Consider the following 264,884-nt stretch of genomic DNA (forward strand, 5'->3'; position numbering starts at 1 on the left):
CAGAGGTATCATAATCATCATTGGCTCCCATACATAACATTTCCTTGGCACTGATCAATTTGTTAATCTTTACTTATAACTCAGATTTTATACTTTGGTTTATTTTCAACAGTTCATTTGAACTTTGTGTGGTAGCAGTATAGTTTCTTAAATCTTGTACTTTTATTTTTTGCGAAGTGTTATATTTAAATCAAAATAAAAGAGGAAAGAAAATAACTTTATGCTCTTATAACTTAAATCAAAATTCACATTGAAGAGGGCGTGATTTTTTTCAGTGGATGAAGATTTTTAAAGAAAGTTGTAATTTCGTTCTAGCCTATACCAATCTAAGTAAAGATTTTTATCAACCGGGCAGTTCTGTTAAAAGCAGACTGTTCTTCCATTCTGAGACTAAAAACATGCTTTACGAGATTACCCTGAAAATTAATGCACTTCTCATTTAGGGTTCTATCCTCCTCCCTCTGTTTTGTATATGTCTGTCTGTCTCTCTCTCTGTCTGTCTCTCTCTCTCTCTCTCTTTCTCTCTCTCTCTCTCGAAATAGTAAAAAAAAAACCAACTATGGTATATGACAAGTCATAACTTGTCATGTATCATATAATGTTACATCTAACGGCAGTGAACAGGAACTATTGGGTTCACAAGTAGACCTTAAAATATTATTAGTAGATACACCTTCTTTACATTGAAAATGAATGGCTTATACTAATACAGTCCTCAAAATTGATACGAAACGGTCTTGTGAAAAAAAAAGTGAAATATAGGTAGTGGATTTTTAGAATTTGAGCCGTGTCGTACGTCATGATGTAAAATTTGTGATGCGGAAATGTTCCCACGGGTTATTTTTGCGCAAAATAAATAATGAAATCAGCACGAATGGTGTTTCGACACTGGAGCAGTATCTGATTATCATGGGGGGGGGGGGGAGAGCGGGAGGGGATAAGGGTAGAGATAGATAGGGGATGATCATTCAAATGCTTCAGAGATGATTCGTGTAGCTTGGACCCTTTTCAACCTGTGCAGTTTGGAGTGAGATAGAAATTGATTACTATTGTACAGAAGTTCAGTCCGGCCCAGCAAATTCCTTGAACCGTACTTATCTCCATTTCCTTCGGTTATATACGTCAATTCTCCTTATAAAGGAGATCGGAAGCAAGTTCCTGCCATAGACACGTAGACCACATCCCAATGTGCCACATGGAATACCTAACGATTTGCAATAAACTGGGGGAGAAAAGACGGTTCCCTTGGATTGATACAGTCGGGAGTCCATATCACAATTGTATATTATTCAATGAAAATGCTGCAGAGAACAAGAGAACTAAATGGACAGCATGCATGGTAACAGCCGACAGAGAGTCAGTTGAGAATCCTTGATAATAAACTTTATGGTTTAAAAAATAATAATAAAATTCACTATATATAATTTCCCTCCCTCGCCCTCCCCCCCCCCCCTCTCTCTCTCTCTCTCTCTCTCTCTCTTCTCTCGTATACATTGACTATACTTTTTTGCCTTGTTTTATCAGTTTTGTAACTATATTTTTTTTAATGAGGGGACTGCAGACTACAAATTCAACTTTTCAGCAGTCCCCTCCATTTCCAACTTTTTTTGTGGGGGGAGGGTATTTGTCATGAAATTTACAAAGTTTTCAACTGTTCATCGTTTGTTTTACATTGCGTTGTTGTGCTATTATGTGTATTCAAATGTTGTAATCAAATGTTTAGGAAATGGAATAAAACGAAATGAAATGAAATTAATATGTGCACAGTATATATTTATATGTTTATACGTATATCGGTTGATTTTCGTTTCGAGTATACTTTGTGAATGCTTCACCCCATATGCCACATTTAAAACGATTATTAGGGACAGTTAAAACTCTTTAAATAATTAATGTTGCAAAACTTTTTATCTGAATATAGAGCGGATTCCTGATATCAGTATATAGGAAATGTGTTATTTATTTTGCAAACATCTCATGGCTTAAATCCTTCATTACTAAACACAATCAATTAACTTGAATAGATATGTTACAGGTAATCATCAACATGTTCCAGAAAGATCAACGGGGACGTTCAACAAGGAATTAGTTCCCCCGGTCATATTCGCGGATTCAGCTAACGCAGATTGCAAGTAAAGCACTCGATGAAAGTTTGAGGAAATTTGGACACTCCTTCAGAAGAGCTAGGACTCTTTTGTCTGCCTGTGTGTGGATGTGTGCTTTCTGTGTGCTTCTATTACTTTTGAAAGTCCGATTCATTAGGTGGCCCACATCTCTATACAAACTTTTCTTTTGCGTGAGTCTCCCTTTTCCAATAAACACAATGATTTCAACAAAAAAAAAAAACAGTGGTAGGTATCAACTTTCTCTTTTTTTTTTCAAGTTCATGCGAGCAAACTGGATTTGAAGTGTCGATATACATTAAGAATAGATAAATAGCTTATTAACTAATAGGTCCACAGAGGAAAGTATCCATGTAATTGAAGATGATAACAAGGAATCTATCATATTCTACCCTGCACAAGGTGACCACTGCACACAGGTCAGGGTCACTAAGACGGGGGGGGGGGGGGGGGAGGGGCGGTGATAACGGTGTCAAGACATGTCTCTACTCATAGCCTTCAACGTAGGTGTGTGGATTATACCTTCTGTTGAACCATTACACCGTGAGAAAACACAAAAATGAGAATCTTCCTCACGACACTGCTATCCTGTAACCAGCAACCTTATCTTTCTGACCTATCGAGACTTAAGCTCATTTCTTGTGGAGATTGTACAGTTTCGATCGGGGCAAATACCGGATTGATGCTGATAACATAGAGGGAGAGAATAATACGGCGGAATAAGCATGGAAACTTGACTTTACAGCCCCATACCGAGACGGAAACTTGCAGAAAGAAAGGGAAGAACTGTTTTTTCCGCCTCCTCTCATCCAGGGATGTCGCACTGAATTGCCCGGTGACTCTTACATGCATGCATGCAGGGCAGAAACGAAATCTCGAATATTCGATTTCTATATAGGTTTGGGGATAATGACCATGTGATTGGTAAGTCCCATGCGCTATTCGTAATGCTTGCCTTTGTCCGCATGTTTGCTTTTTCGCAACATCTTCATCAAAGGGCATTTTCCATCTGTTTTGTTGCTTAATGAGAGACTTGCTGCAGACATTATAGTAGACACATCAATATGCCCCTTTCGTTTGATAATCAACTTGCAGTTGTTAATTATAGACTATGAACAAAATGTTCTGCTTGTTTAGTTTGTGTTCGTTCGTTTTTTTGTTTGTCTAAAATGGCTGAAGTATTTCTATGAAACGCTACTTGATTATCAGCATGAGAATGAAACATTGCGTTCTATTTTAAATCTTTCAGTATGTTTGCATGTTTGCATAATGCCCTTTGAAAGCCATAAAAGGCTGATCTATTTCTACGAACATTGACCTGTACAGCTAAACACGATTGTTGTCAGGTTAAAAAAAGAGTTATCAAACGCATATACATCACAAACTATCTCTCTCCTGCACCCTCTCTCTCTCCCTCTCTCTCTCTCTCTGTTTATCTATCAATCTACCTATCACCCCATTGCAGCATCCGTTTATGAAGGATATTTTCAGGCATGACTTTATGTAGTTGGATCAACACATTTAAAACAAAAGATCAATAAACCATAGGTCACCTTTCATAAAATAATAAGCCTCACTCCGGGGGGGGGGGGGGGGGGGGGATGACAGTTTGGACAGGGAAACATGCGGCAAAGAAGAATGCTTAGCAACACTTTCGTCCAATAGGATAACAGGGAGAGTTGGCAACGGAACCCAGGTCTTCGGACTCTTTGCACCCACAGACCTTCGCAGTGTTGATGCGTATCGCCAATCACGAACGAAGCCGAGCCCAGTGGGGCGCCGCGGGGGCTCGCTTTGGCCTGTCTCTCGCTGGTGGCATAATAGGCCCTAACCCCAGTTTCTCATGATAATGACTCTTTATACTCGCTTCTGATTCTCTTGCAAGTATTTCTATAAATACAGAAAAATGGGTCTTTGACCAATGCTAAACCTATCACTCAACCTTCACGGTCCGGTAACCAATTTATTCAATTTTTCACTTACAGAGTGTATTATGGACTATTTATCAGCCAGAGAACTATCATTCTACCCATTTGAATTAATGCATTCCTGTTCTGGGTGTGCAGTTGATGCCCTGTGCCCATAGCTGTTGCTATGTCCAACATCCCTCGAGTATGTAACTGGTTGCCAGGCATGCCATTATTGTGATAGAGACATAAACAAAATTGAATTCATAAATGTTTAATAATTGATATAGCATACTGTATTGTTCCCTAAATATCACCTGAAAGAATAGACCTCTTAATTTCACATAACTGAAATTCCATATTATTTTACTATGCACAATAATTATTATTTGATCCGATTTGATTCGATTTGATTTCATTTTATTTATCGGTTGCTCCATTATCGTTGTACATACACATACATGATTATGTATTAATCATCAATATAAAGAATGGCATAAATCAAGAATCGTGACAATGTAAAGCTTCGATTAGATTTCCATAGTGATTATGATCATGATTGTTCTCAGATATATAGCTTCCGTGTGCTTAATCATTCGCGTTTGATATATACCGAATTGTCATTCGTCAACAGACGCACGAATAGTTCAGCCTTGAAGCCTTGACGATGAAGATTACCAAACAACTCAAGATTAATGATAAAGAGACAAGGGTATTCTTTCTTTGACTTTTTTCATTTTATTTATTCAAGCACATTCAATGGCAATTCACTGGATGGGTCATGGAGTATAATTGTATGGATGTGTTTAAATCCTTGACGAGCCCCATATTGTTTGATATTTCTACGTCGTATTGTGATATTATATTCAAAATGACTTTGACCCCATATGAAGGACTTTTCAGTTTTGATCTAACATCAGTCAATTTCTGCCATTATCGAAGTTTTCCGAGTTTAATTTCGCCATGGTGTCATTAACCGCTTAGTTATATACCTTGATTCGAAAGCCTTTATATATTAACAAAAACAACAATCACAACAATCGTAGTGCACGTACTATAAAGTGTATACGAGTTTGACATTGTGAAATTTCGGCATGTCAAAAGTCTCTATCTGCCATGCAGTTTGTAGCCTTGCTCCGGTTTTGATGTCAACAAAGGAAATGGAAACTAACCTGTACAAGCACAAAAACAGGAAAAGCCTTGCAGCGGACCTTTCGGGAGATCTGGAAACTGGGCAAATTTCGGATGTATTTCCTTGCTCCTATTTGGCGGGTTACCGGAGGCAACGAGAGGTTGTGGAGTCCAACAAAGGCTGAATAACATCGTTGCGATGATTGCCTGGTTGATCACAAAACCCCCGGGGATTTGTATCCAGGTGGGTAGGTCAAACATTAGCCGCTGCACCCATGTCCTCTCAGTTAAACACAAAGGTTAAAATAGGTTTATGAAAATCAGCTGTCCACGTTGCACTAATCTCATATTCATAATCCTATACATCTTGATTATCCGTTTGACAAGTTAACTCCATCTCTCGCTCAGCTCAGATTCGTATGACATACATATAAGTTCCCAAAAATTACAATCGGATTTCTGCACTGATAACTCTCATTATGATTAAACTGTTTGAATGATATTTCAGGGTCTAAAAATAAAACATCTTAGCTATATCTTGCAGAAAATCCAATTCAATATGGTTGGGTGGTCACAGGTAGATCGTTGTAAAGCATGTCATGGGTCTGTTTTTTCCAAGTTTAGCACTTCAGTGCTCCTGGAATTGCATATCAATGTGTAAACAATGGACAGAACTTGGAGGGAAGGGATTCCTGATATGCATGCTCTACAAAGATCCTTATTTCTCTTTGACCACTGAAGTTTTCTGTAAGATGTAGGTAATAAGTTATAGCTTCATACCCTGAAATTGTATTTGGATTGATTCCCTATTTTTAAAGTTATCGTTGCTGATAGTTCTGGTAGGATTATATATATATATATATTTATATATATATATATTTTTTTTTTTTTGGGGGGGGGGCATACGTTATAGCTTAATTCGAGTGTGATATAGATAATGTTACTCTGTGTCATCTCAATATATTTGACAGAATCATGTGATATCACACTGTGTGATATGGTATTTCTATCAAGGCTCTTCATGCCGTGTGGATTCTATAGACTATCATCGTATTATGTATGTTCTCTTGGTAGGTCCTGATGAAGGCAATGACACGACAGGCCGAAAGCTTGAATGATTAAAAAGAGGAACGTTTGAGAGCACCGTTCGTCTCAAACCTATATTTCTTCAACATATTATAATTCAGTTCAATTCGATTCCGGTTTTATTATGAAAACACGAAATAAAAGTCCGAAGACTAACAGTACTTTGTTTACATCAAATTTGACTACAAAATAAATAATTCAACTTTACACAGCAGGAAGACTGCAGAGCGAAAAAAAAAATACACCAAACTCTCACTTTACACATCAAAATGATTCAGTATTTCTTAATACACACATTTATCACATAATGTATACACATTATCTTCCTATATAGTCATGTTTGATGTGTATGCCTATATATTCGTTTTAGTAATCGTTGCAGTACTCAAGACACAAAGAGTAAACCCTATAGAGAACATTTTCGACCTTTTGGTTTTTAAGTCACATGATGACTACAAAATATAAAGCCATGGGCACAGAATGACCAAGACGTTTGAATTCAAATTATATCAGCCAAGGAACAAAGAAGTGCATGACGCGTGGTTGACATTATGATGCACTATTATATGTATAGTAACTGTTGTACAATTTCGTTCACGTTGTCACTTTCATATCCAACATGTCCAAGGTAAGCCTATACGCCTTTGTAGACCTCCTGTCCATTAAGATTATACATTGTTTCCCTGCAGAGTATTGACATGGTAATAAACATTAATGTCACCCGTAAATGAGGACAGGTTTTTTTTTTTCATTATTCTCAGGCGTCATTTGGAAACAGGTTTTAATTGTAGATGTTTTGTGTCTCTGATGATACTAAAGAAAAGAACTTTCTCTCGGGATTAACTAATATTTTCTCCTGTCGTTTATGCCCTTACTGTCAGGTATTACGTGACGTGAGAAGTGTATGCTGTACAGGTGATGACAAAGTTTCAGCAACAGATCAATTCATTCCCTGTCATCCTGTCACGGAGATATTACCTTTTTCATTTCCATTCAATGATAACCTCTTAACCCTCATTTTGTCACGTACGCATCGATTTTCCGGTAAAATCACAATACAATTTTGGCGGACTTCCGGCCAGATCCGCTGGCTGCGGTCTTTGGAGACGAACTCGTCGGAGGCGAGTGCGTTTTCCTGCTCATTGAAAGTACGTTCTGGGACATCCGGGTACCTTATGCCCTTTGCGTGCGGTCACGACAGTGATAGCGACAATGCCACCGTTCAATTAAGTTGCACTGTCATGGAGATTGTGAAAAAAAAGAAGACAATTACTAATGAAATAGGCCATGAATCAGTTTCCAGAATCAACCATTTACGGCATGACTTGGAATCTGATGCCGAATCGGAGATTTATACGGTCTTCTGATGGAAAAATAAAATCCTTGACATTCTGTAAATGACATCTACATGGAATGACATGAACATTGAGACATTGTGCATTTTGATGTTTTCATGAGCCATCATTTGTCTTTCCGAAGAGGCTTTTTTTTAGAGAGAGAGAGGGAGAGAGGTGGAGATGTGGCGGTTCCTCCTCCACCTCCCCTCCCATATTGTGAGACACATACCCCCAGACACTCGCATTATACACCCCCACATACATACACATTAGACCCAAATTTGATATTATGAAATACACACTATTCCTGGACAGAACCGTGAGTGACACGTCCGATGCGTTTTCCCTTTTTGTGACCCCACAACAACAACAACAAGACAACAACAACAAAACAACAAAAAAATTACGTCCTACACTCCCTCTATACCAGACACGTAACCTTATCCTACTACAGGCTCCATCTAAATAGATTACTAGTCATCCATTTCACAAATAATATTTCACCCCGGTTTTGTACCTTTATTATTCAATTTTGATTTTCTGCGAGAAAAGAAATGTGAAAATATCTTTCCTATAGACGAAAAAGTCCAACAGATAACCGTGAATTTTCCCAAATGCATCATCATCAAAAACTAAGGGACAGAGATAGAGATACGACTATTTTTAGTCTGCAATCTTTCGTGTTTGTCACTTTGTTGAATAAAGTAGGGAAAATTTAGCTTGCAATATACGATCTTTATGTCACACGTCCAAACAATATTATACTTGCTAAACATTATATGCCAAATTTCACTGCAGTGGCGTATACAAAATCAAATGCAAAACAAAGAAGGACTAGACGCAAGTCAAACAACACGGAACCGATTTTGGATTCTCTGTATGCTTGTGTATATTCTTATCTGACAATGTATACAATTCCTCTTCAACACCTGGGCAAAATATTACAACAGAAAGATAGACGTCTACGACCTAACCATGGAGGTAGGCCTAATCGTCACACCTCCGTGATTTAACTATAATGCATCCTCGTTCCAAACCTGAAATTTCAGGGGCGGGGTGACTGTTTCACTCCCTATACCGTCCTTCGCAATGTAAAAACTATAGCATAACCGAGAGTTAATGAATATGATATAAAATAGTGCATAATCACGCAGTCTCGCAATACTCAGAAACCGGTGAATGACGTAGTTTTGAAATTTACACCTGCCGAAAGCATTACCCCTTTTTGATTTGTACCGCAATATGACCTGAATGAGAGTCAAAGATCAATACATTTCGCAGAAATTGGCATGGCGCCATCACTTGTTTGCCGGGTTGTAGGAAGAAACTTAGTCTTGCAACCCCAGACTCAATTATAATGGCAAAATAATGTACGATTTTAATCTCAGTAATTAAAGCAGAATAACAATTGCATGTTTAAAATACTCCGTTAGCAGTTTGAGTTAAAGACGATTTATGTACAGATTCTACTTGGCATATTCTACAATGGCATCATGTTCAAATTGTCACCCTATCCAGGATGAGGTAGATGGGAGATGTGAGCATTTTGCCCCCCCCCCCCATCAAAATGAAAATGAATATACACGCGTACTCCAGCCTTGAAGAATAATTTATCATTACCTTATCATAATAAACGTACACCTCTAATGGCCTCATCCTTTATAGAAAAGGTTCTGCTCTCCCAATCGTAAATAAAGTTAGACAATTGACCAGGCTGAAAAAAAAGAGGAATATCAGAGAGGAAAAACTTCAAAATCATTGTTGTTGTTGTTGTTGTTGTTGTTTTTAAATTCGATACGAGATGTATTGTTTTCGGGTATTTTTTTTTTTCTGTTCACGAAATGAAAACTGCACTTCAGTCACGAGAAACTTGAACATCGGCCCTTTCTCTTATAGAATAATGAACAGTTTGCAACAACAGAAAAAGCGGAAGGATATAAGGAGGAAAACAAAGGAGAAGGGTCAATCAACTACTTTTATTTTGTTGTTATTATTGTTGTTGTTCTTGTTGTTGAAAGGAACAGGAAATATTCTCCGCCATGCCCTGTATTCGCACTTCCGGTCAATCCTGGTTGTTCGCGGACCGGTTCCGTCTCATCGCGGGAGCGGCACCGTATAACCCGCAGTCATAATAATGATGAGCGGTAACCGACCGGTAAAATGGCAGATAAAATGACTTGTAAAATGACTGGTAAAATAGCAGGTAAAAAGACAGCTCGTTGCTAGAGTGCAAAGGCACGAGCCCTAATCAGCTCTTCCTCCTCCACACTAGGCCTACATCCACTCTTCATCACCGCATTAATTAATTTTGATGCATTTTGAATCCTATCCCGCATAGCAGCATGACTTTTGTCCATAACAATGAGTTTGATTTCCACTCTCGTTCTCTATTTTTCATGTGAAATCAAAGAATCGGCGAAACAGATACGCCAGGGATACACAAAAACAGACTAATCACTGAGCAGAGTGACAACCCTGCCATTAATTTTACCCAACATTAATGACAACAAAAGTCCTGATGCGATGTAACCTAGGGATAATCCTAATTTCTCTTTGCATATATATTATATATAGGAGAGATAATTCTTTAAGATCAAGTGGATCTACAAAACAATAATGTATCCGAGAAGATTTTACACTTTATTTGTATTCAATTTGCAGTCTGAGGATGACAGACTAGGGCTATATAGACCTTGGAGAGGGCGCCCAAAAGATACGATTGCGGAGATGGAACAATCGCAGAACGATATATTTAGGGTAGAGGAATCGATACATGTGGACAGTGCTAAATGACAATAATACATGTAATGTCTGACGCGGTGACAGACAATACACAATGTCTGTCGACGAACGATACTTTCGGCTTTGGTTTCTCTTTCCTTGAGAGGTCATAGCCCCATAATCTTGCTCCGAATTCTCAGAACCAACAATAGACCTTCGTGACGCAAGGTTTGCCTTTTTAGGTGATTTTGTTCCGTCCGACTGCACAGACGCGCACTGCTCATTGTCCCATATAACAATGCAAGAGGCTGATTGTCCCATTGGCTTTCGCTCCACGGAGTAAACACGTCCGCACTAAATCATAGCCACAGCGGTACCTGTGTGCTTTCTACACAACACATAAAGGCCGCGCAAACAGAAACAACAACGGAGCAACAATAACAATTAAACAACAAATTACTAGGAAGGGAACTTGGTATCCTCCGGAAGTTACCTGTAACAATGTAACGGATCAGCATTTTTTTTTTTCTCACTACCATGCATGCCAGTCCGTGCTTGGGATGAACTTGATATCTACTCGAGCAATTGTTTCATTTTTTTAAGAGTGTCACGCCAATTGTATATAGATTGACTATAATAAAACAAGAATAAGTTATTAATAATGGAGTGTAAGCAAAGGAATCAATGTATTTGGAAGTAAGACAAGAAATTAAGTTGTTGAATGAACGTGAGAAAATAAAATTCCTTAACCTCATAATGCTGATAATCTCTCTGACATTGATATAGAACTTAGCACTTTTATCTGCTTGATTTTCCTATTTTGGTAAAAGTCAACTTGAACACGAGGTGGAAGGGATTGCGGACTTTATCATGATACACCCGCCATTTTGCACAATATCCCACCAAGCAGGCATAACATCAATATCACTGACAAAATAACCTCTTACCATTCATGAACACTGTTTTCTACGATATTTTGCATTTAATTCTAATCATGAAATACGGCAATAACACTATAATGCATCAATCGGCGAGTGAGAAATAGTGCATTCGCACATCCCAACAACATAGTTGTCATGGTTACGACCAGCATACAATCTACACTTTCACCTCCCGCTCTCTCTCCCTCTCTCTCCTTTGTGAATGCCACTGTCACTGCCACTGTGCACAATGAGTGCTTTGCCCTCCAATGTTACACGGTACAAAGGCTGCTGTTCAGGGACCAACCAAAATTGTTTACTGTATTGTGGTTGCCATGCCGCCCGTGCACCATCAGCTCGTTTGCTTTCAAAAATATCACTGTTGCTGGCAGTTGCATGGTCACTAGTCAAGGTAATTTGTAACCAGGGCTTAAAAATGAATGCGTTTTAAAAATTTAGTAGCGATAAAACAACAAAATCATTGTGCATCCATTATCTAATGTGTGTACATAAAATACGTATGTATCTGCTTGTTATTCTAAACAGATAACCAAGTTTTTTTTCAGTTTTTTTTAAATGAACATGCGTTATTTGAAAAATATCATGATTTACTTCATTTACAACTGACTCTAATTCATTTACAGGGCTGCCAACTCTCACGCATTGAGCGTGAGACTCACACAGTTTGGTCCTTTCTCACTCTAAAACTTCATTTGCATCATTTACATGCATTTCTATTGATCTCACTCATTTTGACTCCTAAATTATAGCATTGGCCTATTGGAGTCTCACTCTCAACTAGTTTCCAATGTTGGCAGTCCTGCATTGAATACTCCATACATCACCTCAGAATATCTAAGACACCATGTAAATAATGAATACTGTCATTATAGGACTCCTTCACAAAAACCCAAACAAATCACAAAAACAATAACAACAAAAGAAAAATAGAATGTGTGATTCCGTGTGTTAGCCCTCATCTGGTACTTAAAGGGAAGGTAAACCCAAAGAGCAATGTGGATTGAGTGAAAGCAGCAAAATTAGTAGAACACATCCGTGAAAGTTTGAGGAAAATCGGACAATCGATGCAAAAGTTATGAATATTTAAAGTTTTGGTGTGGGAACCGCTGGATGAGGAGACTACTAGAGGATATGACGTATGAGTGGACAACAATACAAAGAAAATATAAAGGAAATTCAACAAAAATTCACTTTTCTAGAATTATGAAAGAGCAATGGACCAACCGCTTTCAGAAAGCAGGGGGAATAATTGCTACCCTTAACATATGTAAATATCAAGTTGATGGAATTTGTAATTTTCATGAAAAATGGATTTTTGTAGTATTTTCTTTATATTTTCTTGGTATTGTTGTCCACTCATACGTCATAACCTCTAGTAGTCTCCTCATCCAGCGGTTCCAACACCATAACTTTAAAAATTCATAACTTTTGCATCGATTGTCCGATTTTGTTCAAACTTTCACTAATGTGTTCTACTAATGCTGCTGCTTTCACTCAATCCACATTGCTCTTTGGGTTTATCTTCCCTTTAAGTTATCAAGGTTTGATACAACATTCACTATAGAGCAAAGTGAGTTTTTCCACACTTTGATAATAACAATCGAAGAGAATGATATGACTTTCACTGAAATCGGTCCTATCGAAATATCAAATTTGTAATGGAATCTTGACGTACCATTTTTAAAAATACAAAATAATGTCAATATCCATCACAATCAATAATGAGGAAAATGTATGATGAGATGATGCCGTTTATTGTCATAATCATAAATAGGCCAGATTTATTTTGAATGTGCGTTCCGAAGAAAACGATAATGTCAACACAACCATGTGCTGCACTTTAAAAAAAAAATCACTGTAACTATTTACTATGCAGGTTCGCAGTTCGTTATTCCGAAGTTTCGTAATTCCGAAAATAAAGTAAGGTTGATTATTTCGAAGGCTTGCCTATCATAATGATATCTTATAGCATATCTTATAGCATATACAAACCTATATACGCCGTGTGTTTCATTTCTTCGTTCTTTCTTCTTTTCGGACTGACGAACTTTTGGAATAGCGCCACAATTTAATATTCGGATTAATGAACCCTATATATATTTCATGGAAATTTCATGAAAGTATTCTCGGCGTATAAAGCATATTCTCAGGATGATTCTGCCCTGCATAATCAGCACAGGAAGGCTGCTGTAATTCCATCATCAAAAAGAGAGAAAGTCACTTTTTCAGACGACATGCAGAATTCTCTAGCGCGCGTCGCGCACACACACACACACACACACACACACACACACACACACACACACACACTACGATTTGGAATCTAAAGGTACACTTTTTTACCATTGGGAGAAGTGATTTAAAAAAATGTTCGATTGATGCATATGAATATATAGGTCAGTTGTATCACAAAACTTCGCAATAAAGCCTAAAAGGAGATATCAATTCAATTCATTTCAATTAAAAATAGTTTGTTTATTTCCATCATAAAAAAAGAATCACTATTTTCTCAATAAATCAATATCACTCTCAATATCCAGACTATTTTTCTCAATAAACCATGTAGACGGTTTATTCTAAAAACAATGTTATTATAGCTACTGTTCACATAATTTTTTGTACGTTTAACAATATACCTATAACAGACAGTAACATTGACTATACTGATTAACTGATTTACACAATGGTTGTTTCTATCCTCCCTAACTCACATAAAATAGAATTATCTTGAAGCACTGAAAGCTGGGATTTTGTTTCATCTATGTTTATGGTATAAATTGCCTTTAAGATTCGTATCAGTATACAAGCAGCAGCAAAGAATGCGACATAATAGTGACAGCTGAGATTGCATTCTACCAAGACAAATATAAATCATATGAGGATATGAAATATATCCTCGTTTACACAACATAAAATAACATTTCGGCCTGTAAGAGAGGCTAATTCAATTGATTGCCCGAGAGTCCTTCATAACAATAGGAGAGGCGTATAACCAGTCGTGTGCAATATGATTATAGCACCCAATAAACCACACCTACCGCCAAATATCCCTTTCCCCCACTCCTTCGCGGAAAATGAAGCAAACAATTTTAAATCAATACTGTATGCATTGCTAGCGTTGGTATGCGAGATAATACATGACGTTGTGTCTATTTATACCTCAAGAATTTATTTGCGGTCATGGGCATATTTTCCCGCGCTCTTGGGAATTAAGGAATGTGACACGAAGGTTATCCCGCCAAGTTAACCTCTCGACACTCGGAGTGGTTTCGTTATTGCGCATGCTGGATATAAAAAGCTGGTTTGGCTACCACGAAAAAAAAAGAAGAAAAAAAAAATCAACAGAATTAGTTTCGACATGTCAACAAATCGTAACATGTTTATTTCGTGTGTGTGTGTGTGTGTGTGTGTGTGTATGCAATAATGTCACAAGCATTTGCAACCTTGGTCCTTCCGAAGCTATTCACCACGGCTGCTGTTTTCAGCAAGCCTCATTCTTGACAAAAACGATTTTCACTGAACCGGAAGTTGTATTGCTAAACACCTTTGTCCTGCATTATATATATATATTTTTTCTCGCTCTCTCTGTATTTGGGCCTACAGGTGCAACTTTTACATAAACGCCGGCCACTACATGGGCATTTTTTCATGAACATTACGTATCAGTATCACTAGTGTAGATACGTGTATCTCTTTCCCTCTCTCCCCCTCTCCTCTTTTCTGTATACCAGTCGATATAATTATTGGGCCTGTTATATATATATATATATATATATATATATATATATATATATATATATGAATATGTATATATAACATATACATAGAGAGAGAGAGAGAGAGAGAGAGAGAGAGAGAGAGAAGTTGATATATTAAGTAATGATATGCCCTATAGGCGTAGTGTACTGCATGGCTGTGCGTGTATATGAATATGTACAATATCATGGGGACCTGATAGGCCTACATAACATATAGTGTGTATGTGCATTAATGTATACTGGGTGGCCTACATTATAAATTTGCAGTGGGAAATGCATTTCATTGATCCAAGCAGCATGCACATGCCCTACGTAAGCCCTGCTCGTAATAATCGTGCTAATATTCAGTGAAGAAATATATTAATAAGCCTAGAAACATATAGACCTATAGTAGTACTAGTAGTACTAGTATACGGAAATACTTCTCAGTAGTGACGCGGCTTTTTCTCATGTTTCATTCCATTCCGTACTCCATACACTGATTGATTGCTAAGAAAACTATCAGTTGGGGATTTTCCATCTTAAGTTTTAGAAAATAAGTCACCAAACAAAACACAACAATAACACAGAAGGACTCGTACACGCCCATGCAACACTATGCGCAGACGATGTTGTTTTCAAATTCTTGAGGGTGGGGCCCGGTTTTAGTTTAGTCATGCATTTATATTCAACATCAATAACATCTACAGTGGTCATCAATACTTGACTAGCCGAGGCCTGGTAACACGGTGATGACTCATACCACGTTCTAAAAGCCACATCGCCGCAAAGGAAAAGCCCTTGCCAGCTATTTATAAATGCTGACACATGCCCGCCATGATTACTCATCGCTATACAACAATACACGGAGCTAGCTAGCTAGCTGGGGATAGCTGGCTTCATAACTGTGTAGTATAACATCGTGTACAGTGCATAGAGGAATAGAGTGCATTCGAACACGTACAACCACACACACACACAGAAGTCCAAGGTACTGTACTCGTACAATGTATTGTGATGATCTCACCACACTGTTCGAGTCTATGCATACACCCATACGTTCACAAAATACCGCTGTTCAGAATGTATAGCCACGATGCACACAACACACACACAATTATTTTCTCCCAAGACCCTTTTCATCCTTCGCATACCAGGCAGCATTACCTCCACGGAGGTAGGTAAACACAGGAGGAGTGTGTGTGTGTAGTGTTATGTAGAAATCTATTGTTCATAATATGGAAAATCGCATTCCCAAAAAGCAAGGAGGGGGGGGGGGGGAACTCTGTTGCAATAATACAATCAAATCAAACGGGGTACATTTTGTCCTATAATTCGTGTGGTACGTTAGCCAGACGTTAAGTTAGACGTATCCACGTACAATATTGATCACAAGACTCAGACTGCTGTATATAGCATTTAGCAATGTTGGTGCATTATTCTGTACATTCGGAATATAGCAATATATCTCTTCTATTCTAGCACCGTATAGGCCATTGTGTCAAAGCATCGCTGGAAGCCACAAGCCAGCGTGGCACACACGTTGTGCTACGTCAGTACGTGCTTGTTGAGCTGACAAACCGCAGTTTCGCCCTGCTCAGTAATACTAATGTCATTCATACATATAAAATGACATTAAATTATAGAAAGGGAGAAAGGGACAAGAGAGATTAATCAATCATTCAGTTAATGCCAGTAAAAACTTGGCCTATTTCATTTGATGGCGAATAAGTGATGCATGGGAAAAATTCGCATCCCAAACACATAGGTCTACATCCAAAAACAGACGAGATATAGACCGCCATACATAAAATAATATCATGCATACGTGTACACATCCATTATCGCATTACTATAAGTCCCATACGTGTGTGTGTATGTGTGTGTTTTCATTCCCACTTACCATACCTATGATTTGGAATATGACACTAATTTCCACTAAACATAAAATGTAAAACATGACAGATTGTCATAAAGAATCAAAGAAATTCGGCCATCGTGATTAGAGCATTATTGATATCATATTATAGACGCATATGTATTTCTCTCCCCCCCCCCCTTCCCCATTGTCTATATTATATCTCGGATATTATTTCATGCAGGTTGAGGCCCCGCCGCTCAGGATGTACAGTGTACCTTATTGTTTAGCTGTTGAACCCAAGTCATACGTATGTGCCTACAATACAATACAAAAGGCACCAACATGCATGTGTCTGCCGTCATTATTAATCATGTACAATTCATGTAGCCTATATGGTATTATATAATTATATGATAGTATATATCACAGTATATATCACAATATACATGTATTATGTTTCCACACTTTTTTTTATCTTAAAGTGAACGATTCTATAACATTTCTCTCCATAGTTAAGAGCAAAATCAAACTCGAAGTAATGTTATCACATTTCAATTCACTAGGTGTCTGCCCTCCCCCCCCCCCCCCCCCCCCCCGTGTTATCCAAGCGAACTGACACCTGCCCGCCGTGCGGAGTTGTATGATATGCGGCACCGTGTCATTAGCTTCCTCGGGTATGCCCTGACTCAATTTTATGTAGTTCGCATATGATTATGGCTTGGACGTGACTGTGGCGGGTTAAAGGACGCCACGCATACTAGACGCGGCATGCCATGTCTCTCTCTTACGATTTATTACGTCGACCCGGGAAAACCGCCAGACTTACGGCATAGTCTTTTGTATTTCAGACTCGGCTACAAAACAAAATATAATCGGACCAAAAATAATTGAAACTATATACTAGTGAATGGAATTTTCTTTGTGTTAACAACGATTTCAGAAAAAGGAGGTCATTTTCATTCTGAAGCGTGGTATTTCGGCCTTGTCGCATTGACAGTACATTTTAGATCACTAGTTAGTTTTCAGATTCGATTACGAGTAGGAGAAGCAACTGGATTTCGTGGCTGCAAGAAAGCCTATGGGCCAAGGCGCTCGCCTTGAATTCTCGATTACATGGTGTAGTGCGTTGCACGTTGGTTGCACGCTCCTATACACTACCCTTCTGCCACTGACGATAAAATTCTGCACACGGTGCCTGTTTTGAGTAAAGCGGCAGACAAGCGAGCTTGCATGGTGTTGAGAGCACACTGTAACGAGAATTGCATTGAACGCCCAGTGCCACAGATTGTGACCCCGCCGTAGAACCAAAAAACATAAAATCACCACCAGACTGTATAGATACCGACTTCACGAAAGGAAGTGTCATACTGATACAAACGTATTCATACCCAACATGTCTAGGCTCATGTGTTCGAGGATTATCAATACGCCTAGAGGGAACGCGACCATTGTCATGATTTGAGGGAAAAAAAGACAAACGCTAAGCGATTCATTATATACATAGGCCTATAATAATAATGATAATAATAATAATAATAATAGTAATAATAATAATAATAATAATAATAATAACAATAATAATAATAATAATGATAATAATAATGATAATAATAATAATAATAATAACAATGATTATAATAACAACAACAACAATAATAATAATACAGGCCTAAATTCCCAAGTAATGGGTCAACAGCTGATGTAAAAATGCAATTTGGTATTAACTGATTATCTGAACCTTATGAACTAAAAGGCAGACCTGTTACGTTTATTCAGTTTGCGCTTGGAATTGTGTTATCAGAGCTGTGCGAAACTCCCACAAAAAGCTACCTCCATCGTGAAGCATCAGTAGGGCCTATGCGTATATTGACTGTGTATACATTAAATGTAGAGACGAAGAGTCTAATTATAGATAATATATGTTATAATTATGCTCTCTATCTGTCTACATAATTATATATCTATCTATTAGTATACATCATCTATCTATAGATAAATTCATATCGTCACAAATATGCATGCCTGTCTCTGTGGGATAATGTATGTGGGTGTCTGGGAATATCTTGCCAGGTATTGACACTATCGTAATATTAGGCCTATATTATGTTATGTTATAATCGATGTTCAATAAAGCCTCTTTTTTGTATCATGGAGGCCTGAGGATGGTCAAGATCGAAAAATGGGAATCATTTAGAAGAAACTAGTTGATGTGATGATACTACTCCATGCACGTTGTACATAATACATTGTAATATGTACACAAAACATGTTGATAAAAAGGAACGACTGATTCGAGGCTACCCTGGCGGTTTTTCAGCATAGCTTCCGGTGGTACGCAGTGAACGTCCAATGCAGAACTGAATGCGGGAATACAAAAATGAAAGTGAAAGTACAGGGACTTTGGCGCGGAGACGCGATAGGTATGTGAACTCATTTCAACTGCTGACATATTTATTACAAGCCATGACAGACGTTCAATGTCAGACAAGGAACAGAAGAGTCGAATAACAGAGGGAGAGACCGAGAGAGATGGGCATTATGACTCTGTGGGGTTCACTATCAATCTGAAGCAATAAGGCGTATACTAAAACGAGATTTTTGTTGTCAGCGAATAATCAAGGAGCTACTACACAGTACATCCTAACGGGGTAGGTTGCCCTTTGACTCAGATGTACTCCAACAAGCTAAGTATTCAATCGCATTCAATTTGTATTTGATTGAATGGGGAAATAAATCAAATCAAATCGAATCAAAATCAATTACTGAAGGGCAGAATGCCGATTCGAAATTTTTCACACGTATAATAAATACGTCTCACTTTTATTCCTCTTATACATACAAAAGTATGTACTAGATCTATGGACATTGTACTGAAAATACAATGACAGCATTCAAGAACTTGAACTTGTTTGTTCTGTATAGTGCATCGCTGCGTCTGACTCAATACAACTGGGGAGACTACTAGTATACATCCCAGCGCAGGTATACGATTGGATGACTCATCGCTAAAAGGGAAAACACCCGCATATTCATCCCGCTTCATCAGACCATCGGCCGAAGCGAGGGAATCCCTCGAGGACAGACAACGTGCACTCAAATATTATTGATCATGTATACTCGTCCAGTGCACCTCTCGTTCCGTTGCTATGACGGAACGAGGTTAAGATTAGCCTTGTTTCAGTGTCTCCGAGATTTTTCTGAATAAATAACCATTTCTTCTTCTTCTTCCTGAATTGTGCATAACCTCCGGACCCGGAAAGCAAACTCCCACATTTTTTGTTATGTAGGGCTTTCATGCGTAACTTACGCAGACATGAAACTCGAGGAATGCATAAACTACTTATACGGTGCATTTTGAACATAAGTATTATATAATACAATATGTTTCTTTAAAAAAAAAATGTGTACAAGTTAAAATCATTCTGTGTAACACGTTACCTCAGGTCACGTATAGTATACTCATCTCGATATACAGTATGAATTGTATACAAGTATACTGAAGGGAAGTTCAAGAATTTAAAAGACCTTTACTATTTTTGCCAACTTCACCTTTCATATATTGACGAACTTGCCACTCCCTATAGCAGGGCTCAGAAAGTAAACACATTTCTGTGATAAGCCCTCCTCGTTATTTCTAGGAATTCCTCCAGGAAAAAAAAAGGAGGGAAGGTGATGTTCAATATTCTAGCCTGATAAATGTACATCTACATGTATTTGCATAGGCCTATCTGTACGGCTGGCACACTCTGCAGATATAAATGTATGTTTGGTTTTTTTTTTAATCATGTAATGTTGAAACGAGTATTTATTATGACAATAATGCTGACAAACAAAAGCAATTATTTAGCTTTGATTGTCCGTGTCCCATTCATCAATATACTCTGATTACAGCAAAAGAAAATAAAGCAAAAATATTATAGTGATATACTTATCACTTTCTATTGATTTTCAAACACCACGCAGATTGTGTATGATACGGTTGAGCCACAGATGTATGTAATCAATATGTATACAACTTGAAATACATTATGTGTTTGTGTGTATGTTTCCCCATCAGGTTTTCCTGTTCAAGTATAATTTCCGTCACGGGGCACGTATATAAGTCCACAATCTCGCAGTTTTGCACGAAATTAACTGCCTGAGACAAATATCCCCTCGGCGAGAGGAAAATCCGGCGTATAAACTTTCCCTGACCTTGCCAAAATCCAAGGTCAGCCGTAAGAATATACAGCCCTCGATGCTTTATCTCTTCAAGTCTATACGCCAGAAAATCTTATCAATAACTGCATGCTGATGTGCCAAAATGTCAACGGACCGTCCAAGGGTTTCTCGTAATTCCAGTCATGATATTCAACATAATCATATCTCTGTCTGTCTGTCCGTCTCCCTCACACACACAGACAGACAGACACAGACAGACAGACAGACAGACAGACAGACAGACACACACACACACAGACACACACACACACACACACAGACACACACACACACACACACACACACACACACACACACACACATAGCGGACAGGAAATGACGAGGGCATTTTCGAACAGAATCTTTATTGCCAATTATCATAGAATATGAAACTCTCATATGATATGGCGACACGATTTTTATTGCGCGCATAATCTTATTAGCGGAAAGGATTTGAAAACTGCCCAAATGTAATTCATGAAGCTCTCTTTGTATTTAAGTATACCTCACCACATGAACTCAGACGTTCGTTGAATATACTTTAAAAAAATCAGAATATAATCTAACCAAGAATATGAAAAGGGAATTGAAAAAAAAATGTTATAAGGCTATTTTTTAACTCAGTTTAACGTTTTATCAGTATGACGAAATAATCTTAGATTATGTGCTTGTCGCAATCATCACATTATACTATAGACAAGGAGGGCATACAAAGCTAGGGCAAGCATGCAGCAGGACTTGTAAGTAAATCTTGTCTGGATTGTTCATGGATGTTCCAAGAGTCAAACCATTTAGGTATAAAGAGATATAGGCCTACTCTGCAAATAGCACAGAAGTAGCGAAAGTCGTCCAGAGTCACGCAGAGTATAATGTACATTTTTCCCCTTTGCCTTCGAGAGCTTCTTGTTTGCCGGCGGCTATCCACATATTGTAGATGACGAAAAGGAATGCCAAGAATGCGATTTACCTGAAAGCACGTGGTCACGTGGTTAATGAATGTATTCTTGCTGCGTTGCGACACCACTTGGTGGAAATGTACGGCGTCTGCCATGTCTGCTGCTTGATCGAGGGGTGAAAGCCAATGACCCTTCGGTTCCCTGGCAAAGTACCAACTAACCAGCTGATCGTGCAATTATTTCGACACTGAAATTTGCCCTTTGTCAAAAAGTTATCACGTGTTTGGCGATTGTTGAGTTTTTGGGGTTTTTTTAACCGAGCGATTGTGGAAAAATTGTGAAACATAGGTCTGTTGACTAAATGCCTTGAGGCGGCGAGCAAATGCAGGTTGCGAATTTCGACATCGAAATTTGCCCTTTGTCAAAAAGTTATCACGTGTTTGGCGATTGTGGAGTTTTCTTTTTTTTTAACCGTGGAAAACTTGTGAAACATAGGTCTGTTTACTAATGCCGTGAGGCGGTGAGCACATGCAGTTTTTTTTTTCAGATTTTGGATTGGTGACTGCAAAGTGTTTTTACACGTTGCCATTAATTCCTCATTTTGAGTTCGAAGAAGACCCTTATGGGCGTTATGATCGTTAAGATTATCTAATAAAATTAAAGTTAATTAAGTTAAATTTAAAGAGATGTTATTTAACGGATTGTTTAAACGTCCACCCTCCGGCACCTCCAATCAAAACTCCAGTGGGAGTATTAAAGTACCAAGTACCAAGTAATAGGCCCACACTGCAACAGGTGTATTATTAATCTGTCTCAAATGCTGACGGTTTGAGATACAAAATATTGGCGTCGCAAAAATCTTTACATTTGGATGCTTATTGATATAATTAACATAATGTTCTCGAAATACAATGTAATAAACTACTTGTATGTGCATTACAGAATAACCGTAAAACATTGAATTGTGTCGAGTCACGGAAGAAGAAAAATAATAAGAAAACGGTCAAAAGAAGATAGAAATGAAGGCCATCTTTAATCCAACAAAAAACACTTTGAACGGAAGGAAGGAGGCAGGAAACCTGCTCCAACTTGTTGGTGACAGCCAGGATCGAGGCGGGCGACAGGAAGCAGTAAAGGTGTAGGATTCGGACTGGGGCCCACACGATCAGCAAAACACAACACTCGGTCTAAGCAGGATTCCTGTTTGTTTAACGGGGGCCTATGACTTTAGCGGCGCCAGATTTTGAGATTGTGAAAGCGTGGCGTGTTCGACGGAAACATAATACTGTACATGCAACATGTACAGTACAGTATGCACAAACAACACACACCCATGCACACACACACACACACACACACACACACACACACACACACACATACACATGTACACACCGAGTCAATAGACTGTACCCAAAGGGGAAAATTACTGTACTGACATGTATGTTGCAATATTCAATGAAATCTCCCATTTCCACACTGAATCGAAATACTGTACATACCAGCATACATACTGGTACCCGTGTACACTGCAGAGATATATAAATTTATATCTCAATAGATGTTCCACAACACACACACGCACTCCACACATGTCTACCGGCCAGGTTTCATGTACATGTACATGTATAATGTATAGATAAAAGCATTATCCGACGAGCATTGGGGGACATAATTTACATACCAATCTGAAACATCCTGTTTTGAAGTTCTGACCCCTCCCCAAAGAGAAATGTCGGCAATAATAGGCCTATATTCTCTTGAAAATATGGGTAATTGACGACAGTGTTTCAAACAAACTTACAAACCCACACTTACTTTCTTTAATTTAAGACAACCAATCAAGCCATCAAACAATGTGCTAAATGAATATATCAAAGATTGCATGAAATTCAAATGGACATCAGCAGTAGTGTATATTTCAGGCTCTTGTTTGTTATCAATGATCTGCACGGAAGAGGAAATACATGTGGTGTAAAAAGCTTATGTGAACTTAATACAGGCACATATTGGGGAATCCCCATTCCAGAAGAAAAACTGTCTCTCCATTCATTTGGGCCATTTAAACCTTCTTTCTACAGTCATCATCACTGACGCTTTACATTCATGATTTTGAATTGAAAACGTACATAATGACAGACCTGCATGACTAATTGGTTGACTCTTCCATGCTTATGACTGTAATGAGTATTTGGTGCAGTGTATGTCATCAAATTACTTTTTGAAGGTGCACCAAGTACAAGTAACGAAGAAGCTTGTGACTGACATCAACTTAGCTGCTGCTTGGTAATTACTCAATTAATGTCAATGTGTAGAAAGGTGCAATTTTGGTTAGTACAGTGTATGCATCATGCAATGATTCCAGAATATGCCTCTCCTCCCCACCTCCATGAAAATCTGACATGTAGGCCTATATGACATATCATGCACTGAGGCATCACCAGCTTGTGTAATTGCTCGGTCATGCAAATAGGAAAAATTATTGCGCAATCTTTTTTCTTCTCATATTTGTATTACACTGATATTTGCCCGATACAATTGTAAACTGACTGAGGGTAAATGTGTTGAAATGTAGTGCAGTTTTTCTTCTTCTCTACCAGAAAAGTTTACAAAAACGGTTGAAAGTTAAATGGGGATGCTTCTTTTCTTTTCTGTCAGAAGCTGAAATCACCAATCTTCCATTTGATGTTTAATTCACAGAAATTTATTAACCAACCTTGCATCACATATGACAATTGCATCATGTTGCCCAGTTGTTTCATTATCAGACCTGTTGTAACACTTGCAGGGACAAACCCTCTTCACATACACACATTTTCACATACAAGTGTAGTAGACAATCTCACATCAGGGCTCGACACTAACTTTATTTTTCGGTGGCCCGATGGGGCCACCAAAATCATCAATTTCAAATTTTGGGTGGCCCGAGAGAAAAATTTGGTGCCCCTCCCCCCCCCCCCAAAAAAAAATATTGATAAAAGTCCATCCTTTTTTTTGATAAGTCGCACACTAACTGCATGCATTTATGCATTTCCGGCGCAAAAAGTTACGAATTTATTGACACACTTTTCAATAAATTTTGGTGGCCCGAGGTGGTCCACCAAATTTGCCCTTTTCTGAAATTTGGTGGCCCGACTTTCATTTTTGGTGGCCCCGGGCCACCGGGCCACCGTTAGTGTCGAGCCCTGTCACATGATGACTCGCATCACAGCCAACTAGTAGTACTATATATGCACTACATTTAGGACATAGTACACTCACGCATATTGTACACTCGCACTTATCACACACCACCAAACAAATCATGCACAGTAATATACAATGTACCAGTACATACAAGTGCAAGCAAGAAGTTCATGTTTCTTATTTTTTTTATTATCCAGCTGTGATGAAGCTGTAGTTTTCATATTGTTTTTTTTTTACAATGCATGGCAACTTGTGAAAAAATGACAATGGCAGAAGTAAATCATGCACTCTTGTACATGGAATATACAATGCTTTCTGTTATAAAAAAACAAAACAAAACAAACTCAATCACTGGAAGAAAGGAATTTCTATGTCACATTTCGAAGTTATTGCAAAAAGTAGAAAGTTAAGACAAATTCTGATATCCACTCCTTGAAAAGAAACATTCTGCAGCTAATCAACTGTTAAGATTCCATGTAGTAGTAGTACCATCAAACTCACAAGGTACTGAATATACATGTTAACCTCCAGTCTAGCAGTGCATTTGCATTATCTGCCTGCATTTGAACCAGCAACTAAAAGTAATACTGAATGAAAAGTCCATGCAGACATGTTACAGTCTGAAGAAATGTGCAAGATACACAGTACTCATTATGTGACACTCGTGAAAACAATATTGTTTGCGTTTTTCTTTTTCAAATTTTTAGCAGTCACTCATGTACATCTCTTTCAAAATTTTAAGCAAAAATCCTGTTCAGAGCAAAAACAGGTCAAAGTTTCGAGTCTTAAGCTTGTAAAAAATTGCAAGAAAGGGCATTGTGTCAAACATTGTGAGACAAGATTTGACCTCTGACCTGGGGCCAGACTAGGTTAAAAACATGTGCAGAACTAAATCCTGAAGAAACAGACAGGAACAGACATGATTGAACCATGGCAAAAGAAGTGTCGCAGGATTTAGCAATATATTCACAACAGACATAACTCAAACATCTCAAGCATCTTATTCCCTGCTTGCCTCTTGTAAAGTATCACAAACTGAGTAGTAATTTCTGGCAAATATACAATTTGCATGTCATAGACCTTATCACAAAATAAAAGATTTGGAAAATTCTGACACAAGAGATCACAACAGATATATAAAAACAAAAACGGAACAAATAATTTTGAAAGACAATTTCTCCATCATAAATCATATATTGATTAGAACTCCTCTTAATATCTTTCTGCGAACTATGTGCAGTATGCTATACAATTTGATATCTTCTTGGTGTGTCATACACAATCATCTTTCTTTCCATACTCTTTTTTCACTTCTTTCTCCTGTTTGGGCCAAACCAATACAAAACTGGACTGCTAAGTACATGCACACTCTGGGTTCATTTGTTACACAAAAACAGTTGTTCCTTTTTCTTTTCTCTTTTTACCAAAGTACTGAATTGAAACGTATGGGCAAGTTTAAGTAGACGGTACGTTTAGTCGTCCATTCATTGGGACATGGTTGGGTCATTTACTGGGCGGAATACAATCATTTACAATCAAGCATCGGAGCAGTGTCTCTGCTCTGTACTGCAAAATTTCCAGTCTGCCTACAGGTACATTTGACACATATATTCTACTGGAGAGCTTACATTACTCTTATTTTCCTGATCTACAGCTTAGGAATACTTGTGGGTTCCTGCCCCAGCTTTTCCACATAATAAACCTGCTCTGTCATCTTAGAAGTGAATATGATATGGACTGTAAACCAGTACAGTACACAGAATATGACATTCATTCTAGGTGTGTAAAACTTTTGAACATGTTTAAAAAAACAACAAAACAAAACAGATAACCATACATGCATTAAATCAGCAGATGATAAATCACCACTGAACATGTAAAGTTAATTTCTCTGTGCATCGAGTCCATAGGCAATATCTTGTGATATATTCCAGTTTAGAATGCCAGTTGTTGCGCAAGCATGACCTGGCATCCACTTTTCACATGTTCCATGACGTTTTGCTTCAGCTGGCACACCTGCTCTCGCAGCTTCGTCGCAGTGCTCGACAAGTCCGAATTCTGAGCTTTAAGTTCCTTGACCTTGTCTTCCAACCTGGCGATGCGTTCCAGCTTACGCTTGCGGCACTTACTTGCGGCGATTCGATTCCGTAGTCGCTTACGTTCGGCTTTGATGCGTTCTTGCGTCTCCATGTCGATGGGCGACATCGGCGGGTTACTGGCGTGAAACACGGGAACTGTCTGCGGTTCCTCGCCCACTGGCTCCTGCTTGATGGCAGCGACTCTCGACCAGCCACCTGTCAGTGAGTCCGCCGTGACTGGAGGCATGGAATTGTGAGTGGCTAGGCTGGCGGTTGAACCAGGTAGAGTTGTCGTTGTAGGCATAGCAGGGTTGAAGATAGATGTGGGGGCACTTGTCATGCTCGTGACAGTCGTCTGTGGTGGGATAATTTGCTGAAACGTCGTAACAATAGCCGCGTCTTGGTCGCAGATAGACCCATCATCACTCACAGACTCGGTGTCGCCTGCGGAGGGGTCGTTCCGCTGATGAAGGCTCTGCAATGCCTCGACGAACCCCTGAGCGAAGGCGGCTTGCTCCTCGGTTACGTTTTTCGGGCAGATAAACTGAGTTGGGGTTGGCGTAGTACACACTGTTCCCTGCTGGGAAATTATCATTTTTTCGAGTTCAGGAGAGGCAAGTTTCAGCATCTGAACATCGGGCGTCGATAGCACAGCCGCCGTGAGTTTGCGCTTGCCCGTGTCCAGATCCAGAGTCATGCATTTCTTCTTGCTCAGCCACGGATTGTGAGAATCTTCGTAGAACTGCGTCTCCATTTTTTTGCGACCGCTTTCACCTGACATACAAATAGTTGTGAGCCTTCGGTAGTGTTGTGTGAAGCAAAGTCTGAGTCACTCTAGGTCTGACTGAGGCGGGATTCCAGCAGTAAGAAATACGTTTACGATAGAGCGAACATGTCCTGCCTCGAGATCACTGATCGTAGCATACGTTTCCGACCCAACGCTGACTCACGTTTTATACACTGACTAACGTTTCCGAAAATAGATAGAAGAGCAGTGACATCAATTCTTTGGTCTGTGATTGGTCACTGATGATGTAACACGTGAGTTTGGCCCATGCTTGGTGCTGTCTGATTGGCTGACGTGAAATGTCAATCTCAACGGGGAACGCGTGCTAGAAGCTTGCTGAGTGCCCTTAGACTCGCCCATTTTTTCACTGGGGATTGCTTCTCACATACCGTTCAGATTTTTCGATATTGACGGGGAATTAAATTATAGACAGAATTGGCAATATGGTCTTCACACTACAGTAAAAAAGTAGATTAGCAACTATTAGGAGTTTCAAATGGATGGAAAATTAATGATTCAGCGATGCACTTTGCTGAGTGATGAATGATATTTGTACGTACGCAATTATTTTTTCTTTCCTACTATCAAAATGAACTCTTCCGTTCTACGTCAGGGTCTTTTCCGGGTAACCCGGAAGAAGAGCGATTTCCATAACAAAAACTCGTATTAACCTTGGGTTACTACGTCATACGTAGTTGACCATATATGGCATTTTAGTTGACTTGAAAGATCTATCAGGTGACGCGCTGACAGGTGAGAAGAACTTGTGTCGTTTGTAAACAATGCGATTTATTGGATTTATTGTTGTGGATGGTTACGGCTCCGGCTCTTTGCAATCTCGTAATGTTAGAGCCGTCGTTCAGTGTTACAACACATGATATACATTACAATGTAGGATGGATCGTAGTAGAAACCAAGGTGTTCTGTATCGGTACATATCTCATGCATGTTTTTCGTGTTCATCAGCAAGTAGACTGTCGGCACACACCACAACGACTGTTCCTTGACCGTGTGTACATACGATTTGCTGTTGTATCTTCCATAGAGTCTATTTAATAACACCATAATGTTGATACCGTCTGCGCTGTCTGCTACCACCATCATTCAACCAATGTGTTCAGAGATTCACGAGCGACATGCTGCTACTACTACTAGTTTACTGTAGTGGGTAGGCCTATCACCAGGGCCCCATTTCATAAAGAGTTGATATGAATATGATATTGATAGCAACTCTTGCTGGAATGGCAATTGTTATGGTAACGACAAGAATCCAGCTTCCTGCTGATTGGCTGTTGCTATTGAAAGTTGCCATTCCAGCAAGAGTTGCTATCATAACATCTTTTTATGAAATGGGGCCCAGGACCAGGTCTACTCACTAACCATTTAACGTTAGGCCTAACTTGTTGGAGTTTCTACTGACTAAAGTTAGTTAGACGGTACTTCTAACACTATAACACTACAGTTAGACGAGGTAGTACTAGTAGAACACTAACTGTTAGACGTCTACATGAGTACAAAGTACCTGGTCAACAACATTTACTAGGGGGAACCCCCGTGCTAACCAGCAAGATCTAACAGTTGGGCTTTATCTTGCTATCATTTATACCTTTGCATATTTGGATTTTCGTAACCTTTGATACAGTTGGGTTGGAACTCGATCACAATACAGTGTCAATTCACACCTACACACTGTTATAACACAAAACAAAATTCAAATTTCAGAAGTAGATCTAACCATTGTTACAGGGCGATCCTGTTTATGATGACTATGAGTTTGTTGGGTCTACCGTTAGCTTATTTGCTTTATAATACATGTTTAATCTGTACCCTTGCATCAATACACTTGGAACAGTCACAAATGTTCAGTCACTGATCATGTTCTGCTAATAGGATTCATTCACATTGCAGTTCAGTGCAGCATTGATGTACAGGAAAACAGGTATTCCTATGGGGAAAAAAAAGTTGGGCTGCTCATCAAAAGTACTACATCAGACAATCATATTTAGATCTGCCTTTTGTTACATTCTCAATCAAAAGTACTACATCAGACAATCATATTTAGACCTGCCTTTTGTTACATTCTCATTCACAAAACCAATTGGAGCTCAGATTATATGGAGCACACATTTATGATGATATGCTGATGCAACTACTGACAGCTTTCTAAATAAATATAAACAGAGGGAAACTGACCAGAAATGAAATTCTTCGCATTACATTTACCCAGATGTCTGTGTCTGTTTTGTGAATAATGATCACACTTTTGAAACTTGATATTGTCAGACTGCCACCACACTTAACGTGTAACGTTAATAATCTGTTATTCATTTTTCCATTATCCAACATATAGCACAAGCTGCATTCTCATAGAAATAGATAACAGACAATGTTTATTCAACAACATCAACAATAATAATAACAATAACAACAACAAAAATGCACAAGTGGCCAGGGCCCCGTTGCTAGAAACTTTGCGTTTAAACGCAACTTGCAACTGATTGTCACTGGCCAATCAATATCATTGTTGCATGCATGTCTCCTTGATAGGGCAGACCCTGAGCCAATCAGAATGGTTGTTTCAAAATTAGCAATTATTTGCAATTGATTGCAACTTTCTTGCAACGGGGCCCAGAAGAGATAATTCATGCAGTGTTAAGAATCATACAAAAATTACAAGTGGGTGGCTGCTTTCAACAAACGGCCCCTCATATACCTTTGATTGTTGGTGTATGGTACTGTTAAAATGAGAATTAGGTGTGAAATTTGTTCAGCAATCTTTTCCTTCAATCTGCTGTAGAGATAAGCATTTAATCTTGACAAAATGATAGTTTATACCATTTTACAACAGATACAACAGCATTCATAACCTTGTCACGAACAAATAAGCATCCAATAAGGCTCTGAATGTTCCAGTGATAACAGAGCCCTTGTGAATAGGAATGTGTTCCTGAATTGTGAGGCAGCGACAGGCTGTCTAGATCACCTCTTCCTGTTTTCCTGTGTTTGACCTTGTTTGATGAGGATAAAATTAACAATACATGTATTTGTCACACCACTGATATGTGTTTTCTTCAACCACAAGTAGCTTTTATTCCTATGTGGGTAACTGAGGTGATCCATTTACCACCTGGATCTGTTTCCTTTAAATTAGACGTGACCAATCTGCTCAAAACTCAATGAACTTTTTAATAATCTCAGAGCTGTTTGCGTCCATGCAGCTCAGACAGCTTTCCATTTTGCAGCTTCATCTGTGAGTGCTAAACAAGGAGTTGTCTATATAGAGGATTTATAAGCTCCTTATCTCCTTTATCCCTGCAAAAAGAACTGGAGAGATTATCCAGTGGATCAGAACAACATTAGAAAGGGTCTGATGCAAATAATCTTGTTCCAGAGAACATCAGAAAACAGAGTATCTGCCTGTTTGCCATAAAGTTAATCCACTAGTGTGGAAATAGGCCTAGTGACAGTTAAATGCAAGTAGGAAAATAGGGAATGCTGCTCTGGATATTGTGTTGCAGAAGAAAAGACTCTGTGTTTGATGTAATCTGCAATTGTCTCAATTACTGACAAAAATCAACTTTCTTGGCAGAAATTTTGGGATAAACAGAGTTCTTGTATTCACCAGCCACAGAGATGCCCTATGTGATTTCTATTATCAAGGCATCTTTAGAGCAAAGAAAATCAAAACTTGGATTCCGTTTTTTTTTTCCTAATTTCTTGTTTTTTTTTTTTTGTTTTTTTTAATAAATGTTTTTCCTACATGTAATTTCTGTTATCAAGACATCTTTAGAGCAAAGAAAATTAAAACATGGATTACTGTTGTTGTTTTTTTTCTAATTTCTTGTTGTTCTTTGTTTTAATAAATGTTTTTCCTGCATTGTAATATGATGTTGAGTCTCGTGAAACAGACACAGACACACACACACACAGACACAGACACACACACACACACACACACTCAGACAAAACACAACTATCAAGATGTGTGAGAGACTGTAATGCCAAAGTTATTGACAGAAAAAAAAGTACCTGTATATTGAGTGAGATGAGCAAGATCTTTTACTGTGAAAACATTCCTTTCACGAGATAGGAAAATCCATGTCATACAGCATTTTTTTTTTGTAATTTTGTGTAGATATTCATTTAGTGTATTTCTCATTTTGTTGTCATTTTTCAAATAGTGTAATCAGTTTGTAGAAAAAACAAACAAACAAATGACCTGACTAGGCATAAATGACCGACTTGACCACTCAACGGGTCATTTTCCCCCTATTCATTATGCTCACAAACCTCTTGAACATTCCGTGTCTACTTGTCCGAATGGGCCAGTAGAAATGTGCAACCATGTGGCGCCCAGTTTCAGGGAGAGCGAGAGGTCAGGGGAAGTTCAAACGGAAAGACCGCGTTAGGTTGACCATAGAGAGATTAAGGGGCAGACCTTACCTGTCTCAATTCGGTCACAACGCTGCGAAGCGCTCACAGCCCTGCACCTTTCTCTGTCAATAGAAGAAAGTAGAAAGGGGGGGGGGGGGGGGGGAGGGAGAGGGGTTGGTTGCTCGGGAGGATGCGGTTGTGGGGAATCCTACGTGCAAGGTGAGTGTGGTGTTGTCGGAGACGGAGAGGAAGGAGAAGATGAGGAAGAGAGGGAGCGAGAGAAAAGCCCCCTTCAGCCAGGGATGGAGTCAGGCTAGCGTGACTCAGCTCCCCCAGCACTACCCTGGGAACGCTTGCTCCGAGCTACCGGGGTAAGCAGCCGCATAACAGCAGAATGCCAGCATTGTGGATTATTCCCTCGCCCCCTCACTCCATCCCCCCCCCCCCCCCCCCCCAATGCAAAAGAAGAAAATAAAAGAGAGTGAGAGAAAGTAGCTAAGACAAAAGGAGGGGAGGGGTTGATTCACTGTGGGACACAGCAGGAAATCGATGTATCCTGCTCACAGAATCAAGGAGAGAAAAGATCCATCACCGTCGGAGCCTAATTGAAGAGAAAACCCATCCATTTTCTAGTTTCTTTCCTCTCGATTGGAACAAGCTGTTGGTGAAAAGATACATCTACTATTACCTGCTGCATATTTCATATCGCACAATAAAAACATGTATTTTGTAGACTGATCCCAGAGACTTTAGAAAAGGAGGGCCCACCTGTATACCACTTTATAAGTTTCTAATGTGAATCCAGTATCAATGATGAACTAATGGGACCATCATTTATTTATTTTTATTTTCCACAATGATAAGAAGTTTGCCGGTGTCTGGTCATTATTCTTATCCAATGACATATCACAGTTTTTGTTTCTCTTTGAGCAGTTGGCCCTGGGCAGCAACATACCTGTATATGAAACTGTTAGGAACATTGTGCGTATGTCACAACATCTCAACATGAAAACGTCTTGACGTCAAAAAAAATCATTAATCCCCAAAGCTATAGGCAAGTCATTGCATAACTATTTCCATAATATATTATAAAACAAATGATGCACACCATCCAAAGTGCCATTAGTTGATGTGATCTGTTTTTCACAAAATGATCAGTCCAGAATGCACTTTTCTTTGCAGTATATGTTTGCCAAGGATAGCATAGAAGAAAAGCTCTTCCAGAATTTGTACTGATGCGCTTGATTTGTGTAATTGGTCTACCCCCTGCCCCATTTTTCGTGATCAGTTTCAGTGTGATTATACAATGTATGGGGTATCTCATAATGATATGTTTTTACTTGTTATATACTTGTGTGCATAATCACAAGATCTTTTCCTAGCAACTGCTCTCTATTGAAAAGAAATATTAGATTTTTTTTCTTTTAATGACTAAGCATAATGGTACTTAGTCATTGAAATTGTTTTTCTTTTGTATTAATGGGTATAGGTATGCAAAGATTCTCAGTTTTGTGTGTGTGTTGTTTTTTTTTTTTCATTGTGACAATAACAACCTACTACAACCTGCTGATTGTTATCAGGATTAGACCAAAACTTTTCCTTTTGTTTTTTTTTAATACTAAGGTAAATATTTGTTTTAAAGATAAGACCAGAGCAGAATGTCAGAACTGATGAAATGAAATAAAAAGAGATTTTTGTTTGTTCAATAAGTGCATATGAAATGTGTGTCATGGCAACACGTAATTGATTGGGAAAATGTCTGTCCATCAAAGATAAAAAGGCAATGCACTGGGAAAAAAGTTTATCTATTATGAGAGTTAAGTGGGTTATGCAGCCACTTTCTTGGGGAAAAAATCTTAAGTGCAAGCAATGTTGAATTTGGATAGACATTAATGATGGATAATATTGTGGTGATATACTGTTTCATACAGAAACGGTTTTATTTTTTGTTAAGATTAAAGTTGAAGGCTAAAATAATTTTAAATCAGATGGTTGCGCACTCTTTACTTAATGTAAGTTTGATATTATTTAGTGATTTTTTTAAAGGATTCATCCACCCTCTTATAAAAAAAAAGTAATACAGGTGTATTGAATAATTGAATACTACAGTGCAGTCTAACAGCAGTCCAGTCAGAAATCCACATTTCTATCAATTGTAGTATGATGTTCCATCCTGTGTCATGCACTTTGGAAGAGCATGTTTTGATGAATGCCCCAACCACTGCATTCATTCTTACTTAAGACAACCCAAGTCTGCAACTTATCAAAATTTCGTCCAGAGTTAGCACCTCATTTCCCATCCTAATGTAAAAAAAGAAAGATATGAAGATGAATTATATCATGACAACTGTCAAATAGGTGTGTTTGTTTATTCATTTTTTTTTTTCAAATTGACATCAGTTACATGTATACGTGGGTACTTTTCATATGAATAAGAAGATTTGTTATATGACCATAGCTGTCAAGCGGCTGTTTTTCTAAATCGACATCAGTCATGCAGAAAAATGGCTACTTTTGTTTTTCTGGATACGTTAAAGTCGATTTCATGTGGAACATTCTATTCATTTTTTTTTTTCATGTGTATGTTTGTCTGGGATTTCTGTTGGAGGCGAGGGGATTGGCGTGATGTTGCTAACGAGCAGCGAAGCACCGAGGGAGCAGTGATTAAGGGGGTCCAGGTCTTCAGGTCGGCGAGGCCGTCATTGGAAGTGGCATCCCATTGTTAGGGCTGACACGCAAGGCCCCCGGCCCTGCCGCTGTCTGGCACCGCCGCGAGGATTGGGAGGAAATCGCATCAAATGCGGGCCAGGCAGAGGCAATTAGCCACTTTTGTCTGATCTGACCCAGGGCGGCAGCCTCCGTAGTACGAATCGATACGCGCGCAGGTCCGTCAGTTTGTTCTGAACTTCATGCTCATCACATTCTAAGAAAAAGAAAGAAAAAAATTTGAGTTTGGCTGCTCTCACTCCACACTACTCTCCTATGGTAGCAGTCATCTTCATACTGTTAAATGGAAACATTTCAACGACCTCAAATATTATTTTCTCCTTTGTCTCACCCTCTCTCTCTCCCTTTCTATCTCTCCACCACTTACTTTCCTTCCTTTCCCCCCCTTTTTGCCATCTCTCCCCCTTCCCTCCCTCTCTGCCAACACTGCCTTCAATGAGTATCTGGGTTATGTGGCATGATTTTACGACGCGGAACACCGACATCTGTTGCTTTTGCTGAAATTGCGTTATTCCAAAATAGACGCAACTTGTCAATTTGAATAGGAAGGATGGACCCCTCAAGAGAGTTGTTTTGGTATCAGAATATACCGTAAGATGTTTGCAATGGGCCAAGAAGTGCATTACACCAGACACCAATCTTTGCGACTATTTTAGCTCGCTCTGGGTAGAGATGCCAAAAGTGCGTGGCCCTATTGTACTTCTGACTCTAAAATGTTAGCTTGACTGTCCTGTGTGGGTTTTTTTCCATTCTTATTTTAATGATCATTACTTTGGGTCCAAGATGTATGTGTATGTGTGTATGTGTGTTTGTATGTGCATGCGTGTATGTGTGTTTGTATGTGCATGCATGCATACATACCACAGTACATATTATGTATTTGTTTTGCTAATCCTAGATACACCTGTTTTTAGTGGTTCAATGGCCAAAGCTTGGGGGGTGTCTGTGGTGTGTAAACCTTTCTTGTGTGACAGGTGCAAAATCCCATATAAATGTACATTCACATTGGAATTACCATGGTAATAGATACCACTTTAATTTGTTGTCAGTGTTCATGTTGGTTTGATACCATGGTAACCTGTAAAATTGCAGTATTTCAGTTGCTGTCATTCTCAATCATGAATATCATAATGGTATTTCTAGCCTGGAAGTACATCTCTCAGAGGGAAGCCCTATGCATACGCAATATATCTCGTACATTGTGAAGACAGTCTTGAGTTTTACACACCGCTGACCAAAGAGTGTTACATTGTATTTTGTGACAGGATTCACACTCATGTCCCATCTGCATAATTCGCGCAAACCTAGAATTGCCACCCGTAAATACAGCGGTACTGTAAAAGTGGAAATTTTTCGCGGTGTTAAAATGTTTGTGCATTTCGCACAACGAGAAACTAGCGCGAAAATAAAAGCACACAAATATTTTTGCTTGCCATATCTTCTAGTAGTAGTTGATGTCTTGATTCCGCGGAAGTAAAAACGCACGAAACTCTTCTAACCGGGCCGAGCGCGAAAAATTAGTCGCACAAAAATAGCCACTTTTACAGTATTACACAAGGTCTTTGTGTTCACATTCTATATCTATTATTCTTACATCATTGTTATTATTGTACTTTCGCGCAAATTTAGAATTGCCACCCTAAATGTAGCATTAATTCGCAAGTCTTGCGCTCACATTGCGGAATATTGTGCGAATTACCATGGTAATTTGCCTAAGTGTGAATGACCCTCCTAACGATAAAGTTGGCTTCAAAGTGTATGTCCCCTTGTCCATGTGCTTATCATCTTTCTTTTTTTTTTTCATTCTTTTGTACAACATAAGATTGATCCCACTAATTTTATTCTTTGATGCAATGGGCATTGCCAAGCCTGCATTTGTTGGAGGGGATTTCTGGATTGAGGGGGATATTAGGGGAAATTTTAACAGCTGGAACTCGGGATTACAGACGTGTTTCACTCCAGAGTTGAAAGACCGCACACTCGTAAGATTCAGTATAATGTCTTGGAAATGATTGTTTAGAGAAATTAAATACCAGAGAAAAAAGAAAAAAAAGTAAAAGAAATATTTTTTATTAGGCATTGAAATAATGTTACGTGTGGGACAAATGTGTTACGTATGGGACATCCTCATACATATTGCATGTGAATGCATACATGTACATTGTAGCTAGCTGGGAAGGTCTCTCAGTACACAAATGGTCAATCATCCTGAAGAAAGCATCCCAACATTGTAGCTACTTTTTGAGTTATAGACACTTGAAACAATACATGAACTTGACTGAACAATTTTCAGAAAGGGGGAGGGGAAAATGGCAAAATACACAATGAAAAATCAGCATTAAAGGGATGGTATAGTTTTTTGTAGAAATGGGGATTCAGTTTTCAACATTTAAAGAGATGATTGGAAACCAATTATATGAATGACTTAAGAGCATAAAATCCTAACACTAGAGGAATTCAAAGTTTATGTGATGGAGATCCAATTTGAAATGGTTGTGATATATAGAAGAAAAAAAAAGTAAAATGATTTTTTTTTTATTGCAAGTGATACACAAATTGTCCCTATTCAGTTTTCAGTAGTAGCCACAACAAAATTCATGGGTATACATACTGAGTTGTGACTCGAATCAATGACCTGACTGCTAGACAGACATCATATATCTACTCGATCACTGGGGTTCTACGCAGCAGGTATTGCTTATTTATTAAACTTGATATTCTTGTGTCAAGTTGTTTTTTATTGAAACTAAATGGCAAACTGCCCTTCATCAATGCAAGTAAACACTTTAAACTATTCAATTTTTCAGTAGTAACTATCTTGATAAAAATAGGGCATACTTGTACATACTCAGGTTGGTCATAAAAAATATAGAATATGATTGAATGTGATTATGATGGTAAATATCTGGGGAATATTGTTCCCTTGAAATTACTCAAATACTGATCCAGATTGACAACTTGTCAATCTGGATCAGTATTTGAGCAATTTCAACTGATTCCACCTCAATAATTATGCAAAAATTTGTTTAAATGGGTATTTTGCAAAATTATTTTGCAAAATACCCATAAACATGGTTCTCCACACACTAAACGAATGGGGGACAAAGGGCATGCATACCCAGGTTGGTCATAAAAATATAAGAATATGATTGAATATGATTATGATGGTGAATATTTGGGAAATATTGTTTCCTTGACAATCTGGATCAGTATTTGAGTAGTTTCAACTGATTTTACTTCAATAATTATGCAAAATACCCATAAACGTGGTTCTTCACACACTAAATGAATGGGGGACAATCTGTCCCATACGTAACTGTCCCATACGTAACACGTCATGTCTGTCTTCAATTAGAACCTGTAATTAGAGCTTTTTGCCTAATGACATGAAACTTACCTGTGATAATCTTGAGTGTTGTGACTTTCATCACAGTGAGTTACAAGTTGTAGAATGATATACTTTCAGAGAGTTTTGAGGTTGAAAAAAATGTTCAAAAAAACAAAATTTTTCCTAATGCGAATCCAGTCATGTAAAGTTGTTGCGGAGTCCAGACCACTGATGGGGCTACCCTGGGTAAAGAATACTGAGTGAATAAACAAATAAAAGCACTTTATACATTGTAGGTTGGCAAGGGAACCAGCAGAGGCACTATTATGTATACATATGAATAAAGCTGTCATCATCGTTAATATGATTCTTATACATATCACATATATGTGCATATGAGCAGTATTGTTACAATGTTTATAGAACCACTGAGATGGAAAAAAACATGAAAATTTACAGGGAAAAAAAATTGATTTTGCCAAAAAAAGGGGACGTTCAAATTTTAATGAGTAACTCAGTTTAATGAGTAACTAAATAACCTTTAAATAACTTAAGTAAAAAGAATTGCTATGGTTACGCTAAAATGGTGGTGGTTGAGGGGGGGGGGGCGTAGGAGATGAAGCAATAGACTTTTTCCGCTTGTGAGTGTTTGTTGGATTAGTCGATGGTGGAACCAAGGAAGCGAGTCTGGTGGAAGTGGATCCAAAAGCTATCACTAATCCCATAATCCTCCTTGTTGCCCCTAATGCAGTTAATTCCTGTGATAAAGAGGGAGATGACACGGTTGTGATATTCTGATATTTGCCCTGCTGCGGCACAAATAATTCTACAGGCGAGCATCACAAACTCGCTTAGGAGGGGGTCAAGATCAACATTCATTGCAATTAATTCTAAAGGATTAGAAATGGGGGGAATTGCCAAAATTATGGGCATTTCAAATCATGGAATTGGATTTTTAGCAATTTGCTGAAATGTTGTTCTTACAGATTGAAAATGTACTTTTGCAGACAGATGAGAAATTCAAAGTTTTCTGATTTGACGGTGAATTCCTTCACAACAAAAGTTTATTCATTGCATTTTAGTTTTGTAGCAATACATATTTTTTTTTTCATGTTTTGTATTGTAATGTGATAATTTTGTTGTCTTTTTTTTGTCCAGTGATATGTTGTATTATATTTGGTTTTCTTGTAAAATATGTCAATAAGTTCAATTCAATTCAATTTAGTTTCAGTTCAGTTCAATAACATTATTTCCAGCAAACTGTATATTAGTAGAAACATCCTTACAATGCCTGCTAAATGCTTTCCTGGCCTGGCATATGATCACAAGAACTGTAGGGAACTGTATTTTTTTTTTAAAAATCTGACTTTGTTATACATAGGGCCTACATTTGTACAAAGTTTCATGAGCTAATGGTACTGTTTGATTTGGAATGATTGTGCAGAAAATGCTGAATCTTGGGACCTAATTCTGAGCAAACAATGTAAATTAAAAAGCTTGATTGGTATTCATTGCTCAAGTATTATTCTTCTCAAGCATCATCATTTACTGAACATTAGGTTATCTTTTTTTTTCACAGTTCAGTTCAGTGCTAATATTATATATATACATGTAATACGAAGCAAACCAATGATATGTAGTTACAGAGAAGGAAGAGTTGATATCGTGTCACAATATGAATGTTTGAGGCACAGGTCCTGGGAGTTGAGAGCTTTCTGCAAGAGTGACTTTCGGTATAGAATTTTAAATCTAATTCTTTTGTAATATTGAATGTGAACTTGACCAGGTACGGTTGTACTGTGCGGGACAGCTAACGGGGTAGGATCAATACAACCATGGCACTCAACCCTGGGCAGTCCTGGACAGGACGCAGCACAGCCACGATGATGACGGGGTCAAGTAGGATGACCTCCGCCGCCTCCACTCCCATGACCCTCGCCTCCCAGGTCACCTCCACCCTGGACGACACCTCGGAGATTACAGAGGGCAGTGTTCGCCACGTGAGGGGCAGCCAGGCCACGGGAGTAGGAACAGCTGGGCTGGAGATGGACGGAGACCGTTCACAGGTGAGCCGCTTGTCGGTGGGGTCAGGTTCAGTGCACTTTGGGGAAAGTTGTCAGATTCTTCCTGTCATTGTACACATCTGACCAGACAGAGTTTTCAAACATACTTGTAGGCCTATTTGCTTGCCAGTATATTAAAAGAGAAATTTGACTACATTGCAGATTGGTCATCATTTTGAGCTAATGTTGATTAGCCATTATATTGTGCCTGAGCCAGCTGTGATACCCTAGAAAGTATAGATTTGATGAGATGTATGCCTAAATCACATCTTGGGGATACATGTCTGAAAAGCTTGATTCCTGATTTTTAATGCAATTCATGGGAAAACATTACACAAAATGCAAATGACAGATTCTGCCCTGAATACAATTTCATTCAAACCAAACAGCTCCTCTGTGGCTCTATAACAGTGCTTTATTCCTTTATGTAAAATAGTTCTCTTGTTGGATACAGAAAATCATATTTCTCTATTCTAAAGTTTGAATTAAATCTCTGTTTCAAGTTTTTTCCCCCTTTTTTTATGCCAAGGGAGGTGAGTCTTACAAGGAATTGCAGCCAAAGTGAGACTCTTTTTTTTCTTCAAAGGTCATGTAGAAACAATTCAAGAAATATTGTGTTCATGTAATTTCTATCTGTGGCATTTTCTAACTCCTGTCATACTAGGGATATCCCTTCAGTGTGTGTGTGTGTGTGTGTGTATGTGTGTGATGGCATATTGTGTGGTCCTGCTTTTTTTTTCAAAGTTTCCCTTCATTCTATGTGTTTAAGTGCTATCTAATTTGTATGTCTGTGTTATTCTTTAAAGTTAACAGTTGAAGAAAAGTGAAAGAGTGAATGAATGAGTTTTTATGGCATTATCTGACATCTTGTGGGAGGGTTAGGGAGATTTCTTCAGTGATGCTCTATAAGGGTAATGTTTAATGTGTTGTGCATAGCTGACATCAAGCACGTAAAGGCGAAATATGATACAACCCTGGGAGGGTTGTGTCTTCTCACTGTGACATCCACCCACGACCCCCCCCCCCCCCCCCACGACCCGCGACCCTTAATCCCATTTTGGACAGCGTGCTCTGTTGGGGCCCAACCCCTCAGTCCACATCTAACCTGGATGGTGCTGAAGAACCAGGGTGGCGTTGGCTTCTGCGATGCAAAAGCATGGATTGGAACCTATGGCCACATGCCATTTTTGGATGCTGTCACAAATGTTTTTATTTGTTTTTGTTTTGTCACGCATATGACATGTGAATCTTGTGCCAATCTTGGAGTGATTTCTGTGTGCAACTGGTGCTCGCTCACAGTTATGCTCACCCTCGGACCAGAGCTCTCGGCACTTTTGGCAGGGTTGTTGATATTTTTTTCCTCTTTTTTTTTTGTGTGTGTGCATAAATTCGCTTTGAAACAGATGGAGTCCATGTAAACCAAAGTTGGCTCCGTGATGTAGGGGGCCTGATTAAGTGATAAGTTTTGGCAGCTTATACCTGCACAACATTACTAGTAATACTACCAACTTTCACTGCAACTGATGTAGTGAAAATAGCTGTTTGATTGCGTCATGCTCAATTGTTTGGAGACGTTGGTATTCCCTTGGTTACAAAACACTGGCATTTAGAGTCCTTTCATGTGTTTTTCCCACTTTTTAAAACAAATTTATCATCAGTGTGAGTGATTAACTGTGAACATCTGATATGGCTGATAGTACAAGAATTTTGTCTTGGCTAAGATTATGAAAGGCAGAATTGATTTGGCAACAACTGTGAAGACTGTGTACAGTGGGATCCTTGACTGGAAGCCAGGTCAGAACTTTATCATCTGTACCAAGATGAATTCCCCAAACCAACAGCCCCTTTTCCCCCTTCCCCCAACCCCTGTTCCCAAACACCCATATTCCCATAGGAATTTCCTCAGCTTGCTATTATTCACGACGAGATAGGTGCAGAAGGCCACGTTTGCTTGCAGGAATGCCGCGACTTCGGTCTACGCTTTGTGACTCACACCGGCAAGGTTCCACTTTATGAATGAAAGCGGCCCAGCGGTCGGCGGAGGAATATACCAAACTTCCTCCCCACAATCTGGAAGATAATGTGGTGTCTTAGTCAGAGTCCACTTGTGTCCGTGTCTTCACCTTCTATCTTAATTCCCTGACCCTTGTTTCAGTAGATCCTCTCAGAGAAACGTGCAGCAAGACCACAGGATCTAGAGCATGCATCATGCGATATCTTCATCTTGCTGGTGCTTAGAAAAAAAAAGATGATCAACCTATTTAATCCCGTATATATTGTATAAAGATTTCTTCCATTGGTTTCCTAATCCTGCAGCAGCAATGACAGATGTTCAGTTAAAATTTTCCACTCTATTTGAACAAACCATAGATTCTTCAGCAAAACACATTTACTCCAAGCATCAGTTCTGTTCTTAAATTGATTTGATTTTTCACCTGTTCTGCAGAAAAAAACCAAAAGTTGTAAACTTTTTTTGTGGAGGAGTTGGACAATGAACAGAAATTATGTACTACTCCCTTTGCATTGTTGCTAGTATGTGGTTCTATGGAGTGGTGATGTAGTTGATCTATCCTTGACTTTCTCTATAGAAGAACTGCCAGGCATAGGAGGTCCATGCATGCATGTACTGGTACTTATGCTGCACATAAAGATGCTCACATTTGTTTTTAAATGCCAGTGTGATTTATTGGTGCATCGTTAAAACAGACATTGTTACGCAAGCAAATAGTGTCTTAGCTGATTCAAAGGTCATTCATTGCTCTGTCTTCAGGAACAATTGCTTATTCCTGAGGTCTTGAACAGACCCTGTCAAGAGCAGCTTTTCAAAACTTTAAAATTTTAACAACTGAAGCAGGAAAAAAATAGATACATGTAAAAGAGAAAAGAAAGACAGAGACCAAAAGAAGTCTTCTGCCGAAGCTACAACAATTACTGCCCGGAAGACATGTGTTTTCACTTATGCACCAGCTGACCCTTGTGCTATTCTTTGGTGACAGAAGGCATGTTTTGTTTTGCACGTTTTTCGCCGAGCCCAGGGGCTGCCCGATCAGGTCCAATTTCCTGTGCGGCCATTGAGGTAGCAGCAGCACCCCCCCTCGGCTCATCGTGATGTCCCCCAAACCAGGCGGATTAAGCTCTTCCCCTTCCCCTTAATTTGCCAAGCCACGTCAAGCTGACTCATATCCCGTCCGTTAACCCAGCAAGCAGGAGGTTTGGGGTGCAACAATGCCTGCCAACCCGTCCCCCCTCCCTCAAAGTTTGCCCCCATCCTCTCCCCCAACACCCTGTCTTCCAAAGCCTCCCAGGAAACTCTACCTCAATCTCCTCGCCTGGTCCCCTGAACCAAATGACATCCCATGCACTCTATCAATCTGCATCTGTAGAGAGATCAAGAATGATAAACTGATCAAGTTACTAGATTCCTCATGCACCCTGGTACATCAGGTGATGCTAATTACATAACCACTAGACAATCTCATGTGAGAGCTCTTTCCTTGATGGAATTTGGGTCTGTCGGATGACAGACTACTACTACTGAGACACCCCTCGTCAAGTTTCTTGTGTTCCTCACACCGACTTGCTGGTCAAGTGAACTGGAGACGTGAGGAATTAGTGGGAGGAACAGGTGTCTTGTTATTAACCATGAAGCCACTTGTTGTGGCAGGCCACATTTTCCATTGTGCTCATCTTGCGGGGAACGGGAGAGATGCTCTGTCTTCCCTTCCATCTCCTGTTTTCCTCACCCAAGAAATTTGTAGCAAGAAGTGTCTGTGGGCGTGAAATTTCCCTGTAATTATCCACCTTGTAAGCATCTTCCAAGAAGAATGATGATAAAAACGTACAATGATAATGCAGGAACCAGTAAATCAAATCAGTTATGATGATAAGACAATATCCTCATTGGTGGGCACTGCGGCTTTAATAGTGGATAAGACTCTTGACTTTCAGTCAGACGTCCCAAGTTGGAATCCCGTCAAGTGCCTATGTCTTTGAACGAGATGTTTTTACCCACCAAGTCCCTCTCGACCCAGGTGTATAAATGGGAACCTGGCAATTGGTAGTAGGGTAATGATAGTAGCGGCAGGCCTTCTTGTAGAACAGTGGCAACGCCAAAGAGGCTAACCCCTTTATGAAGAGACCCTATCATATTATCTGTGAGATAAGAAATCTTCAAATGTTGTGCCAAGAGGTGTTTTATGTATGTTGATAGTCAGATGCATCTGTTGCATTAGTTTTTGAATAGTCCATTGACTAAATATAAACCATGGGTCTGTTTTAAGCAACATTAGTGACTTTAGGCCATAACATTTGTCCCCCACAGTTCTTCCCTGATGACGGTTTCCCTAAAGACTGCTCCTAGAATCATTCTTGAAAGCACAAAGTTTGATGCTGGCTGTAGTAATAGTACTCTACACTGCCTGATATATTGTCTTGGGGTCTGTTTCCACTAACCCACTTATGTTTACTGGGCCAAGGTCAATTTCGTGTGTTACATTTCTCATCTATCCTAGGCAGAATTCCATTCTTTTACATTTCCATTAACCCATTTGTACTTGGCCAAGGCACATTTCTGTTAAAGGCATTATTTACCATTTGTAGATGAAACAAAAACCCAGCTTTAGTGCTTCAAAATAGTTCTTAAATGTGAGTTTGGGATAGAAACAACCAGTGTAAAAATCTTAATCTTTACAATCAATGTTAAACTTTGTTAGATATGCAAAATGTGAGCAATAGTTATAATAAAATTGTTTCTAGACTAAACCGTCTACAGTTATGGTTTAGTATTAAAAGAAAAATAGTGATATCTCCTTATATTTAAGGCTTTATTGCAAAATTTTGTATGGTAGGATGTTTTGTGATACAACTGATCTACACATACAACATGTATGGATCAAATGTGATAACCCAAACATTTTTAAAATCACTGCTCCCAATGGTAAACACTACCTTTAAGCCACTTTGGATCATGTCAAAGTGATCATGCATGGAGTATAAACAGAAGAACTGGCAATGTAGTCAGATCAGTTCAACTAATATTGGGAATATTTTTTATCTAGGTGGTTTCAGGGGCAATTTTAGCCAACATGAGATTCATATTTTAGGTACTGCTAGTAACTTTTTATATCTCTATTTTTTTAAATTCCCAGTACACATTTCACTGTACAACTTACAAAGTTAAGTTGTTTCTGTGTCGAGTTTACCTGGAGCAAACACTTTTGTCATAAACAAGGCAGTATTTCCTCTTTTTTATTCATAAGATATGATGGCATTCTCATGCTTTATGCCACAACAAACTTTATGTCACAAGGTTTAGTCCATCATTGTAAAAGAGGGCAACATTTGTAATGGGGTTTTTAAATCAGTTCAATTCAGTTTTTATTTTTCCATCCACCAAGGAGTGAAACAAAATACAATATAAAATAATATACAACTTGTAATATTTATAAAGCATGCGTAAAACAATCACTTTGTGTGAGTAATTTCCATCAAGGAGAAAAGAAATACAAAATGAAAGGTGAATCGCATAGTACATAATAAGATATAATATAAGTAGTATAACTAAGGACACCTAGATGTACATTATGCTTTGAAGAATAAAAATAAAGAAGGTATGGAAAAACAGTGGTCCACTCAAAAGCTAGGCTTGTAATACATGGATCACTCAAAACATCAAGTATACATCATCATTATTTAAACTATAATTATTATGAAGTACAGAAAATACAATTTCAAGTAACATTGTGCCATGTGTACCCAAGAGAAGAATAGTGGAAAAAACAAACCAAAATAAACAAACAAACAAACAAACAAACAAACAAGGGTTGACAAGATAGTTAATCTCCTCTCCCCCTTCCCCCCCCCCCAAAAAAAAAGATGAATAAAAGGAGAAAATTCATTCACTTCTATGGTATATCATCTACATTTGAGCTCTGCTCTTTACATTGTAAAGTCTGTAGATGATGACCATAGAGACAGTAGACATGGAATGTCCACTGGAGGTATATTTGTTTTGTTTTGATTTTCCAATTTGGAGACAAAATGTACTACAATGCAGATCTTTCACACATGATGCCATTTGCAATAATGAAAATCTTTATGCAATGGCCATTCAAAGTGTTGAGGGCCTTTTCCATAAAGCCTATATCCCTGTGATATGGACACATATATGTAAAATCACAGTTTGTGTGGTTTCTTGATGTGATAATAGCTGTGATTTTTAATTGCGGAAGTAAATCATTAAAAGAGGTCAGTTTGATACTGTATGCGCTGAAATTTTCGCGGTGGTGTTTATTTTCGCAAATTTCGCGAATCGCCTTTGAACCGCGAAAATAACAACACGCAAATAAGTAAGTTTAGTTAGACACTCGCAACCGCGAAATAAACAACACGCGAAAATGTCCTCCAAGTAGCTATTCGCGAAAATACATTCTGTACGCGAAAATTTCAGCTCGTACAGTAGGAGATCATGCATCTGCACAAATGCCTGAATGCATTTAACCATCCCTTAGGGATGGGGTCTACGTTTTGGTAAATGCTCTTTTTTTTTATTGCACATACAATGTAAATACATGTTTGTTTGTTTTTTTAAATACATCCTTGGATGATCTACACCATATGAATTATTAGGGTATGTCCAATATGCTCAGCTTTGATAATGTTACTTTGTCTTTTTTTTTCCTTTTTTCCCAAGTATTGGATCGTATTTTGTCTTGTCTCAACTGCGCAGTGCTGATGTAATCGCTTTCGAGGTCAGCTGCTAATCAGCTGCTAATCAGCTGTAGCTTGCAGAACTTTTCGTAAAACATCAGAAATCCCATGGAGTTTAAAACATGTTAAATGTGCACACTCACTGCATGACTTGGGCAACACTAGCCTATGTGCCCATAGTACAAGGCATACTTTGATACATGTACCCTGGAAAACATTCAGATAGCTATGACTGGAATACAAGCAATTAAGTGTGAAGAAATGGGTGAAGTCCTGATAACAGTGTGAATTATTTGATCTATAGATAGTTCTTACAGGATATCAGATGATCTGATTGCTTTAAATGTGAGAAAATGTAGCACTTGGTGACAGGGCAACGTACATGTGCATGTATTGTGCAAAGTGGCGGGAGCTTGAACAATATTTTCTGGTACCCTTATTCAGTTCTATTCAATATACCGGCAGTGCAAGTTATAAATGCAAAAGTTCTTTGAATATCTGTCTTCCACAAGATCTATCTGTTTCATAATCACTTTTAAAAGCAAGCAGACAAAACAAATAAACAAAACAATAGCAACAACCAATAAAATACATTCCAAACTTGTCTGGATGATTACAGGGCAGTAAATATTCATATTTTTTGCATGTGATTGGATAATATTGGACAAATTATCCAATTTGAAGTGAAATATCTCCTGGACTGCAGCCTTTATGGGGTCAAAATGGTTGCCTTTCTTTCATTTTCTTTTTTCTTTTGAGAGAGAGAGAGAGATAGAGAGAGTAAAAGAAATAGAAAAGCCTATTGCACAGTCAACCAGTGCTAAGAGTCATTCAGGTTCAAAAGCTCATGAGGAATAAGTGTGAAACTTTCTCTTGAAGTTTTCTCTGAAAGTATTGCTCATTGCCTCAAAAAGGTTATAGAAGAAAAGTACATGCTAAAACAAGCCACTTCTTCATATCATCTTCCTGATAACCCCACTTAAATCGAAATTTGATGCTGTACTAACATCATAATGGCCCGAAAATTGCAAAGTTGCAACTTTCAAAACCAGGAATTAAAATCTGATTAGATTGTGGCCCTAGCCGAGATGATAATGTGGTCGGTATCAAGTTTAATGTGAGTGTAAGTGCGCATAATCATCGAGGGGGTGAAGTCGTAAATTGCACTTCATTTATGTGAGTGATCTTGTTGTGTCTGGTCGCGGGCCAGGCGTCTGCTGTAATTAGATGCCGACACTTGCTCTGTTTAATCGAACTGCCATAATGGGGTTGGATGGCTGGCTGATGAATTAATCTGCCCCCAAATTGGGCATGTGTCTGCCTGGGACATGGGGGGCCAAAGGGGGCGGCTCTTTAAGCCCTTTGACTGATGGTTGTCTTACCATGACTAAGATTGTGGTTACCCTCTAAAGAGGAGCTGATGTCCGAGATCTCGAGACCCCCTCAAAGTTTGCCAAGAAGAAGTTCTCTTCGTAACCCGTTCTGTATGGGAACCTAGTGGTCTGCGTATTAAGTCTATGGCATTTCAGAATTCAGTATGGAACGGGTTAGAGAACCTGGAATGAAAGGCAAGTAATAGAGGGAAAATGAGGTACAATGTAATTTTCAATTTTGCATTCATTAGCTTATCAGCTGCCAGATTTCATTAGTGATGTTAACCAAATAGGACATCAGTTGCTGTGACGTTTACCAGTGTTGCTTCCTCGTTTTCTTGGTTTTCTTGTGAGTCACCATTCTCTGAAATTGTTGCATGAAAAAGTCTTGTTGAGGATTCTCAAAACTGTAGGTTTTCTCTAAGATTTGGAATTGGAACACCAAATTTAACTCTTAAGGATGTAAGAAAAGTCATGAAAAGATGAGACTTTGGTGTTTCCCCAACAAACTAGCTGGTGATGCAGCTTTCTCCTCAACTGCTCCCAGGCTGTTGAATAAGCTCCCTCCTGAAAATGAAATCATCACTAACACCAGATCACTTCAAACAAAATTTGAAAACCTACTTATTTTGATATCCCTATATGCACTGGACTTGTACTGTCAATGCCTGGTAATATGTTCATCTCCCATGGCGACCAGAGATGACATCTCATAGCGCTTTGTATCCAGTGGAAAAGGCCCTCTAAAAATATAAACTGTTAAAAGAATTACTCTCTAAAAAAAAATCGAGTGAAAATATTCACTCCTAAAAGAGTGAATACAAAAAAGAGTGAATTTAGAGTGAAATTAGAGTGAATTTTGAGAGAAAATTTTCATTTTCACTCGTTTTAGAGTGACCTCAAGGATCACTCCAAAATCTTCGAGTGATCCCTGAGGTCACTCCAAAATGAGTGAAAATGAACATTTTCACTCAAAATTCACTCCAATTTCACTCTAAATTCACTCTTTTTTGTATTCACTCTTTTAAGAGTGAATATTTTCACTCGATTTTTTTTTAGAGAGTAATAAATAAATGCTGTCCCATTCAAGGAATCACACGGTATGGAAAATAATGCAGCATCTGCATTGGCAAGGTTGAGTGGCTACCTGATCAAAAGGAGATGCTGAAAAGAGTCCAACTTGACCCTGTGGAAGACCGGCTGGTGCAGCCTAATGTAGGCTATCCAGATGTATCTTCTCAGCTTTGGAAAATGAAACAAACAAAACAAAAGAAATCCTATATTCAAAGCCCATTTCCTCTCAAACTCATGTCATCCCAAATTTCTCACAGGGCACTTATCTCTTTTGTAACAGGACATTTTCATTGTGATTGTTCAACCACAACACCAACAGCCACAGTAATGACAGCAGCAGCAGCAACAACAACAACAACAACAACAACAACAACAACAACAACAACAAAAGAGGAAGAAGAAGAGCAACAACAACAATTACAACAAAAATCAGTGTGCATGATTTGTACAGCTGATCAATCATGAAAGAAGCATTTATAGGGCCTACAGGGGTTATAGTCACTACGTAATCATTCATTCACAGTCTAACTCAAGTTTCATTTCAAGACTATTTTCAGGATTAAAATTAGAAGTTTGGAACAACAATGCTGATCACATAATATATGTTACATCATTTCATAACATGGGTGAGATAATGAATGAATCACATTTCTTTTATTAGCAGGTTTGACTCATTCCATTGTACATCCTGTAAGAAAACACAAAACTAAAATGCAACAAAGGCCAAACAATTCATTGGAATTCCCCCCTCAAATAAAACAAAAAAGTAGTAAAGAGCTATGTTGTTATAATACCCATGTCAAATGCTGTCCCTAATACAACATGTTGTGATCAAATCAAAGCAAACAGAAAAGTCTATTCCAGATTAATCCATCTTGTTGAAGCATGTTGTGAAAGTGGTTCATACTTCATCACTTCTTCTTTTATCCTTATTTCAGAGTATTATCTCTTCAACTCTATACTTCCTTGTCACAGTCATCTGTAACTAGTTCCAAAGATAGTGTAGATATGTTATGAGACAGACCACTCCCCCAGCGTGACAGCTTATGATACTGATGTGAATCTTTCATCACTCCTGTCACACACTTCCATCATTTTTCTTTCAGCTTCTTAAATATTTACAGGACAAGTTCACCTTCAGAGACGTGTGGATTGAATGAATGCAGCAATATTAATAGAACACATTAGCAATAGTTTGAGGAAAATCGGACAATCCGTTTAAAAGTTATGAATTCTTGAAGTTTCTGCTCAGTCACTGTTGGATGAGAAGACTACTACTATAGTAATACAGCTTGTGGTGTCACATGTGTACAACGATATAAAGAAAGTATAAGGAAAATTCAAGATATTTTCACTTTTCTCGCATAATAAAAGAACGCTTGACTTCCCTCTTTCAGAAGGCAAGGGTAATAACATTACCCTTAACATACGTCAGTGACAAGTCGGGGAAATGTGCACCTTTTTTAAAAAGTAGAATTTTGTGAAATTCTCTCTATATTTTCCTTATATTGTTGTACACATGTGACATCATACACTCTAGTAGTCTTCTCATCCAGCAGTGACTGTGCAGATACTTTAAAAATTCATAACTTTTGAACGGATTGACCGATTTCCCCAAACTTTCACTGATGTGCTCTACAAATATTGCTGCACTCACTCAATCCACATGTATATGAAGGTGGACTTGTCCTTTAAGATTTCATTTGATAAGGAAATGCACATGTCAAAAAATGTATTGTTACTATGCACAGCACCTCACATATGTCCCTTTGGCCTGTACAATAATCTCTACTAAAATTTCCTTAGTCTTGTAGTCAAAGTCAACAAGAACAAAGCTGTTTTCTTTGCATAAAAGTAGTGTATAAATGTGATAACGTAGCAGTGATGGCTTTTGAGAAGGAGGGGTTGTAGTAGCTCACACTTGCCATCAACAGCAACAACAGCAACAAATATATAAATATATGAATATGTATATGATGAACATTTTTTTTTTTTTTGCACATACTGAAAAGAGTGTTGTGATACAATGGCACCATCTACTCAGCATTGGATGAGTTTGACTAATTTTGTTTTAAGAAAACAAAGATAACTATGTGAGCCTTCAACTATTCAAATGTATTTATAAAAATCTATTTATTTTTTTTTTTTTGTTTCACTTCATTGGTTTCATAAAGTTTACCTGAACCTGGGGGATAGGCATGCCACTATATGACTTCCGATCATCCTTGCATTGGGCTCATTATTTCAGGTACAAATAGTGACCTGCAACTGACATTTTTTTAAATTTAACAAAATTCCGATTTGCAGGTGGGCTCACCGTTCGGGGTAAAGTGTACTTTTTTGCGACATTGATCTATTTCATCATCATTTTATGCTCATCTTGCATAAAAATGGTTTCAAAAGTTCAGTCTACCTTGTGTTGTTGCTGTTGTTGTGTTCCTTTTAAACTATTGTTACATTTGACAGACCACAGTACGTGGAAACCGTGTAGGTGTCATATCACATGGTTTTGGTGTTTGTCAACACATGTCCTGTTTGCTCCCACTTGTTTCCTTCCATTTTTTTTTTTTTACCATTTTTTTTCCAACGGTATTTGGCTCGTGAAGGTGAATTTGCAATGATTGAATGTTAAGTGCGGAGGTTGCATGATGGAAATATTGTGAAAATTCCAAGTTTTGTGTTTCTGGGCAAATTGTGTCATTCTTAATCTAAAGGTAGACTCTCAAGGGAAACCGCTGTCATAATTGCAGAATCATTTTCCCAGTTGATAATTATGAATGCAATAAGTTTGGCAAGATGAGAATGACAAAAAAAAGGGGGTAAGTAGAAAAGAGAATCTTCATTTTCAAATGAAGCATCTAGGGTATTGTTACATCAACAGTAATTGAAAAATTCAGAATGCTAATTTATTAGGATGCTGGGTAGTTGAAGAGAACCTTGTTGTTCTTGGGATCCTGGTTTATAATTCAAGTTATAATACTTGTTTGCAACGTGCATCAACTGCAGTCTTCATGGTTGCAACTGTGCAATACATGTACGTATACATCCAATTAGCTGCAAGCATAATCGATGACATAACTGCAGGTATTACAATGATGATATATTGATGTAGGAAAGTTCCCCTGATAAGATTTAAGCAGCAAGTCAGTTACTTCTTGTGCAGAAAAAAAAAAAAAAAAAACGGGGAAAAATCCCAAACAAATGTTGAAATGCCCAGATGAATTGGATTTAAATGTTGCCCTCCTTTGCAAGGGATTTGGACTGTATTATAAGTACACACTTTTAAATATTGAGATAATTTAGATACAGGCCTTCAAAGTGGGGTGGGGTGTAGCCAGGTCGAACATGTCACTTTTTTTTTTATTTTGATATTAAAATGGAATCAATTCTAGCTGTTATTTGCATCTATATGACTTGTGGTCATTGTCAGGGTTCCAGCGATGTCTTAATTATTACCATTGTAATCGAGGTGCCCCATGCACTGTAGGAGAGAATTGAAATGTCATGAGTGCCGGAGTGCCGTTCATGGTGAGCCATGACTTATTGACCCTCTAGGGGATAGCCTTGAGTGTTTATGATGCCGAAAACGAGGTGACTCATGTGATAGGATGTGATGATGCATGCAACAAATGTCAAAAAATTTCTGGCAGAAAGCAGACAAACAGGGACATTCTTCAATTTAGATGAACATGAATCATTATCACATTCCACAGGTATGATGATGTAGACCAGACCTTGAGAGTGCTGTTTTCTCTACACCCGTTCAGATACTGTACATTTTGTGCCTCATCATGCAGCAACAAGTGCGTTAAAGTTCCATGATCGTAGAATGTGATGGTTATTGTTGAATCTAACCCGTATTACAATTGTACCCCCCCCCTTTTTGTCAATTTTCTTGTATGTTCCTCTTAGACACTCAACCCTACCTTCTCATTTCCCATCATCCCGTACTACCAAGTACAAAGAGTTTTGACAATTTTGGGGCGTCCTCTTGGCTGCTTCCTCATCTCCAGACCCGAGCCTCCCCCATCCACCCCCCATCCCACCCCCTCGGTCTCGTGTGCGCGTTTCCCCTCACACGCTTTGTTCTTTTCTGTTTTTCCCCTGGCTTTTTGTTTTCCCCCAGCTTTTGTTTTTCCCCTGGTCGTGGCACGTGGATGACAACCCCAATTAGTCGTGATGGCTTTTGTGCCAAGCGCGGCCTGTGCGCTGCCCATCAGGCTTCGTTTAGCGCTGCACGAACGTGAATGAGACTTGGCCTGTTATCAAGCCCTTCTCTTAATTCTCATCAGACGCTGCATATCAATGCCATTTGTGGCATGTAATGCCCAAGGGGGGGGGGGGGGGGGGGGGGGGATGGTAGGGGTATGGAGAGAGGGGAGGGGGACAGGAATACTTTGTAGTATTGACTTACTGTAATAAACATATTTTACCAATTTGAGCATCCTCACTCTAAATCTCGTCAGTATGTGGAAAATAGCCCCATGCTGTATATCATAAAGTCAGGTTTGTGATTTATGTGTTTTCTTCCGAATGCCATCCCAACAATAACACTAATTGAGTCTTTGTGTGGTACAGTTCATACAACAGATTGTATAATACATACAATTTAAAAGAACAGTCAGCAAGCAGTCTCATGCGTCAATGATGTGTTACTTTCTGACATTGCTTTAGATGATTTGATGTGTGTGTGTAACTAAAATCGAATCAGGTAAAGCCTAAAATTATCACGATGTTCATCACATACATTTTGAAATTTCTGATTCCAATGTAATTGTAAATTCATCCAATGTAATTGTAATTCGTCCAAGTCTCATTGAATAAATATTCATTCCATGGAACAAATTTCACAAATTTAACAGACCCCAATGTGGCTGTTGGTGATAACAGTTAGTTTGATGAAAGTTAGCCGTGTTTTTGAAAGATATGTATCACAATTGATAGGTAGTGCTGACTATCAAAACAGAGATTATTGGAACTGATTGTAGTTCTTGTGCTTACAATGATGCTAAGAAAGAAACGTACGAGCAGTAAGGCTATTTTTCATGGATGAAAAATATATGGACTGAAATGTGAGTCTCAGTAAAGGTCTATCAGCCATGTTGTTGTCTACATATTACTTGTATTCATGCTACAAAAGATTGTGGAAGAACCGCAATGTGACAAGGCATCTTTTTTTTTTCTTCTGTTAATTTCCCTGCAGTATAATTTATGCGGGCTTCATTGAGTTGAAAACTTTTGGCCAATCAGAGGCTTTGCTTAGAAGCAGGTGTTGACCCTGTGTCGTGCATGCTCCATGGAATCTGACGTACATCAGCAGTCTAACTCATTGTTACTCAACTACCAATTGGCTCTTACTGCCTTGAGTCATGGATTGAAACAGATCACCCCTTCATTACAGGCTAAATGAATATAAATTCACTGAACCATTAGTGATCCCTCATCCACATCTGATCAACCCTAAACTCTCTTTACCTTGAATTTCAGCCAACCAGAGTTTAAAAATCTTCAAAACTTTCAGATCTTGCGTTATGTTTATAGTAATTAGCATTCTGACATTTGTGTGTGCTCTGTGTAGTGCCTGTGCTATCCCTGTCAACTTGAGTAAATCATACAAGTTGACAAAGATAGTTTGTTAGTATTCTTCTAATTTTACAAGCATCCACCTTATTCCAATCATATTTCATCTTTGTGACTCCCATATGTAGCAGTTTCATGTCATGTCATGACATGTTGTATTATGAAGAGAATTATGCCTCTATGAGATGGAGGGCGCTTCAGAAGTGAAATTTATGATAGTAATACCCAACATAATGCACAGTGTTGTTTTCAAAAGTTACACTTGTAAGGTGGCAAAAGATACATGTATGTAGTAGAGTTGCTAAATACAAGATGATCAAGGACATTAAGGCATGAAACTTGTATTGTACAATCTCTTTCAAAACAAAGTTGTTTGATTAGCCATCGATCATCATTTAAACTTATTTTTCCCCTACTTCTCCACCGCAGAGAGAGCTGACATTACGATTATTATCTAAATGAGGTCCCCTTCTTTCGTTCATTCCGTGCTGCTTAGCTGGCAAATCAAATTGAAGCGTGCAACATCGTTGTTGATGTTTCTAGATTTTTCTAGAGACTATCCCATGTCCCATGCCAAAGGCCGTGCAATTCTGGCTGATGTCCAGAGAAGATCAAATTCGTGATCGGAATCAACCCAGCAGCTCTGAAAATCAGCCGCTGTTTCACAGGAAATGGGTGTCCGTATAATAATGCAGTTCCTCACATTTCGAGCCGATGTCAAACAAAGTATTATCTGGATTGATTTCTGGTTTTCCTTCTTTCCTGAGTGCAGTATGTGGAAAGTGTTTTAAGAGATATTGTTCATGGATTTCCCTAATTAATTGATTGATTGTGTGAACTCCCTTTCCAGTTTTTTGACCACCCAAAATATATTTAACACATTAACAAAATTTGCTCGAAACCATGTACGCCAGAAACCGCCACATTTATATATTCCATATGTTGGCCAAAATATTTAAGACATCCATGAATATTCTTAAAACGGACACATATACTCACACAAGATGCACACATGCTTTTGTCATTTGAAAGTCTAGAAAGCAATTTTGCTGGTTATATCTTCTTAATTTGCATTTATATTTCTTTTTGATAAGATAGTTGTGTAATAGTGGCAAAAATCTGCAATATATATTTCTCTTGTTGTTGTCAAAATGTTTCTTTCCAAATTTGACATCAGCTTTTTTACGGAGTAAACTTGTTGAGAAACTTGTTTATAGTTCATTCATCTTTTAATTGCATGGCTCTGTTTCTAGGATCTCCTTTTATCTCCTTTACTGCCTTCCTAAGGTGTTTCTTTTTTTTCAGGGCAGAATTTTGCTTTTAAAAATACAGGTATGAGACTATTGGAGCACGCAGAAGCTGTTCTGCCACCCATCAACACTGCACATGTGTAATCAGTAAGAACTGCTTGCTCGTTTCATCGCGCAAATTGGCAATCCCAGGGATTTGTAAGTGCGTCTCTATCCAGAGCCATGAGAGAGTCCTAATCAGGCGCATATCATGTATGCGCCCTTGACTTAAAAGTGGGCATTAATTATGCTGCCGATGCTTTACTAGGACTTCATAGGGGAGCGCGCATGCCCCCTCTTTTTTGATGTGCTAGTCGAGTAGATTTATGCATGAATGAGGAAAGTTGTCTTCAAGAATAATCCTTAAAAGAGATGGTTAATGATAAGAGCAGCTGATACGGAGAGACAGGAAGTTGTGAAGAAACCTGTGGATGAAAGATTTTTTCTTTACTCTCATTCCTCGAGGCAGCTTTATAAAATGTCATATCCAGCTCTACAATCCAGCCCAGGGAGGTTCGAACCATCAGATTTCAAAAGGCGGGCGCACGTCCAGAAAATATCTTGGGATACTTTGTCAAAATAGGACATCTCGCATAGCCTGATACACTTTGAATGAGGAAAACATATCTGATTATTGGGAATAAAAATCGGCAAGTCTTTCCTCCTCATATAATCACTTCTTATCAATATTGACTTTCTGCCCCCTTTTCTATTTCTGCCTCTTTTCTTGGTCTTCCAAATTGCCACAAACTTCTGCATGACAAGATTATGGCTCAGCATTATGATGGAACAGCAGATTTTGAATAATTGTAAGTGTTAAAACCTTTCTTTGTTCCTATTGGACTCATCTGTCATTTTCTAATCCAATTGCAAACTTGCCCAGTTGAATGTCCTAAATGTGATATCATATCTGATTGATTGTTGCATATATGTATAGCTTGTGAATTTCATATCAAGTTTCAATAATGAATTTGAACAGAAAAATTTACATTGTATATTCAGTCCAAAACTTTCCAGGATGGTGTGCAAATGAGGTATTGCTATTTGGGAAGGAATATTGACAGAGTATGCATGTCGAAAGTAACATATTCACTTCTTACCTTGTCATCTTAATTGGGGAACATTCATGGAGTGTTTATGTTTGCATAATCATATAATTTGAAAGTTCTTCAAGGTGTTAAGATTTGGGGCACATAGGCATATATGGTGGTGTGCAATGTTTGTTGATATTGTTGCAGCCTCAGTTCAAAATATACAAAAGAGGTACAATAGTAAATTTCTAGGTAGTTTCATGCTTGTATTCATGCAGTTGTGCAATGCATTCATCTGTGAGGTGCCTTGGAAATGTTTCCCCTAAATTGACCTGACAACAAGTAGAGATTTTGGCACGCCGATATCGCACCTGTATCTCAAGATATTGAACGCATCACACTTGAGCACTGACGGAATAGTGTTTGAACATTACCAGGAACTCCGGGGGTGTGTGGTGACACCGTCAATTTGTTGCATGCTTGCAGAATGACGAGAAGGAACAAATGTATCAACTTCTATGTGCACGGTGGTTCTCATGTTTGCAAGTTTTCTATGGAGTTCTACTCCCATGAGAGTGAGTGATCACTTCTAATTGTTATCTTTAATGGCTCCCTGCCCCCCCCCCCCCCAATTCTTGTATCAAAATTACATCTTTTCTGATCTATTGCTAGTGGAATATCTTGGAATATTATGCAATTTTAGTCCATGTGGACAGGTACTCGTTTGTTTTTTTAATCATTTTAAAACTTATAGGTGTAGATCCATTGCAAACAATCACTTTTAAACTCTACCTTTTTCATTTTCACAAAAAAAAAATCAGCAAAAAGCACAGTTTCAGATAAGTTGGGTATGAAAAATAACATCGGCATACTGATATGCCTGAAATGGCAAGTATTTTGTGATTTGCTATTTAAGGCAAGTGCTGGACCCTGTAGGAAATAACTACTTCAAAGCAGGAGATGTATCATTATGGCGAATAGGACGTGTTTGCTCTACACCGCCCTTGTCACATTATTTCAATGTTGCTTGTAAATTGCAAAGGTCATTTCATTGATTTGAGGAGACTAGCTATTCTTCTCTATACGCACATGACCGCGGAACTTGGGATTGTGACCGCGTGTCCAGTATGCGGATCTTGCTCTTCAAAACTTGTACTAAAAACTCCTCATCAAATCAGTGATATGTGGAGGATTTAGAAGGGTATTTCCAATTAGTTTTTTGGGAGATAATGCTAAAAGGAAATTTGACTGGATTGATTGCATAAGACAGGTGCTCAAATACCAGGCAATTTTTAGCCATCAAAACTTAACCGCACGATCACGGCTCTCCCGTCATAAAATATGTTTAATTTTGTCCATCCCGTCGATTATTTGCTAAATGTTTCCAGCCCCTGGCGGGCAGCGACAGGTAGAGTTTTGACGGAGTCCCGCTGAATCATTTCCATCGGAGCTTAGAGGACACCATAGTCTCTGGTGGCCGAGTTTGATGGAGTGAATAAGACGCTGGCCAATCAGAGGGCAGACAGTGAGGAAACCACAAACATCAAAACACCAACTGAAATATACGCTAGAATTGAGAGTGAGAGAGAGAAGAAAAATATATGCAGCAAGGTTCTTAGCCTTTCCCCCTCAGAGGAATATTACTTCATACATTTTTTCTTTTCCTGTCATCATTCAGTACTTTGTATGGTTTGAAAAAAATTGATATTGTGATGAAATGTTACATATATGTTTGTGTAACATTTGTCTGACCTTTACCTGACGTTGTGCAAAGGTCCGCTCATCACCAGCTGCATTTGTTTTTTTGTTAGACGTCCTTGTTGCGCTAAAGCGCATCCCCTGTCAATGTTCATATCCACAGAGTGGCAAGGACAGGTGTCCAAATCAATTTGGAATTGGGTGTCATTACACTTTCAGACAATCGCCTCTGACGCAGGCAGAGACTCCAACTCTCCCGCTTTCGACGGGAGATCTCCCGGCGGAAGCCCATTTTTGCAAAAACCCCCGTTCTCCCGCTTGAGATTTAATTTCTCCTGCCCTGGCTCTGTGTCTCCCGCTTGAAATGATTTCTTACTTATCGTCAACTTATGTTGAAAAATAAGCCTTAGATACAAAGTAGCACGGAGAGAGAATCTAGGACCCTAGAACTTCGCGCACATCAAGTTAGAGTCTCCCATTCGTTTGGGGTTTCAGGCGGGAGAATCTGCAGAGCAGAAGGGGCTTGGGGTTGGAGTCTCTGTGTGGGGCTTTTCCACCACAATCTTTTAGGCCCAGTGGGCACCTCAGAACTGGCCTAGAACCTGTGTGGTACCACAAGAAGTATTGATAAGCTGTGTACAGGAGGGGGGCCAGTGCTCATTTTGAGTTGTTAGAAGCAGAAGGATGCTAACTCTGTCTGGACTCTGGTGCAGAGTTAGTGCCCTTTTGGATCCCACTCATAAATAAGGTCAAATGAGTAGCAGTAAGTATCCCCTCTTCTGTGGTCACTCTTTGTAAGTTATGGCAGCATATTGTTCATGAAATGTTTTTGCTATGCTCAATCCTAGGTATGGCAAAACAGGTACATCAGAAAGAAAGTTTGTTCAAACATCATATGTTGGCACTGAGTACCTGAGTCTTAATGTGGCATGGAAATTGTCATCTGAACTAAAATAAGATTTTTTATGTTATTCCTGTTCACATTTTCAAAAGCTTTTTAGTTTGTTATTAATTATGAAGAGCCCAGTATCCATAGGTATCATCATGCATGCATTGTGTCTGTGCATGCATGTTTTACTAGTTCATGTATATTATGTAATGGACGGTTTAGAGCTACCATCATAGATGCATGATTTTAACATAATAATAAAAAAATGAGAGGGATAGATTGATAGATAGATGTACAGGGTGGGTCACAAATTGAAATTTGAACATGTTGGAAACTCTGAATGTGAGAATATTGTGGAATTGTATGTGCACAGAGTCCCATCACATAGGTGGTGTAACGATATGTGATGTGTGGTGTAACAAATGAGTATAAAAAGAGAACGGAAAAGAGATGGAAATACTCAGTCTACTCTCTATGAAGAGAATCATGGAGAAGGCATTGAAGTAAATCACTGATGACTCAACCTCATGTCTGCTCCAACAAAGATCCAAGTCATGTGCCATTAATTCACCAGTGGTCATCATGGCTTATAAAAGTCAAATAGCGGAGCAGCGGTCACAGCTGTGGTCAGAGAGTGTACATGGACCTGGTCAGCATGGATGAAAGTGAAAAGAGGCCAGATGGTCAGTCATGTGACTCTTGGATTCACAGGGATAACAGATCGGGGAAAACCCTTACACTGGAGAGAGTTTATTGTGTACATTGTACATCATTGCTAGATCCATGCATCCATGTTCCTTGATATCTTCATTTTATCCAGCCATTCTTTCTTTTTTTTTAAATATTCATCCAGTTGTCCAATCATATATCCACCCATCTATTCATCCATGTATCCATTTATTCATCCGTCTTCCCATCTGTTACTCAAAGATTTCTTCATCCATCCCTTTCTCAACCCATCTGCTGCCATTATTCATACAGTTTATTCATTCATGCATTCATCCACATACCATTATGTCCCTGAGATATATGTATTTCATCATTTACTAATTCATAAATTAGTTTATTCCTTCCTTTCTTCATTCCTCGAAACATACATATATGTATAGACCAATTCCTCATCTATTTGTTCATACCCCATCCTTGAATCATCGTCTTCTTCCTTTTTTTTCTTTCCTGCTAGCATACAAATTGTACATGACTTAAGAGCTAATCCTGGGTTACTGTATACGTCATCTATTTAGCGAGTCTAAATTTTCGTGAATTGGGACTTCCAGACGATTTCGTGAGTGGTTAAATTCGTGATCATGAAATACAGTATTAAATGGAGAACTGTATGCGTGCACGTCACATTCATATCGGGATCAGAGTCAATATTTTTGCGTGTCTTTAAATTCGTGAATAGCACCTGACTCGTGAAATTCGCAAAAATAAAAACCTCGCGAAATATTTGGCATATACAGTAATTGCTCAGAGAACTGGAGCAAGGATACTCTCTGGAAAAGTTTCAATTTCTTTTCTCATCTTAGAACTGCAAAGCAGGTAGACCCAACCATTGCCATCTGTCTACTGATGTACAATATCATTTGAAATTTCCCCAAGCATAAGTGTGGTATCTTTAAGGAATTAAGAAAAAAAAAAATACTGATTAATAATGAATAAAAAGTAAGATAACATTCTGGGCTTGAGATGACTTGCAAAATCACAGACTGCCTGATACGCACCTGCAAGTTTGGTCTACCAGCTGCTCTTGGACCGACCACATCCACCCCTGTCCATTTGGTGGAGGGGTGAGGCATGCCCCCCCCCCCCTTCCAAATCCACATGGTGCGTGCAGTGCCCAATTGGTGTGCGGTTCTGCATTCAACGTTGACTCATGAAACTGGCAAAGAGGTTAGGAGTTCAGCTTCTGACAATACAAACAACAACCTAAAAGTACTTAAAGATCTTCATCCTCCTTTTCTTCAATTTTCTTGTTCTTTTCCTTCTTTTTATACCCGTCTATATCTTTTTATTTTTCTACTTTCTCTCAACCGTGGATCAGTCGTGTGATAATCATAATCTTTACCTGGCATGCTACGTTGTACATGGTTTATCTGTGTCTCTCTAATTAGGTTGGCGATATATTTTAGTCAAATCTTTATTGTGTGCTAGGATTGCCTTTTTTAAATTGTTAGATACAGAAATGAACTTCAAATAGATGCTAAAAATTCATATATTTATATATTTATTTATTTTGCTAAACTGGTTCTTAGGACAAACTTTTGAACACCTAGAAGTAAAAGAAAGTTTGTGTTGTCATCGCCATTGGTAAACTGTTACTATGTTATGAGGTGGTCGTCAAAATGTTCAAAGGCATTCAGTTTTTTTTTTTTTTTAATTCATATATTGGGCTTTTAGTGAAAGCAGCTGTGCCTTTCTAAATCTGCTTTGTTGTTGTTGTTCCTACTTCTTCCTGACACTCATTTTACTATCTTCTTTGAATGTTATTATTTCCATATTTCTATAATGCAGCTTCTGCCACTACTAGGAGGGCACTATAGTTTGTGAAATAAAATCATAATGTGTGTGTATGTGTGTGTGTGTATTTTTGTGTGTGTTTGTATACTCGTTTTTGTGTGTGAGATATCTACAGTCTTTCTTCTAACCTACTGGTCACTCAAAATACCTATGTACATATTTTTGTTTGAATAATTTCGAGAGATGAATGGACATTCATCAGGATGAGAGATGAAATAGGTTGCGGTGAGGTGGTGGTGGTTGGGAATATCTAAGAACTAAGCTACATCTGAGCAGCAAGAGTCACTTTATACCTGGGAATGAAGATCGATCCAATTCAATGGGGGAAAAAGAAATGCAAAAGTCATGTCGTTGGAGGGTTTTGTGGGTCGCACTAAAGCTTCTCTCCTTTCCATGATTCAGTGTGTTGTGTGTCATTACCCTCCATGTTTCCAGCAAAATAAGGTGGAAAAAATACAAAGTGCAGAAAAAGAGAAGTCCTCCTTGAGTACAAAATTTGCTGATCTTAACTCACCAGGTTGCTGCCGTGAGTGGGTTAGAATTCAAGGCCAAACCACCTAGGCCCCGCTAATTGCATTCAGCACGGGAGTCGATCACCCTAGTTGGCTTGACTGACTGACTGACTGACACTCTGGCCTGGACCTGGCATGTAAAGAACGTTGGGTCGGAAAGCGGCACGTTGCGACGACGACTCCACCGCGTGTCACAGACCCTTGACTCACACATTACCACTTAATCTCCTTGTGGGGCGTCTGGGACTCTGGTGTCAAAAGTTCACACAAGGGTGGGTAGGTTGGACTAAAGAACACATTGGAAAATTATCTTCCCTTCTGTTTTCCCTTTGCTTCTAATATCTCTACTCCTCAAGAAAACTTTGGGGTTCATATACCTTCTCTCCTTGGAGACATTTGGGGGAAATACTTGGTAAAAACGAGGAAATAGGATCTACATTTTATGACATTCAAAAGCTGCATTAGTGGTTTGCAGTTCTATATACTTCACCTGTGGCAATAGGAAGATTTAATTGAGTGACTATTAGGCAATACTCAGAGAAGCTCATTCACTTTGTGACATGATGAATATACTTGATAGTAGAGGGATTCAGAATAGATGGATAAAATGTAGAGAGTGAAAATGACAGAATGTACTCCTACAAAGTGATATCCTACGTATCTCTAGAAATGATTTGAAAATGACTAATCCATACTGTGTACTCCATGTAGTACCAGTACCCAGTGATTCCCCAGCAGTACTTTTTCTGAACCAAAATAATATTTGCTGAATGCAATCTTAAGGAGATTATGTATGCATTTGATTATCAGCAAGGGGAAAAACATGCTTTCTAAGGAAATATTTACATAACATGAATGCTGTGAAACACGAGGACCAATGTTTAACCAAACATGGTATTGAGATGCTTGCTAATCAAGTTTAGCTTGACTCTTATTCTGTGTTTGTCGTCTGAATGGTGTGAGTGCTGAAACACCTTGTGGGAGACGGAGCTTCTTAGAACCTTAAATCATACTTACTTGTGTGACAAGCTGTGCATTCTTTGGACTGGATGTGCATGTATTTGTATCGAGAGCTGCATGTGTGATTGACAGATCAAAAATTTGTGACACAGCTATTGCATTAGAACATCTCCTATTGTTGGCAGTTGCTTAGGAGTTTCCCTAAAGTCTGTAACTCTTTAACAATGATTGGACTCATGTTCATAAGATATTACGCCATAATTTGCTTTTAATTCTTTCTTTTTTTAATCAGAAAACTGACAAAATTTGAAGTAATCCAGTGAGCTGTCATCTTGATTTCCCTAATTTGATCAAAACTTGTTCACACTTCTCCTGTGAGTGCTACAAGGTTGTAAGTAATACACATGATACTTTTCAAAGCTGATGCCAAGCTGGAGCTAGGACTAAAAAGCTCTTTCCAGGCATGTGGCTTATTCTATCCACATTTTATTAGATGCTGTCGATGGTTGTAGAAATTCAGTAAATCACTCCCTCTGGTTCAGTATTGGGGAAATGCAGTGATTCCCCTCCCGAACCACAGATGATGCATGCCATTGGAGGCACCCCTCCAGATTTCAAACAAATTTGTTCCCTTTTTCAGATGAGTTGTGCTTAATACTTGAAGGGATACCCAGGCGGAATTTTGAAAGCAGAACAAAATGTTTCGTCTGTCTCATTCCACTGTAGCGGTGATTCATGTGTTGTAGTGATACAGTGGATGGTGGATTCCCAGTTCCTATGGCCTCCTTGGGTTTCACCCCCATGAAGCCGGGGAGTTCCGCAGCCATGGACCCATAGTATCCGCTCCAGAACCAGGCTGAATGACACAGCGTCTTGCTAGTCTCCTCCCAAGCCTCAAAAGTCAATAGAAAGTGATATTTGACAGTCTCTATGTGTCCAAAGTTGGCAGCAAAACTTTGGAAAAGTGATAAAAAATAATGTCATTTTGATGATATTTGCTTCTCACCAGATTGGAGCATAGTTATGGAATTACAAAATGATTGTTTGATGAATGTACCACAATGAATACTGCAATCAATACAGCAATCAGTTTTTTTTTCAATTGCTTGTATTACTATTAACATTAAATTTCCAATGCCACTTCTGCAACTGAGCTTTTCAAAGATCATAGGACATACTTTCCATGTAGCCTACCACATCATTTGTGTAGGAGATAGAATATTCTCAAAGTGGTAATCTGACAGATAAAGTGGCCAACTGATTGGCACCATCATAAAGTCAAGCAGGGTCTGGAGTGAAATTCGTACTGTTGTACCTGTGTACGACCTGTGTGCGAACTTTACACAGGTTTAGTGAGGGTGGCAGTTTCAGAGCAGAGCTGCCAAGACAGTGATACTAAACAAGAACAACAACAGCAGCAAAAAACAACAACAACAACAACAACAACAACAACAACAACAACAACAACAACAACAACAACAACAACAACAACAACAACAACAACAACAACAACAACAACAACAACAACAACAACAACAACAACAACAACAACAACAACCATGCACAGGTGGGAGAGAGAGGGGGTCAATTTAATGCACTTATAGGGTGTTCATATTGGTTACAAATCAGAGTACATCATATGTCTTCCAGTTGTGGATGAAATAACTGGTACTCAACTACATGTACCAGTGTAATTTTTACATTTGATAGCTTTTACACACTTACAAAGACCTTGTTTGTAAAATTCTTGTTTTTTCTAAATCAAATGGTTTTTGTTACACAGCTGTTGTGTTAAATGACATTTTCAGTCTCAAGGCAAAGAGAGTGATATCTGTGTGTGAATGCCACGTAAATCCAAACACATTTGTGAATGCTCTCCAAAAAAGTGGTTATAAGACAAGTTCTCCGTTAGTATGAAATCCCTCTTCGTAATAGTTAAACAAATGTGTGTTGTTATCATGAGTAAAGTGTAATGGACCCTTTTTGTTGGTAAACTCCCAGGATACTTTGCCCTGAGAGGAATCCTACCCTTAAGCACCAGAAGAAATTCAGCTCTGCAGAACTTGTTCTAGAGAGTTTTGACCTCAAAACATCGAAACTCTGCTTTCGTATATCTTCCTGCAATAAAGCCGGGATGGAGCCAGGGTGGTGAGGCGGGAGCTAGAGTCCACCAAATAGAGACAAACTGAAGGAATCTGGCTGAGGAGTGCGATTGAATGTACCGAGGGAATACCCCTCATGTGAGTCAAAAACCCTGTTCGTGTGACTCAGAATCCTGTGAGTGGCTCGCAGTGACCTCAGATCAGTGCCCCATACATCCATCCTTCCTCCCTTCTGTCCATCCATCCAGGCTTTCTCCATTCTGTCTATCCATCCATTTGCCATTCATTCATCCCTATTTCATCCATCCATCAGTCTTCATTCATCCATCTTCGCTTCCCTCTATTCATCTGTATTCCTTTGCATTATCCATCTGTCCTTCCATCCATTTGTGTGTCCTTCCATTCATCCATCCCGCCTATCCATCCGTCTCCCCTTCTGTCCATCCGTCCATCCATCCATTCATTTGTCCATCTATCTATTCTTCCTTCCCTGTATCCATCTGTCTTCTCTTCCATTCATCTATCCCTCCTTCCATCCATCCTTCCATTTGTCTACCCTTGTATTTGTTTATCCATCTCTCCTTCCAGCCATCCATTTGTCTTCCTTTCCATCCGTTCATCTTTTGATCCTTCTGTCAATCAGTGCCACATTCCTCTCTTCTGATCTCAAAGTAGTTTGATTGACCGGTGCACATTGTCATTCTGGTAGTGCCTAAAGCTTAGTTCCATGCTGTGTCTGTGTAATATTTCATAGTGATGATAACATTGATGATAATGATGCTAGCAGAACAGCATTAACAGCAAGAATTACAACAATAGTAATCCTCAGGGTGATAATCATAATCCAAGGCTGCACACTAACCCATTTTTTTCTACTGGTTCAACCTGTCCCTGTCGGACAAGAAGATACCCAATTTTTCCATTTTTTACTGGTCCAAACCGAAAATTTACTGGTTCTGTTCTTTTTTTTTTCGACTGGCTGCAACAATGTTTTTACTTGTCATGTCACACCAGTACAGTTGCAATTCCTGAAAAGTTACTGGCCCAACAGAGATTTTTGCTGGCCTGGGACCATCAGACAGCTGACAGGATTAAGCATTGCATATTATCATGAATGCATTAATCATGATCATGTTATTCATGAACTTTACCTGAAGAGTGCTTTTGGCACAATGAAAGAATGTACAAGGAGACACTTGGGAAAGGTGTGATGAAGCATCACTCAGGGCATTGCAAACTTTTGTCATTAAACAAACCACAATTAGCCCTTCTTTCTACTTTAACGAGTGTGTATACCCATCGCCAGTGTTATTAGCTTTACTTTCCATATACTACTATAAATAGATGTTGTGTTTACACCCTATTTAGCTCTGGCATGTTTTGACAGACTAGGTACCATGTCTATTCATACACTGATAGTTTCGCTCAGATGAAATGAGGTCGTTAAAGCTTGGATTAGACATCAGATCATGTGCTCTGCGCTCGTTGCTCAATAGGATGACCGGACGCCTCACACACCAGGGGGAGAAAGTGCCCACTTGTCTTTAAATGTCTTTCAATCTAATTTCCCACTTTACGTAATCCGTCCATGCATCAAACGTGTAGCATGTGCTCCACTTGTTATCACTCACTCAGATTTCACTCAATGCTCTTTAATTGTGTGGTAGTGGTGAGAATTTTGCTTGCTCTTCTATTTTTGGATCTTCCTTTACACTACCTTCCTTGTTGATGTTTCTCTTCACCCTATTTTCTCGATGGATATATTAATGGTCTCTGTGTTTTTAATCTGTCTAATTATGAGCTTGAGTTGAGTTTGAGTTTATTTTATTTCACCACGGGTCACTCACTTCAGCCAATGGCTGTTCTGTGTCTGTGTAGTTTAAAAACCATACAATTACAAAATACAACATTTTATACATAGTATAGGAAACAAAAACAAAACAAAACAAAACAAAACAAAAACAAAACAAAACCAAAACAAAACCAAAAAAACCAATAAACAAACAAACAAGCAAACAAACACACAAAAGCAAAACATACAAAATCATGCATATATTACATAAAGAAAATGGGAATTAAGACACTGGAAAAAAACAAAAAAAAAGAAAAATGATTGCTGCACAATGTTACAGTTCAATGCAAACAATTACTATATAATTTTTCTACCTCATTTTTAAAATATAGAAAGGGATACACTTTGCTTTACATCATCTGATAGATTATTCCATAATTTGGCGCCTTGATATGTTACACTACGTTTCTTGACATTATGACTTTTCTCTAGCTGTCACGTGGTCAATCCAGATGTGTTTATCCCTGCTCCTTTACTGTCCTTTCACACTGAGCTGGCATCAAATTCTGGAATGTGGCTTACGGAGTACATCAAAATCAGTCTGCGTACACATGAAAAAAAAAATTAGGTAGCAAACTTTCGCAAGAGTGAGAAGAAATGGGTGGGTAAACCTATGGATCCATCCTCAATAGGATTCTTTCGTCGGACTGTCATAGGGCAGCGTACTGTAGTGTAGTCATGGCATACAGTTGCATAGTGTTGCATACTATTCTGCAGGCTTGGCATACAGTAGCATAGTGTTTCGCAGACTTCCGTATAGACTGCATATTTTTTGCCTCCTGTCCTCTATGCCGAAAGCACATGAAGAAAATTATATCTACCATTTTGCATCCATGTCGTGATCCCCTTTCAATTCCTTGGCATATTGTTATGTAAGGCCAGTGTAGGCGCAGCAATACTGCAGTGTAAGCTCTGCATAGTTTGCATGCAACACTTCACAAACTATACCCAGGCCAGCTGAAATTAATTTTGTCAGACCTTAGATGCAATTACATTGTAACAATTCAATCTCTTCTCTCATCACCCCATCCGCACTCTGAAAAAAAAAACAAAAAAAAAAAAAAACACACCCCTGAACTTGCACTCCTAGTTTGTTCACACAAAAAAGAACATAGGACTACCCCCATCCTTATTATCTCACTCACACCTCTCCAGTGGCCTATTTGTAACCGCTCATCAGTCCCATTCCTTTTGTGGTTTGGCGTTGCCGACGGCAACAGATGTTACCTGCAAAACCTCTTCCTCCATGTGAGAATGAAGGAGAAGGAGGAAGGGGGGCTGGATGGGAGGGAAGTGGGCAATCTGAAAGAGGACTAAATTGATTTTCCTTCCTGCACGCTACATCACAAATCATTTCTGCCCCTCACCAAACACATCCTGCCAAGTATCCTAGCCTCCGATAGCACCTCGGGACTCGAAAGCTTAGTGTCAAGATGTTTTCTCCTCAAGTGTTTTGTTGATATTTTTTTATAAAGCAAGAGATGACTAATTGTGAATTTATTCATTTGAACATTCCCTGCATTGTTAACCTCTCAGAACCAGGGAGGGATACCAGCAGCATATTTCTCAGTCATTCTTGCATTGAGTATCTACTAGAAGTGAAGAAACGAGTGGTTTTGACTTGTGTGATACATACATGAATGAAGTATAATGAGAAATGGCAATGGTTTGTGAAGTAGACACCAATTGGAGCATCGATACATTAATGGATATGGGATGTATAACATGGGAAGTGCTAAATTTTGTTGAATCTATCTTGTACTGTATGTAGTGCAATGTTGCTGCATTCAAACATTAATACCACTAAGTGCAGCTATGTCCTTGAATGTGTGCTTTTTGTGCATCCCCAGATCAATTGCGTTGTGAATGCAATTGTAAAAGAGTGAGTTTTCAGACACTCAAAATGTAATGAAGATCTTACAACCTACTCTTCCATTGATTGTACATATCATTCACAGCAGAGTACATCCAGTTTAAATTGAAAAAGAAAAAGAAAGGAAAAAAAACCCAGCCCAAACAGCATTGCATTCCTCCAGAATTTTACCTATTAAATATCCTCAAATCTGTCAGTATTTTAGTGTGAAGGATCCATTTTGCAAGGTCTCAAATGGGTTTAGGGGATAGCAAATTCATTGCGATTTCATTCGATGGTTCATGCTTTTTTTTTTAAATTGATGAATGAGAACTTTTGATATCAAGATCTTAGATAGCAAAGAGGTTGATGAAGCTTGCAGTTGAAAAGTTTTATGGCAAAATGGTCTAAGCGCCATTTTTAAATATTTCAAAGTAAGTCCATCATCAGATAGAACAAAATTTAACCTTTCCAGTAATACCTCACTTTAACATAACAAGGAATATTCTAGAAGTTATGATTAAAAATATCCTGTATTTTCTTATTATTTTCTTTGTTTTTTAGTTGCTGTAATCACAAATATCTCAACTTAACAAGAATGGATTTAGCTCATTTTGCGATAAAAGTCTTCAGTTATTCTCTGTGGAAAGCTGCCAAGATTGTGGAGGAGGCTCCCTGCAAGATGAAATATCTTTGGAGGCTGTAAAAACCTCCCTGACTCTGAAATAATTTTGGCCTGATCGAGTGCTTGTAAATTTTACATTTGAGTATCTCTGGAATTACTCTTGGAACCTCTCTGATATTGATGTGTGAATGGTGAATGGTGAATGTGAATGTGTGAATATTGATGTGTGAATAGTGAATGGTGAATGTGAATGTGTGAATATTGATGTGTGAATAGTGAATGGTGAATGTGAATATTGATGTGTGAATGGTGAATGTGAATGTGTGAATATTTATGTGGGAATAGTGAATGGTGAATGTGAATGTGTGAATATTGATGTGTGAATGGTGAATGTGAATGTGTGAATGTCGATGTGTGAATAGTGAATGGTGAATGTGAATGTGTGAATATTGATGTGTAAATAGTGAATTGTGAATGAGAATGTGTGAATATTGATGTGTGAATAGTGAATGGTGAATGTGAATATTGATGTGTGAATGGTGAATGTGAATGTGTGAATATTGATGTGTGAATAGTGAATGGTGAATGTGAATGTGTGAATATTGATGTGTGAATGGTGAATGTGTGAGTGTTGATGTGTGAATAGTAAATGTGAATGTGTGAATATTGATATGTGTGAATAGTGAATGGTAAATGTGAATGTGTGGATATTGATGGGTGAATTGATGTGTGAACAGCAGACCTGAATGACTGTATGTGCATGTGAAATACAAATCTCACTTCTGTTGACAGCCAAACAGTAAAGTTACACTGCCATGGCATTCACTCTCCATACAGAACAGTTGTCATGGTAACCCCTCTCCCCCTCCCATCCCATATCTACTCAAGATGTGGATCTACTCAAGATGTGGACCCACTCTTGGTGTAATGATGTCATATCATATTTATATTTGTCCCTCTTCTTCAACATGCTCCTCCTATGTTATGCTTATTATTTCATTGTTTTTATTTGCTTTCATGAATGTTCTTGTCTTTATTTATTTTTATTTCTGCCATGACTACTACCAGTGGTACCTGCAGTACTAGTGTTTCTACCACCACATTTGTTCCCAATTCTACCCCTATCTTTACTGTTGGTGCCTCTGATACTAATACTACAACTATGATTCCTGTTGCTAGTACTGCTACCTGGACTACCACTTCTTTTACCATGCTACACAGTGCTCTGTAACATCTCAAGAGTATTGTAAAATTGTACTTACTATACACTATAGTTTAATGAATGACCAATAATGAACTGTAGAGATGCTAGTATGCAGCACTTGGCATTGTTCATCAGAAATGAAGATAGTTGTAAAGTTGTGCAATCATGTTGATAGGATGGATTTACTGTGTGTGAAAATAGAGCAGACCGTGTGCTAAGTGTGTATCATGTTGATAGTGAGAGTCCTCACTGTGTGCTGTGACTGAGACCACACTTGTCCCTTAAACACAGCAACAACCATTAGAGAGCATTCCTTGCGGCTGATGCAACAGACATCCATATGTTGAAGAGGGAGAGAATTAGCGAAGGATAATGTTCATCTATCATATGCCATGACATCTGCACCTCCAGAGGTCCCCACTTCCCTCCCCCCCCCCCCCCCCTCACCTCCAGATGACAGCTGATACCTACCAAGGAATCTAATGCCTGTTCTTCGTTCCTGAATCCCCCCCCCCCCCCCCCCTCCTCCGGGTCATTAATGGGTCCCATAATGAAGAAAACATACCAGAGTGTCATTCAATCGTACGTTGGAGATGCACTTGTCTTCTGCACTTCCTGCATAAACTTTTCCAAGAAACGCAACCAGGTCCCCCTGGCCTTGCCCCTTAACTCATACACCACATCTCCTCGTGTCCGGATGTTGGAGGAAGAAAAAAGGCAGTGACGGTATGCTACTTGCCGGTATCATTGTTCTTATTAGTCATCAGCTGGTATATCAGCCGTCTGCTAAAGTGCACATTGTGATGTCATTGGTTTGGAAGCAGAAGGTTGTAAACAATCACATGTGGAATTGGGTCCTGCTGCCTCTAGCCAGGTGTATTTGCAATACCAAAGAAGAGAATGGTCATTCAGTCCAATGAGAGACATATTTTCTTATTCCAGGCTAGACTTTTGGAAAAAGGAGAAAGTATTTCCCTCTCTCTACGTCTTGAAACTTAAATGTTTACATCATTGTATGTGTCTTTATTTTTTCCATTTAAGCACAATATTTTAGATTTAAACTTTATTTAATTTTGCAAAGTTTCCTGTGTGATGAATTATAAAAATGGATATCAGTCTATCCAGATATTTACCAGCAAGGATGCTTTGATTGACTTTAAGTCATGATACCCCTAAAACCAACAAACACCCCCTCAATGCCCCCCCCCCCCAAAAAAAAAAGTGCACTGTTAGGAGCTAAGAGTAAAAAAGACTGAGAAATGTGCTTCCTCAATTTGTCATTAAAACCAAATATAATGCTCTCCTCAAATCTTCAAATGCAACGTATTTGTGTGTCTGTGAAAAATTGCTCCCTATACAGTAGGGTTCATTTTGCACTTGTATGGGCAAGTTATACCTAAAACCTTCCCACAATACATCAGTCATATTCATCCATGCTGTCCGATATCCCACATGACTTCATTTGAAAGAAAAAGAGATGGAGGCACATCTTTTATCTCTCTATCCCTCTATTTCACTTTCTCTGCCACCTGCCTTCTGGGCAAGTGCAGCCAGCTACACCATCGCTCTTCCTTGAAAAATCAAGTTTAAGGAGCCGTAGCTTGAAGACGGGGAGACAGTAGGAATGCTTCAGCTGCTAGTATGGCCTGAATCCAAGGAAGGGGGAAAGAGATGGGGGGGGGGGGGGGGGGGCAATGGTGCACACTTGCTTGGAAATTGATCATTTACCTGACACTTGATCCCACATGTCTCATCTCTGAGGATGAAGGGGGCATACAATGACAAGTACAGGTGGGCTCAACTTTCAGTCAGCGGAAGTTTGCGTTGAGGAGCACCAGGAAAAGAGGTAATGGCTCGCCCCAGGGCGAGAGACAGAGACTGAAGAAAGAGAGAGAGAAATATAGAGAAAATAAGGTAGAAAGAGATGAAGAGATAGATAGAGAAAGAGATAGATAGAGAGAAAGAGATAGGTAGATAGAGATAGAAGGAGAGAGATAGATTTGAGGAGATGAAACAAGTGAAACCAAAAAAAAAAATGAGGAAAGAAAATGAGGGAAGAGAAATCAGGTGACATGCTATAAACACTAATAAACAATGAAACAGAAGAAGAAAAGGGTAAAAGAGAGAAGAGACTACTAGGAGAAATAGAGAATCGAGGGTTAGATGAACAAGAAACTAGGGAGAAAGAGAGAGAGAGAGAGAGAAGGAGAGATTAAGGGAACCATGAGTATCAACATCGAAATGAGAGAAAAGTCTCTTTTTGGGGGAAGAATTATTGTCACCAGCAAGGATCAAACTTAAAACATTTGTTTGGAAATCAAGTGTTATTAGTAGAGGACATTGATTTTGATTTCAAAATGAGGTGCGTGTATAGTGTCAGTAATATGAATATTGTGGCTAGCATGATAGTAAACTTTAAAGGTAGGGGATACCTTTTACAGACCTCCCAAAATGCAGCAAAACATTAAATATGAACCTCAGGGGACTTGTTTAGGCCACTGCTGAGAAATTTGGAAGTCAACAGTTATCTACAATTTGAATAATGCACAAAACTCAACTACTCAGTAGTTCTGTATGTCAGCCACACTTACGCCTTTTTGTTGCAGTCTTCTCTATTTTTTATCCATAAACACAAATCTAAAAGTATAAGAGCTGATGTAATAACATATAGAGTGTGTGGCAACAATGTATATAGAAATGTTTGTAAGTTTTGATGAACTTTCTTCACAAAATATACATGATGGACACATTATTGCAGTCCATGGGTCTGCAAAGGTAGCCTAGTAATGTACTGGAATTTACGGTGAGCCCCGAAAAAAATTCAATTCAAAATCTAACGGTCAAAAAAGTGTACTAAATGTTACCTTCCACTTTCAATACTTTATGGGAGTTTCTAAACTGATACTCTCTTCAACATACCACTGTATTTGTACAACTCTTCATTTAAGGCATGCAAATGGGATTCCCTACCTTTAAGTCATAACTTCACATACATAAGTTAATTTGCTTGGACAGATTATAAATGATGTACTGTATACTGTATATGTTCATTTTATGGGACTAGTCTAGTGCAAGGTTGGTTCGTGGAGAACTAAATGGGGGTGTACCCATTAAAAGATGGACTTGTGAAGAAATTAGTAAATAAGAATATATGTGTGTTATGTCCAAATTTAATGCTTTTGAGAGGTTGAATGATAGGGTATTCATTCTCTTTTATGGTAAAATGCAGTGTAATTAGTATGCAGGTGTGCGTGATTGCATTGAATAATGTGGTTTCAACCATGGTAACCTTATGAAGTTAACAACCCTGTCTGTAGTAGTAGGGCAGCACCCTGTGATAGAAACTGAGGTTCTGGACTCAAATGCATGAGATTTGAGTTCCAATCCTGCATGGTACAACCCCCACAAGGTGATGCATACCAACAACATCCTTTACAGCCCAGGTATGACATTGAGTACTTGGTAAAGTTGGGGTAATAATGTTGATAAACTCTTGTGATTATTAGAACACTGTGAAGACACTGCCCTAGGTAAATTAGGTTTATACTATTCACAAACCTAAGAATGAGCCATAAATTTTGTTTTTGGTACCTTTGCTAAATGATATTATTGACCCAAATGACATGAACTTGTTTTAGGTGGATGCTAGAGAATGCAATGATGAGATGGTCTTGGTCGTTGATCAGCATACACTTAAGATGATATTTGATAAACTTGCATCCTCTGTTGGAATCCAATTCTCCCAGAGTGGATTAAAACAGGACATTAAAGGGGATGGGGGAGGGGGGGGGGGGACACACCTTAAAATGATGACACTCGCATCGCTCCATCCATCCTGCGCCTGATGCAAAGGTCAAACCGGTATCATTCAACCTCTGATTGACATTCAAGCTCTGTACCACGTGGAATATTGCGCAGAGCATGGCACTGCTAACTAGTTATAATCATTGCAGGAGTTTGGGATGGAAATGTTATCCCCCTCTCTATCCACTTGCAACATGTCTGTTTCCATCATGTTGATGGGATTTCATTCTGATGTTGCCGCCACCTGGTTTTCCCCCCTGGGCTTCCGGTCGAGGCTGGGTTCAGGGAAAGGGAACACGTGAAGATCGGGATTGGAGGGATTAGATTACACCTCGGCCTTGGCTTCCACAAAGTCAGCTCGCAACTATGTGCTTTTCCCCCTCGCGCCGCCTCTGGTAGGCCCGGATATGAATGGTGCAAAGTATATATGTCAAGAGATGTCCGTTCGAGGAGTCCACACTTAAGGCCATGATCAGAGTTTTCAAATTTTTCCGTTTGATGCCTTAGTAATATTGTTTGGTGAAAGCTTTTGCTGTCTTTACAAAGAAATTTTGCCGCATACTGAGTACCCTTACATATGTATATACCTTGGGTATAAGGTTGTGATGCACACCTTAAATGAGTGTTATCTCTGTCAATACACATACCAAAGTTCTACAAGTAATTTCTTATGTGGCAACCTATCTCTATCTACGTATCTATCTTTTATACATCAATATAGTCATACATCTATTCATCCACTTGGCTCTATATGAACTCATTACTTTATCGGTAGCCACGTTGGTAGCCCTGGTCACACTGGCAAAAGTTTGCAAAGTTTAAGGTTGTGAAGTCTTCGCGAAGTTTGCTCATCTGTTCCATACTGGCAGCCAAGCTTCTTGATGTTTGTGATTGTGACATAACAATGCACTCCTGTACATCACAATGACCGCACCCTTCAGTGGCACTGCCCACAAACAGATGGTGGAATGGTCACATGACAAACTTTGCAAAGTTTCAGTTGCTAGCATTCACATTGTCCAAAGATCAAGAAGATTGGCGGGGGTCCAGGAAATTTCACTAGTTTGAGTGGGAAGTTTCGCGGGAAGTTTTGCGAGAAGTTTGCGGTCATACTGGCAAAACTTTGAGATCTTGAAGATCATGACCTTAATCTTCTCAATCTTTTGCCAGTGTGACCACGACTTATGTATTTCATATCTATGTATAATAATTTGTAGCTACCTAGATATATAAATCAATTTTCCTTTGTGTCCCTTCTCTCCTGTCTAGCCCTCTTACACTTTTTTGTGTCTGTCTGTCTGTCTGTAAATGTTTTAATGATTCTGTACCAAGGGTGTTGGTGGCACTGTACTGTTAGGTTGTCAGTCTGTGTGTACTTAATCTTACCATTTGTGTGAAAGCCGAGACAGTATTATTCAGATTTTTATCAACATGTGGGAATGGTAAAGCAATGAATAGTGGATTTTAGAAAAATATCAGGGCTCTAAAGGTCATATTCTACTATTTATATAAGATTCAAGAGGTATTTTGTGTGATCAAACTTTATTAGAGCGTGGATTCTATGACACAGAACAATCTATGCTTTACTATCTTGTATGATGGTTCAGATTGTTTAAACCGTCTTATGCAATTATGCTGAGAAATATACAACAAAATCTGATCATACATAGATCGAAGAGAAAGTGGGCAGACCACTGTAGATAAGATATGAGACAAAATGTGGTAAAAAGCATAGGACCTCAATGCTCAAGGTATACTCTGAAATACTTTTTGGCAACAACTCAATTAATCTTGTTCAAAATCAGTTCATGAATATAGTATGACAGGGCACTTAATCCAAGTAAGGAATTGGAATGAGAAATGAATACCATACAAATTCATGATTTTCTTCCGTCGAGATGTTTTCATTGCAACTGATTGACAAATTGCCCTACATCGACGTAAATAAGCACTGAATTGATCAGTGTTTTAGTAGTAGCCATGATAAAAAATCATGGGCGTACATACTCGAGCAGGATTCGAACCTACGACCTCCTGATCACCGGACAGGCGTCATCTCCACTAGACCACCGAGCTTTCGCCCGAAAGCAAGTGCTGGTTCTAATCCTTATAGCATGCAGCGGGTACTGCTTTGTTATTCAAATTCATGATTTTCTTCCGTCGAGATGTTTTCATTGCAACTGATTGACAAATTGCCCTACATCGACGTAAATAAGCACTGAATTGATCAGTGTTTTAGTAGTAGCCATGATAAAAAATCATGGGCGTACATACTCGAGCAGGATTCGAACCTACGACCTCCTGATCACCGGACAGGCGTCATCTCCACTAGACCACCGAGCTTTCGCCCGAAAGCAAGTGCTGGTTCTAATCCTTATAGCATGCAGCGGGTACTGCTTTGTTATTCAAATTCATGATTTTCTTCCGTCGAGATGTTTTCATTGCAACTGATTGACAAATTGCCCTACATCGACGTAAATAAGCACTGAATTGATCAGTGTTTTAGTAGTAGCCATGATAAAAAATCATGGGCGTACATACTCGAGCAGGATTCGAACCTACGACCTCCTGATCACCGGACAGGCGTCATCTCCACTAGACCACCGAGCTTTCGCCCGAAAGCAAGTGCTGGTTCTAATCCTTATAGCATGCAGCGGGTACTGCTTTGTTATTCAAATTCATGATTTTCTTCCGTCGAGATGTTTTCATTGCAACTGATTGACAAATTGCCCTACATCGACGTAAATAAGCACTGAATTGATCAGTGTTTTAGTAGTAGCCATGATAAAAAATCATGGGCGTACATACTCGAGCAGGATTCGAACCTACGACCTCCTGATCACCGGACAGGCGTCATCTCCACTAGACCACCGAGCTTTCGCCCGAAAGCAAGTGCTGGTTCTAATCCTTATAGCATGCAGCGGGTACTGCTTTGTTATTCAAATTCATGATTTTCTTCCGTCGAGATGTTTTCATTGCAACTGATTGACAAATTGCCCTACATCGACGTAAATAAGCACTGAATTGATCAGTGTTTTAGTAGTAGCCATGATAAAAAATCATGGGCGTACATACTCGAGCAGGATTCGAACCTACGACCTCCTGATCACCGGACAGGCGTCATCTCCACTAGACCACCGAGCTTTCGCCCGAAAGCAAGTGCTGGTTCTAATCCTTATAGCATGCAGCGGGTACTGCTTTGTTATTCAAATTCATGATTTTCTTCCGTCGAGATGTTTTCATTGCAACTGATTGACAAATTGCCCTACATCGACGTAAATAAGCACTGAATTGATCAGTGTTTTAGTAGTAGCCATGATAAAAAATCATGGGCGTACATACTCGAGCAGGATTCGAACCTACGATCTCCTGATCACCGGACAGGCGTCATCTCCACTAGACCACCGAGCTTTCGCCCGAAAGCAAGTGCTGGTTCTGATTTACCCGCTGCATGCTATAAGGATTAGAACCAGCACTTGCTTTCGGGCGAAAGCTCGGTGGTCTAGTGGAGATGACGCCTGTCCGGTGATCAGGAGGTCGTAGGTTCGAATCCTGCTCGAGTATGTACGCCCATGATTTTTTATCATGACTACTACTAAAACACTGATCAATTCAGTGCTTATTTACGTCGATGTATAGGGCAATTTGTCAATCAGTTGCAATGAAAACATCTCGACGGAAGAAAATCATGAATTTGAATAACAAAGCAGTACCCGCTGCATGCTATAAGGATTAGAACCAGCACTTGCTTTCGGGCGAAAGCTCGGTGGTCTAGTGGAGATGACGCCTGTCCGGTGATCAGGAGGTCGTAGGTTCGAATCCTGCTCGAGTATGTACGCCCATGATTTTTTATCATGGCTACTACTAAAACACTGATCAATTCAGTGCTTATTTACGTCGATGTAGGGCAATTTGTCAATCAGTTGCAATGAAAACATCTCGACGGAAGAAAATCATGAATTTGAATAACAAAGCAGTACCCGCTGCATGCTATAAGGATTAGAACCAGCACTTGCTTTCGGGCGAAAGCTCGGTGGTCTAGTGGAGATGACGCCTGTCCGGTGATCAGGAGGTCGTAGGTTCGAATCCTGCTTGAGTATGTACGCCCATGATTTTTTATCATGGCTACTACTAAAACACTGATCAATTCAGTGCTTATTTACGTCGATGTAGGGCAATTTGTCAATCAGTTGCAATGAAAACATCTCGACGGAAGAAAATCATGAATTTGAATAACAAAGCAGTACCCGCTGCATGCTATAAGGATTAGAACCAGCACTTGCTTTCGGGCGAAAGCTCGGTGGTCTAGTGGAGATGACGCCTGTCCGGTGATCAGGAGGTCGTAGGTTCGAATCCTGCTCGAGTATGTACGCCCATGATTTTTTATCATGGCTACTACTAAAACACTGATCAATTCAGTGCTTATTTACGTCGATGTAGGGCAATTTGTCAATCAGTTGCAATGAAAACATCTCGACGGAAGAAAATCATGAATTTGAATAACAAAGCAGTACCCGCTGCATGCTATAAGGATTAGAACCAGCACTTGCTTTCGGGCGAAAGCTCGGTGGTCTAGTGGAGATGACGCCTGTCCGGTGATCAGGAGGTCGTAGGTTCGAATCCTGCTCGAGTATGTACGCCCATGATTTTTTATCATGGCTACTACTAAAACACTGATCAATTCAGTGCTTATTTACGTCGATGTAGGGCAATTTGTCAATCAGTTGCAATGAAAACATCTCGACGGAAGAAAATCATGAATTTGAATAACAAAGCAGTACCCGCTGCATGCTATAAGGATTAGAACCAGCACTTGCTTTCGGGCGAAAGCTCGGTGGTCTAGTGGAGATGACGCCTGTCCGGTGATCAGGAGGTCGTAGGTTCGAATCCTGCTTGAGTATGTACGCCCATGATTTTTTATCATGGCTACTACTAAAACACTGATCAATTCAGTGCTTATTTACGTCGATGTAGGGCAATTTGTCAATCAGTTGCAATGAAAACATCTCGACGGAAGAAAATCATGAATTTGAATAACAAAGCAGTACCCGCTGCATGCTATAAGGATTAGAACCAGCACTTGCTTTCGGGCGAAAGCTCGGTGGTCTAGTGGAGATGACGCCTGTCCGGTGATCAGGAGGTCGTAGGTTCGAATCCTGCTCGAGTATGTACGCCCATGATTTTTTATCATGGCTACTACTAAAACACTGATCAATTCAGTGCTTATTTACGTCGATGTAGGGCAATTTGTCAATCAGTTGCAATGAAAACATCTCGACGGAAGAAAATCATGAATTTGAATAACAAAGCAGTACCCGCTGCATGCTATAAGGATTAGAACCAGCACTTGCTTTCGGGCGAAAGCTCGGTGGTCTAGTGGAGATGACGCCTGTCCGGTGATCAGGAGGTCGTAGGTTCGAATCCTGCTCGAGTATGTACGCCCATGATTTTTTATCATGGCTACTACTAAAACACTGATCAATTCAGTGCTTATTTACGTCGATGTAGGGCAATTTGTCAATCAGTTGCAATGAAAACATCTCGACGGAAGAAAATCATGAATTTGAATAACAAAGCAGTACCCGCTGCATGCTATAAGGATTAGAACCAGCACTTGCTTTCGGGCGAAAGCTCGGTGGTCTAGTGGAGATGACGCCTGTCCGGTGATCAGGAGGTCGTAGGTTCGAATCCTGCTCGAGTATGTACGCCCATGATTTTTTATCATGGCTACTACTAAAACACTGATCAATTCAGTGCTTATTTACGTCGATGTAGGGCAATTTGTCAATCAGTTGCAATGAAAACATCTCGACGGAAGAAAATCATGAATTTGAATAACAAAGCAGTACCCGCTGCATGCTATAAGGATTAGAACCAGCACTTGCTTTCGGGCGAAAGCTCGGTGGTCTAGTGGAGATGACGCCTGTCCGGTGATCAGGAGGTCGTAGGTTCGAATCCTGCTCGAGTATGTACGCCCATGATTTTTTATCATGGCTACTACTAAAACACTGATCAATTCAGTGCTTATTTACGTCGATGTAGGGCAATTTGTCAATCAGTTGCAATGAAAACATCTCGACGGAAGAAAATCATGAATTTGAATAACAAAGCAGTACCCGCTGCATGCTATAAGGATTAGAACCAGCACTTGCTTTCGGGCGAAAGCTCGGTGGTCTAGTGGAGATGACGCCTGTCCGGTGATCAGGAGGTCGTAGGTTCGAATCCTGCTCGAGTATGTACGCCCATGATTTTTTATCATGGCTACTACTAAAACACTGATCAATTCAGTGCTTATTTACGTCGATGTAGGGCAATTTGTCAATCAGTTGCAATGAAAACATCTCGACGGAAGAAAATCATGAATTTGAATAACAAAGCAGTACCCGCTGCATGCTATAAGGATTAGAACCAGCACTTGCTTTCGGGCGAAAGCTCGGTGGTCTAGTGGAGATGACGCCTGTCCGGTGATCAGGAGGTCGTAGGTTCGAATCCTGCTCGAGTATGTACGCCCATGATTTTTTATCATGGCTACTACTAAAACACTGATCAATTCAGTGCTTATTTACGTCGATGTAGGGCAATTTGTCAATCAGTTGCAATGAAAACATCTCGACGGAAGAAAATCATGAATTTGAATAACAAAGCAGTACCCGCTGCATGCTATAAGGATTAGAACCAGCACTTGCTTTCGGGCGAAAGCTCGGTGGTCTAGTGGAGATGACGCCTGTCCGGTGATCAGGAGGTCGTAGGTTCGAATCCTGCTCGAGTATGTACGCCCATGATTTTTTATCATGGCTACTACTAAAACACTGATCAATTCAGTGCTTATTTACGTCGATGTAGGGCAATTTGTCAATCAGTTGCAATGAAAACATCTCGACGGAAGAAAATCATGAATTTGAATAACAAAGCAGTACCCGCTGCATGCTATAAGGATTAGAACCAGCACTTGCTTTCGGGCGAAAGCTCGGTGGTCTAGTGGAGATGACGCCTGTCCGGTGATCAGGAGGTCGTAGGTTCGAATCCTGCTCGAGTATGTACGCCCATGATTTTTTATCATGGCTACTACTAAAACACTGATCAATTCAGTGCTTATTTACGTCGATGTAGGGCAATTTGTCAATCAGTTGCAATGAAAACATCTCGACGGAAGAAAATCATGAATTTGAATAACAAAGCAGTACCCGCTGCATGCTATAAGGATTAGAACCAGCACTTGCTTTCGGGCGAAAGCTCGGTGGTCTAGTGGAGATGACGCCTGTCCGGTGATCAGGAGGTCGTAGGTTCGAATCCTGCTCGAGTATGTACGCCCATGATTTTTTATCATGGCTACTACTAAAACACTGATCAATTCAGTGCTTATTTACGTCGATGTAGGGCAATTTGTCAATCAGTTGCAATGAAAACATCTCGACGGAAGAAAATCATGAATTTGAATAACAAAGCAGTACCCGCTGCATGCTATAAGGATTAGAACCAGCACTTGCTTTCGGGCGAAAGCTCGGTGGTCTAGTGGAGATGACGCCTGTCCGGTGATCAGGAGGTCGTAGGTTCGAATCCTGCTCGAGTATGTACGCCCATGATTTTTTATCATGGCTACTACTAAAACACTGATCAATTCAGTGCTTATTTACGTCGATGTAGGGCAATTTGTCAATCAGTTGCAATGAAAACATCTCGACGGAAGAAAATCATGAACTTGAATAACAAAGCAGTACCCGCTGCATGCTATAAGGATTAGAACCAGCACTTGCTTTCGGGCGAAAGCTCGGTGGTCTAGTGGAGATGACGCCTGTCCGGTGATCAGGAGGTCGTAGGTTCGAATCCTGCTCGAGTATGTACGCCCATGATTTTTTATCATGGCTACTACTAAAACACTGATCAATTCAGTGCTTATTTACGTCGATGTAGGGCAATTTGTCAATCAGTTGCAATGAAAACATCTCGACGGAAGAAAATCATGAATTTGAATAACAAAGCAGTACCCGCTGCATGCTATAAGGATTAGAACCAGCACTTGCTTTCGGGCGAAAGCTCGGTGGTCTAGTGGAGATGACGCCTGTCCGGTGATCAGGAGGTCGTAGGTTCGAATCCTGCTCGAGTATGTACGCCCATGATTTTTTATCATGGCTACTACTAAAACACTGATCAATTCAGTGCTTATTTACGTCGATGTAGGGCAATTTGTCAATCAGTTGCAATGAAAACATCTCGACGGAAGAAAATCATGAATTTGAATAACAAAGCAGTACCCGCTGCATGCTATAAGGATTAGAACCAGCACTTGCTTTCGGGCGAAAGCTCGGTGGTCTAGTGGAGATGACGCCTGTCCGGTGATCAGGAGGTCGTAGGTTCGAATCCTGCTCGAGTATGTACGCCCATGATTTTTTATCATGGCTACTACTAAAACACTGATCAATTCAGTGCTTATTTACGTCGATGTAGGGCAATTTGTCAATCAGTTGCAATGAAAACATCTCGACGGAAGAAAATCATGAATTTGAATAACAAAGCAGTACCCGCTGCATGCTATAAGGATTAGAACCAGCACTTGCTTTCGGGCGAAAGCTCGGTGGTCTAGTGGAGATGACGCCTGTCCGGTGATCAGGAGGTCGTAGGTTCGAATCCTGCTCGAGTATGTACGCCCATGATTTTTTATCATGGCTACTACTAAAACACTGATCAATTCAGTGCTTATTTACGTCGATGTAGGGCAATTTGTCAATCAGTTGCAACGAATACCATACAATGATGAAATGATTGAGTGTAAACAAATGCTCCTGGATACCACTGAGCCAAGAGATATATAGATAGATAGATGGATAGATAGATAGATAGATATAGATATATGGATAGATAGATAGATGGATAGATAGATAGATAGATAGATAGATAGATAGATAGATAGATAGATAGATAGATAGATAGATAGATGGATGGATGGATAGATAGATAGATATAGATATATGGATAGATAGATAGAGAGATAGATATACAGAGAGATAGATAGACAGAGAGATAGGTAGATAGATAGATAGTGAAAGAGAGAGAGAGAGAGAGGTAGATGGATAGATAGGTACATAGATAGATAGATACAGACAGAGATAGATAGATAGATAGAAATATAGAGAGGATTGTTCCTTTAAGATGTCATGGCCAACTCTGAAGGAATGCCATGTATATGTTACCCGCATGATGGCAATGACCTATCCTGCCGCTAGTGCTAGGGCACAAGCGCCTGTAAATGGGCCCCCAAGTGCCGGGAGGAAGTTCTTGGGGTAGCCCTCGGCTGGCTCAATTGTCACTCTCTATCATCTTTCGACATCATCTTTTCGGCATCATTTTTCCCCCCATGACATGTCATGTTGTTTAGCGCGAAAAGGTCGTTGCGACTATGACTGAGTGTGGTGAGAGTTGAGGTCTTGTCAGCCATCAGTGGACAAAGAATGTAGGTGCTGTGGAAGTTTATTGCCATCTGTGTAAAATGACGAGAGATGTACCCCTCTTCCCATATCTTACCCCTTACACACACAAGCAAATAGAAAGAAAAAAAAACAAATTAACAAGTGAGCAACAGAAAGCATAGTACCACAAGGCCTCATCTGCATTGCTGTGAAAATAAGAAATATTAATGCGTGTTAATAGAAATTAGATTGTTACCTTAACCCATTGAGGACAGGCTGATTTTGCTAGATTTCCCATAGACCCTTGCCCGAGTATACTCAGGACTCGTCCTCAACGGGTTAAGATGGTCAATGTTAACTGTACTTACGCCCTTTTACCTCTGAACAGTGGATGATGTTTGCCTTTCTTATTCCCCTTCTCTTGAGGAGGGAGATCCTCTTGTATTGCAAGTAATTACGCGCCATTTCAGCGATTGATCTGGAGGCGACCGGATGAACATGGGCCGCACTTGAATGAGTGTATAATGACCATGAGGCGTGCGTGCCCCCCTCCCAACGGCTCGCATTCAGCAAACAGCAGGAGACGATGTGATGCAAAAAACAATCAAGATGGCTGCAGGGGTAATGTAACTAATTCATCACCAAAGTCTCCGCATCGATGCCGTCTGTCCAATCATTAGTATTTTCTCTCTTTTTTCTTTCTCTAATGTCTTTTCATCTTCACTTTTTTCTCTGTCTGTTGAGGGATGGTTGTGTGTGTGTGTGTGTGTGTGTGAGGGGGGTTACTTTGTTAGTTCTTTTTATACATTGGGCATGGATGGATATACTTTACATATCTAGGCCTATCCTTTATCACTGAAATGTATTCATTGAGAGAAAGATAAAGAGAGGGAGAGCGAGAGAGAGAGAGGGAGGGATTAGAACAGAAAGATGAAGAGAGATATGTGCTAATGGGTATAAGTATACTTACTCACACGCAGATGTTATGTATCTGTGTATGTCTGTGTATATTATATTGGTGTTAAGTGTAATTACTCACATATTAATACATATATTTGTCTGTTTTCTTGCCTTTATTTACTACATCTTGAAACGTAGATTTTAGGATATAGAAATATAGAGATAGATGGAGAGAGCAAGAGAGAGATGGATAGAGAGAAATGGAGCAGAGAGAGGGAAGGAGAGATCAGAGAAAATACTCCCCCTGAAGAAATACTCTGAGTCACGCAGTCTGTGCTTCCATGAGTCATGTGCCGCCAAACTTTGGCACCGTGTCAAGATCGAAAAGTAAGGCCGCGGCTCCCGAGTCGAGTTCTGCGAACGATAACCAGGACCCCTTTGTTTTTAGGTGACAAATCAAAATTGGCTTGCAACATTCTCGACTTCACGGGGTACCTGGGAGAGAAGCTAGGGATGAGATAGAGAAGCCGGGGGATGAGATTTATCCCTCCCGGGGCGGATTTGCATCTGGGATGGTTTCTAGGAGATGTCCATTTTCAAACTTCCTTTCAATGTCTCCTCAGGGGAAGAAGAGTGTATTCACAAGGTTCAGTAAATTAATACCACATCTTGTCCGTGCTATTTTTCTTTTCTCCTCTTGTTTTATCAAGTGACCTATTCTCATTTAATTACCATCCTTCCCTATTGATCCCAGGGTGTATTCATTTCCCGATGGTCACATACTTGTAATGATAATCAATAATTGTGAATTTATATTGCACAGTTTCTATGAAGCATAGAGTATGTATATACTCAACTGCGCATCACAATATGATATAATCAAACAAAAAAACGACAACAGATAGATTAAGAAGAAAGTTACAAAGTCTAATTCTTAACTGAAGATCATACAATATAATGAAATTAAAGGACTAATAATTGCATAATCATAATTCATAAAGGATATCTGATATCTGGGAACCATGCAGAGTTGTACTGAACTGTGACTATGGGAAACTTTCCTGAAATAGATGTGTTTTAAGAAGATTTTTGAAACTATTTATTGATGATGTATGTCTGATTGAGGGAGGGAGATTATTCCAGAGTCTTGGTGCAGCACTAACAAAAGCACGGTCTCCTGAGGTAATTTTCGTCTTGCACCGTGGACGACTGAGGAGCATGGTGTCATTTGAGCTATACGAAGTCTGTAAAACTGGGTTGTTTTATGCATTTAGAGTTTGAATGCAGAAAGAGATGAATGCCATTTTCAATTCTTTTAAAGTAAGGTCATCATCAAAACAGAGAAATGTAAAATCTTTTGGATGATACTGCACTTGTTACGTAACAAGTAATATTCTAAAGATGTTATTACAATTATCATAAAGTTGTATACTTATAGTTTTTCTTTGTTTTCAGCAGATTCAATCCTATAGGCCTATATCTCCAAATTATCAAAATAGATATATTAGTTTTTGCATTTAAACTCCTCATATTGTAAGGTCAGAGTAAGAAGGACGTGAATCCTGACCATAATCTGTGGGATTAAAGGACAAGTTCACCCTCATAAACATAAGGATTGAGAGAATGTAGCAATATTAGGAGAACACGTCATTGAAAGTTTGAGGAAAATCGGACAACCCGTTCAAAAGTTATGAATTTTTGAAGTTTTTGTGTAGTAACCGCTGGATGAGAAGACTACTGCAGTGTGTGAATAACTTAGATGTCACATGCGTACAACAATATAAGGAAAATATAAAGAGAATTTCACAAAATTCCATCTTTTGAAAAAAGTACATATTCCCTTGACTCGTTACCGACATATGTTAGGGGTAATATTATTCCCCCTGCTTTTAGAAAGAGACAAGTCAAGTGCTCTTTTATTATGCGAAAAAAGTGAAAATATGTTGAATTTTCTTTACATTTTCTTTATCCTGTTGTACGCATATGACTCACAAGCTGTAGTAGTCTCCTCATAAGCTCTTCTGCTTCTTACCCTATCCTGTATACACCATATGTAATATTGCCAGCATAACATTTTATGAATTGGGACTTGTATGAGAATTCCGTGAGTGCATGGTTCAATTTGCAATTGAGAATCTTAGTGATGGAATAAGGAATATAAAGTATTGTCACTTTCCAAGAATCAAATTTTGTGAATTTCACCTCTGGGAACAATATACAGAGCATGGCATTTGTGTTGCAGGAGGCAATATTTATATTATATTGCATGGCAATGAATAAGATACCAGGGAATATTGCAGGAGTTGGGGCCAATATTAAACAAATTGAAAGTGAGTGCAATATTGACCTCAAGGAGTGCAATATTCTCGGGTATTCCATGAAATAAAGTCACCCAGTATGATATTCATTATCTAGAGAAGGCATAAACAGCTGAAAAGAGTAGTTTATAAATACTAGAATTTGAAGTAGACTCTCCACACACGAGGTGGTGACTTGCACTTGTAGCAAAAGTTTGTGCACTTGTAATTGAGCAAGACTAAATTCACCCACGTAGCAAGTGTACGCACATTCGCACAGCAGACGAAGTAAATATGGTGTATTACTGCTATGCACATGAAAATCAAACAGAAAAAATGTGTTTGTTTTTTATTAATGTACTGCTAAAAATACAATGCTTTTATAGATAGTGATAGATAATAATTTGATGTGTCGTTCATGTTGTGAACTAAATGGCAAAATTCACACACACAGACACACATGCACACACACAAAATAAAACCACCACTGAATATATGTCAAATATGGTAAGGGTTTTTTTTTTTTTTTGTCTTGACAAGATGGTACTTACAGTTTCTTCCACATTTGAGATCTTGTTTGCAATCAGTCGCAGTTTTGATTCAGGTTTATAACATTTTATGATGAGATAATGAGAAACCTCTTAGGAAATATAAAAGAGCATGTAATTCCAAGAAGGATTCAGCATTTATTTGATAAAAATTGGTCTTGAAGTGGCTGAGATATCCAAAAAAGCGATAATAATAAAATTGGCAGGCTACAACTTTTATTAGGATCTCTTTGTTTTACTTTGTTTTCGGATATCTCAGTCATTTTTAAACCGAATTTTCATCAAATAAACTTTTAATTCCTCTTAAAATTGTATGTTCTTTAACATTTCATAGAGTGGTTTCTAAATATCTTGCAAAACTTTACAAGCTGAATCCTCACCTCAACCAGTACTGTACAGTCCCTTTAACCCGTTGAGGTCGAGTCCCGAGTATACTAGGGCAGGTGTCTATGGGAAATGCGTGTTGTAGCAAAATCAAACCATTGTCAATGGGTTAAACCCCCCACCCCTAGACTCTGGACAGCTTATACAATGCTATGGGATTTTCTAGTACATAAAGGGTTAAATACTTTGTGGATACAATGCTGTATAGTCAATTGTTAGCTACCCAACTGTTCTTCATCTCCCTGTAATGAACATGAATGCTGTCTTTAAAAAAAGAAATGCCTTTCATTGCAAAAGGAAACTGAAATTACTGTGAGGGTCAGAAAAGTATGCTATTATTAATCACAAGCAAGCGCAAGTATTGTTTCTTGCTGGGGAATGGAAATGAACAAATGCAGGTTTTAAATATCCTTGCTCTCTTGAAGGAAACTTGAATTACTGCGAGGGTCAGAGAGGGAAATTTCGAGAAAAGCGCCCTAAAAGTTTTCCTTGCGACGCAATCGCGACCAAGGAACACGCAAATCAGTTTTCACCTCTGGACAATAGAAGGTAAACCCTAGCAACCCCCGAAATGCTCATTCAAGCACAGCGTCGGCGGTCTCCTCACCGACCAATCAGTGACCAGGATGCCAGGAGAAGCGGCTGGGCATAGCGCACCCCGCCCGCACGCACCAGTCGACTTGGCAGTGTGCAAGCTTCACGCTTCGGTTAGCGGCAAGCAGCAAACTGACCAATGAGATCACTCCGGTCGTTGTTAGGGGCGGAGCTTATCTGTGGCGCTCAATCCAAATTTTGGAACCGGTTTCTGCTTGGTTGAAACGCCAAAAACATGGCACAGAAAAACGCTATTTTTTGGTCTTTCCTTTCATCATTTTGCTTCAAAATTTCGTCAGATGATAGAAGACATGTCAGACTCCAATAATATGTCAAAATCAGAAAATCGTAAGTTTTGACCAATTAATATAGCATTTATTTAGACTTAATAACGGAGGTGTACTTGAGGTATGAAGGACACACACATGTAAGATTGTTTCAATTTTACTGCAAATACTTTTATGTAAACTTCATATTGAGGTACATAGGTTTTCATTATGTGTATTGAGTTACAGATTTAAAGAGAAAAAAAAAGGAAAGAAAGGAGAGGCATTTCAGTTTTGTGGGAAAATAATTTGGAGTGTATAATGATCTGATGTTGTGGAATTGCTCTTTAAATTTTAATGTTATTTGTCATATTCATTCCAAACATGAAAAAAAAGAAATACAGGTATTTTTATTGTTTGTATTTATATGCCGAAAGATCAAAACAGATCGTTGAGGATACAAAGGAAATGTGACATAAAGGACGCATGAAGCATTTTCTGAAGGAGATACAAAGGAATATATACAAAAAAAAAAAAAGGTGAGAAATGTGAGAAGTGAAGTTCACCAATGTTGCCATGAAGCATGTGACATCATACGACCAATGTAACACTACACAGTTTGTCTTTTTTTTTTCTTCATATCACAATCATATTTAAGTAAATATTGTAAATCATCATACATACAGGTATGGTGTAATAGATGAGTATTGGATTTCGAACAAAATCTTATTGATGAATTCCTGGTATCAATTGTGTAAAACAAGATTTTATATATAGTTATCACACTTTAGTCCCACAAATTTGTATTTTGTTGGATTTTTTGGGTATGGTTTTCAGTGTGGGGCTTGTGTGTTTAATGCAAAGTTTTGTTATGCAATTGTCCTGATCCATGCAATTTTGAGTGTAGAGGAAACTGCCAAACCACTCATTCAGAACATTTTTTTTGTTATAGTTTTCATCACAAACTCGCAATAATTATTGCGTTCTCTCGCAATAATTATTTCTGTCCCCATATTATTGTGTTCCCACGCAATATTATTGCATTCCCTCGCAATAATATTGCGTTCCCTCGCAATATTATTGCGTTCCCTCGCAATAATATTGCGTTCCCTCGCAATGTTATTGCGTTCCCTCGCAATAATTATTGTGTTCCCTCGCAATAATTATTGCGTTCCCTCGCAATAATTATTGCGTTCCCTCGCAATAATTATTGCGTTCCCTCGCAATATTATTGCGTTCCCACGCAATAATTATTGCGTTCCCTCGCAATATTATTGCGTTCCCTCGCAATATTATTGCGTTCCCTCGCAATAATATTGCTTTCCCTCGCAATATCATTGCATTCCCTCGCAATAATTATTGCATTCCCTCGCAATAATTATTGCGTTCCCTCGCAATAATTATTGCGTTCCCTCTGTGAGGGAACGCAATAATATAATATTGCGAGGGAAGGCAATATTATTGCGAGGGAACGCAATATTATTGTGAGGGAATGCAATAATCCATTGAGTTTTTTTTTCCTCATGTCACCTGGCGGGCTCCGTAACAAATCATGTTCGGAACCAAATCTATGGCTGGGCTCTGACGACACTTTTGTTTCCAGCTTCAAACATGTCGTGAGGATGCTACATGCAGAACCTCGAGAGTTAGTCATCCCTTTCTGAGAAAGATGTCGAGGCATCACCTTCTGCAAAAATCATCATCCCCACCATGCAGTATTTACTTGGCAGATCTAGAAATGCTTCATTGGGCAGGGCACAGAGCACGAACAACACGAGCGTGTTGTTATGATCAGGGGCAGGCTTAAAGGTCATATCTACTCTAGCTTATCATTTGTGAAATTCTTGCAAAAATAAAAATTGGGCAAACAGAATCAGTAATGCAGGCTAACATAAAGATACACATGGAATTGAGAATGAGATGAAATTTGTGAAGTCTTTGATTTTATCTTTGAGGAAAAAATAATACTTGTCATAACCACATATAGGCCTATATTTATACAGAAAGAAATGAAAGATGATAATGTCATTGCTATATAACTCTCCTATTGGTTTGTGCTTGAAAATATGAAAAATAATAATTTTTGTCATAGATGTATTAGCTACAACTCTCTTTCTCTTTAAAGTCATCATTGCTATTATATATATATATATATATATATATATATATATATATATATATATATATATATAACTACATATAACTTTTCCTTATACACTGCACATTTGATGTACACAATGGCAATCAAAGTCATTGTGATTTCATGAAAAAAAAATAATTTAGTAAAGACTTATTTAGAGATCAGTGAGAGACTTATGAGGTGATAATGTAATTGTCTCATCTAATTTGCATATTGCATTTTGATTAAAAAAAGCAAAAAGCGGTAAAATCTTCATTACTGTCTTGCTTGATTTTTTTTTTGATGGGGGGGGGGGGGTTGAAATTTCTACTCTTTATTGTTTAATATCCAATGATGAAAGTCAGCCGAGTCATGGAACGGCTTTTTACTCATACTATTCCATTTCAATGTTGTGTTTTTAATTTTTTTACTGTCTTGCTCAGCTTCAGATTTCATCATTTTGTGAGCTAGATGATAAATATACTGAATTCTGTGTATGTGTGTTGCTTTAGCTGGAGAATTTGAATGTGAGGTGCTACATCACACAGTGTCAACCAGCCAGACTCTTGGATCGACATACCCCAAGCCCCCGAAGGCAGTGTTATCACTGTCATTAGATTGCCATTACAACGATTTTTGCAAGCATGAGACACCTTGTCTGGCAGTCTGGTGAAGTTTTTAATGCACAGAGAGAGGAAGATTTAATGTTTCCGCTGGTATGTTTCTGAATGTCTTGTACGAGGCATGCTTGCATGTCATTTATTTATGCGTGTTATATATTCATGCTTTACGTGGTTCCTGTGCAATGGTTGGATAGAAGTTGTTTTACACCCCCCCCCCCCCAAGAACCAGTGTGCGATTGTGCTGTGCTGCTTGGCATATATCAAAGGAAATCATATGAGGTGGAACAAACACCTGCATTCATCTACCTGTCCCCCCCCCCCTTTCCTTCAGCCATGCTTAGTCATGTACTATTTTACTGTATGTCCCCCCCCCAAAAAAAAAAAATACAATTGGACTTTCTGCAAAAATAACTTAAAGACGGTGAATAGATAAAAATGCAATTTCAAGGTATGAAACTATAGATTATGCCATACATCTTACAGAAAACCCCATTTGATTTGCTTCAGTGGTCACAAAGAAATTGGGATCTTTGTAAAGCATTCAAATTCATGAAATTGTAGAGCATGTCGGGAATCCCTTCCCTTCAAGTTTTCTCCACTTTGTTCCCACCTTACCAAATGCCAAGAGCATCCAAGTGCTAAACTTGGAAGAACAGACCCATGGCATACTATACAATTATCCACATTTCTCTGTGACCACTTAACCAATTCGAATGGGGTTTTCTGCAAGATGTAGGTAAGAAGTTATAGTTTCATACCTAGAAATAGCATTCAGATTGTTTAATCATTTTGAAAGTCATCAAGGAGAAAATCCAGTTGTAATTTTTTAGGGGGACATACTGAATATTTGATCCATCCAAAAATCAAGGTTGAGGGAACTAGCAAAAGATAGAAAGAGACAGACAGACAGACAGACAGACAGACAGACAGACAGACAGACGGAGCGGTAAGAGAACATGAGAGACAGAAACCAAACACAGAAACAGAGTTGAAAAGTGAGAGAAATATAGAAATAGAAGGCGAAACTTCTTTGGTGAACACTTAAGTATGATAAAGCAGAATATTATGAGAGGGGACGTGGAGGGGGCGGGGAGGGGACGAAATACAAGAGAGATGCAAGAACTTAGCAAGTGAGTCAGCGGAGAAGAGAATAGACGATGCTGCTGCGATAAACACTGCCGTAGAGTAAAAAGGAAAAGGATGGTGTGAGTGTGGGAGAAAGATAGAAAGATAGATAGATAGAGAGATATAGAAAGAGAGATATATAGAGAAACAGCAAATGAGAGAGAAGAAAGGAGGTTAGATACAAGTTCTGTCTCGTGGAGACGAAGGAAAAGATGACGAGGGGAATGTTTAGGAAGAGAGTCAATCAACCCCATCGAGATCTCTTCCTTCCCCCCTCCTCCTCAGCCCGCAGGCCAGTCCCAAGACTCTGTTTACCTAGGAGGACTGACCCTTCCCTCCAGAGGAGTGCTATCAGGTGTAACACCCCTTGGGAGGAGCAAGAGGAGGATGGGGGGGGGGGGGGTGGGAGAGGGTGGGGGTGGAGAATGGGGAGAAACAATCTGCTTTGCTTGTCAGAGATGGTTTTCACACGAGTCGGAGAAACTTAATTGCGTCGCTGAATTACAATTACGCTATTATGATTACCGGTATCGTCCATACACGCGGGTGAGGAAGGCTTCACAGATTCTGCAGTTTTGCATTTTAGGGCTAGGAGAGGAGTTGGGGCTTATTACCCAGTACCTATCACTCACTTTCGAATGGAGCTCACACTGCAATACGAGCGGTAAATTTGAATTTCTTTCTTTGCTGTTCAGCCGGACTCACTTCTCACTACCAGTTGTAGCAGTGCATATAGGTATAGACTCTAACCACACTGTGTTCATCCTTTTTTCTTTTTTCGATGAAGAGGTACAACTTGTAGGTGAAAAGCCTTCCATGGGCAAATTTGATGTTCATACACATTACATTACGATCTGAAGATAATAAAAAAAAACCCACTCTCAGTCTCCAGCACTCATAATATGGCACAGCTGTACAACTACGCAAGCAATACCTGCATTGATATGTGAATTTTTTTGTGGAAGTGGTTCATAGGTCACTGTATGCTCCCCCCCCCAAAAAAAACAAACAAACAAACAAACAAACAAACAAAAAACAAACAAAAAAACCCCCACATACACAAACATGTTTTGGAGGAAAACAATACATACATCAATATTCGGATACGATTACAAACATATCAATAATAGAGTGAAAAGGAAAAGAATACAACAGAAATAGATTGACAATTACACATACATAGGTTTAACAGATATGCTATGGTAGGTAGCAGCCACAAAGGAAATGTCCCTTATTTTTAGCTGACCTAAAATCAGTCGTTCAATTTCAATTATCTATAGTGTGTTCAAATTGAAGTAAAAGGTAAGAACAGGACAAGACAAGACAAGACAAAACAAAACACACAATGACAACAAAATACGGGATGTCTTGAATCATAGAGAATGAAAGATTATACTCTTGACCTCAATGAGTTTGGCTATAATTATAAAAGAGAGTTTTTTTGTAACCAGATTTAAATGTATTCAAAGAGTTAGCATTACGAATTGCACAGGGGAGAGAATTCCACAGGGTAGGACCAATGTAAATGATAGATCTTTGATAAAAAGAAGTACGGGATAGAGGTAGGTGAAAATCATTTAATCTGTACACATGGCTGTTTCGTTCTGTCATTTTGGAGAATCATCTCTGGAAAACACCCCCGGACTGTCATTTGATTCAAATTACCCTCTGTGAATCTAGTTTGCATATCCACGGTTGAAATACATGATTAAAATGATGATTCTAATGATGCGTCTCGAGAATCATCATTCAAATGGCGCATTCACTGCTCGTGTGAAAACATTCAGAGATCCACAACAGGTAGGTTTCAATTTTGGGGCAAGGAAACTGATTTTGTTAACTGGTGGTGGGGGAGGGGAGGGGGGCAGAGGGGGGTGGAGAGAGTTTGTGGTAGGGGCACGGTGATGGGGACAGGTAGGGTTCAATTTTGGGGAGGAAGTTGATGGCAAGTCGTGATCGCAGGACAGCATCAGAGATTATGATCAGCAGGTTGGCATGTATTTATAGCCTGAAATCTGACATATTATTCGGGATTATATAGTGTGGTGATTGAGGTGTAGAAAATGGAACAATTCTCCTAACTATCATTCATGTCTCATTCCATGATGTTTGATACTCTATGTCCAAGCATGGCAGTGTGCCATAACCATTTTCCCTGCATTTTCCCATTTTGTTATGTGACTTTTGATATGCCGTTTTTCTTTGAGAGGTTGATGTGAAATTGCAGTGTATTATAATATTTATGGAGATGCAAAAACTGTTGTAATGAAGGACAAATGATAATATCAATGTTCATAATTTAGATGGCTGTAATAGTTTCATTCATTTCATTGAACAAAAATCCCACGCTGTTTGCGTTTAACTTTTGCCCCTCAATAAAAGAAGGATAACATTTCATTATTTTGTTATAATGATACGAAACCACCAGCCTTCTTTCTTCTATTTCTTTCCTTCTTTTCTCATGTTGTAGTAATGCTACCCTCAGCTTGTATGGCTCCATCAAGCTGTGATTGAATGCATTCTAGAGACCTGGATCTGAGCTGATTTGTCTTGAATACAGCTCATCCTTTGTATCAATAAACATGTTTTTCTGGTAAAAATCAGAGATGATTTGCTACTTTGATAGTGATTTCAAAGCCTCGTGAAACCAAACTTAAATCCATACAAGATAAACATATTGTAGACTGATCCTTCATATTGTGATACAAGAAACCACATGGCTCTTTACTAAGCCTGAAGATTGATAGGAAATATATCCATGTGATATTTTGCCTGCAAACTCTCTAATTTTATGACTTCTCTATAAAATCTGAAACCTATACACCCTCGCTTGCCTTCCTCATGCGGTTGACCGACTCTAATGCCGTTTTTATCCTGTAGCATTGAATTATCAACCCTCTGCCGCCAAAACAAAGCCAAAAGAATCGCTGACCTAGAAACTAAATTATCTTCGCACCCTCCCTCCCTCCCTTCCCGACATTGGGGACTTGTTCAAACTCCTTGTCTGTCACCATTAATGGGTGTCATCTTTTCAATATTCCTTAATTAGTGCTTCATTATGGTGTTGTTACTTTCCAGGCCCATGTGATGCCTGAAGTAGAAAAGAACAAAACTGTGCCTGCAAAAGGCAGATTACATGGCTGGGGACAAAATAGCGAGGGGAGAGAAATTTGAGCTGCGCTGTGGGTTCAGAGACGATGAACGGAAATGGGTGAATTAAAGCATTTGATAATTGGCTGGGTGCAATGACATTAGGGATATGTGCAGGGCCCAAAAAGAGGGTGTAGATATTGGGGAAAAGGGGCAGTGCATACTCTCTTTCTGTGTAGAAATGGTGGGGGAAGAGTGAAAATGTGCATGTTTTCTCCAAAGGGACACATGTAAATTCCAAATTCGGATATCAAAACTTGCAGATGTTTTCCTCTGTAGTGTATGTTCCTCAACAGATCCCGTCCCCCCCCCCCCCCCCCAATCCATGACAGAATTGCTGCTGTGATGTGATATGCCGTCACCTACAGAATGATTAGGGATGACATGAAAAGGCTGTGAGATGAGATGAGCTGTTGAGATGAAGGTGTTTACATTATGGGTTGCCAAACTTAACCCATCGTGTGCTTTGAATACTAATTAGCACAGAAAATGCCATAGCATTGTACACACTGTCCAAAGTACCCGGCACAGAAAGGATTGTATACACTGAATTGCATGGCTTCCAAAAGGGAAATATCACAGTTTGTTTGTTTCATTTCCATCTGAGAAGATGGCTGGATGACCCATATTCATCTGTATGATGGAGTAAGTGAAAGACTGCCATGTCATTGAATCATATTCATCATCAGAGGAAGATATTAAAGTATCAACTTTTCATCGCATCACGAAAACAAACATATATTTTGAGTGAAGTTGAAATAAGACGTAGAAAAGTACAACTTTGGAGAGTTGTTTGCTGTTCCTTTGGCTTGACTACTGGCTTATGATGAAATAAACTGACCACAAAAAAAAAAATGGTAGGATGTGCCACATACAATGCACATTCATAACTTTCATTCTCGCACTGTGGGAAAGTCAAAATATTCTTCTTTGTCACACACTGCAACCATGAAGAATCTTTCCGTCAATGCTGTCTTGTCAACTTTCTGTCTATGCCCTTCTCTTCCATATCTTGTTTCTTTCTGTGTTCTGGATCTTTTATTAGATGTATAAATAGATGTCATTCATATATCTTTTCACAACAGGCACTTCAGCAGGCAATAAAAGTTATAGAGGAACAAAACAAAAGTGAAAGCAAGCATTCAATGTTAAGCTGAAGTGGACTCAAGTCCGCTTGCATGATGCAATCCACCCTGTTGCGCCATCTTCTTGTTGCTGGTGGGGCGGGGAGAGAAGGATGAATCTGTTCACCTCTGGCTCCTGCCCTTGTGAAGAACACGTCTAGAGTCTGTGGATGTCCGTCACTTTCTCTCCAATCAATCCATTTCCCGACTGATGAGATGCTGGGTATTACCAGCCGATGGGCTCTTTCACACCTGACGGATAATGCTGTGCAATGTTTTTGTGCCCACAGAGATAGCAATGCCAAGCGATATTAAGGTCACACCAACTATTCTTTGCTTGAAGGGAAGGGCATATTGCCCTCTGCCATGCGGGGCACAGGCTGCTTTTAGAAATAACCTCATTATGGAAAGAATGTTCATGTTTGATTAAAGGGGCACTTAACAGCGTGCATGTTATGAGCTGACCTTGAACCTTTTTTCCTCTCAGCAGTAGTCTTTTTGTGTCAAAAGAATTCATATTGCAACATCCCAGTGAATCAAGAGACTAATATCAGTGTTCACTTGAATGAAATCGGAGGAAACATCAGGGAAAGTGTGACCCATTCATACATTATCATGTCATCTTACATTGTATTTTTCTTTTTGGATCCTCCTAAACTGCTATCTCAATCTTATGACTTTGATTTTCTTGACATAATATCTCTCAAATTTGCTTTATAGCTCAACAGATTCCTGAGGGAATAATTCCTGCCTCATGAAATTTATTTTACACAAGTGCCAATAATTGAGTGCTGCTCATTCAATGCTATGTTCATCATAGCCCACAATTAGGGCCATTTAGTGACCATGTCATACATCTGTTTGATAGCCAGGGCAAAGGAGAGGTGGGCATTCACCAAAAACTTGGCACATCCAAATGTAATATCAGTGATGTGAGGATAGTGCAATGATAATTGGTCAGATAAGAAAAATATACAGTGCAGTATGGTATTCGAGATCAAAGCATTACAGGTTTTCATGACTGATAATGTGATAGTCACAGCAATCCAATAAGCTCTTATCTCTGGATTTTGGTGAAATCACAAGAATTGGGACCTACAATTTTACTAAGCATATTATATTCTGTTTTTTTCTCTCTTCAGTCAAAAAACATGGTTGTATACATTTTGTATTCTTACTTGTTGTATTACTGCCAATTATCTTGTAATTTCTTTGAGAAAGTAGAAATGTGAAAATGAATAAGCGAACTGAACTGAAACACATGGCAATCTCATTCATTTTTATTTCAAGAACATGATGGTACATCTATGTGAAACCATGCACTTGCTTTTACTCAATGCCCATTGCCATCTGCCCCAGTGAATATCATTTGGAATAAGGAGTGCCGGCAAAAAGGATCTGCTGCTACTTTAAATCCTCTCTGTGCATCGAGTGCTGATTGGCACAGAAAACCCCACAGTGCTGTACTCACTGTCCAAAGTCCCTGGCGCAGAAAGGGTTAAAGTGCCTGAAGCCCAAGAAGGAAATGTGCTCAGGCAACGTGGCTGCTAATCGAAACGTGAATGGAGACGGGACGGGGGTCGCTCGCCCCTCTAAAAGTGGGCCAGAGCTTTTTGAGAAGCGTCGACACCGACATGATGTGAGTGCGATCAGAGTGTAAATGCTTGACATTTAATCATTCTGATTGATTCAGTGCAGGTGTACCGGTGTGTGGTGTGATCGGAGGAGCTTACCCACAGAGGGGGCCCCAGCGGAGGTGGGATGCCTGGGGACCGAATGCCAATCAAGGGCGCAAGCCCTCTTCCCTCTTCCACAATTATGCAATTCTTTTTATCTGTCTACCCAGTATCTATCTATCTCTATCTATCTATCTATTATGTCTATTTATCTATCTATTTTATCTCTCTCTCTCTCTCTCTCTCTCTCTCTCTCTCTCTATATATATATATATATATATATATATATATATATATATCTGTCTATCTATCTATCTACTAGTATCTATCTATCTATCTATCTATCTATCTATCTATTTGTCTACATGTATCTATTCTGTCTATCTATCCATCTGTCTATATTATCTATCTATCTATTCTGTCTATCTATCTATCTATCTATCTATCTATCATTCTATCTACTGTAAAGCAAGATACTTTTGTGGCATGAAATTTTCGTGAATTGCCACTGGCATTTAATCGTGTAGACATGAACTTTTGTCTGCATTTTAGTTTCACAATTCTTGGCTCTTGCGAAACTTGTGAAATTAAAATGTATACAAACATTTCTGGTCTTACAGTTATCTATATGTCTGCTATATCTGTCTGCATATTTATCTGTCTATCTGTTTATCTATCTTTCATTCTACCTACCTATATTATATGTATATATGTATATATATGAAGAGTTTGTTCGCAAAAACCGATAAGTCCATTTTTGAAGATTTTGAAGTATGGTATCTGTCATAAAGTACAAAATAATACCGTGTAAATGATATATTGGTCACTACATATAAAGGTAGATTTTTGAAGTTATGGTCAAAAGAAGCATATATATATGTATGTACAATGTCTATTCTTCTCTCTTTCTCTTTTTCAAGCTGTATAAACATATATGTGTGTGTGTGTATGTGTGTGTATGTTGACATCCAGACTCGAGCTTGATGAATACCCACCTGTCACATGCAAGAAACATGAAAGTTTGGTCGTATGATATCTGATATAGTATCTGATATGACATTCCTGTATACCGTCTTCCTTTGCCAATCCCTCTTCACCCCCCATCATGAGTGTTTATGTCTGTGTGATGAAGACATGCGGAGAAAGCTGTGATGGATATTTGGGAAGGGCTGGTGTAGATTTGTTTGATAAAGGTAGATATACATTATATATGTGTGTATGTTCACACACAGATACACATATGTCAGTCATATTGGCAGTGTTGTCACAATATCTATTAATGTCTAAGGCCTATGATACTCATCCAGTTAACTCATTTCCTACGGGAACCTGGTGTTCTGTGTATTAAGTCTGTGGGGATTTCAAAATTTAGTATGGAACGGGTTAAATTCATCTTACTCTTCTCTTCATCTCTTTCCTTTTCTCTTTCTGGCTGTCTCTGTGTCGTCTCTCCCTTTCTCCTTTTCAATTAAATTTAAATACGTTGTTTCCATCAAACAAAAGGTGATACATGATACAAAATATAATATATAAGTGAAGTAGGGCTGTGATTTGGTGCAGTCAGTAGCACGTCTGCCTCATGATCCAAAGAACCCAGGTTCGATTCCTGATTCCCACTTTGCAATGTTGTGTGTAATCATACCGTCCCCTCTAGTAAGAGGCAAAATACTCTGTCCCTCAGATAGGACATAAAAAAATGGAGAGTGGGTGTGTGAGAGAGTCACAACTCATGCATGTAGAAGATCCTTCTTCATTCATTCATTGCAAAGAGCAGGGTGATAACCTGGGTCCCATTTCATAAAACTTGTTATCAGTAACAACTGCCACATTTCTATGACAAATTTCCTCTCAGCCAATCAGATGTAAGGATTTCGGTAGCTTGTAATAACTATCGTAACTTGTTAATGATAGCAAGTTTTATGAAACGGGGCCTTGGTCAAGTGGTCATGCCTCACATCCAACTCAAACTGGACCCCATGGAAGACCAGCTAGTGCAGCTGAATATGGGCTTTCTTCTCTGATGGAAAATGAAATGAACAAACAAACAAACAAACAATCAGAATCATATAAAAGAAGTGCAATTCATGTTAAAGTGTGACATGTGTATGATATGTTTTGATTTTTTTATATCTTCCTTTAAAAAGCAGGAAGTAACACTGCTGTCTCAGTGCAGAGTGCATCACCCAGCTGAATCTGAAATGATGATTCATCAATGTATTTCTCTCCTGTCCAAACTCATTTAGGATATATTACATCTCTCTTTATCTCTTGTTTGTCTTTCACTTCTTTCTTTTTTATTCACAGCAGCTTTTGAATTGCGAGATTGTTCGGGATCCACTCTGCATTTCACATCAGATGCACTGTACTCGATTCATCCATATTTTCTTTAAAGCTGATTAAAGAATGTACCAGTCCCCCTGAGAGTATTCCAGATCAAATGTCTGTTTAAAAAAAAGAACAAATAATCTGCCAAGACTAAAATTTTCATATCCCACAATGCAAATAATACAAACAACAGAAGAATACCGAAAAAAAAAAAACCCTCTGTGTATAAAGCAATATCTTATGTTAATGTAAAAGTTTTCGATTTCTCCTTTGGAAAAGTTTGAATGCCTTAATTATGATATATCTGCATTTGCAATCATACTCACCCATAGCTGTTATTATTTCATATTTCTTACCCTTTTCCTTATATTGTATGTGTATTTTCTTTTTGAATTAATCCAGATATACCTAAGTTTTATGTGGCACGGTGGCAAACTGGGTGCAGCGTACTACAACACGGAGACGGCAGAAATTTGTGTCATGAATGATACGGCAGAGACTGACAACTTCTTGCTCCTCAAGAAAGGTTGGTATCAGAGAGGGTTACCATGGAAACTGCTTCTTCCAATGTAGCATGGGGTCGAGGGCAATTACCCCCTGGGCAATTACCCCAGACCCTTCCTCTGACCCTAACCTTAATCCTAATCCTAAACCTAATCCTAGCCCTAACCCATATCTTTACTCTAACCTTATCACTAACCAGTATTTTAGCCGAGGGGGGGGGGGGGGGAGGGTAATTGCCCTGATTCAGTAGTATATCTTTAAAAAAATAGAAGAAAACTATAGTGTTCTTGTTACTATTACTATTGTTTTATATGCTATGGAGATAGAAAAGATAGAATCATACGGTCTTGTTATACTCAACTGTACCTTTGTGTTCAAGAGAGAAAAAGAAATCTGCTGATGAAAGACAGAGTTTGAAGTGAAGAAGTGCATCGAAGCACTGGAGGAATTTTCTTTCCAGTTCTATACATGTAATGCGGAAATGTTATTTAAGAAGCTTAAATCAAAAGACATTCAAAGTGAAACTACTGCAATATGATATTAGTCTATGCGCAAAGGCACAGCAATGACATCTATTTGTAGAAATAGGTAAGTTGACACATGCACTAGTCTTGAATTCAGTTGCACCTATACACACATCAATTATACATATTCACAAATAGAACAAGTGTGACAGTGTAGATAGATGGAAGTCTGGGAAAAGGTGTTGTTGTTTAAACCTCTTTACAGTTGCCAAAGTTTAGGGACCTTTAACAGGCAATTCACCCTTTGAGGACGAGTCCCGAGTATACTCCGGCAGGGGTCTATGGGAAATGTGTGTTGTAGCAAAATCAGCCCATCCTCAACGGGTTAAGGATTCAGAGTCTGTGACAGCAAGACTATCAGGAATCACAGACATGATCTGTCGAGTAGAAGGTGATATAATTTCAAGTGTCATGACGTATTAGAAACCTGGCTCATTCACACTGAATCGAAATAGGACGAAATGGCATACACCACTCATTAACACCAATTCATTCTTTATGCGATGAGATTTTAATAGAGACGTAGGCTGAACCTGATCACTTGGCTGGGGACAGGAGCGGGGCGATTTGTAAGCAAAGACGTCAGCGCCGCAGACGTAATATTAATCAGAATTTGGCTAGTGTTCCGGTGACTATCATGACGGTTGTTTTGTACAAATAGAATCTGTTGAGGTAGGCATTCCCTCTATCCCAATTAAGTAAGACGTCTTTAGGTGTAACATTTCAGAAGTTGAATCATGGATTTATCACAATACCTGGAAAAGGGACATTTTCTCCTTTTTTGGTCTTTTTGGAGCATAAGTTTAACGTCATTGAAAGTAGATCCACCTGTGAGTTAATTTTTGCGCTTGAGGACACCTGTAGTGTGTGTTTGTGGTTGTGGGTGTGGCTGTGGTTGTATGCATGAAAGTTACAAGCTCAGATCGGCGTCTTCTCAGCACAGTTGTGACCTTTGGTAGTGTGTCATCCCTTGTAAAGGTGTATATTGTCTTAATGACAAATGAATGAATGATAGGATGAATGAATAAATGAGTGAATGATTGGATGAATGAATAAATGAATGAATGAATAAATGAATGAATAAATGAATGATAGAATGAATGAATGACTTAAGTAATCAATTAATTACCAAACAAACAACAAAGACAGGATGGAGAGAAGGAGAGAGAGAGAGAGAGAGGGGGAGAGAGAGAAGCAAACTTTATTGAATCACCTTTAATAGTCCTATTAAGAACGCATTAAGACAGTTTTGTGGTTATTATACCCCCGCCACACTTATCTGTTCACTTTTTTAACTTAATGCCTGGTATACAATAGGTGTTAAGATTTCCTAGCTAATTGGAAGAGGGGGAGAAGGGAGGATGAAGGGGAGGGGTGGGGTATGTGAAAGTGAAAGTAGAATCAACGTCATTAAGAAAAGAGGGACGAGGGAAACGAATTGTGAGGGGTGATGGCGGGGAGCATGATGATTAGGAGGAGTCGAGAGTCCACTGTCTTATTGAGTGGCCGTGGGAAATATTTTATTCGCTGATAATTCCGCACAAGGAGCGGCAGGGTTTCTGTTTCGTTGACGCGCCGAGCGGAAGTCCGAGTTTGGGCGGAAGATTCGACAAATGGAGCAATAGCCAACCATTCACTGCAGTTTGTAGGTGAAGTGAAGTAGGGATATTCAACCTGTCCTCCATTTTTTCTAATTAGGTACGTCTCTGACCCCAATACGAACACCAGAGGGCACTCCTGATATCCTCCATGACAAAACAGTGTTTGACATGGGGGGGGGGGGGGGGGGGGGGGAGGGGGGGGGGGGAAGAAAGAGAGAGGAAGGGGGGGGCAATCAATGGACCTACGTACCTGATGCTATCTGGTAGAACTAGCTCAGGTGAGTTAGTCTGGCTTGATGGGGGCAAATCAACTCTCTTCGTGAGGAAGATCATGTTTTTACTTTTACATCTAAACTTTAATGTTCACAGTGAAACTTTGTTTCATACATTTGAGATACCAAACAACTAGGAGTAAGTGCATCTGGATTGCAGTGCTTCATACTCAGCAGCTCTCAGAGAAAGAGGAAAGAGGAAAGGATGTCCTTATACCAGCTCTCAGTTCTTCCATGTGTCTGGGAGGTTTAACAGGAAACGCCCTCTTACCCTCCACCACCACCACCACCATCGCTGCCACCGCCATTGTCCACACTGTCAGCAAATATCCTTCCCTCAATCAGCACTTAACAAGGGGAAGGGAAAGAAGAGGTGTCATTTGCAAATTGGTTCAAAGGAAGATCCGACCTAGGGTGTACTTTAGCCGTAATTGTTAGAATCCTCCGCCGATCAGCTGTGGCCAGTAAACAAGCTATTTTACCCTTGTGTTTTTCTCAAGCTTCTCCTCGCCTCTCCCCACCCCACCCCCCTCCTCAAAAAAAAAAAAATAACGTGACTTGAGGACTCAACGACCAATAACGAAGACAAACATGTCAGTGTGGACCAGCTGACTTTCAATGTGTGTGGTAGGTGGTCTTTTAGAACAGAAAAGAAAAGAGAAAAAGAAAGGCGTTGTCAATGGAACAGTATGTGAGGAAGCATGAGATCCGAAACATGAAAGATTTATTGCATCTATTTTTCTAAGAATCTTTCCAATTGAAACAAAAATTCAAAGGACGCTGACAACGTTGAGTGCTGAGATCCCGATGGAAATTATCCAAGATTTATCTCATGTCTGTTGATTTCATAACAAAGTCAAACTGTATTCAGAATCATGAATGTTTCATGTAGTGACTTTATACTTTATTTGTACGTGACTTGAATATGTGTACTACCTGATTCTTTTGAGGAGATACATGGCATTGAAATCATGTTATTATTTGTATCTACCTTACATGTACATTGCAGACTGCCCAGCTTTGAGAAGACATGTGAAAATACAAGCAAATTCTAACTATGTTTAAAAAGCTTGAAAGATTGAGGTTTCCACATTTATGCCAAGGCAGCCAGGCATTAGCATATGGTTTCCAATTAGTAATTTGAGGACACCATCCCAGTGTGGGCAATTTATTATCATCAAAATGGCTGTCTCTCAGATGTCACTTGTAACACGCAATCCTCGTGATTTACGTAATAACTTTTTAATTACTGGTATTTATTCTTGTCTTGAGGTATTTTCATTACCTGTGAAATTGCATTGATAGCTCTGCTGAACTCAAAAGGGTAAACTGGAAACAATTAAGACTGGACATCCAACTCAAAGGGGACCAATTACCACGCTTCCTTCGGTCCTCCTAAATTACCACCTCCTCCCGATTCTCTGCAAACGAGGGGGACGGGAGTTTTGAGAGAAAGTTTTCATATATTTTTTTTGTTTTTCAGTGGGAAGGAAGCGGGATTTTGGAGAAGACGAATCCGGAGGAGGACATCCTTATCAACGATAGCGTGGGTTTCTTGGACGTAAGCAGGGAGAATCGTACGTGGCTAGTGGAAATTCCCAAGCTCTGTTAAAACTCTGAGTGAAAGAAGGACGAGTGAGATATAAATATATGAGAAGGCATAAAAAGTGAGAGTTGTATTGCTAATGTTGCCATTTTGGGCCAGAAGTGTGGTGACTGCCACCAAAATATTATTCCAAGGAGTGCCATCTTCTTCTTGACTTTAAAATCTTTAAATTCTTTTTTTTTTCTTGCATATCATTCTGTTTTTCTTATTTTGAGGTTTTTTAATTCCTTTTATTGGGAGGGCCCGCAAGCGGGTTTTTACTCAGACATATTTATGTTTTTGTGCGGGATTTCAAAGAACTTTTTGGTATGATGCACAATGAGTCAGAGTTATGTAATATGAGCATGTGCCTGAATTGATGTACACCGAGTATAATAGAGACAATATAGCACACACAAGTGCTATATTTGTTTTGTTTTAACATCAGCCATTGTTGTAACATGCTCCTGAGCCATGGTCTAAAAAGTTTTTGTGGAGACTGAGTCAGTTTTTTTAAAATAGGAATAATGATATGAGGGGAGAAGGAGACAAAATGAGAACAAGAGAAAGGAAAAGGATAAAAAAACTATATTCACTATTCTTTCTCTCATTCATTTATTTCATTTTATCATGGTACAAGTTTCAGCCAGGGCCATTCTACAGTATGTCCATGCACAGATAAAAAACAAAGATATGATGACATCATTTTACAAAATGACATAAATTGAACATACCAAGTCAAAGAAAAACAAACAAACAAAATGAGTAACTATGACAACACAAGATCATAACTTGTAAATATGAATTAGGTTAAACAGCTTGAAGGTAGTATAATATTGATATCCATCTGATTCTAATGATGATGGTAATAATGATAATGATGATAATAATAATAATAGTATAAATAATTACAGTTTATGGAGGAGGAAGAAAAGAAGAAGAGAGCTTAGTATGTTTTTACCATATTAAGTACATCTTCTTTTATTAAACCTGAAAAAGAGAAAGCATTATTATTATTTACTTGCACAATATGATATTTCTGAATCTATGTGTAGCATGATTTGATGCAACATTTTCACATTTAAAAAAACAAACAAACCATAATAATGGTTCTACTTCTCCAAACTACAGCTGTATATTCTTAAGTGTACATCAGTCTGTCTTTTGGTCTATAGAGACTGACAGCCATGGATAGAGAGCAAGAATGACAGAAGAATTGAAGGAGGAAAAAGGAAAGGACAGGTGACGAATGCAAGCAAGCAAGCAAACACACGAACAAACATGTAGACAGATAGAAGAAGAAGAAAAAAAGAGAGAATATCAGATAAGGGTGGGATAATAGGGCATTGTTCCCACTGGCTCCCAATTGTAATATTTATAACGGCATATCAATATCCTGCAGATGGTGAAAACCCCAAATAGGGTAGTATATCCACATGTTGATCAGTTGAGTACTTCATACGTGGAAAGAAGTAATGGCATTCTGAGAAAACTGACACAGAATAAGGCAAATGTTTACAGTCCTTGGTTTTTTTAGTTTAATTTTCATGACACAACATAAATGCCATCAACAACATTAGCAGTGTTTCTTTTCTCTGTTTTGATTTAAATGTGTTGTACACCTTGTCTTTGGCTCGAGCAGAACTACCAACTCTGCTCAAGGTATTTACGTGGAGAAGGAATTCGGGCCAAGGGAGATAATCGACCAACATCCTCCAAACAAAAATGGCACTAATTGAATTAAAGTCCACAGGTGTGTTGCTATAGAAACTGTTTCATCGACCCTGTTACTGCACTATTCTGTAAATAAGGATGCGAAGCAGAGAAAGGTGGAGAGTTTCAAACAGATCATTCAGTGTGTTATTAGCTGAGAGCTAGAAGGAGGTTGGTGCTGTGCACAGTTAATGACTTTCTGTTTCTAAGTTCACAGTTTACTCTCATGTCATGATGATGATAGTGATCAAATTTGTGAAATTAATCTTATAAAGTGTGTTATACCATACGGAAAGTCTCTGTGCACTTGAAATGTTACAGAGGGTAGAAAAGCGGAAAGTGCAAGTGAGGATAGACTGTAACATTGGCGTGGTGAGAGCACAAGTTCTTGGAATTAGGTCTTCACTGAGATGAAATACCAACCTAGGATTCGGAAAGTCACCAAAATAATCATAAATCTAAGGAAATCTGGTAGTACCATTTAGTGTGTAATACCACGGGCAGTACCAGATGCTAGTGGACTACATATCTGCTCATTTTCATTTCATCAATGCATCTCAAGAGCTTCGTATTCTCTAAATCCAAGTCTCCTGCCATACATTCTTCACTTAGTCTGTGTTCCAGCCTCTTTGGTCATTTTTTTTTTATAAATTGAAACACATCTCTCCATTTCATTCAACATACTAGTACTGTATTACACAACATATACAAATGTATTTTGTTAGCATGATATTTCGTAAATTAAAACTTGTTCAGCAATTTTGCAAATGGGTGCATTCACTAGTGAGAACCACAATGAAGCATGGAGAAATAAATTCACCACTTTTTGAAGATTTGAGTTTTATGATTTTTCACCATGGAGACAACAGAAATGGTACATATGATGAGAAGCGATGTTTTATGGTGTTGTTAATATCATGAGTATCAGTTGATAAAAAATTGATACAAATAAAACCATAATGAAATAGATTATGTGTCAATACCACCGCATATGACTTCGACGTACTAGCTTGCTTTCAGTATTATTTGTGTTTAACCACTGAAATGAACAAAAAACTTCAAACCTCTTCAAACCCCCTCCCCCAGTGAACCAGCCAATGAATTGATGAGAAACAAATGTATCAACTTCACTCGAAATAGTGACAAAAGCAATAAATTCTTCCGTACATCTGATCAAATTGGATTGTGTCATATTGTAGACAACAGGAAAGAAAAAATGAACAGTGTGTTGAAGGAAACCTACAACCCACTTTCACCACGAGCATTCCCCTCCGCATACCTATTGTCATCACCTGCGTTCGGCCCTGAGTGAACGGGCCATATTAATTGCCGGCAGAGGTCGGTCGAAATTCAAGGAGTGCGAATTTAAGCAGAAAAGGTATGTGTAGATATGGGGGGGGGGGGGGGGATAAGGGGATGGGGTGATTGTGAAGTCTGCAGAGCCAGTCGGCTACAGTCAATGGAAAGTTGAGATAGGCTCTCGTCAGATGTTAATTGATTGATCAATGGCACCTCCGAAACATTATCACCCTTGGTATATAGCTCAATAGCGATCAGCGCATCTCATCCATAGAGCAGAGCCTGCACTTCCTCGGAATGCCCTCCTATTACCATGGAGGTACCTCATGCTATTACAAAGCCATCAAGCGGTTTACGTTCACACTGCAGAAACAAATAAGTTGAAACAATTCGGTAATGACCATTCCAAGAGGTAGGCCTACAGTTCATGCTGCCCATCCATGAGGCTCCCCAACTCTCACAATCCTAGCAGGATACCCGGTATGTGCTTTTAATCCATTAGGCACAGGAGCCTGGTATTCCACGTAGTATAGCTATAGGGAATTCTCGCAGCATTAGGGTGAACGATTAAACTTGCGTATGATGTGCGCCACTGACCAAGTACTATGGAGCTGTTTTTGTTCCATGGTATAACGAGAAATCAGTTATCACGTTCATATTCACACTGGGGAAATGAAGTAACAGAGAGGATTTATTTTAATAGGTGTGGTACATCACGAGGATTTGTAAATTGCTTGTTGTCATCAAATGGTCTGGTCAAAATTCTTTAAGCTAGTGGCAGTGTGCAAAATAAAAAGACATACATTGTATCCATTTATAATGATGATGGTTTCACATTGGTACTCTTACATTTCTTGTGCCACATTAGAGCAGGCTGGGTTGGCCATCTCATAAAATGATATCTACTGAAAAACAGTCTATGGTAAGGTCGACCATTTTTGTATGACTGGTTGGTAGAATTCCAGAACAAGTGACTAGCACAAGTCCTACAAATAAAAGTGATGTTTTACAGCAGTCCCACTTATTTTCTTCCATTTCCATCTCACTGTTGTTTGAATATGGTCATGGATGAAGTGCTAAATTCCTATTTCAAACTCATTTATAATTTAGTTCTTGTTTGCACTTTTTGTTGATAAACAAACAGCCAGACAAAGAGTAAACAAAACAAACACAAACAATGAAATGGAACAATGCCAGAACACCCATTCTGATAAAAGCTTACGAGTAAACACTTTACACTTTACATACTAAGTTACCATCACAACACATTGGATAAAATGCTTCTTTTATCGCAGTGTGAATGTATGTATACTGCATTTATAATGTACAATTTCCAGCTTAGTAGGTACGGCCGCCCTGTGCCTATCTCTCTGGCAAATGCGGTTTTAAATTGCATGTTACAACCAAAATGACATGCTCGTATACACACTCTATATAAGAAGGATGCAGTATGGACTAAAAACGCGACAGACATTGGCGTCATTAATGAGACTTGAACCTGTGCCAAAATCTTGAGTCATTTCTCCCAATAAATGAACTGTGATGCTTTGAAAATGATGAAGGTGTTTGACCCTGCGTTATTGTAATCTTGATAGTGAAATATAAATACAGAGAAGTACATGTTTCAGAGAGGAGCTAAGAGTATTTCCTCCACAAACCACTTGTATCAGTTTTTGGATACGGCCAAAGTAAATTGCGTATGGTGTGGTTTCCTGCACGCAAATTGTAAAACGACCTGTGTGCTCCATCGCGACACTTTGCGTTATCGTAATGACTGTAAGCCGACCGTTGCGAGACGAAAGGGATGTGTTTTGTCATGCAAACTTCAAATATTATTTCAGTGCTTCGACTGATATATGAAACTCACTTCCCGAAGGTGTATGTAAACATTGGGGTAATTGAGTGGACGCTAATGTGCCTGTTATCTATTGTAGTGTATTCTCAGCCAGAAAATATCACACACGCACATACACACACTTCCAAAGTGGGATACAAAGTAGAAATAAGGAAAGATTACTCTCTTCTTGGAGCATCCTGTAATTTTTCACGCTTTTGTCATGATCCTTGGCGGCTGCTTCCGAGTTTAGAAGGAAAAAAAAAAACACCAGAGAGAAAAAGAATATTATTTATTTTTGTGTGTGAGTCATACATGGCCTTGAATTTCCGAAGTTTGCTCATTCTTTTTTTTTTCTCTGTAAGGTAGATCTGGATATCCCCTAGGAATTCACCTTCCTTCATACAAAACAATCGTAGGCATTCAAAGTGATAAATGGGGGGGGGGGGGGGGGATTGGGTTCTTTTTTGTGTGCAAAATTCAACAAATATAGATTTGAATAATGACTCATCTGTAATCAGAGTCATTATTGTTGTGACATGAATCAGAATGTTCTTCAAAATTTTGACCCAAATCTGTTTTTTGAACCCTCTGACAGATGCTTGATCATTCTGAGAGTTCATGTTTTGTTCCCCCTTTCTTTTTTTTTTTCTTTTTTTTTGGGGGGGGGGGGGGACGACTTCAAATGATACCCCGATTGTTCCTGCTATGCTCATTACTCATGTACTCCCATTCGTTTTGCATTCACTTTTGTGCCTCCAAAACAATGTTTGGATATAAGATTTAGCCATAATTTAAACAGATTCATGCGGAAACCCATATTTCTTCGAAGGAAAAAAAGAAAGATAGATAGAAAACTTCAGTATTTTTTGTGAGGAAGAACAGATGAGTTTTTTGTTTGTTTTTGTGAACGAATAATTTGTTGTGGAGTATCTCCAAGTCATGGAAAACTCTATGGCCATAGATTGCTAAATTGGAACACTGTAAAAAGTCTGCACACATTTTTATTATCATGCAATGATACTATACATGAATATGTCCCATGCTTTTAAATGCAATGTACATTTCATCATCTGAGAAGACATAATACAGTACACCATTACAGGCACAGTATTTGCAACAATTGAAAAGAATAAGAAAAAAGGTCCTTTTCATATCAGTGGCAGGTCTATTTCTGTAGGACCATCACATTTACTTAAAAAAAAACCACACACAATATAGTTCCCGGTATAGGCAATTATCATGATAAAAAATTTGGAGATATTGGTATTTGGGTGATGGAGAAAGAGAAATCCTAGTTATAAAAGCTTTTCCTTTGTTCAAATATCTATGTATGCAGCATTTTGAATGCCCTATTTTCAGGGAGTTTGCCCAGTTTTAAGTACACATGGCAATCCATCACTTTCCAACTGCTTGGCAGTCCCTGCATATCTGCAAATATTTGTCTTGTCATCACTAGAAGTTTGTTTCTTACTTTAAGCCATTATTTTGATTCTTCTTTGAAACACACATACACACACACACACAAGTGCATGCACACACCTACATACCCCCCCCCCCCCCCCACCATAAGAATTTATTGATCTGTTATTGTATGCAGATGAGGTGATGCAAGCTAGAAGCTGGGGTATACCTTCATGAAACCACTACTGAAAACAAACAATGAAAATACGTGAACTCTGGAATTCTCTCTATTTTTATCTATAATTAGATGAAAGGCAAGACAGACACATGTAGGAGCCACATTTGGCAAGAGAATGATACGAGACCAAAAAATATCTCTTGGCACTCCAATATGATCTTGTTTTCATCTTGAGAGTCTTCATGAATACATGGATATCTGTGTATGCAAACATTAAGATGGTATTTCAAATGGTCAGGTCCTATTAACCCGTTGAGGATGAGTCCCAAGTATACTCGGGCAGGGGTCTATGGGAAATGCGTGTTGTAGCTAAATCAATCCATCGTCAACAGGTTAAACTTCACCTTCATGACAGTAAGTTGAATGGAAACCTTGAAGGTCTGTGTCAAACTTGTATTTACACTTATGATGATAATGGGATTCACAGTGACATGAATTAACAGGATACTAATCTCGATATTTGTATCATGATCCAAATCTCGAGATTTCTGCCTGCATGAACATAAAAATCCCACTAAATAGTGCGGTAAGCATCGCGATACAAATCCCAAGAAATCCTGTAATTATTTCAGAACTATCATGGTAACTTGAGATATAGCATGATAATTCATACAACAGAGTGTGTGTGAACACCAGAACAAAAAAAACTTGAGATATTTTTTGTCTCATCATTCAAAACAAACATCACAACAGCGTAAAAACTCAAGGGCGGGGGTCATCATTCCTGTAGATTTCAGGCATGTGTATTTTGGTTGACAAATTATTGCAATCGGCAATAAGTGGGAATATTTCTATCCGTCTGAACGTGCGCAAAATATCTTGGTATTTGGAGCGCGATTGTAATAGTCCTCAGGACAGGCAGTTTTCTTTAGTTATATCGACATTTTGTTATAACCGAACAAATAAACAATAACAATACATAGAGTGGATAATGTTGCGGCCTGAATTTTTACTTTGTTGTAACCGGAATTTCGTTATAACTGTGCTCGTTATAACGGGAGTGCACTGTATTTTGTCTGTGTGACTGTGGCTAATGAGAGTGAAATTCATCAGCAGAGCTGAATGGAGCATTCATTTAGCGTGCGTCACCACTTCCTATAACAAGATTTGAATAATGACAAACCGCAAAACCAAACTGAAACAGAAGTAGATGAGTGGTCCGTATTCCCTCTCAAATAAGGGAATTTCCAGCATACACGTCTACTTGGGATGACTATCATTTATGGCCATGTTCACGTTTCAAGTACCAATCATTTGTAGCTCGTACTACAGTTTCCGCCTCGGCTTCCTTGATTTTCTGTGCCCCGAGTTTCCGCGAGTGTTGTTCTACTGATTCACTTTCCTCTACAATTCGTCGCAGCTCTCTGTCGTTTGTTTCCCCTCCCGCCTGTGCTCTTCAAATCTCTCAAGGTCGTGTTGATCAATTATCACAAAGTTTAAAGGGTAAACATTGTTCTCATGTGCCTGCAGAATTGTCAATTTTTGCTCTAGAATTAAATGGACACATATGCGTATTCGAAATGTGTGAAATAATGTGGTGATAACACAATTTTAACTAAGTAACGACAAAAAATGTGAATTATCAGCCAAAGAAGTTTGCAGGAAGAACTATGGTCTCAGAACGTACTCAATTGTGGTTGCTATGTAGGTTTTTTTAAAGTGATTATTAATCGACAAAATCGAGCCATGGCATTCTCCACTGATCTTCTATGCTAGAGTGGATCGCGTACAGCTTGTTGGGACAATGATTTCTAGGGCACAGTCAGTCATCCGGTAATGTTCTACCTATACCCACTATCGAACTGGGAGGGCTCTTCAGGAATATAAGTCGTATGCATACAATCGTAATTATTTTGCTCTTTGATCTCAAAATACTCGACAGCAACTCATTTGACCAATCAACTTGCAAATCGCGTCAGCCAGAAAAGTTTCTTGGTAGACCCTTTTGATGAATTGCAAGCATTTTCCAAAGAGTTGAAGATGAACTACCCTTCAGAGAACTATGTTTTGGCTGTGAATTAACATTACAAAGTTAAAAGTCTTTGTAGATTGGCTCATCATATAACTTTTAATGCACTCTGTACACAATGTTTCTGAATGATATGCATTTCCTTATCCAAATGGTTGAGGAAGAAGTATCAAATGTACACCGAAGCAAAGCATTCTTGTATGATTCTTGTACACACTTTGTTTCAGATGTTTTCATTAGATTCTGCTGTTCATTCGTTGATTGACAATGCGCAATTGTGTGTATCCAACCCCTGAATAACAGGCTGAATGAGTGTATATTTTGTACTTTTGATAAAAGATACCCTAGAAACGTCTTTGTCATTAATTAAGAAATTACGAACCCTTTCTACATGAAATTCATCATTGCAAAATCATAACAATTCTTGAATTGTTTGATGTAAAGCTTTGATTCTTTTTTAATTCTTCTGAGAAGAGAAATTGTTTTGAAATGGAAATACAAATGTTAGATTAAATTGTGTGTGCATCTCAATGGTAGATGATATCATCACTACAGTTTAATTGATGAGAAATTTTAATCCAAACAATGTACATTTAATGCTTGTGGCAATTTGCAACAAAATTTGTTCTGTGAAAAAGGCCATTGGCTCCGATTCGCGAAAAATTTCATGCCACAAAAATGTCTTGCTTTAGAGTAACACCTGCTGATTTATGTACTGGAAGGAAACGTGAGAAAAATAGAGAAAACTTACATGTACATGTAGGCTACACCTCATTTTTTTTTTTTTAAATTGATGCACTTCTCAACAAGAAAGGTTTTCAAATGTGATGTTAAGTGCAGTGTAGTTGCCACTTCCTGATTAGGAGGAATTGAGTCGCATCATGCTGCGACTCCATCATGCATGATGGAGATACTGGGTGTTAGCTCGCTTCAGGTGCGGACCTGAAGCAAGCTAACTCTCAGTATAAAAGGTCGAAAAATAGTTAGTCCGAGCTAAAGTTAGTCCACTCTAGGGAGGTGGATCAGGTCAGCTTCAGGTCTGAGCTAACTTCAGTATAAAAGGTATCTCGAGTTTAGCTCGGGCTAAATCCACTGACCCGTGACCTGAAAGCGTGTAGCCAATATGTACGTTTACTGCTGTACTGGCGCGCTGTGTATTACGCAGCGCATTGGTGTATCAATAGTATTTTACGCTGTCACTGTTTGCTGTTTGGTAAAACTCTCAATGAACTCTTTGAACTAGCAAACGACATGATTAAGTCGTGAGAAAAAACAATAGACCAGCTCAGTACGTATACACGATATATATGCCGCTTACTGGTTGAATTTCACGAGTAACGCATTGAATACGTACTCGCAAGTGATGAAAACTGTCACTGAATGCGCAATGATGCTTTGTGTATGGTCGAGAATGGCAGTATAAAACGACTTAGCCTGAGCTAAAGTTAGCTGGCTTCAGAAGCGAGCTAAATAAAAGTCGTGCCCAGTATAAAAGGGGTATTAAAGATCCTGTGGCATGGGGATACCATAGAGAGGAAAGGCTGGCCCGGCTTGGATATATTCAAGAATCCCCAAAACAAATTGTAATACAGCTTTATCACTGATAACTACAAAAGTACGCACACAGCTGAAAACCTCGACTGGAGTCAACCGTTACCAGTGAGCGTAGGCCTCGATGCACAGATTCGCTGACGTGTGGCTGGTGGGTGGGGGCTGTTCGTTTTGGAATGCCCCTGGTGGGCAGCGAATGCCAGGGCTGCCAACATTGGAAACTAGTTGAGAGTGAGACTCCCATAGGCCAATGCTATAATTTAGGAGTCAAAATGAGTGAGATCAATAGAAATGCATGCAAATGAAATAAAGTTTTAGAGTGAGAAAGGACCATAAAATGAGTGAGTCTCACTCTCAATGAGTGAGAGTTGGCAGCCCTGGAATTCAGTCGGACCATCCATGCTTCCCCACGCTGCCAGGGCTTTGACTATTCCTTTTAAAACGTGAGTGGTGTGCCACTTTAATATCTCTTCCAGCCACAAGACAAAACTCAGTCTGCTTGAGTGATTGTCTTGCAGTCAACATCATGTTTCGACCATGTCCAGCAGCTATAAAGAACTTATGTTCTGTTCCCCTTAACATTGAGGACGTCATAAAGGTGTCTTATGTCCCTTTTGCAGACATCATGACATTTTGTAAGGCTGAAGAATAAATGTCTCCCAACATTGTGTATGAAATGTTTCGGTAATACACCTCAGAATTTTTAGAATAGAAGTGAAAAACTAGGCCCATGCTACTCGAGAATTAAGGTTGAATTTCTTAGGGGTCTGAATAAATTCACTGGAAATCTATAGTATTGTTTACCCCTCCATCTCATGAAGAAGTTTCCAGCATTCTTACTACAAGGAAAGGTCTGAATTACCTACGCCAATAAAGGAATCTAATTTTATGAAAGGAATCTAATTTTCAGAGTTGCAAAAGGGACTCACAAACTTTAACATGTCATTGACTTCACATGCATTTATGTATAAGCCTTGAGCAAGAATTCACTGTCTTCTCACAGGCGTTTTCACAAACTGTAGAATTCAAGAGATATATGTCACTCAAAAGATGTCATAATTTATTCTAGTTTTTTTGAACAACAACTCTATTAGACTTGGCACAAGTGTGGTGATGAGTTCTACAACCATAACAAAGGGCTCATTACAGCTTAATACCCCTCCTAGTAATAGCCTATGAGACTTCCTGTTAAAAGTGGAGCCGAGTAATTAACCTTGGAGAAGAAATGCAATCTTGATTTAGTCCTTCCTCCATGAAGAATAAAAGAAGGGAAAGAACTGGAAAAAAAAAAATCAGAATTAGTACTTTCCTGCTGACCGTGAGCAGGGTTCCTCGCATTTTATGCTGACTTTTCTTAACTGAACATCCTGCCAACATTGGCTTCAAGGAATGTATACTGTGGCTTACTGTTTTCTGCATTCGTTTGAAGTTGGCAATTAAAACTGCAGTTCTTCATGAGTGACATATCCTCCTCCACAACTGTGTTTTTGAATACTAAGAGCTCTTTCAGATTGGAAAAAAAAAGAAGTTTCATTTGCAAATGTGATTTAAAACAGGTTCTCATACTAGTTGAGTAATTTTTTGTTAGTCCTCCTGAACATGTTTCTCAAATGTCATGTGGCTAATGAAGAGCTAGAGAATGATGTTTTATGAAGTCTTCCCGACAATCTCTAAATGCTTCTAGCGTCTGTTATACAGTGGTCATAGACTGGTTCACTGCCATGATGTAAACTCTTGTGTAAGTTATAGGACGAAAGTACGCAGCAATCATGTAATAAGCATAGTGGGGACCTGTCTTCTTAAATGAGTGTAAAACTGTTAATTGAGAAGTAGAAGAGCCTTTTCAAATAAGAGCATCATATTCGAGTCTTCACCAGAGTCATTTTATCCAAATACTATGCTGTTTCCACACACATTTTTGGTCCTTATTCTGGAGTCAACGATTAGGCACGTGATATTCCTTTATTGTTACATTAATTGCCATGTTAATCAAGTCGGGGGCAGTTTCTGATCAATTAATTGTGTTTCCACGTATATATCTTTGTGAATCGTTGTGGCGCTTACATCAATTCAGGTAGCGGAAACAGAAACCAACCTCTGTCTAATTTCATTTTGTGGTTTCGCAGCTTTCTTGTTTATGCGGGTGTTTGCTTTCTTTCAGCAATCTTTATTTAGACAAATACTTCCTTTATTGTGTGGTCAGCGTGCTTACCACGATGACAAGCCTAAACAAGACCTTTGGTTACACTGTCATGCATATTTAATTTTTGCAAGTCACAGCCGTGGCCCAATGAACCACACCATATAGGAGATCATCTTTGAGACAATGTCACATGTTGCTTACATAATTGTAGCATGCAAATAGAATGTTTGTGTGAATGTTTGTATGTCTGTAACAAGAGCACAGAGTACAGAGGGGGGGGGGGGGGGACAGTTTGAGATAACAATCATCCTCAGAGCATCGGGACAAACAATCTGTGATAGTTAGGCAAACAATTTTTAACCCTATTTCCTCAAACCTTTGCAATTATTGTCTGTCCTTGAGAGAAGTTGAAACCATCAATTGTGTTACTTCCATCTCGAGTGTTTATCCACGAATCCTAAATCGTAGTGTTCTTTGTGAAAAAGAAAGAAGAATTGAAGTGACATAGTGACTCACCAGAATCCCCTCAAGTGTGTGTTTGGAGAAGCGATGGGGATTCCCCTACGAAAACAAACCGCTTGTCTCGCATAGTGCATGGGCCTAGGATTGTATTGCTTTTGATGGAAATAGTGTAACTATACAGACAGATGAATCAAGAGATAAATAGATGGAGAGGTTTATATATAGGTAGATAAACAGATATATAGATAAATAGATAGGTAAAGAAAGCATGATTGGTAATACGTGGTTGATAGTTCTAAAACAGTTCAAAAGTGTATGATAACTCTTTATCGATGAGAAAGGGATTATGTAGATAGATGGATAAACTGTAGAACCTGAAATGTCCAGGTGCTTGACACCTTCACGAATATCATAAGGAGCCAAGATTTGCGAAAGTAAAATGAATGTGAAAGATCTTGTCTATACAGTACTATGAATGCCAGTAGCAATTTGCGAAAATTTCATGGCGCAAAAAAGGTCTTCGGCTCCAGTTCGCAAAAGTGTCATGCTGCTGAATGTTTCTGGGCCCCGTTTTATCAAAAGATGTAGTCAATTATAAATTTCCTTACCACACAGGCTGCCATAGACTTACCAGAGAAATCAACTATGTAATCAATTATAACTCTTCATCTGTCGTGATTTTACAGTAGATGTATACATAGATGAAGATAGTGATGGAAGTATGGGTTGAGTGTGTGCATGTGTTTGTGAGAGTTTGTTTGTGTTATTTATGTGTTTGAGTTTTTGTTCGTGTACGTATGTGTGTTTGTGAATGTATGTATGCGATTGAGAAAGAAATTTAGAGGGCCCAAATCTTGCCATTGCCAAAGATGAACCAAAGGATGGCATGGGAACATGGCATGGTGTAACAGCAAGAACTGTGTGTTTTTTTGTGTTTGGGGGGGGGGGGGGGGGGGGGTGGGGGAAGATTTTGTGTTTTTTCTATCCTCAATCACAAGTGAAAATACTTCAATCACCATCTGACCTGCTCCTTTCACACAAAGAATAGCTTTGAGAGAGGAGATGAAAACAGCTATTGTAAATTCTGCTGGTAGAAATTTATGAGGACGCATAAATCTCAAAGCTCAAGAGGGATTTTTCTAGTCTATATCACAACAAAGCTTTTATGGAATATGAGATACCATGTACGTATACAGCTTCTGAAGCTGTGATACAAGTGAATATCCCTAGGATGATGTATGGACCATGATGGAAGCGGAAGTTAACCAAGAAGGGTTTCAGACTTGCGCAAAATAACTAATTTTTAGTCATGTTTCTGTCTCATGTCCTTTACGGACGTCAAGCATATTTGCAATTTCAGAGTGCTTAGACACTGAAATGGGTTCTCTTTGCTGGCCACTAACAGCAGATGTATTCCATCCGGCAACTTGTTCCCAATCTCCTTGTTCTTTCAGCCATAACAACCAACCATCTCTACTCTCACATGCAGAAATACATAAAGACTTCAAAATGTGCAGATGAATAGTGAGGATGAAATTGAAGCGAAGACAGTTAAGAAACACATCATGCTCGAAATTGAGCAAAACTTTGTCACAAGTTAACACCTCCCATCAAAAATTGGACAAACAATGATTTGAGAAATGTGTTTGAGAGACACTCGATTCGTCGTCATTTTCCAGCATTGCAAAATTTACTCCAAAAGCGCAAGACGTTTTTCTAGGCACGCTTATGAATGAATCTTGTCGCCAGTCTGAAAGAGCTCAAAGAAATACGAACTTTAAGTCTAGGCTGGTACATGTACGCTACCTGCTGAGAGGAAGAGAAGGGGAATCACAGTTCTGGTGTTTGACTGAAGTTTGTTGCACTCTGGCTATTGTGTCTTGAGGGAATGGAAATCCCCCTTCGTTTCTGCGATGCCATGAAAAAAATAAAATTCGGGGCAAGCACAATACCTCTCTGTGTTCAGCACCAGATGGGTGGAGTGGAATTCCATGCGCTCTTTTCAAGCCTAGTACTGAATGTAACATTCAAAGGTCTTTCATTTTTGTGTGATTTTGGTGCCACAATTCATTCTGAATGTCACATTTAAATGTTGTTGTTGTTGTTCGGGGGTTTGGGGGGCTTTTTTTTTTTTTTTTTTACAACTCACATGACAATTGTACTGCAATCACCGTGGCCCATTCGTCACCATCAGATTGACATTCCCAGAGCTGAGGAGTAAATGTCCCTGAGTTAAAGGGAAAAAAAAATTCAGATGTTCAGTGAAGATGAATTATATGAGAGTAACATGGTGAAAGCTAGCTGGTAGGTCCTGGAGCAGAAAATATCCTGATCTCAGAATTTGAGAAGTCAAATTGAGGTGGGTATGTGAGATGTCTGAGAAAGGATATGTACCGTCATACCTGCTCTATTGACCACTTGTCTATATTGACCACCTGCCCAAATTACCAGATTAGGAACCCTGTTCCTAAAAGAACCAAATTAGGCCAAAGAGCCAAAAGAACCAAATTAGGAACCCTGTGCATAATGAACATCTGCTGAACACAACCAGGAACCATAGATTTGGTTTTGGCTGGATGCCTTAGCAGTGTGCCCATCTACGCCCCAGCAGCACACGGCCACAGAGCACCAGCCTTTCTATGGCAGTGCTGGCCATTGCATCAAATATATGCCATTAAAACTTGTATGACAAAGCATTGTTCGCGAAACTTTCATGCCGCGAAAAAGGCTGTTGGCACAAATTTGCAAAAGTTTTGTGCCAAGCCTGTTTCGGGTTTTACAGTGATGTCTGGACATTGATGGTTGGTATGTGATGAAAGTTACTGAACATCTGTTCCTTAGTGGGACAGGCTCAATACCTCTGCTGTTTCGGTAATGGAGGAGGCGTGTCAATTCTTGTGTGCTTCCCCACCCATCATGCGCCCACCTACCCATACACCACCACCCCTTGTTCCCCGCCCTGCTGTTTCATGCAAAGTTTTTAAAAAAGTTTTGAAAACTTTGTGGTCTGTCTAGGTACTAATTGAGTAATCCCTCGGGATCTGAAACTTATAACCTCAAGCTCTCGCCCGAAGCTGATGGGCAGAGCCACCTGTAGAGTGTGGTAAGAGGGTTTGTGTCTCCGTCCGTCTGGGTTTTAAAATGTTGGACGTTTGGTGGCGAGGCGTGATATGTCAGGGAAATATGGAATCTTGTATGTCTCTTTTAATCATCATCACACGGCGAGTTCATTGCACTTTTGACTCATCGTTTCAGGCTCATGTGTTCACATTTCGTCGAGATGTTGTAACGCAACATGATGTTCAAGCAAGTTGACTTACATTCTCAACCATCCTGGTCAGCAGCCGTTTATCCTCACATAACATCCTGCTTAAGAACTGTAATACTCAGCTTAAGACCACACCGAAACTACTTCTGTAGGAGAAGAGAAGACTGGGAATGTTTTTGAAAATTTTGAATGATAAGTTGTCATTGTCTTATGGGTAGAATTCCTCTCCTTGTAGCCCTCTTTTTCTTCCACAAACTTCACAAGTATATAGCCTGAAACTACACGAAGTGGAGCATTATACTTTGATAACATGCAGCTTCTATCAAATTATATAATGAGAAATGAAAACCATTGTCAAATTTCAGAGGTGCTGTCTTGTAAATGATAAACAAAGTTCCTTAGGGAGTGCAGAATTAGGGACATTAAAGTTAGTAGTGTGCTCTAAACAAATATTAACATTATGCCTGTACAAAACTGTCATCAAATTATATCATTTCCTCACTGCTGAAAGTGACAAGCATTTGCATTTGGAGGCCAGAAGCTGATTGATTCAAAGTCTGCTGTTAATTTTTGAGAAATTGCTCTTTAGCTTCACCATTACCTCCTGTTGCCATGGTAATGGCTACTTAATCCTTCAAGTTGTATAAGTGTCAAGTAAGTTAAAGTAAGTTCATTGTGAAATGGACACCTTTTAAATGTGTGAATATACAAAACGTCAACAGTGCAACAGCTAAGAAGCATGCACAGCTTTCTCACGCAACCTGCAGGATAGATAGCAAGTCATTCGGTCACAGTTTGTGACAGTAGATGGTGCATCATAAATGAATCAGCGTGGCTTCACGAGTAATATGTGCATCACTCATCGTCACGATGTCAGTAGCTACAGGTCGTTTCAGCCGTCAGAGTCGGCATGATGGGAGGAGGGGGGAATTCTTTTAAAAAGGGAGAAGAAAACCTGGATATTTGTGGCGAGAGAGTTTGACGAGGCTGTCACGATCATTCCACCTGCACCTGGTATCAGACTTTAATCCCCAACTTAACGTCTGCTCATCTCACTTTTTGTCCTTCTCTCTCTCTCCCTACTTTCTCTGTCTCTTCTTGCCCGCCTCCCTCCATATCTCGTTCTCTTTTTCTTATTGTCTGCTCATCTCTCTCTCCCGTTCCTTCCCATCATTCCCTTTCCCCCATCTGATCTCTCCTTCCGATCTCTCCCCTTTTGCTTGTCTGTCCGCAGTCTGCCAACAACTGCAGCCCGTCTGTGTCGTTGCGAGCTCCAAGGCCGACGAGAGACTCCTCAATGCCCTCCGAGATCGCGGTGAGTAATCCCTTCCCTCCTACTCTGCACTAATCCCAGGGATAATCCCCTACGATAACCCCACTTCTCTCCCCCCCCCCCCCCCGCCGCATCTGTCTTCTTTCCTCTTCCGAATCCCCTGTCCTCAACAGAGCTTCTCGCGTGCTCGCCACGGAGACGAGTGCACCAGGTGTAAGGCCAGTGACACAGGTATGACGAAGCAAGTGAACAGGCAGGCATCTTTGTACTTCCAATTTTGACATTATATGGCAACAACAATCATTGCCATGGCAACTCATTCAAAGAGAAAGTAAGAATATGAAACCACAAGTGCCCAACAAAGTGGTGACAAACCTATTAAAGCAAGTTTCATCAAAATAATGAAAAGCAGTGATTGTTATTATGGAATCTGTGTTCACTTGGCTCGATGGTAACTACCCTTCCAGTCAGAAATAAACATTTTACTCTGATGATGCCAAAAAAAAACCCTCAATTGACATGAAATATTGTGATAAATGTTTCTACCCAGCTTTTGTCATGAAGCTTTGATCCATTCTGATAATCAATGCAATATGAAGAAAAAAAACAAACAACCAAATGATTTTTATTTTGTTGCAATGATCGCAACATCCCACCACATACCTCAAAGTGAAGTCAGCTTTGGATCTCCCCGTTTCTGTGAATAATGCATCTGTGGTATTTGTCTCTATTTTTTTTGTGTGGCAAGTAGAATCTACAAAAACGTATTCTCTTTCATCATGTGACAATAATTACAATTTCAATTGCTAGACTTTAATTTTATGTGCACACCCACAAGTCAGTTTCGCTGCAAGTGGGGAAAAATCCCACACAATCTTTCCAGTGAGCCATTTCGGGCTTTTTAATTGCCATGTCGCTTAATCATTTCTAATTGAAAAGGAATGATGTTTTATAGACTTTCCCGCTAAGTCCATCAGAAATGTATTGCTTTTTTTTTTTTCAAAATGTGTTTAACAAGCATTCTCATGACTCAAGACTTGTGTAACAGGTTTGTGTGTGTGTGTGCAGTTTAATATTTGCAATGTTGTCTCTTACAAGTTATATAGATATCTCTCATTTTCGGACTCCGTTCAGCCAAGCAACGGTTGTCGTATGAATTCATCTTTCTTTATTAGCAATTAAGTAAAATGATGTTACAGGAGAAATACAGCACCATTCATTGTACAGCATTGTTCTTATACTGAAAACATTTCCCATTAACGAGGGTATTCCCTTCAGCTTTTTTTTTCCTTTTATGTATTTGAATTTTTTTTTTGTCTGCCCAAATCAACATTTGTAAGAAGGAAATCCCCACATCTGTCAATGTTATGCATCACACGCACCATGGCACTCATTGAATATGTCATTGCTGGATAATAGACGATTATTTACGCCCCGCCGCGTATCTCTTTCTCCTTCCTGGGAGATGAGAGACGAACCAATGAGCTACGACTATCAATAGCAAGATGACTAAGATGAGATGGGATCAATTCTGAAAAATTAGTTCCCCCTTTTACGTGCTATCGGAAGGAATTTAGGTTGATTCATTTTCATTTGTTTCTCATAGTCATTTTTTACTACTTTTTTTTTTTACTTGCGTGGAGAAGGATCTGGTCTTTAGGAGCTTGATTCATGGTAATGATAGACATTCCAGCATGTTGTGTCATGAAATTCTTATGTGCATGCTCACACACATATACTTTTTGTTTCATAAGTGTGTGCAAATAAGTTGTAGATTTTGCATCAGACAATATTATGTTCTTGTTCAGAGGCCATTGACCTGTGTCGCAGTTTGTTGATCCCACCGGTAGAAGTAGCTACCCAAAAGCTTTGTTGTTTTATCTTTTGAAGAAAAACTTAATGTTAAATATTTATAAGTCTGCAGCTTTCTTATTTCATGTTCAGTTTTGATGATCCTTCTGCCATTCTGTTTAATTCTACTCACCCTACTATTAAGGCCAACTTGAATGTTGAGTGGCAGTATACTTAAAGGGATGGTATAGTTTTTTTGCAAGATAATTTGAAACCACTTTATGAAATATTAGCGAGCATACAATAATAGGAAGTAATAGTTTATTTGATGAAAATTGGTTTTAGAATGGCAGAGATATCCAAAAACAAAATACAGCAAAGTGGTCCTAATACAGGTGGGTCCCACCTTTTATCAGGATTACTTTGTTTTACGTTGTTTTTGGATATTTCAGCCATTTGAAAACCAATTTCTGCAAACTAACTTTAAATTCCTTTTCAGAATTGTATGCTCTATGATATTTCATATTAGTGGTTTCAAATTATCTCCCAAAAAGTTAAAACCTGAATCCCCATCTCAACCAAAACCTTACCATCCCTGTAGAGAAAAGGTCTCATAAGTTGGCTCCAAAGACACCAAAGTCCTTAGAAGTAAAATCACCAATGGTCATAGATAAAGGAAACTCTAAATATGCTAAGTCTCTTCTTCCTTGTCATGCCCCTCTCCCTCAAAATAAACCAACTATGCAAAGTTGGCTGACCATTTGTACTGCTTGCAGTTGTATGTATGTACCACTTGTTCATGCTACTAATAATCATATCAGTTTCTCATCCCATTGGCCTTGAGCAGGTGAAGACATGGGATCCACTGGAGATGGAGCCACCAGTGATGGACAGAGACAGGCTAATGTGCAGCTTCTCCCCAGCCTAGATTTCTGTGAGTATGAATATGGTCTCAATCTCATACAGTATCAGGGTTCAATTCAATCAGTCAATCATAGTTTATTTCCAAGGGTTGGATCCAGGAATTCTGTAAAGGGGGGGGGGGGGGGGGGGGGGGGGGGCACACACACAAAAAAATCTGGTGGTGCCACTTTTTCTTTTTATTTGTTTTACTTGGTATTCTTTTTAAAAAAAAAATTAAAGGGGGGTGCACGCCCGGTGCCCAACCCCCCCCCCCCCCCCCCCCCCCCCCCGATCCGCCACTGAATATATATGCCTTGTTACATCAGTTCTATCTTGTTATGGTTTATTGTGCTGTGTCATTATATTATGCTATCTTCTGTTTCACGGTGAAGCTTTACTTTGGAGTAAATTTAGATGCTCCATTTGTGAAATGATATGTTGGGCTCTATTTGCAGTAGGGGCAGTTTCTTTGTATGAAATTGTGAGGAGGAGGAGAAGGGGAAAATGAAGAGAATAGAAAAGGGAAAGTGGTAGTGATAGTTTGTTGGAGTAAAAGTAAAAAAGGACCTTATTTTCTGTTACCCAAAAATTGATGTCTATATGTTCTTGTCAAAAAAATGAAATTAAGATTGAATTGAATTGAATTGAATTGAAGGAAAAAGGAAGATGTAAAAGAGGAAAGAAGAAGATGAAGTAGAAGTGGTAGAAGTAGATCAGATAAAGAAGAAGAAGCTCAAAGAAGAAGCAAAACTACATAGGAAGAAGAAGGAAAAGGGGCAGAAGAGAATACATGAGGAGACAAAGAAATTAAAAATGAAAAGAAAAAAGAAAAAAGATATTGACAAATGAAATAGGAGGATATCGAGAAGAAGATAGATGAAATGATTCATGAGGAGGAGGAGGAGGAGGAGGAAGAGGAGAAAATAAAAAGAAGGAGAAGAAGAAGGAAAAGATGATGAGGAGAATAATCAGACTGGCAACCGCTCTGCAAGAAGAGACTTTCAGTGCGTGGGATTGATGTTTACATCACAGGGACGTTGTAGTGGAAATAGAGAGAAAGAATAAAGGCGAAGGCAGCGCCGGAGATCAACTGGACTCAAGAGTTTAGACACCAGAGAGTCTACTTTGGTCATAAGACCACCTCATTGTTGTTGTTGGTTTTTTTTCAGCCTGACTCCACAGGATATGTGTGGGAGATATTCAAGTGAATATCCACTTTATTTTCAATGAAGTGAATGCAATTTATAGAGTTTAATTAAACAAAGGGAGCTGAGAAGGTTTTATTAGAATCACACTTAAAAAAAACTGGATGTATATAAGTTATCTTCTTTCAGTTTCTCTTGTTGACATGAATTCAAGAATCAGAAGAAATCAGTTTCATCATATTGTTCTAGCATTGTAGCCATTTTTTTTTTTTTGGTAAGAGGGAGGGGATTTTGGTGACCAATAGATGACAAGTATAACATAATATATTGATTTACAAAATAAGGAGGAGAGGTGCTATTTTACACCATCGTCTTATGTGTTGTATTTACACAATTGTGGCCTGTATCACTCTTCTGTGGAAAAAAGAAATGTAACTTTACACAATTCTATAGCTGTCCTTATCATTTTTTTCCCTTCAAAGATTAGTATAACTTAAAGGGATTGTATAGTATTGGTGGAGATGAGAATGCGATTGCGCCAGCCAGTTCACACATCGTGATCATGCGCTGCCATGGATGTTTGTACAGTGATCACAGAGCAGGCATGTGTTGAATTTATACAGCAATTTCAACCAATCAGAATCAAGGATTCATCAAATGAGGTATATATGATTATGAGCAAGTGGATGTGAAAGAGAAGAGAGTTACTATGTGGAAAGACAAGTCATACATTAAAAAGATACAGCCATGAGAGAATGTGATGGAAGGATGGACTGAACGAAGAATGTCTCAAAGAGGAAGTAGGGCAAACAGAGAAAAGGTCAGAGAGGTAGAGGGAGAGACAGATAGTAAGAGAGGAAGAGCATGAAGAGAGAGAGAGAACAAAAAAGAGAGATAGAAAGAAAATGGCCATGAATGATGCAGTTTAGGTTCGATTCTCTAAAGGCTAACCTTCAGGGGTTAAATTTTGATGCATTAAGACCTCAATTTGGTCCTTCCATGTCTGCCTGTGTCTGTTGACAGCTAAGTGGGTTATTGGTCCCATCCCACAGCTGTCACCGTTTTGTCGAGATACTGATTAATATCTAATTGTGGGCGTCTGGGCCGGCATTATTGCCTAAACTTTGCTGGGAAATTCCAAAAGAACCCGACAGGATTTTTCCCCCGCCCCCCTTTCTACTCCGCTCTGTTTAAAGCCCCAGTTTGGGAGACTCTGAGATATATTGCCACAAAATTTAATGAACTTGAAAAAAGACAGAATATGTGCCAACAAGGGTTTGACGGATGATTTCATGAACACACACACATACATACACACAGACAAAATGAAAAATCCTATCCTTGTGTTAATATCTATGTAAATTAAAGAGTAGAGACAGTCAAAGTATCAAACAAATATGCAAATTTAATATACTGGTATCTATCTTAGCAGTTCTTAGCTTTAATTGATAATGGACAGCAAGGATGAGCTTTGCTTGTCAACTATAAATTAAATTTTTAGAAATTCACATAATCTACTGTGACAGTGAACAGTGAGATGGACAGACTCTTTACAAACAAAATGTTGCTCTATTTTCAAGCACTGTGGTTGGACTTTAAAGGGGAAGAAGAAAAGCTAGTTATCTTTTCAGCATCAGAGTGTGCAATGTATACTTTGCGTGACAGCAGTTTGAAGGCAAGAAATCTCAAGGGAGAAAATGTTGTTCTGATTTAAAAAATTAGTGTTGAGTAGAAGAAAGAAAGAAAAAAAGACACAAGGAAAGTGAAAGTGAGTCAGAGACAGAAATGGAGAGAGTCAGGGAGAGAGAGAGAGAGAGAGGGAGAGAGAAAGAAAGATGGATTGATTAACATATACATACATACATACATACATACATTCATCTTCAATTCAATTCAATTTAAATTCAGTTCAGTTCAGTTCACATTGATTTCATTTTTTCACACTGAAATGATCTATAAATATAAATCTCACTTTCTTCTTGGTGACAAAAATAATGCATGTAAATTTATGCAAAGAAAAAAATAATCAAAAACTTACAGTAAGAATACATGACAGTGGTTGATAAAGTAGCAAAAGTGAAATAACTGTCAGTATGCATTGTGTGAAAAAATGGGGGAAAAATTGTTTCCAGTGTCATTTTTTTTTTCATGAGGGATCAAGAGGGGTGAGAGAAAGGGTTTGAAAAAGATGGGCATGGACGGTGAATAAAAGTGATATGATTTAGAAATGATAAAGTAAGATTTCTAGCAGGTATGTAGAGTATGAATAATTAATTTCATTGGACCAGAGATGTAAGGTAAACAGTGTTGTTACAGGGAAAAAAAACCCCAGAAGTATTAATATCAGGGTGTCTGGGATGAACACTGAACTAGGGCTTTCTATAGCTCAGTCGGTAGAGCACCGGGCTAGCAATCCGGAGATCTCGGGTTCGAATCCCGATGGAATCCCATTTTCTTTGCTCATTTTTCCACTAATAAGCTAATACACTGTAATAAAAGATGAAAAGCAAATGAAAAGATGTTTTACAAAAGATATTGTTGCAAATGTTCATAGCAAGTGAAGAGCTTTAACCTGAATTTGCAAGTGCAAGGGGGTGGGGGTGGGGGGATTGGGAGGTAATCGAGTAAAGTTTATCTTCAGATAAACTTTTATGCCAATATGAGAGCTTGTAGAAGGCATGTACCTGAAAAAAAAAATGGTGTCTGGGTCATTGTCTTGTTGTGTCATTGCCTTCTGAGAATGGTATGTGTAGAAACATGTGTGGTATTCAGACACCAGGTGTGGAGTGCTTGTTCATTTCACATACATTTGGAATTTGGCCAAGAATGCGATACTATTGTTTGATGTGTGGAAGAAACAGGTGTAGTGATCAGGTGTTTGGTTCCCCAAGGCTTGCTTGTGGCTCACTGAACATTAAATTGACCCCTGTTGTATAAAAATATAAACTTAATGATTAATGGGAACTAAGCAATCAGTGGTTATTATATAACACCTAGATAGATCCTTTTCATTTGATTGGTTGTTTGATATTGATCATTTGTGATTGGCTACAAGCTGAAACCCATTTTCAAGTGACAACTAATGATGTATGAGGTGTATTTCATTGGATTACAAAAGACAAGAGAATTTCAGTTGTCTGTAGCAGATTAGAAAATGCTGTTAAAAGTGGAAATTTTCTCGGTTTTGAAATTTTCGCTCATTTCACACAAGCAGAAACCAGCGTGAAAATAAAATTATAATTATAATTATACATTACATTTGTAATGCGCTTTTATACAGTGTTTCTAAGTGCAAAAAATAAAAGCATGCAAAACTTTTTGCTTGCTATATGTTCCAATAGTTCATTTCGTGATTCTGCAGAATTAAAAACATGTGAAACCCATCTTACCCGGTCGAGAGTGAAAAATTACTTACGCAAAAATATCCACTTTTACAGTAGTTGTTGGGGAGGTTGTTGGGATAAAACATGCATACACATACATGTATCAAAGGTATTGAGTAATGATATATATTGATAAGTATGTGTGAGAAATTTTTGTGAATGGACTGCTGAAATATAAATATAATCTTTTTTAATCCAGCTGAAATCGATGTGTGATGCTCACGAGTGACTATATGCTTTATTGTCCCTACTGCCAAAGTCTACATACCAGACATGAGTACCTGGTACCAGTATTTGCTTTGAAACTCTATGCAAACTCTATTTCCTGGCAATTGTATTTCTTATTTACCATGTGCATCTAAAATGTGTAACCACTTTTGAGTGGATTTAATAGCAGCTATGTGGCTACTTTTTTCACTCCTATTTGTTTGATGATGGTTTGTGTGCTTGTTCAGAAAGGGAAAAAGATTAAAACCATGATCCTGTTCTCAGAAATTCCTGATTAATGAGAAGAGAAGCATTTTATCAAGTTTGGTCATTAAACATAATTGTTATTACTTTTGCTGTTACATTGCAGTGTAGCACAGAGCCCCCACCCCAGTGAAATAATCTTATCTCTTTGTAGAAAAACTGTCATAAAATATGCTTGGTTGCATGTGAAGTTGAAGTTTCTATAATAAAAACTTTGTTGACATGGGCTATTGCTAACACACTCTGAAGTTTGCTAACAGTGAAAAAGAGGTGCATTGGATTTACATTTTGCTGTTTTTTTCTTTTGTCAGACCAGACATAAAAAGGAGTTTCAGGTGTTTTGTTTTGTTTTGTTTTTTTGCTAGAATTTAATCCCTAAAAAATTTCCTATTTGTATGTTTCAACAATAACTATCTACCAGTATTCATTTTTTGACCTATTTTTATAGGATAGACGTGATAGACGAGCAAAGTAGAGGATTGTAGCCATGTTGTTTTTCAACATTTCACATGGTTTTTACCTGCATTTAGCCATGTCAAAGACCCTCCCTTACAATTTCCTCTTCAGTAAGTGCGTAACCCAATACAAGATCCCTGAAATCTCCTGTTTGGGAAAAATCTACAGTGTGTATCCAATGACGACACAACAGGGTGGGCAGATCCGTCAGCAAATACACTTATCACTAAAATATATCTTTTCATAGACACGTGCAGAAATGCTGCAACAATATTTATTGTTCATTGTAAAGAGAGAAAAAAAAAGAATTATAATGAATAAAATTCTACAGTTCTAGCGTAGTCCCGGTTTATGTATGTCAATAGACATGGGATTGATGTTAGCTGATAAAAATCAGGACTGTTGTGTGTGCAACGCAATCTACTCTGGAGACAACACCCAATGTTTGTGCTTCGGACTACACTCTTTTATCAGATGTTGACATCTGGATTTAAAGGGGTTAATTAGAGCTGAATAGGTTTGATGTTTTGTGCCCAGTGTTCTGTAACAGTGTAGTCTCAAATGCATGCATCTGAAAATGCTGAAAACATTTTTTTTTCTTTCTTATGAAATGCATTGTTTTAGTCAGTTATGGTGTGACACAGTGTGTATTTGTTCATCATTGAAAAGAAGTATTCACTCATATTTAAGGGCAAAACAACTTCTAATGTGAGTGAGGAAAATCCTTTTTTTTTTAAACAAACGGACTTAAAGGGATAGTTTAGTTCTGGTTGAGATGGGGATTCAAATTTTAACATTTTTGTGAGATATTTAGAGCGACTTACATGAAATATTAAAGAGCATTCAATTCTAAGAGCAATTAAATGTTTGTTTGATGAAAATTGTTTTTGAAGTGGGTGAGATATCCAAAAAACATAGTGGTCCTTATAAAAGGTGGGTACCACTTTTTATTAGGACCACTTTGTTTTGCTTTGTTTTTTTGACATTTCAGCCATTTCAAAACCAATTTTCATCAAATAAACTTTGAATTCCTCTTACAACCATATTCTCTTTTATATTTCACATAAGGAGATTCTATAATTACCTCACAAAAACGTAAAATCTGAACTCCCATCTCAACCAGAACTATACTATCCCTTTAATTTCTGCACAGCATCTATATCTGTATGTTAAATTATGTTATCATTTTATTATTATTCAGAATGTGTATATATGCCAGGCAGGTTTCATGTATATTAATAGTTGATGTCATTGTACATGTGATGGAAGTTTACCAAAGCATGTGATAAGTGCCTGTGAAACTTAATGAATGTTTGGACGTTGTATTTCTTCAGAGATATAAACAAAAACATTTTGTATTCTCAGTGCTTGAGCCAAATGACTCAAATAAAATTTGATTGCAGTTTTTTCTTCTTTACTTTTCTGACTGAAAAGACCCTACAAGTTTACTGCTTTCTCAACAATTATCAACAAATTGTTTGCTCCATGTAATGATATCCTTGTAATTTTTGTCTTTTGTAACAAAACTTCATTGTTGTCATATCTGTTGAGTCCTTCACAACACAGAGATTTTGTTGTTGGCAATCTTCCAAATATTGTTGTGTTCTTATTGAAAGCGTTGAAACATACCATGCATGTTTTTCTGAGCTCAGAACATCATGCCCCTGATCAAAAATTAAACTTGTTCCAGCCCTATCAAATACAGATAAGCCGAGATTTAATTGCCAATCATCTCCCTCCAAGGGTGGAAACACACACAGAGCAGTCCCTCTTTGCACCCCCATTTAATTAATCCTCCCCCAAGGGAGGTTATAATAAAATGAAGCCGGGGAGTTATTATCCACAGCAGTTATATGGCCCAGTGGTAATGGCTTGTCAACTCTGGGGGTTGTTGACAAGATGTGTCTAGATTGTTGTTTTGTTTAGTCTGTGGTTAGCGGCTGTGACTGCATGGGGGCAGTGTTTGTGTAGCAGTCTGCTATTAGCTACAGTGTGGTCTGATACTGTTTATCTCCTGAAGGCAGTTATAATTCTTATGGTGCACTGTAGACAGTTACAAGTATGACAATCAATTTTCTAGAAGATTTCATTTAAGGGTTTACTAGAAAAGTTTGGTTTGGAGGAAAGCAGTTAAATGGAAAACGACTTATTATAAGTCTGAGCAGAATTGGCCAATGATATCAAAGTTGATGTTTGAACATCACTATACTACATACCAATGTTTTCTGATCATCTTTGAAATGGCCAATTTGGTCACATGATTATGGAGTCCTTAGTGTTGTGGTAATCCTCATCTGCTTTTTAGGCAAAATGACAATTAAAGACCGCAATATATTTGTCTGGAATATACTGACTTTGTTAGATATACAAAAAATATATATTCAAGGTGTGATGTATGCTCAATTATGGCAAAGATGTTTTACCAGAAATACACACCAATACAAGTCATACATGAAACTAATGATATGTGTGCATATACCGAAAATGGTGGTGGTTACTATGGCAACAACATCATCACTGTTACATGCCTGAAATAGCTGTAGAAGATGAAGTTATACGTCTACAGACTTTCATGAAGAGTTTGTTCTCTGTTTGAATAGTGATGGCCACAATTATCAATATTATGGCAAATTTGATGTGCTCATTAAACTGAGAGAGAGAGAGAGAGAGAGAGAGAGAGGGAGGGAGAGAGAGAGAGAAACCTATCAGAGTCCAATCTTTTTCACCCACTTAAGGATTCTGTAATTGCAAATCAGCAAATGTACAATTTAGGTAGGTGTTATATCCTTATGGTAGCAAAGACTATCATTATTATTCCCGTTTAAGTTTCGATTCACTTCTCAAGGTTTTGACACTTTGTCTCTTTATCCCGGCATTAGTTTGCTCTGTAAAGTGTGTCATGGTTATATTCAGCGCTTTTTAAAATGATTGTCTTCTAAACTGATGAGGTCCTTCGGGAGTAAATTAATTTGCTCGCGATCTATTATCTCCTAATCGACTCATAAAAGCAGCCATTAGTGAAAAGGTTGCATCTCAATTGTTTGGCTGTTTACGCGTTTGTCCAAATTTTTGATTGACAGCAGGTATGAAGTCTTATTTGTGATACTCCTATTGTCTGATTGTGAGAAAAGCACAAACAAATGCGGCAGAAGATGGCAATATGTTTTTTTCAGCAAGAATTTGAAGAATGTCTATTGTTGCTGTTTGTGTCCGTGAAAAGAAGACAATGGCAGCTATTGTAAACAGATAAGTGATTATATTTGTGAAGATCCTCCTTTACTTTTCTGTGAGTGAGGTTGGAATTACAGTGGTTTCAACATTTTGATTGACACCTTGTTGAAGTTCCTTCGCTAAATTGCACAAACCTTTGATGTAAATACCCTTCAGAATTGTAAATAATTAAATCTGTATTATTGTGTTTTGAAGCATTTGGCCTCAATTAGCTTGCTTGTTGTTACTGGTTCTTTTTTAGCGATTATAATGTTCTTTTACTTTTTGACTATTTTGTGACTTATAACGTTTGCTAACAATGTTGTTTGGTAAATGAATTTCATTTTAACATTTTGTGTCATTTCATTTTGTGATGTGTCTACGGGTATGTATATGTGCCTTAAGTCATGTATATTAAGTAGTTCAAAATCACATGTGACATTAAATATAATTGAGTGTAATGTATGTTTAAGAATGTCTTTGCTTGGGTTCTTTGATATCTAATGTTTTAAAAAAATGACAGAGCAGTAAAATGTGTTGTTTCAGAAGTGAATATCACAATAAAAATGTCAGAGATATTGATATTTGGATGATAGAGAAAAAGAAATTCCAGTCATAATACATTTTCCTTCATTCAAATATCGTGCAGCATTTGGAGTGCCCTTTTTTTTCAGGAATTTTGCCCAATTTTGTGGACACATGGCTAATCCATCGCATTCCAAGTGTTTACGAGTCCCTGCATGAGATATTTCAAACAAAATTCAGACACACAAATGTATAAGTGTGCATGTCTTGTCCCTGAGGGTTTACTTGGACTTTAATCCTTCCATCTTTCTGAGTCCTCCATGAGACACACACACACACACTGACACATTTACAACAAGAATTCCCACTATACCACTACTCATATCTTGTTCATACTTGTGCAAACACACTTCCATGTCATGATATTATTTGGAAAGTATTCAAGGTGTATGAATACATGCTTTCAGCATTTTGTGTACTTTGCAGGGGGTTTTCAGTAATCATTCTCTTGAAACACCATCAAACAGTAGTCAATCTTTCAGTTCCATGCACCAAACATGTTTTTTTGATTAGCTGCCTAACTAGGATTCATTGCCGTATTTTCATCATCTTTTTTTTTTCTCTCTCTCTCTCTTTTAATGTTGTTTGTTGTTCATGGTATTTATTGAACTGTTTTGCTCAACCTATCCTCTTACCCGGAATTGAGGTAGACGACCGCTGAAGAGTGGCAAACAGATTTACAGCAATGCACACTTAATGGTGTTTGTTCCTCAATCTTCATAATATCAGCTCTCAGATAAATAAGTATTAATGAGGCAATTCATCATGTACGTCTGAATTTCTAAGCACGATCAATACCGACTTGTTTTTTAAAGTTGGGGTATTTTTAAATGCAACTATCTCTCCCCTATTATATCTAATTATTCTTCCCCTTCATTCTCTCTGTCTCTCTCCCCCTCCCCTCCCCTCTCCCACCCTCCCCCCCCCCCCAACAGTATTTTTGTACAAGGCTGACTTTACAATTGCGGTATATTCTAAAGATGTCACAGTAACAATAGTTCTGTGGTTTTGACTGCCGCTACTTTGGCAAAGATCATCCTGCATAGCTGGGACTAGACACCAGAGTACTTAACTCTGTGGTTTGGGGGATATCTAACAATAATTGTCATTATCCTTTCTTTTCTTATTTTGGTCCACACCTGGCCCACGGAGGAGTGTACCTCATCCCGGCATTACATGTTTGCGATGGCATTTCCTTTGTTCTGATCCCTGTAAACAAGTATTTGGACGTAAATTGTGCGTATGTCACCGCATTGATCAGGGGGATTGAACCAATAGTGGGGTTTTGTGGTGGTGGCGGCAGTTCCCCCATCCTGAATCCTGTAGGGCTTCTAACCTCCCGTAAGACTACTCTGTCCCGAGGATTAACAGAATTAGATTGTTGTTGTCCCCTTGCGCTCACAATGCCAATCATAAACAAAATCCTACATGGTATGCAGTATGGCCGTTCAAAATTGGGACCACCTCACTTGATTTCTTGGCAAACATATGTGAAAAAAAGAAGGCATGTTTTTTTTGTTCGTCCCTGCTCTTGCAATCAATGGCTATAGTTTAATGACATGGATTTGGAAAGTATTGAACAAAAACTATACAATTTGTTATTATTAACATGAGACGAAGACATCCCAAAGATCGATTATCTGTAGTTGCTATTGTCCTGTATTTAGCAAAATATCCCCTTTGGTGTGATCAAAGTTGGTGCATTTACTTTCGTTCTGAATTGACGAGGATTATATTAGGAAGGCTTTATTGTTGACAAGTAAACGATGCTGTTAAGAACCCAACCAAACATGTTTGTTTCAGCTGCAGCATAACAGATTCTATGAGAAAAATACCGTGCTTTTGCCAATCCGATTACAGACTTTATTTCAATTATCATCAATGACATATGACATGTTCTTCCAAAGTAAATCTTGAGTGGTTGTAAAGTGGGGTTTATACCTTTTCATTTCCGGAAAACGTCCCCGCTTCACAAACTTCCGGAACCAGGAAGGAACAAAAACGCAAAAGGGACTTGAGCAAACACTGCATTGTTGGCATCCCAGCGAACTTTGAACACACACGCGCACACACACAAAAATCTTGTTGGGTGCAATAGGTTGTGAATACCTCATTGAAGAAGTTTTTTGAATTCAACCAATTGTTTACTCGCTTCGTTGCCTAATTGAAAAAAAAAAAAGAAAAAAAGAGGTGGGCAGCTTGAGAAAGGAGAAATGGACTCAGGAGTGTGAAGTGATAAAATTTGAAGTGCTAGAAATTTACCTGTAGGTGTTGTTCAAGCTGTTTTTGTTTTTATGTAGTTGCAGCTGCACATACATTCAAAGTAATCTTTTTGTATTTTTTGCATACTTTTTTTTTTCACACATTCCATATGGTATCCAAGCACACAATTTTCTGGAATTGGATATATAGTTTGATTTTTCCCCCTGAGGTGATTGAACTGAATGACAGTACTATGTTGGATTGTTTGGTGTGACTTAAAGTATTGTAGAAATGCAAGATAATTGAAGTTCAGTATCTGTGTTTGATGGAAAGTCAGGCTATTCATCTTAAAGCCACACAATTTTTTTTTTCTTCTGGTACTTTTGTACCATTTCTAGATTTACAACAATATATAAATCACTGGTTTTACTACCCCCCCCCCCCCCCCCCCGCAAAAAAAAAAAAAAAAAAAAGCTTTTGTCCTGCAAAACTGTGCAGCTGGTAACTCAGGTGATACTGTAGATGCATGTTCATTGGTTTGGGCTCTGGTGTTGAGCACCACCATTGTGTATATGAACACAATGCCACCGAGTTTTTTAGACATGCAGTGATTGTACAGGTGGCCTGGAATGTGGTATTTGTTGAATGTTTTGACATTAGACCAAAGGGCTTTTTACACTTGAGTTTCTTAACCCCGGACTTTCTCTGACCCAGGACTATCGTTAGTCCCGTACCATTTTTTTTCAGCTTTTTACACTCGCCAATTAGTCCCGTACTATCTCTTGTCCGGGGCTAAGGAGAAAACTGACCTTTTTACACTCGTATTTCTTAGCCCCGGACTTTCCAAACCACATGAATATTCATAATTACGCTGTGTTCTGTACACGTACACGCACGCACCGGCAGCACTTGATTACCTCGTTTCTGATTGGTCAGTGAGGGTCGGACTTCGTCTCCGTCGCTTAGCCCAGGATTATTTTTTCGTTCTGTTTACACTCACTTGCTTGGCACCGCAATTGCGGTGCTAACCCCTGCTATTTTGCAGGGCCAGATAGTACCGTACTATCGGTGGGGCTAGCCCACTTTGGCAAAAACGAGTGTAAACAGAAAGTGGGCTAAGGATAGTCCCGTACCAACGGTGGGGCTAAGGCCCCCCCTTAGCCCCACCGTTGGTCCGGGGCTAAGCAAAAATTTACAAGTGTAAAAAGCCCTCAAGTTCCCCCGTTCAAGTGCAAAGCCGCAAGTATTTGATTGTGCATTGTGATAGACAATTTACAATGCACGTCCGGGGAAACCTGAGCTTTCTGTGCAACAGAGGCTCTGATGGAAGAAATGACACTCGGTTCTGAGAAACAGACAAATACTGCAGCCTTGTGGGGTCATCCACCTCATTTAAGCTTGCCTCCCCCCCCCCCCCCCACAAAAAAGAGAAAAAAGAAGGAAGGAACCTAGCTTTCACACGTACCAAGAGTGCTTAATTTGAAACACAATTTTATTGATGCATCACTAGAATTGTGTTTCAAATTAAGCATAAATCGTACTGTGTGAATGCAAACTAGAATTATGGAGGGTGATTTTTATGGTAATTCCAATCGTGTTACAAATGACAGTCCAGAGATGTTTTCTAATCATGTGTAAATGACCTTGTGAATGTCATTGAATTCCAATCATGTTTTTGGGGTGGAGCTTACGGCGACCTATTAAAACACTTCTGCATAAAGACCGCACTCCTCGAATGTTCGCACTGCAGTCAAAACGGGCATTTCTTACGGCTCAGGATTTTGACAGGCACTTGGAAAGAAGCCAAACCTCCCCTCCTAGCTCTGAAATTAAAGAACCACAGATTCTGTGAAGCCTTCCTCGTTTATGTGAATGAATGATGATTCAAATCGTGATTGCAATCGTGTTTGTACGGAATTCAGCGTTCAATTCAGCACTTTCGGTACGTGTGAAAGCAAGGGAAGACTGGCGAAGTATCTGACCTGAGAAGAAAGGCCAGATGCTCCTGGGATTTCAACCCACCACAAGATGCTTCCATCTTTCATTCATCCTGGCCGTTTGCAGGAAGACTTATTTAATTATGAAGCAAAACAGACCAAGGAGAAAATTTCAATCAGCAGTGTTTGACAGACGAGGGTGTCAGTTAATTGGACATTGGTCCTCACTCAACGCGACATTGTGCAAAATTATCCAAGTGAATCAATTTGTTGCAGATGTGTGTGTGTGTGTGTGTGTGTGTGTGTGTATGCATTGTTTGTTGTACGACAGTTTTCTCTGTGTGTATGTGATGTCACATAATGTCAAATTTTTTATAGTTTTTGTCAGGATAATGTTTTTTTCTAATCTCGTTAGATAGTGCCATCTATCACAGGTTTATGGGCTCTTAGCTAATGATTTTTTTTGGGTCTTATTTTGCAAGGGATGAGTTGTTAAATTGGTTTTTCAAACAAGCATGATTTGGTGCATACATCAGTGCAGTGAGTTTTGATGTTAAAAACACTTTCATTCAAGCCTAGTATAAAAATGATGAAAGATACTGCATTAGATGTTATTTTCACACACAAATATTTTCATGAATGAGGAGATCACGGACATTTTTGTGAGATGTTGTTTTTCGCGAATTGACACCGATTACACCGATGCTATTACATGTGCACTATTACCTTAGCACATGGCGACATTTTCGCATAATGTTAAAATCGCGGTCCAACAGTGATACAAAAAATTCGCGAAAATTGAATAGCAGCTTATGCACTTCCATCCTGTCCTATAGAAATTGACTTTAATTGCCTCAGAAATATACAATACCTATGATTAATTACTGTAAAAGTGAAAATTTTTGCACATTTTGCATGACTTAAAAACAGCACAGACATAAAAACACAAGGTTTTTTGTTTGTTGTGTATAATACTACATATTTTGATTCTGTGGAATTAAAAACAAACAAAATTCATGTACCAGGTTGAGCACCAAAAAACAAAAATGCATGTGTGAAAATGTCTACTTTTGCAGTATTTGGCACCCCCTGCATGTAGTAAGCAGAGGGATAAACTAGCCCATATTAGTGTTATTGTTGAAGTGAGTAGGTTTTGTTGTATACATTGCAAATTGTGTGGTTCCCTGGGTAGCCAAAAAGCAAATTTGTTTGCGGACATGGAGCAGTTGATATTGTGTTGGTGATCTTTATTACAATGTGATAATATATGAGTGGGCAGAACTTGCCCTGTGTCTGGCAGTCTCTGTGGAATATGTTTGTTTGTATTTGTTTTTCACAAATTTTGGCACAAATAATGAAAAAACAAAACAAAATAGAAGGACAAAAACAACTGGTGTTTTGGATGGACTCTTTTGCTGTGTATTAGTAAATTGCAGTAAGAAGTGATTCCTTGTAGTTTATTTGTTTGATGAGTTGCTGCTCATCAAACTGATAAATTACAAGGAATTACTTCTTACTGCAATTCAGCCAAAAAAGTCCATCCATAAATAAAATCATGGATATCTTATTGATATTGTTTTTGCTCAAAGTTTCTCATTGTTCACCATAGCCCAGTTTTATTCTATATTTCTTATTCAAGTTATGTTCAAGATTGATTGTACCTGCTTAAACATATCTACCAGTAAAAAAATAATTGCACACCATTTTTTTCCCTCACTCTATCACAAAGACACCAACCCAGAGAAAACAAGATGCAGGTGTGATTGGCAGTTTTATCTGATTGCAAATACAAACTGATACCACAACCCATGTGGTGCCAGAAACCGGTGTTTCAACACACGTCTTGACAAGTTCAGCGTATGATAATGTACTTGAGCTCCAGTGTGTAATGACGTACACTTCGCACACACATATGCACGTAGTACCTCGCCATGAATGAAATTTCAAACCTCGGTTGGAGCATTAATTGCTAGGTTTAAAGTCCTTTCTCAATGTCTACAAGCAGAACAATGCAATTTACAGAAGTTCTTCTTTGGTATACGCTGTGATGACATCACAGACAATATAAAGGAATGCAGTCATTGTTCTGTGTAGGCCTACTGAACATATTATTATTGTCAGTTTTGTGGGGAGGGGGTGGAACGGGGGTGGGTAATTTCCTTCAGTCCAGGTAGGATACATTTTCTAAATTCCTCAACTATAACCATGTAGGAGTAGTAATTTGCAATTATATTGATGTCACTGTTGTGAACAATTTAACATTTCTTATATTTTTTTTAATACTGTGACCAAAGCAGGAAAAGAGACCTTGCATTGCTTTTCATGAAATTTCAATAAATTGTAGCATGATGAAGCTTCAAACACAGTATAATACTACTTGACAAATACTAAATATTTCTAATGAATATTCTTTGAAACATGAAACTCAATTTATTTCACAGACAAATGTTCATCAAATGTTTCTATGAGCCTTGTGTGGGTTTTGTAGTGGAGGGAAAGAAGTAGAATGAAAAACATACAATTTTTGCTTTAATTTCGTTTCAGTCTCTGCTAGTGCCTTGGACATCGTCAGGTGGGTGTATAGAGGGAAAACACCTATTTTTCTCATATATTTATTGCATCATATGAATGTTCAGTAATGATTATTTTCACTGGAGTCATCTTCTTTTTTTGTGGTTGTAATGTACAATATTGTGCCGAAGTTATTTACTGTAGTGTTCTGACTAGTGGTAGTCTTTGGCATGATTGCTAACAATGGGAGAAATGGCAGAAGGAAGAAAAAAGAAACATATCGAATTGATTGATGGAAAATCTCCAATAATTCCTTGGAATAAAACTTATTAAAGGCTGACTTTAGTCATCACTTGTCACTTCAAGACCTTTCAATCACAGGAAAGGTGATTTTTTTGTTGTTGATATCATTCCCTATCTCTTGAAAATGATGGATGATAGAACACAGAAAAATTCCCTCTGTTTCTTTTCATTTTTTTTCTTGTGTTGACAATGTCTTAGTGAAATGATATATATGAATGTCTGTTTATTTGTTTTATTGTCTTAAGAATCAAAAAGTTTGCTAAAAGCTCACTTATAGGCAGTCATGACAATGTAGCACAACAGTGTAATATAGGAAGATCTGGAATCATTTAAACGATTACGTGCCACCATCCACACATTTATCCACTCACTTCCGGTAAATTCCCCTACATCGGGAATGGGTTGGCCTGTACGAGTGATCGTAAAGGACTCCATCGCTTCTCTATTTGGTGCTGTAACTATCAACATGCCTGCAGTGTTTGCCGAGGCGCGGACTTTGAACCCGTGACGACAAACTTTGAAAGCGTCCTGTCGTCGTCGGGACTGGCATTGTGTTGTGATTGTCGGGCAGACAGCATTTGGCAACGAACGAATGAACGAACGAACGAACAAACGAATTCCCGCCTGCTCTCTCTAGACTTTGGACCCTTGTGACGTCGGCACCATTAGGCAACGGCTTGATTTGCCATTTGAAGCAGCCAAAAGACATCTGGTTCTGTGACCGCAGACTGAACTTGATGAGACAGAACATTGAATGCCAGAATGTAGGACGGATGAAGGATTTCAAACACAGTCGGCAACAGTTATCCTTGACTTTGAGAAATAGAAGTACCAGTATGTAGGTTGGGGCTGTCTTTTGTTGCGTGTTCAGAATGGAGGGGTGGGCTTGGGATTGTAGAACTTGAATTGATCGTTTGCTGTGTGTTTAGAATGGAGTGATGGGATATGATAGGGTGGTAGAACTTGGATTGATCATTTGCTTTGTCATGCTTGAAAACCTGTACATAATACTGAATCTCATTGCAAAATGTAGAGTTGGAGTTGACCTATGAATAATGGGAAAATGGGACTCAGTGAACAGATCCTCACTATTCTGTCTGCGAGTACAGTTGTATAACTCCAATATATTATATTAAATGTTTGTAATGAATTTGTAGAGCTTATATGATTGCTCTTACTCAAGAGGCTTAGTTACAGAGCTGAAACAATTACATTGATATCTTGATGGCACACCAGAAATCTAACTACAATCTGAGTAGATTATACTTAAAAACAGACATGAAGTAATATAGAATGAACATATATGAATATTATCATAAATACAGGAAATAATATTGTTAGAATTGATATATCAGAGATACTCTGTTATCCTATCTTGAAATTCCATTAGTGTACAGGCGACTCCCATTGTAAAGAAGTCCTCAGGACCAGCAGTATTCTTTCATTATATCAAAATTTTGTCATACGTGTGCCTGAACAGATAAAGTGTATAAAGATATAGATGATGATTTTCGGACCTGAATTTTATTTCATTATAATCAAGATTTTGTTATAACCGTGTTTGTTATAATGGGATTACACTATTGAAACATGCAAATTTCATCACAGTTCACATCCTCTGTCCGAAGCTAGTTCGTGGCTGTGCACTGTATCATCGACACCTAGCATACTCAAACCAGTATACACAGTCTTTCTTGGCATGGAGGTAGATGGCTAAAATCGAGAATGTTAGATTTTAACCCTTCAAGCCCTTGGGTGATTTTGCCGCAGAAATCAGTCCTCTTGCCCTCATTTAACTGGCACCTCTGGATTTCATTGCATATCGCATTTATTGATAGTGGCAAAAGATTACATTGGGCCAGTCTTAGGTACTATTAAAGTCAGTGCAAAACTGCAAAGAAAATTACCCCCAAAATGCCAAATTTAGAGAGAAACAGGAAATGTGATTTTTTTTTTTTTTTGGTAACATTTTACCAATGTACGAGAATTAGTTAGGAATGTAGCAGTAACGTAGAGAGATTTATGAAACTTCTTCAACCAATACAGACAATTTCTTATGAACAGCGAAAGGTCCACCTAAAAGATGTAGGCAAATATACATATTTATATATGATATATATATATATATATATATATTATATATATATATATATATATATATATATATATATTATATATATATATATATATATATATATATATATATATATATATATATATATATATAATTTTATATATATATATATATATATATATATATATATATATATATATATATATATATATATATCTTTTTTGGGTTTTTTTTGCTCTTTCTTGAAAAAAACCAAGTACAAGGAGTAAAGATTGTAATAGAGAGATAAAGTGCCAAACCTAAGATATGTGTGGCGCTCCGACAAAATGAGTCATAAGTCGCACGGGGAGTTTTCCCGTAATGAGCCGAAAATGAAGGGGAAGCACTGCTCGGGTCGAAATTTTTTTATGACGGATTTTGATTCCTTTATGTTTTATCTGTTTGTACAGAAAATTTCAGCGTGTAAAAATGAGTACAAGTGTCCAAAATCACAGTTTTTCTGAGACAATTTTTTTCGGTTACATTTTTTTTCGAACGCTCGCCTTTGCGTCGCGTTTCGCACCTATTGTTCTTGCCAGATCGAGACTCCGCCTCCGTTGCTATAGGGTGTATGCTAATGAGGCATTGCTCTTGACCCCATTGAAGACAAAACAAAGCATGGTGCGCGCGGCGGCGTCGGCGGCCAAGCGGCGAGGGCTATAGAATTACGCAATAATAGTGAGCTGACCAAGGCTATTGATTGCATGACCAGCGAGTTTCGTTTGATACATGTACATGCACTCCATTTCATGAAGTGGTGATCGACATGACGCACAAATCGCACTGAAAAAATTAATTCCAACGAACGGTCACGCAAAATTTATGATACTTTATCTATGAGCTAATACAATGATCACATATCGAACTTGAAACCTTTTTATGCGTGTGTGTACTTTTACAACGGTTATTAATTGGCCTCATTAATGAATTTATTCAAATAATCATAACTTTCGTTCCCTGGTATGTGACTTGCTGTTTATAGTTCATCTCTGGAGATATAGTAGGGCCTAAGTTGTCAATTATTCTCGTTTTTGTAAAGTCGACAATTTGTGTGATAATTCGCTAAATGCATGTAATGCGTACTATTTCCCTGGTTAATAAAACTTATTGCCTTATTTCTTATGATGGTTTGGGCCGTGACGGCATGGAGAGAAATCGGAAGAAAAACATTATTAATGCCCAGATAGCTCGTGTTCCCTTTGGAGGATATTCTGACTCTTGTCATCTGTGTATTTTTTAGAAGTAGGACCTATTTGAGAAAGGGACAGAAAGCTGTGTCGCCACTCAAAAGTGTGCTTCTTCATTTTGTTTTGTTTTTTAATCAGAATGTTTGTAATGATAGCTGTTTGCCGTGTATTGCGTGTAGCTGACATGTGAGAGGTCAAGTCTGCAAAGAATTAGGTTGGCTAACAGCTTTGCCAAGTAGCAGCGCTAATTGCCCATTGAATTGCGTATTCTGAGGAATTTCGAATGAAAGAACTTGGACGGCAATGTTCACGCCTTGTATCCGAGTTAACCCCGCATCAACGAAGCCTTAAACAATGATAGGTAAACTTCCTGCTATCAAGGGGTGGATAATCACGCAACCAGTATTCTTTCTTCGCCATTGAAAGCAGAATCAGTGACGGAGTGGAGCAACAGTGTTGGATGATCGGCATTATGTCTGCTAATTTTTAAAGGAATTTTTCTGTCTCCTTTTGTGTTCAGAACCATAGTCAGGGACGCTAACATACTCTATCTCCTACAAGCTATCGTTACCATCTTAAAACGTGAATTTTATGAAAGGTTAAAAGTGATCACGGAATCAGTTCTTCCGCGTGACACATGCAGGCTTTTATAATAGCATACCAAGCTTAAATCGTTTACCTGTATAGAAAGGGCGGGGATACACACTTATCGCAATCATCCGGATTTGAGAGTGATACACTCTACTTTTCTTCATCTTTCCCCCGACAAAGACCATGGTAATTCAAAACAAACAAACAAACAAACAAACAAACAAACAAACAAGCAGTTGATTTATATCAGAACGTAGAGAATTTTTGTGTTTCATGTATGTATAGGTCATCTCTTGATGTATAGTAGGCATTTGTAGTCGTTTTTACAGCGTTTCCTAATAAATGCCTATAGCGAAAACCCAACAAAACTTTTATCAAGGAGGGAAGGGAACTTAAATTTCAATATCACATAGTTTACAGAAATCAGACATGTAAATAAGGCAATCATATACATCCGCACGGCCGATTGTAATCTCTTGCTTTGATTATCAAACATGATCGCCTGCATTTACGTGCTTTTTTCTAATTTCTTGAACTTTGCCTCATTTTCTCTTTTTTTTTAACAATTGCTCGAAACATTTAAAAATCGTAACACAGTCTGTTATCCCACAACATAATATTCCATTTGATTTGTCACTTATTGTTGGTCGGGTGACGCCAAATGTTGGAATCTCGAGCGATGATACACGGCATTTTGTTTGTTGGTTTTCGTCTCATCGCTCAAAAGAATTTTGACTACGATTACAAGACATAACTGATGGTTTACAGAAGTGATCATCAATTCAGTAAGGATTAGTCAAGTCATGAATTCACTTTATCCATCATGTCTAATTGAACTACGACATTGTTTGGGTAACCGCGCCTTTTTATTCTCATAGTTCAAACTAATTCTTGACAGAATCAAAACAAACAATTCTTAATATAATTTCTCAAAATACTCAAAAGATGGCCTAAGTCAAAACTTTCTACAAAGATTGCCTATACGACAATCTTTACTAGCCTAAACAAGTTTTCTAGAGCTATCAGTTCCCCTATGACAATGACTTCGATTGCGTTTTGAACTTGTATCGAACTACTTTCAAAACAGCTATTACCTTTGTAGTTCGATTAATAAACCAGTCTTTTGAATTCATAACCAACATTCGTAATCGTAACAATACAGTAACATAGTACTGCATGTCAATAAAAGTTGGAAAATGTAAATGCTATAATAGTAGCGCAAAATAAATGAGTAACGATTATCTTCATACATTCTAATTCCTAGTGATGTCGCTACGAAAACGACACATGGTTTGGTTCAAGCAAATAAAAGTAAAAAGGAATGGGATATACTTCTAATGATAGTACCACGCCGTACAATGCATTTCACTGTATTTTGTAACATTTGGTTACGTTTCTGTGCGCTTTCCGTACGGAAAATAAAAGACAGATTGGTGCTATTAACATGCTAACACGCAACGCATTCATTTTTTTTTAAATACACCGTATACAATATAATGTTTTAGTATACGGTTTGAAACTTTGAATTTGCGAGTCCTTTATGAAATTATAAGCAGGGTTATTACATTATCAAGCAAAAATTAAAGCATTTAGGGATTCGGATTTGCGCAGAAGACTAACAGTGCTATATATGGCGATCGTTCGCAACAGAGACAATCCTCTTCAATAGATATACAATGTAATTCTGTTTTCATGAATTGAAAGAGAAACGAAAAGAAGTCAACTTTTTAACTTCATTTAGCTTTCTCACCAATTGAACTTGATTTGATCTGCCATGCATGATATCGCTGTGTGCTCTATTAATTATATTAAGTTATTTAATCGGCGTGCTTGTTTTTTATGCAGAATATCACAGGTAAGTTTAATTCATTGAAGTTCATAATGTTTGTACATACCTCATGGCGTGTTCGTTGTTTTGTATTTTCATTTTTATAATATATCACGTGTCCATTATCTGATTCTGACCACGAAAATATGGCGACTGTTTAAATGCGGAGCATGTACTGGAAAACTGTAATGTCTCCTGCCAGTATAGAAAAACTAATTTCTAGTCTATCCCCGCTTAAAATTGAAATGAAATAAAAACAAAAACTTTCAGTAGATTTCAACCGTTTTGTATAGTGCCTGATTCATGTAATGGACACAATTCTTTAGCACATAAGCAATCACACAACTTTCGTGAATAGATGTGTCTTAATGATTGCATCTCATGGAAGAAAACTCGTCTCCTTGCCTGAATTTTAGCTTCTTCCTGTTCAAACTTGCGTGAAAGAAATAGTTGAACATCAATCGCAATCATTAAGAGAGGCACATCCTTAGAAATAAGCACAAGAGTACTGAGACACATTACGAAATAAAAACGGGCCTTTTATCACTTTTGACAACGCATGACATTGAAATGCTTTTTTTTTCCTGGGGGGGGGGGGGGTAATACAATTGATTATTCTGAAGGTTCGTTAATCACACAATGAAATATGGTTCGCTATTAGCTTAGGTTCGTTAACAAGAAAATTAAATGCGGTTCCTTTCCGGTAGTTCCTTTACCCGAACGTAATCAAGCAATCATTTTTTTTTTCTGATGAAGTTTGTGAATACAAAACGAAGTGAAGAAGGCCTAAGTATTAATTCCGAATATTTTTCAGTATAATTATTTATGATCCACTTCTCAAACGCAGAAAGATTGTTACTGCAAATGTGATGTAAAAAAAATAATAATTCAGCTTAAGCTACAAGTTAATGGTTTTTTATATGCTATGCTATTAGAAAAGTGACTGAGAATAAGAAGTATATCTATGATACAATCATTGTATACCCAACGTGAAGCTGTCAAGCCTACATCAACCTTTGCTTCTGATCTGATACGTATAATATGTGCAGCATTGGCAAGCGTGATAAGCGATAATTACTGTGCACGCAACGCCTGTAAAGGAAATGTGCCTGCAATATGGTGGGAATTCATGTTACGGCTGTATACAGCTGCAGCAGAACAGACGCGAAAGCAGTTTTTGATGCTCTGCAACATTACGACCATGTGCGTAAAGAACACGATCTCAAAAGACGACTATCGTTAATCAACTTCATTGACTTTTTCTACCGATGCTGTCTTTTGAACCCCCGCCTAGAATAGGTTCTCAGTTTCTATTTACTAGGTATTGGTACTTGCTAAACGCATCCTCTTTAGTTTCCATTGACAACAACATGGGAGGAGAATGGAAGCGATGAACGCCCTCGCTAAAAGACGCTTCTCGTAAGACGCATTGCGTGCCCGCCTACAATAGGTTCTCAGGTTCTATTTAGGTATTGGTACTTGCTAACCGCATCCTCTTTCGTTTCCATTGACAACAACATGGGAGGAGAATGGAAGCGATCAACGCCCTCGCTAAAAGACGCTTCTCGTAAGACGCATTGCGTGCCTTCTTTTCTTTCTACTGTTTCCTATTGTTTGTGAGTTCAAAATTTGCGGCAAACCACAACGCAGCCGACACACAACGCGTACCGACTCATTCATGCGGCGGCAGCGGCACGGACACAAACGCGCCGAAGTTTACATTCGGGCTGCCGTATTGGTCAGAATCGTTAATGATAGACCTGTCCTGCGATTGGTTGATTATCTTTCATACCCAAGCTATCGCCTTATACGGTAGTGCGTGCGATGGAGCGTAAACGCCGTCGCTAAGCAGGACAGTTGTATTGTTTCGTCCCGTGAAAGAAACAGGTTGTGAGCTTGAACATAGCCTGAACTTTGAGAGCGATTTTCTCCGTTATTTAGAAAATCAGTTGACATAGCAAACGTGGTTAATATTCGTTTTTATGATCTATAGGGATGTCGAAATAAGTTGTATTACATATCAGTGTAAAGCTTAGAGTCTGTAGAATTCACTTATAGGCATAACTACGATTTCATTTTTTGCGACTTTTGACTCATTCCGACGGAGCGCCACACATATGTAGTTTCTATGACACAATGGGTTAATGTCCATAGAGTGTGTTATATGATATGATTATTAGAAGAGGCTGGTGAGTGGATATCAAGGAGAGATCATAAAGCAATGAGAGAGAGAGAGAGAGAGAGAGAGAGAGAGAGAGAGAGAGAGAGAGAGAGAGAATGTAAGAGGGAGAGAAACAAAGAGATGAAAGAGAAAGAGGAAGAGGAAGAGAGAGAGAGGGAGATAGGACACTATGTCCAAATTAGAAAGAGAAAAGGAGGTGACCGCTCTCATGACAAGAACACTTCCGCAGGAAGATGCTTCTTTTAGCTACACTTCAAATGATACGTGATGGCAAGATACTCGTGTGGTTGGATTCAGTTTAGACTCGTGATAAGATGGAGGCTGCAGAGTGATAAGTAATAAATCAAGTATCGTATATATATATATATATATATCATAATGCCTCATTCAAAAGAGTGAATGAAGAGATTTGTAGATGATTTGTGTATATGGCTTGCCCTTAATGTTCTGAGAGATTAAAGGGGAAGGCTAGTAACTGATCAGTGGGAATCAGTGGAAATGCTGGGAGATGATTGTTCCAATTCTTATGGGATTCATTCAAGAGTTCATTGTATATCTATTGTTGTGTGAAAAGGATTTGCTTCAGAACGGTCTCATATTCAAGTAATGTGCAGATTAATGCTCCGTCACTGACCAGGGACGCTAACCTGGAAGCATTAAACTGCACATTACTTGAATATGAGACCATTCTGAAGCAAATCCTTTTCACACAACAATAGATATACAATGAACTCTTGAATGAATCCCATAAGGATTGGAACAATCATCTCCCAGCATTTCCACTGATTCCCACTGATCAGTTACTAGCCTTCCCCTTTAAGATGAGGTATATCCATAGTTGTTTCAGATGTGTCATTCAGATTTATTTTTTAATGATATGACATAAAAAAATATTCTCCCAACTATTAAAGTAAACTTAGTACAGCAAAAGAACAGCAGATCTGAGAAAATTAGAAATATTACAGCAAGGAAGTAGGCCTACCTTAAAGGACAAGTTCACCTTCATAAACATAAGGATTGAGAGAATGTAGCAATATTAGTAGAACACATCATTGAAAGTTTGAGGAAAATTGGACAATCCGTTCAAAAGTTATGAATTTTTGAAGTTTTTGTGCAGTAAACGATGGATGAGAAGACTACTGCAGTGTATGAATAACTTAGATGTCACATGCGTACAACAATATAAAGGAAAATATAAAGAGAATTTCACAAAATGCCATCTTTTGAAAAAAGTACACATTCCCCTGACTCGTTACCGACAAATGTTATGGGTAATATTATTCCCCCTGCCTTTAGAAAGAGGCAAGTCAAGAGCTCTTTTATTATGCGAAAAAAAGTGAAAATATGTTGAATTTTCTTTTACATTTTCTTTATACTGTTGTACGCATATGACTCACAAGCTGTAGTAGTCTTCTCATCCAGCGGTTCCAACACAAAAATTTTAAAAATTCATAACTTTTGCATCGATTGTCCAATTTTCCTCAAACTTTCACTGATGTGTTCTACTAATATTGTTGCATTCTCTCAATCCTTATGTTTATGAAGGTGAACTTGTCCTTTAATGCTGTACTATAATGGATGCACTTTCTGCCCCTCTGCTTCACTAATGTAGATCCTATCTCTTTGGTCCAAAATCATTTTGGAAAGTAGGCCTATCGGTTTGATTCTGGTTCCAGCAAATGAAATGTATGAAAATATATATTTCTAACTATATATCACTGTTCGCTCTCTCTCTCTCTCTCCTTATTCATTCATTTATGTATCTGTATAGAACTATATGAATACATATTTCTAACTATATATCACCTTTATCTCTCTCATTCAATTATGTATCTATATAGAACTATATGAATATATATTTCTAACTATCTATCCCTTTCTTTCTCTCTCTGTTTACTTACTCTATGTTCATATTATGTCTATTTACCTGTCTATCTATCCATCCATCCATATACAATGTATCTGTCTGTGTAATTTTGCTGATGTTCTTATTTAGAAGAGAAAAATCACATTTATGTTAGCTCACCCAAGACAAGTCTCACTTAAGTTAGCACTGTCACTTGTCTGCTTTACCACATGTGCTTGGCTTGAATGTGTTCACATTATTACATACTGTGCTCACCGGCGGCATTAGACATTAACATAATTTGTTTAGGAACCACCCTGAGGAGATATGTCTCAATCAGTGACCCCTATAGTTGGGGCCAAGTGTTCAAAACTAGCTAGATATCACATTTCTCTTTCTCTATATCCAGAACTGTTTTAAACTAATAATATTGTCACTATGTGGGTTGGAATCAGAGGGAAGGGAGAGAATGACTTCTTTCTTTTTTTTCATGGGTGGCCTCTGGATTGTCTTGGGTAGTCTCGTTTGACTCTTAGGCCGCGTTCATGCGAATTTCGTATCCAGAATCACAAACATGAATCATGATTCAAAACGGCGTTTCAAATCACGGTCTCAGCGGAAGAGCGTTCATGCGGGCTTTCGCAACGCTGATTCTGGCTCTGCTCATCCTTTGCCACTGCGCAGCGCACTGCGCAGTTTGACCTTGTCTCTGCAACTCGAGCCAGACCTCCTTATGCCAACTGATCAGTCAATTCATTATAGGCCTTTACGTTTTTATTTCGGTGAATACTTTCCAATAAGCTGTGGCATTCAGGCTCTGCCCACTGATCGAGGAATAATCTTATTTCTTCGTCTCTCCAATTGTTTCCCTTGGTCACAGCAGCCATTATCAACTCAATCGGAGAGTAATTACATGTACTATTATATTAAACAGCTAGATACTGGCATTGATGTAAACAAACAAGTGCAAGTATGGTACCGAAACACACGATTCATAAGACGTATACAAGCGCGCGAACAGAACAAGAAGTTGTGGGATACCCCATGAGACACGCATGCGCACAGCGCACAATGACGTCATAGAATCATGATTGAAATCACGGTTGCGTTCATGCGGTTTCTGCGATCGTGATTCTGGCAGAATCATGATTCAAAACGCCCCTTTTTCCGCGTTTCAGATCGGCGTTTTGAAACGCGTTTAAATGGAAAAATCGCATGAACGCAACGCAACTAAACACGTTTAGCGACTAAACGTGTTTAGAAACGCAATTCTAGTTTCGCATGAACGCAGCCTTATAGAAGGAGCCAGTAGAGGGGGTTAAAATCAAAATGATCATCATCAATATCATTCTCATCTATCTTCTTGCTGTTATTATCTATTCTCATTCTCATTATTCTACTCTTGTCTTTTACTTTTGCTTCGTAATTATTGTGTTGTTAAAAACTGTCCTTTTTTCATGGGGGGGGGGTCATCTTTTACTCCATGATTTCTTCACCACCTCTCACTCTACCCCATAGCTCTTGTTGGCTTTTCTCTGATCCAGCATTAACCACTTATCGGTGGCTGCTTCCGCAAAGAGGTGCCAATTTTTTTGTGAACGGCATGCAGTCCACACTCTCGGAAGACACTTGGCTTTACCAATACCATTCAGGAAGTGAAGAGAATTTGGTCAGTCATGCGTGCAGTCACCCGAGAGGGCGCTGTAACTCTTTGGACATCAGATGAAAATGACAGAGCTGACTCTTGCAGTGTCCCACGCAGTATGTTCAATTGATCTCCTTTATTTCAGTTTCCATGAAGTGAAAAAGCGTTGTGATGAGATGCTTAGAGCCAATCAGATAACTGCCTTTACTCCAGCATACTTTTTATGACAAGATGCCCATGATGCCAATTATCTCTGGTGCTGGAATTGTAATTTCTACATGATCAAAAGAGATTTTGGAGGAGGGAAATGCAAGGGATTTTTTTTTTTAAAGGTAGGCGGTGTTGTTTATGGAACTGCTGACTATAGTTGAATCTTTCACCCCCAGATTACCAAGCAAGATAGGAATATTTGGAATGGGTGTGTATTTCCCAGAACTAGAAGTTCACCAACATGATAGAAAATATGACCCCTCCGCCCTCAGAGCAAATCACATCAATAAAAACATCTGATGAATGCGAGATAGTTTTATCAAAGACTCTGGCAGGATATTGTGCATATGTATGATATTCCATGATGATATTCCAGTCCCATGTTTAACCCTATCTGTGCCAGGGACTTCTGCCGGTGTGTAGGATGCTATGGGGTTTTCTGTGCCAATCATCACTCATAGCACACAATGGGTTAAATCATTCCAAACATCATGCTTAGGGTAATTCACTTTCCACTTGTGGCCATGTGTGCCATTCCTATTATGCTACTGCAGGGAGGTGGAACACCCAACTCCCTGGATACAGGTAGACCCCTCTTCCATCTACAAATGAGCACCCCCTCTTCTCCCTCCTCCCCCCCCCCCCCCCAAAAAAAAAAAGAAAGAAAAAAGAAAAAAGAAAAAACAGAAATAAAATCCTATGATTCTGCATCCGACTGTTAGGCAGTAGCTTTCATAAGACTGTATCCTTCATTAATCAGCAGTTATTGGGAAATAGCAAAAGGGATATTTTCTCTACTGGTAATCCTATAGGGTCAGACAGATGGTCATTCCATGAAATTGTTTTATAATTATAGATGAATGAATAAATGAATTAATTTATAGATGAATAGATACATAAAACATAAATGAATGAATAGATGAATACATAAATAAATAGATACAAATTAATTAATCGATTAGCTTAATAAATAAATAAATAAGTATATTGTGAAAAACTAGCTTAATTGAGTTAAGTCAAGTTAATTTATTGTGCGGGTGAGAAATTTTTGAATTCAAGGGTGGCATGTATTAAAAGAGGGGATGGTTTGTAAAGCAGATTTTCTTTTTTTTTTATAAGGAGAATCATCAAATTTTTAGTTAAAGAGATAGGATTGTCAAAATTTTAGTCAGATTGTTACAGTTTGTAAATTCATGACTTTGCTCCTGCCATTTGCATTCCATCTTTCTTTCTTTGTCATTCTCCTTCTCTTGCTAGCTGTTTCCCACAATACACACACAAGGTAGAAAGCAGTAGCAAAGTATAGGCTTTAATATTTCATTCAAAGTACATGAAGAAGAAACTAACATATCCGATAGCATGAAATCTCCTCCTGTACATCAATTAAAGTTTCGGTCGCTCAGAAAAGGTCAAGTACATTCAAAGAAATCCCACATAGCCAATTGGGTCAACTCTGGGAAACCATCTGCGTTGTCGAGTCACTTGTCAGAATATTGGGAAAGAGTCTATTGCTGGTTATTTGTTTAACATCGCATAATTGCAGCACCAGCCTCGTCGGATTCCACAATGGATTTTCCGCGCCCCATTCCCGTTCCCTGCCTCATCCGTCGAATTCGCCCCTCCTGGATTGCTTTTGAGATCCCCGAGATCTAATCCCGATTAATCCAACAAATCCAACTAACAAATGCAGGGAACAAAAAAAGAGAAAAGAAAAAGCCCAGAGATGTACACGATAATGATCTGATGAAATATTACTGAGATTAGAAACCCGGTACGGTAATTCTTCAAGAGATATGGCATTCTACTGGTATGAAGAGCTTGGGCGAAAAGGTCAATCCAATGATTTTTGTGATGCTTTCTAGATTAACCTTTTTGCAAGGATATGGGGTAATATCAATGTTTTAAAAAAATGAAACAAAGCACCAATAGCAGTAACAACAACAACGACAACATTAACAAACCAACGCAAACTCTGTATATGCATTCAGTAGAGAGAGGTAAAGATGTGGAAAGGACAGTTCCTACAACTATTGTAATACTCAATATAACAAGTTTTGAAATTCAGCATGATTTGCAGCTCATGCTTGTTTTACAGATGAACTCAACATTGTACATTTTTCAGAACAAATGCTCCACCTCTTCACCCCCCCCCCCAAAAAAAAAAATGCAACCCAAAATAACAACAAAAAGGGAAACTGTAGAGGCCGTCATCAAGCACAACATTTTGTTAAGACAGTTCCAGTATTTGAAACTTGCCTGGGTGCCTTGTTAAATAGACAAAGGTGAGGAGGTATCTTGTTAGACTTGTTGAGAAACTTGACTTTTTGTCTCAAATATGTGCATAGAGGAAACCTTTGACAAGTCACCTTCTTTAAACTTCTCTACTAACCAGATGGTTGTAACACTATTTGAAAAGAACATGAATGACACAAGTAGGACGTTGCACCAGTTCATCAATTTCAAATAATTTAGGCTCCAGTAAAAAAAAAACAGGTTTGGGAAGAGGCATTTTGGTTTAAACGCTTCTGAGAATTGCCATTCCTGCAATGCCAGATTTTGCACGACGAAAACATTTGAAAATGTTCAGGAAGGTAATTGACATGCCCTTGGTCATGTTATCTTTAAATGATTAGAGAGGGCACAAATGTTTGTTCAGACGTGAAGGGCACTTTGAGTTCTGGTAAGTAACAAATATAACAGATATCTACGTTAATTCATGAATTTGGAGAGCTCATTCATTAAAAAAAGACAAAATCACAATGATGTTTTCAGATAGCGAATGCCATATATTATATCACCCCCAGAATGAAATGGTGATTGGCCAGCTAGTGTTAAGAAGATGAAATGGACATTTTTTTTTTTCTTGCAACAATTTATCTCCTGTTTTTCTGTCTCTGCTGCAATGTGACAATCTGCAGGGTATATTTCCGGCAGTGATATGTTCAAGATATTTTGAAGGGCAGGCTTTTAAGATTGGCGCTTTTTCCACTTCCATGCAACAGAGGAGAGATACACGAGAGGATAGATCAGGGTAGTTGCCTTTTGTTTTGATGCTATGAACAATGTTAACATAATGACAGGTTTAAGAAGAGGGTGGGGTAGATACAGAATGTTCTATATGCAGGGCTTAGAAATGTCATTTAGGGAGTTTAAAACCTCCCAAAATAAAGCCTCACAAACTTTGAAGTATGAACATATGTCTGTCTATTCCTGAAAACGGAAGTCATCACCTGTTACATGACATGTGTTTAGTCCAATAACTGTTAAAATGCATGAGTACATCCAACTTGAAGTTTTTTGTGGTACAGTACTCTCCGCGTAATCGGGTATCGCTTAAACGGGTACTCCGTTTAATTGGGTAGTAATGTCAAAATCAGTTCCAATGCACATTAAATTACCTGATAATCGGGTTACCTCTCCGCACAAATGGGTAAAGAATTTTCTGCTAATATAATTTTACCAACATTTTATCGCAGATATTAAGCTTTAAGAAATCATGAATGTCAACTTTTCCACGGCTAATTGCATTCTCTGCTTGATTTGCAAAGAAGACCGATCATTTAGGGAGTGATTAAAAATGAAACGCATGTACCAGTACCGACTTGCCACACGTAAACGAACATTGTACATGTAGCTGGCAATCACAATTGCATAGACAGACAGGAGTTGAACACATCTGCGCTCCTCCCTTGCTCCGCAACAACGTTCACAATACGAGAAGTTTGCAACGAAAATCAGGCCATGCACCAGCTCCATAATTTTGCTTTCCCCCAGTCATTTGTCGAAAGATAACCCAACGTTCTATGTGACTAGTGCACGCAAATAGACGTGTTCATTTCTGAAAACGCCTGCGTGTTAGCGAGGAGTCTATAGTCAATTGACAAAGTTTTCTGAAGACATATTTGTCCATAAAAAGAATGTAAATTATTGCTCGTGACTGAGCAAGTGTAAGGTATGTATAATGTGCCGTGCAAGCACGCGTGTTAAGCATACAGTGTAGGTGTTTGGTGCAGTGTACAATGCATGTACATGCACATTGTGTGTGTCAATTGTGAATGAAGAGTTTTATTCTGTTAATCGGGTACACCGCTTAATCGGGTAAGAAACGCTCTGCTCGAGCCTACCCGATTATGCGGAGAGTACTGTAGTCATTTTTGCACAACCAGTGGCATACAGCTTTTGAGCATGTGTCTCGTGAATAAAATACTCCAACTGTATCATGCACTGTTCCTGACAATCATATTTTTTCATGTGTTGTAAATTTTCAGTTGTTCAGTTTCAAGCAGTTTATAGATAATAAAATGTTGATCTATCATATGCACTTAAGATGTTGTTGTTCCATAGTTTAATATCAATTTGCCATTAGTTTGCACAACATTGTATTCCCATAGAAGAACATAACATAAAAGTTCTACCCATGGACAAAGAAAACAGGTGACATTGTGTGATCACGTGATCATGTTTATCCAATCGCTTACTGGTACGTGATTTGACAAACCCATGTGATATGACAGTGTGTCGACCTCAATATCTTGGAACTTCTTTTTGTGATCTACGCATGAAAATCCCGGCATATGTTCGACATTTCCGGCTGCTTCCCACCTCGCAGTGTCGCTCAGACAATTTGTGCTGGATTTACTGCAGGAAGGCGGACATTAACAGGGGCAGGAGTGGGAAACGGGAGCCAAGGCGAGCTAGCCTGCTGCCCTCGAAACCCTTTCCCCAAATTCACTGGATGTTCTGAGGAGCTTGTAAAGCCATCTCTTTAGCATGTGCGGGATTCCAGAGAAGGATTTCCTTTCAGCTTAACCTGTTCTCATGGTTTCAAAGACAATATTGTCACGCTGACCAGTTTCATTGCAGTTCACACATGTCATGTAAAATGACAGAAGAAGTCTGAAATGCACTAGACTACAAAGGACAGTAGATTAAAACAGGTCTTTCCTGCTGGACTAGGGAGGAAGATAGAAAAAAAATTACAGCAATTGGATGTATTCCATGCTTTTTGTTTATGGTTCTTTGTTTTGATCAGCACACTGTTGGAGACAAGCATCTAAGCCACGGAGAATTTGGCTCCCGGCACAAGTTGGCCGTCCAAAGAATGAGGTACAGCACTGTTAAAGGAAGCGATATTGAATACATCCATTTCTGTTGGTTAGAAGTCTTCCTGGGTTTGAAAGAGGTGCCGGATGACTGCGCAGATGACATGAGGTGCGGTGTGCCACGTTGATGTCATATTCTCTCGGGATGCTGGGGAGACTCCCGGAGGCTACTAACGCTGGAGGAGTGCCAGTGTTGTATTGCCTCCTAGCAACTGTGTCGTTTAGCATCTGTTCTCTTGGTTGGTTCCATATCAATAAATTCCTCCCTTAACCCCTTGCTTACGGGAACTGACTATGCCATGTATTGACCTCAGCTAGTTCTGTTTCAGTAAATTATTCCCTGAACCCATTCTGTACGGGAACCAATTATGTCGTGTTTAGACCTCACCTAGTCCCGTTTCAGTAAATTCTTCCCTGAACCCACTGCGTACGGGAACCAATTGTTCCGTGCTTAGACCTCAGCTAGTCCCATTTTAATAAATTCCTCCCTGAACCTCAGACATTCGGGAACTGATTGTGCCATGTATTGACCTCACCTAGTCCCATTTCAGTCAATTCTTCCCTGAACCCATTGTGTACGGGAACCAATTATGCCGTGTTTAGACCTCAACTAGTCCCTTTTCAATGAATTCTTCCCTGAAGCCATTGCATACGGGAATCAACTTTGCCATGTATTGACCTCAGCTTGTCCCGTTTCAGTCAATTCTTCCCTGAACCCATTGTGTACGGGAACCAATTATGCCGTGTTTAGACCTCAACTAGTCCCTTTTCAATGAATTCAGTTCTTTCCTGAAGCCATTGCATACGGGAACCGACTTTGCCATGTATTGACCTCAGCTAGTCCTGTTTCAGTCAATTCTTCCCTGAACCCATTGCCTATGCCTGGGAACCAAGTGTGCAATGTAATTGACCTCAACTAGTCCCGTTTGAATAAATTCTTCCCCCAACCCATTGCTTATGGGAACCTATTATGCCATGTATGCCTATTAACCTCAGCTAGTCCTATTTCAATAAATTCTTCCCTGAAGCCATTGCTTACAGGAACCACTATTGCCATATGTTGACTTTAGCTAGTCCTATTTCAATAAATCCCTCAATTGACCCTTTGCTTACAGGAACTATTTGTGCTATACATTGACCTCACCTAGTCCCATTTCAATGAATTTTCCCTGAAGCCATTGCTTACGGGAACCACGTGTTGACTTCAGCTAGTCCTGTTTTAATAAATCCCTCAATTAACCATTTGCTTGCGGGAACCATTTGTGCCATGTATTGAAGTCAGCTAGTCCCGTTGCAATTAGTTTTTCCCTAAACCCATTGCTTACAGGAATCAGATGTGCCATATTTTAATTCCCAAGGAAATCGCAAGATCGTGAATGCAAAGGGTTAAACGTAATTGAGTTTTTTTTTTTCTTTTTTTTTGTGGTGTGTGAAAACCTGTTTTGCAATTGTAAAATAAGTGGTAAAATGTTTTACATGCTGTGATGTAAACTTTTTACGTGGGTATACATCTGCATTATTTTAATTTTCAACTGCTTAGTATTGTAGTGTCTCCTAGCAACTGACTTCAGCAGACTCTTTTCAATAAAACAATGTGATGTCACTGGTGTACCCCATCCTATTCATATCAAGCTGCCTGTAAATCTACTTTGTATCTGTTACATCAATGCCTTCCCTTTGGTCATTTTCTTCTTCTTCTTTTTTTGTCATGTTTGTAAAGAAATGTTTACACCCATTATCTGCAGCTTGCAATGCATCTTTTTAAATGATGACATTGGTTTTTGCTATTAAATTTTCTTGAACAAAGCTTTTTGTCCTTAAAACCAGTTGTTTTGTTGACCTACAGGATAAATACTTGTATGCCAACAGAGAAAAAAACAACAAACAACCTCACAAAATAAAAATCTGATTGGCTTGCCAGAATTGCCAAAATATGTTTAATAAGTGGAAAGTTTGCAGTGAGATGCTACCACGGAACTATACTCCAAATATACATTTATTATGGGTAGTTGTACCACGACAAAGAAAATGATTTACCTACAACGTAACATTGAAATCAACCAATACCTTCACGCGACAAACTATAGCTAAGTCAGTGCCAGTTTTATTTGTCTTTGAGTTCTCATGCACTTGAGGTTGCTCATGATCATAGAAGAGAAGAAAGTATCTTTAAATCTTATTCTATGGCAGCATATTTTTGATAGTATGCATTCATGAAATATATTGCCAGCACAATTAAGACTGAAGTGTTTAAGGCTTTAAAACTCTATGCCCTCAGAAGGTTTAAGACCTCACCATTTACACAGACGAAATATAATATCTGTGTTTCCGGTGGTGTTAAGGACTTAATTGCCAGGGAGCATTCAGCTGTAACTGTATCTACCAGTGTTGATTTCATCTTTTCCTGACTGTACAATAAAACTGGTGTGTAATTAACCTTCAACGACATCTGTATGTGCATCATTTGTACCAGTATATTTAACGTTGGGGATATATTCAGTTTGCCTTTGTCTTTGCTCGTTTCTCAAATTGTTGGTGCTTTTTTTTAATAATACTGTACAGAGCCATTATTTGTAATGGCCCTATTGATATTAAAGCTCGTCTAGATGAACTGTTTCACTTTCCATTTGACTTATCTCTTGTGTTGTGTGTTGTGTTGTGTTGTGTTGTGTTGTGTTGTGTTGTGTTGTGTTGTGTTGTGTTGTGTTGTGTTGTGCTGTGTTGTGTTGTGTTGTGTTGTGTTGTGTTGTGTTGTGTTGTGTTGTGTTGTGTTGTGTTGTTGTATTAATTGGTGTTTATCCATTGTATATATATATATATCTATCTATATATATATATAATATATATAGCAAGAGAGAGAGAGAGAGAGAGGGAGAAGGGGATAGATCATGATCATGTGGCCAGGTAACAGATAAAGAACAATTATCATCAGTATTTTTCACAAAATCCAAACAAGGGCCTACATTTTCAGTTCTAGAGCAAGAGCAATGTGGGATAAAATCTCCTAGTCAGCTGTCAGTGTGTATGACTTCTATGTGATTTTCATCATTTCATGCTTTTTCATCATCAAAAGTTCAACCACAGTTTGACATAATTGGAGCTTGTAGTAATGAACATTGCTCCTATCAGTTTTAAAATATATCATTTGAATAGTTGAGAGGAATAGCTGATTTTCACCATTTTCCCCCAGCAATATAAAGCAAGATAAATCTAACAGCTTTATTATACAACTATGAAGATATTTTTAATTCAAACTTTTACGTTCTTTCTCTCTATCATCGCCTCTCTTCCTTTCTCCCTTCTCTTTTCATCCCCTTCATTCATCCCTTTCTTTCGCTCTTTCCTGTTATCTCTATCTCTATCTATCTATCTATCTATCTATCTATCTATCTATCTATCTATCTATCTATCTATCTATCTATCTATCTATCTATCTCCTATACTTTTCTCCCACAGCTCTAGAGGTGTGTAAGAGAAGAGTCCTAGCGATGAGTCTTCCCTCCATCCCGGACCACTTCACTGAGGCAGAGAGGACAATCCACCTATCGGCCCTTCTCTCCTTCGATGCCACCTGCATGGTAAGGCCCATGGACTGTGCCGCTATGCATCCCAGTGCTAACCTACTGCATATATATGCCATATATTTAGTGAGTCTAATTTTTTGCGAGTCGGGACTTCTCAACGATTTCGCAAATGGTTGCATTCGCAATCGTGGCATACAGTTATAAAGGGAGACCCCCATGTATGCATGTATATATGTTGCAGTCATGTCAAGGTATGAGTTGATAATATTTGTGTGTCGTTGAATTCACGAATATCACCAGACTTGTGTAATTCACAAAAATAAAAATCTCGCAAAATATATGGCGTATACAGTACCTTGTGTGTCTATGGTAGCGCTGTAATAGAGACTGGAACATATACAAGCCTATTGCTTCTATGTGTTCAAGTGAACTTTAATGAATGGAATAAAATCAAACAAACAGAATCGTAAATGTTAGTCAGAAAAAAAAAAAGGTTTTAAGAGAAAGTTAGGTATGCAATTTCAAAATTTTGCGTGTATTCACAAAACCACACCATCAGTCACCTGAAGAGATGACGATTTTGCCTCTTGATATACTCTTCGGTTTCTGCATTAATCTTCAAGAAATTGTCTTCTTCATGAGAGGCTTTAACCTCCTCAAGCCCACTATGCCCAAATCCTGTTTAATAACATAGTATACATTCACACATATGTGTTATTCTGGGGGACTAAAACTGTGAAAAGTCTTGCTCACATGAACACCCAAAACAAACAGTTTTTGAAATTCAATTTTAGCAAGCACCACAATGTAAAAACCATTAGTTCCAGTGTGTGGACACAGTAAATAATTGTAAACTCTCACAATATGTGTCGCAATGCAAAAATTTGTCAAGCTTGACTTTTTTTTTCTACTGCTGTCATAATTTGTCTGCACTGTGTGTGTGAGGCGATGACTTCACCTCCTCAGCTTATTGGCACATGTAATTGTTGCAAATGTTATTGTTTCTTGAAAATATGTGAGATTAGATTTACTAACTTTCTTTGTCCAGTGTGTAATTAAACTTTCACTGTTCTGCTGGTTAGTTTGATTTGAACTGATATCAAAGAGTCAACTTTGATAAGAGTGGAGTTTCTCCTAACAATTACAATTTTTGTTGCACATGCATGACAACATTTGAGTCTATATCATGAAGTGTTTCCATTTCACAGATTTAGATTAGATCTCTTTTCTTGTGAACTAACCAGTAGATGGTGTCAGTGTTTGAAAGTGGTAATGTGAAATTCTCACTAAAAAATCTCTTTATCCTCAGTGCTTAAACCTGACGCTAAATATAGCTCGATTTTGTTTCAGTTGCGCAGGGCTATCCCAGTTGGTTTGATATTTGTGAGAGTTTTTGCAAGAATGGATAAAACAGTGTAAATACGTCCTCATTGGCATTAACCTTGTCAGGAGAAAAACAAAAAACAAAACACAACTAGTAGGCAACACCGGCAAACTTGATAGGATCATTTGCCATAAGAAAGCGTTCAAGTCGAGGTCACGTTTCAGTTCCAATCCGAATTTATTCGAGAGCATGTTGCATGCGGTTGCCAGAGGCTTCTTAGCTCTCATGAAACACGAGAGATTAATTTTGTCGTCTATTTTGCCAGCAAGGTCGTTAATTGCTCTGCTGCAATCTCCTTAATTCAAGCCCGTGGAAGGGGGATTCTCCCATGTGCTTGAGAGTCAAGGTAACCACAGCCTTCTAAGTTGAAAGAGAAATAGATATGGAGAGAGAGAGTGCGCGTGAGAGAGGGATGAACTAACATGTTTTGTGTGAGCTTTAACCCAATAACTCCCTATTTTGGGGGAGGTATATATTTCCCAACAGGTTCATTCTTCAGAAATCCCTGGTTCAGAAGTCAGAGGGTTAAACAACTTCCCCTCGTATCAGCCTGTCTTATGCGGTGGCTTTACACCATTTCCACACTGATTCCGTTGCATCAACAGAGCACCAAGTGCCCCCCCCCCCTCCAGTGGACCCCATTCAATGATGTTGGTTGCTAGAGGCAAGGTTGTAGGCCCTATCCTGAACCTGTCACATGACCTGAGGGGCGATGTAAGCCGAGACATGTGCTCCGGTAGATTTGGCCCCGTCACATGACCGATCTACGATTTGCTAATCTCCCCTCGCTCTCTCTCTCTCCCCTCCAGAGGAAGTAGCCGTTCTCCGCGTATATCCCGCGAACTTCGCGGCAGGACCGACTGTCTCTGTCGCGAGTATTTTGTTGAAGTGCTACCCGGGGATGAGACATCATATCTCTGTGTGTGATCGTAACCTCAGTGAATTGCAGTTGTTTGTTGACTCAGCTTATTAGCTTCAAAAAATGAGCCACTGAAGTGGATATGAAATATGATATGTCAACATCTGATTGAAGCAGTGCATTCCTCACGTGAGAAAGTGACATCATGTGAGTGAGCTTTGTTTTGGGGCCATGAGTTGGCTGGATCTTCTAACCGTCTAGGGCAGTTGTAGAAACTTGAAAAAAACAACAACATCAACAATAACTCAAGTGAAATCAGGCTCCAACACTTTCATCTCCATATGCTATATATGCCATGGATTAGAAGTGCTTTAATTTTCCACAAAGTTTCTGAGTTGAATGATGTTTGCAAAATATACAACATGCCAAACTGTTTCTTCTCATTATCTGAATGCAATGTATGTCCTTTCAGAGCCAGGAAATACTAGTCCTTCCCCCATTGTGGGGGTTACAATTGATACTACTTTTCAACATTGTGTTGCTGTGGTACACAATCACAAATTTAATCATGTGTGATATTGTCCTACAAATCCAGATGGAAAAAAGTATACACATGGCAGGTAGATGAAGCTACAGACCAAGAAAGAAATGGAAGGAAGGAAACATGGACCCAACTCTGTAAAATGAAAGGCAAAATGATAGGCACACAAAGAAAAGTCCAGGCAGACAAACAGACATACATCAGTATTTTTCTTGAAGTGGTGGGAAGATGACCAGAAATAGATAAAGGAGATCATTTGGAGATAAGTTAGAAACAAAGGCAAATGAAATTCTCAGACATTTCTGGAACTTTTCATGTACATTCCAGGACAAAAGTTGTACAGAAAACTTGGCGAACTATAAATAAGTGCCAAATGTGCAAATGAAATCAGCATCTTTACTTAATTGTAAGATGTGAAGCAGGCAGTAACAACATCAAATTTTGCAGGGAAATGATCAGTGTATGACTGCAGACTTTAGGAAATTAAATTGATATGAATAAATAAATAGAAATGCAGAAAAATTAATCAATATGCGAGAATGTGGAAGTGTTCAAATAACTATTAGTGAGCTAAATGAATAGAGGAAACACAAGGAGAGCATAGAAGATAACTCAGTTCAAATTCAGTTCAAATTTCATTTCATATTTCCATTTTCTCAATGATGAGATTACAAAATTATTGACAACAAAACAAGAATACAAAATATATACAATCATGTCTTTTGATTGTAGAAGAAAAAGAAAAAGAAATATACTTGACACAAATGTACATGGTCATATCATGTGAAAATGTCACTAGTAAGTATAAGAAATATGATGGGGCCTACATAAAAGCTTTAAAGCTTGTAAAACTGTAGGTTCCCGAGTTCATAGGCATATAATTTTACACAGAGAATGGATATGTTTGTCTTGACCAACTAAAATTACACCAGTACAAAAAATCGATAAGTAATAAACTAATGAACCACATAGACTCATAATGACTCATATGCCGTGTATATAGGGAACAAAACAAAACAAAAAATAAGACAAAACAAAGCAGCAAAATAAACCCTGTAGGGTTCATTAATGCATGGCGATATTTCAAGTGTACGGGATATTTTCTATCAGTTTCCCCCCAAATCACCACTTCCACACCGTCACACATCACCTGGAGTCAGCTGGCAAACTGTCCGCTTGTCAAGCCAAGCTTCCTCCCTCAACTCCTTGACATGGTAACGTCCTGTTTACGAAAACCACGTCCAAACTCGCTAACAACCAGAGCTATTAACCCGTTGAGGATAGACTGATTTTGCTATGACACGCATTTCCCATAGACACCTGCCCGAGTGTTCTTGGGACTCGTCTTCACCGGGTTAAAGAAAAAAAAAATTAGAGAGAGAAAAAAAAATACCCAACCATCCCTCATTGCTCCAAAGTTTCAATCCCTGCATTGCATGTATAAATGCTGCCTGTAGGGGGCGCTCCACCTCTTACAAAGAGTAGTTGTCAGTGTACCCATGGACCTACCTTTTGTTGTAGGTCCATGGTGTACCAGACTTCCATCGCCCTAAATCACATATCCCCTCTTTGTTTGGTTGTTGTTGTTTTTTTATCTCTCGCTTGGAATGGAGCACTTTCTCGACCCTTATCACTGGTGAAATGAATTATTGACTCAGTTCTGAGTTGGAACAGTTTACCTTGATTTCAGCTGACACCATTCCCACACCGTGATCTTTCATCGATGGAATGTGTGGTAAAAATGGAACCTTGCATCACTAAACCAACCAAGAGTCATCTGATAAGATTGCTCTTATTTCGTTAAGGTCAGGGTTTGAAAGCAGAGATTCTCAGCTCTAGAATTGTATGTCACTCATCAAACTGAGATGTTCCTGAAGTAAGTCTTGGGAAATTGCTAGGAAAGTTACTTCTGAGAAGAGGTGCTTTGTAGTTACTGTGCACTGGACTAAAAAGAGGATTTAAAACTATATAGCATCTCCTCATAAAGAGATTATCAGATTAAAACAAATTAACATCCTCATTAAGCTCATTATACTAATGATACTTTAAAGACATGAACATCGCTGCTCACTGTTTTAAAGAGTTTGTGGGATGTTAAACAGGCTTTCGTGCACCTCATAGTAAAAAATGGAGAAAACCCCAGTCACACCCAAAATATAGTATTATAAAAACTATAAAGACATTATATGTGTCAGACTTCTTACTTCCAAACTTCAGATGCAGATGGAATTGGTTTACTCTTCTAGAGATACACTAGATTATTGAAGAAAAAAAAGGAAAAATTAGTCATGTAAACCTGAAACATGTTTTCAGACCTACTGGAAAACTGTAATATACCCTACTTCTTGTGGGTTTGTGATGCAAGGTCACACACATATGTACACAAATACTTTGGTGGATTTTTGAAGTACAGAATGCATCAGAAACTTGACTGATTTTTCCTCATTTCTTTTTTCAGTTGACATTGTGATGTGGACACTACATAGATTGCGGCAACAAAAGGGTATCAGAGTGTCAGTAATGACCATCTTTCAAAGCCTGATGGTCAGTTTTGACCATGACTGTGCAGCGTGCAACCGCAATAATTACTTGATTAATTAGATAATCAATTAGACCAGCATGAAATTTAAGAGAGTTTCAGACAGTTTTTGTTTTGCTTTTCTTATTCGCATTCCAGTGCTGACAATTGTCAGTTGAGCCCAGCAGTGACAAATTCTACACCCCTCCTCCTTCCCCAGTCCACCCCCTCCTCTCCGCGTCCCCCCTGTCCGCCATATCATTGAGGGTGAGTTAGTGCAGCACTTCCCAAGTCCGATTGCATTGATCCTGTCTAGACTTTTGGATTTACATATGAATATATTCATTTCCAGTCAATCTCCGCAGACTTTTCAAGGTTGTGAAACATAATATCTTAATTGTCATTGAGTTTTTGGATGCAATGGTTAATGTTTTGATGAAGAAAAACACTTCCTGAGACGAATCTATTCTGAAATCCCCAACAATTTCATGAGTGGTTGATTTCACAACAGAAGAATGTACGAGTATGCTTGAACGTCACATTCATTTTGGGATCAGAGTACATATTTTTGCATCTTGTTAAATTCGTGAATGGCACCTGACTCGCGAAATTGAAATATACGGCGTATACAGTACATAAAGATACTGAAGTCTTAACATAGAGAGGTACTTTTGTAGAAAGAAAGATAGATTGCTGAATTGGGAGAGAGAGAAAGAGAGAGAGGAAAAGAGAGAAAGATTGGGAGAGAGAAAAAAAGACAGACTGCACTAAACTCTGTATATAGGAAGGAATAAACCGTTAAATTGATCGTATCCATCGTATGTAATCAGCGAGACTTAATCATCCCCGCCAGCTTTCATCATAACTTCGGGGCAGATTCGCAGTAACGCGCAGACGCATGTCACGGGGTGTAGGGTTGATAGAAGCATGAGTCTTTTCATCCGAGTGATTAACCCACGGAGCTGAATCATGTGTGTGGTGTCATCAAGTCCTAAATGAAGACTTTTAGTGGGTTTGTACGAGTGCTAATAGTTTTATTTTAAGAGCTGTTTAGGGGGAAGAAAGTTAATCAGAATGAATCACATTCCACAGAGAAGTGACAGTGGTTGCATTGATTAAAAATTTTGCGATGTTTCTTTCTATGAGTGTATTTTTTTCCACAATTGAAATGCACCTGTTTTTGAGTAAAATCTTTCTGTTAGTGTGTATGTTGGCATATGATTGACATTATAAATGATTTAAATCATCACATCTGTTTGAATGTTTAATTTGCCTGTGAAGAAGAAACTTTGAAATCATTTCTGTTGATGAATGATTTTTTTATTTTTTTTTTGTGCTGAAAACTGATGAATAGCCCGTATTATGAAAGACTGGCGTATTCAGGCAGTGATTATATCTATCCAAAGTCGCTTCAATTACATGTATTCTAAAACAAGTTGATTAGCCATATGTATGATTGATGCTGTAACTTAATGAACAAAGTATGCCGACCAAGCCATGGCAGAACTCGCCAATTATCACCTCCAGGGTCGTCTGTTTGTCTAAGAATTTTAGCCGGGGCAAAAGGCTCGTCCCAGAGTTGTAATTGCCGTGACGCATCGCCAGCTTAGAGTCGGCAGGCTTGGAACCTTGCCACGGCTGCAGTGGAGGGGTAGGCTCCGTAACTAAACCTCCCACCTGCGAATCTACGCCGAGTATTTTGGAGATGGCTCATTCAAAGATTTGAGTCACATGTATGAAGTGAAGGGGTTATGAGTATAAGATTCGTTAGATTGTTTTGAGCTGATTCTGTCTTGAAATCAAGTGTGTGTTTATTTACTGAAGAAGCTTTCATAAGTAGTATTAACCTATTGAAGACGGACTGATTTTCCAGTAACTCACATTTCCCATTTACCCCCTGGATTTACCCCTAGACTGAGAATACCTGGGACTTGTCTTCAATGTGTCATATGCATAAAGAAATGTGCAACTCCATGCAACCCTTCCCCCCCCCCCAAAAAAAAAAAAAAAAAAAAAAAAAAAATCCTGCTACAACACCTGAATCTTTGATATGTAAATAACAAGAAGCATGGTTTTCCATTTTCCGGTCATGGGCCATAAGAAATCTACTTGTGGCAAGATGAGTTGTCATCGTTTTCCTTTTTGCATCAGATTGCGATGTTTTTTTCTCTTCCCATAGGCTGAAACAAGGTATCCATTCATCTGCCATTCATCTCGGTAATATTTAGGTGGCACGTCTGTGTATGGAGGAAAATACTTTCCCTGTTGTACGATACTGGGAATGGAAGATGTTTGACGTCGATGTACTTTGCAAGGGTTTGTAGTTTTGAGAATGATGATGCGATATGACGTTTCTTTGTTTGCTGATATCCGCTTTCCTTCTTCGATCAGGATACGGCTGATGGTATTCGAGATAAATGTAGGCCTACGTGATGTCACTGATGTTCATGTAGTCATGACAATGCCTTTGATGTAACAAAAGCACGTCATACCTTAACTTTAGATGTAGGGGATGTCCCAAAAGTTTGAAGTAGCTCGAGCAAGTCTTAATGGCCCTGTGGTATGACGCATGTATGGAACAAAGCTGCGTGGGTATCGGTGAGTATTTTGCGGGATTACTCGTAGTAGAAGGCGTAGGAGATGGGTCTATGGGGGTGAGACTACTTGTCAGTGTATTGTTCTTGGAGTGTAGCCACGGCGGTGGTAGGCAAGTTGCGTGAGTAAGGTTGTCCTCTCGGCCAGTTGCTGCAAACTAGGACTTCCTGAGCTAGGATAGGCTGCCCCCTCCCCCCTCGTCCTCTTGCGCAGACACTTGCCGCCTGCTGACGTAAGCCCCCAACAACTGGCGAGGCATGAGTCACTGCAGCAACCTGTAGGTGGTTCCTGGCCCTTCCTCTCACTGCTAACTCTTGTCATTCCCCCCTCCTGCCCCCCTTGCCCCCCCCCCCCCCCCCTTGCCCCCCTCTCCTCTTTCTTCCTCTTCTTCCTCTGCCCCAGAATGCCATAATGATTCGGCAGCTCGACTGCAGTAACTTTCTTTCATTTCGCATTGCTTTTAGACATTTTTATTATTGTTTTTTTTTTTATTGAGGACACCATACTCCTTTTTAATGATTTTCCTTGATTTGTTACACTAGTTTTTTAGTTCACACCAACACATCCTTGTGTTTGTTCTTTTGTTTGTTAATTTTTTTCTCACAGTAATTGTGGAGGTGGGAGTAAAGCATAACATGTTGAGTAATGGGTTATTCTTGCTTATGAGGAGCTATTAAGTTGTGTGCTTTCTTGTGAGTTTACGAACTGTATGTGAATGGTATACAAAACTGTCATCACACCCTCTACTGGGCTTAATTACCAATGATAGTCACCTAATTACCAGAAATGGCATGGTTTGACGTTACGCGAGGCTACCATTCACTCTCTCTACCGCTGATTGCAGAAATCAGGGCAAATGGAAGAAAGAAATTATTTCTTTTAACACATGATCCCATTAAACTGTCCTCTGATCTTTTTTGTTGTTGTTGTTTTGTCACTCTTTTTTTTAGTTATTTTGTTTTGGTAAAAATGCCGCGTCATGTTTAGATGGAGCCTCGAAGCCTTCGAATGTCAGATGTCCTCCTTGTAACCTTTGGATAGCGACCCTAGATTCTTACACAAGCCTGTTTTGTGACGCGTCATTCTATTTTTGTGTCAAAGGAATAAAAATTCATGTCACTTTCTTTGTAGTCATTCCATGATGTTCTCTTTTTTGCAATTCAAGGTAAAAAATGAGTATAAAAGTAAATTATTCAGAGAGACAGGGTCAATTCAATCAAGATTGTGAAACAAGAGCTTTAGTTGAGAAGAAAAAATCATCCAAAATCGAACAAATAGTGCCAATGTATAACCATTTCACTGTCAGTTTATCATCTAACATAAGGTCCAATGGTTGTAACAAAAGTCGGTGATGTAGTCATTTGGATGACACCCTGACATAGAAGATGGTTTTCACATAAATATCAAACATACACTTAGCTTGAATTTGAATTGTGTGAATGGTTTGCTCCACGTTGCCACTAAGAAAGTATCTAAGGTTCAGGTTAGGAACTTTGAGGACATTTTTAATGTGGTTACAGCTCTCAATCTAGTGCAAGATTGTTAGTTATTACTTTAGTATTTGGTTCATCAGGCAGTATCTTCATCTGAACATTACTAGCATATAATCATGCTGTTTGATACTTTCATGACTCTATTATAATGAGCTGCAAAATGCCATGAGTACCGAGATGTAGTGGAGTAAATATTTTCACCCAAAAAACCCCCCACTTATCATCATCATGAGCATCACAATGCTTGTGTGTATGTACTACATGTGTGTGTGTATGTATGGGTGTGTATGTGCTTGTGTCTGAAAGCTGTATGTAGGCTGTCTTGTATCACATTTAGAAGCAGGCGTGAGCTTGTCAGACCATGTAGATGTATACATGTAGGAAAGGGGGGGGGGGGAGGTAGAGGTGAAGGGAGGTCATTCACCTGCTATCTGGTTTAGATGTGAACTTTGACCACATGGCACACCTCCTTACCCTTACCCTGACTCATTCAGCTGGCAACCCTCTTGTTTTACAGCTACTGCTGCCCTTCTATTAAAGAATGTCATTTATTATGGCAGTTAACATGATATACAGTACTTGTTAAGCTTAGAATCAAACTGCCTCCATTTCCTCTTCTCTGTTTTATGCCAACAATTTATGACAATACTTCTTGATCTTTTAACTATCATGAGGTAGGATGACAGTAGTATTGAGTTTCATACCACCCATGCCCCAAGCCCTGACTGCCATGGATTGATTCCAACATAACATAAAACAACCTTCACCCAATCAGCCTTTAAATCCATCTCAACATTTTGCAAATGATAAGTAGATCAGCATACACACCAAAAAGAAGAAAGTATATGGTACAAAAAAAAAGAAAAAAGAATGCATCCTTTGGTCACTCTTTCTTTGAAGATAATTTCTCTCAGATGAGTAAGTTTGTTATAGAATTTCAGAGGCTGTGATAGCCTCGGAAGTACCATCTGCCTGATCTGATTAAACTGGTCTAATTCACTATTCGTGCCAGCACATAGTGGACAATTTGAGTTACACCCATTTATGGTTTCAAGCTGCCAATATGCCCTCCCCCACCTGCCCCCACCCCACCTGCCCTAACTACCTGCTCCACCCCTCCCTTCCCCCCCCCTCTCTTCTCATCTTTGATTAAATGTATTGCTTCAGATGCCTATCTTTTCTTAAAGCGGTGACTAGGTGGGGTAATTAAACCCTTACTGAACTCCCCCCCCCCTTTTTTCCCCCTGTTCCATGTGGCTAATGCTTTGTTCTCTGGTATATCAAGGCAATTACCCCCATGAGTGATTACCCCCCCCCCCCCCAATACTCGTTAGTGATAAGGTTAGAGTAAAGATAAGGGTTAGGTTTAGGGTTCAGAATTTGGGTTAGGATTAGGATTAGGATTAGGATTAGGATTAGGGTTAGGGTCATGGGAAGGGTCCTGGGTAATTGCCCAGGGGGGTAATTGCCCTAGACCCAGTGTATAAGGGATGTTCTGAATCTGATTGGAAGAGGACATGGATAACAATATAAGCCACGTCCCTGAAGTATTTATATATTTATTCATTTATTTTTATTTTTGTTTTTTTGTGCAAAGGTCTGCCCATTTGTCTATCACAATGTTGCACCTGTTTGACTTCTTCAAAAGTCGAAAGTTTCGGGGCAAGAACACCTAAATGGAAATCATATAACAAGGCGTTTTAGAAGTAAGGCTGCGATTCCAAATCATTTTGATGCCTCGTCAGCTGACCTCACTGAGGGCAGCAACCTCCAGCTAACGAGGGCCTCCTCCCAGAGGAGATCCTCACCTCCTTGATGTCTCTATCCCCCGCACACCGCAAAGATTTGACGGCTTGGCCGCAAGCACATGTCATAAAACAATATCAAAATTAGCTGTCTTTCATTCGTTGTAACCTTGCAGCCCCCCACCCCTCATTTTTAACCCATCATGTTTGAGGAATTTTATGGCAGAATTGTCTCATGTTCTAATCATCAAATTTGCAACACTGAATTTCACTGCACATCTTGCATTTCCGTAATTGGCAAATTGGCAACTCTGAATTTTAGTACATATCTTGCAGTTCCATGACATTTATATGCTCCTGCAACAGTTGCTCCCGTGAAATATCTGCACACTAAGCCAAACATAAATTCAACCCATAAACATTTAACCCTGACTCTAATCATAATCCTCACATCGAACTAAACCTAAAACCCTATCACAACCCTAACCCTAAGTCCTTGGAGAAAATAGGACAGGAGCAACTGTCGCAAGAGCAAATATCATGTCACCATGTCTTTCATCGGGGAAAGATTAGATGGGACTGGTTTTGTTCCTTTCATCTGCACATAATTAGAAAGAAATTTGCAAAGTGTTGTCACTTTCTGAGGGGAAAAAGAACTTAAATCTTCTAAAATATGTCTCCAATTTTAGAATCAGTCATAACTTTAGGAATTGAGCAATTTTGAAAAATCTGCAATGGAAACAAACAAGTACATGTCAGAAATGAAGAGCTCAAATATTAAAAAAAAAAGTTGCTGAACTTTATGAAACACTGAACTGACAAAGAATAGTTTGACTTAAATCAAAAATCATATATGGGACTTGATTAGTTAAACACTGTAGAAAAGTTAGAAGTTAGTGCAGTCATTGCTGCACTCCATGACTGCAAATCTGACCCTTCACAAAATTGTTGGAAAATCTGATTTCCAAACAATAAAACTTCATAAATAATCCAGTGAATTGATACAAAGGCACTAAGCTCATTGATTGACATTGGGATTTTAAAGGGGCAGACATGTCAGAGAAGGAATAGAGGTAATTCTGGAGTGTTTGAAAGAAGACAAACAAATACACTCAGGCATATCCTCGAGGAGTAGGTTAGAGTGCTAAAAAACCTTTGAGGAAAGGAAAATTTGCTACAGGAAGAGGATTGTGGTTGAACCTCGGGGAGATCCTCCAACGTGCACACAAATGTGAGGTGATCATGAAAGTCCTGTGGAGTGACAATCTTTTTTTTTTTTGATGCAATTTTTAATGATCTTTGAAAATGTCTTTTCTGTGGATACTTTTAGCTTTTGTTTTAATGAGTTTCCCCTTGTCTCTCATGCATCCTCTTGCTGTCCCAGCAACCAAACACTCTCCGTGGTCTAATAAACCCAGTCAGCATCGATTAGTGGTGATATCTCTGTCAACTCGGCTGGCCACGCCCCGGACTTGTCACCCAATATTTGATAGCTTCCCCCGCTTTGACCATATTCTCACCACCCTATCATAGAAGGACCCCCAAGAGAGAGTCTAATGCAGTTAAACACACTGATCTTTTGGCCATTTAAGCAAACCACGTTGTGAACCGCATCGATAAAAGAAAATGAAAATGAACCTTTCACAAAAAAGATATCAAAGCATTGTAGTAAATAGTTTTGTTTATGCCTAGCCTTTGAAAAAGGCTCATAGATGCATTGTATTCCAGGGGGTTTGTCTACATGCTGTAGGATATATCCTCCATGTTCCTATAAATGCTCACAATTCTTCATAAGTCATGTGGTCGTGTGCATTGGGAAATATGAAAAGTTACCTTCAAATTAGATGCCAGAGGATTTTTATATCTTTAAATATTTTGATCAAAAAAAAAAATGCTGAAATATTGCTCTTGAACCAATATGCAAATTTGATGATGTAATATTGTCATTGATTCACAAGTTTCAGATTGACTTGCACCTAAGCCATTTCCAAATTTCCCCTCTTTTATAATTAAATCTTGTAAATGAAATCATATCCTCTGTGTTAGTATATATAGTCATAATAACTTTGCAATTTTGACTATCAAGAGGGAGGTACGTGTTGAAGTTGCTAAATTTGTACTAAAATTTATATATTTTTTAAAATTTTTTACGTCTAAGCCTATGGATAATTTGTATAGCAATGACATAATTGTCTCATCTCATGTGAATATATGTGTTTTGACATAATATCTAATGTGTCTTAACCACATGTGAGGCTTCCAATTTTCACTTAAACTACTACTGATGTGTTCTTATGAATCACACTCTGTCTAACGACAGTCACTTTGAGAATGGGGGTGGTGCTTCACTTTGAAATTAGTGAAGTGGAGAGGCTTAGTAATCATGTGTGCAAGGAATCCACAAAATGTCCATAAAAGTGAACAGGTGGGACTAAGCACATTTGTGGTACAGCATAGGAAGCATGACTTTGCAAGTTGGACAAACCCATTTGTTTCTTTATGCTTCTATATCTCAAGTGAGTTCTACTGTGTGTATCGTTGTCATATAGCCAAGCAGATCTCTGGGGGGCTCCATAAAGTCTGTTCAGAGGCCAATTTACATCAATATGTCTCTGTTCCGACCGAGACTGTCTGGGCGTGCTGTTCCCATGGTAATTTGTGGTATTGGTTAGTGGCAAAAGGCACCTACCTGGGCTAGACAAAATGCTCGTAATTTTGCTTCCAGGTGGAAACCCACTAGTCTATGTAGCCTTTTGATACAGACCCAGTACTTCTCTCATTACCAGTATGATACTGTAAAAGTGGATATTTTCACATGAGTAATTTTTCGCGCTTGGCCGGGTAAGAAGAGTTTCGCCTGTTTTTAATTCCGCGGAATCAAGACATCACGCACAGGAACATATGGCAAGCAAAATTATTTGTGTGCTTTTATTTTCGCGCTAGTTTCTGGTTGCGCGAAATGCGCGAAAATTTCCACTTTTACAGTACTCCTCTCCTTTTCTGATTTAATCCTTAACCCTTTTTTCCTTTTTTTTTTTGGTCAACATACTGAGCTGAAATTTAGAAGCCTATTTCAGTTATTCAGTTCCTCTTGATATGCATTTATTCCCCCTTCCCTGTTTTAATCCCTTCCCCTTTAACCATTTTTTTTTTTTTTTTGAACACACAGAGCTGAAACTTGGAAGCGGTAGCCTATGTAACAGTTTTTCAGTTTCTCTCGATATCCATTTATCCCCCTCCTTCCCTGTTTTACTCCCTTTCCCTTTAACCATTTTTTTTTCCCGGGGGGGGGGGGGGGGGGGGGGGGGGGGGTCAACATACTGAGCTGAAACTTGGTACGGTAGCCTATTTTACAGTTATTCAGTTTCCTTCCAAAACTTGGCCATGATTTGATGTAGACACATACCTGCAAGTCACATGGATTGACCAATCAAAATCTGCCAGCTTACGGGTATGTGCGTATTTGGAATACCAGAACAAAAAGAAGTGGAGGGAACTACCAATCACCTTGATCTGTGGTAAGATGTGAGACAGTGAAAGGATCGAGAAGGGCTTGATGTGACAAGGAGAGTCTGACTGCGAGACTAGGCATCCAATGTCTACACTGTGTGGAGGGAGTGCTGTGATTGGTCAGAAGTGGGCCCGCTTGGGATAGTGAAATTCACATGGTTCTGTCACTATTATTGTCATCAATATTATTTGTAGAACTGTCTAAGTAGCCCAAGTTGAAAGGTATCATTTACTGCTTTGAGTTAAATATTATTTCTGTCCACAATTCAGGAAATCCTGTAAAAAAGTTGGTAAAATTCCCTATCAGGTCATCACTGCCTGTTATCTTTACATAAATCAAGAACTCACATCCCAGTGATGGATTATGAAGTCTTGGTGTGAATTGTGATATAATTTGGCAAAAGGTAATAATCCAGGAATTAATCCTGTAGGATAAACACAGCTACCCATTGGTTTATAGTTGTCTACCTGTTAACTAATCAAAGATCATACCTGTGACCAGTCATTCCTCTAACCTGTTATATGAACTAAGAAAAAAAGCATAATCTGTTTTAAGAAGATGAGCTGAGTGTGAATAAGAAAGGCATTAAGGAGACCAATCAAGGTTAATTAAAAGTACAGAGACCTTCAGATGAGTCAATGCAATTTCCTTATCGTGTTAAGATGAAGTGTACATGGTGATATGGAAATCATGGCGTGGTGCAATACAGATGTAAACATACGATGAGCTGCAAGGAACCAATCAGTGAAGGTTTATGGAGCTATCTTTAACCGTGGGGGATCACCTACCGCTACCTTACCCGTGATGGTGTCATTATTGGTCAGTCGGGGTGTATGTGTGTGTGTTTAGACCACCCTCTTGATTTGATTTTGACCCTAACCTGATTAAAGGGTCGCAATTATGCAATTAACAACTTTGAGAAGTTGATGAACTAATGACTCATAAACTGCACCTGTCCGAGGGTCCCCCTTGACGTAAAAAGACAGGTTCACTGTCATGATTGGCCCGGACCCTCCGCGATGACTCCAGCTTAACTCACCCCGTGGTTTAAATGGGGTGTCCCTCCCTTTGGTTTCCCTTGACTTGGCTGTGACAGATGGTGTCTGGTGGTGGGACGTAGGCTGCGGAGGTGTGGCGTGATTTGATCTCCCGAGTTGTCAGGAATTATCTGTGAAATGAGTACAAGAGATTTTCTAAGAGACAAAGTTCTGTTCTTTTGATTGCTTGATTTGTACAGAAGACAATCAGGATCAAGTAGTACATTTTAATTCTCCTAAACTGGAAAGACTTCTCGTGTAACTGCGCTAAACCAGATTTTAAAACATGGGTAATTTATCTCCTATGCACAGGTTTATATTTATAGACTATCTATCTATCTATCTATCTATCTATCTATCTATCTATCTGTCTGTCTATCTATCTATCTATCTATCTATCTATCTATCTGTCTGTCTATCTATCTATCTATCTATCTATCTATCTCCTATCTATTTATATTCTATCTATCTATCTATTTATTAGTCTATCTATCTTAGCATCTAGATACATTAATAGCTTTATATTCTTTATAATAGTGTACATGCATGTATGTATGAATGTATGTATGTATGTATGTATAGGGGCCTATGTATGAATATGGCTATAACTACTGAAGGTTCTATACTGCTAATGCAAGCCCAAAATGAGAATGTAAACTGAAATGTGGCATCGATTCATATCTTATAGGGGAAACTGAGGATACCTTGTTTCATTTTTTAAAGTACTTTTTACGGGAGGAGGCATCAAAAATTTACTTAATTCAGTGTACTGTGATCTAATGTTGTGCTTCATGTATTTTGATGTTTTTTGTTGTTGTTGTTGTTTTTTGCAGAGGCCTTGAATTAAAAGCAAAACAAAATAAGGACATGATGTGTTACATACTGTAGAACTCCTTCCATATAATGTTGATGAAATATCTTTTCAAAGACATACCTAGTCCGCAATATTTTTCTGTCATGCCAATATACTTATATGTATATTACATAATCAACACCTTATATGAATGTGGTTACCATGGAAACAACAAACAACTAGCACATCCAGTCAAAAGTGAATTAATTGGTTGGTATAATGCTGTAGTCTTTGAGGGTTGGGATTACTCAAGAGTGGAAGAAGGTCTTCTACAAAAATATCAACACTATGAGTGTTTAAGGGAATATACAAGCTCCTATTGCATTACAGGCTTATCATAGTTGGGAGAAATGATATGTCCAACATGTAAAATGATTTGTAACCTTCTCACTTATGTCTAGTTCCCATCATGTCTGTAGTGTCACAAATCAAAGATATGATTTTGATGTAGCAGCATTCAAACTGTCGAGCATGATAGAGGCGATAGTGTAGAGCAAGGATTAATTTCTGAATCTGATTACATTTCCTCCGATTGTGCGGGGGGGGGGGGGGGAAACAGAGTGAGAAGAGAAAATGAGACTCTACTATCACCCTTACAAACAAATTGAGATTTCTGTCACTGAGACTGAAGTGCAGATGGAAATATCCAAACACTTGTTGATGCAAAGTTAACAGAAAGGGACAATACGACGTGAGAAAAATAAGGCAGTTTTCCCCACTGCTGCTAGGATGCGAAGGAAGTGGCAATTATTGTATCTAACTGTTTACAGGATGTTACATTTGTGAGCCCAGTTTTATTTTCTTTCACTTTTTTAGCATAAATTCTGATTCTGTGCCAGTGAGCAAGCTGCAACGAACTCTTCTCCTAGTGCTCCCGACAAAGATGTTGTGGGAGTGATTTGTTTGTTTCTTTGTCATTCATTATTCCCTGACAATGTGATGATTGTTGAATTCCGGTGTCATTCAGATGAGGATGATGAGGATAAAAGGGTTTGTATCACTCGTCTCTGCCAGCGTTTGTGATACCACTGTGAAGGGAGGAAAAAGAGCTTGATCCACCCCCCCCCCCCCCGAAAAACTAACCAACTCCATGAATACCAAACGAAACAAAACAAAGCAATCATGGCTCTTACTCATATGCTTCTCACGTGTACACAAGAGAGTCCCTGGGTATAAGATACAACAATGAGTAAGCCAAAACTTAGTGAGGTATTATCTGTGCTTCGTGAGATCAGGGAGGGCTTTGCAAAGCAAATTTTAACATCTTCCCAACGACAGATGGTCTAAGAAGAGAATAGAAAGTTACATGATGCGATTAGGATGTCTGAAGGTGTGGATGACAGCATCATTAACGTCTCAAACACAATAAACTAAAGCTGCGTTTCCCTCCCCCATTCCTCCCCCCCCCCCCCCCCCCCCCCCCCCCCCCGTGCTTCCCCATGATGTCATTAAACAACAGAGCTACCAATTTGGGAACCCCCCTCCCACGTACGTCGCACCCCCGTACACCATGCATCACCACGTGTGGGTGAGAAAGGGAAACACCCCGTAAGAATCACCAGGTATGACTGTGCTGAGACAGGGGACGCCCCGCGTGTTAATTGGGCTTAGGCCCGATTTAGTCACGTACGGATCAGGTATAATCAAAGTCTGATCGCCAGAGTGGTGACAGTGATACCCTGGCATCTGGCCCTTTGAGGTGGTTGCATCATTACGCTCATTAAGAGTGGAGCCTCTGTACCACCGTGACTTATCACTACCAGTATACCTGCCTCAACGAGGAAATGAGAGGAAAATACTCTCCCATCTTGTTTGGTTAGGAGGAGTGCAAGCTTCTCAACAGCTCATGTAGGGTTTTGTTTGTAATTACTCTCTTCTTGAAATGCTTTCAAGGTTGACAAACCTCTAGAAAACATCATAGGGTATAATTTGCAGAAGAGATTACATTGCCATTTTATTTCAATATCATTGCTTTGTGTGGCTAGCTGACATGGAAATTCTTCCATTATAATGAGAGAATAACACTAGGGGTAGATGTTCATACTGTTGTTAGCTAAATAATCCCAACATTGGTTGAAAGCAGATAGGACCATCATACGCAAAGACTGTAGTCTACTTGAGATTATAATTGATAAGAATAATCAAAAGCTCTCCAAATTTGATGCAGTTGAGGGAAGCCAAAATTCCATATGCATGCTATAAAATAATTTATAGTGTAAAGACTAATTTGCCCACATGAGACAGTAATATGGCTCCATTTTCCTTCAAAGAAATGATGGTATACTCTGGTAAAGACTTTTAATCATTTCCATTATGCAGTCGTTATCTTGTTAGCCACAGACCTACCAAGTCTCTGCAAATCTCCAAACTTAAATATCTCTTCATGTTCTAACAAAAGTACCATATGACCAGAAAATTTAGCATGCTATGAAACTTTCACAAATTTCGCAAGGGCCGAGGAGCCTCAAAAATATTGAAATGCAAGCAAAAGCTCTTGTCTACACAATAGACTGAATGCCAGTGGCAAATCGTGAATGTCTGATTCAATGACATGCCATTGTCTTCACTTTGTGAAAGTTTTATGCTGCAAATGTTTCTGGTTTTACAATATAAATGAAGACTTGCCTGATGTGGAGATTATTTCCACCTACATCTAGATGCATATAACATGCAAGAATATGCCTGATTGCTATTTGACACCCCCTCATTCTAATGTGTTGATGGTGGCAGCTCTAAAACAGTCAATTTTTACTGCAACTTCTCAGAGTGGCGTATTGTTCGCAAGTGGCTGAAATAGTTTTTTGTTTCAGTAGTTTTTTTTTTGTGTGTGAGTGTGTTTTTCATTGGTGTAATTGACATGCTTGTCTCACTAATTACAATGGAAATATTTGGTGTTATTCATTGTCACTGGGTGACAAGGCATCATATTTACAAAATGTCAAATGTTCAGGAGAGCAAAAAAACAAAAAACAAACAAAAACATAGCACCCAAAGCACTGTATCAAATGAGATAGCCTTTCCTTTGACATGCTGTGGTGGCTTCATTTTTTTGGGTAAGACAGCTAGGATTTGGACAGGACATCACTTAACTGATTATCTGACCATTAATCCAAAAAAAGTCATTTTCTCCAAAATTTGAGATACAAGGTCTTGTCACCCCAGCTTTGTTATGCCACTTGGTTGTATCTATAATCTGAACCCAGTCTGACTCTCTCACAGTAGGATGCAAACCTTGAAAGGGTCTTTTCCCACCCTTCAGAAACTTTTACCTTTGAGCAAAAAACAAAGAAACAAACAAACAAAGCAAAAACAAAGAACTTGTGTCAAACTCAATCGTCCAAAGGATTATGGCATAGGATGCATTTGTAATCTTGTGACGGCTGCATTTGATTCAATTACCTTACCCATGTTTAATTGACAAATTCAAGTTCTACTCATTTTGTTCCCACTCTACCCCCCCCCCTTTCTCAGCATGTGTTTGTGTGTGTGTGTGTGTGTGTGTGTGTGTGTGTGTGTGTGTGTGTGGTTTCTGTGACTTCTCACACTCTTTCGAAGGACCGCACACCAGTTTTAGTTTCAGTTGCATCAGGGAAGAGAGAGAGAGAGAGAGAGAGAGATATCAAATCCTTCAAAAATAACAGAGTTCCAGTTCCCGATAATTGAGTTTACAGAGCTACTGCTGCTTGTCCCTGAAAGCCAGCGTGGGATATAATTGTTTCGGAGAAAAAAAAATTGTGAGAAATAGGTATCTGATATTCAGAGAAAAAAAAAGAATGGTACAAGTGTCAAATCTCTCTTTTTCAACCTGTGTGATTCACATTTTGACCGAAACTTCTAGAGGGAAGCGTCTTATTAGAGTTGTATCAACCTGACGTCAGCAATGAGAGACAGCTAGAATGATGAAGAAACAGACAGACAGACAGACAGATGGATAGAAAGACAGATTTCTTGCTGAAGATTCACATCTAAACAACCAGGAGCATGGAAGAGGAGATGATAAAAAATGATGAAGAAGGTGTGAATGAGAAGGAAATGACTTGTGCAAACTAAAAAATGAATGGAGTTATGAAAATGACACTACCTGTGAAAATATTGCATGCCGGTGATTAGCACCATGATTATCCAGTAACATCCCCATTGATTATGCAGGTGAGGTGGTCATGATGTTGACTGCTTTTAGAGTTTTATTTGTGAGATATAGCATAATCATATTTAATTGCTCAAATTTATGAAATCAATAGAAATGACTGGGAGGGAGGCACAGCTATAATGAAGTCATTTATGATGATTATGGAGATGATATTTTAACAGGAAATAATCCTCTTTGTGAGCAGTCTTGATGCTGAAGATTTTGACACTGATGATGGTGATGATGCTGATTAGGATGGAGATGATGATGATGATGAAGATAATGATGATGAGATATAGGAGATAATGATAAGAATTGTGGTGGTTGAATATAATGATGATAATGATAACTGAGATGATAAAAGTGTAGTGATGGTTGCAGTTCAATGATGATGATGTTGATAATCGCGATGAAAATAAATGATTGCCATGACGATGGATATCATGATGGGCAAGATAATTAAGAAGATGTATATGACTACACTGATCATTTATGACATCTTTGACAATAGAAAGTGATTATAATGAGAGGAAGGAATGTGGCCGAATGATAACAGAAGACAGTGGCAGAGAAAGGTAGGTTTGTGATCTTGGCATTGTCCAGGTTTCTGCTGAGCGCCCTCATTGTCCACAATTCTAAAATGACAAACTCAACTGGACAAGAGGATGGAGAGGAAAAAGAAGAGGAAAGTATCTCCAGATTCCAGTTTATTTCCAAACTGTCCTCGAGCGTGCCATCAATGTCTACTTTTTTCTTCCAAGATAGATACAATCTTGTGATGCTGAGTCATTTCGTTTCCAGTTCTTTAACAGAGAAAGAGAGAGTACCATATTCTTTCTGTTACTTTTTTGTCTTATACTCCTTTTTTTTTTTCACTCGGCATTTTCTGTGATTGAGGGGGCTGGCTGGACTTCCCGTATAGTTTCCCCTCTCCACTGCGAGTGTGTCACGGCGGATTGCAGGAAGCGTTTCCCTGTATGATGGCGCAATTTAATCGAGAGTTTACACGCGAGCGTCAATCACGGCTATAGCATATGGCCTACTGATGGATCGTGGCAGGAACTTTGTGAGAAAGAGAAAGGGCGGGAAAGAGGGAGAGGGGGAAGTTGAGAAAGGGAGGGGGTGGGACAAGAGAGAAAGGAAGTAAAGAAAAGAGGGAGAAAGAGAGATGAGGATGGGAGACAGATAAAAGAGAGAAAGATAAAGAGGAGATATATGTCAAACAGATGGGATGGTTTTCATTTTAATTTTGTTCCTGTGAATGGACTGATCTTTAGTGTGTATCATGAGAAAATCTATCATTATGCTTGTCATTTTGCTGAACTGAAAATTCACTCAATTTCTTCAGTTGACTTTAAGAGACAGAATATAATCAGACACACATGCCTATAAAAGCCTTTTATTATCACTTTTGTTCATGTTAACCCATTGAGAACGGGCTCACTTTGTTGCAACAGGCATTTCCCATAGACACCTGCCCGAGTATACTCGGAACTAGTCTTCAATGTGTTAACTTTAAACAACATCTTTCATGATTCTGTCAGTTACGCTGTAATAAATTCTGTGTGTCCTGCCTTTATGATATTTTGTTTTTGTTTGTATCTTCTTATGAATGCCACATCATCCCCACAAACATAACAGTTGTTCTTTTTAGGGTCTAATGTAATCATTGGTTATTAGCGTCTAGATAAATGATCTTGATATTGTTTTTGTTTTGTATTTTGTTTTGTTTATTTCACAGACAGTCTGTGTAGGGAAACATCAATGATAATTACTGTATTAGTTCGTGATTGGAAAAGCACAATCAAAGTGTGATTGACTACCACTTTTGAGAATCTGCCTTTGTTTTGTTTTTTTATTGGCAGGGCAGATTTTTTAAGCGTGGCAACATGAATTAGTAGGCCTACTGTTATTGAGCCATAATTTCCATATATGGATAAAACTTCAACAAGTTTTGTAGAAAGTTGTTTAGTTGTTTTTTTTTTGGTCATAATTATTGTTCTTAACTCCTAAAAGAAAAAAAAAGAGACTTCTCTCAGTGTCTTGCTGTGCATACATGAGTATGCCAAATGAGCTGTGTGATTGACTGGCAAATACAAAGGGGCGTTTCTGTCGTGAGACATGGCATTCTTCCGTTGACTGTTGCTACTACTACCTTACTGTACTCTTTGAGGCCAGAATCTTGAATTTGATTGTGCGTTGCTACAAGGGAGAATTAAAGAAAAAAAAAGTGTCGGGATTGGGTATTGCGAGGAATAAATGAAATTGAATTATTAGACCCCTGTGGTTTCATCACACGAAGACAGCGGAGGATATGTCAAATTTTGGAGTGATTTACCCAGAATTAGGTACATCTCGTCCGGCTGTCTGCATGGCTAACAAGGATGCCAGCACGGGTGATCAGATATCACTGTCACTGTTCTACACTTCAGCCTTGAACAAGTAATCACTGTAATTTGTGTTTGGGATCATCACTTGGCTGAATTCTATACCAGAGCCTGTTCCAGCTTGATCAATTTATTCCTTTCATTGTCCTTGACATTTTTTTTTTCGGGCTTCCACTTCGTACTCTTCTCTTTCAGTCTTTTCCCTCTTCTTTTTTCGGCATCTGTTTCTTTCTTTCTTTTTCTTCTTCGTCTTTTCTGCAACTTGTTCTTTCTTCTTCGTCTTTCTTTTTCTTCTTGTAATTTTCTTCTCATTTGCACTTCTTCATCCTCCTTCTGCATTGTTTTGTCTTCTTGTTCCTCTATGCAGGATTTTTGTATTGTCTAGTGTTTTCTGCTTTTTCACATCAACATATCTTTACTTTCTCCTTTTTTTTTTTGACTGCTTTACAGATCAATCTCTCCTTCTACTGCATAATCATTTTCTTTTTGAATGTGTGTTTTGTCTCCCCTCACCTTTTTCTTTTCCTTTTCTCCTTATATGTTTCGTCCTAATTTTTCTTCATACACCATTTCTCAAAACTGCAATGTCATCTTTGCGTCAGTATGGGCTCGAATGTGTGAAATTCTTACATTAAGATTGTCTTTTGATTCTGCTACAGATCCGAGCACTCGGAGGACTGCTGAAGTACCTAGACACGAGGCGGATCGGGGTGGAACTGGAGCATGCCGACGTGAACGTACCGATCCTGACTGTCAAGACCTTTTCACTGCAAGTATTTCAATCATTCCCCCCTTCCAACTGGAACTTTTACAATTGCTCGCCATCCGAGTTCATTGCTCTCATGCTTGGCCTGTATGCACATGGGCGAACATGTGTCCTGTCTTCTCACGACATGTTTTGCCACCGTCTGAGAGGGAAAGTCTGAGAAAATCATATTTCCCCCCTCCCTCATCATGTATTGTCTTGGCAATGACGATGGGTAGGGGATGAGATGAACATATTATAAAGAATATCACAGAAGAAAAACAACAACAGCACGAACCCCAAAGCAAACAAAACCCAGGCCATAGTATACCGGGAGGATGCCCAGTTTTGCATCATCAATCTTCAAATGACTTATTAAAACTTAAAATTTCATATGCTAGACATCTGACCTCAAGGTTTCTTTGATAGAAACTGCCCTATGACAAGCATCATTTGTAGAATATGTGTGAATGGCTCTGAGCGTTTAAAAATTTAGTCAATAGTGTTGTAGAATAAAGAAAGAAAAGGGGTAATCACACATATTAGGGAGACTGATAGATTCTTATCATCTTATATTGAAGATAATATAAGTAGTAGTAATAATTATTTCTTCTATCAGTAATAATGATGATTATTGTAATGATGATGATATTGATAAGAAGAAGAAGGTACCATTAACCCTAATTAGTCTCTGTCCTTGCAGAGGGGCCTGCTATGATTACCTCAGCATTGGTACAGCGTAGGTAGGCCTACTCATTTATACCTGGGTCAAGATGGACATTTGTGGGCAAAATATCTTCCCCTAGGTTAAATGCACCAGTCTAAATTTGAACTTAAAGCCTGTTGCTTAAAATTCTGGGTTATAACCATTACACTGTGGTGCTTGCACTGGAAAAAGGCATGCATGATTTTCATGATAGTCTGGTTCTAATTTCAGGACACTATAGAATATTCCTGCTTTATAAATGCTGCAGCTAAGTTTTATGTCTTGACGCTATGTGTGTTGTGCATTTTAACTATTGAAATATGATGACAACAAGAGAAAATTACATAGAATGTAGCCAAATGTGTTTCAGTTGACAAACATTGGAGAATGTACACTGTATGGTGATCTATTAAGAAGGTATTAGCAATTTAAAGGACAAGTCCACCTTCATGTACATAAGGATTGAGAGGATGCAGCAATATTAGAAGAACTCATCAGTGAAAGTTTGAGGAAAATTGGACAATCCATTCAAAAGTTACAAATATTTTAAGTATCTGCGCAGTCACTGCTGGAAGAGAAGACTACTACAGTGTATGATGTCACATGCGTACAACTATATAAGGAAAATAAAAAGAGAATTTTACAAAACTTTACTTTTTGAATAAAGTGCACAGTTCTTCGACTTGCTACTGACGTATGTTAAGGGTAATATTATTCCCCCTGCCTTCTGAAAGAGAGAAGTCGAGTGTTCTTTTGTTATGCGAGAAAAATGGAAATATGTTGAATTTTCTTTATTCTTTCTTTATATCGTTGTACTCATGTGACATCACAAGCTATAGTAGTCTTTTCATCCAGCCGTGACTGAGCAAAAACTTCAAAAATTCATAACTTTTTAACGGACTGTCCGATTTTGCTCAAACTCTCACTGATGTGTTCTACTAATATTGCTGCATTCACTCAACCCACATGTCTATGAAGGTGAACTTCTCCTTTAAGGCAGAAGTGGATCTTTCATTATATCCTAAGACAGTCCTGTTATGCTGCTGAATAGGAATATACTGATTTCACAAATCAGTCCTTTGAACCATTTTTTTCTCTTGACAATGGCCATGTTCACTTTTCTCTGAAGTCAATTCTAGTTTTAAGATTGAATTCTTGAAACGATATCGAGGAGGGGAGTTGAGGAGCATTCATATCAGTCATTATCCAGTACAAATTGTTGTTCTCTATTCTGTCTGGTTCTAGTTAAGCTAAATTTCAGACTGTCGCCATGCCTGGTTCATAGTCCCACTATTAAAAGGCCCTGTCCGTCGACAGAAATGGAAGGACGTTTCAGAGTCTTTGGCTCACATCCACCAACTGAATCTTAAGAGTTAAAAAGACCCCCCAAAATGTAACAAAAAACAAACAAACAACAAAAACAAAACTGCAAAACCATCACCATGTGTTATTCTCTCATCATGCTTTTCCAATTTTCCCACTTGGAGAAATTTCCTTTTGAAAAGGCTGCCACAGATCATACTAAATGAATGGCTTTTATGGTTTAACATGGAACAGAACTTGGCAGGGGAGGAATTGCCGAATGTCAGCCTGGAAAGGATGAAATAGTATCATCAGCATGTCTGATGAAATTTGTCCAGAGAGACAAAAGTGGCACCAGACCCCTCTCCCACCCCCCACCCCCAAAACTTTTTGCCATCTCATCTTCGAGTAAGGTCGGGGAAAGTCGTTTGGAGAACAGGTGGGCTTGTGTTTTAATCAGATTGATTGACATATAATCTTAATTCATTGAGAGAATGTCATTGTGATTGTATTTAATGACCTTAACAAGTGATATGGCATGGATGCTGTTGTTGTTTTAATTGATTTTTGCTGCAACATTCGCTTGCATGATGGTACTTTCTTGTAGGTTTAAATGCTTAAGCTATAACAGCCCCATATTAATCTTGCATTTGTCTCATCTGTCAGTTCTTCAAGACTTTCATCAAACTTGTTGATATCAAATGTCAAGTGAATGCACCCACTAGGCTCCTTGACAATAGCCGCAGTCACTCTGGCAAAAGATGGAGAACAGTTGGAGAAGTTTCAATATCGCAGTCTTTAAGATCTCGAAGTTTTGCCAGTGTACCTGCAAACTTCTTGCAAAACTTTCCACCCTATCTAGGGATATTTCTGCACCCCCGCCAAACTTCTCAATTTTTTGCCAGTGTGACCACTAGAAACTGAAACTTCGCGATCTTAAACTTCTCGATCTTTCGCCAGTCTGACCACGCCTAGTGAGATACATTATAATGTGGCAGAAAGACCTTCAAAGAGTTGTCGTGGCATAAACCTTTTTCTAGAACTGGTTCCTGAATGGTATACTACAGGAATGCAAATGGCATCTGCCATACTTTGCATGTGATGATAATATTACCCCCCCCCCCAAAAAAAAAAAAAAAAAAAAAAATGTTATTTAAAACTTTGATGTCTAAGCATGACTGTTTGAGAATCATTTCTCTTTATCCTTGTCCAACCCTCACCACCTTCATTGTTTGTTTGGGTTTTTTTCCGCTTTTCCTCCATGATTGGGGAAAATTTTGAGAATTCATCCAGACAGGGCTTTTGTCATCCTAACTATGACTGATTTTCTGAGAAATCATAAATCGCTGGGGAGACTTTGTCCAGACCTAAAAGAGAAGAAGAAGAAGAAGAAGAAGAAGAAGAAGAAGAAGAAGAAGAAGAAGAAGAAGAAGAAGAAGAAGAAGAAGAAGAAGAAGATGGAGATGAAGAAAAAGAAGAAGAAGAGGAGGAGGAGGAAGAAGAAGAAGAAGAAGGAGGAGAACAAGAACAAGAACAAGAGGAAAAAAAAAGAGGAAGAAGAAAGCATGATGCCATGTAGCAGAACTTTTGGTTGTCAGACAAAGTGACACCCCTGTACAAAGACCATCCAAGGGTGACAGAAGAATTGGTCTTTGTGGGCAGGGGTCTTAATTGGACAGGTACATTAACATTTGTAGCAAGTCTCTATACACAGCTCAGGTGGTCTTATGGATGGGTATCTTAATGAATAGGTAGTTTCCTTGAACAGGTTGTCCTAGTAGGCAGGTGGTCTTTATGGCCAGGTCATCTTTATGGAATGATGATCTTTATGGACAGGTCTCGGTGGAAGGGTTGTCTTTGCGGACAGGTGGTCTTTGTAAACAGGTGTTTTCTGTCAACAGGTGCCTTTTATAGATGGTTACAGTTCGTTATTCCGAAGGTTCGTTGTTCCGAAGGTTCTTTAGTCCAAGGGTTTGTTATTCTGAAGATTCGTTATTCCGAAGATTCGTTATTCCGAAGGTTCATTAGTCCAAAAATGAAATAAGGTTCATTATTCCGAATGTTCGTTAATCCGAATGTTCGTTAATCCGAAAATGAAACAAAGCTCGTTATTCCAAAAGTTCGTTACGGACCCTATTTCATTTTCAGATCAATGAACCTTCGGAATAACGAACCCTATTTCATTTTCGGTTTAATGAACCTTCGGAATAACGAACCCTATTTCATTTTCGGTTTAACGAACCTTCGGAATAACGAACCCTATTTCATTTTCGGATAAACGAGTGTTCGGAATAGCGAATCCTATTTCATTTTAGGATTAACGAACCTTCGGAATAACGAACCTACAGAACGCCACAAATGTTGGGATTAACAAACTTTTTTTCATTTTTGGATTAACGAACCTCTAGGTATACCCGATAGTGAATTTGTGTGTTTCGGATTAAAGAACCTTCGGAATAATGAACCTTCGGAATAGCGAACCTTTGGAATAATGAACAGCACCCTTATAGACAGGTGGTCCTCATATATATAAAGGTGGCCTCTCTGGGCAGGGTGCTGATATCACAGAGCTTGATATGTGCTGAAGTTTCAACATGGTGAAAATAGTCTGTATACGACATCACTGTTTGAAAATACAGCAAAGTGCATATTACAGCAACCAAGAATAAAATGAATCATCAAACTGTATGACACAACATTACAGTCACTCAAGAGTGCAGAATCTGCTATCAAGCTGGCCTAATAAATTGAAACAATGCACTGCAGTGAAACCTGTGTAGAACGACCAAGGCAGGCAGAGAAAGCAGTCATCATTGGCAGGTGGTCCTTAAAGAAAGGTTCATGAGCTTGTTAAGTTATCTCAATGGAAACAAAGTTTGTGGTCTTAATGGGCAGATGGTCTTCACATACAGGTGGTCACTGAAGTCAGGTTTGACTGCATTAGAATGTGGTGAAAATGTATTCCAATACATGCATTGAGTTTGTCTCACTTTTGGTATCTTTGGAGACATGCTTTGAGGGATAGAATATTAGGCACTACGACACAAGTGCTCTATTTATAATCTACTTGTATATTTCAGTTACCTTGATTAGATGAGGTGAGATAAGTCAAGTGGTTTTTTTTTTCCTTTTTTTTGTGACATGCATTTATTTTTGGATCATTGTTATGATGAAGTTATGTTCCCTGTTGTTGTTTTTTTTTAATCAGCTTTGCTTCATGTTGTTTTTACCCTGGACTAGGTTGTTCACTATGACAGTCTGCGTTCTTGTTTTTTCCAGCACATTATGATAGGAGCTACCATCTTTGATAATGCACAACAGCGCGCAAATTTTCTTTGATTTGTTGTTGTTGCTTTGACATTTCAGCTATGAACCCCGTGGCTATTTATGGCTTGCAGTTGTAACTGGTGCCAAGAAAACTGATTGGTTTGTCATTGAGGATACAACAGTTGTTTTGAGATAAAGTTCAGGGAGAAAGCAAACGCTTTTATTAATGATGCATCATATAATTAAGACACACATGTTTGGATGTTTGTGCGATGCATGTCACATCAAAAACATCGCACTTTGCTCGCTGTGAGGTGATTCCACAAACAACAAATAAGAAGATAGCTGAGTGAATGCCAAACGAGTTGGCGCACGAGGGCAGTGCTGATAACCTTTCAGTGCCCACTGACATATGTAAGGTGTAATATATATGTGACCCTGCACCTCAAAACAAACAAAAAGTCGCCAGACATGATTTTTTAGTTGAGACCATATTCTGAAAGAGCAGACGTTAAGCTTTAAAATGATGTATAACTCAAATCAAATGGACTCTCCTAACCTATCTGAATATTGGAAAGCACGCACAAACTCAGGAAAAGTGTGAACTGAGAAAAGAGGCTCTGAAGTACAGTGTCTATTCAAGCGCTTATTCTTTACCAAGCCGTGCTGGCTGTGCGATGAATGGGACAAAAAAAAGGAAGTAAACCACCAGAGTAACAACAATGAAGGGATTATCGAATTAAACTGAAATTAGGCATGCCTCATTAACACATTCTGTCCATAATTAGTGCCAACTTTCAAAGCAGTAGCACTATCCTTTCAAAAGTGATTAGAGTTGAAAGTGAAGAGTGTGGACAAGGTTTTTCAGAAATGAAAAAGGGATTCTAAAGACACACCTAATCACACTATTCTACCAAAAATGTTCGAGGTAAACTGCTAAAAGAACACACACATTCCTGCCCGTTTTATGATACCAAATTTTAGCATAATGTACGAAAAGAAGACCCGCTGTTTCAGAAAATATGAAAAAGTCAAGTTCGGCTGGGTTGACCCATTTCACTTATTTTCAGTCCTCACGCAAAATCAGTGTGTGCGACTTTATGTTCGTTTTGAGGTGCACGGTCACATATATAAGTCTACGTAGCTCAACATTAGTGGTGGCCCAGTGGACTTGGGGCCACCAGAAATAGAAGTTGGGCCACCACCTTAGCAACAAAATATATGTGACCCGCTGCGACAAAAGGATCCAAAAGTCGGGGGGGGGGGGGGTCAATTTTCTGAAAATGATGTGACATTATTCCCTTACTATTCCTCTTTTATTTCGTATATAACATGACTCATAAAAGTACTTGGTTGTAGAGATATCAATGATTTGAGACCATGTCAAGTGGTTTTAAGAAATCAGCGTTTCGAGAAAATCGCCTTCAAAGTTTTCTTTCCGACGCAATCGTGATCAGGGAGAGGTAAGACAGATTTCACCTCATGACAATAGAAGGTCTGCTCATAGCCACCTCCGCGATATTCATTCAAGCTTAGCGCCAACAGTCTACGCACGACCAATCAGTAACCAGGATGGCACGCGCTGACCATTAGATCACTCCCTCGTTGCTAGGGGCGGAGTCTATCTGCGGCACTGAATCCAAATCTAAAAATTTGCACACGTTTGTCTTGTCCGTTGAAAGTCAGAAAAACACTAACTGCTCCTCGCAGCTCATTCTTTCGGAATAACAGACGACTTTGATAAGATTCAGTCGGAAATCAAAATACAGTGAAACCTGTGTACAAAGGCCACCCAAGGACAGACAGAGGAGGTGGTCTTTGTGGGAAGGTGGTCTTTATAGACATGTTCTTGAATGTATAAAAGAGATCTGAAGGGAAACAATTCTCATGATCCCAAGGGCAGGTGGTCTTAATGTGCTGATGGCCACTAATGCAGTTCTGAGGTGATTTTGGAAATATATGTTTAAGCTGGAAGGAGTCATTTAAGTGCATTTTTCAGTTTCAGTTTCATTTTGATATCATTTCTGCATTTTTCCATGAAAATCATACATAGTTAATGCATGATTCTCTCTGAAAAAAAAATGCAAATGAAATGATTGATTAATACTGCTTACAGTCCTGGGTTGGCCCTGCTCTATACCTTTTGTAATAGACCTCATATACCAGAAACTCTCTGTGAGCATTCAAATAAGGAGGAAGGTAAGAAAAAAGGAGTCATGGTTAATGAAGATATTTTCATTTCCAGAGATCAATACCGCGCTGATGGCATATCAGGTTTTCATGTATACATGCCATTCATCTTAATGTGGGTAACTGCAGTGTTATGACATATCCCATGCTCATGATGTGCCAGTGATGTCTCACATGAATGGATTGCCAACAGCAATGACCGAGTTAAACTTGCAGCCGCTGGTTGTATGATTCAAAGGCAGAAAGAGAGATGAGGGAATCGGGGGTCAGAACCCGCTCTCTTGGATCGACAAAAATACATAGGTCTCTTCTCTCCCTTGTAAAGTTTAGCAAGCATTTGTACAGACGCTAGGAGGAAACAGTGTGGCGTGTGAGGGGAGATTATGGGCGGTAATTTCATTCAGAAATTTGTGCTATTTTTCTTTTTTTTTAAAGAGGGGAAGGACTTCTTTTTCTTTCTTTTTTTCCTCATGTGAGGAGATAATGTTTATGACAAGTTTGCGAGGGGGAGTCGTGATGGATCATATCCGTGCGTGTCACTCAGCATCGCCGTGGCGATATGAGGGAGAATCCCCCGGTGGGAGACGACTCATGCCGGGAGGAAAGTTTCGTCCCCCCTCGCTCAAACTCCGTAACCTTTCCCGCTTCCCTCTACTCCCGGTTCTCATCCTCCATCTACGCCAGATGCTGAATCAGAATCTTCCTCTTCTTTCTGACGATCCATCCGTCTGTCTGTCTGTCTGTCTCCGTCTGTCTCCTTTATTTTCTGCCTCTTTCTAATTTTTCCCCCTTTCTCTCTCGATCCCACCCCTTCCTACTTCCAGGTCCCTGATTTTAACTGTCTTGACAAATTGGTCACACTGTAGTCGTTAGAATTTCACTCGTGGGTCCTTCATCTACTTTGTCTCATCTGGTTTTGTTGTTGTTGTTGTGACTTCTGCGGTTGTAGACACCAGAGTTCTTCTCATCCAATCAGAAGCTACAACATATCAATGTCTCTTGAACTCGACAGATCAAACATCCAAAATGTTTAAATGAATACCGCCATCGCTTGTTAAAACAGGGAGAATGTGAATGTTTTTGGAGGTCATATATGGCATTCGTTTTCCAAGAATGATAGTAATCAAAAGCTTGTTTAGTGTAATTTAGAAAAAAAAGTTTGTACACAGAAACTTTTAGAAAGTAAAGAAGTTCATCATTCAGTAATACAGCTAATTTCATTTCTGAGAAGAGAAATATTCGTTAGATCTTGCTTTGTCAAAGAAATTTATCACCCACTGTGCATCTATTTTTATCTCTCTGTCCTCATAGATTAAAGTTCCTATATATGTTTATGTGTGAGTATATATGTCTGTTCGTGTGTATCTGTATCTTTCACTTTGGTTCATGTGTCCATATCTATGTGTGAAAGCAGTATACATGTTTGATCTTCTTTTGTTTTCATTTTTAGATAGAAAGAGGAAAAAAATAAGAAAGAAAGAGAGAGACAGAGATTTTATATAATGTGGGAGCTATATGTCTACATGTACTTTTAACAAAAGTTCTTGAATGCCTGTGTTTCCTATTTTTCTTGCTAAATACAGAATCCTGTTATGGTTTACAGCAATATACGGGTCTGTCCTTCATGCAATAAAGTTTTAATTGCAACACTGTATGACTATATGAAACATCCCTCCCTGTAGGAGTGACCTGCTCAATGTGGATATGGACACCTACAGCAGTCTGCAGATCTTCCAGAAGGAGAGCCATCCATCGGCCTACAAGTCTGGGGGCAGCGGTGCCAAGGAAGGCCTCAGTCTCTTTGGTGAGTTGGTCCCACAGACGTTGGTCTCAACACCACCAATAACCATCATCAAAGCACCTTCAATAGCAGGTGTTCTTCCGCAGCTATAGGGATAGAACATTTGTATAGAATTAAAGCATTGTATTTATTGAATTCATATCAGTTGGGTTTTTTTTTTCTTATGTAGGTATAGTGCACCTTTTTGGAATTTTTACATCACACGTCAGTCCTTGTTTTCCCAGTGTAGAATAACAGAAGCGGAAATGTCACGCAGCACACAGCGGTTTCACTTTGTATATAAACTCTGACCGATTGACTAATGATTCCTTAAAATAGTTAATCACATCTTCTGGTTCCTGCTTCTGAGAATCACCATTGAGAAAGGTTTAAAGTGTGTAGATTGAGTCATTGCTTGGTCTCTACTTTTCTCCATAGGGGTGTTGAACCGAACAAGATCTGCCATCGGTAGTAAATTAATGAGGTAAAAAGCCACCCAGTTGAAATGATTGGCCCAAACTTTCCACTTTGGAGCCCATGTTTTTACCTTGAATTTTGACTTGGACAACATGAAATACGTGTTTGTTTTAAAATATCAGTTACACTTGTACTTGGCATAGTTAATCTTACTGTATGACATTTGTGTATAATTTAATGTTCCTATCCTGAAATACATGAGTTTTCAGGAGAGATGTTAAGATTTGCTGATTTTCATCAATCATCCAAATTGTCCATGTTTATATTTAATCATTCTGTTAACATATTAATGTTTGGTTTCTTAAAAGTGTTCTCTTGTGTGTTTTTTTTTTCAAAGTTGAATATTTGTTTGCTTCTTTTTGCATGACATTTCAAATTCCACTTTTCAATTGAATTGAATTTTATTTCATTTATTGAATTTCCAAATTGATATCCTAAAAAATTGAAAGCCAGACATGATCAGATGGCTCAAATGACATGAAAGGTTTTCTCAGTCAATTCATCTTATAGGATATAACAATTAGATGACAGTGTGCCTCTTTTCATAGGTGCAAGTGGGTTGAAAGAGTTGTTGAAAAGTGTTTTTCAGTCAAAAAGAACTAAATGAAGTTGTACATGGTCAAAATAATTTCACTAACAGCTTGAAATGCGAATATAGTGTGATGAGTACCTGTGTGTAGCAGGCTGACGCAGAAGGAATGATGAGTATCGTTTGCACACTGACACATAATGAGTAGCCCATATCATACCGTCTCTTCTTTTTTTTTCAGTCAAGCAAATCCCTCGTCGTTACAACAAACAGAAGGTTCCAGAGTAAAGCCGTGACACCCCTGTCAGCGTTTCTTAGCAAAACTTGGAACTTATTCATGCTGGCTCACAGTGTATGTCCCCAAAGGAAATTAGTAAACAGTTGGGCTTAGCTTGTGGAATTGGTGGGGGGAGGGGGGCAGCGAATTTTAGGGAAAGAGGTACGCAAGCTGTTGACAGTTCCAAACAGGTGAATGAAAATAAAAGAAAAAAAGAGCAAGAGAGGAAAACGAGAGGAGAAAAAAGGTTAAAAGTTTCGTCAACGTTTGTCAGTTCTCATGAAAAGACGCATGTCCCCTGCTGACTCAGCGCTCATTCATTAGTCTACTTCCCCCCTCCTGGTAAACTGGACGCGAGGCACGCGAAAGTGCTCCAGTTGTCTGGCGCCACCTCGCGCATGCAGCCATAATTTTTTCGTCGCCAGCCCCTTCACCTTTCTCGTCGCGGCTGTTGCTGACCTGACCTTGGTATTATTATTCTTTGCTTTGTGTGTTTTTCTTTAAAGCCGCAACCAAGGAGATGGCTGAAATTCCCCAGCTGGCTCATCTATGCCTGAATATCTGTGAAATGGGGTAAATTTGACTTGACTGATTAAATCTCTACCACGGCCAATGATACTGGAAGCAGCCAGTATTGGTGCTCCATTTTTTGAGAGCCCAATAGATTCTGTGCATATTGCTGTCTGATGAAGAAATTACGCCAAAAATAGCACAGCATTCACACAAAGTTACCAGATAGTAGGAAACTGGTATGTTAAGTAGCTAGCTCATGAATTTGGTGAGGGATTCCAGTAACAGGAAGCACTGTGTGTTTGTAGGCTTCAATACAGCCATGGCAGCATCTGCTTTCTTACATGGCTTGTTGATCAGGGGTGGATCCAGGAATTCTGTAAAGGGAGGTGGGGGGGGGGGGGGAGGGGTTGGCGTGCGCCGGTTGCGCCCCCCTCTGGATCCGCCACTGTTGATGAATACAAAAAGGAGCAAAAGATGGATGCTCTTTGGCTATCATGGGCTATCTAAGACTAGCATAATGGAACAGTTATTCAGCATACTCCATAGCAAAAGATGATGTGTTCTCGTAAGTTGACTCTGACAGCCAGTAGTTTCTGACAAAACTATGTACTACAATGGAAGTAGAGTGTTGGCGAATCCAGTGCCATTTAAACTTTAGGATGGTTCTGGGCTCATTACTATAGGTAAACTTAACACTTACAATAGACCACATTGCAACCCTTAAAAGCTTTTCTTCTATAAGAAAAACAAACAAGCAAGTGCTTGATTCAACAAGAACCTAAAGGAGGGTTTCGTGTCCTAAGAAAAAAAAAAGACAACAGGATTTTAAAGCAATCACCGACTTCTTTCCAACTAAGTAAATTCCTGAAATAAGTCCATCCATTAGATGTTCCTTGTAACAGATGATTTTGGTTTTTCATGACACTTTCAGCCCATGTATGCTAAAGGATATTGTTAACCTCAGCCTTATTAAACAAAACGAAAATCATGAAGTATCTGGTTGTAATCTGAAAGAAGGAAATGTTTATTTAGATTTGTGTTCATCTCTTTGATATGAAGTAATCTTTGTGCCAAGATATTTGCCTGGTTTTCTGTTCACCTTTAACCAACTGTTTCTTGTTGCTGTTTGAGTGCAGTTTGCATTTAATGTGCTTTTTGTTTTGCCTTCTAATAATTATGTTTTGGATATTTGCCAATGAGGTTGGTTATAGCCACCTTGATTACACATGTACTGAACTTGCTTTTTCCATGATGGCAAAAAGCCATCCAGTTTGCCACAGGCCTACATTGCTCCTTCCATGAAAAGGCAACCTCTTTGGCCATCAAACTTTCTCACTGAGATTTCTTTTCGGGTGAGAATTCAGTCCTCTTTCTCATGAGAAAGAGGAGACTTTGAGAGGATGATGCAAATATATACATGATTGCTCAAAACCCACAAGAAGTAAGCCCAAATGAATTTCCACTTGTCTACATGGTATCAAAGAGTAAACTCTTAAGCTTCAAAATGTTATGTAACTTGTTAGAACTGGACCATCCTAACCCTTTCAAAAAGTGATCGAAATAAGTGATAGAAGGTGTAAAACATGACTTAGTTGTTCTATTACACAATGAAAGCAGCACCTGTTAAAAAAACAAACAAACAAACTATGGTCCAGAGAAACTTCTAATATCGTGAGTCAACTTATGTTTTAAGCCGCAAAATTTTGGCAGTATGTAGAGAAAAGATTAGTTTTCCAGGTTAAGACAAGCTTTACAAATTTGAGTCCGTCAACCCAAATGACTATTCTGGTCCATTATAGAGATTCCTAATCAGCAACTTTTTGTGGGTTTTGAGCAGGGCGGTCACATATGGAATTGTCATGAAACCAAAGATGTTTACATTTTCCATGTGGTAGGCAAGTTTTGTTTTGTTTTGTTTTGTTTTGTTTTGTTTTACGAGTTTTACGAGTTTTTGATTTGGCTACTTACAGTCGAGTTGCAAAATTAGTAGCATCATAATCGTATATGGAGTAAGCAGCAACTGCCTGAGTAATACCAGGGAGGTGGGAACCTCCCTGGTAATACAAACGAATGTACCACAGTAATGATATGGTCTTCTATATCCAAGATAGCTTCTTCAATGTTACCACTGCTCTACCAGAGGGCCCTGCCATTATCATGTACTCTAGCACTGCCAGGTATCCATTTATTCACTTTGGTCAAGAGGGAGCAATAGTAGGTAAAAACACCTTGTTCAAAGGACGTAGGGATTTGCTGGGATTTGAACTCAGGACCTCCAATGGAAAGGCAAGAGTCTTTTCCACTATGCCATAATGCCTCCACAGTAAAATTTGAACAAATCAGTATTCAGAGCAATTTGGCTTTTCTATTGAATGCATTTATACATCAAATCATTTCATGGGAACTGAGAGAAATGGTAGAGGGATGGACTTGTGCCTTTAACTCTTTGATTACAAGCTGTTTGATTCCCCATAAGGTTGATGCCTTGCTCACCTGTTACCAGGAATGAGTGGGTTAAGTGAGTTGTAAGATATCCCAAATGGGTGAGTCGTGTTCTAAAACTGTTCTGTGGCAGAGTTTTACGTGAGCTTTTACGTGAGCTTTAGGTAGCTTGGTAACATTGATCTAAGCACAACTGCTGTCAGTCTCCTTATCTGATTTCCACAACAATAAGAGATTTTCTAGATGTTAGTTGCAACATTGTTTAGTTTGAAGTTATTTTTAACTCAGACCCTATTTTTGCCCTCTTTTTGACTAAAATTATATCAAGTGAGGTAAGCAACTTTCATGGCTTTATTAAGATCAGAAGATAATCTGCAATAGAGAGATCTTGAGATTAGAAAGAAAAGGGTGTGATATAGAATTCAGACCTGACTTAACTCATAGAAGACGGGTGTCGATTATACTCGGGCAGGTGCCAATGGGAAACATGTGTTATAACAAAGTCAGATTGTCTTCAGTGGGTTAAGTTTACTGTTTTCTTGTTATGGTTTCTTTTTTTTGCATTCTCACCGATACCTCAACATTCACTTCACATTTACATTTTAATGTTGTTAACAGCGGAATCCTGCAATTCATTTCTATGTACTTTTTTTGTTTGTTTTGTTTTTTCGAGTGAGATGTTGAGATTTTAATGTTTAACGTATTCATTCTTCACTTTTGTAATCATCTGAAACCATTCCGCATGGTGGGTAAAGTGATCCTTTGATTCCAAACCAGGGCCCCATTTCATAAAAAGTTGATATGATAACAACTCTTGCTGGAATGGCAATTGTCATGGTAATGACAAGAGTCCAGCTTCCTGATTGGCTGTTGCTATTGGAAGTTGTCATTCCAGCAAGAGTTGACATCCTAACATCTTTTATGAAACAGGGCCCAGATGTATCAATTGATTTTATGGAATGGATACAACAATCCTTTGTCATCAATGGGGTCATACAAGCATGCACAGTGTAAAACAAAAACAAACACACACTGGAGAACACAGACAAACAAATAACCAGTAAACAAACAAATAAAACAAATTCCATTTTTTAATCATGCAAAGATTGGATGAGAGAGGATTGGTATTTTTTTTTTTTTTTTTTTTGGGGGGGGGGATTGGAGGCTCATTTTCAGGATGCTGGCATGAATTGGAACATACTTGAGAACTAAGATCAAACTATTGGTTATAGAGGGCGCTAGACCACTTTTAACTGTAGCCTCATAAAGTTGTCTTGGTTACTACAAACTGCAGTCAATCAGTAGGCTCCTATTGTATTGCCTTAGCTGTATCATAGAAGAAAGTGACAAGTTATATCAATGCCAGTTTTAAAGCAAGGCCCACCAACAAACAAACAAGCAAACAAACAAACACACAAGTAACCAAACAATTCATGAGTTGAGCTTGATTAGTATGATTCACCGTCATATAGGCACCAAAGTGTCTTGCTGATGGTATTATAGTCCTCCAACTTATTTTATTTTTTTATTTTTTGAATTCTCAGGCTGTGGTTCTTACGTCCCTCTCGCAATATCAGCCTCCTAAGAGAGAGGCAGGAGGCCGTTGCGTTCTTCTTGAATCCACGGAATGCTGAGGTGACGGCCTCGCTTCAAGACTGCCTCAGGAATATCAAGAACATTCCGGTAAGTGTGCACATCTTAATTATTTGAATTATATACTAGGAAAGGAAGAACTGTGAGAGATTGACATAATGGGAGCAACATGCTTTGTCAATGACACTGTAAGGCTTTTTTATGGCTTTATCTGTCATTGCTGTCAATGTTATGATTTCCATCATTGTCAGCATCATCTTCATCATCGATACTACATGTATCTTCAGCATCATCAAGATCGCCATGTCAGTAATTCCGCAGTCATTTCATCATTATTGGGTACCAGTATTTTGTTGGTATTATCATCATTATCATCATTATCATCATTATCATCATTATCATCATTATCACCATCTTCTTCTTCTCTATTATCTTTATCAATGCAGTCATCTTTGCCGTCATTATGACATGACTATTCCCTGATGGCTATCAATCTTGCTTGAGCTAGTGTTCCTTGCAATCATTATCACTAATATCCATGAGCCAATTCAATACAGTGAGTAGGTTATGCCAGGCTGTGGTGTGTGAAGATCCTCCACCCAACTTCCTCATATCCATTGCAGGACATTAAAACCAGAAAATATTTTTTAAAAAACTGTTGAAAATCAATCATTCTGTAAAAAAAAGGGACAAACTTGTGAATATGAAATGATTTTTGTGTTGATGTTGATGTCCAGAGGCAAAATCAGTTTATTCTCTTTGTGTGCATGACAACATTTCACAATCTCATAGTTCTCTACAAGGAGAGGTGTCTGTAGTGACAGAAAAAAGCTACTAAACATGGACTATTGATATACAAATAATACACAGGTGAGAGTGCGTTGGTGGAGATGAAGCACACTCGAGACATTGTAAATACCCGAGGGTGAGCTGCATCTCCACTAACGTCGCAAACTCAAACCTGTGTATTATTTGATTTATAAAATGGGTTGAAAACTAACAGCATTTTTCACGTACATGTACCTTTGTGGGTCAATACCGGTCAGCTACATGCTCAAATGTCAAGATGTCCGAAGATGTTCGTCCCAAACATTTACGCACGTCGCACTCGGAAATCCCGCACATGTAAGTACTGTACGTATAAGCGTATACGTACGCCACATGTTATGCACAAGAAAGGCCGGCTGGCAGCCCAAACGAGAAGTTGTTTACAGGATTGACAGCGCGTATAGTAGCACGTGACGCACTTGTAACAACTGATTGAGTGCGCACTGCTGGTGTAAACATTGTGACGTCAGTGACTTAACGCTTTTTTGCAAGGCCGTGCAGGATCGTAAAAAATCATGCACACACACGTGACTCATTTCAGCGCTTCCAATTGGCTACATTCTTGAACCCATTTTATAAAGCAACTTATTGTAGTTGTTAACCTTGGTTTGCATTATTTATGAGATGAATTTATCAAATACTGTTGTTGTTTTTTTTCTGTCTGCCATCTGACAGAGAATCTTCAAACAGATGCAGCAAGCCCAGGTGTCTATCACTGACTGGCAATCCCTCTACAAGGTAACTATACCACCTCCTCTTGAATATTCTTCTCCCCCCCTCCCCCCCCCCCCCCCTCCTCTCCTCCTTCTTCCTCTTCTTCTCTCTCTCTCTGTCTTTTGAATCAATACAGGTTTGTAACATCGATACAAAATCTGCAAATACGTCTTTTTCAATGCACCATCCGAATACTGTTCAATAAAACTTCACCTTTTAAACATGTCTTGTTTACACTTCCATTTGTTGTTGTTGATGTTGACAGAACACCACTCTCCCTCCAGATTAGTATACAAATAATGACTGCTATGAGGGGCACAGTTAAAATTATGGGCCCAAGGTGATGTGAAAACCGTAACCATGCCCGAAGCGAAGCTGAGGGCATGGTTATGGTTTTCACATCACCGAGGGCCTACATAATTTTAACTGTGCCCCGCATATCAAGCAGTCATTATTTGTTTTATATACCGAACATATAGATTCCGAAATATAGATACCGAAAATATATAGATTCTAGTCTCTTTTACAGCACTCGTAATCTATGCTGATCGACAGCGCGGCGGTCGTATCATTCATTGGTGCGTACATGAGTGATCATCTATATGTACACAGTGTATGTATGGGGTTGCAAGTTGCGACTGTCTCCAAACCAGTCCGCTAGTCTCTTTTACAGCACGCTGATCGAATGCGCGTCGGTCGTATCATTGGTGCGTACATATGAGCGATCTATGTGTACGGGGTCGCGACTGTCTCTAAAATCTATTTACTAACTGTGCCCGGGCCCCGGTCACAGTAACTAAAAAATAGGGCACAGCTATTTTCATGACTCCCCTTTTAACCAATCAGATGAGAGGATTCTAGAAATGAGGTATATAAATAGAAATAATACACTGCTTTTAAATTACCGATACTGTCATCTTTAATTTGTTTTTCCGTGTAGCATGCATTCATGTCAGGTTTTTTTTCTTAAGCAAGAGACTGTGTGATAAGCAAGAAGGAAATGTGAGATTTTTATGAGAAAAGGAAACACTGTTGTAAGAGATCATAGGCCTACATGGCTGTGTTGGAAGCAGTCTGTACTTGTTTCAAGCTTTAATGTAATTTAGATTATCTGCACTTGAATATACCCAATAACAAATATAAAACATCAAGGTTACCCAATTGTTATGACTTTTTTGATTTGTTTCTCTGACAGAGTGAGATTCATTTCCAAGTACAGTGAAACCTGTGTACAAATACCAAGACCACCCATAGGAGACAGAAAGAATAGATCTGCATAGGCTAGGTGGTCTTTGTAACCAGGTGGTCACTAAATCAGGCTTTACTGCAGATTCTATTCCTAAGGCACATTCTACCTATTTTCATGTGTGTTTTACAGACTGCATACAATGCCATCGTGATAGCTGACGTGTGCAGAGCACAGAGAGGACATGTTCCAATCTTCAGAAAGGTAAATTGCTTGATTGCAGACCATCTTACATTTCCATTGCCATTTTATCATTTTCTGCCTGAATGATTATTTTCACTCTGAGCATATCTGCAAGTGCTTATCATTTGAAAATATGATAATGATAACGTAAACTTCAGAATTTCTTACATATCTTTATTTCTATGTTTAACTGCTGCATGTTTTCTGTGAAGATACAAGATGTATCAGATTTTTATAAATTATAGGATGCACATCGTTCAAAACTGTAGTTTGTGTTGTCTATGCAGACTAATTTTTGAACTGTCTTTAAACACACCTTTGAATAATGTACACTGATTACTCAGTGTACATTATTCAAAGTAAGACTTGGTTGCATGATGTAAAACAGAAGTGGAATTCTGGTAATGAGTTACAGAAAGTAATATTGAATGATGTTATTACATCTTGTAAGCTCTGGCAATGTATTCTTGCATGTTTTGTATAACTGATCATTACCTTGTAATTGAGTGAAAATGAATGGCAGGTGATTACCATATTCTGACAGTAGGGCATAATGACTTTGCTATTTCAAGTCATCCCTAAGTTTAGCATTTGCCTTACTAGTTCTTAGTTGTGATTTAAGCACAAACAATGTAGCAGCAGTCACTGTTTTCTTCCATTTGCTGTTTGTGGCATCTTCATCTGAGGAATTGTTTCATATCTTCTCTTGATATGTCATACATTAAAGGGAAGCAGTCCTGAGATTTTCACTGTACTGATAATTAAGAAGAGTAAAGAATATAACCTTTCACCAATTTATACGCGTGGACATCAAAAATTGTCTCCGTACGTGATTTTTAAAAAATAATTCCTGCAAGCGATCGTGTAAGAGCTTGCCAAAAGGTGCAACGTCATTGATGCCCTACTCTCAAGTTGACAGCCGTGCCTCAGAAAACCAATTTAAGTGTTCAAAATGATCATATCTGATTTTTTCATAAAATATGACAATATGTGGTTTTATTATTTCAAACAAAATATTTCAAGCTTATTTATATATACAATTAATATAAAAATAAATAGTAAACATGTATTTATAAATAACTAGGGAGCGTACGCATGACGAGCAGAACACCGCTGGAAAGAGTTGTGCATTGATGACGTATGACTCTCCGCCAAGACTTGCTCATTTGCAGAGTCACACTTTTTTAACCGAAATGTACGAGCTTATTTGGTGATTTGAAAGTTTGTTTTTGATGAAAGTAGTTCATTTGAGGTACCAACAACAACATATTTTTTTAAATTTCGTGAGGACTGCATCCCTCTAAAATTCCTGATGTACAGAAACAGACAATGCTGTGAAGGTGATCTATCACTTGGTCTACTCCCACTCCATGTAATACCCGTTTAGTCTCAACCCACATGGTCTAATCCTGTTTCGCCTACAACCAGTTCGTCTAATGACCATTTAGTCCAATTGCCACTTAGCCTAATGACCAGTTGGTCTACTTCCAAATGAACTATGCCCATTTTGTCTAATACCCACATTACATTAGATGAAATGGGAAAAATTCAAGAAGATGAAATTGCAATGGACTATCTGGTCATTAGGTGAAATGATAATTACCCAAACTGGGCATTAGACCAAGTGAGGATTAGACCAAAAAGGAGCATTAGACGGAATTGATTGTAGACCAAGTGAGTTTAGCCGCACTGGTGTTAGACGAGCTGGGAAGTAGACCATCTGATATTAGAACGTGTGGCGATAAACCGCTGTGAATAATAATGTGTATGCATACATGCAGTAGCATTTGTGATTTGCAGAACAGACATGAGTTTGAAATATACAGTATATGGCAAATATTTTGTGAGCATAACATTGTGCAAGTGTTTGGGTTTTTTTTTATAATGCAAAAATGTGAATTGAACTGAAATGAAATCAGGACTTGTACAACAGTCTTCTATTAAATTTCATATGTGATGAAATAATCACAAGTTGGGAAGATAATAAGCATCGTCCCTCTTCAGTAGCAAATTGAGCAAATTACAGATGTCCCACCATGAACAAGAAATACATTAAACGTGTATTGCGAGGAGTGCACCTACAAAATATGCAATAGAAGAAAAGAAAAGTATATATAAGATAAGACCATTGCAAAACACAGGGCATAATAGAAGTTGAGATTTGCATGTTGTCCTATTTATCCCCATGTGCAGATCACAGAGGCATTTACTGAAGACCTCCATCATGTGGCACTGGCTATCAGTCAGTTGGTATACAGACAATTCTTCTTTTTTAGTCCTCTTTTTTCATCTGTGCTGATTTTTTTTTTAAACTCTTGTATTATAAAGGGTGGTATAGTTTTGGTTGAGATGGTGCATCAGGTTTCCAACTTCTCTGTGAGTTGATGAGAAACCTCCTATGAAATATGAAAGAGCATACAATTCTAAGAGGAATTCAGAGTTTAATTGATGAAAATTAGTTGGCTGAGATGGCTGAGGTATACAGACACAAAATGGTCCTAATAAAAGGTCACGACCATTTTGTTTTACTTTGTTGTTTTTTTTATATATAGCTCAGCCATTTCAAAACCTATTTTCATCAAAAAAACTTTGAATACCTATTAGCACTGTGTGCTGTTTGCTACCTCATAACTGATTTCTAATTATCTTGCAAAAAGTTAAAATCTAAATCCCCGACCTCAACCAAAACTATATCATCCCTTTAAATATACGTATGCGTGTATATATATTGTATGTTTACGTAAGTGTATATGTATATCTATACAGTATACACAATGTAGAAATATAAATATTTGTATGTAGATAGATGGATGGATGGATGGATAGATATGTGAAGATGATCAGTGAGTGAACACTTTAACGTCTTCTTCAGAAATAATTTGTATGAGATAATGAGATGACTTGATCTTTAGTTGAATGATAAACATTTTGATATGATAAATATATTTTAGAGCAAGGTGATACAATACAGAAAGTGTCTCTGTGCCAGTTGTACCAATAAGCTGTCTATGTAATATTTTGAACAATAATAACAATGTTGCAGTGTTGCTATGTAAATGTATAATCCGTCCATAAACTGTGTTGGACTGTATAACTGGACTAACTCTCATGTGTATGCATGCATATCTTTATTTCAGGTTGACTTTGAAGAGTCATTCAGCCAGAACCGGTTTGTGGTGAAGCCCAAAGTTGATGAAGAATTAGACCGCAGTAAGATTTATTGTCTTTTTTTTAAGTGTTATGTCATGTAATCTTTATCTAATATTACAAGCAAAAATGGAGATTGTGACTTTACACTGTTGTACAATTAGGGATAGTTGAATATTCACTATCCATTTAGTGTTGGAACTTTTACATAAAGTATTTACCATCAAGATATCTAAAATAATCTCCACATAGGTGAAGTGTGCATGCTTGAAAAGATTTTGGCTTTATTGAGTTATTTCGACATTATCATTTTGTGTGTTATTGTGTGTATGATTCCTTCATTACACTTTAGAGTGCCACTTTGCTACGTACAGAAGAGTGAAATATGAAACCTGATGAATAGGCAAACCCATACATGGTGTAGGTCTATTTAAAGGGACATTTCAATAGATGATGACACGACATTTGCTCCAGCGGCAATTGCTCCAGTCTTATTTTCGCAAAGGACTTAGGGTTAGGGTTGTGATAGGGCTATAAATATAGTTTGATGTGAGGATTAGGATTAGGATTAGGATTAGGGTTAAGGATTATGTTTGTGGGTAGAAATTATGTTTGGCTCAGCGTGCAGATATTCCATGGGAGCAAATGTCACAGGAGCAAATGTCATGGAACCAAATAGACATGTGTCACGTTTGTTTTCCATTGTGTTTCAGGAAAGAGGACCTACAGCACACTGCCCAATCTCATGACTCAGGTGGCCAGAGAGGAGCTGAAGAAACTCAGTGAGGAGATTGAAGAATGCTCAGTCATCTATGTACCTCAGGTGAGAGAGGATGTGGGGGGGGGGGGGGAGAGGAGGAGGGTGTATGGGGGTTATTCATTGCATCTTCAGTTTTTTTCTTTTTACTGAACTCAGTTTGAAACAAATACAATGTAACGTGAGAAACTTAAAGGACAAGTCCACCTTCATATACATAAGGATTGAGAGAATGGAGCAGTATTTGGAGAACACATCAGTGAAAGTTTGAGGAAAATCGGACAATCCGTTCAAAAGTTACGAATATTTTAAGTATTTGCGCAGTCACTGCTGGAAGAGAAGACTACTACAGTGTATGATGTCACATGCGTACAACTACATAAGGAAAATAAAAAGAGAATTTCACAAAACTTTACTTTTTGAATAAAGTGCACATTTCTCCGACTTGCTACTGACGTATGTTAATGGTAATATTATTCCCCCTGCCTTCTGAAAGAGAGAAGTCGAGTGTTCTTTTGTTGTGCAAGAAAAATGAAAATATGTTGAATTTTCTTTATTCTTTCTTTAAATCGTTGTACTCATGTGACATCACAAGCTACAGTAGTCTTTCCATCCAGCCGTGACTGAGCAGAAACTTCAAAAATTCAAAACTTTTGAACGGATTGTCCGATTTTGCTCAAACCCTCACTGATGTGTTCTACTAATATTGCTGCATTCACTCAACCCACATGTCTATGAAGGTGAACTTGTCCTTTAAGACGTGGTACTCATAAAAATGATACAACAAGTTATCACATCAAATGATAATTTATCTTTGGGCCACTAACATCATTAACTACATCAGACATTAGAACAATGTAATATTTATATGTTATTGCCCCACTTTGGCAAGCAGACAAAATATGTGGGGTGAAAAATTGCTCATTGCCCAGCGATGAAAGTCAACAGGATTTTGTGAGTGATCTTGAATAAATAAATAAATAAATAAATAAATAAATAAAATGCTGGCAATAAGTTGGAAATTTGGATAGACACTGTAAAAGTGCTATTGCATACTTGTAGCAAAAGAGTTGGCTAACTGTGCATCCAGTAATATGAAGTCCCCTACAGTCTATTTGTTTTCACTTTCTGAAATGCAGTTTAGGATGTGATTACATTAATATTGTCAGTATTTCAAGTTTGCTCTAGATGTCAGATTTTGTTAATAATAATGAAAGGGACTGGCTATACTTTCAGAGGATACAACATTAATTGCCCTCAATAGACACATTTGTAGGCCTAGTGCCCTAGTCTTCGACTTGGGCAATACAATTCTAGTTCAGCCAATAAATGTTGTATTCCCCTCAAGGTCAGTCCATATTACATTATCAAAGTCTGCTGAAAATGAAATTGTTGGTTTTGATTAAAACAGGTACCATCTGTCACTTTTGAACAAAGCCTACTTTGTTTTTAACGTCCTGCTTGCCACCATGTGGGTAACTCAGTAGAATCACTAACAAATCTTGTATGTGGGATCAAGATTTAATCTTTCATATATCACTTTGCTCTATGTCACAGCTGGGCTACCTACTGGCAATACCTTGCACCCCAAGAATGCTAGAGGCAAAGGATTTCAATATTCCGGGTCTGCAGTTCATGGTAAGATTGTTTGTTTGTTTGTTTTTATGGTGGTTGTATAGATCCTCATCTTTGTTTATGTTGTGACAAATATTTGCTTGTACAGCCAAGATTTTAAAACAGATTTAACTACTGTTACAGGCTCAGCAAAGAAAATGAGATTTTTCAGTGCTTGACTGTGCAAAGTCCAAGACCAAGACCTGTGCTCTAAACTCCAATTCAGACTAATTTTCCATTTTTTTTTTCATTTTTCTCTGTCAATAATCATTACTGTCTTCTATAAACCAGCTATGAAATCCTGTGAAATGGGAGAACTTTTAAAACATTGATGATTCTTTTATTTAGTTTGCTATAAGATGTGTTGGGTTATTCACATTGTACTGTAATTTTTTTCTATTGTGTCTATATCATTTTTTTCTTCCATTTTTAGTTCATGTCGAACAATGTGGTCCACTACAAGAGTGCAAGCACAAGAGGTTAGTGTAATTATATATATATATTTTTTAGGTTTGTCTTACAAAACATTTGTATATTACTTCTTATTTCTTATCATCCAAGTTACATTGAATTATACAGACCAGTGGACTCAAAATGTGAATTGATACATGTAAGGAATTGTGTGAATGTATACACAACAAAATCCTAGATCAGTTAAAAAAGAGATACGGAACAAAAATTTAGGAAAGTAATGTACAATGTAAATATTATTGTTACTGTAAATATGATGTTGATAATGATGACGATGATGATGATGAGGAAGGTGAAGAAGGAGAAGAAAAAAAAGGAAAAAAGTAGGAGTAGTAGTAGTAGTAGTAATAATAATAATAATAGTAGTAGTAGTAGTAATAGTGGTAGTAGTAGTAGCAGTAATTATAGTAGTAGTAGGAGTAAAAGCAGTTGAAGTATAATCATTGTCATATTTTATGTTTCCCTGTTTACTTTACATATCTGTTGTTCATACAGTGCTTGATGCCAAGCTGGGCGACACCCACTGCGACATCACCGACCACGAAACTCAAATCATGCATCGTCTCCAGAATGACATTCTTCCCCGTGCACAGGTCTTCTTTGCCGTTATGGACTACGCCGCTGAGTTGGACTGGTAAATCATAGTAGCCATCATACATATGAATTGTTTTCACACTTTTGAAGACAATGTAAAACACAATAATTTCGCGGCATGAAATTTTCACGAATTGGAGCCTACGCCCTTTTTTCGCGGCATGAAATTTTTCGCAAGTTGCCTCTTACATTCAATGCATATAGTGTAGACAAGAACTATCACATGCATTTTAATTTTGCGAATCTTGGATGCGAACATTTCTCGTTTTACAGTACATTTGTTGTAAAGAGGTAAGATTCCCTGTCACTTATTGCGCAATTCTTTTGCTGATCGGCACAGATTTCTGAAAACTAATTGCCAATGGATAGAGAATACCTAGTCGCTCTAATCTCTTATGTGTCTCCATGACCTTATAGTTGGACTGAGGCACATCATTACATATACACCTGGGTGGGATTTACTAAATCTATAGTTTTTTTCAAATTTGGATGGATTACTGGTAATGAATGCCGAAGAAAAAGCTTGGCAAGTTGAGCTAATTTAACAAAGTGCCATGGCGCATACAGGGTTAAAAGATGAATAACCTTTGTGGCAGAGATGTAACTGAGACAGATGCCAAATCCCTTTTTTTTTTTATTATTTCTTTCAAATGATACTTCTCGAAGTGATCTTTCCACTAAATTCTGAGTTACAAGACTATACTAGTACTGAGTACTAGCAGAGACTCCAACTCTCCCGCTTTCGACGGGAGATCTCCTGCTGAAAGCCAATTTTTGCAAAATCTCCCATTCTCCGGCTTGAGATGCAATTTCTCCCGCCCTGGCTCTGTGTCTCCCGCTTGAAATGATATCTTACCTAGTATCATCGTATGTCAAAAAATAAGCATGAGATAGCACGAGAGAGCATCTGGAACCCTAAAGCTTCCAGGGCCCTTATGTGGGCCCTGGACCCAGGCCGCAAGGGACTTCGCGCTCGTGATGTGCGCTTCGTGCACATAAATTTGGAGTCTCCCGTTTGCAAGGGGTTTCAGGTGGGAGAATCTCCAGATCAGAAGGTGCTTCGGGTTGGAGTCTCTGTACTAGTAGTGTGCAACACTTTACAGATCAGGGATTGATCAGTTAGATTAAACTAGGGTCCCTTTCTACTTCCTTCTCGCAAAACCCTTTGATAATGTTTGTTTAGATAATAATAATGCAATACATTTATTAGGCGCTTAATATGGATGTTTCTAAGTGCACAGTTTACTGGAAAATCAATACTTAATCCAAAATAATACAAAAGTAGATGTAAGTCATTGGTCAGTCATGCTGATGTAACGTCCATCTCTTATGATGTCATTAGCCTGATAGCCCTGGCTATTGCTGCCAAGGAGGGGAATTATGTTCGGCCTGAGCTGACCCCCTCCAGTGTGCTGGACATCAGAGGCGGACGACACCCCCTCCAAGAGCTGTGTGTGACACCCTTCGTACCCAACGATGCCCAGTTTGGTGGGGATCACACCAGGGTTAAGATTATCACAGGACCTAATGCAAGCGGCAAGAGTGTCTATCTGAAGCAGGTCAGAGTAGTTCTTGGGTCTCAACTCCTTTCATTCACTCTCATTCACTATCTTTCTCTCTCTTATCTCTTACTATCTCTCCCTCTCTCTCTCTATCTGCCTGTCTCTTTGTATTTCTCCCTCTCCCGCTCTTTATATATCTATCTATCCCTATCTCTCACTTTATCTGTCTCTATCTTTCATCGCATATCTCCCTCTCTCTCTCTCTCTCTCTCTACATATACATGTATAATGTATCTCTCTGTCTCCACCTTTTCTCTCTGCTTCTGCTTTCGTCTTTTTTCACTCTTTGTTTGAATAGATATTACTTAGTATTTGTGTTGTTGCTGTTGTTTACAGGATGGAATTAGTTGTATGATTATTTACATGTTGCCTGTATTAGTGCTTTGCTGGACATTGGTCTGTTTCTGTCTGTCTGAGACGTTATGATCAAATCTGTCTGTCTCTCTGTCTCTCTGTCTATTCATCTCTATCTTTGACAGTCTATCCTCAGTTAGAATTACCCAGTGTTGATACCTGTAGCGGATCCAGGGGGGAGCACACCGGGTGCTGCCCCCCTCAATTTTTTTTGTTGTTGTTAAACCAAAAGAAATAAAAAGAAAAAATGGGGAGGGCATGTGCACCCTTCCCCCTTAAATTTTGTTAAGGCGCACCCTTTTTACGGAAATCCTGGATCCGCCCCTGGACACAGTAGCTGTTACCTTCAGTTACCTTCAGTTTCAGTTTATTTCATACTTCTTATACCATGCTACATAAAAAATAATAACACAAATTCTGGTTTACTTTGTCATATTAAACAAAGGAATATTCACACATAATGTATGCAGTAATTACAAAGATGACAGGTCAAAATCAAAATTACGGTTCGGGTTGTACAAGGAGAAGTATGATGGGATCTACATAAAATCAAACTTGTTTGGCTGTAAGCCCCGAATAATAAGTATTCATAAATGAGAAACAGAGTGGATAAGAAAGTTCAGACCAGTTCAATTAATAATTCCAAATGAAGGAAATGAGGTATGCCTACGTGATATGAATCAAACTAAATGTGAACCATAATTAGGTTTCATTTGCTTCCAGAAGAAAATATGATAATTGTAGATCATGTCTTGTTAAGTCTAGTAATGAAAAATCTTCAGAAGCCTACATCCATTGTGGATGGGAAGTTTATGTTTGAAGTTTTTTTTATTCAACTCCTCTGTAATTCTATCAGGTTGGGCTTATTGCATTCATGGCCCTGATTGGCAGCTTCGTGCCGGCTGAGAGTGCCTGCATCGGCCTTCTGGACGGTATCTACACCCGAGTGCACACACAGGAATCTGTATCAGTGGGACTATCAACATTCATGATTGATCTCAATCAGGTAAGATTTATAACATCAGTGAATTAATTGTTACTTATATTTCTGTCATGAATATATGTCCATAGACGTAAATGATAGTCCTGTGATCGATCATTTACATATATCTTTCTGATTTGAATGTTAAGCTCGGAGAAGCCTTTCATTATTATGACAAAGCAATAAGGCCATACTGCCATATGCCATACAGTCTTTTCCTTTCCGTCCCACTCTATGCATGGGAATCTTATCCTCTCTTACCAACCCATTAGATTGTAAATCATGTTTCATGTCTCATCCTGCTATTGCTGTTGATGTGATGTACTCTTCACAGACTTACTCTGATTCAGAAATTGAATGAATTATAGTTACAGAATGGGGGTCACATGTCTGTAATGGCCACTTTTTTCATCTCTCTTGGGTGGCTGATATAGACAAGTTTGACTGTACTTGGTTTGTGTCAAAGGAAAGATTGATACCTTTCTGTAGAGAGTCAATTGTGGCGAGCTTGAATATTGATCAGTGCAGGAATCATTTATCAGAGAATACCGTGTCTGATCAGCTTTTCCTGATGATGTTACATCCTCACATCGCAGCTATCAACAGCCGTCAGGAACGCTTCGGAATCCTCCTTGGTCATCGTTGACGAGTTCGGCAAGGGGACCAACACCGTGGATGGCCTGTCCCTCCTGGTGGCTGCTGTCCGGCACTGGTTGGGCCAGGGGCCGAAGTGTCCACACCTGCTGGTCTCCACCCACTTCCATGCAGTGGTCCGGGAGGGGCTACTACCGGCCTCCAAACTCCTCTCATACCAGGTTTGGCCACCAATATTATGTTATCAATGGTTGCATCCAAAATTAGTGCTCGACATCCTCTTTTAATTGCACAAAAACATTAAGTTTCATCTATGATATAATTTGCTAAAAGTGATTGCATGTGATGAGAAAATTGGCTGAGTTCCTATTAAATTGCAATGGATTACAGGCTGATATAAGTACATGTATGATACAATTGTGAACAAATGCAGATTAGCCAGAAAATGTTCTCCATATAGGAAGAGTTAATGCTTGTAAATGTCTTGCTTTTTGGAGATGCTTTAAAATCGTGTTTGTGTAAATGTCTGATGTAGCTGTGTACACAAGTGAAATGTCATTTGGAAGAGTTTTTATTTTTAAGGTCTTTTGTTTTCCTACTTTGCAGAGGTATATTGACATGAAAACAGTGATTTGACTTGCTTCTTCCATTATTTTTTGCTTGTACTTCATATCATCAGCTGACAACTTTAAGGGCATGGAGTCAAAAGGGGCCTGAGCATTCGATCCTGGCAGAATCTTCGTCAGAGGCAAAATGATCTTTAAGGGCATTCAAATAGTGCTGACTCTTTCTTGTGGTTTCTGATCTCTTACTGCTTTTTGACCGACAAACATTCTTTTGATCAGACCATGGATGTCCTTGAGAATGAGGGAGAGCTGGTCTTTCTCTACCAGCTGACCAACGGTCATGCCAACTACAGCCATGCCGGCCACATTGCACTGACCGCTGGACTTCCAGAGGAGCTGGTCAACAGGGGCAAGCAGGTATGGTAGTCAGCGTGGCTCAGACCATCTTGTGTCCATCAAGACTGTGTGACATCAAGAAATTTATCACCACAGCGCTGTTTTTTCTTTTCTATGTGTATGTTTTAAAACTTTGCCTACAAAAGATATAATTAATTAGTATTCCAACACTCTTTCATCATGCATGAATTTTGAATCCTTTACGCCGTGATGAGGACTATGTTCACTATTGAGTTTATAGTAGACAGTGGTTATCAATCATGGTGTGGAGTATTAAAAGGATGATCATAATAATCTCAAAACCTCTATAAGAAATAAAAAGTGGCATGAAAAAATGGTGAAAAGGACAGATTGTTGATATTAAGGAGATAAATTGGAAAGAGAGCACAAGAGCAGAAAGCATGAAGAAGCGTAGAAATGTAAAAGGGTTGAAAATATGCTGGGAAATGAATGACTGCAATAGATTTTACCAATCGTAGTAGAAAATAGACGTGAAGAGGAGAAAGGAAATTGAGAGGGTTGTATATTGACTCCATCAGTAGCCAGGTTCACACGTACACCAATTAGCGGGATACAAATCTCGAGATTTGCATCGCGATCGACATCCTGAGTTTTTTGTACGTGTGGACAGAAAAAACCCGAAAATTAGCGGGATAAGCATCGCGATACTAATCCCAAGAAATCTTGCGCTGGTTCGTCAATTGGCGGGATAATTGGCCCCGCGCTGGTGCGTGTGAACGGTCGGGATTAGAATCTCGAGTTTTTATATCCCATCATGCAATGCACACATCACAACAGCGAGGCCTCTGTGAAGAGGTTCTTCACATCTTTGGCGCACCAAAACAACAGCGCGCGAACCACACCACTGACGCGTAAAAGACAATGGGCAAAGGAAAGTGCGCACAGGCAGTGATAAAGAAGGGCGCTGCGTGACCCAGTTTGCAGGCTTTGCTGTTATCTCTATCGGTAATTAGCCGGATAATTCGGTACGTGTGGACACTCGCCAAATTAGCGGGATACCGATCGCGATCGCTATCCCGCTAATTTGGTACGTGTGGACACTCGTATAATGTTTGAATGTTCACAATAAACAACACTGATCACACATCAGCTGAATTTCTGGTTCACGTTTACTGTGACTGACCAAACACGGTCTCCATGTTGTTAGCTTCTACTGAACATAGCGATACATTACAGAGTCGTGTGCATACATGACTGGGTTGTGTGCATACATGGTATGGTATCGTTAAAAACAACAAAACAAATTAAACAAATAACACTTGCGATACTACATTCCTCCTCACCTTGGATAGAATGTTAAACCTTATTATAAAAAGGAATTTAGCTAAGGAGCAACTGACTATTATTTGTGACTCCTTAATTGCCAGAGTGTACTCAACAGATTTAGTTACCAAAACCCAAATAATTTTTTCTTTGTAATTAATAGCAAAACACTTTCAAAAATAAACCAAAACTGCTGATCAAAACATCCAACCTGTCATTATTTTTCTTTTTATATGTGTTCATTACCAAATATGTATTTTGAATACACATACACCATAAATAATTTTTTTTTTTTTAAACTTCTTGAGTCTTACTGAACTGTGTTTTCTTCCTTTAAATCTTAGGAACAATGCACAATACAAAAGTCAACCTCATGCAAACTCAAGGCTGCATAAACAGGTTTCTTTCAAAACTCCAAATAAAACATATCACCAGCTAACTTTCGCTTATGTTTTCTAATAAAACATATCACCAGCTAATTTTACAGTGGGACCTTTATCCTTTCACTCATAGTATAGTTCTCTGCTACTTCTCCTTCCTTTTTTTTTTTTTTTAAATCATACAAAACAGGTATTTGTCATCTAATCTACTGACCTTACAAAACACAGATGAAATTTCTTTGTCAAGTTGACAAATGTAACGTAAGAACCATGAACACTGGAAAACTATTTAAAACCGTTTGGCACATAACAATCCATATATCATTCACTAGTATAATGATGGAAACCCACAAGATATGAAAATCCATGCATGTACAATACATCTGGTCTCTGATATGAGTGACTGACAGAAATAATATATGGCTGTACTGCCAATAAACTTTTCATCTACATGTATAACAGTACGCAAAAAAAAAATCACAGTATGGGTACACCTTCTGAAAAAATAACAAAACGCAATGTGAAAGGTGGTTAGGTTATTATCATCACCATGAGTGGACTAACACCGAGTTGCTTTATAACTGTGTGAAGAAAAATAAACTTGCATAGTTGCTTTATGCACATCTTAATATCCATTCAGTGAAACACATTACTCTTTTTCAATATTATACTGTCAATGATAACTTTTGCAATAATGTGGTCTGTCAATAAAAAAAATGTGACTATATGTTCTGGTAAACATACTTCAAAAAAATAAAAATGGTTGGTCACACAATGTCATCCGAATTGTGATTTTCGTGACATATACACAATTTATACAAAATATGATTGTGGAGTAACATAAAAATCAAACAAAGTTAAAAATCATCTCGTTATGTGTCTGCCACTCTTAGACACTTTCAAAATCATCGAAAAAAAAAAACAATTTGAATAAGCAGTAGAATACACTTTCGTCTTCTTAGTGTCAATTTTGTATCATCAGGTAAGCGTTATTTCACTTTTTGACAAAAAGTCAATACACAAAATCACGAAAGCGTAATGGAGGACGGCGCTCGCGACGTGGATTGCGCCGTGGTACAGCAGGTGGTGAATGACCTGCTGGCAATGGAACATCACGTGCGTTTGGAGCAATATCAGTTTCGATGTCATCATCATCATCATCATGACGATTGGAAGGGACTGAACCGCTATACAGCTTGAAACGCGAACAGTTGCGTGTGATGTAATGATTGGCACAACGAACTGTAATGCGAGATCCACGCTTTCTCACAACTTTGTATGGCTGCGGAAGATATGGCGACTGGTGCTTTGGAACTATTCCATCTCTACGAACAAGCACCGTATCGCCAACTGCGATTTGAGATGTTTGAGTCTTGCCGCGGCTGTCTGCATAGTTCTTCATGCGTTGTTTCTTGTCTCCATCGCGATCGCGAACAGAAGCATCGAGGTCAATGCGATGCTGTTGGGATGGTGCTTCTGGAAGACGCGTGCGTAGCGGTCGTCCGAAGAGAAGGGTCGCTGGGGGGACCCCTGTAGTAGAGTGTGGTGTTGCACGATAGTTACGCAAGAACTTGTATATTTCTTGCTTCCAACATTTGTGTTCCGCGATAGCACAGCGATAGACTTTCTTGAGTGTCTTCATGAATCGTTCGACCTCACCATTTGCTTGAGGCCAACGCGGTGTAACTTTCCTGTGTCTGAACCCCAAATAGTGGGCAAACTGGCTGAATTCCGCTCCGTTGAACGGTGGGCCGTTATCAGTACGGACCACAGTGGGAACTCCAAAGCTTGAGAAGATCCGGTCAAGTTTCGGAATGACCAGACTTGCTGCAGTAGAGGAAACAATCTCTACCTCAACGAAACGCGAGTAATCATCAATGACGACTAACATGTGGTCACCGCTAGGAAGGTCGGCGAAGTCTACGCTGACTTCTGTCCAAGGTTGTTGCGGAAGCTCAGTCATTCTAAGGGGTTCCTTGGCATGCTCAACTGTATTCATCTGACAAGACAAACAATCGCGAACTGTGTGTTCAGTCATACGATCTATGGAAGGGAACCACACCTTCTCACGCAACAGAGCCTTTGTCTTGGTTATGCCTTGATGGCCCTCGTGTGCTATGTCAATGATACGCTGTCGAAGAGAGCGTGGGATGACGATACGATGATCACGAAGAAGCATGCTACCGCCATCCGATACTGTGAGTTGATCTCGTACTTCATGCAGGCTTCTATATTCAGACTGTAATGACGCATCTGCAGACGCTAGGTCACTCCAGCTGTCCTTCTGGATGGCACGAATACAGTTTTGAAGGACATCATCTGTGCTTGTTGCAGATACTAAGTCCTCATACGTGACCGTCTTGGGAATCGCGTGTGCTGCAATGAACGAGACTTGTTGTTCAGCGATTTCTTCTTCTGCTGATGATCCTGTGCTCTGGGCGATACGTGGGTGACGCGACATATAGTCAGCTGGGTTCAGTTTTCCAGGATGGTATTGGACCTGGAAGTTGTACGCTTGGAGCCGCAATAACCAGCGTTCTATGCGTATGGGTGGCTTTGAATTGGCGTTGTTGAACATTGCCAACAGTGGCTTGTGATCTGTGGTAACAACAAATGATCCACCGTACAGATAGATGTGGAAGTGTCTGACAGCCCATGTTATGGCAAGTGCCTCCCTTTCTGTTTGCGAATAGCGTTGCTCTGTTGGCGTCAATGACCGACAAGCCAGTGCGATAGGGATGACCGACTGTGTTCGCGAGTCATGCTGGACGAGAATGGCCCCAAGGCCAAGGGGGCCTGCATCCACGATAACCTCTGTGGGATTTGCTGGGTTGAAATAGCCCATAGTACAATGTTTGGAGACAAGTTCCTTGATGCGATTGAAGGCTGATGTTTGAGATGGTCCCCAAGACCATGGCACGTCAGCCTTTGTTAGTTGTCGTAGAGGAGCAGAGATGGACGCAAGGTCTGGAATGAAACGAGCACAGTATGTCACCATGCCTAGAAAACTGCGCACCTCTGAGACGTTCTGTGGCTCTGTGACAGCGTTGATTGCGTCAACCTTTCGCGGATCAGGGCTGATACCATTGGCCGTGAAGACATGCCCAAAGTACACTACGCGATCTGTGCTAAAGACACACTTTGCGGGGTTGAGAGTCAAGTTCACCTTGCGAAGACGTTGCATGACAGCATCAAGTCGGGCGTCATGTTCTGCTTGACTGCGACCGAAAACAAGGAGATCATCACTGATATTCAGCACACCTGGTAGGTCCTGAAAAGTAGACTGTATTGCGTGCTGAAAAACCTCGGCCGCCGAACAAAGACCGAAATTGAGACGTTTGTACCGGAACAGCCCAACATGTGTAGAAAAGACTGTGTACTGACGCGACTCTTCATCAAGCTCTATTTGGTGATAACCTGAATTTAAGTCTAACGTGCTGAATGTTGTTGCTCCATTGAGGGCTGCGATAAGATCATCAACAGTTGGAATGATGTGACGTTCGCGTTTGATGGCGGTGTTGACATTTCTCATATCAACGCAGATGCGAATGGCCTCGCTATTACGCTTGGGTACGACTGTGATGGGCGAGACCCACGGCGTTGGCGAGTTTTCGACCTTCTCGATGATATCGTTCTCCAACAATCGATCAAGCTCCTGTACCACTTTATCGCGCATGTGGAACGGGATTCGACGATGAGGAATGGCTGTAGGAGTTACTGATGTGTCCGCCTGTATGTGATAGCGATAGTTGTTCAGTTTGCCTATGCCAGTAAAACGATCTGGATAGACCGACTTAGGCGAAGCTGATGATGTGGCATATGCGAGTTCTACAAGACCGAGTGCAGTGGCCGTTGCAAAGTTCAATAGCGTGTCACCATCGTGGGAGGTAACATAAACTTCAGTGGTAGCAGATGACGACTTGTAGCTGATCGTTGCTGTGAAGGTACCTTTAACATGAAGGGGAGTTGAATTGCCATATCCATACACAGGAATAGAATGCGCAACCAAAGGTGGCTGCGGCCTGAGCTGTGTGAATGTCCGCTGAGACATCATCATGACCGATGCCCCTGTATCGATGACAGCACTGATGGGGGTGTCGTTGACGTGTACAGTTACAGTCGGTTTAGGCAGTGGCTTTGCCTCGATATGAAACTGGTAGTGTTCATACTGGCCTGTACTGGCATGACTGGGAGGTTCTGGGTCTGTAGTCATGGATGGGGGGTTTGTATCACTGCTGATAGTGGTAGTAGCTTGGACATGCTTAGCAACGTTACCTTTGTTCTTCTTACTAGTCAAACAGTACTTAGCAAAATGATTTTGCTTACCACACGCATGACATGTCTGGCCCTTGGCTGGACAAGGTTTGTTCCGGTGTGGAAACACACCTCCACAGTTGCGGCATGTACAGTGTTCAGTCTTTGCTGCATGTTGTTGTTGTGACTGTCTCTGGTGGTGCACTGGGCGAGTACGACTACGAGTCCCGACTGCTTGGACGGTTGTAGCGGTAGCTTCTGCACCTTCCATTACTGCAGCATGGCGATCTGCTTGCTCATATGCCCGTGCTGTACTAAGGAGTTTGTCCAGCGAGATTGTATCACGCAATGCATGTCGGCGTAGCTTTTGTGACCGACATCCAAGAATAATCTGCGACTTAATTTCAGCATTGTTGTCGGCAAATTCACATGAAACTGCAAGTTTTTGTAATCTGTGGCAATACTGATCAACAGTCTCATCTTCAGTTTGTCTACACTGCCTGAACACAAAACGTTCGTATTCAACGTTTACTGATGGACAGAAATGCTTTCCAAGTGCTGCTTTGGCTGATTCATAGTTCTCACCTGTATTAGGTAACGTGTCAAAAATATCTGAAACCTCCGGCCCAGCGTAGTGGAGGAGAAGCGCTCGTTGCTGCTTGGCATCTGTAACAGCAAATGCCGTGAACAAATTATCCAGTCTTTTGACGTACTTTGCCCATCGTTTTCCAACAGTTGCCGGCTCATCGTGCACAGAAAATCGCTCAAACTGTGGAAGATTCATCCTCACTCTGCTCGTCGCCAATATAATGTTTGAATGTTCACAATAAACAACACTGATCACACATCAGCTGAATTTCTGGTTCACGTTTACTGTGACTGACCAAACACGGTCTCCATGTTGTTAGCTTCTACTGAACATAGCGATACATTACAGAGTCGTGTGCATACATGACTGGGTTGTGTGCATACATGGTATGGTATCGTTAAAAACAACAAAACAAATTAAACAAATAACACTTGCGATACTACAACTCGCAAAAAAACTCGAGATGTGGATCGCAATCGTCATCCCGCTATTTTGTATGTGTGAACCCGGCTAGTAACAAGAAAGAAGCATGGACAAATGTTTAGCCACAAACTGGCCTTGTACTGTAAAGAAACCAAACTGATGAATGAGTTCTTGTAAGGTTCCCTTTTATGTAACCCTTAAGGGCAAGACAGAAGAAAGAAACAAAAAAAGGAGTGAAAACAGGTAGCTTTTGTTAATATTTTATAGACTCTTGCATTACATATATCTATGCACCTGATTCTATCTGATCATAATAGGTTTATGTAAGTGTACTTTATTTGAAAAACTTTTTGCTCGCTGTCTTTGTTTTTATAGACAGTGTCAAACCACTCACTGTGAAATGTTATCTGTTCATGAGGCAACTAGTAAATATTGCAACGGTTGTCGGTATTTGTCCCTTGACTCTGTCTCCAGGTTTCCAAACTCCTACGGGAGAACAAGCCCATCCTGCGAGTAGACTCCTCCAGCTCCGAGTCCCAGTTCAGGCGCTGCCAGGAGATCGTCACCAAGTTCCTGGACCTGGACCTGGACTCTGACGATCTGGAGGGCTTCCTGAGAGAAGAGGTCCTGGAACCTCTGTCGTCGCCGGCTCCAGAAAAATCATGATGCGTAGCCTGGTAAACGTCATAGACATAGTTTGTTGCTTTTTATATATTAAGATATTCAACTCAGAAACAGAATGAAGTAAACTCCACAGAATGTCAGTTTTGTTCTCATCTCTGAACAATTACTGTAACCAACTCTATCTAATTGATGTATGACGTTAAATGTATTTGGCAATGTATTCACTGTATAGTCATGCATTGACCGTAGGCCTCAGTTTGGGCCAGTGTATAAAAAAAAGCAACAAAATAAACTTTACACCGACAATCTTACTTTTGTTACCGTCAAAGTTGAATTTAGTGTTAGTTAAGTGTTAGTTGAATGTTAGTTGTGCTATTTTATAAAGAGATTTGTAGTCATTGCTAGTTGCAATAACTTCAGTTAATACAGCAGCGGTTAAATGAAAATGCTTGCTGTTGATTGGTTCTGATCATGCTGCCGTGTGCGGTGCACTGTACTGCTCAAGAACTAGGCTGGAACTTGAGTGTTACTTGCCATTCTATGCCCTCTCAAATTTAGAGATTTTATTTTGACATCCCAACCTGCATTCTCCAAAAGACTACCTTTTGCACATCTGCTACAACATCAACTGTTAAGATGATTTCCCCTCGACATCAAATGTTTTTTGTTGGTACAAAGTTCTTGCTTTTTTTTTAACCTCACCTAAACGTAAACACTCTTCAAGTGGGCAGAAAGGTGTGATAAATACACTGTTGAGTTAAGTATTTCCTTACAAACTTCAGTATTTACACTAAGCATGTATTGCAGTTTGGTTTGGAATATGTATATAACTTGTCCTGTCATATGAATGGTTTATTGTTGTTTTTCTCAGGGAGCATCTCCTTTATCTGCACTGTATGCAGATGTTGTTTGCTAATGACTCACAGGCTTTGATTTTCTGAAGACGTCTAGTATTGCATGTGGTACTTTCAGTCAATTCTGGTTCATCACAATAGGTGTCTTCCAGCATTTCAATCTATTTATAGTTATTTAGGCACTGAAAAAAAAATCATTCCAGAGAATTTGACAGTTTAACCCATTGAGGACGAGTCCCGAGTATTCTCAGGCAAGTGTCTATGGGAAATGCATGTTGTAGCAAAATTAGTCCGTCCTCAGCGGGTTAAGAATAAAGGGAAAAATCCTATACCCTTCTTGTGATGTGACTGGTAATCTCATGTTGAGAGAATTGCAGTAAATACTGAATTTTAAGAAATGGCAAGTTTTCCTCTATTCTGACTTGTTTTGTCCTCATGTGAGTCTGAATGATTGGAGCACAAGTAGTGATGCCAAGAATTTTCATTCCAAGTTGCAGCAACATTTATTGTGTTACTGCCGCTTCTCATTTAAAAGTGATATCCCTGAACATGATGTTTCTGTGGACAGGGGAGTGAAATACATTTGTGATTGTGTCGGTATAATTAATAGAGGCTCTCAGCAAGGAAAAAAAAAAGATATGACTCTGTGGACTCAGACTTTTATCAGATGTAGATTTGATATGTTAAATGTCAACTCTTCATGCTGTTTTTAAATTGCCAAGTGTATGTTGTACACAGGAACATTTTTGAACGTTTACTTTTGTACATTCTGTCTCCTAAGACAAAGTATTTATGTGTTTAATGCTGCAGACTGCTGACATTTTAATAGTTCAATATACATTTCCATGGATTCAACAAGGTTAATGTAATATGTGCTTAGTTGTATTTCATGAACACAGAGTGTGACATGTGCAAGAAATTCCATGCTGCCAAATGCTGTGTGTCTAATTTGTATCTGTGATTTATTGTACTCACACCCTTAAATCATTGTGAGTCTTGTTGGAAATCATTTTGTTGAATTAAATGTTTTGCAATTGAATAACACTTACATGCCATTTATTTCTTTGTGTGTGTGTGTGTGTGTGTGTGTGTGTGTGTGTGTGTGTGTGTGTGTGCATTATAGCTGTATATGGGTCAGTGGAACTTCAAAAACAATTAAAAAAAAAAAAGATATCACACCAAAAGCGATCACTTTCTGAGGGTTCGGGGGAGGGCCAGCAGACCCCCCCCCCCTCCCCTCCCCCCCCCCCAAAAAAAAAGATTGGAGTTAAAAAAATTCCGCAGCCTCTATATATGTACACAATATGTATGTAGGCATGCGTGTGTTTGTGTATATGTGTGTTTGTGTAATGTTGAGATATACCTGGTAGTAGATATGTTGAAATATATGGGCAGAGGAAAAATGGAGAGATTAAAAAGAGAAAATGCATTTCCTATTAAAGAGAAAGGGATGGAGAGTGGGAAGATACAGAACATGAGAATTAGAAGTGTATCAAGTTTTGATGCTGTTGAAAGTATGGTGTAAAGAGAGTAAGGCACTGCATGATTAATTGGGTTTTGTCAACTTTTGCTTGTGTACATGTACCTCATCCTAAAGGAAAGAAGAAAAGCCGAAAAACAAAGGAAACTGAATAATGTGTGCAGTAAAAACTGCCTAGCTGCTTGATGGAACTCAAACAAACCCTGTACAGCAGACACATACAAGTTGTCAATGCCTAACTTGAATTGAATTGAATTGAATTGAACTTATTCAAATTCATGAATTTCTTCCGTCGAGATGTTTTCATTGCAACTGATTGACAAATTGCCCTACATCGATGTAAATAAGTACTGAATTGATCAGTGTTTTAGTAGTAGCCATGATGAAAAATCATGGGCGTACATACTCGAGCAGGATTCGAACCTACGACCTCCTGATCACCGGACAGTCGTCATCTCCACTAGACCACCGAGCTTTCGCCCGAAAGCAAGTGTTGGTTCTAATCCTTATAGCATGCAGCGGGTACTGCTTTGTTATTCAAATTCATGAATTTCTTCCGTCGAGATGTTTTCATTGCAACTGATTGACTATGAAATCATAGGTTCGAATCCTGCTCGAGTATGTATGCCCATGATTTTTTATCATGGCTACTACTAAAACACTGATCAATTCAGTGCTTATTTACGTCGATGTAGGGCACTTTGTCAATCAGTTGCAATGAATTGAACTTGCTCTTGAGTTCTGGCCGTTTGATCCATTTATTTTCATGAAAAGATACAATGCTCCCTATCTGAGCTTGCTCTCACACTCACAAATATACCATGTATGTATGCACCCACAGACACCATCATACACACAAAATGTGCCATGCACACTGTGTACTTGATTATTTCAGAATATGAAAGTGATATAGCCCCCTCTTGAGTTTCAATTGTGCCTTTGCTATGATTGTGCAGTACATTACATAACACACCCCTCGGCAAAAGGATAAACAAGAGAACTAGAAAAGCACTCTGAGAGCGCAGACCTCCGCCAAGCATGCAGCTCATTTCCACCACTGATCTTGTTCTTCCATAGAGATCGGTGACTTCCACTCATACGTACACGTTGTATGCATGCTGAAAATTGCTTAATTTCCCAATATAGATGCTTTTTGTTACGTCATCAACTTCTAGCTGCGCGGTGCACCTGACCCTAACAGAAACTAGAGCATGCACTTTAGTGCGCGTATGCAAACCTCAAATATGCGCAGCTTGAACTCCTACAGTGTAAGTTCATTGACCCTACGTGCCAAAATATCAAAAATCCTTCAAAATTCCGTACAAATTCCTGGATCACTGCCTAAATTTACTCATCTGTTCCTTGTGTCACTGTCAACTTTTCCTGCAAGTTTCATTCAAATCTTCACAATATTTTTTTTTTTTAATTTTGCAAGCAGACAAACAAAAACAACAACAATAAAAAAAAAACCAACAAATCAACCAATGCCAATGAAAACATAATCTCCTTCCTTGGCAGAGATAATTGTAATAAAATTATATCTATCAAAGGCTTGAGCCATAATGTGACAAATTCAACATTTTCTGGTTCCAGGGAAAATCTGCACTAATCAGAAAAACAAATAAAGCGACAGAAACTTTCAATATTATATGGCTTGCATATATTTTTTTCTTGTAATTTAAACCCCCTTTCTCTCTTTCTCTCTCTACCACACAGCATACACCATGTCAATCACTGATTAGATTTTGTTTGCATGGATCTCGACTCTTTTATCTTCCCTTCATTTCTCATTTTCTAGGTGAATTTTCAATTTTTGATAGCCGGTGGCAAACGGGGAGTCCCACGTAATCAGTGAAGCTGCCCACTCCCGCACGGTCGTGCATCAGTTCATTCAATTTCAATTATGGGGCGTCCTCACCCCTTCAGATTCTCGAGTGGCTCATGACATGACTGTGTTTACACTTTCTCCTTTCTACCACACGAGGGCCAACAAACACTTGTTACGCTGCAATTTGGATAATTGGCCCAATCAGATCTTTGGTGATCTACATAGAATATTTGTATACCTGTCTGTCTATGTATTTGCATTAAATTAGTAGATTTTCGTTAGCGTCATACTCAGAACTATTGTTGTTATTTCAGTTGTGATTTCATTTGATGATGTCATCACTGTGAAAACATTGACTGAATTTAACCTTGTAAAATTTTACCACTGTATATGTGCTATCTCTGTGGCAGTCATTTTTTTTTTATACCAAGTGACATGCCTTTTTTCATTGAGCAATAGCTCACTTATCCTAGAACGATTTTCTTTGAAATTTTCATACGTTGCAGCTGACACTTTAGGCTATTGTCTTGCACCTATTGTTTGTTGATTGGGTGTGGGGTTCTTGTCGGAAAATAATGTGGCTGAAATTGAAACTTTGGTTTCGATTTAGGGTGATTTTATGCAATACTCATTGTGTATGGGCAGAACCTTTAGCACATCATCCACAACATGCAAAGTTCGAATCTCTGTTCTGTGATGAACATCTCTAGAATGACATGGCCAATCATCCCCAATCAATTCTCAAATCTCTGATTTTAGCACATATTTGAATTTAAGTAGTTTCATGTTAATGATTCCCCAACAGAAGCTACATGTACATGTATACAGTGAAAGTCAGATATGCCAATTTTCTACTACAAAACTCCTTCAGGACTTGATGATACACCATCAAGATTTTCAAGTGACTGTGTTGATATTCATTTTGCCAACATGCAGGAGGAGATCGAAATCATGTTATAACTCTGTCTATTTCTTTTCTTTCTCTCTTTGCATATTATGTATTTTCATTTATCCTCTTTCATATCTGCCCATCTGTCTGGAGGTAGTCTACTACCATTGGTAATCCATCTCATTATCAGCATATACAGAATAGCTGGATAGATATAGATATAGATAAATGGATAGGTAGATAGATAGATAGATAGATAGATATATAGATAGATAGATAGATAGATAGATAGATAGATAGATAGATAGATAGATAGATAGATACAATGGGAAGATATACTATTGTGGGGTTTTTTTTCTGACTGCTTGTTTCTTTACCGTTAAACTATACGCAGCACTTTTTCCATCTTTAAATTCAGTCTACAAACTTAGAAAACCTATCATCACATTTCATTAAAACAAAAACAAAAATCTTACAGTATTTTGTATGTACTTGACTCTAACACAGCAAGACATGACATTAACAGATTAAAAGTAGGTGGATGATTTTTTTTTTATTCATTTCATTGCATACATCATTTTGTACAAATCTCAACATAAATTTGACATAAATATATATTTTATTTGGTGTTTTGTCTTCTTCAAAAAAAGTTACATGTTATCTCTCTTTTCCCACAAACCAAGGTGCATGACTTTCTTTTAAAAATCTTATTGAGTTGCACGTCGTCATTTCTACCTGTGCAAACAAATTAGAACATTCACTGCACTAACACATTACATGGATTTCAACATGTTTGTGTACTCCCTTCCGTTTTGAACACAAATAGAAAAGCGACATGTCTACCCAGTATGAATACAATGAAAGGTGAATAAACCGATAATTTGCACCGTGTTCGATACTTAAGTCAAAATGCTCTGTTCCGTCTACCATCGCTACAATTGTGTCTCTAATTTTAATATGAATACATTATAGTTGTACATGTACACATGAGGGTGATATTTATCATACAGCTACCAAGTAGAGTGCAGAGGCCTATACACACATAAAATACACACCGCTCTTTCTGTGAAAATTACGATCAACAAGTATGACTTCACGGACTCAAATTCTGCACTCTGATGCTTCGTTTGATAACAACAACGTGCTACATGATGAACAGCATATTTGAGATGCTCTGTTTAAGTGCTTCAGTTTATGATTATTACATTAGAAGGAAATGTCGAATGGAGTCCCTATTAAAATCTTGCCACAGCCGCAGTAAGCTACAGGTATCTATATATAGCATGTTATGAAACACACTGCCTTTGAAGCATTTGCCTGTCGCATATTGCTGCATTTTGTCATCAGCAACGCTCATCGTCACAATAAAAGATTTGACACACAAATGCACACAAACAAGCAGTGAAGTCAAATGTACACATTGCAAGAATTATCATCATTTCAAAAACAAACATACAAAGAAAAAACAAACACAAACCATGAGCATATAATTAACTTAAGTTTGTCCTCGTTACATCTGCTCACTGTACACAGAATCTTTACAAAGACACAATTACGAGTATACCTGTATCAGTAAACACAAGTGCAGTCGTATTTGTGTAATGAAGGCATGCACCGATCCATTACAAGGAAAAATTCACACATACTGCATTTACACCATAATTACAGCAAAGCCCTATCAGTCACGTCGTACTGCAGTGCCGGAACCGATTAAATCCGGTAATTAAATACACGAGTAGGCGATGCATGTATTCCTGTCACCCTGACACTGATCACACTAAGCTATGCTTATATCGGAGAGCGTTTTTACCAACTAAAGGTGCACGCCTTTGCACAAATCAGCAAAGGAAAGGTACACCTGTAGCAAAACATTATGGAATATCTCACCAGCCTTTGAACTTGAAATCTATGTCAGTTGCAGACCCCCCCCCCCCCAATTTTCCTTTTTTTCATATTTCTTTCCCATTAAGCATTATGCTCACTGGCATTGTGAGGGTGCATGAAAACACGGAATTGAAATGTGTTGACTCATTATCCCTCAAGGAGACATTTTTGCACATCGTCTCTATGGCAACGGACCTCTTTTCATCAAATTCTTTGCACACGACTAACACTCGAGTCTACCTCAACCTGACACTTGATATGGTTTGTAACCATCCTCTACATTTTGCTTTCTTCAGTATTCCCTACCACTGGTTGATGACCACACATTGGCATTGGTCCTGCGGAATTCATAGTCCTCTGTTTCGGTACACAGTGGCAGATCCAGGGGGAGTGCACCGGGCACGCACCCCCCCCCCCCCCCTTTATTTTTTTGTTTTAAAAAAAAAAAAAAACATGAAAAAATGGGGGGGGGGGGGTTGCGTGCGCCCCCTTTAATTTGGTAAAGGTGCCCCCTCATCACGGAATTCCTCAATCCGCCCCTGGTACTGGACGCTGTTAACAGACTTCATTACATAGTCAGTCAATAAAATAGATGTCAATAAATAGTATGGTCTAATTTATACATTTCAAATCTGCTTGTATAATAAACATGATTAGATCAGAATGATTTTACATAAAATCTGTATTTAATATGTAATCAACACAAATAAAATGGTGTAAATATATGGAAAGATATTCAATCCCAATAACTTTTTTTCCTAATTGGCCATCTTCCTCACAATAAGAGACAATTTCAGTATTGATCTTTATGCTATTCAATGTTGCATTATTCTGTTTATCTATTGTATTATTTTGAGAAAAAAAAAATCTATCCACTAGACATGTGATGCAATTTAAGTATGTGCCATTCTGTACATGGATGGATGCACATGCATGCTGACTGAAGTTCATAGTTCAAATTTCTGTGCACATTAGGGATGAATGGACTGGGGTACAAAGGACTTCCAGCAAACTAGGAGAGGATAATACAAATATTGTCTGGAAGCTTTCATTTCTCTCTTGGCTACTGAAAGGAGGCAGTGCTTTTATAGAGAAATTTGCCTTTAAATGGCCCAGAATGGCGGTGAACTGTATAAAAGTCAGTCGAGAAAGCTATCGGTGCCTAATTCATCTGAATCACACTCCCACACCCACACCCACACACACACACATATACACAAGCCTCATCAATAATGGCGGGGTATACCACTGTCATGCGACCTTGTGTTGCGAATCCTGTGGCTAAAGTTATAATTCGAGTACTCATCATTCCACGTTGTATACTAACTCGCAGGAGCACTATCGCTGCAAATTATCTGGCACACGCCTGAGTAGGTGCAATTGCTTTGCCATCAGTGTTTCATGCGTGTCATGCATTAACAATTCCACATGTGTCATGTGCATTCATTATGCATGCTAATATGCAATCTAATTTTAGGCATTGACTTTCAAAACCTTGGAATAATTATATCAGGCCAACATGGAAGAGGTAATATAGTCTACCTTCCATAATGTTTTAATTTTTCCCTGAATATACTCATTCTTTAAACATCACACTGCACTAATTGGGTATAAGGCAGAGTTCTGTATTAAAGGCAATCTGATTCTGAATGCAAGCAAGTGTTTTACAGCCACGGGGGTGCTTCGATATTGGTACATCTCACGGTAAGTATAGCAAGGCACAGGTTAGAAAAGAGATCAGAACTGCCAGGGTACTGTAAAAGTGGATATTTTGGCGCGACTAATTTTTCGCGCTCGGCCGGGTAAGAAGAGTTCTGCGTGTTTTAATTCTGCGGAATCAAGATATCAACTACTGGAACATTTGGCAAGCAAAAATATTCGCATGCTTTTATTTTCGCGCTAGTCTGCGCGAAAATTTCCACCCTACAGTAGTTGAGCCTGCATTGTAAACTCACATGCTACACACAAAACAAAGGCAGTTTAGATGTTGGAACAATTGGTAGTTAAGTTCAGTTTTTTCCTTTTTGATCTGTTGTTCTGTCACAAAGCTCATCTAACAACAGGGCTACCAACCTTGAGTGAGAACACTGTGAGAAAGTGGAGTGACCGCGGGGGGGGGGGGGGGGGGGGGGGGGGAGGCTGTTGTTGTGGAAGGGGGTTTCCCCCCTGCGACAGCAGAAAGCTTTGAAAATTTTACATTTTAAGTATGGGTGCAATCTGGTGCATACTGTAGTCATGATTTCAACATGTATGCAAAGAGTGGATGGATGCGACTGCAAGGAAACCTTTAAACTTTGGACTTAAAAGGCATATCAACTACTAGAATATCAGGGATTATGTAGATTTTTTGTTGTTTTACTTCCTATTTTGGGGGGTCAGAGTGACAGAATTGGGTGAACTGCATGAGTCTCACACAGATTGCGTGAGAGTCGGCAGCCCTGTAACAATGGCATTCTGCTTCTAAAAGGATCATAAGGTTCTTACGATCAATCGAGAGTTCACTTCACCACTTTTGATTCGATCCACTTGAAGGTCATGCATCCATTTTGAAATGTCACAAAATTTTGCATGGTTGATAAATAATGTTTGCCAACATCATGTATGAAATAATAAAGTAATACATCTCAGAGATTTGCACTGTTCTTTTCTTCTTTTTTTTTTACAGAAATGAAAAGCTAGCCCCATGTCACTAAAGAATACACTCCCTTTTTGTACCAAAAATGACAGAATTTTTTCAGGGTGAGTATGAATTCACTGGAAATCTATTGGTATCATTTCCCTCTCCATCATAAAGAAGGGTCCAGTTTTATTATTCTGAGGAAACTGAGGTCTAAATTACCTACACCTCTACAATATACCAGCTTATAAAAGGAATACAATTTTCCAGGTCGTAAAAAGGGACACATGAACTTCTTTTTTTCCCCACTATGAATTCAACAATGGAGTGAATAAACCCGGAGAGGCTGAACCCATGTGCTCCCAAGAACCATGGGGTGCCATATAAAAACTTGTAGGAAATAACCAAACCTGAAAGGCAATGGGTTAAAGTATTTGACGATATACAGAGGCACTGAAATTCTTGAGAGTGGAACGGTTAAGGGCACTGTTCTGCATATTTGTGGTCAAAAAGGCAACAAGTTTCATACAATATCAATATAAATCACAACTAGACAACAATCTGTTAGATCAATGCTGTCGACTTTCACGACAGCAACAGCTGTTGAAGATACTGCGTGATGAGGCTTGACTACTTCCAACTAAAATTATTGTGATGCAGCTCGTCTTGATCATCATTCTCTTCACTTCCTTTACCATTGAGAGGCAGTCTCCTCATCGCTGATGCTCAAAAGCCACACCTAACATTTCCATGACGTTCTCAGTACACACTGTACTGAGCAGAATGAAGCTCGTTGTTTCACGTTCGTTGACATAACTACACTAGGCATGCCTTTACACACAGGGAAAAAAAACTATATAATACAGTGAAGAAAAAAATAACTTTCTGCACTTGAACTCATATTCATTTCTGCTCTCTGTCACTCAAATATAATTTTCCTCCTTTCTCCTCGAGTAATATTTTTCTAGGTTTCCCCCCATGAATTTGATCAAATGCAATTTGTTCATGACCATGCATATGTGTGTACCCGATATATGTGTGCGCTCATGGGCATTAAGAGCTCCCCTCGCCATCATGTATGACACAATTATGTCCGTCGCATGGCTACCACATGTAATGCAGGCACGCAGTGGGATTGGCATCTTTGACCGTCAGCACTCAAGATGCCAGAACAACGAACATCCAAGGCCACGTCGGGCCTTTGGGTCACAAATAGGAGGAATCGAAGTGGGCTTTATACAAAACTGGTACAATATATCTTGACATTGACTACACAGCCAAACAGAATTGATGACGTTTCCTCCACTGGCCAAGTTTTTCCCACATCGCTATTGACTATACACAAGCACAAACAAACACACATAAATGTACATCCACACTCGCTCATTGGCAGGAAATGTGATATGAAAGATTAGAACAAAACAAAAAATTGTTCATGATTACAAATGAAGGCTAGGTATTAAGGCAGGCCTATGAAGGTGTGATGTATGAAAGACTACAAACAGCTACTGACATCCTGTACAGCATTGTGTAGAAATTTAAACACCATGATATTAACAGTTAACTTCATATGAATTCCTGTGAAAGAAGTAATCATCTACACCGTGTCCTCCACATTAATTTTTCAGTGCATAATTACTACCATGAAAATAACAAAACAGAAAGGTGTTTTTACCTGCTATCACACACAAGCACACCAAAAGTGAAATCAGGTAAATTAGTTCTAATTTCATCACAGCTGTTATTATTCCATATATCTAAATATTCTCCCCATCAAAGCAGAATTGATCATTCTGAAATTAGAGAGATCATCAACATTTTCATTAGATTGTCTTTAGCAGGAGTTAAAGTGCAGAAGATTCATAGCACAAATTTTACTTGAGGTCATAAAATGGGCACTGGGTAGTGTTACATGCCAAATTAAGTATTAAAACAAAGTAGATTCAACCATTTGATGCAACTGAGAAGTGCTCACCAATTCTCCAACACAGCTTACTCGCTTTTCTTCAAATATGCTTGTTTTATATAATAACATGACTGGATGACGAGCCAGAGTTAGAATACACTGTTTAAAGGGAATATGTATTTGGTAATAGCCACCTCTAAGATTCATATAAGTCCCTTGGCCAAGAGTATGCAATTAAGACACTAGGTAAAATATATTCAATGAATGCAACTGCATACGTCTCTCACTTGAACATCTAATTTTAATGTCACCCCAGAATCAATGCTTTTTTAACATGACAGCAATTGAAGTGCGTGAATTCAACAGATTTCTAAAAATGCTTCAACAACATCTATGCTAATGTAACTGATCACCTCTAGAGGTGCACAGACCACCCCCCCCCCCCCAAAAAAAAGACAAAAATATGATACATTGAATACATTGGCATTTACACACAAAGGTCACAAAGCAATGCATTCGTTTACAGCATACATGTACATTATCTCATGAGTACACACAGTGCAATTTGTTCTTGCGTGAATACACATCTAACACGTACAGTGTACCAAATGTACAGGTTGCATTGCTGAGTAAATGTACAAGTGTAGATACAATTTGTATACATTTGTATGTACCATCCCTTTATTGGGTGAAACTATACTGTATGTCTTATATTAACCCGTTGAGGACGAGTCCCGAGTATACTCGGGCAAGCGTCTATGGGAAATGCGTGTTGTAGCAAAATCAAACCGTCCTCAATGGGTTAAAGCAGTGACTTTGCAACATGATGACTGAAAGAGCTGATTCAATGAAAGATTCTAGAAGTTATCAATGACAAAATTGTTCCTAAACGGTAATGCACACATACACACAAACACACTGTGAGAGATTTACTGAACACTACAAAAAACAAATAGACCTGTTGATATGAATACAAATAGATATTTACACCCTACATCTACATTAAAGTTCATAAGAGTTACCAATATTGATAATCCACATACAGTACTTTGTAGATCTCTGTTGAAATGTATGACAACCATTGCAGCTATGAAATACACATACATTGTATACATTGTAAGTAGCACTTTTTGGGGCATGAAAGGTGATCCTTATCAATGGTGACTATACAAAATCTTCAATCTGAACAAAAAGCGACCAACATACACTAGACACAGGTGACCAAACAGGTGTCAAACACTCATCAGGTTTCCATATAATCTATAAATCTGACCATAGACGTGGATCTGTAAGCTGCAAATTAACAAGATACACAAAATCACGAATTATATTCATCTTGTGGTAATGCTCTTCATAAACAATACCAAGCAAAATCAAACTGGCTTTGTGTGTGTATCCAGTGGAAAACGAGACATTACACGATAACACAGAACGAAAAGGAAACAGACCAGACTATAAAGGGGATAATCACTATGATAAATGTATCATTCAAACAGGAAACCAACAAACCAACATAATGACTAATTTCTATCCTGAATTATGCATTTTTTTTGAAATTCCCTACATCCAGTACAGCTTTGATTCTGAATAGTTCTTTTCTTTTTCAAGTTTGACCTCTTGGTAGTCACCTCTAAGCCACTTAGTAGGCCTGAGCATCTCTCAAGGATAAACTATTTTCACATGTTGTCATGACTACCACTCAGCATCATCCTCTCATAAAAAGAGAGAGAAAAAAATGACTGACACAACAAGACAGGGAAACACTACATGGATACTTTGCATGTACAGCAATACACAAAATGACACTTGTTGCATGAGAACCATAACCATAGGCAGGAGACTCCCATTCTAACATAGTCCTCGGGACCAGCAATTTTCTTTCGTTATATTGAAATTTTTTGAAAGCCAAACAAAAGTATATAAAGATATATAAATATAAGATGATAATTTTGGAACCTCAATTTTTATTTCGTTGTAATGAAACTTTTGTTCTCACTGAGTTCATTATAATGGGAGTGCACAGTATACTAAACCTCAGTATCGAATGCATGTTGAACATCTTTTACTCCTCCTATTTCAAATATTTGTGTGTGTGTGTGTGTGTGTGTGTGTGTGTGTGTGTGTGTGTGTGTGTTTCTGATCAAGGTTTTGAAAGGCATTAAATAAGCTATATTCATGTGATGCCCTCTACACTAATCACATACAAAAGTAAATACATATCATTTTTTTTTCAATATATTACATGCTCCTCAGACTTTAAATTAAGTATGTCTTGTATAGGAAATGCAAAAGCATAAACCCCAATGATGCCCACCTGATATCAATTCGATGAATATTGAACATTGCATTGGTGCAAACTATATACAGTATGTAAATCCTGAAAATGACAATCAATACCAGCTGGTGGGATTCTCGGCTAACCTTGACCAATCACAAAAACGCCATTCAGATCACTGACATGGCAGAAGGGCAATGATGACAAGATTAGCATCAATACCCTTTTAGCTCTGAGGGCAACAGTACACTGTATCTTGCACAAGTACGGCACAACTGCGCATTCCCAACAAGATTCGGATAGAGGACGCATTATCCTCCCTATAAAGCTTTGCATGAGAAAATGTAGTTTGGACGTTGTGGTCAAAGTCATTCATCATCTTGTAAGAAGTAAAATTGTCAGTACGTTTATTTCAGTATAGTTCTCCTATCTACGCAAATCTAACCATTCTTACAAGTGTAGATAGTTGGAACTAACTGATTTAATTCATCTACCACAGCTATAAGTAACCAAGATAGATTTTTTTTTCCTTCAAATTTTTCAACATTTTTTTTTTTCTATCTGTGACCTTTGTTGAGTATAAACATAAACTCATGCATTACACTGGAATTCTGACTATCTTGTGCAAGTCTACATACTTGTATCCCAAGTTTTTCGGGCCTACATTTTCTTCAGGAATAAATGCATCACTCTCATTCCCACAGACATTCCACTATTCTCAGAGTGTACCATCACAGTGCCCAGAGATCCTGTCTCAACATAATTTTCATCATACATTAACCTGAGACTAAAGTGCCACTGCTTTTCTTTCTTATATTCCTGCCACTAAATACCTGCTGGATTTGAGATTACTTTTTACTGAAAGCTCTACCTGCATTCCACAGACATGAGAAGTGTCAATATACAACCCAAACAATGACCTTTGCACCTGAGTGGGTATTTAAATTCTTGACTACAAGAGCATAACCGATCAAGCATACATAACTTCCCTATGTGTTCAAGCATTTAACGTATGACCTTTGGTATAAATATGGACAAGCCAATTTTTTGACCTTTGGTATCAATATGGACTAGCTAATTTTTAATCAACAGGCAACTCTCAGACAAACCATACATTGCCAGGTATACTCCCCCTGTATTCTCTGAGCATTGGATTTTATATATAATATCTTCCTCGTCTCTCTCTAGCCTTTGCTGAAAATGGCCTGTCCCCGAGAGGTGGGTTAGTTTCATTACCTGTCAGGGTTGGTACCAGTGTCATTGTAAAGTTAACAAGAGAAGAAGAGCTCCGTATATGGGTGCTTCAGAGGTTAAGCCTATTGTCATTGTTTGGAAGGTGACTGAGTAGAGGTTACAGAGAGGTCTTTTTAGAGCGACTATGGCCTAGCATAAAATCTTCTTGAAAAGAAAAAGGTAAAAATCTGGCCTTGTTGTATTGTTAGAGGACTATAATAATGTACATCGTGTGTAGATCATCCATATGCATACACCATGCAGAGTAAAATTACACACTGAGTCAAGCGGATTTTGCATACTTCAAGGGTACTGCACTCAATGAGAACTCATTTGTAAACATGTTCAGAAATGTATTTTTACTATTAAAAGACTGTATACTACTCATGGGCAAAGCAAGCTTGAGTTGTTTCTCTCTAGCAGTAGTGTGTTTCTGAAATCATTATAAGTGGTCAGTCAAAGGTATGAAGGGAATTTTGCAATAGAGTCTTGTATGATTCTGGGTGTGCATTGGTAAACTCAATGTTTTGACCTTAAAAACACGACCTAGTAATGGAGTGTGTGCCTATACGTAACTACTCTTGCCAGAAAGCATACATATTGAGAATTGTGTTCAATGGACAGCTATGGAGCATGTGACGTACACATAGCTGTTGTATGGAATGATATTTGTAGATAGTGGTCTATGAGGACACCTCATTAGTAACTCAGAACATGTTTGTTAATGCAATTCAGAAGCATATGTATGACTATAAATAAGATCTTTTGTGAGCCTGAAACTCCTTTATGATGGAGAGAGAGATATAGAAGGCATAAAAAAAAAGAATGTACTACAATTGGATTGGAAGAGTATAATACTGAACATATTCTCAACATTGATCAATTTTGTCATTGCTTTAGGGAGCGCTAGAAGCAATATAACCATGTGATAACCATGGTGATTTGCAGTAATATTTGACTCAAAGTGAGAAACCATAAATTGATTCTCATCTGTCAATATATATATTATCAGCAAAATTTCAAACCACATTTTACGATGGTATACCCCAAAATGACTTAAGCTTGAAAATTTGCACACTGATGAAATACCTTCTTCGCATTTAATATCTATCAACTTCCCTGTCAAGATTGCAAATTAAGGCTTTGTGTGCTTTGAGTGCCGATTGGTACAGAAATCACCATAGCACTGGACACAGTGTGTGAAGACTCTAGCACTGGAAGGGTTAATTGTAGCCACCTAGTTCTCAACCTCCTGTGTACCAGTGAATTGCACCTGGTAATACATTCATCATGTGAACTGTCACTTCAGATGACATCGAGCATTCTTTGCAAGACTGACCCTTCACCATGAGATGTGAAGAAGTGCTACTCCCGTTTTTGAGCAAGTAGTTCAATGGCTCTAGACTCAATACTGGTATATCACTGTATCAGGCAATAAACATTCATGCAAGTGTATATGCCACATATGTTTGTACATATATTCATATATCTCACACTTTGTGTTATCACGAGAGTAAAATGTTATCAAAGCTTCAGACAGACATGCTTTGACAACAAAAATTATTATATATTATGCGATAATCACAGCACAGTCAATATTCCTTCCTTTACCTCTGAATATTGTTTATGGGGGTTAGAGTTGGGAATTTATGAACTCTAATGGGTCAACCAGCACTCTTTTATGAGTCCAGTGAAACATGTGGACTGGAATTGACATTGTGCTTTGCTATGGGTGTTTTATTGAAGGTGGGTGGGAGACACCAGGGTTGAGGAAGTCAACATCACCTGGTAATGCCTTATTGTTTGATGCTTATTTAGTTCATATCAGTTGTGTTTCATGCCAGCGAGCTGGAGTTAAACACTGCAAATACATGTAGTCACATTGTACACCATACATGATATCAGGGAGATGGAAGTATGTATGTATGTATACAAATTTCACAGTGTAATATATTTAAAGAGACAGATAGATAGGTAGGCAGACATGATATAGAGGAATAGACAGATAGATGGATAGAGAGATAGATGGATAGAGACAGACAGACAGAAAAAGAGTTTTAAAAAAAGAAGAAGATTGAGAGAAAGAGAGATAGGAAGAAACTGTGAGGAACCAACAATGCAAAATTTCAGTGTGAACTGATCCAACTGGTTAGGGGCCTCCACAAAATATTTGATACCAGGTTCGACAATGACCATACAACAGACAGCAAATTACATATAGCTCCCACACTGGCATCAAAAGGGAACCCTGCTGTCTCTATAAAAAGCTCCTGCCCTCATTTCTGGTCAATTAAATCTGGCCAACGAATCAGGTCAGGAAAATCAGAAATCGTGTCATCGATGATTCTCATTTTTGGCAGCGTGCAATGAAATAGGCAGAGCAAAGTGAGTGATATGTCTATGACCGGGTGTGTGATTTATACACATACCCCAGTATCCTAAATCATGATCATCTGTATGCCCCCCCCCCCCCCCCCCACAAATAGTTTATATTTTGAGTTTAGGTTTCATAGCGGAAGGGTATATGAGCTGGCAGAGTGGCGTGTAAAGGTTGATGGGTTTGCATTGTTTGAGAACAAAGTACAGATTTATTGACCAACACCCCCTATTCTGAATAGTTTAGATTCAGACTGTTTTTGCAATGCACTTGCTTCAAGGTACAGTAGGATGATGTGGGAACTGAACATCGGTATCAGTACATTTTCTGAAACAAAATATGTAATATCTGTGTGATGAAATATATCAAAATGGCAATAGCGTGGGCATCAATTTTCTACTCCCTTTGCTACGTGGGATTTCTTTCCTGCCAATCATTTGAAACCTCTGCTTATAATAGCATTTTTTTTTAATGACAGTCCAGTATCTCATATCTGTCAGTGCCTTTTAAAAAATTATCAAGGTGTCTTGAGTGAAGTCTAGCATCTTATCAGCAACACGCATGTTTTCTGCGCTTAAACTTCGACCAATACTTTGAGCTGGCTCTCTGCATTGTAATGTGTACATGACTGCACATCACAATCACCACTTCCCGCCATCTCCTCCACTCTGTATGCACATGCAGTCAAATAACACGAGGTTGGATAGACTGCTGTACCCGAGTTCAATTTTGCAAAACACATTCATGAAAAAATATGTCTTTCCCTATTGTTATGAGGGAGACATTTTACCCAGCATCAATCATGACAGACGGAGAGGATATAACTTGCACATTATACAGGTCACTACCACTGACTACATTCTAGAGTCATTTTGCCCTTAGTAACCAAACATGGCACACATGCAACTGTGATATAGATGAATTCAGCATCAGTTTTGTGTGCAGGTATGATACATATACTAGCGCGCACAATATCACATGCTCTAACCCATCCAGTTTGGCTGAGCGACATATAACGCCACTTGTTCGGATTGCACAAAGCGGGCGGAGACCGCAGTCATACTATGCGCGATACAAAGTCTCTCTTTACATTCCCCATCAAAATGTCATCATCGAGAACAAATCAGATCGTTAATACTGGATGGATAAATGTTCGCTTCTAGGAAGAAATGAAATAAAGGTGGCTGTCTGCGAGGCTTGACGGAGCTACCTAGCAACATGGAATCATATGACATTGAAACAAGAGATTTGAAATTAATAAGAATATCCTGCAATGTGTTGTATATGAAAGCTGAGTATAATACTTTATATGCATAATTGCCTTTCTGCCCTATGTCGTGATAAATCCATCAACAAACAAGTCTTTTACTTACTGCCCTTATATGTGTCACCCAATTTTGTTGGAAAATAAACATTGTAATTTTATCCACTAATGATAAAAAAAACTAAGTGCTTTTGTATATTGTTTTATGTTGTCTATAGTTAGCTATACTGTAGCACAGCTCAAGTTCAGTATCAGGAAATTACACCCAGGAATAAAGGGGGAAAAAAAATATTTGCTTGCCGATTATCATTTCATTATCATTCGATTAACATCATTTCACAAAGTGCAGACCCACAATAAATTTTAACTAACGATGCTTCGGCAGAACACGTTGATCTGTTTTTGAAACTCTGAATTCACCTGTCTTTATCACTATTTTGATATCACTGAAATATAAGGAAGTAGTTCATGGGAACTCTTCTCTAGCTATCTGACATTCTTTTTGCAAAGGGCAACAACTCCTGGCCATCTTTGTTATAAAACAAAGTAAAATCATCCAGAAACTAACACAAAGGAAATCAGGGTGGGAAAATAAAACCAAAAAGCAATCAACCATAATGAACAGCACAAGCCGTTGTTTTTGAGAAATTGCGGACACACGGCTGTTTGCACGACACAAATAAGTCCTTCGTATCTGAATAGAAACTGACTGAGTGTGGAATAAAATCATTTGTTTAAATCATGGCCATGACATAATGAGTGCAACAAGGAACAAGGACTAGGTAATTCCCAGTAAACATAAGAAGAAAGAAATATTGTATGGTTTCAGGGGAGTGATTATTTTCATCGCTTCAGAGAAGAGAAAATTATTTAATAACAAACTGAGATACTACCCACTAGAATTTTTTTATTTTGTACAACTACATGAAAATTGGTATTGATGGCACACTAGCGATGTCTACAAACACATACTCGACATGCATAACTTCCATGTAAGCACTTCAGCCGTCCCCATGATATAAAGAGACATAAAATGTAAATGAGTTACCTCTGCAAATATGCGGGATATTTTTTTCCCCCTGTCGTCTCCACTTTATCTATAATCCTGATCAACATGGGTATGCTGTGTGTATAATATGCTGTGGTTTGTTGGTTGTGCCTGTATGAGACACGCCTCCCTGGGTGGATGTATTAAAGTCTATTAATATCATGTAGCCACAAGCTCTTAACCCTTTCGCATCTGAATATTCTAGGTACATAAGGGCCTACGGTCCCCTGGAAGGTACAGCAATATTGCTCTCATTTCGACAACTTTCTCAGGATAATAGCTCACTGCATGTTTATTTTTGTCTATTATAAGTTATGCTACATGAAAGCCTATTAAGACTTTACCAAGAGAATGGTGTGTCACAGAAATACTTCTGACCGTATCCGGGCAATTACCCCGAGAGGGCAATTACCCCCCGGCTAAATACTGGTTAGTGGTAAGCTTAGAGTAACGATTAGGGTTAGGGTTAGGGTTAGGAGTTTGAGTTAGGGATAGGATTAGGTTCAGGATTAGGATTAGGATTAGGGCCAGGGGAAGGGTGCGGGGTAATTGCCCAGGGGGTAATTGCCCTAGACCCACTTCTGACATACATTTGTTGACCTGTGACCTCTTTCAAATTACATCATTATATATTCTATATGAAAACAAAAAAAAATGGGAAAGTTTAAAACTATAGAAGAATGGACAGGTGGTTAAGGGAGTAATAAGACAAGCGGTTCAGGCGTTTAAGTTGCCAATGGGTTAAAGGGAAACAGACCCACGATTCAAGAGGACGTTGTCACATGGATCATCTCTTGCTAATCTGCCACGTACGTTATGTCCAAATAAAGTTACAGCATGTCAAAATGGTTGAAATAATATCAATCTCAGTTCATCTCTTGATTCGGCAACAGTTCCTGGATGGCTGGTTCTGCCTAATACATAGGGATCCTTCAAAGACTTGAAACTTTGCTAGCTATTAAAGCCAGGAAACTTGCATGCAAATACACATAGAGACTGATGGTTACCAAGGCGTGATATCGCATTGTGAAATGAAGATGCCGGCAATCATAATGTCAGTGCATATAATGCATGGGTCAGTGTACAATGCACCTTTAACATGAGGATTTGCTGAACACAACTCTTTAGAATTACTCAAACCCCTCTCCCTTTTAGTACCAAAATGGACACTGGTGTTAGTCTCTGAATCAGGTACAGATTGATATTTCTTGATGCGGAAGTTCAACCATCATTTGTCCATGCAGCATTGTAAAAAAAAAAAAAATCTTATTCAAGATTCTGGATTTGACATTTTTGGCATGCACAAAGAGATTTTTGTGAGAATTAATCATAAGTGACACATACAACTCTGCACATTTGCCATTTTAGGGAGGGGGGGGGGGGGACAGGTGGATTGAAAACAACAACAGGGGAAGTGAGCTGGGATGATCTCTGTACGAAAGAAACATACAAAACAAAATAAAACAAAACATGGCAGACCTAACCAGGGATATACCAGACAAGGAACAGGTCAATTTGATATTTCCATTTTTGTGTGTGTGTGCTCCTTTCAGAGATTTTCTGCCTGTCTGATTTTTTTTTTCCAGATTAAAGGTCATCACCTTCGTAATTGTGAGTCCTTGTGAAATAAAATGGAGCACAAGAAGCTGTGGTGAAGTGTATGGACAAGCCTTATAGAATATTGAAGTGATATACTTGCTACCAACACATCACACCACAGATAGAGTGATATACACTTGTAGTTGTAATTTAGTTTTTTTCTACGCACCGTATTTGACAGTGCGAAGCTGTATACCATATAATTAGTGGTGAGTCGTTGATTACCTTCCATACACTGTTTTGCAGTGAGGAGGGGGCGTAGACAAGCATTATGGGATACATAGTATAGTAACTAGTTACTTTAACACAATGTATTACAGTGTGGAAGGTGAATAGACAAGCTTTTGAATATAGAACTACTGTATAGTGATTTCTTGTTTTCAACACACTGTATTGCACAGTGCAAAGGTGTATAGACAAACATAACAGAATATTAAAGTAGACGTCTATTTCGACACAATGTATTTCACAGTGTGGAAGGCGAACAGACAAGCCATACAGAACGAGTGATTTGTTGCTTTCAACACGCCGTACTGCTCGGTGTGTTTCTGATTACCACTGTGGTGTTAATGAGGTTACCTATCATGTGAAGTTGTAAACCACAGAACCACAAGGCACAGTTGTCTATCATCGTCTTTTGTCTCATAGGCAAGCCCTCAATCAAGGCACTCTCCTACACGACTCATTGTCAATTTCCTCGGTTGGTGAGACGCAGATTTAGCTTGGAATGACGTCAAGCGGACGACAAGCGACAAATCTCTTCCACGTTGTAAACTCAGGCACAGTACTGAGGCAAGAATAAAAATTCTATGCCCACAATATGCTAGACTCGTATTTCGAAGACAGGCTACTAATCAAAACCTGCATCACACACACACACACACACACACACACACACACACACACACACACATGTAAACGAAATGATTTTCATGACCGGTAGATGCAATATACACATGTAAATGACATAATCAACATTTCTGAATACACAAAGTCACAAGTACGAGCCTTGCGTTCAGTAGATGCAACTGGGGCTATTTTACCGCTGATTTGTTTCGTTGCCTTTTTTTCTCTATCTCTTTTTTGATACCGGTATTGAAAATCGCATCGTGCTTCACAATGCATTACACAGGCTGCATGTGTCTGAATATGATATTTTACTACAAACTGTTGATATTACATACTTGGCAATACGACCTGCTGAGTGACAATGACCAACACGAGTCACGTATATCATCAGATCACTGCTTACGAGCGCGTATTAAAGAATATACACAAAGATTCTATGAGGGAAAACACAGAGGCACCTGCATCACATACCAGATGAACTTGAAAGTAATGGTGCACCTACTAATCGGAATCCATATTTTGTTGTTGTTGTTATTCTTCCTCCTTAAAATTGTTCGTCAAACTCAGCCACGATAGTGTTGCTATTGGCTCCGTCCGTCTTAAGTCGTTTCTCTTTGGCGTCGTTTATGAAGCCCCAGACCTCAAAGACGAACTCCTCGGGGAACCCAAAGTCGTTGAAGTTTTCCTCGAAGGCCGTCATGAACTCCACAAAGTCATTCTTACCTTTAAACATGTCCACGATAGATGTCGCTGCGGAGTGTGGGAGAATGGACAGGGGGAGTTTGAAAATTATTTTCAGTAAACATCAACACTTTGTGCGTATAACATGTTGATTAACATTAAGAATAATTCATTACAATTGTACATGCAAGAAACAAGATTAACTTTTTTTATACAGCAACGTTTACAAATGCAAAACATTTCGAGATTTTACAATCACTGATATCGTAAGACTTAGGGAAAGGAATATGCTTTATGAATAATAGTTACAATGATTAAAAGATCATTGTCATTATCAAATTAGAACACTGAGCTGTATCATCACAATGAATTGCCACACCACAACTGATGAAATGTTTGAAACAAAAACATGAAATCCCTCAGAGTCAAATGTTTCTCTAACAGCTTTCAGCTCGATTTATTGAAGTCAGTTTGGATGTGGAGTAGAATCGAGTTCCCACACTGTTGAAGTGGATAATATTTTAGCCCCCAGTCACAAGGATCGGTAAACGTGACATCCTTGAGGACCCTTTGAACATATAATGTGAGTTGTTGGATACTATTACAATTGATATCGCAACAACGGTAGTGGAGTTCATTGGATCTACTGTGGTGCTTCTAATTCTCTCATTTTGTGCATACGTTGTATGTGTCTTTGTGTTTGCATTTGTGTGTCTTTGTGTTTTTGTGTGTCTTTGTGTTTGTGTAAGTGTGTGCATTGTTTGTGGATGGGGATGAGGTTGAGGAAAGGAAAATTGTTGTTGGAATCATTCACATGTAGATCTATTGGCTGTTTTATTATTATTATTGTTTTTATTACAATTATGGTCTGATTTATCAACGGTATATTGCACTGTAATCATTCTATTTTACTCTTAGTGTTGTCTTATTATTCAAGTGAAGATTGGTTGCTTTATTGTTACCATAATTTACGAGCAATGCTGTTTTATTTTACTTATGTCTTAAAAATTATTAAATATTATAGAATTGGTTGATAAACTGTTATTATAATTCATTGGTAATGTTGTTTAATTCAACTTTTAGTGTTGTATATCAAAAGAAGACCGATTGTTGTACTTTGACCTTCCTAAGGGAGTGAAAACTGCTCACCCAGATCGAGATCTCTGATTCCCATGTAACTCTCCAGACAGTCATCGACCTTGCGACAGGCGGCTTCTTCGTACTCCGTGGGCTGCAGAGTGATGGGAAAAAGTGTCAAGAGAAATGAAATATTAGATAGCGTGAGAATTAGAGAGAGTCAGAGAACGAGAGAATATGAAGAAAAAGATGAACGAATGCATGGATTGAACAAAACAGGACAAAATCATGCTATAGTGTAGAGTAATGCTTGCAGAACTAATGGTCTGTTGCCAATTTGCTGTAATTCCAGACATATAATATAGTAAGACTGTGTATTGATGTTAATGCTATACAACTGTACGCTATCAACAGATACAACTGCACAGGCTGGTGAGGATCTGTATCCATAAATCCCACCATTTCTTTGAAAATATCATAATCATATGAACACATCATCAACAACAACATCATCATCAAACTAGCTGGGTCAAACTTGGTGCCAAGAGAAATGATCCATAGTTTGCCCTGCACGTATGAATGCTTACGAATGATTAATCCTACATATCTGCCTAAAACACTACCTCTTACAAGTACCATAGTTGCTACAAATAAAATCATTCATAGTAATATCAGCATATATCTCTATAAAACAAAATTGTTTTATATTGGACGAACAAAGACAAAGTATAACCAGTCACATGGCAGCATGTCGTCATACAGTACATTCTCTGCTATGTGTGCTTTAAAAAAGCCTCTGAGGTTATGTACATATGTAACTCTAAAAATCATATTGTAAATCTCATTGCATATTATGTGTGTTTGTGTAGTGTTTTGATATCTTTTTATGGTATTTCCAGAACACATTGATCGCCTTAAAAGTATTTTGAAAGTATCCCTCCATATCTATCTTGGTTACAGTGCCATCACTTTAATATAGTACAATGCAGTGACATTTTTATGGCAATTCTTGGGGTTATTTATGATAGACTAATACTTTACACTCTTGATGCAATACATCTTGTAAGGGAATAATAAGGTCATAAACAATGACAAGATTTTAATCCTCAAGTGGTTGATTGGTTTTGAGGTAACAGTTCTATAGGAACTCAACTCTCCAGCCATAGATTCTTTCCACAACTCATTAGCCACAAGAATGAAGAGGTGCGCTTCAAAGAATATACAACCTCATTCAGTACTCTGCAATTAATTCTGCAAAATGGAACAAGCATTCTTGAACCTATAATGATGAGTGAAATATTGCAATCAAACCATATACAATCTTGTAAGCACTGTGATATACGCAGGTATAAACTTGGCACTCTGTTGTATGCTCTTGTATGAGTTATTGTTGGTGACTGTTGCACGGTGGAGGATTAAAGGTCGTATATCACTTTGGCAAATGTCATGAAATTTTGCATGACTTTTAAAAGAATATTGTCGCTCAATGTTGTATGTGAAATCTTACAGTTATACACATGAGAGTTTTTGATAAAGAAATGAAATGAAATACAAAACCTGATGTCACTAGAGAATATGCTCTCCATTTGTAACAAGAATAAGACATTAACATTCTCATCCTGGGGTCCGTATAAATTCACTGAAAACTGTTTCCCCCTCTATCAAAAACAAGTTTCCAGTAAATCCTGAGGATAGGTCTGAAATACCTTCCTCTACAATATGAATGGAATCTAATAAATCTTATGAAAGGAATCTCATCTTCATGGTTGCAAAAGGGTCACATGAACTTTAAGGGAGTATTCTCTATAGAGGAAGTTGTTCCTTAATTCACATCTCTGTGGTAGGAAGTAATCAAGATGGCTGAATGCACCAATTTCCTTGCTATAGCTTGGCAGTAGTGTGAAGTATAGGAAGTTCTTCAGGCCGAGTTCTTGTGACATACGAGTTTACTGAACTTCAAATGGCTAACAAAGTATAGCATACTATGTGCATTTACTGTCTCATAATTGACTTCATGGTTTCATTCTCATCTAAGGGCGGTGAGTTGGCTCAGTCGGTAGCGCGTCTGCCTCACGATCACGCGGCCCGGGTTCGAACCCGAGCCTGGACTGAGCAATGTTGTGTGTAAACATACCGTCCCCTCTAGCAAGAGGCAAAACACTCTGTCCCTCGGATAGGACATAAAATGGAGGTCCCGTGTATGAGAGAGTCACAGCTCATGCACGTAAAAGATCCCGCTTCATTCATTCATCGCAAAGAGCAGGGTGTCTAACCCGGTGAAGTGGTCCCACCCCACATCCAACTGGACCCCATGGAAGACCAGCTTAGTGTAGCTGAATATGGGCAATCCAGCCATCTTCAGATGGAAAATGAACAACAACAACAACAACATCTTAAAATTGACATGCATATTAATGATCAATGATTGGACTGCAGTGGTGGATCCATTTCTATCCGCGCACCCACGGTGCCCCTCCCCCTTTTACTTTTCTGTTAAAACAAAAGAAATAAAAAGAAAAAAATTAGGGGGCGCGAGCGCCCTCCTCTAATTTTGTAAAGGTGCCTCCCCTTTATGGAATTCCTGGATCCGCCCCTGGGACTGTATGCTGTTGTTGAAAATCTTGGATACTATATACACATATGCCATTTCAATATTCCGCGATGGTTTTATTTTCACGAATTTCAGGGGTCAGGGGCTACATCAAACTCTGAATCTTAAATAAAACTTGCGAAAATATTACTCTAATCCCAACATGAATGTGAATGCGTGCATACTGTACATTGCTCTGTCCATTTGAATCTAACCAAGTGCTTGTTTTAGAGTTGTCGGGAAGTCCCGATTTACAAAAAATTAGAATCTATAAATCATATGGCATATAAACAGTCTATCATAATATCTCATGATTCAAGACATCTGGCATTTTTGTGAATAGTTATGAAATGAGAACATTAGAAATGGCTGGAGTGAGTGATAAGTATTACAAACCAGAAATTTTTGTGTGCATGTAATTTCACAAGGAGCCAAGATTCACACTTAAGTAAAATGTGCATGAAAAGTTATGTCTGTGTAATGCTTTCCAATAGGTAGAGGCAATTTGGCGAAAGTTTAAATCTGCAAAAAAAAAAGCCGTTGGTCCCAATTCGAGAAAGTTTCATGCCTTAAATGCTTTTGGTTTTACAGTCTTATCTCATCTGAAGAGAAAACTATATTCCCACCTTACAGACAATATGCATTGCATAAATTCTGTTACAGGAGGCACTATTTTCACAAAACTGAATTCATGTATCATAGGCCTATATCACTAAATTTGCAATATTTGAAGAAAAAAAAAAGATGACGATGACCTACAAAAATCAAATCAATTCAATCCTCTTTCACCTATAATGTCAACAAAGTCATTCAGTACAAATTCAGAAATATGCACTCAGCCTAAAACATCTGGAAATGCTTCCCCAAACACATTGTGTCTCCCCGCATGTTGACACGACAGGGTGTGAACAATGTTTACCTTGTGGGTCAAAGTGCATGATGTATTTCTCTGTGCTCTTTTGTCTTCGATGACAAATAATACAAAAATGTGCATTATACTATTCCAAACACGGGCAAATCAGCTGACAAACGGCTTGTGTAGAATGCATTGTCTATGCATAAAGATCACATATGTACAGTAATAGAGAAATCTTCTAAATAGGAGATGCCATAGGAACAGGATATTTGCTTCCCATATTATGTTCCATACATGTATCACACTGCTGTACATTGCACATTGCATGTGATTGCAGATGCTAACATTGTAAACAGCATCAGAGCATTGGAAACACAATATTTTTACCTTTCCTGCAATAGAAGAATTGTTTTGTAATACAATTTTGGAAAAACAGCATTTTCCATGAAACCTTTAGTATTTTTTTCTGAAAAAAAAAAGGCAATACAAAAAAGATGAACTGCACAAAAGTAACAGTTAGTATAGATCTCTGTGTGATATGCCATGCATTGTACGCAATTACCAGTATGTGTAACATAACGACTGCGCTTGAGAACATAATATTGGAGTCTACCATCGACAAAACATCTTTGAATCATTCTATATCATCAATTACAGGTGTACAACTGTATATCATACTGTACATGTACATGTACAGTTGTATACTTTGTACGACAGCCTAATGTGAGGTCAACATGGTGGAATTGAGGGTCAAAACTGTTATCACCGGATTTTACATGATGACCGTGTATCCTTGCATGCTATAGAAATATAATGGATCACACAAACCTACATTGTGTACACATTCACTGTAATCACCCTGAGCAGCTAAAGCTCACATGCAGCTTGATGAATGCACAGACCCTGGCCTGGCTTAGTAACCATTTGATCAATATTTCCATATTGCATTTTGCTCACCATAATATATTAAAGGTAATGTGATCGTCAGGCAGAGCTATGAGCATTGGACATCAAAAACACATCAACAAATTTTGCTACCTACTAGATTATCTCAACATTTTTAACACTATCATTACTCACATGTACCATTTCTTGTACACACAATAATTAAGTAATAATAGTCATACAGTAGCAATGGTATCAGATTATACAAATTTGTGTTTGCCTAATAGAATGTAGCATTTACTTGTATTGTTGTGTAGTAACTTGTTCTTACTTCTTTCTTCTTTATTGTTTTAGATTTCAATTTCATTAACCCAAAAGCAACAAATATACATGGGGCTCTATGTCATCAGTCTTGAAGAAAACTTCAGCCAGTTTTACCTGAAATTAATCTTTACCGTTTCAAAAATCACATACATGTAATGGCTGGAAGAGAAATTAAAAATAAAACTCCATATGACCCCATATGACAGTCTAAAGTCCTTGAAGTCTTGCTTCTTATTACGATCTACAAACCATACATGAATACATGCACATATACAAATATGTTTTTCCCCAATCTATCTTAAAAAAAACAAACAAACAGTCATCAGTAATGAGAGAATAAAAGATATCCGTGACTTGTCAGGCAAAACGTCCACAGTTTTGCTCCATAAATTTCATCAGATGTTTTAATGGTACCTGCACTCCCAACACATCTATTACAGTAATGATCATTCTCTGACGGTCTAATTGAAGCCATAAAGTGTAGTAATTATGAATAGCCTGAACCTGCGTGAGAGAAATGGTTAGTCTATGCAAAACAGACCCAGACGATAACATGTACATAATGTTCGAGACAACTTTAATGCCCTTCTCATGAAATTCTCAGCCGACGATGTGTTGCACATTGTTTCATGACCAACCATAGTTTGGAGTGTCTGGTAAGGAAAATATGATGCTTATATTGTCACCATGTCATTTTCAGTGGTTGTTGTGCTGTTGATATCATAGCACCAACACATTCACAAGCGAGGTGAGCGCAAACCGACTGTGTCAGCACAAAGGTTGGCTAAAATAATCTGCAAAATTGATAATAATCAGCCGATAGAATAATTTCCCTTCTCCAAATTAAATTGCAACTTTAGTCGATTGATATGTGGATGTATTTTGAACAAAATGGTGTGCAGTTTTCATGAAATATCTACAGAAAGGACATTTTGTGTACCAGTCATGTCAAAATGCACAGCAAATCACTATAGATGCAATACCATGAAAATTCTTCCCTGATAATTTACAAGCCAGGAAATATATAATTGGAACTTATATGACAAACCATTGAATAATTGTGTACTGTCAAGTCACTTTGACCAAAAGAGTGCTACAGTGTAAATTTAAGTTCGATCACCGGTGCAATACAATGACAAGACACAAAATCATTAAATTTAAAGTGCAATACATGACTCAACAGTAAAATTTTGCTTTGGTGGTCCATTCCAGCCACTATGAAATCTTTGAATTTGAAATTTGGGTGGACCGAAAAAGAAATGTAGAGGTCCAAAATAAAAGGAAATACAGAATTTCATTTTGAAGCTTAGCTGCCTAACTGAGCTACCAACAGATACAATGTAGCCCTTTTGAAAATCTGGTGCCCCGACATCAATTTTTAGAGGCCTGGGCCACCATGCCAATGGCCAAGGTTAATGTCAAGCCCTGACATGTAATAACCATTTTTCAAAAGCTTCTTTGGACACAGCTTTGCTGAATGGTTGTGATTTTTACAACCAATCGCTATCTAGAAGCAAAATTTGGTAATTTATATGTCAAGAAATTCAGATTTTTGGTCCCTAAAGACCCTTTTGCTGAGCTTGCCCCCCCCCCCCCCCATGGACTGACTCCACCCATCTCCCATGATGACCAGTTGCTCACATCTTTTGTAAAATTTCCCTAGCACAGCAAGAGGGTCTTATACCCCTTTCATAAACTCACCCTCCAATTATCCGCCTAAGAATAATGCGGACTTTTCAATAAAAAATGCGTTCAAAAACTCTGAAAATTATCCGCATTATTTTTACGAGCGCCCGTCCTGAAAAAGGCGGATAATCGTCATGGTGACTGCACAAGTCCCTCCTGCCGGAAAGACAGGTGACGTTTGACCGCACCCCGGCAATTATCCGCATTATTTGGGTTTGCGTTCATAAACTCCAAATCTGGTCCCGATGCTGCTATTATGCGGATAATAGAAGGGTCGAAAAAAAGCGGATTATTCATCCACCGCTCCGATTTTACGACCAAATGATGCGGATATTATCCGCATTATTGAGTTTATGAAAGGGGTATTAGAGGGTCTTGGTCAAAGGGTAACTGTCATGTACAATGGAAACTGATTTGGTTTCTCCATCACGACACACTCTTTCAAAGCAGTAGACATTATGTGGCTTTCACTCTACACTGTACCTTATTTACATGATATGGAATATCTTGCATCAACTCACGCCCTGGGTGCACACACACGCAAAAACAAAACATAAACAAAACCTCTCAAAGTATTCTAAAATTTGTAAGGAAACCATCATCTCAAAATTGAGAAATTATTCAAACAGAAAAACTAGCAATTTCTCGCATATATAGCACCTCAAGAAATTGGCAACACGTTGAAACACAGGCAAATGAATAGTATCCACAGTAATTCTGCTAGGAAGCACACAATATCCTGAGATGTTCATGGAATGACTTGCCCTTCAATGGATAACAGACAATAATTAAACATCTTGGAGTGTCTTATTAGACTAAAATATTACTTTTATTAGTATTACTGCTCATTTTCTGTTCAAAATATAACTTTGGGTTTGGGAGCAAATTTCCACAATTACACATAAAATTCATGTCTTAAGAGCTTTGCAACCGAAACATGAAACATGAATTTGTTATTTCTATGTGGTCTCTTGTTACAGGTCTCATTTATGTCTACAGACAAATAATTCCACAATTTAATACAGGAAATACTCCACTTTACTTTTAAAAAAGTCAGAAAATCAAATCTATCCACCCGACTACAATTTCCACCATACATAGTGTACATTGTATGCAGGTTTGCAATCAGGCTGCATAGTAATCAATAATTCTGGCTACAGCTAGCTGTGTTACAAATCTCACCAAATATTGGCTGCAAGTCGAACTTGAATGCAACCAATTTACATTCAAGGACGGCGGACTGGAGTTTTTCAAACCCCCCCCCCCTCGAAAAAAAAAAACCCAATAATGATAATCACTACCTCGTCATTTTCTGCTAAGCATATCAAGGACACAAATGACACAGTGGTCTGTTTGGGTGGGAATTCCACGACATAGTTTCCTTATCAAGTGCGTTTGCTGGTTTCATATTTATTCAAACATCGATTAATATTGAAACGCTATATTCATACACAATGAACCTTTTTTTTTCTTCTTTACTGTTTGTGTTTTCTTTTTGCTTGTCAGTTCAAATTGAAATACAATTGCTTTCATACATACTGCACAGTCTCTACCATGTAATCTATGCATGCTGCTATAAGCAGGTACAATGCATTTTCATGCAAATTTTATATTTTCCAATATTGCTATTCTAATTTTGTATACACCTTTTCTTGACAAAGAATATTCTATACCATGACATCAACATCAAACAACAAAAGGTCAAATGATGAACAACATGTACAGTAGGCCAGCATGTACATGTACTTGTTGCAAATTATTAAGCATTTGATTGGTTAATTGCTGAAGTATTGCAGAGCACTTCATATTGGTTGATTCATCAAGATTACGGCAAGTACACTTATAAAGCTAACAAAGGCGCTGCTTGTTATTACTGTTATAAATACAGAGGTTAACTCTAGTGGCCAACACATTTTACACATCACATCTCAGAACAGCCCAAGAACAAAGGTACATGTAGCTTATAAATTTCCTTCACTCTTTATGCTAGCACTGTCTTGTTTATGGCTAATCAGCTCAATCTTGCTTCCTCTACCCCCCCCCTTCTATAAGTTCATAGTACAACAGAGTCTGTATGACAACAATGGTTTGACAGATCGTAAAGATAAATGTGTGTGTATGTGTGTGTGTATGTATTGTGAGTGTGTTAAGTCATGAACAGAAAACATTATCATAGTTTGTACTCATGAAGTGTGCACCCATACTCGACAGAGAAAACTATGCACTGCTTGCGTGCAGTTGAAAGTCCTTCATTTTTACCCGTCTGTGCATGACATTGCATGGTACAGTACATTGTATACTGCACGATGCTGGCATTGTGCATTTATCAGCATGAAAAAAACAAACACACAAACAAACAAAAATTAAACCAAACAATCAAAAAGACAAGAATAGAAGTATATGTTAATATTACTGATGTGAAAATGAGAAACATAAAATGTGATATGTATAAAATGCAAATTGTGATTTCAATGGAACTGATGGGAAAAGGAATTCTGCACACTTGGTTAGCAAAAACTATGGTGTAGGCCTATGTGGTTGTTCAAACACAGTTGAGGTGAGACCACGCAAATGACTGGGCACTTTGTGTGCTGCAATACTTCAGTACACAGAGAATAGTGTTTTGTCCGGTCTTTGCACCACTGCAATCTGTGTGTTTGTGCACTGTGCACAATATCTGAAAACCATAAAAATGTGTATTGGTGTAAAGAACGCCCAGAAGATGGTGAAGTTATAAACTTCTTTGTAAGATATCTCGTGACATACAGATTGTATTTAGCAACTTCTGCTTGTGTACCTTCTTGTTTTCTGTGACAAACAAAATGAGCTCTGAATTTTAATGACGTATCGTATGTTATCCATTCTTAGGTTTTCTACAGGGATGGATTGTTGTAGAGTAAATCATCTTTACAAGAGAGAAAATAAATTATTTCCTTTTTCTGTGACAACTTAAGTTTTCTTTGGTTATATGGACAACACAGTTTGGACTTTCAAAAATTCAGTGTTTTCTTTTCTCAAATTTTGCCAGTCAACCAATATTTTGCAAAATTAACAACTCTCAAAAGTATTACCCTGGTACCTATCTAACATTACACAAATATGTTCTCTTGTCTTCATGGTGGGATATTGCTAATTGTTCTCTTGAAAAGGGATTAGTACTTTGCTCTCATTCTGTCAATGTGGTTCTTGAAAAAAAACAAATCAAATCAACCACAGTTTGTCTTAAAGTTCCAATTCACTAAATATCAAACTAGTGAAATATATGACAAACATAGTATATCCAGCTAACCATTTTGTATCAATCTGTTGTAACTCTTTCATTTTCTGATGTAATTTGAATTTGTGTTATGATTTTAATGTTTTTCACATGAAATGAGTGATGGGGTCTGGGGAACTGTGTAGTATTTACACAGAGTGATATACTGAATGTTTATGAGTGCAATGGACAAAAATATTTCATGAGGTGAAAGATAAAATGATCCATTCAACGAGGCGCAGCCAAGTTACGAGGTGCAGCCAAGTTGAATGGATCAAAGATTTCATCTTTGACCATTTGAAATATTCTGTGCATTGCATGAATGAAAAACATTTATTATTTGTTTTATGTAATGCCTGAAATAGATCCTTATCATTTGATGTTCTATTAATTCAGAAACAAGAGAGAGTGCTCACAGAGCGCTTTACAATACGCGAGCACGCTGTCGCATACACACACTGCAAACGAAAGCGTTTTAGACGCATAGTGTGCCGGGCTCTCTGCATGCATGCAATGGAGCAAATCGTATGGATCCAAAATTGCACGGTATCTTATGGAGCCACAATTGCACGGGTGACGACGTTATAGTGAAATGGGACAAAATGATCAAGGTCAAACAACCAATCAAATGACAAGGATCTAAGCTGTATTTAGGCGTTGTATAAACACGTATACACATGGTTAGTTCTTACCAGTGCTTGGACCTTGGCGGGGCCTTTGCTGTATAACCTCAAGGTTTCCTTCCCTGTCTTGATGTTGTTGTTGCCAGCAGACGCCGCCTTGCTGCCCCTCGGCGCAATCTCATCTGAAATTAATGAGTTCAGAGCATATTGATGAAAAAAAAAAAATATCCACACAGGGGGAATATATTTCAAGGTGATTTACTATAATCATATGGGTATTCCTTTGAAACTAGAGCACAGGAAATACATCATGGTTGGATTATGATTTTTGACCCTGATTGACATTTAGCATTTGGAAAGATTTGTTTAAACAAAACATGAACATGATTATTTTTTTTTTTCAACTACAGTAGGTCTTCAAGATACCAGTACTTCTTAAGTACAGCTTGTACAACGGGAATGCCATGAAATTCATGCCATGTCCGACATCGAATGGGTGGGTATAACTGAGTAGCTACAGAAATCAACCATTCCACGATTTAAAACCTCTTGGAATATATACAGGTACTCCACAAGAATTGAATATACAATGTATTACGAAATAGTTAAATACTGTTTACAAGTTTACAAAATAAATGAAATTCACCAAACAAATTTTCTGCAAGTGCTGTCAGAGTAAATGGTGTTCAATTCTCAATAGGTTTCAGACGAAAGGAGACTTGTTTAGTCAAAATTTGCAGTTAGTATGAGAGTGTGTTGTTGGGTTTTTTTTATAACAGTACTCTCCATTTTGAATCTGTGGGAAAATTCATGGCTCCTAAAGAAATTTTCAATACACAGTCTGTACGATTAGAAATTTCAAAAAGATCATCCACAGTAGCTCTCTATTGTATTCTCAAATGATCTTTCTTTTGCTAGAGCCATTTTGACTGTACTCCCACTGCAACCCCATGTACCTTATCAAAAGTGCATCATGCAATACAAAAACAGTATTTTTCAGAAGAAAAATCTTTTTTTTTTCTTTTTGCCTGAATCCCAAATTAATGACTACGGATTCAGCGAGTTGAAAAACCCACAAGTATCACCAGCGTCAAGCAGTGAAATGACGGAGTAAGACAAAACGATGAGGTTGCCATTGGCAATAGACAGTTAGTCTGACGAGGGGGATAAAGACAGATTTGTGATGCCCAGGGGTTGCACACATCTTTACACAATGCCATATGATATGAACTCTGTGTTGGTGAATGTCATAATCATCAAGTGTGCGGTATAAAACCGTCTTTCCTCAGGCTCAAGGATAATTGTGGAACATTCTGTTGGGACTGTCACAAAATACAAAATTGGGTTTAATACAATATGTTAAAGGCATTATTTACCATTGCAGATGAAACAAAAACCCAGCTTTAGTGCTTCAAAATAGTTCGAAAATGGGAGTTGGGGATAGAAACAACCAATGTAAAATGTTACTTTTTGGGGAGATAATGAGAAACCTCATTATGAAATATGAAAGAGGAGTATCTGAAACAAGCGATACTAGTAAAAGGGGGAACCCACCTTTTATTAGGATTGCCTAGTATACTTTGTTTTTGGATATCTCAGCCATTTCAAAACTGATTTTCATCAAATAAACTCTGAATTCCTATTCAAATTGTATGCTTTGTAACATTACATACAGTGATTTTTCTAATTATCTCACAAAAAGTTAAAAGCTGAATTCTCGCCTCAACCAATACTACACCATTCCCTTTGACAGTCTCTATGAATGTAAATTCACATAAAAACAAACAAAAATGCACCAGAAAGAACAATGTTTTAACTACAAAAATCAATCCTTGATGTAGTACCCATGTTCTGTGCTATAGTGTACCTAATAGTTTCATCAAAGGTCACTACTGAAAGCATGCCAGAAAAGGCCAGCAAAATGAATACAAAATGCTTGAACCATCACTACCCTGCTCAGAGAAAGATTATGTGCATTATTAAAGTACAACGTTTGTCTACATTCATCTCAGCTATGTGACATGTCTGCCCACACATGTGTATAGACATTGCACTCACTTTTAACTCAATTTCCTACATTGTACAGCACATTTCCCTTTTGATATACTGTACATGTATCATTGTACGACGTGATACTGCAGTTGAATGAAAATCATTACATTACTGGTAATGTTTAAAATTTGCAGACATATTTTGTGTACAATATATGCAGTGAGAAATACCGGTTCTGGTCTGCTTTAGGACACACTTCATTGTTCTCCATCAGATGTCTGATTTAATTGCTCTTTCTTTCTGTTATTAATTGAAGTGCTATAACATTCTAAAACTGCTGAATCATCTAAAATTTAATCAGTGCCTCCCTATGATGATTGTCAATATTTTGCATTGTAAAGCAAACAATCCCCTCTGTCATCAAGCTAATCAATTATCCATAGATCATTTGTTCATTTCATAAAAGGGTATGTGATGCTTGGATGTTGCTGTAATTGTAGTTACCATGGTAATGACTCCAATACAGGCATCTGATAGGTTACTCTGCGATTGTTGCAACAGTTATGCTTTAAGAAATATCTGAGCATTGATGTGATCGACAACATAATTGGCCATTTACTATGAATACAGATTGCATACATAGATGTGCAATGTAGACATTTTTCAATGTACAATACAGAGAAGTATTGTATGTCATACTGACTGAAAATAATCCAGCACTGACTGGTTTAAGTCAACTTGAATGTATAATTTATCTCCTGTATCCAGAGGTCTTTGCATTGATAGTCCCTTGTGTAGAATCCGACTGTTATTTGCCCCAAAATATGTAGTTGACAAGACTCATGGTGTGACCCACTTCAGCTAGCAAAAGTTTTGATCTAAAGGGTTGGTTCACACTAGTAATTACAAAAGCACTCTGAAAGCACAAACCTCTGGCAAGCCAGCAACTCATTTCCACCCTTACATGCATGCAATTTACCTCCTTGTTTTTGTATACATCACTGTATGGCACCTTGCCTGAGCAGAGCACACGCTTTAGTGCGCGGATAATGTAAACCTCCAGTACGCGCAGCTTGTACCCCAAGTTCATTGACCTTATATGCCAAAAGATGAAAAATCCTTCAAAAATCCATAAAAATTAGATCACTACTAAAATTGAAAGAGGTGTTCCTTGTGTCAATATTGACTTTTTCTGCAAGTTTCATTTTAATCCGTATGCAACTTTTTGAGTTATTTTGCACTTGTAAAGAGAAATCAACGCCTATGATCACCTCCTTCCTTGGCGAAGGTAATTATCATAATTACAATACCTCTGAACCCTTTTCTTGGAAATACACGATTGCCTCCCTTTACGACTCAAAAGAAAAAATCTATACATCAATAGAGAAAGGTTTTTTTTTTTCTTCTTCTGATCTACATCTGCAAATGTGACCAATGGAAGACGAAAACACAAGTCAAATAACTCAATGTTTACTTTTTACAAGGTTCCAATATTTGAATTGAAGTGATTTGTGTTTGCTAACCATCACGTACATCCATATGACATGTATCAGCACTAGTATATCATAAATTTCCAAGCAGGTAACCTGATATTCAATTGTAACATACATGGAACCTGCCAGCTTTAAAATTCAGGAAATAGGAAAAACTGGGAGAAAATTATTGACCAAAAAAAGAAATTAGAATTTCAGCAAAATCTCATACATCACTATAATAGCATGTGTTGACAATGTAAGAACTCAAGGTTGAGTGAAACTTCCTCTTTCCTAAGAAAAAGGAACATTCCCACCAAACAGGATCAGTTTGCAGGTATGTTAGAAATAATATTGACATTGCTCTCCCCACCTCACCCCCTCCCACAAAAAAAAAAATAATAAAATCTAAATTCATGTCTGTGCCACACATTTTTCATCAGTGACATATGATAGATTTCCCCAAGAGATGGCACAATACTTACTGAATGCTTTGTGAGGCTTTACAAGCTTCATAGTAAACTCCTGGCCAATGGGTAAATCCTTTAGTGCCCTCGCGACCTCGAAATGCCGGCAGCCGATCATGCTGCGGTCGTTGATCATCACCAGGTGATCGCCGACTTCGGCGTAGCCGTTCTGCGCCATCACTGATCCTTCCTTGATCCGTTTCACAAAGGCGAAGCCAGCACCATTGTCCGTGATTGTGAGTCCCAGAGCAGCTTCGCTCTTCTCTACACATATCTCATACTTCTGCCCCTTGATGTGCGCGTATATCGAGTCGCTAAGACCAATTTGGCCACCCAGTAACTTGTCCATGTCTACCTTGAATGTGTTCAGTGTGCAAAATATGATCTGGGAGGAAAAAAAAAAAGACACGTAAATCAAAGAGTTGTAGCAAAGTTCAGAGCTCATTCAGTTTGAAAAGTTAACATGCTAGTTAGGCCCTAGATGTAATCTTGTTACATGAGTATGGAAAAATGCAATGTAAATTGAATAAATAAATTAAAAATATGCCTGCATTATGAAACCTCCCAAAACAATTGTCAACATGTTATGCCATTACTGATTTGGAAAACTATACACGCATAGAGTATCTTCCATTGTCGACTAGTTGGTCATCTGTCTCTACACCACATGTGCTGATAACATTGATCATGAATGCAAAGTATATTTGTTGCTTCGAGGAACATCCCTTCTTCATATACATTTTTAATACTGATCATGACATGATTTTTACGTATAAATTATTACCTTTCAAAAATTTGAAAAACCTCCAATTTGCTGAAAAAGCCTTTCATTTTACCTAACTTCAGTATTTCTTTGTCATAAAGTTTACACCTTGTAATCATGAAAAAATGCCTCCAAGTTACTAAAGAATACTTCATTTAATAATAAATATAATGGGTACTGTAGTTATGGGTAAACTCGGCCCCAGAGCACACATTACATTTACAAGTGGCCGAGTTTACCCGCTAGGTCGAGTTTACCCATAACTGCAGTATAACTGCAATCGAAAGTAGAATGTGACATTTTGAAACACATTCTCTCTGGAAATTTGATAAGGCCAAACATGGCCCACAACATACTTCCAATAGTAATACCTTCTGAATGACATGCATGTACAATTTAAAATGAAGGGCTACACAATTAATCATTCATGGAGTATAAATCCATGATAAAGGTTATAAGTTCATAAGTTTTTCACAAGGCGACACTACTACCAATTAACTTTTATTTTCTATTCCTATTACTATAAGATCTAGATTTAATTCATGATCTGGTTGAACAATGTGCCCTGTCAGTAAATATATTAAATGGCTACAGCATTACCAGTGAATATGCTAGTTTTATATAATTTGTGTTTTTTAATGCTACATGTACAGTTGTATTTTTTTATACTTCTTTTAAACTGCAGTGTTTGTAACTAGTTTTGTCTATTCAACATCTCAAAGACCTTTCATCACCATGATCACGTTACCTGATCTGCTGGCATGGAGAATGCCTGCCCAATTTTGTCATAAAGTTCTTTGACATTTGTAAATCCCTCTACTTTTCCAGGGGGGCTCCCGTGTGCTAGGAATGCGTTGAAAACGAGTCTCCTAGGCGTGGGGGGCTCATAGACTTCTGTCGCCTGTCTCCGTGCCGGTGACTGCTGTGATGCACCACCACCGCTGCCCCTACCGGATGGCTGCATAGCGTCGTTAGCTACCGTTGGGTTGCCCGACGGACTCCCGTACGATGGAGCAGTGGTTGGTGGTGGTTCCCCTGCGCCGTTATAACTCGATGGGTTCGTCACCGGGTCCGCGAACCCTCCTCCGTGCTTTTTCTTCTCCGACTTCTTCTTCTGGAAAAACGGCATTTTGGACGAAACTTTCTTCCTCACCGGTTGTCTGCGATAGTTATTCCAACAAATACGAGAGAATATTCCTTATCTGCTCATCAGAAGTCCACAAATATTCGCCAGGATATTATCCGGAAATTGGGTGTCAAATACCATACCTATCATTCATTCATATCACTCGTCGAAATCAGTTAATTTACGCATGCGCAGAGGGAAAATGAGGTCAGCGAAAAGTGCACGCCCTCCCAATCAACAGGTGGACGTGTACGGTTCGGCTTGTTGATGATGTTCTTTTGTCGATTAGGAAATAACAGTTTATGGTTTTCCTCGCATATGAGCATATAACCGATTGTTCCGATATGAAGCAGTGATTTATCTCTACACTAATGAGCTTCGCGGAAGAGGGTTTTCAAAAGAAATCGATTATGAATCCTAAGGAATTTCGTTGACAAATTGTTTTACCTGGCGACCTTGGGACTCGAGGGTCGAACTCATCACTTCTCTTGAAGGTAACAAAACAGAAAGTGTGATACTACTCAGCTTGTTGATTGCTATTAGATTTCCACTTGCATGGATGTTTCGCTCCTGCATTGGTTAAATAAAGGAATAAAAACTAAACTTAAAGGGCGAAGATAGTTTCACAAGTGGTTTTATGTCAGTTGCGTGTATATGAATTAAGTCATACTATTGTAGGGCCTATATGCATCTTAATTTGATTCCACATTTTCTAGAATGAATGTAGAAAGAAAATTCTCGCTTTAACCCTCCTCAGTTGATGGTGATATTCTTTTAATATCTTAGCCGTCATTGTCATGTATCTATTCCTGATTTTGTCTTACCAGTCTATGTGCACATATTCAAAAGCATTATATGTCCCTGACCAGTAAATGTTAAAAAAAGAGATGAAATAATTTGTGCAAACATGTTATATAGGACATTGTTGGGGGGGGGGGGGGAAGGGGGGCCTCTTCCCAAAACAATGTTGTTTTTTTTTCAAACCTGTTCTTGGTATAAGAGAGTAATACATGTTTGAATGTCCTCCTCAGCAGATAAGTTCTGCCTGTACCCAGATATTTGAGAAAAGTGAAAATGAGTGAAATTTTGAGAACAATTAAAGCAAATAGCGAGAAGAGAGTTCTGCTCAACACCTAGATCACACAGAGTTACCAATTTGTCTTACCAGATACTTTCTTAACTTTTACAATTACACTGTTATAAATTTTTGTATGTATCCAATTTTCCCACCCAAAATGTCATAATTGTGATATTCAGTTTTCATACAAAGTAATGTAATATCAGGATGGAATTTCCCTTTAAGTATTTGTGTAGGAATTTGATGAGCATTCTCTTTTCTATTCATCAATTCATCTATTTACTCATTTATTTTTCAATTTATTTATCTACCTATCTATCTATCTATCTATCTATCTATCATCTATCTATCTGTCTGTCTATCTATCTAACTATCTACCTATCTATTTATCTATCTACCTACCTATCTATCTATCTATCCATCTATCTTTCTATCTATCTATCTATCATCTATCTATCTATCTATCTATCTATCTATCTATCTATCTATCTATCTATCTGTATAAATGTGTACATGCTAAAATGTTCATATATCTGTATCTTTCTATCTCTTCCCTTTCTCTCTCCCTCTTTATATACATTATATATATATATATACACACACACACACACACA

The 264,884-nt window shown here is 38.7% G+C and overlaps 3 protein-coding genes across 3 annotated transcripts; 1 reads left to right on the forward strand and 2 right to left on the reverse strand.

Annotated features, from left to right (window-relative positions):
- Positions 1 to 25,202: 25,202 nt before the first annotated feature.
- LOC139741489 (transcription factor Jun-like) lies at positions 25,203 to 28,124 on the reverse strand. Its single transcript, XM_071652076.1, has one exon. The coding sequence runs from the start codon at positions 27,983 to 27,985 to the stop codon at positions 27,062 to 27,064; it is 924 nt and encodes a 307-aa protein (XP_071508177.1). The 5' UTR covers positions 27,986 to 28,124; the 3' UTR covers positions 25,203 to 27,061.
- A 74,422-nt stretch (positions 28,125 to 102,546) lies between these two features.
- Positions 102,547 to 223,333, forward strand: LOC139741768 (mutS protein homolog 5-like). The gene is made up of 21 exons (XM_071652353.1): positions 102,547 to 102,617; positions 123,693 to 123,773; positions 126,370 to 126,456; positions 162,789 to 162,910; positions 186,568 to 186,677; positions 195,801 to 195,922; positions 196,337 to 196,382; positions 201,681 to 201,819; positions 203,233 to 203,295; positions 204,650 to 204,721; positions 206,894 to 206,950; positions 207,838 to 207,910; positions 208,561 to 208,670; positions 210,162 to 210,242; positions 210,652 to 210,697; positions 211,185 to 211,323; positions 212,626 to 212,842; positions 214,056 to 214,205; positions 214,778 to 214,996; positions 215,621 to 215,758; positions 223,142 to 223,333. Exons 1-21 carry the CDS (start codon positions 102,572 to 102,574, stop codon positions 223,331 to 223,333), a joined length of 2,310 nt encoding a protein of 769 aa, XP_071508454.1. The 5' UTR covers positions 102,547 to 102,571.
- Positions 223,334 to 245,924: 22,591 nt separating this feature from the next.
- LOC139741376 (PDZ domain-containing protein GIPC1-like) lies at positions 245,925 to 263,340 on the reverse strand. Its single transcript, XM_071651961.1, has 5 exons — positions 262,815 to 263,340; positions 261,322 to 261,688; positions 257,442 to 257,554; positions 247,225 to 247,306; positions 245,925 to 246,144 (listed from the first exon to the last, which is right to left on the reverse strand). The coding sequence occupies exons 1-5, from the start codon at positions 263,193 to 263,195 to the stop codon at positions 245,939 to 245,941; spliced, it is 1,149 nt and encodes a 382-aa protein (XP_071508062.1). The 5' UTR covers positions 263,196 to 263,340; the 3' UTR covers positions 245,925 to 245,938.
- Between the last annotated feature and the right edge of the window lie 1,544 nt (positions 263,341 to 264,884).

The sequence above is a fragment of the Diadema antillarum genome, unplaced genomic scaffold, assembly GCF_040938485.1.
Source record: "Diadema antillarum isolate AM-2024a unplaced genomic scaffold, OU_Dant_1.0 scf00000031, whole genome shotgun sequence".
In the NCBI taxonomy this organism is placed as follows: domain Eukaryota; kingdom Metazoa; phylum Echinodermata; class Echinoidea; order Diadematoida; family Diadematidae; genus Diadema; species Diadema antillarum.

What these genes read in the sequence shown, in the direction of transcription:
- LOC139741489 (XM_071652076.1), bottom strand. Translation starts at nt 27,985, where the DNA reads ATGTCAGGTGAAAGCGGTCGCAAAAAAATGGAGACGCAGTTCTACGAA.
- LOC139741768 (XM_071652353.1), top strand. Translation starts at nt 102,572, where the DNA reads ATGAATGATACGGCAGAGACTGACAACTTCTTGCTCCTCAAGAAAG. An exon ending in ACTGTCAAGACCTTTTCACT is followed by an intron (nt 186,678 to 195,800) that starts GCAAGTATTTCA and finishes CCCTCCCTGTAG; the next exon opens with GAGTGACCTGCTCAATGTGG. An exon ending in ATCGGTAGTAAATTAATGAG is followed by an intron (nt 196,383 to 201,680) that starts GTAAAAAGCCAC and finishes TTGAATTCTCAG; the next exon opens with GCTGTGGTTCTTACGTCCCT.
- LOC139741376 (XM_071651961.1), bottom strand. Translation starts at nt 263,195, where the DNA reads ATGCCGTTTTTCCAGAAGAAGAAGTCGGAGAAGAAAAAGCACGGAGGA. An exon ending in TCTCCATGCCAGCAGATCAG is followed by an intron (nt 261,689 to 262,814) that starts GTAACGTGATCA and finishes TTTTCCTCCCAG; the next exon opens with ATCATATTTTGCACACTGAA. An exon ending in AATCAGAGATCTCGATCTGG is followed by an intron (nt 246,145 to 247,224) that starts GTGAGCAGTTTT and finishes CACACTCCGCAG; the next exon opens with CGACATCTATCGTGGACATG.